The sequence below is a fragment of the Ctenopharyngodon idella genome, chromosome 17 (assembly GCF_019924925.1).
Source record: "Ctenopharyngodon idella isolate HZGC_01 chromosome 17, HZGC01, whole genome shotgun sequence".
NCBI lineage: Eukaryota > Metazoa > Chordata > Actinopteri > Cypriniformes > Xenocyprididae > Ctenopharyngodon > Ctenopharyngodon idella.
This window is the reverse complement of record NC_067236.1, coordinates 27,116,648-27,365,848: the sequence shown is the minus strand read 5'-3', so window position 1 is coordinate 27,365,848 and position 249,201 is coordinate 27,116,648. Positions and strand designations below refer to the sequence as shown.

Below are 249,201 nucleotides of genomic sequence, written 5' to 3'. Positions count from 1 at the left end.
TTCAACTTGCGCAATTAGCGCGAATCATGCATTATGTGCGTCAAATGCCTGAAATGCCCAATTCGCGCCGCAGGATGTCTACCGCGTCTTTGCATTGACTTAACATGTAAATCACTCACGCTTAACGCTTAACGTGAGTCTTTTGTAGAGTGGTTAACACAAAAACAGACAATAGCAGGAATATTAGGCTGCTGTCACTTTAAGATATAATGCACGGAACCAATACACTGATACTGTTACACGTGTTGTCTTTCTCGACTGTTTACGATCACTTAAGACAACCGAATGTTAACTAGGGGCCAGATTTACTAAACAGGGCAAATTAGCAATTCCAAAAAAGCGCCGATGGGAGTGGAAAGCTCTGCGCACGATCTACTGACGACGCGCACATTAAAGTCCCCCTGAAATCAAAATGTAAGTTTTTTTAGCTTTTAGTATGAATATGTTAGCCTTAATGTTATGAATAAGCTGGTGTGTTCCAAAACAATGACAAAATTCACATTTAGGAAATATTAGCATTCAAAACTTACAGTCTCTCACTTCAGCTAAAATGGATCATGGATTTTCATGACATCACATCGCACTTCAGCTTCTCATCAAATGTTCTGTCCAATCAAATGCTCTCTACAATCTGAAGTCCCGCCCCCTCCTACACTATCAACAGACACTGAAGCTGCAGCTGAAATCGGACATTTGTTCACACATTTACTAGTTTCTACATGGTAAATGGCACATAGTGCACTATATACAGAATAGGGAACGATTCAGACAGTGTAAATATGCTTTCCATAAACAGTATATAGATATTAAATAGATATTAAAAGGAAACAGAGGTTTTACTGAGTTTAACGGTTCTGGCCGAGCTGTGATATAAATTAAACGCTATTGGCTATTTTAAAAAAGGGGCGGGGCTGTTCAATATATCGCCCTGTCTTCCTGTTTCAGTTGAAATTACGTCAACACATTGAATAATGCTGCGCGTTCCAAAACACTTCAGCTGGCCTTTAAAGAACACAGACTCAGACTCAGCCGGATCACTTCCATAATGATCAATGCAATCTGGTGTAAGACGTAAATCTGGCCTTTGGGCATTTTGACATAATTTTGTGTGAAATTGTCCATTCAAGCACAAGAAAACTTGAAAGAGAACTCAATTCAGTATTTGAATGCTGTCAGACGTGGCTTTCTTTTTTCTTTTTCGTGAGTACTGAATTGAGTTGTCTTTTTGCGCTTGAATGTTTAAACTGGCAAGGCTTAAAAACACGTGGAAATGATAAACTTTTATGACGATGCAGCACTGGCCTGATCGGGACAGTGACAGTTCTGTCAACTCTTGGCCATCGGACAGTATTGTTGAGCCCTACATTTATATTTCTAGTACGTCAATTCTCTTTGTGTGGCATGTGTAAGCCTCTTTCTTTCTCTCACGTTGAGTGTGCATGTGTAGAAGAAAGCGACAGAAGCACTCTCAGCTAGAGTTGTCAAAAGTACCGACTTCGGTACCATGTCGGTACTGAAATTAAAAAAATGTGACACTTTAAACGCTGTTGAGTGGATTCGTAAAGACCTCTGATTGGCCATTGTGTTGATGCACAATCTGTGATTGGCTTCAATGAACAATGCTTAAAAAACGTTGTAAATAGTCATCACTGACGCTCTTCACTGAGTGCTTACACAGATACACAATTCAAACACTTCTGTGTGCTTTCAATCGCTGGCATGCATTGATCATTGTAGCCAATCACAGACATATCCGATGAGCTGTGAACACAATGGCCAATCAGAGGTGTTTACGAATCTGCTCAACAGAGCTCACATTTTTAAAATTTCGGTACCGATTGGTACCCAAGTTAGTACTTTGACAATTCTACCATCAGCCATGTGACGGTGCGTAAAGCTCAGCAGGCAGTGAAATTACATCTGCGCTAAACGTATTTTTTGCCTCTAACCAGAGATTGTCTTATTATTTGGGAGATAGGAGGGTCCATGGCTCTACCATTGAAGAAGGCATAATGGCTAACTTGGATCACGTGTGCCTTGATAACGTTTGTTATGAAACCAAAATGAACTGTATTTATTTAATCGTGAATGCATAATTGTAAATTGACCCAATATGGTGTTTTTTTCCCCTAGTAATATTTTTTTTTTCAGTTAAATAATATCACTATTCATGCATACCTCATAAATCTTGTGATCCTCAACAATGTCATTTACATATTTGTTGGTCAAAGGTTCAGAAAAAATATGTTTGTATCACTACCCCAAGTCTTTGTAAAATATGCATTTTGTATGAAATTTTCTCAAAAGTTTTGTTAAAAATATTACAGTATATAATTCCTGTAACTAAATTTCTTTTTTATCTTTTCACAGTCAATTTATTAAGTCAATTATTTTACAGTTTCTTTTTTATGTATGTATTTATTTATTTTACAAATATTTTAAATTTCTATTTGTAAAAGGGTAATTGAGTTTACTTCTAATTTTATCCTAAATTGTTTCTCTTTTTTAATCATAATTATCAGAATTTCTGTCTTCTGTTGAAGTTGAACACAAATAAGAGTGTTTGGACCCCAGTGTTCTTCATAGTATTTTTTTGTGTTCCACTGAAGAAACATGAGGGTAAGTAAATGATTTCAGAATTTTCATCTTTGGGTGAACTATCCCTTTAAGACATTCCATTTTAGAATGGCTCTGAACACCATTGGCTTGAGAATTTGTATTACCAATAACCTCTGTGACCCAGAGAGATGAATTTGAACATGCATTGATCCTTCATCACCATTATTTTCTCAATGACTGCTGCAGACATATTGAATAGATATTGAAGACTATCTTGGTTTTTATTGCAAATCATATTTCAGGTGGTTAATCGTTTATGGCTTTTATCTTCAAGAGCTGCATGTCATATTGTTTGCGACATGTGGTGCCACAAAAGCAGTAATGGAAGCATAATTGGCTATTGAAAACAAAGAAAATATGAGATGAGAAATAACAATGGGAAATGAATCACTGCATGTCTCCTGCCTATAAACAGCTCGAGAGAAATGGCCTTTGGATACTGGAAGGATTTGGGTATTGTTTGAAATGATTACATATAGAATAAAAAGGCGAGCGTTTCTGTGACTTTACAGTTCAAACAACTGGGTATGTGTAACTACACTGATCAGATGATATCCGTGTTGTGATGAAACTGAACAAAAAGCTTTGTTTTAACTTGTTCCCATTGACTGAATTTTCCATTTGAAATGTAACATGGGCCTTTCTCTCACTGAGGCAATCATCAGCTCACTGAACCGAGTGGACTCACCAGTTCTCTTTCCGTCCTGGCCGGGAGACACGGACGTCTTCCGATGACAGAGCTCTGTGGACGCTTGTCCTGAACACTCTGACGTGTTGATAGGCTTTCTAAAGATAGAAAGCACCCCCATGATAAATACTCCCAATCGACTAAACTCACCAGCTGATGGACCTGAAAGCACTTTTATGCATTTTACTGTTATATTACTGCACTGCAGAGGCTAAAAGACGAAGGCTGTGAGTTGAATAAGCCCAAAGAGGAAATAAATGCTCTGTGATGTGTGAGAGAGCGAATGGATTTAAGATAATCAGCAGAAGCTGAAATCAACATCAATTTCTAAAAGAAACCAGCAGATTGACTAAAGGAGTGGTGATGATGACTATTGATTAATTAAGCAACAATGTGCATTAATGAACTTTTTTTCTTTTTTTTTAGATATTCCACATATCAGAAAATACCTGAATAGTTCAATCATGACAACTCTCAAAATAGTTTTATTTAATGTTATTGAATATGGCAATGTTAATATACACAAACACGCTGCTCTGAGCTTGTAAAGATGCCTTTACACAGCCGATTTAAGGCTGCTCTGAAGCGGGTCTGTGTCTGCTCAGAATTCAGTGTAAAGACGCAATGCCGCATAAAAGCAGACTTAAAATACACCGGGTCTGACCCACCTCAGCCCCTAGGCGACTCTGATACTGTTCTGGTTCAGTGTAAATGAACGCGAACTATAGCCGCCCTAAACTACGTCATTGTCATGACAACCAAAAGCATTCCAGTCAGCTCAGGCGGCGCGAGATTCAAAGGAGCAGGAGACGAAACATATAGGCCAAATAAAAAAAAAAAAATGTCTACCAACAAGGGGCAGTGAAGTAAAAGAGTCCTGTACTCGCATCGTGAAGCAAACCACCAAAATAACAGCAGAGAATCGTTGTGTGTCATCAATTTGTGAAGATACTGTCAGATCAACGCGCTGCTACATTTCTCTCAGATACGGTAAATGCAAACACAGTCGGCGTCACTGTGATTGTGCATTGTTATATTATATTCCAAAAATCATCTCGAGGACGATATTTCACCCACACACGACGGTCTGGTGACATCTGCTGTCCTGCCTGACACACGCAAACGCTAGCATTATTTGTTGTTTCTGGCTCTTTGGGGGGAAAAAAAATGTTCGACCTCTTTTAATCCTGTGGTGATCTACCCGGTGTAATAATGAATAATTTCTTTGTAGCATTTGTTTCAACTGTAACAATTTTTATTAAGAAATAAAAAATAACTATCAGTACCACAGAATTATGACAAACATAAAAGCGTGTGATAGCTATAGTAGGCCTACGCAGAGGAAATTAATTTAAAATTTCGAATTTTTTTATTTCGAGTTTTATTTCATTCTTTATTATTTCACTATTTTTAAATTCATTTTGTTAAAACTGTAGTTTTAAAATAGTTATGTTCAAAGCATTGTTTCCCGCGATTTTAATTCCTGTGTAAATGCATTTATGCCGCTTCAGAGAAGCGTTAAACAGTCTGCGTAAATGCACATTTTTGTGATTTTATGCCGCTTCAGAGTTGGTTTCTGTGCCGCTTTTTCTGTGTAAAGATGCCTTAAGATATGCTGCTGCTGCATCAATAGACATATATGGATCTCATAGCAGATCTAGGCAGGTGGAGGGTTTTAGAGAAACTCTGATATTTTGCTGCAGGACTACCCTACAGTAAACAATGAACCAAACTACTTAAATGTTAAAGACCCCCTGTGGTGAAAATCTGAAGTTTTTAATGTTGTTTATATGTCTATGTGGTGTTTTTAATATGCTTTAATAAGTCAAACCATGTGCAAATTCATAAGTCAACACCATTGCTGAGTATTTTCTCCTTAAAACTGCAGTGAAAAAAAAGGTTATTAGCATGGTTTGAAATCACTGGTGTCTGTGACATCACAAACTACCTTGTAACCAATAACGTCAATGTGCCGGCGGGGTTTAGCATTTCATTAACAGCGAACTAGCAGGGGAGTCTCCAGAGAAGCCAGGTTATCCCGGTATATTTTTCTGTTGTGAAAGTTTTCTGTAGATTTAGCAATATGGCGGGTGTATGATGTATATTACGATGTTATGATGAACTATCAGTGAGTTGTTCAAAGCATTTGTAAGGATACTGATTGTTAGAAGGCAGCTGTCTGACTCTGACATGGCAAACGGGAACATGGTTTGCGTAACATTAGCAACACATTATTAGCTGTTTGATAACTTAGTCAAGCAGAAGGCTAATCAAATGAATTACCGTTATGTGTCCGATGTTGTAAAGAGTGATACCATTGTGCAGCGTTTACTACAGTAAGTTGAGTGAGTTTATCTCTGAGCTGGCGCGAGTGAGTGGAGGCGGGGCTATTTTGCATATTTATTGAGCTGCGTATATTAAATGAGGCAAGGGTGTAGAGTTACATTGAAGCTATTTTAAGGCATGAAGAATTTTTTTCACAGAAAAAAAAAAGTTTAAATATGTCATTTTGGTGAATAAAGATGAGTTTTAATGGATAAAATTATTGACTACAGGGGGACTTTAAGGAAACAATCTTATTGGCTGCGGGAACAGCAGAGGCCAATCAGCTTGCGGTAATGATGTCATTGCTTTCAGATTGCATGTAAAGGACCTTTCAGCCTGCGCCCTCTAGAGTTTCATGACTAAACTAGATATTTCACCTAAAAATGAAAAATATTGACTCTCATGTTGTTTAACTTCATTTCTTTCAGAGAAACAGAAATGCATAAAAAAGAAAATGTTTTAGGCCCAAGTTGGGTACATTGCTGTCAAGCTCCAAAAAAGGAAAACATACATACTAAATAAATAAACACCATAAAAGCAGTCCATGTGCCAAAAAAAGGTTAACTTCAAGGGAAGTTTACATATATTTCAACTGGGTTTAACAAGTGAATAAGTCATGCATTTCTGTTTCTGCTTACTATGTCTGCGTAAGAAATTCCTCTCAGAAACTTGCAAAAAGCGTAATGAGACTGTTCAGATAAAATTCATGCGAGTGGCTGACCTGTGATCCGACAGGCAGTCTATTAACTGGCTTACTAAACACAGTAATGATGGACAGCTGGCGAGGGTCAGGGTGCTGCCTTCAAATTTAAAGAGAGCAAGATAGAAAGCAATACAAAAATAACATGCTTATCAGTGAAAAAATAAGTGAAAAGTGTAGTTACTGCATTTTTATCATAATTGAACAGATGTCACTATAAGCAGCATATGGATTTGTGAATGGTTGGCAAGGAGAGTAGGCTAAAATGGACTTTTTTCTGGTCATAAAATTGGACAATTGAAAAATATAAAAAAATTATAAATTTTAAATTATAAAAAAAAGCTTGTTCTGATCAAAAGTCATGTAAATATAAAGGCAGCAATAAGGGGCAAAAGGCCCCCTGGTGGATCATAGTGATGGGAAATTGGCATTATACTTACATTTATGAAAATACTTTTTATACAGTATATGTAATAATCTGTCTTCAGCAGGTCTTAAAGGATTAGTTCATGCAAAAATGAAATTTCTGTCATTAATTATGTCGCTCCAAACCCGTAAGACCTTCGTTCATCTTCGGAACACAAATTAAGATATTTTTGATGAAATCCCAGAGTTTTTTTTTCTCCCATAGTTTCATATATGGGAAATATATGTTATAGTAGTTTAACCAACGAAATGACCACATTCAAGGTCCAGAGAAGTAGTAAAGACATGGTTAAAATAGTCAATGTGACTACAGTGGTTCATCCTTAAAGGGATAGTTCACCCAAAAATGAAAATTATCCCATGATTTACTCCCCCACAAGCCATCCTAGGTGTATATGACTTTGTAAGAAAAATATCCATATTTAAAACTTTATAAATTCAAATAACTAGCTTCCGGCGGATGACCGTACGCAGAATGCGCAAGATTAAGAGTAAGAGATCATTTGAAACCATAAAGGGTCTCTTTTTATTTGTATACACTCACAATAAAAACATTGTGCTTTTGTAAAATAAAGAAAATAAACAGGATACTGCTTTCTGCCATCCCGGTTTCGTTTCCATGAAGTTTGCGCTTCACAAAAAATAATCGAAACTCAGCGTATAGGCTAGCTCTTGCGTGCCATCTGAACTCTTATTTTGGGTTGGTGCATGGATCGTATGTTGTTCTTTTTTTGCTGTTTTTCCTGTTGTGCCAGTCAGAAAACAGCATTGCATTACTGCACACGCCCCCTTCTGGATTGGAGTGAGGATCGCCTGTGACTGTGTATTCGTCATCTGACTGTATGCACCGTCCATACCGTGACGGTTTGGGACGAATACATGTACCGTTACACCCCTAATATAGATATTAAAAGCTCAGCTGATGACCTCAAACAGTGTTTAACAACTGCTGTGATAATGTTAATTGCTATTTAGTGTTTTGGTAAAAAAATAAAATCAAAGGGCATATTTAACCTCGGGTTTGTTGTACCTACTAACTAGGAAGTAAAGATTTGATCAGACAGTTCAGTGTTCAAAGCTATCTGGCTACTCACCTTCAACGCCTCAGATGTCAGACTTTCTTTTTTGGTAAGAGGAGAGTAATATATTTACCTGTTTGTTAACCATAGCGACTTCACAGGAGTTGTAAAAGCAAGGACCTGTCTGTGTGCGGTGGAGGAGACTATCATTGAGGTGCTAGGGAGAGACAGGGGAGCTAATTGGGGTCAAAAACATTTCTGCTGGCGACACAGATGGCAGCCGTCTGGGGCCTGCGAGACTCAAACATCATAGTGATTGTGGCCTTGAATTATACTTCTCTAAATGGATTCTACCTCAAGGACTAGCAAATAATAGCGTTTCGTGAATGTTTTTTAAATTTATTTATTTTTAAATACTTTATTGAGTAGTTTTCCCAACAAAACAGAAGGCCCATCAGATTGTTCTATATGCAAAATATATGCAATATTATATTTTCTAATTTTTCTATTCCTTAACCTTTAACCTAACACACAAACATTTCCGAATTTTTATCAAGACTTTATTTAGCATGTTTATTAAGCTGTTTCCACAGTGTAGGTGACTTCAAATTTAACTGTCTTTCTGGGGAGATTAGGTCTCAACAATGCAGAGAAATTATAATAATTAAGTTCTGGGGACTGTTTTGTCCCCAAACTATAGCTAAGTAAACACACACAGGAACACATCTCTCTTTTTGGAAAAGAAATAACTTGATACGCACTAATAATGTGACTTTTAGAGCTATGCTAATGTGCCTTTGTAGTTTAACCTTCAGATGTGCATACATTGTAATCCCAAAATAAATGTATGACTTTTTCAAGTGGTCTCTGCGTGACAGTGAAAGCGCAGTCACATGCTCATAGACGTCACTGAACAGATCAGATCACAGCGTTTTCTCTCCTGTTGTGCTGCTCTGACTGTGTATGACTGCCAAGCGCAGTGCAGTCTGAACTCTCAGTGCGAGTTTCCTTTATTCCATTTATTTACTTAATTTTTTCATTTTTCAGCACTCACATAAACTTGTGCAATTGATGTAGAGCAAAGTTCTTGTTATTTATAGATAATGCACAAACCTCCCCAAAACGGCCCACAAAAATAATCAAGTAAGATTTATTTGCATGGTAAACGTCTCTACAACGATATTTGGAAATTGTGTTATTTATTAATTATTTTGTTACTCTCATTGCTCTCCGGTGGGCCAGCAGGAGCAGAAAGAAGCAGACAGATCCAAAGGTTTCTGTCCCTCTGTGACGCACATGGCAGGAGTCAAATCAATGAGATGAGGCTGAATCAATGAGATGTCAATGGCGTCTTATCATTGCCTGTTGCAGCTTGACAATGATCTCACACGCTGCAGGCAAAGGACGTCCTGGGTGTCTGGCTATTTTCTATCACTCTTCACTCTGATATTTGAAAGAATATTTAAATATGTTTTAGTTTGTTTAGAAAGAAACTAATTCAAGGCAAGGAGTGTCTGGTGTTCCTTTCAGACTTTTTAAGGGCTTTAAACAATTCCCTGCATGTGTCCAACTATCATTCACTTGCCTCTCACACACTTTGGCTTCCTCATTGCTACGAGTGAGATTGATGGGGTGTGCAAACTGGCCAACGCTTAATGGGATTTCTTTATCACTGCGGTGATTCACAAGAAAGGCAGTTTGAGGTTTGAACTCGGCTGATGGAGAGAGCTGCCCTATTGCTCTGTGCACCTGGTTAAGGGGAGATACTCTAGATAAACTGCTGAAGGAAAGGTGGAGCATTTGTTCCATGTCCAGGAGGAAAGTGAATTTCCAGAGCTACTCTCGACAGACATGAGGCTCTTATGGAGTTCACAGGAAACGGTGGTTTGTGCTCGATGGTCCCTTATACTTATATATATATAAGAGGACACTGAACTTAGTGATGTTATTCAATAAATGTAGAACTATTTAGTTTGTAATACACTGTAATACATACACACACATATATACACTGATCAGGCATAACATTATGGCCACCTTCCTAATATTGTGTTGGTCCCCTTTTTGCTGCCAAAACAGCCCTGACCCATCGAGGCATGGACTCCACTAGACCCCTGAAGGTGTGCTGTGGTATCTGGCACCAAGATGTTTGCAGCAGATCCTTTAAGTCCTGTAAGTTGCGAGGTGGGGCCTCCATGGATCAGACTTGTTTGCTGAGCACATCCCACAGATGCTCGATTGGATTGAGACCTGGGGAATTTGGAGGCCAAGTCAACACCTCAACTTGTTGTTGTGCTCCTCAAACCATTCCTGAACCATTTTTGCTTTGTGGCAGGGTGCATTATCCTGCTGAAAGAGACCACAGTCACCAGGTAATACCGTTTCCATGAAAGGATGTACATGGTCTGCAGCAATGCTTAGGTAGGTGGTACGTGTCAAAGTAACATCCACATGGATGGCAGGACCCAAGGTTTCCCAGAAGAACATTGCCCAAAGCATCACACTGCCTCCCCCGGCTTGCCTTCTTCCCATAGTGCATCCTGGTGTCATGTGTTCCTCAGGTAATTGACGCACACGCACCCGGCCATCCATGTGATGTAAAAGAAAACATGATTCATCAGACCAGGCCACCTTCCTCCATTGCTCCATGGTCCGGAGTTCTGATGCTCACGTGCCCACCGTGCCCAGCCTTCGCTCCCCACGTGCATCAATGAGCCTTGGCTGCCCATGAACCTGTCATCGGTTCACCACTGTGCCTTTCTTGGACCACTTTTGATAGATACTGACCACTGCAGACCAGGAAAACCCCACAAGATCTGCAGTTTTGGAGATGCTCTGGCCCAGTCATCTAGCCATCACAATTTGGCCCTTGTCAAACTCGCTCAAATCCTTACGCTTGCTAATTTTTCCTGCTTCTAACACATAAACTTTGAGGACAAAATGTTCACTTGCTGCCTAATATATCCCACCCACTAACAGGTGCCGTGATGAAGAGATAATCAGTGTTATTCACTTTACCTGTCAGTGGTCATAATGTTATGCTAATGTTATGGTCATATAAATTATGTTAATTAAACATTCTATGCATTTTGTGACATTTCCCCCTTTAAAATTAATATAGACTGATATTTCTAAAATCATATTTTTGACTACATGGCTGAAACGGAAGTCAATTGTAAGCCATTTTGCACTAACCTTCAAGCATAAAAATGTTTGGTAAAAACTTGTTTCTTGTTTGAAAAAGAAATGTCAAACGGAAAAGTACTACAATTCACTCATTTATTATTATTATTTTTATTTATTTTTTTCAAATTGTGTGAATTCCATACTTACTGTAGCAGGGTTTAAATATTTATGGGAATGCCACACATATTTAAAAAATCTGGTAAATGTGGTAAATCTGGTAAATTAAGTGTATTTGGCATTGGAATGACAAAACTTGCCGTTGACTGTACATTTGGTAGCCCAACTCTTATAAGCCAAATATCATTCAAATCACACCGTAACCTCTCAATCACCTCATTCAATATCACCAGAATAAGAAAAGTACCCAGAGGGCTACTCACTGATTTTAGTAGAGCTTACATCACCCACAATCTAATTTGAGTAATTTTGCGTATGGTAAAGGCCCAGATGAGGTTCTTTGTCATAGGCAATGACTCCTCCCCATAAACATGCTCAATTCATTTGACTCATGCGTAATGTGAAACAATATTCTGCCACAGGACTCATTAGAAAGGCCTATAAAAACACAGCGATACACCTGCACCACTGAGAGCTCCAAATGTACGGCATCTCTTTCGAAATTCACCAAAAACAAACTTCAGAATTTAATCACTATTCAATAATGGAAAACTGAAAGATGATGTAATCACACTAAAGTAAATGTATAGAACTGAAACTGTAAAATTTCAAATCCATAAAAGATAAATGGGTCAACCATAGAAATGTATGGGCCATATTGCACCACAAAATAAAATAAAATAATAATAATAATAATAATATATTTTTGCAGTGACAATAATGTTTTAATTATTTTTATAAAACGGTTAGTTCCTGTCCTTGATTCTGATTGGTCAATAGCTGTGTTTTATTCACGATAAAACATGGCTATGAACGCTTCACCCATCAGTTCTGTGTATCACTACACAACACCCTTAGCAACCACTCGTAGCAACTTAAACTGTTTGTTCTCAATTGATATTGTTCATTGAAGCTTACTGTATTATGAGAAAGAGATCGAGTGAGCGAGTTTATTACCTGCATTCAGATTTAGCATTTTCCTTCAGGTCAGTCCTATGTTCATAATAAAAAAATCTGTTTAAATGTCCGATGTATTATCCTGTCCTTTTAACAGTTAAGGGGTTTTCCCGTGACTGACAGGGCTAGTCAAAGCATTTGTCAGTTGCGTCTTGTTCCGTGTTCACAATAATTCAGTCTTTTCAATGTAAAAGCCTTCGCTACTGACTGACACACTCATAAAGACAGTCTTTGCCACCATCTAATGGCGTAATAATGTAACTTCTGTTGCTGTTCATGGTCAGGGACTGTTTTTTCCGGCGGAAGGAAGGCTTTTAGTGAAAGTTTACTTCATGAAAGTTGCACTGATACATACATATTTTGGCTTTAGTATTGTATTGTGCGATAACTGTTTTATAAAAGCAATAAGGCACTCGAGGCTAGTGCTGTATCATGAACCGCTTTGCGTCGTGCCTAACAATGCCCTTCAGCCGTGACTTATTCATGAGACAGCACAGCCTCGTACCTTATTGCTTACTTAATTATTTTCAACATTATGCAATATCATAAATTGGATTAAAACAAAATATGAACTGAATTGAGCTGAAAATGACACTATTGCTCTTAGAGCTGCTTATAGCTGAATTGAACTTGTTTCATAATTAATGAACTTCGAAACAGTTTTTGAACTGTAACTGAATTTAAACAACACTGAACTAAATCTATCTATCTATCTATCGCCTCTTTTGTTTTTAGGCTTTGACCACGCAAAATGAAGCGGGAAAAAAACTTTAGAGAAGACAAAGCTGAGAAATGAAACCTAACGTCGTGCTGAGTGAGAGAAGATGGTTGCTCACCTCCGATTTTCCGGAAACACATTTCCAATCTACTAATCCTGTTCTCGCACAGTATGAGTCATCTAACACACGAAGCAGCGCAGCTCTGTCTGCATTCTCTACGGGGCAAGAAGGGCAGGAGACCACATTTAATTTGGAGTTTCCTCTTGAAAAACTGCTGATGTACATTTCCAACTTTTTTTACTGCTGGTTTAACCTTCTCAGTTTTATGATTCATACTTACTTATTTCAGGTCTGTTTTGTCCACGCCATTGTGTTACATTCTATGTCGACAGTGCAAACAATCACATAAACAAATCGTCCGATGTTCTGCGTTAGATCTTGTCCTCTCTGTAATGTTGTCGACAGGACCATTCATAAGACTGCACTTCTCTAAGCCTGGGGAACAGTTAATTGATTACCCATGCCACCTACCCCCTTTGAACCCTCTCTGTAAAGATAAGTGTCGTCCCTGAAATCGAACCCTCTGCCTGCCACGCTTCCGTCTGATTAGCTGCCGGAACAATTATCTTAATCGTGTCATCTTAACGAACCCCACGATAAGCCGCCTTGGGGCCAGTAATCCAGAAGACCTTCGCCTACACGGAATATTGTCCCTTATCGCCCTTCATAATAAAGATGAATTAAGTCGAGGAAAAGACAACATAAAGTTCCCATTGCGGGTGTTTACACTTGTTTGTTATTGACAGTTGATGGTATAATTCATAATCAAGCTATTAAGTTAAATCATCATCATGACTGAGCAACATTTAATGTGTGGAAAAACAATGTTAGGAAAAAACAAGTTGAGTGAGAATAGCTAGCTTGCAGTATGCAGAAACAAACTAATATAGCCTATATATATATGATTGGTTGCCATGCTGTTGCTACTGTGTGTGGTTTTGTTAAGCTGTTCTGAATGGTTGTTAGAACATTGCTATATGGTTACTTGAGTGTTGTAGTTGCTAGGTGGCCCAAGTCAAAATAGCCAACCCTCATTTCTCTCTATTCTATAGTTTGGATCTTTTGTAGGCTATTTAAAAGTTTGGGGTTGATAAGATTTTTAAATGCTTTTATAGACTAAAACTGAATAAAATATTCGATTTAAACTGATTTGTATACAGTATTTAAAAATGCAATTTATTCCTGTGATGGTAAAGCTGAATTTTCAGCATCATTTCTCCAGTCTTCAGTGTCACATGATCCTTCAGTAATCATTTTAAAAATGTTGATTTGGTGCTCAAGAAGCATTTCTTTTTTATCATCAATGTTGAAAACCATGAAACTTTTTTTTTCAGGATTCTTTGATGAATCAAAAGGACAGCATTTATTTGAAATACAAAATTTTTCTAACATTATAAATTTCTTTAGTGTCATTTTTGATCAATTTAATGTGTCATTCCTGAATAAAAATAAATTTCTTTCAAAAAAGTTTTAAAAAGAATTAATTCACTTCAGAATTAAAATTTTCTGATAATTTACTCACCCCCATGTTATCCAAGATGTTTATGTCTTTCTTTCTTCGGTCGAAAAGAAATTAAGATTTTTGAGGAAAACATTCCAGGATTTTTCTCCACATAGTGGACTTCAACAGGGTTGAACGGGTTGAAGGTCCAAACTGCAGTTTAAATGCAGCTTCAAAGGGCTCTACAGGATCCCAGATGAGGAATAAGGGTCTTATCTAGCAAAACAATTTGTCATTTTCTAAAAAAAATAAAAATTTATATACTTTTTAACCACAAATGCTCATCTTGCACTAGCTCTGCGATAAGCCACCCATTACGTAATCACGTTGGAAAGGTCACACGTGATGTAGGGTGAAAAACTCCATCTCATTTTCTCCTCCAACTTCAAAATTGTCCGATATCGTTGTTTTAACTTTTTTTTTTTTTTGTAAAGACCGTTTGACTTAGTCTTTACACGTTTTCTTTGTAAACACTTGCTCAGTACTTCCACCCACGTCACGCATGACCTTTCCAACATGATTACGTAATGCATTAAAAAGTATATACTTTAAAAAATTTTTTAGAAAATGACAAATGGTTTTGCTAGATAAGACCTTTATTCATCAGCTAGTGTAGATCGTGTAGAGCCCTCTGAAGCTGCATTTAAACTGCGATTTGGACCTTCAACCCGTTGTACCCCAGTGAAGTCCACTATATATATTTCTTTTCGACTGAAGAAAGAAAGACATAAACATCTTGGATGACATGGGGGTGAGTAAATTATTAGGAAATTTTAATTCTGAAGTAAACTAATCTTTTAATAGTGTGTAGATTTTTTCAAGCATTTGTACAATAAACAAATATTTATCCATAATAATGCAATAGAAATGAGCTCATTAATATTGTTGTGAAGTGAATGTGGTTTACTGATCTTATCTAATAGTATCTTCAGGTCTGATAGGAGGCGAAAGCATAACAGTGGGGTGTAGGCTGCCCGCGTAGTGGGATTCAAAGCAGATGCCCTTTCCCCTGGAAGGCCCCTCCTCTTGTAGCCACACAGATCACAGGAGTTCCCTCTCAGGCCCCGTCAGACCCCTCACGCTCTAACATTTACTCTAAATTACCAAGCTTCAAAGTGCACTGTATGTACCCAGACTGCAATGATTTAGTCATAGATCCTGAAAAAAACCACAAGGATTCAATTTCGCTGTGGAATTTTGCTTACATTGTGATTAATGTTTGTGATTTGTTCAGTAAGCTGATCTAAATCTAATTTAGACTTTAATAGGGTCTTTGCCAATAATTGCACTTTTGCAGCAACTCTAAATAAATGATACAATCAGCAATTGTCAAACTGTATTTGCATTTCAGCTGTATTAATTGTCTTGAGTTTTCTCCATATTGTGACTCTTTGTTCTTGAGCAGACATGTTTTCAGTGCAACACTGATAAATTAACATGTACGAACAACTTTTTACTTAACTTTTTTTTACTTAAAGGACATTCAAATTAAACTTTTTCAACCTTTATGTATAGGGTGGACCATGACATTTCAGTTACAGACAACATACTCATGTAAGTGCAGTGGGTGTGATTGTACAAGAACAGTGACTCAGCTTCAAGCTGAGCTTCAGCTATCTTTTTTTTTTTTTTTTTTTTTGCCACTTTTTGACAATATAATAATTCTGCTCACTTTTCAAAATGTATTCAAAAATACTATTAATATAGGTGAATAGTAGCCTAATTTAATAATAATAATAATAACAATAATTTAAAACTTGTGGCAAAATTACTACATTAATATCGTTTGGTCTCACGAAAGTGAATTTGGGTGGTTTTATTTGAGAATTTAGCATCCTCTAGTGAGTTATAACAGTATTACATAACCAATAAACTGTGGGACAACAAATCATCTCTAATAAATATAACTTTAAATCTACATTATAGAAAAACCTTCTTCTGACATACAAATTCACTCTTAGTAATCTTTAAAAAAATATATTGTAATAATAGTAATTACAAACGAATGTGATTGGTCAATCTCAACAGCGCTGTGAAAAATAACGCACCACGTGACAACACCGCCCTCGTGATGTCAGCAGCGGCTCTAAACAGCAATTTACAACTGAACAATGGCGCTATATATATATATATATATATATATATATATATATATATATATATATATATATTTATATATATATATATTTATAAAGATATATAAATATTTAAAATATTCTATATGCTCTTTCTATTTGTATGGGATGTGTTGTTCAATGTGCTTAATATGACCAGCAGGTGTCGCACAACATGAACAAATAAGGAATAATAGTAGGAACAGTTGCAGTTATTTGTGCTACCAGACCAGTATTATAAGTACAACATATGTTGGCAGCGTTTAACCCTCCTCATAATGACTAATATTGAAGAACCCTTTCTATTTGCAAAGCTATTTTCTACTGAGTTTATGTGAGTATTCGGAATATCCAACTTTATATGGATAGGAATATTAAAAAAATGTCTGTAAATGACGTAGAAGATGGACTTAAATGGGAAAACTACCGAAATATATCTGACCTCATCACAATGGCATGGACTTCCAAACATAATCAGCTCTTCCTCAACTGAGGTTGAAAGTCTGTTCCAGGAGATCAGCTGATCGCAAATGATGTAATGGCAGAGATGGTCTTATTATTATGGTAATGATTTCAGTTCTCACTGAAACTGAATGGCAGAATTTTTAGGTGCCTCAAAAGATCTAGATGTAAGCTTATAGTACGAGTAGCCTACTACTTCTAATGGTAATATTAATTATGATAATAATAATAATCACAATATAATAATAATAATTATTATTATTATAGGACTGTTGATTTGTTGATTAATTTTATAATAATTATTATAATTATTGGTAGATGTATGAATTTACTTTATTAATATTTTTAATTTTGTCGTTATTTTAGGGACTTTTACTTTGAAAGACGAACTTCCGCTGGGCGTCATATAGATCACCGTTAACAGCACTGGCTTCACGCTGCTCAGTCATGAAATAAAGCGGCTCCTTATTGCGGCCATAACATCCACGCTGGAGTCCTTAAATCAGTTCAGCCTTCATTTTCTTGGCTTCGCTAATTCTATAAAATACGCGTGTCTTGTCTCCGTGATTTTGGATATTAACCCTGAAGATTTGCCGAGCTGGATGGGAATGTAGAGCAGCACCATTGTTTTAATCAGCTCGTGAAGTTGGATCCAGCCTGAAAAGAAACCAAAATTCAACAAATCCGCATCAGATACTTTGGGATCTCCTACCATTTAATCAACAATTTGCGATCATATTTCGGAAATAACTGCCAGATTAGGATTTTTACGTTTTTCTCAGTCATTGACATTTACATTCATGGTATTTTTCTGCCTTAAAACTGATTTGTTTGCCATTTTGTAAAAGTGCTGCATTGACAAATCAGCATTTGACAGCCTAACATTAGTATAATAGTCCTGTGTATTTCAAACATTATCTTATTTAATATTTTTTGGATAAACACTATACAGATCTGCCTGTAGTGCAGTTTACCCAGTTGAGTACGATTTTAAACTACCATTTAAATAGTTCAGGTATACATTATTTATTTGTTTTTTATTTAAAAAAATGCAAAACCTCCATATTCAAGCAAAATGTGGTAGTTAGACTGTTACCGCCAGGCATGAATTATTTAAACCCTGCTTACTTATTAGTTGCTTGGTTTCCTGCTGGACAAAAGTCTTGACATTTGCAGTTTGACCCAGTGTGAGTGTGACAGGAATCCAGGAGGGAGTTGGCTTTGCTCTCGACTCTGTTTTTGATCCAACTAAAGCTCCAGCTGTCAAGACATTCCATTAAACTTTTCTTTTACATTATTAAAACGACAATGTTTTTACTGTGCCGTTCAAAACGCCGAAAAACAACCCATTAAGGACGATGCTGACCATTTTTGGACACGACAAGCTTCAGATATCAAGAATTATCCTGTACTCCGGTGACCGGCATATCTAGATGAGTTTTATTTTATGAACTCGAGGCTGTCAGGAAGCTTTTCGGTCGTTTTATAACACGTCTTCTCGTGGATATATCGACATACAACATGGGTGACTCTAATTTGAACGACTCCAATGTGAAGGTGGCGGTTCGGGTCCGGCCCATGAACCGGAGAGGTGAGTTGAGTTTCAGTTCTGTCTCTTGATATCACATTACACACATACAAGCTGTCTTTCAAAACCTGGTTTAGCGGTTTCCTAGACGTTCGAATCTTTTCTGTGGTGCCTTCAAAATGCTGTCTAGTTAGTCAGGTCACTAGGTTTTGTGACACGGCCTTTTAATCTTGTGGTCAGTAATGGGTTTTGACAAAGTTCTAAGAAAGTCCATCAGATAAGGCAATCCCAGCTGTATTCTCTATATACTGTATGGCTCAGTACTGATGGTTTTGTGTTGGGTCACATGACCATATTGAGTTCATTGGGTATCTATCTATCTATCTATCTATCTATCTTTGGGTCAGATACCATGTAATGTACATTAAATTTTTTATTCAACATTAGTATAGTAGACTGTTTTTTGCCATTTTAATTAAATTCTTCCCTTACTAGTTCATGTTAAATGTGCTACAATGTGACATGTATTTTTAAATATGTATACATATATGTATACTCAAAATATGTAATTATATATTAGATAAGATGTTTGAGGTGAATTATAACATTCCACACTGCTTAAAGTTTAATGTCGACTACCTGTTTCCAGGTCTATCTGAGGACATTTAATTAATGTCATACATGCTGTACTGTTTTATTTATTTATTTATTTTCACTTTTTCTTCTTCAAGATTATTTGCATGACTTCTTGCATGCATGTCTCTCACATGAACGGCTGACATTAAAGCAGGTCTTGCCGTGGGAGAACATGTGTCTTGGTAAATCCACCGAAGCGTGAAATATTTGCTACATTGTAGTGACGTGGTCACGTGTCTCGCTGAAGCGTAACATTCAGTCACAAGACTCAAGCACTGATCGTGCGCTGACAGCCAGTGTGAGCTTTCCGACTCACAAATATCCTTTTGAACAATTCCCAGTCTTCAGTTTGTAATGTTGGAATTGTAATATGACCTTCATTACTGTATTATTCCAAATCCAAAGATTTTTCTGACCTTATTTTTGTCCTGTGTCATATGACATGGAGAACTTGTATTTGAAAGACTAAATGACACTTAACTTTCTGTTTTACTTGCACTCTCTCTGTCTCTGTCTCTCTCTCTCTTGCTCTATTTTGGACAAAGGCAGGAAGGGAGTCTGAATGGACTATTTGCCAACGTTGCATAACTGAGCAGGTTCCCATGGCCAAATGAGTTTTTGGGTCCTTCTACGAAAATGTTCATATTCAGTCCTCAGACTATGTAAAGAGACGTCACAAAAACCTTTTAGGTGGATAAAGGGACCTGGAGGTTTTAAGGGTTAGTTCACCCAAAAATGAAAATGCTGTCATTAATTACTCACCCTCATGTCGTTCCACACCCATAAGACCTTCGTTCATCTTCGGAACACAAATTAAGATATTTTTGATAAATTCTGATGGCTCAGTGAGGCCTTCATTGTCAGCAAGATAATTAACACATTCAGATACCCAGAAAGGTACTAAAGTTATATTTAAAACGGGTTGAAACAGTGGTTCAACCTTAATGTTGTAAAGCGACGAGAATACTTTTTGTGTACCAAAAAAAACAAAACAAAATAATGACTTTTCAACAATATCTAGTGATGGCCGATTTCAAAACACTGCTTCATGAAGCTTCGAAGCTTTATGAATCTTTTGTTTTGAGTCAGTGGTTCGGATCATGTATCAAACTGCCAAAGTCATGTGAACTATTGAGATTTCGAAACGCTTATGATGAAGCCTCGTTTACTGAAATCACTTGACTTTGGTACTCTGAACCACTGATTTGAAACAAAAGATTCGTTAAGCTGTTTTAAATATAACTTTAGTACCTTTCTGGGCATCTGAAAGTGTTAATTATCTTGCTGTCAATGCAGGCCTCACTGAGCCATCAGATTTGATAAAAAATATCTTAATTTGTGTTCTGAAGATGAACGAAGGTCTTACGGGTGTGGAACGACATGAGAGAGAGTAATTAATGACAGAATTTTCATTTTTGGGTGAACTAACCCTTTAACTGGTTAATGTTTTACCAGTTCCCCACATTAGTTGAGGACACCAGTTACCTCATTCCCTTCTCACATGGCATGAAGAATGCAGTTACAGTTTCACGTAACTAACTCAACCATGCATTGATAGTTTTACTTCCATAAACTGAGGCAAATAATTATAGAAATGTGCTTCGGGGCATTGTCGCTACCTTTTGTTCACTTACTTTGTGTCATTGTGTTCAATTATTCTGTCAGTCTTTCCAGTTCATCACTGTTGCCAACATTACATGTGCTTATCTCTGACACTCATAGTGACATAATGCAGGAAATTCTGATTTTTGGAATGGCTGGATGTGGTAAATCCAGATGGGTCTCCTTATTGGACATTGGCCACCAATGCTGGGAGGAAACCAGTTGTTTCCTGCTCCAACAGGAAGTTGTTACAGCTAGTGTGGCTTCAGAGTGCATCCTTTCCAAGGATTTCTGAGTCAGCTGCAGATGCTTTCCACTTCCCTGTTGTTGTCAGCAGGAGATATTTGGTGCTTTCAGACATGCTTTGGCCTGCTGTCGTATTGGGTGTGTTACTATTAGACCATGACTTGTGTTTGTCATTAGTCAGTGCATCATAAACTTTAAGCTGACTGAACTACAGAACTTTATTTGGTATCCATTTATTGGACAGGAAGCCGCTTTAGCAACTGTCTGCTGCTGACATAGTGTTTGAGGGAATGCTGTTGCAGGTTTTTCCCGCTGTTGCCGTCAGAGGTATGACTCTGGCCAAGCTGAGAGTGAGACATGAGCCAATTCCAAGACTCAACATTAAGGATGACCCGATGGCACATGGCCAGTGTGAAAGAGTTTCTTGCCAGTTCATGGATGTCATTTGAACTGTGTTGTCACTACATCTTACGTTTAGTGTTACAAAATAAACATGATGGTCATACATTATCCCACTTAATACATGGCTACTTTCTAAATAAACAAATCATTTGACATGGAATAATATTAAAGGGTTAGTTCACCCAAAAATGAAAATTAACCCATGATTTACTCACCCTCAAGCCATCCTAGGTGTACAGTATGACTTTCTTCTTTCAGACGAATACAGTCGGAGTTATATTAAATAATGTCCTGGCTCTTCCAAGCTTTATAATGGCAGAGAATAGAGGATTAGATTTTGAAGCCCAAAAAGTGCATCCATCCATCATAAAAGATAAAAATATCCAGATTTAAAACTTTTAAAAACTTAAATAACTGGATTCTGGCAGATGGCCATACACACATCGATTTACTTCAAAAAAGTAACCCTGACGCGATGTAGGAGTATCGTAAGCTTAGACGCCTCTCGCTGTTCAAACATAGGGCTGGGCAACAAACTCAAGCTCCTTTTCTCTTATATTGAAATCTTCCGACATTTCTCTTTAAAAATTCTCATTTTATACTTTTAATTCGTGACTAGTGTTTTGTTCTGCGCTGCGTCAATATGTCGTGCGTCAGGTCAGAGTTCACTCTTTCGCTGTAAATCGATGTGTACAGCCATCTGTTGGACGCTAGTTATTTTAGTTTTTTTTTTTTTTTTTTTTACACAAACGCATCGCTTCACTTCAGAAGGCTTTTATTATCCCCCTGGAGCTGTGTGGATATCTTTTATTATGGATGGATGCACTTTTTTGGGCTTCAAAATCTCATCCTCTATTTACTGCTATATTTAATATAACTCTGATTGTGTTCATCAGAAAGAAGAAAGTCATGTACACCAAGGATGGCTTGAGGGTGAGTAAATCATGGGGTAATTTTCATTTTTGGGTGAACTAACCCTTTAATTTTATTTTAAATTATTTTAGTATGTGAGAACTTTGGAGTCAGAGATATGAAACTAGAGTGGGGAAGTATGAAATCACTTATACTGTTTAGTGGTTATTTATACACTAATAATTTACTGCAGATTGAAAATCAGAATCAGTAGTTAAATGAGTTGTAATAGTTTTTTTTTTTTTTTTTTTGGCTATAATCATTTTTTTGGGTCTGTTGTACCTGCCATCAGGCAGTAGTATTATTGTGTGTGTGTGTGTGTATGTATGTATGTGTGTGTGTGTGTATATATATATATATATATATATATATATATATATATATATATATATATATATATAGCTGATGAAAATGAGTTATTGGGAATGAGTTTATTGCACTTTCACACTGAAGTCATTTCAGTTTTAGATAAATCCAGATTTTGAACTTTTTGGTAAGCTGGCAAAATAATTGATAAAATGCTATTAATAAGATTCCCATATGGCATCTAGCATGTGTAGAATCATAGCTTCAGTTTCACAGAGTGTCTCCCCTGTTAAGGGAGATATAATTTGATTGTCCTGAAATGGCCTTTAATATCTGAAGGCGTGTGTCTGTAAAACTGCTATGCCCTGAACACTTTACATAGCTGTGAGAATAGTGATGATTAATATCAAGAAAACTCTCTGTGTCAGAATGCTGGTCTGAATTCAGTCCTCAGGCATCTTCTCCTGCTGTGAACCCCCTGCTATTGATTTCAGCCATTTGTTCTGCATAATCAGGATAGCTGGGAATCCAATAGGTCATAAGATTGTCTTATTAGAGTCATCTAAGGGCAGAGATGGGACAAACATATTTTGAGCAACAGTTACATAAGATCAGTTTAGTGGCTTTGGATCCTTTTTAATTTTCCAACGACTTGTTTATTTTGAGACGATAAAGCACGAAATACAATTAAATGTTTGTTTGTTTCATATTTGTGGCCTTTAAACTGTCTCAAAGTGTTTTTTTTTTTTTTTTTTCCCAACAGAAAAGGATCTGAACACAAAATGTGTTGTGGAAATGGAGGGAAATCAAACACATCTGTACCCGGCAAACCTGGGAAAAGATTCCAGGTAAGTTGAATTTGAAAGTCATGACTTTGTGTTCATCAAAGAATCCTGAAAAATGTATTACGGTTAACATAGCACAACTGTTTTCAACATTGATGATGATGATGATTATAATAATCTTGAGCACCACATTAGCATATTAGAATGATTTCTGAAGGATCATGTGACACTAAAGACTGGACTGATCACTGACTGATCACGGTTGTAGAATTCGTTTGTCATTCCCGTATTTTACTGAATTTAGCTGCCGTGTGTACGTGGCCAAAGAGTCTGAAAAAGGTTCAAGTTCAGTCTCTCTAAACCCCTCCTTTATGTGAGCTTTCTTTGCTCTGATTGGTCCAGTGGCCAAATCTGTTGTGATTGGTCTACCACTTACAGTGCGTGTCAGAAATGAAACGCCTATTACCATATATGAATTTCAGCTCCAGAGGCTTCCTCAGCTCTTGATACATGGTAATACGAACAGATGAAAAGTGGATTTGCATAAAAGGGGCACTTTAAATTGTAATATTACTGTAATACATTATTGCTGTTTTTACTGTATTTTTGATTAAAGAAACAGCCTTGGTGAGCATAAGAGACTTCTGTCAAACACATTTAGAAATGTTTCTGACTGCAAACTAGAAGATTTGCTGACATTGTGACTTTGTTCGGAATAGCATACTAACATACTACTTACTATTTATGGAGTATATAGTATGCAAATTTTCTGTATGGAAACAATACCCAATGACCTGCTATATTTGCATATGGCTATGGTAACTGTATCCCACAATGTTTTTCGCTTGACTTGGCTATTTCCAGAGTAATGAGTGAACCAGAAGTAATATCTGCCAGCTGTTTATAACCTCTTTTTCTTGACTCATTTGATTGAATTGAGTGTAACACATTAAACTGAATTGGGATACTCGTTTTTTTATTAAAAATGCAAAATAACCATTTTTAGTCTTCAAGATTATGAAGAATTGAAGCATTCGTGGAATTAAACATCCATGTTTTATTTCTCGTATGATAAAAATATAGCATATAAAAGGTTAAGACTGTATAATGACTGTTGCTTCACATACTGTTTTTTTTTTTTTTTTTGTTTAACAGTATTATTCAGTATTCATTGAGCAGTATAGAGTATGCTGTACACTACTATTGCATTTCAAACCAGGGCAGCATTTCATTTTCTTGTTTTTCATTCGTTTTGCTTCTTGTTTCATTCAGATATTACATATTTTGGACCCTTCATAAGATAGCTGAGAGCAGGGTCTTTGAGAACGGATGTATTCTTGTTGGTTTCGGTCGGCCGGCTCGTACGATGGGGGCTGAGGGAGAACAGGAATGTGGACGTGCGGTTCTCTTTAACGCAGCCTGCTGTTCGCTCCGTCCTGCCGTGTGTCGGGGCATAACTCTCCTCCGTCTGACTTCCTCTCTTTTTCTCTGCCCTCCGTTGTCACGGAAACGCAGAAGGAGGGTTAACCCTAGGTCATCCATAGCTGAGGAGCTCTTGTGTCTGGAAAAAGGGGAAAATACAAGCTAGCTTTAGCATCTGTCAGCCATAAACATTTCCTCTGACTTTTATGGCGGGTAGACAAGAGAGCACAATTATTTTTTTTGTTGCTGCTTTTCTCTTGTCGTGGAGTGCAAACAAAGACAGAGGTTGAACAGGTTTTAAACTTGGAAGTGAATGGACGAGCCGCCTGCTGCCTTCGAACAACAGACAGTTTAATTGCAGCGCTGAGTTCATGTGTCATGCCGTGCTGAATCGACGGCCCTGTTAATGGCCCCTGCAACGCAGATGCCTCAAATGGCAAGGTTCACATGACCAAAATAGCTTTACTTATGCAGATTATTGCTGGCATCTCATATTAATTATGATCTGTCAGGCGCTACAACACATTCCAGACAATCATTTTTTGATGGCTACACATGGCGTGTTTATATGTCAGTGTATACTCGTCTTTCAATCCTTTGTGTGGTCGTACCGCTCTCAGCATGTCCGATGGCATCACGTATTCAGGCTGAATGAATCTTAGTGCCTGTCCATTTGCTTTAATGTAATGACATTTGAAAGGTTTTATGTTTGCAAGCAGCTCCTTGGGGTGTTTTGGATGGAATGAACATGAGCAAATAAGCTTAAGAACAGCATCTTTTCCAGAGGCTTGTATGTGCCTGACAAATCAATGTATTTGTGACTATCTTTATGAATTGTGAAAAAAAAAAAAAAAAAAAAAAAAATCCCTTTCAGGTACTGTAATAGTTATAAAGAGTCGAGACCAATAATTGCTTGTCACTTCCTACTATTTTAGTATTATTAAGAGTATTTTACAGCTGTGCCCTTTTATCTCTACCACAGATTATGTTCTTTTGTTAGTTAAGGAGCTGCTGGCACATCAAGACTATGACCATCCCACCTGAACTGGAGACAGGGCGTGTTTTGGGCTTGCAGGAAGGCAGTGAGACATACACTAGTCAGAATGAGTTCAGGTGTGTTGAGGATAGGGATGGGCTGTATGGCAAGAAATATAATCACAATGTTTGATTGAAATCTATATTTATCATGATAGATAATTTGATGGTGCTGCCAGTTTGAGTATCCCAAAAATGACTGAAGCCTGGAGAAACCAGAGGGTTCTTTAGTTAAATATTAGAATCTAAACAATTATAAAATGGTTAGTTCCTCTCCTTGATACTGATTGGTCAATAGCTGTGTTTTGATAAAACACGGCTATGACCGCTTCACCCAACGGTTCTGTGTATCACTACACAACACTCTTAGCAACCACTCTTAGCAATGTAAACTGTATGTTCTCAATTGATATTGTTCATTGAAGCTTACTGTATTATGTAGAAGAGTATTGTGAGAAAGAGATTGAGTGAGCGAGTTTATTACCTGCATTCAGATTTAGCATTTTCCTTCAGGTTTCATATATTTATAATTAAAAATCTGTTTAAATGTCCGATGTATTATCTTGTCCTTTTAACAGTTAAGGGGTTTTCCCGTGACTGACAGCGCTAGTCAAAGCATTTGTCAGTTGCGTTTTGTTCCGTGTTCACAACAATTCAGTCTTTTCAATGTAAAAGTCTTTGCTACTGACTGACACACTCATGAAGACAGTCTTTTTCCGCCATCTAATGGCGTAATAATGTAACTTCTGTTGGTGTTCACGGTCAGGGACTATTTTTTTTCCGGCGGAAGGAAGGCTTTTAGTAAGAGGTTACTTCATGAAAGTTGCGTTGTTACATATTTTTAGCTTTAATATTTGTATTGTGTGGTAACCGTTTTATAAAAGCAATAAGGTACTCGAAGCTAGTGCTGTATCGTGAGTAAATCGTGGCTGAAGGGGTTGCAGGCACTCCGCTTCACGTCGTGCCTAACAACGCTCTTCAGCCACGACTGATTCATGATACAGCACTAGCTTCGAGTACCTTATTGCTTACAAATAGAATAAAATAATGTAAACTTTTAACTGTACAAACATGCTTTTTCTGCTTTAAAACAGTAGAAGTTGGGTTAAATAGTGCTAGCAAACATCTTAAATATTTAGAGGTACAACCTATACAAAAAAGTTCACTATTAGATAAAGTTCAAAAATATTAACTATACACTGGTTTTACATCTATTAAATGATTTTGAGGTAGAAATTTGTGTAAAAAGTGCAAAATGTAAACAGTCATTATGCTACACAGATTGAGACTGCATTTTCGTACTCGCAGTGTTGTCGCTGGGATGGTACCTTTTCAGGTGATGGAAAAGGTTTGTTGTGTTTCGCGTCTTTGTTGGAACTGACCGTTTACATATTTTGCATATTGGGCCGGTTCACACAGAATGCGTTTTTGCATTCCACTGCATTCGTTTTCCATTGTTTCCACTAGAAGGACACACTGTTTGACTGTGCTCGCATCTTTTGTAGCATCTAAAAACGTGGTGAAGAGCTTGGCTTTTTTTTTTTGTTCCACTGACCTTCATCTTGTGTTTTAAACCACAAAAACATGTTCTGTGTGAACTTTAAGCAACCCAAACCACTTCCATATAATTTGTTGTTACCTTTTTTTTTCCCAACAATTTTCTCAGCTTTGGAGGATAATGCAAGTTTGGTTTTGCTTTTGTTCTGGCTGTGTGTTGCGTGTCTCATCGCTTCATAACATTAAGGTTTAACCACTGTAGTCACATGGACTATTTTAACAATATCTACCTTTCTGGACCTTGAAATTGGTTATGACATTGCTATCTATAGGGAGGTCAGAAAGCTCTCAAAAAGATCTTAATTTGTGTTCTGAAGATGAACGAAGGTCTAATGGGTTTGGAACGACAAGAGGGTGAGTAATTAATGACAGAAATGTAATTTTTGCATGAACTAACCCTTCAATTGTGCACTTTTTGTGTATTCTTTATTACACTTTTCTTGTTTTGCATGGTGTTTGGACATAAATGTGTGTTGGCAGTGTGTGTACACAACCACCCTATAATGGTAAAAATCCAACCACTCCTTTTTTTTAATCCCCATAAATCATAAGCAGTGTCTCAGTACAAGCAGTTTACAGGTTCCTGGCAATGTGACGTCACATTAGCCACAGGCCCCGCCCACGAATGTCGACAGACAGTGCTGTTTTAACATAGAACGAGCTCACAGCGAGTTGTATACAGTCCGCCATTGCTGCGCTGACGAGAATGTCTCCCAAGCGTTTTAGGTGTTCTGTAGCTGGATGGATTAATCCACATAGCTCTCTCCATTTACTCCCTAAATCTGAGCTGCTGAAGACGAGGTGGATTAATTTTGTTTTCGAAGAAAATGCTCCCTCAACTCTACCGAAATTCGTTTGTCTGCACGACTCATTTCACACCGGACTGCTTTGTGAATGAATGTCAATACAAAGGGACAATACAAAACAAAGGTTGTGCTAAAAATGTGTTACTCAAGGATAGATCGGTACAAACTGTTCGTGATCCAGCTTACAGTCTCCAGAGTGATACTGGATACAGCAGTAATGAAGGTGAGAGCACTTTATTACAGTTCATCGGACATTTACGGATATAAAGTGTACCAGTTTATTAAGCACCACCCGAAAAGACATAAGGTCTATATATTTGTTTACTGTTAGTTGTAACGAGTGTTTCTGTGTACTTCGCTATGAATGTTGATGATAATGCAAGGGAGAGAGAGAGAGATTATGGATAATATTTTAATGCACACTTGCACTGTGTTTTATTAAGCTCTTACAGTGATTTTCTAGAGTGAAAAACAGACGCTTCATATTTTGTGTGAAGTACAATAAATGTTATAAAACTCATCGGTAAACAGGCTTGTACTAATATAGAGGATAAAAACAAGAAGACAACATAAGTTATAACCATAATTAAACTAAACTATACCTGTTCTATTTCCATACAGCATATATTCAGTTTCTGAAATTATATTGCGTCCTGACTGACTCCTGACACCTGAGAATCAGCACTTGAAGCTCCGCCCTCTTAGGCCGAGCACAGCAGCTCATTTGCATTCAAAGGGCACACACTGAAATGGCGCGTTTTTGCTCACCCCCAAAAAGTGGCAATTTTAACATGCTGTAAAAAATTATCTGTGGGGTATTTTGAGCTAAAACTTCACATACACTCTCTGGGGACATCAGAGACTTATTTTACATCTTGTAAAAGGGGGCATAATATGTCCCCTTTAATTACCAGAACATTCATTCACAGTTGTGCAGCTTCAGCTGAGGAAAATCATCTGTGTCATGTGTAAAACATGGCCTAGAGTGCATTGTGTTGCCCTCGGCCTGCTCGAGTGCATTAAGTTCATCCATGAGGCCACGTCTTTTGGTGCGCATACATTTATTAAGAAAAAACTAGTGGATCATAATTTAGGTCAAAAGCACAGAACGTCATCTATCCCGGTCACGGGCTACGCATTTGCAAGCAACCGAAGCGGAATCACATTTTTTAAATGACTCTACCTCAGACCTCAAGAGCTGAAGGGTAGTTCATGTGGGTCTGGGTGCACATTCAGGTTGTCTTTCTGACTAGCCTGTCATGCCAACGCTGACCACGAGGTGTTAGACTGTATTGGGCACAACCCTCGATCTCTGGCATACTCGCACTGACAGCTGTCAACGTAGCGTACGTCACTAACCCATGAAAGTGGACCATAATCAAGACTCATTCCTTCCTCCCCCTTGTTCTCAGACTTGAGCCCCTGTAAGAATGCAGACAAAGACATAGGGATTTACAGTCCTGGCCTTGCGTCGACACTTTACTTCGGAGGGGTCGATACACTCTCGAAGGAGAGATTTAAACTGTTCTCCGTAGAAAATGCTTTCCTGAAGCATTCGGGCCTATTAGGAATATTAAGATAGTCTGGTAAGGCAATGAGTGAATCCATTATCTAGCACGAAATGGAATCGCAAGCATGTTTCTGGAATGCTCCCTGAGTTTGCATGAAAGCCTGATTGAATGCGGCAGAGTTAAATGTGTGTTTGATGCCATTCAAAGACAGATCGAGGCCAGTGGCTTGTTTGTTAGTCTGCAGACTCAAATCAACCACCACTTCTTAGCTTATATGTGAAGGGTTTTCCCTCCAGTGGTTTCAATGTGGTTTTTATATTCTGCCTGTGGTGCTTTGGTCTCGGTTTCATTTGTATACTATTATAGCACCAAGGCAGAGTGGTGATTTCCTCATTGTTTCCAGCGCCAATGGAGTGATACAGAAAGTGGGGGAAGGGACGACACTGTTGACACAGTCTTTCATAGCAGCCTCCTCCCCTATAGACTGTTCCTTGGATAATAAAAGTGCATCTATTAAAAGTAGTAACCATTTGTGGTGAATTTCCTGTTATTATGTGGTAAATGTGTTGCAAATAAAGTCTTTATTTTTTAGCCACTGTATATTTTTGTATGGGTGGTAAACATTTGATTATTCATTTTGTCATTTGACATATCATCACTTCATGCTTTCATGGAGAAAAGATTTACTAAACTGGTATGCAGTATTGTTTATAGATTTACAGAGTTAACCAAGATTATGATTATTGCATTGTTTTGTTTTTTAAGTGCTTTTTATTTGGCAATTATATTCCCAGAAGACCACACCACTAGTTTAGTTCCTACCTATATCACAGCGCGTGAACACTGCGGTATAAGGTATTTTATGAAAGTATTAGTTCACTTTAAAATGAAAATTACCCAATGCTTTACTCATTTTCAAGCCATCCTAGGTGTGTATGACTTTCTTCTTTCTGATGAACACAATCAGAGTTATATTAATAAATATCCTGACGCGTCCAAGCTTTATAATGGCAGTGAACGGGAAACAACGAGTATGAAGCTCAAAAAAAAGCATCCATCCATCATAAATGTCCTCCACACGGCTCCGGGGGGTTAATAAAGGCCTTCTGAAGTGAAACAATGTGAACTTTGTGTAGGAAAAATAGCCATATTTAACAAGTTATAAGTTGAATACAGAAGGATATATAGATGTATACTAGATATTTTACTATATATTTTACTTTTACTTGGACGCGTCAGGATATTTATTAATATAACTCCGATTGTGTTCATCAGAAAGAAGAAAGTCATATACACCGAGGATGGCCTGAGGTGAGGGTAAGTAAAGCTTGGGGTAATTTTCATTTTAAAGTGAACAAATCCTTTAATGTTAGTAGCAAGGTTGCTGATAAAATTCAGTTCTGTAAATCATTTCTTTGCACAGTCAGTTTCAGTGATTTGGTTTGAAAGTGATTCAATAATTCATTCACTTAATGTTCATGTGAAATCTGTGTGTGGCATTTTATATGCTTTAAAATGTCTGTAATTACTTCAGTGTCACATGATCCTTTAAAAATCATTCTAATATGCTAATTTGCTGCTCAAGTAACATTTCTTATTATTATCAGTGTTAAAAACCAATGTGCCACTTAATATTTTTGTGTAAACATTGTAATAATGTGAAAGTTTTAAACTTTTATTTTTTATTTTTTTATAAATGTATCCTTGCTAAAGAAAAAAAAAAAACTTACTGACTTTGAATGGTAGTGTATTAAAATATTAGTTTAGTTTTGTTAATGCTCGTCCAGCCCTAACTGCAAGACTTGTCGTGGTTTGGGGGAAGGGTCTCATACGAGCTCAGAGTCTGTGCTGCATGCTGTCAAACCGTCACTTTCTAAATGAATGTTTTTGTGTGTGCGATTTGCTAAAAAATAAAAAGTGAGAGTTTGTGTCTTCCCCAGCAGCTGTGGACTCTGCTCAGTCAGTGCTACCTCATATCAGGAAGCTTCTGACTCACTCCGACAAAAACAATGTCATAAAGCGACGTACAGGATTACTTGCGAGGCTACTCGATGACATCATGAGAGAACTCGTGTGATTAACCGCACCACAGCGCTGATCCCAGTTTTAGCTTGGGTATCTCTCAGCGATTGGTCTCACCTGTCACTAAAGCATTTTTGTGTAATAACAACCACATGCCTCTGTCTCCTGTAGGGAAAGCAGGCACAGGAGTAGAGACAGCATTCGCATTTTTCATATGTACAGTTGGCTCAGGGACGATTCCAATCGGTGCAGATGTACAGGACAGCCGTGTTAGGAAAACACAGAGTGATACATTGTGGGTTTATTCAAGCACTGTTTGGAAACCAGACTAGGAACTTGGGAGCAGCTGCCAGCTTTCCTGAGGTCGTCATTGGGTTGTCATGGCCGCCGTCATTGGACAATCAAAATAATGAATCTAACTTTGCTCCTTTAACAAAGCACCCATTTTATTTTCTCCAGCCTAAACACATAAACTGTTTTGGTTTTGGTTTTTATTTTATTTATTTTGTTTTATTTTATTTGGGGGGTTTTTTTATGTTGTTTTTATTTAATTTATTTTTGTAAATTTTATTTTAGTTGATTTCTTTTTTTATTTGCTTCATTTGGTTTTATATTTATTAGTGCTGTGAAACACTTAATCACGATTAATCGCATCTAAAATAAGTGTGTTTACATAATGTGTGTATTGTGTATATTATGTATATATAAATACACACATGCATGGATATATTTAACAAAATATATTTATATATAAAATATTCATATTTATATATAATATAAATTCTATACAGATATAAAGTAAGTAAAAAATATATGCATGTGTGTGTATTTATATATAGATAATAAATAAACAGCAAACACGTTATGTATAAACAAACTTTTATTTTGGATGCGCATAAAATTGAACACATACATTTACACTAAATTAAAGTAGGAAACACCCTAATTTACATAAATTAGTGATGAACAGCAGCTTTTAACTAAATATTTTGCTCCAAATAAGACAGTGCAGGTACTCATTTATTCGAACTTATTCATTCATTCAAACAAACCAACCAAACAAACAATTCACTAAAATGATTTTGACTTCTCAATCCTACATTAACAAGAGTAGACTGTTTAGCAGAGCGCATTTAACATTGCATGTGCAAAACTATACAACTGTGTTCAGAATGATGAAGATGGATGGTATCATTTAATATGATTAATTTCAGTACTTTGTCCATTCCGTCAGAGCCTGTATGTCATTGTATTTGTCATGTTGGCGAATCAGATACGATAAGATGTGACCAGAGGTATGGTTAGTATAGACTATGCCAGATAGTACAAGGTCAAAGTCACTAGGGCTTGTAATGGCTGTTTGGAAAAGGAGGTGCCACCGGCGGGAGCTGCGAGCATGAGCAGTCTGGGTGTAGCACACAACCCAGTGAACTCATTCACGATTACACACATACCTACTACAAGCTGCACCCTTGGCTGGAGACGTTTGGTGGAGACCTCCTTCTTTAGAATTAGTAATCTGTCCTTTAGGTGTCTTGGAAAACATGCATTATTTCCCTGCGATGCTTGAAATTTGATTTGCTATACCCTGAAAGTCATCACATACAGTTTATGCCCTGCAGTGATAGATGAAAGGATAGGGAGAGAAGATTTTGGGAAACGGATAGCATGGAGAGACAGGATAATTTTCTAAGAATATCCACATCTTTATTTCGAGGTCAGAATTGAGGAACTGTCACTCAGAAACATTATTTTTAGTGTTACAGATGTACAGCTGCTGTGTGTTTGTCCACCCTGTTTGTTCAAACCTCCTCCGGGAGCTCAAGATGAAGCTCATCATCCTGACACATCCTTCAAGGGCCAACATCTCCCCCAGTTCTCAGCATGGTGTGACGGGGGGACGTCATCGTGCAACTTATTATACCACAAGTGTGGCATGGCCTGATTTTAAACGACAAGCTGAGCCTGGGGTCGTTGGAACTGAATCTAGGCATATTTTGCCCCAGCTTTCCATCCCTCGCTTTTTCGTTTGCTCACTGTGTACTGCATGGCTGTACACGCTTCTGTGATTTCCATATGCTGTCATGGATGTAGATTTTCTAGATTGGGATTATAAAAAGGGTCACCTTTTTATAATCTCAATCTAGAACAACATCAGAATTGAATTAATTGGCCTAGGAAAGGCACAGTCCTCTGTGAGTGATTAGGATCATTCAATATGCTCCCATAGTCTGTCAATAATCCTTATATAGGTCATTGTGTTCACAGAGTGCTGTGCAAAGCCATTGAGGTGCCCTCTACAGATAACACAACATTTGAGTCAGGGCTCCAAATGTGTATTTACCCTGTAAACGGCAGGGCTTTCTCAGTGAGAGACGGTCTGTTTGTGTTCAGGTCCACTGAGCAAAGTACAACTGATGACATGGATTCGCTCAGGATGTGTGATTGTGTGCAGAGCTGGCAGTTCCTAGTTCCCGTTTGAGTGCACTCAGGGTGATGACATGTTATTTTGGTCAGCTGTGAGTCAGTTGGTGCACTGAATTTGGACAATTAGGAACGTTCTGGTATAATTGAAGTTTGTTTTTTTGTGTGTGTGTGTGTGTAAAATATATATATATATATATATATATATATATATATATATATATATATAGTACTCCAGTGTACTATAAGAATACCATGGTACTGAATCCTGGTATATGTACAACATGGTGTTAATTGTATTATAATTTCACCACATTAAAAGGGTGGATGATTATGATTTCACTTTTTTTTAACTTTAGTTTGTGTTATGTTGCTATTAGAGCATAAACAACATCTGCAAAGTTATGATGCTTAAAGTTCAATGCAAAAGGAGAGATTTATTTTAAAGAATTTTCAAAGGATTACAACAAATGGCTGGTAGGAACTACAATGAGCTTCTTCCCGAGTTAGTGACATCACTAACCCTAAAATTCACATAAACCCTGCCCCCGAGAACACACAACAAAGGGGCGAGGCCATGTTGGGCTGCTTTAGAGAAGAGTTGTTGTAGTAGAGTGTTGTTACCATGCCATCATTTTACGCCAGACTGCTTCACAAACAAACGCTGGATTTGCACAAAAGATTAACATGACGGCACATGCTAGTCGATGAGTTGAATCAACTCCACAGCAACTACATAAATTTATCCACTAACCATTCAGAAACATCCAGATGCATTCTAAAAGTTGTAACTTCTTCCTGAGTCTCTCCATCAGTGTCCCGACGGTTTGAACAATGTAAGGCTGAACACCGCGACTGACAATTGTCATTTTGGCTGCGTGAGATTCTCCAGCTTTGTTGTTGTTCAGCAACTTAAGTGCGAGCTGTTAAAGCTCCGCCCTTTTCTGCAAAGCGAGCCTGAGCAGCAACTCGGTTGCATTTAAAGGGACACACAAAAATGACGTGTTTTTGCTCACGCCCAAATAGAGGCAAATTTGACAAGCTATGATAAATGATCTGTGGGGTATTTTAAACTGAAACTTCAGACGCATTCTGGGGACACCAGAGACTTATATTACATCTTGTGAAAGGGGCATTATAGGTCCCCTTTAAAAAAAAAACATTTTATTTTATTCTGTATTTATTTTTATATAGTTATTATTATATATTTATTTTATATTTTACATATTTCTTCTGAAATGATGATTTGTTTTTTAACAAGCTCTATTTTTTCATCTTTTTCCCCATATGTGCCCTCTCCTTGGATCATCTTGCAGCAGGGGTCTGCCAAAGGTACAGCACTCGTTTCTCTTTGAAACGAACAGTCCATCATAAAAATATGAGTTTGATATGAACATAACAAATGGAAGCTCAAAGTAACCATATTTCTTTCTTTTGTTAAGACCTTCGCCTATGACTACTGTTTTTGGTCGATGGATGAGTCGGAGACAGAGAAGTTTGCTGGTCAGTTTCTGAATACATTTCTTGAAGAAGCCACTTTGTTTATTTCTTGGTTCAGTACCAAGTATCTCATCTGTATCATCTTGTTATGATGGTTCTTGTGCTGCTGGTGCTAGTGAAGATAAGGTTTTGTTTACACATCAAGATCATCTGTACAAACAAGGTTTTTCCAGAAAATCTGTGTCACCTTGAAGTATACAATACAATTACAGTCAAAGTTTTGGCACTTTTTTTTGGGGGGGGGACAAAGTGATTCCAAAAATTATTTCTTAAAATGATTTGGCTTTAAGACAAAGACCAGGCCCATTTTTTTTTTTTTTTTTTTTTTTATTAAATGCATCTATAAATGCAAATATAAGCAAAGTTTTGTTTACAGTCTGCTGTATTTTGTTGCTATATGGTCTTTTAGCAAAATGATATTGAACCATGGAACCAAATACAATGAATACTATTGGTTAGTGACATTATTTTATGACAAGCACTTTTTACCTCAATTCTCATCAAATGCATCTATAGGTTTTACATTTGAGGAATTTTTGTCACATCTCTAATACATTCTTTCTTTTTTTTATATATATATATATATATATATATATATATATATATATATATATATAGTATATAGTATATAGTATCTGTTGATGCATTATGTTGTCCTGTTTTTCCCTTTTTTCCACATATGCATCCTCTCCTTCACATAATGAATCATCTCGAAGCCTGTTTTAGGACCATGACCTTAATTTAGCTTAATTGTCATTTTAGCGTGAAATATCACTTTGATATGTTCTTGCCAGGTTTTGTGAGATTCACCCCTAAAGACTTCATATTAATTGTCATTCAATCATATTTTTACAGGTCAAGATGTAGTGTTTCAGTGCCTTGGGGAGAGTCTTTTGCACAATGCTTTTCAGGGTTACAACGCCTGTATTTTTGCTTATGGGCAGACTGGTGAGTAATATTTTGTACACAGTGACCTTTGCTCATGTTTTAAAAACACTCTGAACATAACCCTTCTTTTTTGTAATCTGTTTATGTAAAGTAATTATTATTTATATTAAGTAGCATGAGATAATTTCTTGTCTGCTGTGATGTAATTTCCCTCAGGCTCGGGAAAGTCATACACCATGATGGGTTCGGTGGACCAGCCCGGTTTGATCCCCAGACTCTGCAGTTCTCTGTTTGAGCGGACCATACAACACCAGCGAGAGGAAGAGAGCTTCACCGTGGAAGTCTCTTATATGGAAATCTATAACGAGAAAGTCCGGGACCTGTTGGACCCCAAAGGGTGAAGCCTGTTGTGTGTTATGTTCTCTGAGCTGTACTCTGATGTAGATGTCGATCTTACACAATATCTGTTTGCTTTGTTCCTACAGGAGTCGACAGGCCTTGAGAGTGAGAGAACATAAAGTTTTGGGGCCTTATGTCGATGGTCTGTCCAGGCTTGCGGTTGAAAGTTACAAGGTAACAAAATCTTTAATGGGAGAATGACATGCCCTTCACACAATCAATGACCTTTCACCTCTTTTTTTAAAATTATACAATAGATTGTCGTTCGTTTGGTCATGTGGTTCATTTATCCCCTCTTTGGGTCTGTAGTTGATGCTGAGCAAATCCTGCTTTAGGAATGTTTGTATTCAGCTCACGAGATGGCATGTGTCACTGCTAAAGTTTTTGCTATTATGGAACTCTTAGTCATTCAAAAGCCTGCACAGAATTTCCTGAAAGCAGATTTCCACAGGTTTTTGCAGAATTTGATAAATGGAATATTTTTGTTTAAAGTATTTTTTTTTTTTTTTTTTTTTTTTTTTTGCATATTCCTCGCCTGTATGTTTAATTATACTGAAGTATACTGAATTTAATTGGATTTGATGTTGAATATGTTGGATTAACATATTTTTCCAAATCTAAATCCATTCTGTAGAATTCCACAGATTCCAGTGTAGAAGTCAGTTCAAAACCTAAAAACCCTTTCAAAAAGTCCCTTTCAAGGAAAGTCTGTTCACTCGGCGACCATATTTACAACGCCCCCGGGCAGCTATTTCAGACATCCAAGACCAAGTCCTATCTATTTGAATGGGGAAATCCTGAAATCTCAAAAACTGCTTGGTGAACTCACAATTAAATAACATATTTCAAATCAACAACAAAATCTGACATGAACTGTCCCATAAATGTTGTTTCTTATGCTCAAGTAGCATTAAAAAAAAGCTTATTTTTCATGCTAGACGAGCCAGTGCGCATGTGCAGTCCTAAGCACGAGTCTCAGGTTTCTATGGGAACCGGAGCTTCTAACGTCAGCTGCAGTGACTCAATGACTTTATCAGTCAGTGATTGGCTCTTTTACTTAGAAGGCGGGACGTATTCCACCATATTGCGTTGCAGTTTCTCCCATTCATAACTAATTGGAGTGAACCGTCTTTCTAAATCTATAGTCTCTGGCAGTAACCACATTTTGATTAGCAATTGTGCCTGCCTTATTTTTAGAGGCCATAGTCAGGACATCTTACTGCTTTTCTTTTTTCTTTTCTTTTAACAAAAATAATTGTGTACATAAGTGCGCAGTTGTTCTGACCTTTAAAATACGTCTGAAATTCTAATCATGTCCCTTTTCCTACCCAAAGGACATAGAGTCCTTGATGTCTGAGGGGAATAAATCCCGCACTGTGGCGGCCACCAATATGAATGAGGAGAGCAGTCGCTCCCATGCGGTTTTCAATATCATCCTCACGCACACGCTGAAGGACCTGCAGTCAGGGGTAAGAACGCACTTAAACACACTGTTCTGAAGCTCAGAACTGATTTACATAGATTAAGATTTAGATACAAGATAAGACAAGACTAGTGGAAAATCACTTAAATGGGTCAAACTCTACACGTTTCAAGCAGTTTCTTTAGTCTACTTACATTAGTCTAACTTTCTTGCACCATAAAACTCATAATCATGATAATTTTCCACACTCAGTTTTTGGTACGGTTCCTTTTCAGGCTTCTGTATGTAAATTACATCTTTTCCAAATCCATGATTGGCTTTGCTTACCAGCATAGTTGGGTCAAGTTTCTGAATACTGAATGAAACATTGATATGCAAATGTGGGTGGTCATATGTTAATTCTTAACTTTACAATCATAATCTCTGATTTACTTGTTTTTGCAGCTCCTTATTGTAAAAAGTCTGGGTGGCCTGCCTTGGGAGCATTGTGTTGTTAGCATCAGAGTCTGTCCTCAAACAAAAAAGAGCAATGAAACCGTTTTCCCTGATGTCTTAGTTAATTTATGAACATTCCTGCTTCTGCTGTTTGCTGATAAAACTCAGATCTTGAATGTTCTTGCAAAGTCCTCGTGAAATAAAGCCAAGTACTGCAGGAAGGGGAAGGTTGAGAGATGAGTCATCATGTCCAACCCTGATGATGTCATTGATGGATGTATTTGATTACCTTTTGTCCGCTGATGTGGACCTGTGCTGGCACAGTCCAGTGTTAAGTCTAAAATGTTCCTCTTAGATTTATATGACACAGCCCTTGCTTTTGTTTCATTCACTTTATATCATTACAGGTTGTTTCCTATTTATAATATTGCACAAGTTGTTTCATTCATTCAGCTCCAAAGATCTTAGCGACTGTAGCTGTCAATCAAAGCATACAGCTTTGAAACGAGTAAATAAGAAGTAAATAAGAAGTAAATTATGTGAACTTTACCATTTAAGTGCACTCTCAGCCCAGGGTAAGCTTCTCTTATCGGCTTGATCGTGAGCATGGGAGAACTCATGCAAATGGCAGGAAAATTGATGAATAAATTATAGAGCGTCCGAGCTTAGATGTCAACTGATCTCCTCTGGCGCTGTCCTGGTGTCACTGCGCTTTTCTTTTGTGGCGTATGTCACGATCACCTGACTCGACTCGTGTCCAGTCCCTATTCTATAATTCATCAGAGCCTGGATTGCACTGGTCACTTAACAGGTGCAAGACTACAGCAGAGATCTAAACTTAGCATGTTGTCACTAAAACAGAGCCATGATAAAGTTTTAGCCTGCATGTACACACACACCGGGCCCAGCCCTTATGTATGTGATGTTTGTCAGCTCAGCCATCGATAAGTAATGATGTGTGTATTTTTCCAGCGCAGTCATCAGTGCTTACTTTTGCATGCTGTGGCTTCCCATGCAAACAGCTCTATGGGGAAGAAAGAAGGGCAATTGATTTCCATATTCTTTTGTTTTAAATATATTTTTAACATATCATGGAAAACGGCTCTAAAAAAAAAAAAAAAAGATTTTTACATTGTCTTTGCTTGGCCATGCAAACTTGCCACTATTCAGTGCTAGCAGTTCTGCCAGGGTGTTGCTATGCAGTTTCTAAGGTGTTCTGAGGGGTTCATTCATAGCTACACAGTTGCTAAGGTATTTTGGGTGGTTGTCAGGGTGTTGCTATGCAGTTTCTAAGTTGTTCTGAGGTGTAAACACATAGATGTATGGTTGCTAGGGTGTTCTGGGTGGTTGTCAGGGCATTGTTATGCAAGTGCTAAGGTGTTATGAGGAGTTAATTCATAGCTACACAGTTGCTAAGGTGTTTTGGGTGGTTGTCAGGGTGTTGCTATGCAGTTTCTAAGTTGTTCTGAGGTGTAAACGCATAGCTGTATGGTTGCTAGGGTGTTCTGGGTGGTTGTCAGGGTATTGCTATGCAAGTGCTATGGTGTTCTGAGGAGTTAACTTGCAGAAGTCATTCAAATATATAGAAATCTTAAAGTTACAGTAGCAAGAAGAGCCTGTTAATTCTAAAGGTCAGCAAAAAGGTGGAAATGGGTCATTAAAAAGTAACTTGAGGCAATGTAAGTGGACTCAAGGGGTAATAAAATGATAAAATGCTACAAAAGTACAGACTATGCCTGCTTTAAATAGTTGATTACAGATTAACGAATGAACTCCGGCTATTTATGATTCTGTGTTCTCAGCCAATGTGCATGTGGAGCCTGGAGCTTTTGCAGCAAGGTGTTTTGGGTGGTTGTCAGGGTGTTGCTATGCAGTTTCTAAGTTGTTCTGAGGTGTAAACACATAGATGTATGGTTGCTAGGGTGTTCTGGGTGGTTGTCAGGGCATTGTTTTGCAAGTGTTAAGGTGTTCTGAGGAGCTAATTCATAGCTACATAGTTGCTAAGGTGTTTTGGGTGGTTGTCAGGGTGTTGCTATGCAGTTTCTAAAATGTTCTAAGGGGTAAACACATGTATGTTTGCTAGGATGTTCTGAGTGGTTGTTAGGGCATTGCTATGCAAGTGCTAAGTTGTTCTGAGGAGTTCATTCATAGCTACACCGTTGCTAAGGTGTTTTGGGTGGTTGTCAGGGCATTGTTATGCAAGTGCTAAGGTGTTCTGAGGAGTTAACTTGCAGAGGTCATTCAAATATATAGAAATCTTAAAGTTACAGACTAGCAAGAGGAGCCTGTTAATTCTAAAGGTCAGCAAGAAGGTGGAAATAGGTCATTAAAAAGTAACTTGAGGCAATGAAAGTGGACTCAAGGGGTAATAAAATAATAAAATTCTAGAAAAGTACAGAATATGCCTGCTTTAAATAGTTGATTACAGATTAACGAAATGAACTCCGGCTCTATATGATTCTGTATTCTCAGCCAATGTGCATGTGGAGCCTGGAGCTTTTGCAGCACAAGGGCTCTCTTTGTTGTTGTAATGCACTGTAATCTCGGTCCAGCTCCCAGCCCCCCTCACGACTTCCCATATCCTCATGTCTCCCGCTCGCATCTCTCTGCCTCTCCTCTCAATTAAACCTCATCTCTGATGCTCAAACAGGGGGATTGTGTACAGTAAGGTCTGATGCTGGGGTATATAAAGAAACTCCACCCCACATACTGGTCCAATGCTGTGCAATAGAGAGGAGAACAATGGATGCTTGTCCATGGCCCGCCATAGCCTCCCTTGCTATTGTTCCTGCGTAATATAGGACAGCTCACCAGAATTTGTCCAGCATGGTCATTCATACACAAATTTAACGTTTGAAGCTGTTTCCCTGGATTTCTAGGGAGGACAAGCACAGACAGGCTTGACAGCCATGGAAATGTTCAGTAGTGAGGGATTGTTATGTTGCTTTTTCCTTTAATTATTAGTTCCCGCCACTGTTAGTTTGCTATTTATTTCCAGTGTAACTAGGTGGCATTCATGGAAAGATACACATAATAAGGTCATGTGACATACTATTAAAAAAAAATAGTAGGCGGTGTATACTGTGCAGTATGCTAGTATTACAGTGTGCTAGTATTACATTTTGAACATACTGTTTCTCATTTCTTTTTTTGAACTCTCTGTCTTTCTACAGACAAGTGGGGAAAAGGTGAGTAAGCTGAGTTTGGTGGACCTGGCAGGAAGTGAGAGAGCTGCAAAGACAGGCGCTGCAGGCGAGCGGCTTAAGGAAGGCAGCAACATCAACAAGTGTGTGCACTCTTGTCTCATTCTGCATCATTACTTTCTTTGTCCTTTTTCGTTTAGTCTGTTTTGTCTAGGTACTTTTTTTTACTTAATGCACAAACCTACAGAAGGTTTGCATGAATCTTACAGAACCTGTCAAAAACAATCCTAGGTCATATTGCATCCTAAAAAAATAACTTTTATTTAACTTGAAGAAATTAAAACCTAAAGAGGTAGCCTAAAAAAAGACATTAGGTTTTTTTTGCATTAGGAAATAATTTTAGGACATAATATTTTTATTTTATTTTATTTTATTTGTACAGTAATTAATAATAATTAATTAAAATGTAATCAATTTAAATTCAGTATAATATATTTAGTAGATTTAAAAATAATGAAATTATATAATTCAATAATTCAGTTAATAATTAGATTATATTGTTTTGTATATTATATTATATTATATTACATTAATTGTACAATAACTATTATTATTTAATATTAATAATTGGTAATATTTTATTACTTAAGTAATATATTAAAGTAATATATTTAATTAGGAATATAATAATTAGAAGGTCCAAAAATCATCTTCATTTTCTTTATGCATAATTTTTGGGGTAAAATGTGACCCAGATATGTTTTTGTGAGATTCTTTTGCTTAAGTCTCTGAATGTCTGAGTCACCTCTGAATATTTTCCTATGGCACTGAGTTGAAGCGTTTCCTTTTCTGTTGGACGGGTGCTTTGCTTTTTAAAGGGCACATACAGTATCATGGAAAATAACTGTTTTGATATGTCTGATCTTTTATGTAGACATACTCTTCATTTACAGTGTGACGCTCCTCTCTAATACGGTGTCTGGACATTTTAGTCACCTAAGAATGTATTTTGTAACATTGATTTGTGGTGTTCTTTTTTTTTCTGTGGCTGAGAGAGGACTTTTCTAATGTGGAGAATCAGTCTTGTTAAAATGGCTACATCGAAGGGCACCGTTTGTTCTGAGGAAGGTTTATAAATCTGGTGAAGGATTTTTGGCCTGCCGGTGCATATTTCTGTGTGTCTCGGTCTGTTTCTCTCTCACTTATTTATTTTTTTTTTTTTCCATTTCTATCTTCCCTCTCCACACTGGACAGGTCTTTAACCACTCTGGGTTTGGTGATCTCAGCCTTGGCAGACCAGGGGGCTGGAAAGAACAAAAACAAGTTTGTGCCCTACAGAGATTCAGTGCTGACATGGCTGCTCAAGGTACGAACACTCATTCTGTCCAGTAAACACTGGGAGGGGGAATTTCCACAGTATTTTTTACTTTTTCCAGTCCACTGTCACACACACACACACACACCTCTTTAAATGTGTAATGTCCGTCCTTCTGGTGTAACCGCAGGACAGTCTGGGTGGAAACAGTCGGACTGCCATGGTTGCCACCGTGAGCCCTGCGGCAGATAATTACGATGAGACGCTGTCAACGTTACGCTATGCAGACCGCGCAAAGAGCATCGTCAACCACGCCGTGGTCAACGAAGACCCCAACGCCAGGATCATCCGGGAACTGCGAGAGGAAGTGGAGAAACTGCGAGATCAGCTGACGCAGGCTGAAGTAGACACTTTTTATCGTTTTTTTTTTTTTATTTTTTTTTTAGTGTTGTTGCAAAAGGTCAAAAACAATGTGTTAACCTGTCATGTTCCTCCTCAGTCTATGAAGGCACCAGAGCTTAAGGAGAGACTGGAGGAATCTGAAAAATTGATACAGGAGATGACGGTCACCTGGGAAGAGAAGCTGAGGAAGACTGAGGAAATTGCACAAGTAACGGCCACAACATTTTGCACTGTTTTGTCTGGATAGTAATTTTGTTTATGCTGGTTACTCTGTTATTCATGTGCCATAACACCAACAGAAGTGGACACTCATGTTCTTCTTGCATTGGGTTTTGTTCTGCATAGGAGAGACAAAAACAGCTGGAGAGCCTTGGCATCTCTCTGCAGTCTTCTGGTATCAAGGTTGGAGAAGATAAGTGCTTCCTGGTCAATCTCAACGCTGACCCTGCCCTTAATGAACTACTGGTTTATTATCTAAAGGTGATGCACAAGCAGGACTTTTTTGTGTAAGGTACTCATGGTAGTTTTGTATATTGCTGGACAAGATTAAAGGGTTAGTTCACTCAAAAATGAAATTTCTGTCATTAATTACTCACCCTCATGTTGTTCCACACCCATAAGACTTTTGTTCATCTTCGGAAGACAAATGAAGATATTTTTGATGAAATCTGAGAGCTTTCTGGCCTCCCTATATACAGCAAAGTCATAACCAATTTCAAGGCCCAGAAAGATAGTAAAGACATAGTTAAAATGGCACCAAATCAGCCTACTAGAAGAATAGTTCAGTCAATCACTTTTTTTTTTGCTGCCTAATGTCATGAACATCATGGTATAATAATGTAATGTACCTGGAGCCTGTCTTGGTACATTTGGTGCTTGAAATATGGCATCCGTTAAGTTTTTGTAATTGTGCTTTTATGGATGTGGTCTGTGTGGTAGTAACAGTGGTTAATGCTGGGATGTTTTGCAGGAACACACTAAGGTTGGATCAGCAGATTCCCAGGACATCCAGCTGTGTGGAATGGGGATCCAAGCAGAGCATTGTGTCATTAACATAACACCTGAGGGAGCTGTCTTTATCAACCCTTACAGAAACTCAAGGTAATGCATTGAGTGTTATAATTATTTGAGATGGGTAAACCAAAAGTAGGGATGCACCGATACCACTTTTTCCAGAATGAGTCAGATACCGATACTTTCATTTTTGGTACTTGCTGATACAGAGTACCGATACCTGTGTATATCCATTACATTTGTAATTTTTTAAAAATATTGGGTGGAGAAACCAAAAGAAAATGAATCAAATTAGTTGCCTTGTTTCATTTAGCAAATAAATATTTTCTTTAGTTATTTTCATGGCTAATTATGCCTGTTAAAATGTATTGTAGGAGCTTCTGTTACTTTCACTTCTGATTCTATTCTATTTCCATATCTTATTTTATCTTTCATTTAATAGCACAGTGAATATTTAGAGCTCCAGCAGGGCTCAATACTTAGGATTTTCTTTGCTGCTGGCCCAGTTGGGCCAGTGGTTCAAATTTTTAGATACCAGTGAAACGTCACAATTTTCAGGTACAGAAATTGAATAAAGTAATCAAATGTAAAATAGCACTGCATAGTCTTCACTGTATAAATTAAATATAGATTAATCCTTACCAAAGTTATTCAATCAAAGAAATACAAGCAAATCTTCGTCTCTGTTTAGGTAAATGTTAGATATTAAGTTATATAAAATAACCTGATGTTTCCTCTGTTGCAGAACATGTGTGAACGGATCTCCAGTCACCAGCCGGCAGCAGCTTCACCATGGTGACCGTATTCTTTGGGGAAACAATCACTTTTTCAGGTCAGTTAGGGTTGTTACTACCCCTGACTGAAGAATGTCACACTGCGGCTTCACTGTATTTGTAAATGAAAGTGCATTAAGGTTATTTTCTTTAATGAAGACTCTTTATATTTGTGTCTTGTTCAGAATAAACCTACCGAAGCGGCGCTTACGGGGTGAGGAAGAGGAGGGTGAGGGAGGGAACATGAAGAACAGTAACAGCAGTGAGCAGCTGGACGGAGAGGGAGACACCGCCAGCGAGGTGTCCAGTGAGGTCAGCTTCAGCTACGAGTTTGCTCAGACTGAAGTCATGATGAAGGCTTTGGGCAGCAACGGTGAGTTTTAGCCTTTAAGCTGTTTTATAAACAAAATGTGTATGAAATATGACTTCACGTTAAATCTTTTATCTGCACAACCATTCAAAAGTTTAAAGTCGGTAAGATTTGTTAATGATTTTGAAAGAAGTCTGTTCTGCTCACCAAGGCTGATCAAAAATACAGTAAAAGCAGTAATATTGTGAAATTATTACAATTTAAACAAACTGTTTTTCTCTTTTAATATATTTTAAAGTTTTTTTTTTTTTGGTTTTCCTCTTGACTGCAAAGCTGAATTTTCAGCTTCATTACTCCAGTCTTCAGTGTCACATGATCCTTCAGAAATCATTCTAATATGCTGATTTGGTGATGAAACATTTATTATTATTATTATTATTATCAATGTTGAAAACATTGTTTGCTACTTAATGTTTTTGTGGAAACTGTGATACATGAAAGTTAAAAGAATAGCATTTATTTGAAATGGTAAATATATTTGTAATATTACTAAATATTTCTGTCAGTTTTTATTTAATGCATGCTTGCTGAATAAAAATATAAATTTCTTTAAAAAAATATTACTGACTCCAAACTTTTGAAAAGTAGTGTAGCTCTAATAAATAAAAACATGATGAAAATATGGACACTTGTTTTGCATTTAAGGGAGGCATGTTTCTCATTTTACATGTGAAAAGGTTAGCCAATCAAAACCGAAGTAATTTACATAAAGTCTTAAAGCACAGTAGCAAAAACAAAATGGTTTAAAACATTACTGTTTTTGAACAGACCCCATGCAGGCTGTTTTACAGTCTCTGGAGCGCCAACATGAGGAGGAGAAGCGGACTGCTCTGGAGCGTCAGCGGCAGATGTATGAGCAGGAGCTGCAGCAGCTGCGCAGACAGCTGACTCCAGACAGGCAGAGTATGCAGATACCACAGTCGCAGCCCTTGCAGCCGCACTACCGCAGCTTGGAGAGACTGAGCCAGGGAGGAATGTCATCATCACCCAACGCCCAGAACCGCCTGCGCCAGTGGGGTGAGGAAAGGTGAGCTTTACCTTTTCGGTGGAAACAAATGTGTTTTGCCCTCGCAAGGAGAAATTTGGTACATGGTGGGTTTGTTGTAATGCTCTTATTGTGATGATGCTAGGGAGGTGGTGCTGACCCGGAGCTTCCGGAAACTTAGGGAGCAGATTGTACGGGCTAATCTGTTAGTGCAGGAGGCGAGCTTCATCGCTGAGGAGCTGGACAAAAGAACCGAGTACAGAGTTACTCTACAGATCCCTGCTGCAAACCTCAATGCCAACAGGAAGGTCAGGCACCTTTTAAAGCAGCACACAGGAGAAACACAGCATGGAGGGTGCAGTCTGTTTAATTCTTTTGTTTGTGTATGCAGCGAGATGCTGTCCTGAGTGAACCCGCCATTCAAGTGAGGAGGAAAGGCAAAGGGAAGCAAATCTGGGCCCTTGAGAAGATGGAAAACCGGCTGGTGGACATGAGAGAGCTTTACCAGGAGTGGAAAGACTTTGACGAGGACAACCCCGTAAGCTCTTTTTCGTCACAGAAGTTTTACTGTCCCATAAAAATGAAAAGGTGACACTATAGATGTGGTCTTACTCTCCATCTCATAGGTGATGCGCTCATACTTCAAGAGAGCCGACCCTTTCTTCGATGAGCAGGTGAACCACAGTTTAATCGGGGTGGCCAACGTTTTCCTCTCCTGCCTGTTCTATGACGTAAAGCTACAATATGCAGTTCCCATCATCAATCAGAAAGGGGAGGTGAGGATGATGCATTCAGATCTGCCAGCAAATATGATCAGTGGCTTGACTCGCTATGGATAATTCATGATAACCGACTCGTTTCATTTCTCAAGGAAATTTCTTCTGGAATATGAAGTGGGATGTAAATTAAATCAAGTGCGAATTGATCTGTGAAATTGAATCTAATCGAGTCATCATATCAAGCATGAGACGCACAGTTTATCTCCAGCGGACCACTGATGTGTTGTGTTCACTTGTTGCTGGTGTTAGGTTGCTGGGCGACTGCATGTGGAGGTGATGAGAATGGGTGGAGGTTTTGATGACAGCGTAGCTGGAGGAGATGACAGTGACGGAAGCCCGGATGGAGATGTACAGGAACGCAAGCTGGTCTGTATGGTGAGTACTCAAGTTCACAAAACAGTGCAGTTAAGGTTTGAGAAATTTAAGTCACTGAAGATTTTGGTTTATATTATATTATATTATATTATAATCAGGGCTCTGAACCGGTTCAAGGAACGAAAACGAAAACCGGAAACGAACGAAATTTTGACCGGAACATAACCAGAAACGGAAACGAAATCAAATTTAATCGTTCTGAACAGAAACGCTAATTTGAAATGGCCATTAACCGGTTAATAACGTTTTTTATCGTTCTTTAATATTTTGATTTGTGAGTGAAATGCCCGCGCTCAGGCTCTACAGTGAGTGAAATGCCTGCGCAGTCGCGCTCAGGCTCAGCTGTCAAGTCATCATAGGTTAGGTAAGTCACAATGGCAATGCCCTGGCGTTAGTTTTTCCGATGATATAGGTCACCAACCGTCAAACCTACATTTAAGTGAAAATGAATGTCAAGTAATATGCAGCTTGTTGTGTGTTTTGAAACCAGCGAAAATTGCAGGGTAGAACATGAGTTCACACAACGCCACATCACGCACCTTCAGTGCTTCTGTGAACGGAGAAAACAGAATAAAACTAGGCCTACATAACACATATAAAATAAAAGGGATTATTTAGGCCTATAGGCTACGCGAAATATTTCACTTAAATAATTAGGTCTACAGATTAACAAAACGAAAGTGGTTCATTGTGACGCACTCCAAAGATCTAGGAAAGAAAACAGACATTCTGCTTGTTTTTGTTAAGTGTCTTTTGTAAATGTATGAATTATGTCTTGCTTTTACCTGTATGACCATAAATTACGCAGTACAGTTTACTGTCTTAGAAGGGGGAAAAAATTCCAGTGGTCGCGCCGGCGCCTCACGCGCATGCGCACAAATTCTTGCATTGCTTACTTGATATTGCAGCCTGTTAAATAATTAAAATAAAATACAATCAACCAAACATATAGAACATTACACTGCTCCATTCAGTTCTGTAATACAATCTGCCGCCTGACTGTGCTGTTATGTGAAGGATGAAGTCGATAATGCACAAAGCTTACATAATAAATAATAGTTTAGCATTCGTCTCGAAAATGGAAACAGTGCCGAATGAGAAAGGTAGGCTTCAGATTCACTTTAAATTAATTCGTTTAGCATCTTATTTAGTTTTATTTCTAATAAATAAACCTGTTTCTCGCCTTGAATATAGCAATAGAAGCTGGAATGGCGTTAAAAAGGAAGAGAATTTTTTTTCTTTTAAATTCGTTTTGGCTTGACATAGCCTGAATAGGCTGTTAACTTTAGAGATTTTGTGGTACAATAAAATAGGGCAGTTTTGTTCATAATGGATGTTTACAAACATAAACAAAGCTATATAGGTTAGGCTATTTGTAAACATTTTATTTTATTTACCGATAAATTACATTATTTCTGAATAATAAAATGCAACGTAGCCTATAGGCGACGTATCTTTTTTCCTCTCAGGAATAGTGTCGGTATTTTTAACCATGTAGCAAACATTTTAAAATATCTTGAAAAAATACTTTAATTTATAAATCGTTGTTTTTCCTTTTGTTTAGGTTTACATTTGGACAGAATCTAGTTATACAGATAATTGTAGGCCTATTGGCTAAGACGGCAAATACTCTTTGTTTTTTAATAAATAAAATGCTGTACGTATTATTATTATTATTATTATTATTATTATTATTATTAATAATAAGTAGGCTACATGCAAACAAACACACAAAAAAAAGTTTAAAAATAACGTTATTAACCGTTATTTTTTCTAAACAAACCGGTTTCGGAACGTTAATAATACAGAAGGAACGCTGGAACAGAAACGTTAAAATACCGATTCTGCTCGGAGTAAAACGATTGAATTTTTTTTCCCCGTTTTTAAGCCCTGATTATAATAAATATGTACACTACCATGCAAAAGTTTAGGGTTTTTCTTTTTTTAAAAGAAGTCTCTTATGCTTACCAAGTCTGTATTATTTTGACATTAGTGTTGTGAAATAATATTACAATTTAAAATAACTGTTATTTTATTTGAATATATTTTAAAATGTAATGTAAATGTAATTTATTCCTGTTATGGCAATGCTGAATTTTCAGCATTATTACTCCAGTCTTCAGTGTCACATGATTCTTCAGAAATCATTCTAATATGCTAAATTGGTGCTCAAGATACATTTCTTATTATTATCAATAATGAAAACAGTTGTGTTGCTTAATATTTTTGTGTACATTATTACTTTTTAGGATTCTTTGATGAATTGAAAGAATGGAAATGGAAATCTTTTATAACATTATAAATGTTTACTGTCACCTTTGATCACTTTGTGTCCTTGCTGAATAAATGTATTAATTTCTTAAAAAAAGAAAGAAAAGAAAACATACTGACCCCGTACTTATTTTACTCCTGTCTCTCAAACAGATTAAGATCCTGCAGGCTACAGGTCTCCCACAGTACCTGTCCAATTTTGTCTTCTGTCAGTACTCTTTCTGGGACCAAGCAGAGCCTGTTATTGTTGCCCCAGAAGTAGATCCATCTGCCTCCTTCTCCAGCAGCAAAGACCCCCACTGCATGGTGGTGTTTGACAGCTGTAAGGTACGATGTGTCAAGACGTGTCCTTTTACAAAGCAGATAGTAAATTAGGCACAATGTGTTTTAATCCAAGATATCCTATCAACAAATCATATCTCTAATCAGGGCCAGCCCAAGCCTTTATGGGGCCCTAAGCAGAATTTTATTTGGGGGCAATTCAATTGGTATGTCAGTGCTTTACACCCATTATCAGTTTTATTAGAAACAACATGAGAGTGAGTAAATAATGACAGAATTTACATTTTTAGGTGAACTATCCCTTTAAGGACAAGGGCAGCATGTTTATTATTAGGCTGCTGTCACTTTAAGACCTGCACGCATCTAATATACAGACATGCATTCGATTTTCTCTCAACTGATTACTTTCACTTTAGACGTAAACCTTGTGTGTATTTGACAGTATTAGCACAATCAGACGTGAAAGATAAAGCTAATCGGGCGCTGTTGGACAGGCTTTTAGAATGAAATGTTTAACCGGCAAGACTTTAAAGCACATGCAAATAATGAACTTTTGTGATTGCAAATAAGTGCAGTGTCCGCTGCATTAACACGTGATGCGAATGTATGTCGAGTTATACAGTATTGGGACGGAGGTGCCAGAACTGCAACTGATAGAATGTGCGCTGTAAAAATCAAGCTGTCATTTTTATGTGCTCTTGGGGGCCCCCTGGTGCTGCTTAGTTCGCTTATGCCTTGGGCCGGCTCTGTCTCTAATGGTGATCCTGGAACATGCTGCTTGAATGAATCTTGTAAATTTTTTGAACTATTATTACCTTCAGCTTTTAAAACTGTGGTTAATTGTGCATCTCTTTCTTAGTTCATTAACAAAGAAGTTATCAAGAAACTATTAACATGCATTTACTTTTGTTATACTCTATGTACTGTAGGAGCATGCTGTGACTGTGTCAGAGGAATTTATAGAGTATCTAACAGAGGGTGCTGTAGCCATCGAGGTATTCGGACACAGACAGGCTGATCCAGGCAGGAACCCTGCGCTGTGGGACCTTAGCATAATCCAGGCCAAAACACGCACATTACGTGACAGGTGAGCACAAAATTGAGCTTCAGCCCTCTGTAATTATCCAATTATGCTAATACAAACTTCAGAAATGTAGAGAACATTGTGTGCATTAGGCGTCTAGCATCTGACGATCTGCCTCCTGCTTTTTGGACTGGTTTGACTATTATGTGTCCTCAGGTGGAGTGAGGTAACGCGCAAGTTGGAGATGTGGGTGCAGATTCTGGAGCTGAATGAGAACGGAGAGTACATGCCTGTGGAGGTGGTGCCAGCAAGAGATGTTCGCACGGGTGGCATCTTCCAGCTCAAACAGGTCAGACACCTCATGTTCCTGCAGGGTTGTAATATGTTATGATCAGAATAAAGCATAGCATTATTTATATTTATTTATTTATTTATGACTCAGTTTTGGGGCTTTTTTTAGTCACATGCTCGATACAGATGGTAACAAGGTGTTTTTGAATGCTTGCCTTGAGCAAACTCTGTATTGCTTTTTTATTTTTGTTGATTTATTTATGATTCCTAGGCATGGGTACTCTGTATTTTGCTTGTGCTCTGTTATTCTATCAACACTGTGTTTAACATTTCACTTTAGGGTTTTTGTCATGGGGTAGTAACAGTTTTTATGTGTCTTTCTCAGGGCCAGTCTCGGCGGATTCAGGTGGAGGTACGTTCAGTGCAGGACTCTGGCACAATGCCTTTGATATCAGAGATCATTCTGGGAGTGTCTGTCGGCTGTGTGGAGATCAGGCAGGTGCGGATGACCAAAAACAATGAGCCACAAGAGGTAAATGTGCTTTTTTTTTCACTTGAGCTTTTAGCATTTACAGATTCTCGGACATCTCTGACATATTCAGACATGATCTTGCTAATGTTTATATTGTTTTTCTTTGTAGCCTGAGGGTGATGAAATGGACAGTTATCAGGTATGTTTAGTTGTGATGCAGTACAACTATGACATTGATTTTCAGCTGCTAATAAATATCAGAAATAAATGACTATATTATATTATATTATATTATAATATTAAGCAGCACAACTGTTTTCAACATTGATAATTAGAAATATGTTTACTAAATCAGCATATTAAAATGATTTCTAAAGGAACATGTGATACTGGAGCAATGCTGCTGAAAATCAGCTTTACCATCACAAAAAATAAATTGAATTTTAACATATATTCCAATAGAAAATGAGTTTTCGTGGTGTTGTGGTGCTCTCGCTGAGGTGCAGTTTTGAATCTGGTGTGCGTCATTTCCTGATCCCGTTCCTGTCTCTCCCTCCCACTTGTTTCCTGTCTTTCTCCACTGTCCTGCCCATTAAAGGCATGAAAGGTTTATTAATTAGCAAAAAAAGATGTCAAGCAAAAGCAACTTTTGTAATTATGCATTTGTCCATCATCCTGTAGGAGCGTGATTTAGAGCGTCTGCGACGTCAGTGGCTCACCGCCCTCACTAAGAGACAAGAATATCTGGACCAACATCTTCAGACTTTGGTCAGCAAAACAGGTAAAAACCAGACAGACACATTTACTGTTTTGTAGTCTCAGCTCAGTAATGGACTACAAAAGAGTGCTTTCCTCTCTTTAAAGGCACATTATGTAAGATTTTTGGATCCAAAAACCCACTAACCAAAAACCATTAAATCAGTGTTATATATTTTGTTGACTTGTGTACTTACATTATCCTAATTGTTTCCAACAATGTTTAAATCCAGAGAAATTTTAATTAGCAGTTTTAACCAGTGTAACGGCCTGTGTCACCTGTCAGTGACGTCATATCGGTGCTAACTTGATTTTCGGTTTTACCTCCGTAGAAACCATAGATACTCCAAAGACGCTTTAATATATTATGTATTTTATTAGACAGTTGAGCAACTGTTTGGATACTTTCATTGACAGAAAACTAATCAATGTTATATAGTTCAACAGGTTTAGTCTTATTGTCTGAATCTCTTGTTTTCTTGATTTACCATGAATAACATGTTTGTACCATGCTTCAGAGACAATGCTATTTTGTCAATTATCTAACATAGCAAAATCAGAAAGAACTTTATTTGTAGTAACAGTAATACAGTATTTTCTCTGCCATACAATTTATTTTCAAATGAATTTCATGCAATTTAATAACACAATCCAGCTTTTATTAATATATTCTAATATCAATCTAATATCTTACTTCACTGTGCAACAAGTGTCTCATACCAGCGACCTAGCGAACACACAGAGTAACATTATAACATAACTTTCAACACACTCAAATGTATTTTAGTATGATTGTTTTGTCAAACAGCTCTGCGTTTCCCCACAATTTTAATTTGTCGACCTGTATGAGTAGTAATTCAGCACTTGCAGCTGTTTTATTAGAATTAAATAAAACAATGTGAATTTAAGTGATCAAACGTAACTCTAACAATGTTCAAGTTCAGGGACAAAAAAGGCCAATGTTAAACGTCACTTTAATCGCAAAATGAACAATCAAAAGAAATCAGCGACCAGCTGCGGCATACAAGCATAATAAAAACAGCAACGTAAAATGTCTCAGGCTTTCAGCCCCACCCTGCTTCATACCACAATAAAGTTAATAAAACTTTAATACATTAGCTCATCCATGAACACGATTTCTGCCTAAGTCCCGTCGGATTGCGTTCCATCGACTGTGGATGTGAAGACGACAACTCCCATGATTCCACACTTATTCACAGGGTCATATTTTATTATTTATTTATTTATTCACGCCATGTCAGCAACAAGGCTATTTTCATGGCGAAAACAGAACAAACAACGAAGTTCACACAATTAACAAAAAACTATATAAGACATTTCATATTAATACAAGATAGAAATTCTAAAATACATTCAGGTGGTACTTTCTTAAATACATCAGTTAAACATCTCATAATAAAACCGTTGTCTATTTACATTAAAAACATTGCAGTCCAGTAAAATATGTTTAATAGTCATTGTAGTTTGGCATGGAAGGCATGATGGTGGTTCTTCACCTTTTAATAAATCTAGTAAAAACATCTAGTAAAAACAACTTGATCAAATCTAGATTTGAAATTAGTAAAAAACATTCTTTTTATGCTAAGACTTACATTCATATGGTCAGCAAGCTACGCCTTTGTTATTGTTTTGAAAAAGCGACCTCTAGAGGCGAAACTTGCATGCTGTGCCTTTAATTTGCTGCTAATTAGCTTTGTTCTGTTCTTCTTTTGGGAGCTTTCGTGTTTGTTGTTTGTATCACATCTTCATTTGTCCATAATCCCACTTCACATAGTTCCTTATTGTTGTTCCTTTGCCGGTCAAAATGTTGCATAATGCAGACTCAAAAGCGAGTGGGAAAATTTTGACATTTGCCTCAATCAGAGCTACATTGGGCAGCATTGTGTCTCTTTTTTTTTTTTTTTTGCATAAAACTATAGCTGTGAAAAATCTTGTGAGCAGAATCTTGTGAGCTCTTGGCTTCTTGACAGCTCTGCTTTATAGTGTATTTATCATGATCTAACAAATGTTACTCAACAAAACAAGTCATCTTCAATTTATCTAAACTTAAAGTTTTCTAAAATAAATTATAGTGTACAATGTTATTATAATATTAAATAATTCTTTTATAGAGAGATGGATGGAATAGAGATGGATATAAATATTTAATAGGGGTGGGCACTGACACATTTTACGATTCAATTGGATTTCGATTCACGAGCTTGTGAATCAGTTCAATTTTATTCAGTATCGATTAAACTATACAGGGAACCCCAGTTGGTACGTAATTATAATATTAAAGGTTAAAATGATCTGATTTGTAGGCTACTTACATTTAAATGACACATAAGGAAGTTTTTGTAATAACGTTATAATACATTTTGAATGGCATTTGTTTCTACTTTTTTTTTTTTTTTTTTTTATATAAACAATTATATTTGGTGGCTGTCATAAAAACATGACAGACTTATTCAAGCATTGAATATTGAAGAATATTATGTTTAAAATATAAAGTAAATATACAATGAATATGCAGTATACTGCTTATATTTAGCAAAATGCTCCTCTCCTTCATTTTTATTCATTTTTCAAGTTAGGTGAAAAGTAATCAAAAAGTAGTCAGATTATATTGCGTTTAATGTGTAAAGTAATGGATTACGTTACTAACTACAATTTTTGTCATGTAATTTAGAATCAGTAACCGACTACAATTTGTAAGTAATCTACCCAGCACTGTATATACATATATACATACACACAAATATATTTATTTTATAAATTTATGTATATACATTGAAGGGACTTCTGTGCAGGAATGACTTAAGTATGAAATAGAAATTAGCGGAAACATTGTTGACTCTCTCTTTGACCAGATAAGTCCGAGGATGATGTGGAAAGGGAGGCCCAGCTGCTTGAGTGGCGTCTGACGCTCACAGAGGAGAGAAATGCAGTGTTGGTGCCCTCTGCTGGCAGTGGAATACCAGGAGCTCCTGCTGAGTGGTACGACACTGCTACAACCATACTGAACAATTTGCATTTAAACTGAAGAGTTAAATTAAGTGTCATAGATAGCTGGTACACATGTTGTCTGTCAGAGAAGGTTCGAATGAAATTTAATGTAAAATCAGCTTAGTTTTTTGCAGCTTGCTTTTTAGGGAGGTTGTTATAATCCTTAAACAATGTGTTTTTGACAGATTGATATTTGGATTTGAGGCTTTGTTTGCTAAATGAATGTCAGTATCAGTTAAACAGTTTTAACAAATGTGTAGTCATGAGTATTTGGGCCATGTGTTGGATTTTGTGTCTGTCTTGGCAGGGTACCAGTACCTGGGATGGAAACTCACATTCCAGTGCTCTTCCTCGACTTGAGCGGTATGTTTTCTCTGCCTGCTGAAGAACAGCAATGTTCATCTTAATACCCATTTTCACACTTGTCCCTCCTGTTTCTGTTCTTCCTCCCTCCAGCTGATGACTTCAGCTCTCAGGAGAACCTAGACGTTCCTGAGGCGGGCGGCTGGGATGCTATGCTCAGCTCAGAAGATGAAGATGAATTTTTTGACCTTCAGATTGTCAAACACTATGATGGAGAGGTGAAAATGTGACCCACGCACCCTCGGTGCTCTCGCAGGCTTCCTAGTTGTTTTTGAAGGAACATATTAATACCTGTTTTACTTCCAGGTGAAAGCCGAAGCCACTTGGGACTCCACGGTTCATGAATGTCCGCAGCTGAGTCGAGGGGCCGCTCCAGATCAGAGAGTATACTTAATCGTCCGCACCGTGGTACAGCTCAGCCACCCTGCAGAGATGCAGCTAGTCCTGCGCAAACGCATCTGTGTGAACCTCACTGGACGACCGGTGCGGCACAGTCCACTTTATATGACCTACAACATTATCAGAACTCCAGAAAAGTCCTCTCACACTTTTTTGCCATTAATTAAGCTTAACATACAACTGTGCCACATGTTTTCGGTGCTCAGAAACCCTATACTGTACATTTAAATAAACTGATAGTTTTTCATATCTATCTCTGCATATTTGTTTTTGTTAAAACAGGGTTTTGCCCAAAATTTCTTGAGAAGAATGTCCACCAGGAGCACTATTCCCGGCTGTGGTGTGACCTTTGAGGTTGTCTCCAACATCCCAGGGGTAGGCATAAAAAATCTCCTGTTTTTTTTTTTTTTTTTTGTGTGCATAATGCATTAGTAGCTTAATTATATGGGTTTTTCAGTGACCAATGACAATATACATTCTCTTCAAATTCAGAACGGTGTTGTTATTGCTAACTGAAACTAAAACTATTAATCAGTTTTCGTTACCTAAAATAAATCTGAATTCAAATAAAATATAAATGATGCCTTGGCAAATAACTGAAATAACATGTTAAATATAAATTATAAATTAAAGCTAAATACAAATATTACAAAAAAAACTAATAAAAATGACAAAAGCACATAACAAAATTACCAAAACTTCAAATGAAAATATAAAAATTAAAGCTAATTCAAATTAAAGTCCGCCTGTAGTCAATAATTCTATCCTTTAAAATTCATCTTTGATCAAAAAAATGATCTATGAATATGCTAATTAGCTCCGCCTACACTCACTCGCTCAAGCTCAGAGATCCACTCGGTCAACTTACTGAGGTAAAGTTGCACAATGGTATCGCTTTTTACAACATCGGACACTTAACTGTAATTAATACGATTTGCCTTTTGCTTGACTACGTTATCAAACAGCTGCTAATAATGTGCTAATGTTACACAAACCATGTTCCCGTTCACCATTTTAGAGTCAGACAGATGCCTTCTAATAATCAGCATCCTTACAAACGCTTTGAACAACTCAGAACGTTGGTAGAGAAAGGCATACAGTTCATCATAACATCGTAATGTACATCATAACATTGCTAAATCTACCCGATTTTTCATATACAACAACAGAAAAATAACCTGGCTTCTCAAGACTCCCCTTTTCAGAGCGGTCATAGTTAATGATATGCTAAATCCCGCCGGCACGTTGACATGATTGGTTACAAGGTAGTTTGTGACGTCAGAAATACCAGCGATTTCAAACCGTTTTTGAACTGTCTTTAGGTCTCTGCAGTTTTAAAGAGAAAATACTCGGCAATGGTGTTGACTTATGAATTTGCACATGGTTTGTCTTAAAGCATATTAAAATAACATTAAAAACTTGATTTTTACCACAGGGGGACTTTAAGTACTATAATAGTATATGAATATTACTAAAATTCTAAAACACTGATTCAGAAAAAAAAATGTAGATTTCAGAATTGAAGCAAGGAGAAACTTCAGTGTTCTTAATTTATCAATAATCTTAAAACAGTCAGTTTATAAGCTCATATGTATCACTTCCTAACTACAACTTAAGGCCATGTTAGTTGGCTATTACCCACAAGAAATATACTTGTATCAGCTAAAGATAGACACCTGATTTCTTGAGCCGGTTTATTTACGAGCTCCTGTCTTTTCTTGGCTGTGTACGTCAGCAGGACAGTCAGAGCTCAGAGGACAGGGAGATGCTGGCCCGTGTGGCCGCCAGCGCTGAGAACCCCAAATCCTCAGACAATGAAGCTGCCATAGAGAAGTACCTGCGGAGCGTCCTGGCTGTGGAGAACATCCTCACACTGGACCGTCTGAGACAGGTCACCCAGCTACCTCCACTAATATTTTTTTAACTGACAAGTCTGCATTTTATCTTCTCTTTCTAATGTTATAATCATTTGACCACTTTTGTTCTTTTTAAATCTAAATTTAAAAGGAATACTTGGTTCAGTAAACACAGAAAACCACCCTTAATAATAATTTTTAGATCTAATTAGTATTTTGGCTTTTATGATTTAGTCAAACTGATTTGCGAAGTGTTTGTAAATCTCTGTACTTTGGGAGTAAAACAGAGGTGAGTAATGTTAAAAGCATTTAAATCATTCTATATAACATTTATCATAGTGATAAATAGCAGTATTTTAATTAAAATATATTTATTAGGGGTGTAACGGTACACCAACGCGGCGGTTTGGTACGTGCCTCGGTATTAAAGTCGCGGTTCAGTACGGGTTCGGTACAGCAGATGGGAGAAACATAAAACTAAACAAAATTGCTTCTTTTTTCTTATTTTTTATTAAACTGTGGTTTATTGAACAAATTGTGTCTTTCTCTTTAAATACATTCAATTATAATGAACATTTTCTTAAGGATAAAAAAATTATATCTCCGCTAATGCTGTATACTATACAGGGAGCTCTTTCTCGTACATTACTATAATATTAAATGTTATACTTAACGACAGAGCCGAAACTATTAAATTCAGTTGCTCCCCTATGGAGTTAATTTCTCTAGTGAACTAACATGCTGTGGACACTAAATGACTTGCCTGAGGTAAATGTAATGGCACACAAGATATTATTCTCAGGCTGTTTTATTGATGTCTTTCCGCGGTCGAAATGCTGGAGAGATTACACACGTAAACGTATCTATGCATAGATTGTCTGTTCTTCTTCTGCGCTTTTTCCTGTTGTGGCGGTTACCAAACAGCATTGCATTACCGCCTGCGCCCCCTTCTGATTTGGAGTGTGGATAGCCTGTGATTGACTGTATTCATCATCTGACTGTATGCACTAAACCGGGACGTCTGTACTGTGACGGTTCAGGATGAATACATGTACTGTTACAGCTCTAATATTTATACATGAATGCTAATAGTTGAATGCAAATAGTTGAACCATTTAAAAAAAAAAAAAAACCAACAAAAAAAACGAACAGGCCTATGAATCGGTGCACTAAAATGAATGGCGACTTCCCAGTGCTGTCCAGTACTCTCTAGTTCAGGTCATCATATTGTTTTCATCATGTAAATCAGATTTTCTATCGTGTGCTACAGGAGGTGGCAGTGAAGGAGCATTTGGCAGGTAAAGGCAAGGGCAGCAGACGCAGTCTCAGCTCTCCTAGTGTGCACCGGGTAAGCGCATCTGCCGCCTTAAATTAATCTTAACAGAGAGAAATGTTAAGGACACTCAGCATCATCAGAGTCTGGCACATTGTGTCATTCACACATCATCTCTTTTTCCTCTAGTTATCTGGAAGCAGACAGGATCTGTCACTAAATTCAGTGCTGGATGACAACAAGGTAAGATTCTAGGGTGAAAAAGGACATACGGTCCACCACAGGAAACCGGTTGTTTTATGTAACCTCTGATATCCAATTTGCTTATGTAAGAATCGATGGGAGAGTCAGCAGGATATCTTCGGTACATCCTCCCAGTTTAGCAAAACACTGCCACGACCATCCAGACCTCCGACACCTCCTACACAGAATCAGGACCCTGAGCAAGGTACGACATGGAGATCACTCTTGAAGTGAGCAGTTCAGAATGTGACTTTTTTTCCTGCAATAAAATAATCGCCCTTGTTCCGTTTCCAGCATGACCCACTCTTTATTTGTCTTTCCTTTCACTTTCAACTCTGTTTTCTACTGCAAGTGTTTCAGACTCATTTCTGCCTGAACTTGTGCTGTCATTTCTAACCTGGTTCATGAACTAGTAATTTAACTTTTATCAAGTATGCTTATTAGAGGGAAAATATCAAGGGCACAATAGTGGCAGTTCGAGGTTTGAACCTTTTGGTTACCACAGAATCTCTGTCTTGTCCAACTATAGCTTCTTCTCACTTGTCTTTGTGATCTGTCACAAAATGTCAATGTGACATTTTTGTATCAGTGTGACATTATTTTCCAGCTTCATGCACTCCTTTTATATATTTTCTACATCTGTCTTTGTTTCACCATCGTTGTTGTCTCTCTCCACACCTCTACCTTGCTGTTTGCCTCCTTCCCAACCTGCCCACAGGTTTTTCAGGGCTTGCTGCTTCTTATATCTCCCCAGTCAAGGCCCTTGTCCCTCAGATGCCCAAGCTGCTCAAGTCCCTGTTCCCTGTGCGTGACGAAAAGAAAGATTTGAGACCCTCTCCACAGTCACAACAGGTCTGGACTAAATTTTTACTTTTTAGCCATCTTTTTTTTTTTTTTTTGGCATTTCAAAGTGAAGTTAGTGACGTGACGTATAGCCAAGTATGGTAGTGAGTATTTGAACACAGACTCTGTGAGCACACACCCGGAGCAGTAGGTGGCCATTTTTGCTGCGGCACCCAGGGAGTGATTGGGGGATAGGTGCCTCGCTCAAGGGCACCTCAGTTGTGGGTAATGAGAGTGGAAGAGAGTGCTGTTACTTCATTCCCCCCACCTACATTTCCTGCTGATACTGAGACTTAAACCCACGACCTTTGGGTTAAAAGTCCAACTCTATAACCATTAGGCCACAACTGCCCCATTTCAGCCATTTTAATGAGTAAACCGTGCCCAAACCTTGCTTTGTCTGCCTGGGTGAGTCTCATGTTACCTGTCAAGAAATTTCCAGGTCATATTTCACCCTAAACCAAAAGAAAAAAAATACTTAAAAAAATTATAATAAATAAATATGCAGAAATATTTATGCATAAATAAAATCTTGTAAATACAAAGATAAAGTGATATATTACATTTTGAAATCAAATTATGCATAGATCATGTGGTATTTGTTGTAGTGCATTTCATTTATGCTGATATTACAGTATAGTTCTACAAAAATGAGAATTTGGCGGTAAAATGTGCTTAATTGGCATAAATGTGAAAATACAAAAAAATGTAATGGTCCTAAAACTAGGCTGTTTCCTCAAGCATGTTCCCTTTACAAAGCTCTCAAATTATTGAATTTATTCAAAAGACGAGCAATATCTATGCTTATAAACATTTCTGCATGCAAATTCCAGTCAACAGTACCTCCATTGGAAGGTTCATGCATAAATGTAAAAAAAACTGATGTGAAGCATGCGTCATAAAAATAGCCAAATTAGCGCTTGCAAAGCCTTTCAGAAATATGCTGCATTTAGATGAGTAAATCATATGTGGTAATCAAAAAGGGATGCGAATGCTCTTGCCGAATTTAATTTGAGTCAATTTTAGATTCTAGTATAATGTCGTTCTGTCTTCATGCCGCCTCATTTCCATATAGACAGAAATTCCATACGCTACTACATTGCCAATATATCTGTGATATATTATCCATCTTGTGTGAGGCAAATTAAGTCTTTAACTTAAGCCTTATTGCTTGGTGTTGGATTTTTTGTGAGAAAAACAGGCTTTTTTGGTTTTCCTTGATTAAAACTGTGTCCTCATTTTGTCAAAGTAAATCATGTCAGAGAAACCTGATTATATGTTAGGCAGACGTCCATAGATAAACTCCAGTGTTTAATTTCCCCAAGATTAATTGTCAAGCCATACCCTTTCATCATATCTCCTAGCATGCTTTCAACGGAGGCGTAGAGGGAAAAAAAAATATGACAGTAATATTTCATCATGTACACCACTCCTCCCTGGCACGCAGACTTTTGATCTGTCAGTACTTTAGATCAAACGTTATCCAAAGGCTCCCAACATAAAAAATGAACACGTGACACTTAAATCAAGCTTTGTGCCGCCTCTTTGAAAACCATTACTGAAATCATAAAAACAAATTTAATACGTTCCATTCATCTCTCCAGCATATGCCACGAATAATGATGCAAACGGCCAACAGCCCTGATGAAGGAAGAGTAAGAATAGAACCAGTAAGTATATCTCCACTGTGATCTCATGCTCTGTCTTTGGCAAAATTAAATAAATATGAATGATGAATTGGGTTACAGACTTGTATTTTGCGAAAATATAGCCTAGGAAGATATTTTAAGACCCCAATCTTTCTCTCCTGCATGTGATGTAAATTGCATGCTATTAAGTCTGTGGTTTTCCTAGCATGTGCTCTCTGTGTGAGAGTCAGATGATAGGTTGAGGTGTAGTTAAATATTCCTTGTGGTTTTGGACATGCTTCCCAATAGGTCGCAGTAATGGGGAAGAGTCCTGCTTCAGACAGACACTCAGATGCTCCTGATGCCCCATCCTCTATGCATGATCCGCATGACCTGCTCCTGAGCCCCATCAGCGAGGCCTCCAGTGGTTATTTCTCTACTAGCGTCTCCACTGCCACCCTTTCCGATGTCTCCATAGCTTGCGGGGACCTTACCCCTACTCCCAATACCCAAGCTGGTCCCGTAGCATCCAGGCAAAGAGGAGACGACATTGAAGACTGTCTACCCACCCCTGTTAATGCCTCTGCTCCTATAGAAGCTGGGCTAAGATCTGACAGGTATAGAAAAGAAGATGATACCCAGGCGGCCCACAGGAATGGAGTCACCACCTCTCAGCAGGAAGTACAGCTAAATGCAAACCCTCCCCTGGTGTTGAGTACCTCCACGGACAACCCTTTCTCCCTCCAGAAGGTCAAAGCCAATGAACTCAGGTCTTTCAGTAACATTCTTGGAGAAGGTGGCGGAAAAGCAACCACAATGCAAACACAGCAAATTAACAGCCTGGAGAAGCTGGAGATAACCTTTGAGGATGTAGAACCCAAGGAACTTGCTTGGCTCAAGGTGGGAGGGAGAGTGACTGTCGGAACCAGCAAGTCCGGCACGGTCCGCTACATCGGCCCAACGCACTTCTCTGAGGGCGTCTGGGTCGGCGTTGAGCTGGACACTCCCTCAGGTTTGTCAAGTTTACATTATCTGACAAGTTTTCTGAGATGAAAAGATTAGTTTCTCCAGTTTCAAGTGACCTTGCTACAACTAGTCATTCGTTAAGTAGTAAGTAAAAGGGAATAAAAGAACAAAATGGCTGCCTTTGGAATGACAAGTCTTAACTAAGTTTAGAATACAATTTTAACAGTAACACTCAAAATGCTTGTAGGAATTTGATGTTTTTTTTGGTTTGAATCTAATATGTGTTACTTGTCACTAAGAAAGGAGAAGTCAAGTCTTCTGTTAGTCTTCTAAGTTTTCTGAGATGCTGACACCTTCTTGGTGAAGCCCATTCACAGACCTTGTTCCTCTTGTATCCTTTGTCCACCAGGTAAGAATGATGGTTCCATTGAGGGCCACCAGTACTTCCAATGCAACCCTGGTTACGGGGTGCTAGTCCGTCCAGATCGGCTGACTCAAAGGGAAACTTCCAAAAGGCACACCGAAAATCGTCGCAGCGGGGAGTTCAGTCAGCAACTGAGGGGAGGAGCTGGCACTGCCATTCAGAAAAGAGAGAATCGCAAATCCTGGACCAGCTAATTGACATTGAGCTGAGCAGGACCGAACCTCCACAGCTGAGCTTCACCTCCAACATCAGAATCTTAACGGAAGAGGTCACCTCCATCCATCACTGTTCTTGGGCTTTCCATGGAGGTGGTACAACATTCCCTTACAATCCCCTCTATCAGTTTCGGTGCTATGCTAATGTGTAGCATGTGGGAGTGCTGTGAATTTTAACATGCTGCTTCAGCTATGTTCCTTGAGATTTGTTGGATTGGTAACTCAAGCAAGCCTCCATGAGTTGACTGTAAATGAATCTTCCGGGTTTTTGGGATCAACCCATCATTCTTGTTTGTGCCCTAGTTTTATCAATTTTTAGTCCATTTTTGGACTTGATACAACAAATTATGCTTGATTTATCTTCTCTGTGCAGTCAGTAATCAATTCTGAATGTGCCTTTTAAGTCAACCCATTTCTTGTTTGTCATCCCTCATTGCACCTTTGTAACACTAGTATAAATGTGGTAAATGGTAGACAAGTAAGAGATTATCTCAGGGATTCGATCAGAGTTATTGGATATGTGTTCATCTCTAAGCCACTTTCAAGGGGGGTTGCATGTATTTCAAGATAGGTGTTGCCCTGAGCAGGTCAGTGCAGGTAATTGATGTCAGTTTTGTCATTTCGTGAAGTACTGCTATTACTTGGCCAGTGATTGGATGACTAAATCCATAAGATTGAATATTTTATTTGGTTTGGTGCCATTTGAAGGCTTGCCTATCAGTATTTAAGAAGGAAACTGCCCGCTTGGTGTGTATCCTTGATTGCACATGGAGAATTTTTAGACTTGACTGAATTGGCACATTCAGGCTTAATTGACTGGCTTAATTAGTCTCTCTCTTAATGGTTTTGATGATTGGACTGAAAAAAAAAAAGAAGTATTTTAGAGGGCTAATTTACAATCTGATGGGTTGGGGAGCATTTTAGTAAGCAGCCTTTTAATTGGAACTGGGTTATTGAAACTACTTCAACATAAAATTACTTTGTGCTGCAATTTAGTGACAATTTAACATATCTCAGTTTGATTGGATTCTAAAGGATTGTCTTCCACAAGAAGGTCATGGTAAAAGCACATTCCAGTTTTGTGTATTGGACCAACTACTGGCAATACCTACATATTTATTCAAATTAAAAGATCTAAAAGTGATTTCATTAAATATTTTTAGCATACTGTATAAGCAAAGTGGGCACATTTATATAGTTTTTAATAAGGAGCATTATACCATACAGATATAATGCTCATTCACATCATGATGGAGAGAAAAGACGTGTTATTTCGTTCCTTTTATACTCTATTTTCATGGAAATCCTCGTGATTTCTGAAGTCTAATGCAATATCAAATTATTAAAATATATTTTAATGGTTGTAGGTATGTATATTGAATTTATAAAGTGTAAAAATCCCATGAATGGAAAATTAATTTGCACATTTGATTTATAATAGATAGCTTATGTGCCCAAAGGGTACTTAGTTTTGTTGTAAATTAACTTAAACTAACCAATGATCCACTGTAAATCTGCTTTTCACTGGATTTGGTGCTCAAGTCAAAAGCATTTCAAAATTTTGATCTGAGAAAAGATGATTTCTTCACAGTTTCAAGTTGCCTTTAAATTTGTTTTCTTGTAGAGTGATGTCTTGATGTTTGTGTTCAGTCATAAAAAATTGGGTTGAGATCTTCCCCTTTTTTTTTTTTTTTCATTAATGTATATATGTGCCTCATTCATTATGAGAAAAAACAAACGCACACATGGAGCATGACTTTGTTGCTGTGATTATCAACCCAGTGATTTTAAGGTCTGTTGGGTCACATTAGCAACTAGTCATTCTTGAGTATTAATTTAAAGGTAATACAAGAACAGATTGATTGCCTTTGGAATGACAAGTCTCAACTAAGTTTATTTTAATACATTTTCTATTTTAGCAATAACACTCGCTTGTAGGAATTTGGTGGTTCATTGGTTTGAACCTAATGTGTTACTGCTCACTAGAAAGGGGAAATGAACTTATTGAAGAAATTTCAATGAGCTGATCCCCTTCCATGACCCCACATTTCAATCATAGAAACTTTAAACATGGTGTATACTGGTGTACTAGTTGTTTGTTTCATTTTCAAGTGCAATTTACCATTTTTAATTTTTATCATTAAAAAGGTTGAATGCATTCTGCATCCATTCTGGTCAAAGTCAGCAAGTCTTCAGTAGCAATGACACCTTGATCTGTAATAAAGTGGCGTAGATCCAGAGCCATATCTGAACAACCACACAGTGGCCTTTTGAAGACAAATACTAAATACAGGTGTGGATACTCATGCTCTCCTGCTGTTTAAAATCCTTCCCATTAAGGGCACCAGGAGAAAAAGGTTTTGAAGGAAGCTTTGGGCCGTGCTGTTTACACAGATGTCAGATGAAGCTCTTGGCAGGAAGTTGCTGCTCTACTTTTGTAGTTTTTTTTTTTTTTTTTTTTTTTTTTCTCCCTCCCTCTTTCTGAGCAGTAAGTGTACGGCTCCATCTTTCACCACTAGTCTGTGCCTCGTCCTGAGGGTTGATGATTTTATGTCATGAAAGTTGTCCTGCACATGGAGTGTTTGTCCCTGAGTATACCCGAGTGTATGTGTGTTTTGTATATAGTTGCATCTTGAGAGTTCAATCTGAGCACAAGGCTGGGTTTGATTAATTTAATTATCTGCAATTCTATGCTGATATCCAAAGAATAATCATGTATAATAATTCATTTATAATTTCTTTTATATTGACTGTACAATAATCTGGCTGTAAAGGTAAAAATAAAAAGTGAATTGATTTACACATTTGTCTTATCATTATAGTTATTGTTATCATTATGTCTTATCGTCATAGTTAATACTTATTTAAATAGGTGGCCCCAGTTGCAGTCTTAGCTAACTTGGCCTTGACATGGATAAAAATAAAACGGTTCTTTATTACATGCCTGCAAATCAGGGGCGGAGCCAGATATTGTAAACATTCAGGGCTTAGGCCATATCTAGTTGGTCCGAGGACATTTTTTCCCACATTTATGGCAGCTATATAAAATTCTTTTTTTTTTTTTTTTTTTAATCTAAATGTTCTCTGCCTTCATCATTTTGAAACCATAACACAGCACTTTTTGAGGATGTCAAATTTTCACTCCTGCCAACTAAGAGGCAAAAATTGTCTGATGTAACAATTTTAAAGTTACGTAAGATATGTAGGGAAGGAATTTGGCATTAACAGCTTTACTAACTTAAAACTAATTTTTTTTTTATACTATGCTGAAATAAAGTTCATAAAATGAACAGTGTTTCCCACATGTTTTTGTGAGACTTGGGTCTGGACTTTAGGGGTGTCTGGGGGTATAGGTCCCCTGCAAAGAAAATTTTGCTCATTTTAAAGTTAAATTCATCAATCTGGTGCACTTTGGAAGCCATGTTCAATGTGCAAATTGAACAAAGAAAAAAGTCTAAGCATTGACTTGTACCTGAACTTTAAGGTGGGCTCAAACCTCTTTTTAGGGTCTACATTACATTCACACTGATGTTTTAGGAAGCCAAACAATTAGGACAAAATGTATTATTATTATTATTATATTCTAATTTCTTCACTTCCAAGAGATGAACCTATAGCTTTTATATTTATATTGATTTATGGACAGAAAAAATGACACTTATTTTGATATTCTGGCTCGGGAGTCGCGAACGGACTGGTGAACTGCGCATGCTCCCTCGTATCAACAGAGGAGCTGTGGAAGAGCAGACGCGACTCTCCTGTTCTTTATTTTATCCTGTTTTACAGGTAAACAGTAATCTGTCTGATGGGTCTCCGGAGGCGGGGCCTGCAACACAAGCACAATAAACCTCTCAATAATAATCGGAAATGGGCTAATTTCCCATAGACTGGAATGAGACCAAAGACGTGTCGAGATCTTGTTTTTGGCGCTTGTTTTTGTGGCGTGACAGGTCGCTGTAGCGGCTATCATCTCTTCCGATTTAGAGCACGAAATAAACATGAATGAACATCAGAAGGTATGTTGAAAGACACAGAACTTACCAAAATCCGTATAATGTCACATGTAATCGCTTAATCAGTTCTTCAACCGAGGAAAGACGTCAGTAAAACCGCTTGTAAACATACGTCACAAACGTTACATTTACCTCAGAAAAGCATCAATGTCCAAAAACTCTTTAGCTTGAAAAATGAACTTTAGAAAGGAGAATTTTGTTACAATGAATATGCAACAGAGCATATATTTATTTGTAACCTGTTCTTCAATATTTAATGTTTGATTAAATCCATTTCAGCCAACATTTAAATATTAACATTAAAAAACGTAGAAACATAATTGTATCATTGAAAATGTATTATAACATTATTATAAAAACTTCATTGTGTGTAATTGAAATATAAGTAGCCTACAAATCAATAGACCCTTTTCATGGACTTTGATGAGGCGTTTTAACGGTCATCAATATCGTAAATCCTGCAAAGTTTTTTTTATATTTTCACTTTTTAAAAAAAAAAATAAACGTATGTACATTTATAACACTATACTTAGTATTATATTACCTTTGCATCAAATTACAAAAAACTAGTTAACGCTGCTGTGAGGGTATTTCTAATACAGCAGCTATGGGAGTAACAGTAAAAATGATATATTTCTCTTTTTTGACTACCGTTATCAATCGCTCTCTATTTTTTCCTATTTTTGAAAGTTGTGAAAACACTATTGTGGAGTTTTTCTTTTGCTATTTGAACAAATGGAAACACAAAAAATATATTTAATGTGTTCTCTCATTCACCTATAGAATTTTACCCAACTATGACGACTTCCGCTTCTGAGAAACCCGGAAATGTGAAAAGGGTCTATTAATTTTAACCTTTTATATTATAATTATGTACCATCTGGGGTTCTCTGTATAGTTTACAGCATTAGCTGATATTTTTTCTTTGACGAAATTTGCTATGTAGGCTACTATACCTGATAGGTCCCAAATTAATCGATATCAAATCAAATTGAAGCGAATCGAAATGCAAGCTTGTGAATCGAAATCGAATCAAATTGTGCAATTTGTGTCAATGCCCATTTATAGTGTCAATAAGTGTTTTATTTTTTACTTTTAAAAAAATATGTGTTTTTCCCAAAGTGCACCACAATGCTTTGTTTACATGTTAAAATCACAAAAAGCTTCTTCAGGGGGAGGATGTCCTCAGAACCCCTTCATGGATTTATTTTGTAAACATGTTACTTAAGGGCTCAATGCTAATATATTTTTTTTAATAAATAAAACAGGCCTAGTTATTGTTTTAGTTGTTTTTGATCCATGTAACCTTAATAAATAAGGTTATAACAACAAAAACTACTAGCCTAACTCATACATTTTTCATATTGTTAAAGACAGTCAGTAATAAAATAAACAATCAATAAACAAGCAATAGCACACATAAATACAACAGAGCAAACAGGTACAGAAATAGTATGTAAAATAGTGTCAAATGTAAAATACCACTGCATAGTCTTCACTGTATAAATATAGATTAACCTTTATTAAAGTTATTCAGTCAAGAGCAGTGAGCAATTTTTTTTTTTTTTTCTCTCTCTCTCTTTTGTTTGATTAACATAAAAACACACGCAGCAGGAATATTAGGCTGCTGTCACTTCCAATAATCTTATACACATGCATCTCACGTTTACGTTCACTTAAGAGATGCGGTAAGTGCGCTTGAATTTTTAAGTTGGTAAGGCTTAAAAACACTCAGATGATCAACTTCCATGAAGATGCAGCACTGGCCCAATCGGGCAAGTGACAGTTTCGTTAGCTGGCCCGTGTCTTTCACGCTGGCATTCCTTATGAGTCCTTGTTGAGCCCTGCACTTTTTCACCACTTGTGAGTTTGCAGGTCTTTTATTAAGGACCTGTGTTCAAATTCTGACTTTGTGTCGGACTTTTTTGGCAAACAACATTGCAATTGAACTTGACAGCCAGTGATGATGTTATTCAACTGCACACACTGTGATATATAAACGCCTCACATTACTTTATTGTCTACAAATAACAAGTCACAACTTCAGACTTTTTAATATAACTGATATTTTGCATATAAATATATAAAATAATATAAAAAGTACAATAAGCCAGTGTCTTTCAGCTCATTAAGTCTTTATTCTCTAGAAGGTACAGTTCTAAATAAAAACAACTTAAAAACAAAGTTTGAAAACGAACCAAAAAAGTGTCAAAACAAAACTTAAAAAAGTAACAAAGCATATGCGTTTTATACTACATATTAATTACAGAACAGTCTACTGTCCAAAAAAGGCACTAAATTCTGTAATAAGAGATACATGATTAGACTATTTCAAGTTAATACAACAGTGATATATTTTTAATTTTTTATACTCATAGAATATATTTATACATTTTTAATATATTCACATATTGAACATGGACAGATTAAAAACACAGTCAAAGTGTTCCCTCATTCTTTCACGACAGACTTCTGTTCCAAACACATTCCAACACTAGCTTAATAAAGACTTCTGGGTAACTCACTGGGCACAAGTCCATCACACTGTGCCTCAGTACTGTTTCTAAGAAAGTGTTTAATGAGGGACTCTGTCTGTGTCCTATAATAAAATATACAAGACTACATGATTGCTGTGTAAGCTCGATACATCACGCTCAAATTTGGGTTGGCAATGACTTAAAAGCACATTTCAGGGACAATTCTAACTTTTTCTTTGCTGAATGTATGATTGGCAGTTTGCAATACTGTTCATTGTCTGGCTATAATAGCATCTAATATTTTAATGGACGTTCAGTGAACTAAAGAAAATAAAAGATCTTTGAAATGGCCGAGACCAGGGCTAGTTGTCACATTGGGAAGTTATCACAACTACTGCATTTCAGAAAATATAACATTTTGAGTCAAAATTGCATAATTGCTACAGTGATGCTCCATGCTGGATTCAAACCATCCAACCATTCCATCACATTTGTCTTTAACAGCCACTTAACAATAAAACCACATTTGCATACATTCAGACTACAGTCAGTTATATAATGACAGTCAATTTAAAGGTACAGTATGTAACTTTTTTTTTTCTTCAAAATTAACAAAATTTAAATCAATACATCATTAATCCTTCTTCCAAAATGTGTTTTTGGCTTACCATGATTCACTATGGTAAGCCTATTATGTATTTTTCTTTTTTACTCAACAGGTGTGTAAGGTATTTTATTAAACTGTTAGAGAGCTACATAAGTTGCCATATCTGAGTTCACTGTAAAGCATTATCTACTGTGAAGGGTCGTTTCATTATGGTTGTTGTCTATTAATGGGTATAGCTACAGTAATGTCTTTAGGTAGTTAGCTTGAGATCCTTTCCATCTAAACTGGTTATATCTCTTAAAGGATTAATTCACTTTAAAATGAAAATTACCCCATGATTTACTCACCCTCAAGACATCCTAGGTGTATATGACTTTCTTCTTTCTGATGAACACAATCGAAGTTATATTAATAAATATCCTGACGCATCCAAGCTTTATAATGGCAGTGAACGGGGGCAACAAGTTTGAAGCTCAAGAAAGCGCATCCATCTATCATAAACGTACTCCACGCGGCTCCGAGGGGTTAATAAAGGCCTTCTGAAGTGAAGCGATGCATTTGTGTAAGAAAAATATCCATATTTAACAAGTTATAAAGTAAAATATCTAGCTTCCGCCAGACCGCCTTACATATTCAACTTAAAGTGTAACGCCTCTCGCAGTTCAAAGTGCTTATGCTTACGAAAAACATAACTGACATCGCAGAATACAGAAGCTAGATATTTTACTAACTTAATTTTTTTGTGGAGTATGTTTATAATGGATGGATGTACTTTCTTGAGCTTCATACTTGTTGGTCCCGTTCACTGCCATTATAAAGCTTGGACGCATCAGAATATTTATTAATTTAACTCCGATTGTGTTCATCAGAAAGAAGAAAGTCATATACACCTAGGATGGCTTGAGGGTGAATAAAGCTTGGGGTCATTTTCATTTTAAAGTAAACGAATACTTTAAGCCTAGAATGTTTTGTTAGCAGTAGGATAACGTATTCATCCGCACAGTCATGCAGAGCCAAAGCACAACTAAAACAATGTTCTTCCGCAAAATATATGCAGGATTGTTTTTAACCACTAAAAGGCCAAAACTTACATAGTGTACCTTTAATTTTTTAACTTTTTCAGGTTCAAAATTCTGGTTGGGGCAAGTTGTCAAGTTTTTTAGCTTGTAATTTTATTACAATTTCTGTTAGCTAAAACATTAACATTAATTTAAAAATTTTGCTTGATATTATACTTTTTTCTGAAAAGCCATTAAGCGGTTTATAATAATATAATTCATATAATATAAACACAAATATGCTGTGTTAATACACAGCAGGTTGTCATTGTGACAACTTACCCCACATAGCGTCACAATAAGCACTAGTAAGGTTTGCGTCTACGCAGAAATTAACTTTCAACAATAATCTCACGCTAACAAATAGTCATGGAGTAAAAAGTGTCAACTAGCCCAGGTCACCCCTATAAAGGAAAACATATTTTAACCTTTCAACCAAATTACAAGGCATAACTAGAAAAAGAAAGTCTCATTTGAAGATTTTTTTTTTCTGCTTGGCAGAATTTAAAATGAGAAATTAAATTTTCAATGAATATTCTCTCTGAACATACAATATTCCTTTGATACACATTTTACTCTTGGTACATTTATGTTAAACTTATGTAGATTTATGGAATAAATGTATCTAGGAACATTAGCGTTAAATTAAACAGCGTCACCTCATTTTCACAGAAATTATGTGTTGACAGATTTTACATATTCTGTCATTTAAGTGCTTAGAAATACTTGCATTAAGGCTGAAGCCCAATATCAATTTTCAAAATTCACGTTCATCTGCAACTGGCGTTTTAATTACGAGCTTATTTGTTAGCTAGTGGAGATCTCATCGATATGAATCTGTAGTCCTTACGCTCAATAGAAATAAATGCATGTTTATGAGTTGAAATGGTATTTCAGACATTCTGAGAGAACTTTTGAAGCAGCTGATTCTTTTCACAGGTTTGTCATCTGATAGCTATTTTGATAAGTCTAAAAAAAGCTTATTTGTGACTGCAATGGTGTGCATTACACACAGAAAGCAGCTTCCTAAAAGGCAGAGAAAAGACAGTAAAAGGTGGGAGAGGGCCTGTGGTTAGTATCTCCTTTCCTTTTTTAAAACAAGCACCATAATTCTGAAGCACAAATGAAAATAACCTGAATTAGTCCATCCCTCTTTCCTTTCTTTGAAACAGTACCAGATAAAATAAAAAAAAAAATAAAAAAAAGTATGTTGGGGTAAAGAACCCAAAGCACCATAACCCTCCCCCTTAAAGTGACATTTTATGATTATTAAAACAAAAAAAACAAATAAGCAATTACATGGGATATTTATTAGAGTGGTTAAATCCACTTTAATTTCGGAAATAAGGGTTATTAATCCCCATGGAGGGGAGTTATCATCACTTTCCAGAGAAACCCCATATTTGGACACGAGGGCAAACACCAACAGGTTTTTGTATTGGAACGTCGTCATCCTGATTGTCAAGTGTTTTCCCGTTCGCTGAGACAAAGAAATTCCCAATGCTACAACATTTTCCAGCCGTGTGCTGCTGAAACGTTTGCACAGTTATTGGCTGAGTAGAACACTTTGAGGTTATATACGTTCAAATAAACGGCTGTTGTCTGATTGCTTTTAGAGAGGCCTGCAGAAGAGCCCAACCGATTTTCTAGTCTGCTAATGCTGAAATATAATGGCACAATCTTCACGAGTAGGCTTCAGTTTCCAGGCGGCCCTCGATGCCTCCCTGCAGAGATGCACAGTTGTGTAGCGGCAGGAACATAAATAAGCTGCCGCCAGTAATTAAAAGTGCAATACGTAATTGCTGAAGCCAGCAGGCCGGTTATGGTATGCAACTATACAGTCCTGTGTAACTTCTACGCTGACAACCAGGGTCCAGAATTAACATTTTGGCCAATTTCATGGAAACAAATATTTAATTCTGGTCATAAAACGGTATTTTGTTTTACTTAAAACATTCTTACCTCTATTATAATTAAATTATTTAGCAGTTTTCCCCCATATTAGTGACAAACAGCGCCATCATCCCAGATAAACTTTAGAATTTTTTTTTTTACTGAGAAAGACGCACAAGTCGCAACAGATACCATTGACTGAAATCGCTTACATATGTTCAGTTATGAGTTACAACTAGGCCTGCACGATTTATCGCACGACACAAAAAATAACACTGAACTTGAACGCGATTATCGCTTAAACGCGATTCTTAGTGCGATTATGAAATCACAAAGGCTGCGATTATTTTTTTTATGCGCAGCTTGTCAATGAAGTATGGCTCCAAATGCTAATCCATCTGAAAGCACTGCGAGTTTGAATCGCTTATAATGTACATTTGAAAAAGCAACACGCGTCAAACACCTTTTCAGGCATGAGAAGCATTTATTAACGTCTTTTTTACTCCAAACTCACTTCATAACAACAGTTGAGCGTCCTTCCGTGAGATGGTGTGGCTTCTCACACGGAATAAGGCAGTCGTGTGTTTATTAGTCATGTTTAATTAATCAAAGCGTTTCAGTCTTCTGTTTATTCAGCTACAGCGATGACGTGTGTTATCTTCTTCTGCAGCAAGACATATTTAGTTTCCGCGCAAGAGCGCCCTCTGGCTTTCAGATGGAGAAGCATTTACTACTGATCACAGAGCCGTACAGCTCTGACAAGCTGTGCATTAAATAATCGCAGCCTTTGCTAAATCGTGTGCAATTTTATCGCGATAAATCGTGCAGCCCTAGTTACGACTCATCATCCAACAACTGATTTTTTACTTTTTAAATTATTTTTTGCTTTTAGTTGAGATATTTTAGCAGTGATGCTTCAATTAGCATGCTACACTTGGCTCGTAAGACATTTTGCATGATAAAACCTTTTCCAGAAAAGTTGCGTCTTTAAATTGTTTAAACACCATCACTACAGCAATATACATATTCAGAAAAATGTCTTTGGCTGTTGCACTGTGTATCGCACTTAGTTTTTTAAGCATTTTAGCCATTTTTAAGATGACGTGTGAAGGTAAAATAACTTTTTAAAAGTTATTTAAATGAAAAAACTTTTAAAACATTTTTAAAACCATGTTTTAAGACCCCTTGTGTTCTATACAATTCCATTGCGCTTCATCTAGAGCTCTATTTGAATTTCTCATTTTATGTAAACGGCCAAAACGACGTGTTCAAACATGTTCAACCTAATTATACAGGACTGGTTAATAAACTAGTCAATTTTGGAAATATGTGGTTTTACACATAACTAAACTATGTTGCATTTCTTAACAACTACCCAGTAACTTTGTTTTATTTACTTGGAAAAGCCGCTGGTATGCATTTGGTGGTAGGCGAGTGTTAATTTTGGACCCTGGTGACGAGCGTACAAGTTCAAACACAACTTCAGCAATGCTGGACTGCACATACATAAAGAAATAAGTTAAGAAGTGAGAGAGAATATGCTTCCCAACACACTTTCCCTGGAGAGGCTGAGGCAGTCAACATTTAGTATGATACTGACCTCTTAAATCCTGCAAAGAAGACTTCCTGAAAGAAGGAAAAACTGAGAGACGAAATTCACTATCCAAGTGTGATATGGCAGGGTGATATGTCGCATGAAGTTTTTAGTGAACGTGTTTCATCAACAGTTTAAGCGCAGCGACTCCCCGACCTGCTGCGTGTATGAGAACGATATTAATGAAAAGACTACTGAGGCGTCACATGTAGAAGGGAGGTGGAAGGAGGGAATGTTGGGTTAACAGTCTTTATAACCTCCGCACATCACTTTGGTCATCCACGACCTGGCCATATTCCTCAATCACAGTTCACGCACAACTGTTTGGCTTTAATTTCATAACCCCACATTTCTCCTTCAGCTTCCCTCCGTGCTCCATGTCGAAGGGAAGATTCTCACTCGTCATCCAGCACCTCTGTCTTGATGTCACTGGTGGCTCCGCCCTGCCTCGCTAGTGCCAGGATGCTGTGATTGACAGCGGCCATCTCCACTGCCAAAGCTATGGGGTCCTGGTGTTCGTTTGGGCCGGCGTTGTCATCCTATAAGGGAGTAGAGAACCAGAGATTGGTCTGAAGCCCTCTGCTTTTGCCCCGCAAACCTGTTTGAATGACTTTGTGTCATTAAAAGAAAAAGGAGCATAAAATTGTTCATACAAACCACATTATATCGGTTACTGGCCAATATTGTAGATTAAACACTAATAATTTAATAACACTGTTAAAGGGATCATGAACTGCATTGTTTTATTGTTTTACAATGTTTCCTGTGGTGTACTTATACTCTTAGTATAAAAATTTTCATAATTTAGAAATAAAAGGAAATTTTCCTATCCTGATATTAGCCCTCTGATCTGAATGCTCTGTTTTAAGGGGTGTGTCTGCTGTGAGACTTCAGTGTAAACTGTTTTGTACTATTACAGCTCTTAAGGTTAACTAATCGTGTATAGTGTTGATTATATTTAGATTTATGGCATTATATTTAGATTGTGGCTTGAAAGGTTGCAGTTATGAGCATGTAGCTGATCACCGACATGTTGTTGAGCACATGAATGCGGCGATTGCAACTCAATCATTGCAACTCAACTTCTGCACACTAATGAATTCACCATAACTAACAGTGCAACCACACCATAATTACGAGATTGGTTGATTATTACGGGAGTTTAGCACGAGTCCAGAACTCAGTCACTGATAAACTTGATTGACAGCGCCAGCGATTGCAAAGGAAGCGTTCTTTGTTTGATTTCTATTTATAATTTAATCACTGTTTAAATAACAGATTGTTTTCATCCTACTAAGAGAAACAATGTGAAGTTGACTTAAGTCATCACTGGTTTGATTTACTGGCACATAGACAAAGAACATCTGACTGTACATGAATCATTACAAATCAGAAATCACTGGTCACAGATCAGGCATTAGAATTAACACGATTACTTACATATCGCATTACTGTCGAGTCCATATCGTAAACATATTTTTGCAAAGCCTGCACCAAAATTGTGACTAATTTACCAAAGAATCCACAGTGAAATGTACAGCATAAAAAAATAAATAATACTCAATTGAGACATTCACATTGCTGAAAATAAATAAAATAACCACATTCCTAGCATTAGGATCCTTTGTTATTTTTAGTCCAGTGAGTGATCCTGTGCTCTTCTCTCTTCCTCATCTCACTAACACCAGTGGGCGGGGCCAAAGTTGCAATGGTGAAATAGGTGTTGATTTCCTCCTGCAGAGGCGGTCTTTCACCTATCTGTTACGTCATAAGTAGGCACATTCCAGGACGAGTCGTTCGCTGGGCTTGGTAACATTAAAAGCTGTTTTTGGACTAACAAGGAAGTTTTCCAGTTCTGAAACTTACAGGATATTCTTATAGTATAATGACTTCTTATTAGTGCTGTCAATTGATTAAAAAAATTAACTCGATTAATCACAATTAAAAACACATACGGTTTTAATATATTTTATAATGTAATAATTTCACAGTTAATATCCATAAAACAACATAAAGAAACAACATAACGACAGTATCTTTTAAATACTTGTTTAATGGCATCTTTTTATGAATGAAGGCCAGTATCACTGATACTAAGAGCCTACAGCTACTGATGTCTCGATGAAATAGATTTTTTCCCCAATTTTAAACATGAATTATAGCCATTCAACATTACAGTGTAATTGAAAGCTATATCATTTTTTACATTTATTAGGCTTCAAAAATATAACAACTTTTAATTTAAGTGAACTTAGAACAATCCTCACATAAACCCATAATAAATGTCATATTTACCTGTGCCCTTACCTAACAGATAGGAAAAATACAGAAATTGAATAAAGTTACCAAACAGTCTGCACTGCAAAATTTATAGCCTAAATTAAATATAGATAATCATTATTAAAGCTACAAAAGTTCTTTAGTTAACAGCAGTGATTCATTTTCTCTGTTACCTTTGTTCTTTCATTATCTTCAATGACAGATGGCATTAGTGGTTGCTGTCACTTTAAGAGCTGCCACTGCTGCACATGACGTGGATCTCACACGCGTCCCACTTTCTCACAGCTCTTTACTTTCATTTTAAGACTTTATTTAACTCATTCAAGGCTGTTCTTATGAGGATACTCGACAAAACGGGTATTTTTGGCATTATTGTGCATTTTATTGTTTAAGCGTGACAGAGAACTCGATTCTGGCGCGCTGTGTGACAGGACATTCACAGACATTGCGTTCTTTTTTTCTCTTTTGGCATGTTTAAAATGTTTAAAAGCATTTGCATGAATAAGAGCGTGATCATATATTGTAATGCTAGCCAAAGGATGACAGAAAAAAAATGGATGCTGCGTTAATATTTTTAATGCATTAGACTGGAAAAAAAATTAATCGCATGCGTTAACGTTGACAGCACTACTTCTTATATATCAAAAGCTCGAGGAAAATTAGTTTTCTCAGTTCATGACCCCTTTAAATGTAATGTTTTAGCAAATCTTAAAATGATTATGCATTTTTTATACTATACATTATAAAGCTGTGATTCCGTAATTCCTTTGAAGCTTTTAAAATGATTGGTTTTAGTTTTTAGCGATTTTTAGCATTACATGACAATAGTTTTTAGCTAGTATTGGCCATTTTAATTAAATTTAAAAAACAATTATTTTTTAACCTTTTTTTTTTAATATAGGCAGTCCAAGCAAAATCATGATTTATAAAAAAAAAAAAAAAAAAAATCACTTGATTTAAAAAAAAAAAAAAATCCCTTACCATTCCCAAAACTTGGTCAGCAGCTACTGGCTCACCGTAGTCATTTCCATCAATCTCATCGCTGTTGGAATGACCTCCCGGGCTTTGGACATCAATTCCATGACTCTCCAGGATTGCTGCTTCTTAGAAAAAAACAGACCTTGCCATAACATATCTGAGCCCATTAGGATGTACCTAACATGATGGAAGTTTTCTGAAAGGCATTTTTCTGTAAATTCAATATTTCTGATGAATGCACATTTTGAATGAGACAGCTGCAGCACAGTGATAACAATGCAATGGAAATAATTACATTGTCCATATTCAAAATGCATTGTTGCGTGTAATTCGAGCTTGGTCTGTCCCCAGAGGGCTTCAACATTACCTATGTTGGCTCTTCTCTTAATTTCCTTCCGTCTGTTGGCAAACCAGTTGTAAACTTTCAGAGACGTGACCCTCTCAAGATCTGAAAGCTTCTTCCCTTAATCAAATCACAGCAGAGCTCATCAATAATGTCTGGGGCCACGATAACAGGCATTTACACATGCATTCATCTTCTTTATGGGGGCTGTGTTTATCCTACCTGGTTTTTGAATAACTGCATTGCAGGCGTTGGCAATTTCCTCTCGTTTGGCTTCATCGGGGTACTGGTTGTCATTGAAATAACTTGAGCAAAAATATAAGACAGCAAAGGCAGATAACATGAAATTATCATGCAATTCACACATTTTATAGCTTTAAGTATAAGCTTGCATTATCTTTATTTAACCTAGATTAGATAACCTACTTTTAGATTTAGGCTGACTATTCTTTTTCGGTTGTCACAATACCAAGATTTCAGTAGTCAATACCAACACCAGTGAAATTTCACAATTCTTGATACTAGTAATGATATCGCAGCAAAAAACATATACTATACAAACAGTAAACTATGCTTTATTTAAAGTATTATATATAAAATATTAACTAATTGAAATAAAACAACGGCATGTAGCCTTAGAGTATCTGTCAACTGAGAAAACTTTTCTTCAAGCAACTATTGAAATAAACAGTCAATAACAAAAAATGAATTAAAAGATAAATTAACACTAAATAATGATAATGAATAGAACTTTTCATTTGTTAATGTGTTAGTAAATATCAAAATTAACATTAACAAAGAGTGCTTTATAATTACTTTTCATTTTTAGTTCATGTTAACTCGTGTAGTTAACTAATGTTAACCAATGGAACCTTATTGTAAAGTGACACTAAAATAAAATCTACAAAAATGTACTTTCATTGGATGACCCACAGTAACCTGTCCTGACCATTCACACAATTTACCACATCCTCTCACCTCTCCATCACCGCCAGACACTCTTTCCTCCAGGTGAAGCGGCTTCCACGCCGCAGACGGAAGCTGCCCTGGGTGCTGCTAATGGGAGGGGGTGTTTGACGCCACTCCACAATGTCCTCCAGGGCCATCGGGGTGGGCCGCATCGCTAGTGTTGCACCTGGGACACAAACATGACATGTCATCTCAGATGAAGTGTCGTAAGGGAGACAGTCTGTGTGCTTCTGAGGACAGACTTTCTGGTAGCCTGTTCACTGTGTCCAGAAGCAAATGATAATGAGAAACTGGTGTTCTGGGGTTTGGGTCATGATCTTCTAATCTATTCACTGAAAGTCTGAAATCTTCCCTCAGATCTGCCTGGATGAATCTGACAGAGCACAAGATCACAATAATTATTCATGTTATGGCTGTTAAACAATACATTTAGATATTACATATCTTGTGTAAATAAATTAAAAATAAAACTAAATATATAATACTATTTAATAATTCTAAAAACAATAAAATAAATAATTTTGAATGCTTTAAGTGAATTTAGGCATTACATTATAACGAACAGTATGGAAAATGGATATTCATTTTGATTGCAAAAGATTAAATTTAACAGCGTTAATTAAATTATTAGAGTTTTTAATGATTATTTTTTGGTGGCTGTTAGATGATGGCTGTGGAAGCTTGTTTTTGCGACGGAAATTTTTCACAATTGTGAATTTACATGTCGCAATTCTAGGGCTGGTCCGAATACCATTTTTTGAGCTTCAAAGCTTCGGTAGTAATCAACACCGAATATTCGACGCTTCGGAGGGAGGGGGCTGAACATATTCTTCTCTCTAATAAAGGCAGTGTAATGAGTAGAAATATGGTGTGGCCTCTTTAAGAGCTGCGTGCTCCCGGTTGAACTGTCTGCATTGTACGTGTGCCTCGAGCACTGCATGTATGTGGGTTATTTCTGTTTTTCTGTTGCTCATTTAAAGTTATTTTCTTTATTAAGTAACACTGTGGATGGCATAACATTTGCGACGGACAGTACACGAGTTTCATGTGGAATAAAGCGGAGTGCCTCACGCGGGCAGGGCATATGCTCCGAGAACGGACACTGCACTAGTGATATAAAACTCAGGTCTGTTAAGAGCAATACTTTTAATAAGGTAGCCTAACATTTTTCTAAAAAACAAAGTTGGGTTCCTTTAACTGTCCATCCTATTAAAAACGGCTAGGCCATATAAGATAACTGTAAAAAAGAGTATTGTATTTCGCCAGATTTTATAGTGTAAACATTCAAACACAAATGAGAACCTTTGCGAGGGGGATGCCAGGTATGCAAAAAAACGAATATTTGAATCCCAAAATTGAAAATCGAATACCAACCCACTGAATGAATATTCGAATAATCGAATATTCGGGTCCAGCCCTACACAATTCTGACTTTTTTTCTCAGAACTGCGTGAAATAAACTCAGAATTCGGACTTTTCTTTTTTGCGAGTCAGAACTGTGAGATATACATTCACGAGATATAATTGTGAGATATATATTCTTTATATCATGTAATTCTGACTTTACAACTTGCAATTGTGACTTTTTATCACAAGTCAGTCTTTTTTTATTCAGAATTGGACTTTATAACTTGCAATTGCAAAATGTATCTCTTACAAGTCCGAATTGCGAGGAAAAAAGTCAGAATTGTGAGATTTGTCGCAATTGCAAGAAGAAAATGGTCTGAATTGCGAGATAAAGTTGCAATTATCTTTTTTTTTTTTTTGTGGCAAAAACAAGCTTCCATATGACAGAGGTAATGTAAATAGGGGAAATTAACATGCACACAATTAATAAATTAAATTAAACATATCCCAGATAGATTCATTGTTATCAACCAATAATATCTTTTGATTTTAGGGGTATGTGTAGAGTTAAAGTTAAAATGAATGATAGAAATGTTAGAACGATATTGTACATCCTACAAGAATAAATGACATTGGTGTTGGGTATTACCAGGTGTAGTTTTCTCTAGTTGGTACCAGCGGTAGAAGGCTCTTTTCTTCTGCTCACTGAGGTCTGAGCCCTGCTGGAGCAGCCAATGAGAGATCCGGCTCTGACTGATACCTGCAGAGAAAGACACACAGCATATAAGGGCAAAATCTGACTTGCATATGTCTCTCTAAGGCCAGGCCTTGACAAATCCCTCAACTTTAATAAAAGGCAGCCATACAGCTGACATTTCTTTCAGAACAAAATATCATGGTGTGCTTTAACTGCTCTCTTTTTTATTATACAAAATAAAAAGGAAAAGTCACTGTACAAATCACAATATATTTGTTTTTCAATTTGGAAAACAAAAAGCCAAAGCACACTAACCTGTAACTTGGGCAACTACTGCCTGTGATATTCGCCGATTCCCCAAGAATGCTTTAATCTCTTCTTTAATTATAGCACTGTCCATTCTACAACAACAGAGAGAGAGAAAGAGAGAGAGAGAGAGACTGAGACTAAAAATGACATCAAATGAAAAACAGCAATACTATTTTTGGTAACATTTTTTAAATAAGCATTTATTTCAACAAAAATGTCCCTAATGCATATCTTTAAAGTCACCATGAACTTCAAATAGAAAATACCTTATTTATATGGAATATTTTAGTATTTATTATAGTAATCTTTATTCATAATAACTTCTACCACCTGCAGAGACATCTATTCTCTGATGATGCGTTTACTGGCATGAGGAGTCATGCAGGGACAACCTGTCACTCACATGACATCACAGCAATAGCAAACCACAATGATCTAACAATCCAATCAATTCCTGATAGACATAATTAAAGGGTTAGTTCACCCAAAAATGTCGTTCTACACCTGTAAGACCTTCATTCATCTTCGGAACACAAATTAAGATATTTTTGATAAAATCCGATGGCTCAGTGAGGCCTGCATCGCCAGCAATAACATTCCCCTTTTCAATGCCCAGAAAGGTACTAAAAACATATTTAAAACAGTTCATGTGACTACAGTGATTCAACCTTAATATTATAAAGTGACGAGAATACTTTGTGTGTGCCAAAATAACAACATAGCGACTTTATTCCACAATATCTAGTGATGGGCGATTTCAAAACACTGCTTCATGAAGCTTCAAAGCTTTACGAATCGTTTGTTTCGAATCAGTGGTTCAGAGCGCCAAAATCACATGATTTCAGTAAACGAGGCTTCGTTACGTCATAAGTGTTATGAAATTTCAATAGTTCACGTGACTTTGGCAGTTTGATTCACGCCTCGAACCACTGATTCGAAACAAAAGATTCGTAAAGCTTCATGAAGCAGTGTTTTGAAATCGCCCATGACTAGAAATTGTGGAATAAAGTCGTTATTTTATTTTTGGCGCACAAAAAGTATCCTCGTCAGTTTATAATATTAAGGTTGAACCACTGTAGTCACATGAACTGTTTTAAACATGTCTTTAGTACCTTTCTGGGCATTGAAAAAGGGAGTGTTATTGCTGGCTATGCAGGCCTCACTAAGCCATAGGATTTTATCAAAAAGATCTTAATTTGTGTTCTGAAGATGAACGAAGGTCTTACAGGTGTGGAACGACATGAGGATGAGTAATAAATGACAGAATTTTTATTTTTGGGTGAACTAACCCTTTAAGTCCCACCCTACATTTTTTCTTGTTCGAGAAGCTGTTTTACTCATATATACACAATATAGAAGAAAAGACTATTGTAACTTCTGTTTCATGCTGACTTTAACTATATGTTGTCATATGAACAACGAGTCAGTACTAATAAAACTAATCTAAGTCTCACGAACCACAAATATACAGTTTATTTCAGTTCAGATACAACTGAAGTTAATGAGTGAATCAGATTCACTATTAATGACCGAGTCATTTTAGCATGAGTTAATTTGTGATTCATGTACCAGAACTGCTCATAAGAGTCAATTGTTGAAACATTCAGTTTCAACATTCAGTTTCTTTTTCAAGTTCAACACATTCACGTGAGAATACTAAGAGTGTTTTTTGTAAACAAAACTGGTTCTGAATAAGAACCAGCACTCGATTCCCTACCATGATTTCACTTTCCCCCTCATGAGTTTATCACCCATCCGAAGAGTTTTCACTGACCTCATGAGCTCCTCAACTTTGTCATCGATGTCCACTTCCTCATCGGGGTTCTCGATCGCAAAGGCCCTCGAGGAGGCGTTGCTAACAGCGAAGCGGGGCGGGGAGAGCTTCCCGTTGGGCATAGAGGCGAGGCCTTCCCGTCCGTTTTGGACCATAGGTGCTACTACCGGCATGGGTGTGGGGACCATTGGGGGCGGGGAGGTGTCATAGCTGTTGCTAGGAGATGGTGAGAGGCCGTTGCCACGGTAACCGGTCTGCGTGGCCGTAGAGGTCGTTGAAGAAGAGGCTGCGAGGTTGTTAGTGGAGGTAGTGCAGGAGTTGGAAGAGGTGGTGGCGTTGCTGCCGTTGCCGTGGTTGACGCCGGCCGCCCCGCTTCCACCATGGGCGTGCCGGTGGCCGAACTTCTCCACGTGCTCGCGGTCCAGCCGGTCGAGGGTGTCCAGGGCGTGCAAGATCTCTTGCTTTGTCATGCCGCTTCGACGTAGTCGCTGCAGCAAGTCGATCTGCTCAATGGTAAAACGAGGCTCATCTGTATAATGGGACATTCTGCCAAGAAAAAGAGAGCTGCTGTATTAGAGAATTGATGTTAGAGAAAATCCTTAAACCCATTCTGATAAAACACGAAACATGGCTGCATAATGTATAAAAGTAATAATAACATAGCCTAGACTAAAAAAAACTGCTTTAGTTTAAGAAATGCAGCGGAGGAGGTGTAGCAGGGGCCGCATGTGCTTGAGCTCTAACTAAAGTGTTATTTATCCAAGAAAATGTCAAAGTCACCACACCTTTATCGACCAATCATTGCAACAGAAGTGCGGAGCCTGTCTGAGGTCAAGGCAAAGACACTGCATGCATTACCACAGAATTTTTAATAGACTTTAAACAGCAGAAAGCTGGGACACGTGAGGAGGGGGAAGGAGGTTAACTTTAGGGAAAACTGCCAAGAAAAATTCCATCTGAGGCGGCCAACCTACTTTCAGTCAAGAAGCTGAGAATGAATCTCCGTACAGGCATTTGTCTGAGAATAGTCCTCCCAATGCCAGGCATTTGACTGTTGCCCACACACACATGCTTTGCTCAATTGTTATCCTGTAACACATTGTATTTCAATTCATTTGCTCAATGCCTGAGTTTTGAAAGGAAGCTACAACTTATGACGCAGCAAATGCAAAACTCGTGCCAATGCAATATGCATTCCATATGGCACAGCGTAATGCAATCAAGTAAACGAGAAAATGGTAGGCTCCTTTTAACAAAATGAAGATTTCAACTTCCCTGCGACATGCTCTTCAAGAATAAATTCTGCTGATGAGCGAGTACGACTGTCTCCTGGTGTCTGCGCTGCATAAAATGAATAAAAAAAGATTTCTGCTCACCCAAGCACCCTTAAAAAGCTTCAAAAGGTTTAATTATCCAGAGGCATCAGATATAGCAAATCAGCAAAAACAACAATAAACCCAACCAGGAGTTGTTGAGGATTCATTCGGTATCAGATCAGTCTGTAATTTTTATGTATCTCCTAAAGAACAATACATTAACCCTGTAACAAACAAGCCTTTAGTGGTAGAAGCCGAACAATGTCAAACAAAGTCATAAAACAACTTATTGTCTCACCAATGTGTGCACCACAGGCTGACACACATATGGGAATAAAAAAAAACATCCCAAATGTAAAAATGTCACTTTAGACATCAAATCTGGTTTTGAATAATCACCACCAAGCTAGCCGATAAACCACAGTGACACAAGAATTCAGAAAAGCCCATATGGAGACGAGTTCAACCACAGGCACGCACAACCACTTCTACTTCTGAGATTAAACTGTCACTTGATGATAAACCAACTCAGTTAACTGACCTGCCCACATGCAGTTGTGTAGGACTAGTAAGGCAAATAAATGTTAAATAAATGCGGCACTACTTACAACAATAACATTCATTAAGAAGGATGCAATCTTGCTATATCAAGCATTAAACGCAAGGCTACTGGTGTGCATGCAATTTTAATAACGTTTTAGAGTTTAGGTTGATCATTGTTCTTTTTTATTTGCATATTCATGGTCTTATCGGACATATGCATGGAAGCATAAAAGCATCTATAGATTGTACTTATGAAACTATAGTACGGAGGCAGAAGTTTTCGGAAACTCATCTGTTTTGCAGCAGCTCAAGATCAAAGTTGATTTTGTCCATATGCCCTGGTTCTCTTCATCAGCACGGCATCCAAAATAGCCCAAATCTCACTTTACTTCTATTCTCCACAATTTAAAACACTTTTTACAGCCCATTTGTTTCTTATGTAACTTGCAGTGATCTTTAAAATATCAGTTTACCTCTATAGACAGCTGGTAATTATTAGATGTTCATGCCCACTGATCAATGAAAATACAGCCCTTCCAGACACCTATCGTCTGTAGTACCTGATGCCCACTGTGGTTATAAAATTAAAATTATATTTATAAAAACACTGAATATGATAAGCATTTACAGAAACACTGGACTTAAAGGGTTAGTTCACCCAAAAATTTAATTTCTGTTATTAATTACTCACCCTCATGTCATTCCAAACCCGTTCATTTTCGGAACACAAATTAAGATATTTTTGATGAAATCCGCGAGGTTTTTTATCTCCCATAGAAAGCAATGAAACTAGTAAAGACATTGTTGAAAGTAGTAAAGACATTGTGACTAGTATAGTGGTTTAACCTTAATGTTATGAAGCGATGAGAATACTTTTTGTGCACAAAAACAAAACAAAAATAATGACTTTATTCAAAAATTTCCTCTCTACCCTGTCAGTCTCCTACGCAGTTGACGCAGTGCAGCGCTTTCGTGTTTTTTTCAATGTAAGAACGCCGGCTCCTGCGTCATCATCACACGCATGCGTCGTGGTGCGCACGTGAACAGCGTCAGCTAATACTGAGCCGGCGTTCGGATGTAAACACGGAAGCGCTGCACTGCGTCAACTGCGTAGGAGACTGACAGGAAAGAGAAGAAATTGTTGAATAAAGTCGTTATTTTTGTTTTGTTTTTGTGCACAGAAAGTATTCTCGTCGCTTCCTAACATTAAGGGTAAACCACTGTAGTCACATTGACTATTTTAATGATGTCTTTACTACTTCTCTGGACCTTGAATGTGGTAATTTCGTTGCTTTCAATGGGAGATAAAAAAAATTCTAAGATTTCATCAAGAATATCTTAATTTGTGTTCTAAAGATGAACAAAGGTCTTACGAGTGTGGAATGGCATGAGGGCGAGTAATTAATGACAGAAATTTCATTTTTGCGTGAACTAACCCTTTAACGGTACACAAACAAGATGAATATTCAAGTCACACAAAACTTCTGTTTGAAAAAAAAAAGCTGTTTGAGATGCCATTCAAGTTTTTAATTTCCAGTTTCAGCTGCATATTTGATAACATTTTTTTAAATTAAGATATTAATAAATCAAACAAAACAAAAAGGTCCCACTTTATATTAGGTGGCCTTTACTATGTACTTGCATTTAAATTTAAATCATTTGATACAATGCACTTATTGTGGCCATACATGTTTTTACATTGTACTTATATTTTAAAAAATACCTGCATGTAATTACATCTGTAATCAATTTCTGTAATTACATTTATAATTACACTGATGATGTTGACCCATCCCTTACACCTTAACCCTCCCTTAAACCTACCCATACCACCAAACCTGGACCTAGCCTTACCCGTATCCCACCTCAATAGCAGCAAAAGGGTTTTGCAATACCATATGAACACAATAAGTACACTGTACTTATTTTTTGATATAAGCACATAGTAGTTAAGGCCACCTAATATAAAGTGGGACCAAAAGATTTAAAGCTCTGCCTGTAAATATAATCCATAAACATGTTTTTGTCAAGTGGGCTTATGAAGGATTCTTATAATGTAACCCCTATTCCCTGCTAAGCAAATTAAACCTCATATAAACCCTTATATAAAAGCAATAACTGCTCAAACACTTTCTCTTATTTTATATTATATTTTTTTTATTATATTATTTTACTTTACCCCACATTATTTTTTATTGTGGGGACAAACTTGGTGCTGAGAAAATGAATTGATACGGCATAAAAAAAGGGAAGTCTCACAAGCTTGCTGCACTGGAAAAAAATATGGAGTTGATGGAAAGAAACTGAAACACAAATTAAAAGACAGAGTCCAGAAAGACGCTCAGCCAGAGAAAATGCAAGATGTCCAAAGGTAAGATATAAGAACAGGTTGGACAGACCACGGTAAGACTAGAGGAGACTTCGATCCAGACTGACTTTGATTATTGTTAGATGGATGATGAAAAGTGTCAAATACTAAAACCGTAATCCATATTTTAGTTTGATCAGCAGTTATTGCAGTTTGTTAGGTTGGTAAATCAAAAATTATTCTAAATTGATGTAATGTATTTAATGATTTTAATGTAATGTGAAGACTTTACAATAATAATAATAAAAAATAAAAAAAAAATGGTGGGATACACATGTACTTTAAAAATCCACTCTGGATTAACAGTGTTTGCAAGTAAATTAAGCTATTTAATTTTGAGACAAAAATTGTGTTTTACTATAGATTAATTGTACTTAGCAAACACTATAAGACTATTAAACTACTTGCATGCAGTAACTATAAGAAAACATGGACAACTTTGAATTTGTGTGTTAGGAGTGACACTTTCCTTAATTAAAAATCATTGCAATTAAAAATAAATAAATAAAAAATCACTGCATGAACTATCGAATACAAATTTACTATACGTCACCTTAACTCAATATATATACACCACATACCAAAATGATATAGGACGCTGATAGCACCTTATTAAAACACAAAACATAATAATAATATAGAAATACACAATACATAAATAATAATAGTCTTAATAATATATTAAATGAGGTGAGCATCAACACAACACACCAATGTCAACACAGTGTCAGTTGTTGCACAGTTGCAAGGATTTCTTTTCTAAACCCCTATCCCACCACAGAATGAGAGCAGATGTGACTTCGCATGCGATGCGAACCAGCAGTCGAACCGCGCTCGTTTACACCCCGGGTGTCATTTGCACGTCAATGCATGTTTCATGTCTCCAGACAGATTTAACAAATGACGCCTTTCTTGTAATTTGGCATCTCAGACTTACCTGATTCTTATTGTGCGCGTGCGGGGCCTCCGTGCACCACAGCATTTATTCAACTCAACTGACAGTGTTTCCGTCCCTTTTAATCCCCGTCGCCAGACATGTACCAGCAAAATAGGACGATGTCCGACTCTCCCGCTACCTTTCCCTAATTTGATTTCATTTCAAGGCAAAAACTGATTCGCCTTTGTCTGACTGACAGAAGCCATATTGATATTAACAGAAGCGCTGCGGTGGTTTCATGGGAGTTGTAGTTCATCTCGGCGGGCGGGAAAGTGACACTCAATGGGAGTTCGCCGAGCGCCGGACTACAAATCCAGTGGAATATGGTACAGTTTCATCCTCGCTCATTTTTCACCAACTGCTGCAGGAACAAAAATGTTATTTCTGACTTTTTATTCGCTGAAGACATGACGACAGAATGTGGGATTTTCTGCTTATATTTTTCAAATTTATTTTCTGAAATATGATTTTTTAAAAAGCTATTCATGCTGGTCTATGCATATTTTTTCCAAAAATATGCATAATCTGGAGTCTATATATTTATTATTTGTTCCACGTAGTAATTTTTTTTTTTTTTTTTAGAAAGACTCACTTTAATTCCATCAGCTATTTAATAATTTTGAGGAAAAACTGTCGAAAAACAAACAAAAAAAAAAACCTCAAAGATAAAAATGTATGTTTAATTGTACTTGATAAAATCTAATTTCTGTTAACACCTGCAAAAGGGATCTTCAGGGTTTTTTTTAACACTCTGGCGCCTCCTAGTGGACATTTATCGCAATCGCCATGAGTTGACCTAACACAGAAACACCTCTTACAACAGTATCCACCAAAATACCAATAGTAATTATAATTATTAATTATTGGTAATAATAAAAATAACAACTGTAGTTATATGGTGATATGGTTGAAACTATAAGCTATGGTAACCTTCTGTAAGGAATACACACCAAAGGGTTTTGTCCATATATATATATAGGGGGGGATGCTGGGGCTAGTTGTCACAAGAAATATCCCAGTATAAAATACAGTTACACAAATGAGTGTTTTTATATATTGGTTTCAAATACTGAGTTCAGTAAATTTTGTGAATTCTGTTTGTCTAATGCAAACTAAATGTACAATATCATCATATTTTTGTACTGTTAAACACGTTACAATAAATACATTCAGCCAAAAGTCATTTGTATAATGAAGGTAGATTTTAAAAGTTAAACAAGGGGTTTTATATATATATATATATATATAAATCAGTCAGGACAGATTTTTGTTGGAGCAAGTTGTCACATTGTTTTTAATACTATTTAATTTTATTTTTTTAAGAAGAGAAAAAAATGTATGGTCACGGTCAGTGAGTTTGTGTTCAATGAACAGTAGGCCTATTCATTGAATAAAGCTTATTTGGAGCTTTATGTAGCCTATGTCATGACACACATACACAGACATAACAGGCCTGTGTTTTAAAATCAAATCACAGACAAATAACTCAGGTGTTCTGGAGTCGAATATACTATGTGCATCAATATGACTGTTTTGGATCATTGACTTTGCATTGATCCACTCACTAATTTTGACAGCACAGAATGCTCAAATGAACAAATACGAGATTATGCTAGAAAACATCTATTTTTTTTTATTTTTTTTTACTGTTTGGAAATCCTTTAAATTACTTGCTGGGTTTCACATCACCTCTGATATTCCCTGATGTGAGCGCAGGATCTGACTCTATCGACACTAGTGGGTGTGAAAGCTGGCGAGGCCTACAGGTCTGCTGGTGACAGATAGAGGGAATGTCATGACACACATACTCAGACATGACAGGCCTCTGTAAGAAAAGCAGATCAGTTTAGCTCAAAGGTAATTAATAATTGTATATTTATAGCAAATTTTGACAGAATTGAGTCAGTTTTATGGTTGATCAAATGAATTGTCCAGCAATCAATTGCAGAGTAATATAGTCATGATTTCTATAAAGGGAATATGATAGCCTACATTTTATTCAGACTTCATTAATATCAACATTTGGGAAATTAATTATCGTTCACACACAATACCAAACATCACTTCCTATAAATATTCAATAGTTACAAAATGGCATAATAAGGGAAGTGCAGTGATGCCAAGTCCGCCGTTTTCCCGCGGCAGTGGGCTACTTTACACTGTCGCTGCAGGTTGTTTTCTTTTAATCCAGGGGTTGAAGCGACACCCCCCTCCCATGGAACTCCATTTTTACCGTCTGAAACTCGTTATTTACGGTATTTATTGTTTAAATTTCTTTAAAAATGACAACATTTGAGACTTTGTTTCATATCAAAAGTAACCTGCTCTGTCTTGTCTGTCGACGCGTTGTCAGTGTCCTCTTTGCTCCGCGATGCATTTTTCATGATGTGTGGCTTGTCGGACATAGCAACAGTAACTAAATGGGACTGGTCTTTACGAATGGTCAATTCTGGTTCTTGCTCAGTTCCGATCATGTCATCACTGCCTGATTTGATGTAAGCTCCTACACCTCACCAACCTAAAGAAAAGGGTGTTCACTAGGCATACCTGCTGCTCAGTTAGACAGTGGGCAAAAGAAACTCCAATCTTCATTATGACTTATTGATTTGCCAAATAGTAGGCCTAATCATCTCACTTTTTATGCTCATACATCCAACAGAGTCAGCATTGTCAATCACCAAATAAATAAATATGTAGACATGAAAAATCAGTTTGAGATGAAAATATTTGTCTTAAACCTTCCGCTAAGTAAAAATAGTCCCCAGCAATGTACAAAACAATCGGTCTACAAGATAAACGCCACAACAATATTTCAGTAATATTAATATTGAAGTCCTCTGAGGTACAATAAATAACTGAGATGGGATTAGTAAGAGAGAGAGAGAGAGAGAGAGAGAGAGAGAGAGAGAGAGAGAGAGAATCCGTGAAGTGGCGGTGAGACACCGGTGAAAGTAGCGCCAGTTTCAGTTATGCGATGAGGAACCGTTGGCTGAACGTCTGAAGCCCCGTTCACACCGCCAGCGACACCAAAGAGTATAGAACCCAAGATGCGAAACTGCTTTTTGGGTAACAGCCACGAGGAGGCGCTTCGGTAGCGCGGCAGCCATTTTGGGGTGAAAATGCCAACTGGACAATAGAATCCATCACATCTTACGCACCCAGAATCTCACAGCCAAATCAGAAACACAATAGAAAATTTCTCAAATTCAGTAAATTTTATGACACCTACAGTAAATGTATTGTCTTAGCCTATATATACAGGTGCATCTCAATAAATTAGAATGCTGTGGGAAAGTTCATTTATTTCAGTAATTCAACTCAAATTGTGGAACTCGTGTATTAAATAAATTCAATGCACACAGACTGAAGTACTGTAAGTCTTTGGTTCTTTTAATTGTGATGATTTTGGCTCACATTTAACAAAAACCCACCAATTCACTATCTCAATAAATTAGAATACTTCATAAGATCAATAATAAAAAAAAAAGGATATTTTAAACAGAAATGTCAGGCTTCTGAAAATGTTCATTTCTATGCACTCAATACTTGGTTGGGCTTCCTTTTGCATGAATTACTGCATCAATGCGGCGTGGCATGGAGGCAATCAGTCTGTGGCACTGCTCAGGTGTAATGGAAGCCCAGGTTGCTTTGATAGCGGCCTTCAGGTCATCTGCATTGCTGGGTCTGGTGTCTCTCATCTTCCTCTTGACAATACCACCATAGATTCTCTATGGGGTTCATCAAGCACAGTAACACCATGGTCATTGAACCAGCTTTTGGTACCTTTGGCAGTGTGGGCAGGTGCCAAATCCTGCTGGAAAATGAAATCAGCATCTCCATAAAGCTTGTCAGCAGAAGGAAGCATGAAGTGCTCTAAAATTTCCTGGTAGATGGCTGCGTTGACTGTGGACTTCAGAAAACACAGTGGACCAACACCAGCAGATGACATGGCAGCCCAAATCATCACTGACTGTGGAAACTTCACACTGGACTTCAAGCAACATGGTTTCTGTGCCTCTCCTCTCTTCCTCCAGACTCTGAGACCTTGATTTCCAAATGAAATGCAAAATTTACTTTCATCTGAAAAGAGGACTTTGGACCACTGAGCAACAGTCCAGTTCTTTTTCTCCTTAGCCCAGGTAAGACGCTTCTGACGTTGTCTTTGGTTCAGAAGTGGCTTGGTACATGGAATGTGACAGTTGTAGCCCATTTCCTGAAGACATCTGTGTGCGGTGGCTTTTGAAGCTCTCCTAAGTTCTTAAATCGGCTTCGCCTGACAATCTTCTCAAGCCTGCGGTCATTCCTTTCACTTGTACACCTTTTCCTACCGCACTTTTTCCTTCCAGTCAACTTTCCATGAATATGCTTTGGCACAGCACTCTGCGAACAGCCAGCTCTTTCAGCAGTGACCCTCTGTGGCTTACCCTCATTGTAGAGGATCTTGATGATTGTCTTCTGGACAACTGTCATGTCAGCAGACTTCCCCATGACTGCTGTTGGGATTACTGACCTAAACCCAGTATTTATACCCTGAGAATGGTAATTTAATAGAACTTGAAATTAAATATTCTAATAATTTGAGATACTGATTTTTTTATTTTGATGAGCAGCAATCTGTAATCATCAAAATGAAAACAAAAAAGTCTGGAAATATTTTACTTTATGTCTAATAAATCTAGAATATATTTAAGTTTTACTTTTTGAATTAAATTACAGAAAAAAAAAAAAAAACGTTTTCATGATATTCTAATTTATTGAGATGCACCTGTACTTGCGTGTCTCCCGTCGCTTGACACGCCTACTTTCTGTTGCCAACGGTCACTGTCGCTCGTCTCGCCGGAAGTCGCCGGCGCTCCTTTGAAATGAATGGGATCATGGGACCTCATACTCGAGATGTGACAAAAGTTCAGAAATTTCAACTTCCCTAGTTGATACAATCATCCATGGAGGGGTAACTAGTGAGCTCAGATTTGCTGGTGCCACAGTGACAATTCTTAGTCAAATTAGAATGATTTATTAGTTTTATATATCATTTGTGATTGCATTTTCGATAGATATGGTCAGATGTGCAGTCTAGAGCGACAGCACTAGGAACAGCCACAAGCGACTTCACAGTACAGACACTAGCGACATGCACCGTGTGAACGGGGCTTGATGCATATGGCACACTTAACTGGAAACACTTCAGGATTTTCGAAGTCGTCATCTGGTTGGTTGAATTCTACAGGATGTCCAGGAGACGTGTGTGTCGCGTTCTTTAATGGTCCGCCTGCTGTGATGCCAAACCCCCTTGTGGAAGAAGAACGCCATTGTGTTTACAATTGTGACAATGAGCGCTTATCAGGATCAACTAAACACTAGTTTTTCAAAAGTATGTGAAGTTCACGGCTCCACTGTTGCAGTAAAGTTGCACAACATTCTTGAATGAATAATTTATTAGACAAAACAAACTGTGATTGGTTGCATTACATGTCAGTCAAACGTCCTCTTGGGCGGTCTTTGGCCAATGAAAGCTGCGATATAGTCCTGGGGCCTCATTTATAAAGCGATTTGATCTTAGAGTGTGCGTACGCTTAAATCCACGCCAACGCTCATATTTATAAAAACGGTCTTTGATGTGGAAAAGTGCTTAGATCTACGTCAGGGTCTGAGCAGACGTACACACTTTTCCTGGTCAGATTACTGTAGGTTTTTGGAAATCTAAGCTATTCTTGCAGCTTGCCAAGGATTTGGACACAAAAGATACATCTTTTATATGTAAATGACATTAGGTGTCATTTAAAACGCGGAGAACTGAAACCATTCAGCTGCGCGCAAGTTCAAGATCATTTGCAATTTATAGATTTCACATCTGAAAGAGAGACGTACACTCGTTTTCTGTGTGTATGTTCATTCTATGAATCACACGTACGCACATCGGAGAAATTATCATAAGATCAAATTTAGAACGGTTTCTGCGCAACATTTTATAAATGAGGCCCTGGACCTTCTGCCGTCAGTCTGAAGGTTTGGCTACGCGAGACTAGTGACTGATATACAGTATTGCCACGGACAAAATATTAGGTAATGTGACCACTGAATGTTACGATAGAACACAAAGAATTACAAAGAGTAAATAAAATTTTCACATCACACACATTTACAAGATTTCCCAGCAAAACTGGCAAAGCATATTTTATTATAATTGCTCATGCATTACACCTATACACAGTCATTCATTTCAAAATAAACAAAGCAGGTTTCAAAGTTCAAGATACAAAGTGCTGGAGAAAATGATCTGATGTCCTGCATCATACCCATTTTGGCATTGCACATATTTCATGAACAGTTCAAAACGATATTGTTCGTTTTGTTCTGTGCACTTCTGATACATTTCAGTTCATCTGAAATACCTGATAAGCAATTCAAGCAATCAATAGGCTGTTGAGTCATGAATTTTATACAGCTGTTAGACAGTCTGAAGTGTCTGCAGTACAACATCAGGAAGCAGATGGCATGCGAGCTGTCTGGCTCTCATAACTGTCTCACCTTATTCCTCTTGCCCATATCTACATACCTGCACAGGGAAGAGGATAGTAAGCTACTGGTGGAGGAATGTAATTTGCATCACCTTATCACTTGGTTCAGCAGACCTTAAAAAGAAATGCTCCATTTAGAAGCTATCAAAGACAGAAAGAGAGGTTCAAATGTCTGAGACCACACTGAAAATATATACCATAGGGTCAGTAAGATTTTCACTTATGCTTACCAAGGCTGCGTTTATATGATTAAAATACAGTAAAAACAGTTATATTCTGAAAGAATTTTCAGCATCATCACTCTAGTCTTCAGTGTCACATGACCCTTCAGAAATCATTCTAACATGCTGATTTGGTGCTCAGGAAACATTTCTTCTTATTATTAATGATGAAAACATTTGTTTAATATTTTTTGTGGAAACCGTGATACATTTTTCAGGATTCTCTGATGAAATAGAAAGTTCAAAAGAACAGCATTTATTTGAAATAAAAACATTTTGTAACATAAATGTCTTTACAGTTGTGATCAATTTAATGCATCCTTGCTGAATAAAGCATTCATTTCTTTACATAATAATAATTATAATAATAATAAAATACTGACCCTAAACTTTTAAATGGTATACATAATAATTAATACTTAAGATTCACTAATCAAATTAGTAAAATTGTGACTGATCATGTGACTCTTTGTACAGTTCAGATGGTCAGATGTTAACAAAATGCTCTTACGCTCATAATTTAACGTGACCCTGGACCACAAAACCAGTCGTAAGTCGCACAGGTATGTTTGTAGCAATAGCCAACAATACATTGTATGGGTCAAAATTATCGATTTTTCTTTTATTTCAAAAATCACTAGAATATTATGTAAAGATCATGTTCCATGAAGATATTTTGTAAATTTCCTACTGTAAAAATATCAAAAATGTATTTTTGTGAGTGGATATGCATTTCTAAGGACTTCATTTGGACAAATTTAAAGGTGATTTTCTCAATATTTTGATTTTTTTGCACCCTCAGATTCCAGATTTTCAAATAATTGTATCTCGGCCAAATATTGTCCTATCCTAACAAACCATACATCAATGGAAAGCTTATTTATTCAACTTTCAGATGATATATACATCTCAATTTCAAAACTGGTTTTGTGGTCAAAGGTCACATATATTTATTTATGAAAAAGAATGCTAATTATATATTCACACTAGTGGTCTCAGACTTTGTAGACCCAACTGTAGATCTACGAATATGGCATCTGTGCATTTTTATTTTGGCATATAAAGTGCTAGTTTGGCCAAAAAAAAAAAAAAAGTTTGAGTCAAAAGATGGTGCAGCAAAGCCTTTCTCAGCACCTCAATCTTAGAAACAGACCTGAGCTTCAGTTCTCCATTTTCATTACCTTTAGAGCAGCAATGGATATTTCAACTAGCATTCAACACCGTAGAGACTATGTACAAGCCTCCATCTGTGTTATAAAAGTAACAGTAGCTAAACTATAGGCAGTGCAAATCTGGCTTTTTCGTAAAGTCATTGTGATAGTTTGTTTGTACAAGTGATATTTATCTGTCCGCACTGGTTTCTGCAAGCCTATTATTCATTATGCCCAGGGCTCCGACCCCACCAGAGAATCCATTGTGCCTGTTTGTTGATCCGCCTGGCCGGGGATGGCCGTTGGCAGTCTCAGACAGTTGCTTCTGCATGATCGCCAAGTTGACCTTATTAGCCGCCAGGAAGTCTCTCATGGAGATCATCTCTCCAGACATCCTGCGTCCATCCGTCTCGCTATCATTCACTGCATCCGTGTCTATGGATATGTTGCGAACACGTGTTCGGAGATGGCCCGGCATGACTGCATTCCTACGGGGCCGGAGAGGCCTCCCGGGACAGTGACGACATGGTATCTTAAGCTTTTTCAGGAGCCAGTTGAGCACCTGTTTGATAACAATGGAAATGACATTGAATAGCGAGTAAATGCAGCAAACGCCCATTAAAATGAAGAAAAAATTGACGATTCGGTAGATGGTCTGGTTCTCGTAACTGGCCCGCTGGCTGCTGACCATATCCCCGAAACCAATAGTGCTGAATGCTACAAAGCAGAAGTACAGTGAATCCAAGTATCCCCATCCCTCGATCGAGGAGTACATGGCCGAAGCACAACAAGAAATGATTATTGCTGCCAAGCAAAGAATTAGCATCACACAATACACAGAGGGCTTCCATCCTGAAAGACTGTCTTCACGATTTAGCCTCGCATTGCTCAAGTTTTGTCTGCTGTCGTGAGGTAAAACTCCTTTGCGTCGCCGTTGAACTTCATGGCAGGACTTGAGCACAAAAGCCAACACGGTTATTATTCTTTCCAAGAACAGATTGAAAAATAAAATTGTGGCTGCACAGCCAATGAGGCCATAAAAGATCAGGAAGATTTTGCCACCGACTGTGGCAGGTGTGGTCATTCCAAACCCTGTAGGAAATATGAGAGGAGAAATATGAGAATTTATACCCATACATAACAGAATAAACAATATTTGCCACAGGCTGTTTATTGAGTTGAATCGCCATAAACCGTTTTCTTCTTCCTCAAAGCCAGAGAAGAAAGTGTTGCTATTGGTGACAGATCCTGAAACATCTCCCACCTTTCGCTTGTCACGCTGATTGAAATGCTAATAACAAGTGGATTGCATTATTATTCTCATAGATGTTTTCCCCCTGCACATAAAAGCCACCATTGAGAAGGACATTGTGAAGATGAGCACATCCTCAGCTCAGGTCTGAAGACTTTGTTATCACATGAATTTCATAAGGTGCTTCATGGTGTAATTTGATCACTAAGAAATGAAACGAAACCAAACTAAACAGCAACAGTTAGATGAACTCCATTTGACAAATGGCAATACAATAAGCTACGAAGGTCTTTATGGTTTGGACAATGTTTGGCAATATAATGGCTTATAATCTACAATAAAACAAGGTATCATCAAATACATGGTCTCATTTGATAGAAAACCTAGAAAAAAATAATCATGTTTGGAGGTTCTTATGTAAAAACATTTGTTTACAATCATGTCAAGTGCATCTGGGCCAAATTTTGTGTTGATATCTCAAAGCAATCAAAAGTTATAGCACCATGGTAGACTTTTTATCAAAAGTCCAAAAACCTCTCCATACAAGTGTTTTACTGAACATAAAACTACTTACATGTGTAAATGCCACAAAGCATAAAAATACTATAATTACATAGAATATGAGTGATGATCTGTTTCAGCTGTGTGCTCCTATTCTACGGCAAGACCTGTCAATCTGAACGATAAATCGAGCACGCTACAGCTGTAAAACAGTGTCTGATTGGACATCGCCCATACCCACCATGTAGGCGCAGCCATTAAGGGCTCCAGACTGTGCCTAAAACGGTTGCATTTGCGACTAAAAATATTAATTTGCGAGTGATATTTTTGCTTGTTCCGTGACCAGTAGCCTATCACATCATTTGCTGTGTTGACATAATTAAATGAGATGCTGCGTGTGAATGTTTCACTGAGTTAGAGCGCCGAAATATGAACAGGTAGGGAAAAATTTCACACACCAGACGCCAAAGAACTAGAGCTGATAAAAGCCGACTGTGTTGTTGCCTCGCGTCGGTGCAAAACAGCTGCATTTGAACCAAAGACTATAGAATAACACAAGACGCGTCACTCGTATTGCTTTGAATGGGAGAAAGTGCAACGCGCAATATGGCGGAAATACAGGTGCTGGTCATATAATTAGAATATCGTAAAAAAGTTCATTTTTTTATTGTAAATTATTTTAAAAAATGAAACTTTCATATATTCTAGATTCCCTACATGTAAAGTAAAACATTTCAAAAGGTTTTTTTTTTTAATTTGTTGATTAGAACGTACAGCTAATGAAAGTCCAAAATCCAGTATCTCAAAATATTAGAATATTTACATTTGAGTTTCATTAAATGACCATCCCTACAGTATAAATTCCGGGTATCTTTTGTTCTTTGAAACCACACTAATGGGGAAGACTGCTGACTTGGCAATGGTCCAGGAGACAATCATTGACACCCTCCACAAAGAGAGTAAGTCACAGAAGGTCATTACTGAATGGGGTGGCTGTTTACAGAGTGATGTATCAAAGCATATTAAATGCAAAGTTGACTGGAAGGAAGAAATTGGGTAGGCAAAGGTGCACAAGCAACAGGGATGACCGCAAGCTTGAGAATACTGTCAAGTAAAGCTGATTCAAACACTTGGGAGAGCTTCACAATGAGTAGAATGAAGCCGGAGTCAGCGCATCAAGAGTCACCACACTCAGACATCTTCAGGAAAAGGACTACCAAGCCACTTCTGAAACAGAAACAATGTCAGAAGCATCTTACCTGGGCTAAGGAGAAAAAGAACTGGACAGTGAACAGTGGTCGAAAGTCCTCTTTTCAGATAAAAGAAAATTTTGCATTTCATGTTGAAATCATGGTCCCAGAGTCTGAAGGAAGACTGGAGAGGCACAGAATCCAAGCTGCTTGAAGTCTAGTGTGAAGTTTCTGAAGTCAATAATGATTTGGGGGGGCCGTGACGTCTGCTGGTGTTGGTCCATTGTGTTTTATCAAGTGCAAAGTCAATGCAGCCATCTTCCAGGAGATTTTGGAGCACTTTATGCTTCCATCTGCTGACAAGCTTTATGGAGATGCTGATTTCCTTTTCCAGCAGGACTTTAGCACCTGCCCACAGTGCAAAAACCACTTCCAAGTGGTTTGCTGACCATGATATTACTGTGCTTTATTGGCCAGCCAATATGCCTGACCTGAATCTATGGGATATTTTCAAGAGAAAGATGAGAAACAGTCGATCCAACAATATACAGATGATCTGAAGGCTCAATAGTGCCTCAGCAGTGCCACAGGCTGATCACTTCCATGCCACACATCACTGATGCAGTAATTTGTGCTAGGAGCAAGTCATTTGCTGTAATATGTCCTGCCGATCAAGTATTGAGTGCACAAAAGAACATACTTTAAAGAACTTGAACTTTTCTGTTTTGCAAATCCATTTTTTGATTGATCTTAGGAAATATTCTAATATTTTGAAATACTGGATTTTGGACTTTCATGAGCTGTACGCTCTAATCATCAAAATTAAAAAAAAAAACTTTTGAAATGTTTTACTTTACATGTAGGGAATCTAGAATATATGAAAGTTTCATTTTTAAAAATAATTTATAATAAAAAAATGAACTTTTTGATGATATTCTAATTATATGACCAGCACCTGTAAGTCCCGCCTTCTAAATAAGAGCCAATCACCGATTGGTAAAGTCATCGCGTCACTGCAGCGGCCGTTAGAAGCTCCGGTTCCTATCCACAAGTTTCCTACGCCCCATGAGACCTTGCGTCAAAAGTGGGAGCGTCTTCCGGTTCAAAGTAAACAAGCTGGACGTGACAGTCATTCAAGATTTAGCGATCCAAACTTGCGAACGTTTTGCTTTTACTTAAAGATTTAAGATTCCAGCATCAATATTTGAACAATGTTTTACAATTAAAAATGTTACAGTAACAGTAATGTATTAATTTATGTCAGGAGTGCACATCAATCATGCTAAATCTAACTGATATTTATATTGACATAAAAAGAAAACACATACCTATTCAGTTGCACCTGCTTCCATTCATTTACGATCACAAGAGTGCACAAAACAACTCCATTACGGTTAAGTCCAAAGGCTTACACAATTAAGAAATATGTTGATAACATACCCTATGTTTACGTCACTTTTCTGAGCATTTCTATTAATTTTCCTCTAAATTATGTGATGATTGCAATCCGAGGACGTTTGAGCGATCTCTCCTGTCTATCTATCCTGATCCTTTCAGCCAGAGCAACAGAGGGAGCTCATGAGAAGAAAACAAGAGTTATGAGTTATACGAGTTAACCGGAGTGTATGAATCTGTGAAAGATATGCGTATGCATCCGGTATCAACAAAGGCACAGGGAAGAGATAGATAAAACATTAAACCAAATAAATACACGATTATAATCATATAAGAATTGTCTACGTTCCTCAAGCAGTCTCTGGTATTTTCCATAAACGTGTGTATTTATTATCGCAATGGTTAACATAAATAGCCTTTAGCATCGCATATATGACAGTGGAAACGCGACTGGCTCTGGCACGCCCGACACCAGTAGGAGTGAAATATCACATCATAAGGCTTTGGTGCTAGCATCATTGACAGGTGAAGAACAGACAGCGGGTTGTTCATTTGTTGCAAGAATGCTCTTGTAGTCATGCAGCAGCACTTTTGTGGAAGGTCAGTAAAGTAAAGGACAATTAAGGGCGCAAAAACTGTCTATTGTATTGTGATATTATTAACTAATAAATGTACTAAACTGAAATGTTGTCACTGAGTGCCGTAACGACATCTCTCATTAAGGTTTGCAACTTTACAAAGTAAACAATGATCCGAAAAACACTTAGCCTCTTCGCTAATTAGCACACAAAATACCATTGGTATGCTACTTCCGCCGCCTCACCGGAAGTTGTACCCACGTTCTTTTTTACAGTAGGGCCCCGCGGAAACAGGTGGATAGAGTCAGACGCGCCTCCGAAATGATACATAAAAGATGCATTTTTTGTCATGATTCGAGCGTTTAGAAACAAAATTTATGAGACAGTTGTTGTCAGATTTCATTGGTGATTTCAAATATGAAATTTAATCGAAAGCTTGGTGAACAGCTTTGGAGAATTTGATGTTTACCCATTCAAAGAGATAGAACTGCACTTGAATGCCCGAGAGGTGTTTCAAAGATGGCCGCCGAGTGAAATGACTTGTCTTAAAGGGACTTTGATTTGAACACACCGTTCTGCTCCCGTGTAAAGGAGACAACTGCCTATTTCTTCACATAAATTCGTCTATATTCGTCATTCAAAAGGGAAAACCGGCTCTACAGACTGCATGCAGATACACATACTATGCAGCGCGTGCTTGCCGTTTTGAATATCAATCATGCTGATCACTTTCATTATTCCACTCCGCTCATGCTCATCAGATAAATTTAAGGTCATTAAAAGTCTTTAGTACCTTAAACAGTATAACAAGAATATAAACGATCATTTTAAGGCGTCTTATATTTTGTGGATGGAAAAACAAATCGCGATACTCCCTAATTTGATTATTATTAATTTCATTAAATAAACGTGAGCGCTGCATGTTTTAAAGTCAAAAGATGGCGCTGTTGCGCGTTCTTCAGAGCAGCTGGCATTCAATTAGCGCACATTTGTCAACCGATTGCTTATGAACTAATGCTGATCAATTATCACAAAGTTCACTTTATATTATTTATATTATATTGTGTTGTAAACGGTTGTAGCAACGTAATTTTTTAATCCTCATCTGAACTTGAATGAGCAGCAAAAGTAAAGCACAAACATTTCAAAATAAGAGTCCCGCTGTATTTCAAAGTAAACAAAGTCAAGCAGTATGTATATCAATTGCCCTGTTTGTTATTTGGTTACACAATCCAAATTTAATATATTTATATATTTATTTCCATATATTTATATTTATTTTCATTTGATTCAAAGTAAACTGTTGTAGCTTCAGGAAGGAAGGACTAAGAACATTATTTGACACATATTATTCAATATAAAGATTTTACTAGCATCAGGGTTATTATAGTTAACTAAAACCATTAAACACATTTTTTATTGCTTGAAATAAACGTTAATAAAAATCTATACAAACTAAATAGACATGTTTAAAAAAAAAAAAATTCGGATCTCGGAAAAATCGGATTCAAAATATTAACAAAAACTATAATAGTATTAAGTGAAAATAGTGACATTAATTTCCTAGAAAAGTCTCAAGATGAAAAAGCTGAAACTGTAAAAGGGACATAAACACAAGGATGACTAAAAGTAAGTGATTTAAAATTTTAAGTTCATTGTTGTGTGGCTCTTAAAAAAATTATTTGGTGCCTGTTTTTTCCCCCTATAGGAGTCAATGGCTCCTTAATGAATTTTTTTGCATGATAGATAACTGGTGTGGTAAGAAATCAAGCTTCAACCCATGTACAGTGTGCAAATTGATCAAAGAAACAGCATTGTACCTGGACATGAAAGAGGGTTCAAACATCTTTTTAGTTGTGATATAGAGTCTCAGTCTACATTGTGTTTTAGCATGCCAAACAATTATTACAATAAAAAAATAATATAATAATGTTTTAGGCCTATATAATTATTCATATTACAGTAATATCCATATATTGTAACAAATGCACTCTAAAATAAATGACAATTTTTATTAGTTACTTTACACAACAGTATAGGGAAATTACAATACTTTTGTACTAATTTCTAAGATAAATCCTTGAGCTTTTATTTTGAACACCAGATCACCAGCTGATCGCGTGAGCAAAGTGCACACTTATATTTAAAACACGCAGCACAGACAGACTGTATTAATCACTGTATTTTGCTGTTTTATAAAGGCACAAAGCCATATCACGGTTTCGATTTTAGTTCGTTGGCAAGATACAACGTAGAGACCATTTAGGCTATGTATGTTTTAAATTTTCAGTTCATTATGAAACGGTGGCGGCGGCGGCACAGGGTCATTGATGGGAAACACTGAATGAATGTTTAGCTGACAAATGTGCTAAAGTTGTCACATCAGCTGTTATATCATAACAAAAATCCTTCAACCGTAACGAAAGAGAGTCTCGAGGCCTGCCGCTGCTCTGAGTGAGTGACAGGGGGCGTGTCTGTGTACAACTACGGTGTGCGCGAACTCGCTGTCGGAGAGAAGAAAGAGAAATCGCTGCCGTGTATGGATACTGTAGAAAAGCGGTATTGAACTGTTTAACATATTTTAATAGAGAGATATGTTTAGAAAAAATATATTTTGACAGCACTGTTAAGAAACCTCAAACCTGAAAGATTCGGGGCTTTTGGAAAAACATTAGGGGCTCCAGCCCCCTTAGCCCACCCCTAGCGCCACCCTAATGACCATTAATATCTTTTAAATTACATGGTTCATATACTAGTATATAGCCTAACTGAAGCTATAGGTTGTGAAATCAAGCATTTCTCGTTCGTGTTTTTTAGTTAGCTTATGTACAAGCATTGCGTACATCTACCCAATTAGCCTCCTAGCTTAACTTATATTAGGTATGTTTTTTTGCTTCCAATATCTGTTTCCAGTTTGTTTTATTATGCAATACATAAGCATTCATTTTATAATTTAAGCATGTTGTTTGTGCACTTAATGTAATAAACACCATACAATAGTGAAATAACAGTTATAATTGACATCAAGATAACTTTTGATCAGGCATTACTGCCTGGGTCCTAAAGGAGACCCGATTCCTGAGGGCGACTGGATTTCTCATGACACCGGTATATTAAAATTTGCGGAGGAAAGTACGCACAAATCACTCGGTTTCCCTGTCGAACCGGAACCTCTTTATTTTATTTCATATTCATTTATGGATAAACCGGTATATACGTACGTGACGTGATAGTATGAGGGCACACGTTTAGTATTTGGTTGCGTTGTGAGTATTTAAAGCACGTGTTGTCAAACTGAAGATGTTTTCTTAAATTGCTAGTGTAGTGCTTACATGTGCTTTCTTCAGTCGCGTTGAGCTTTCTCGGCCACTGTACAATACCCATCTGTGGCCGATCGATCGGAGCATCCCTAACACCTGTGTGTTTGGAAATTTTCCAGTAATTAATGAGGAATCCAGGCAAGGGGAACTGGGAAATTGTGTAAACACATCTTTCATTGCATTACTGTAGCGTTCAATGCAGATAAACAGCGTTTTATTAAGTTTGAATAGTAAGAAAAGAGAATAAAATATATAGAAATGTATAAAAAAACTGAGGGGAAAATGTTTTCAACTGACTTCATATAAAATCCTTTGTAAATCTCAGTTCTTGTGGTGTTAGGTCTAAAATTGTACCAGAAGCAAAGTTTTCAAAAGCTGCAAAGTTTCAGGTTAAGCCCAATATATTCACTTCAAAATCCTTTATAATAAATATAAAGCTTATATATACACAATAACTTTACACTTATAGCCACACGCAGACAAAGTGACCTGCATCAAGTCTAATATCTCTCCTGCTGCTCGAGGTAACAATTTGCAACACTTTACATTAGTGTTAGTGCATGTTTCATAAGCCTATATAAACTAAATTCAATGATTTCATTCATTTTTAATAAAAAAACATAATACAAATAAAAACCAAATACAAATTGTATTTCCAAGTATCTCCACAAATAGATAAACAAATACACAACAACATGAACACTAATGTAAAATGTGACCACAATTCCTGTGGTTGACTTGCATTAGTCAATAATGAATGATGCTTTATTATTTTTTGTTGTTGTTTGTGGATTCACTGACATACATTAATTCAGAGACAACTACTAGATTTTTTTTCTTTTTTTTTTTCTGGCAAGACTTTAGACTATAAGAAATAGCCTATTCCCTGGATTAAAAAGTGTGACAACTCACAATATTGTTCAATATTATATAAATTATTATATTAGATAAATATATGTTCAATATTATATAAATTATTATTTGATAGTTATTGGCTTTAAATTAGCCTATAAACACAATCATACTGCTTATAAATGTAACTAAATTGTAAACATTATATTGTGAATGTAGGTATATTAATACATCTAAAACAACATATATTTTAGAATATTTCCTTAGTCAAGATATATTTAATGTTTTTATCATTCTTACCGATGGTGGAAACGACAGTACCGACAAAATAAAAGGCTCCAGTAAAATCCCAGCGTGGTCTGAGCGTGTCCACCCGTATTCCTGCCATGTTCGCCTCTTCATAATGTCTCAAGAACTTCTCCAGATCACTTTTGTTGAGATTGTACTTTTGGCTGAAAAGCTCAAACCTCTGTGCCCACCTTTCCTTCGCCTGTTTCTCCTTGGGATGCTCCAGGGCTGAAAACACCGCGGCTCCGCACAAGAGATATAGGATGATGAGGAGCAGTAACATTATGAACCTGGCATTATCTTCATTAACAGGACCACAACAGCACGCGCCTCTACATGCCATTATGTGACTACTGCTGGACAGGACTGGTAATAAAGTCTCCACATTTTACATTTAACGGTGGTGGGCATGCAACTGTAAGAAACTTCTTCGTCTTCCATTATTCTTGGGCTGCATGTACACCAAATGTACTGCATAAGAGCAATGATGATGAGAGACGCTCATACCATCCTCTGAGAATGGATTTAGTGCCGGCTGAAATCCTGATAGATGAGATTGTGGGTGGATCTGGTAGTTCAGCTCTTCTCATGTGATGCATCTCACTGGGTCTCATCACAAAGCATGTTTCGTATGCCTTGTTTCAATGCACTTCTATCGCTGGTACGTCCATCAGGTGGCTGCTTGCGTGAGTTATGGAAAATATCTCAATATGCTACTGGATTAAAATACATGCGTTTTTGCATGAGCTAGACCTGCTTACACATAAGCTAAACTCGGAAGAATTCTGGATGGAGACATTCACGATGTGCCTCAAGTTCAGTATAGACAAACCTCACAAGAAGTGCATGTTCCGTACGATTGCAAGAAACTCTCGGAGCCTCGATGCATATGGCAAGCTATTTTATCAATTACACTTTAAAACAACTTTTTTTTTTTTTGCTTATTTTACTAGTATTTTTATTAAGAACTCCAATAGTTACTAGTAGGCCTTTTTTAAATTTACAACTACTACTTCAATTAGTCTAATACATTATTTGCTACTAGTCACGATTTATTCTATTACTGGTAACAAATTGAATATATAAGATATCAACTGTGTGTATTCCAGTTTTACTACCAAATACTTGTTAGGTATTCACATTTATACTTTTTCAAAAAGTTAAAAATATTGTTTTAAATAGCACTAAACGGACACTAAAGAACACTAAAGTACAATACCGCAGCTAGGTTGCCATCCACTTACTGTATTTTTACAGGACTACTACTGTAGACAACATTTGCCATATATACTGTTATTACCAAATACAGTATCCTGCTTAAATATTATGTATATTACAGTATCAGCAATTCATTGCATTAATACAGGGGTATACTGTAATGTAATGTAGCCTACTGAATTTGTAATAAAATAATAAAAACATATAATTTTGTTAATCACTTTTGTTATTAAATTATTTGTTATGGCAAAAGAAATGGAAAACAACACTAAGTTTTAAAACATTTAAGGGAAAAAAAGAATAAAATGGCCTTTTATGAACACAATCTGAAATGTCAACATTTAAAAACAATTAAAGTGCAGTTAACCGTTATCAATGAACAATACAGCAATCTTATTTACTTTTAATGTTCTTCCAAACAAATTTTACAGTACTGCTCTTTTTCGCACAACATTGCCAGTCTTGTAAGTTGCTTTCCTTTTCTTGGTTCTTTAGTCATGTTTCAGGGTGCCTAAAAAGCAGAAAAGCAAAGAAAGAAAGAAAGAAAGAAAGAAGAGAGAGAGAGAGAGAGAGAGAGAGAGAGAACAGTAGTGAATATATATATGCATTTTCTAGCATTTTTGTGAACACAAGGACTATAACAGCTAAGCATGTATTTGTAGTTAGGTTATGTGTACTGTTATTCTTCAAAAAAAGATAGAAATAATGCTTAAAAATAATGTTTATAAATTTTATTTATTTTATTTATTTGTTCAAATACAAAATAAAAGTTCAGTCATTGAATTCTTTGCCATAAACCTGATTACGTTACTTGTGAAATTAGGCACATTACTTACATTAACACTGGATCTACTTCAGATGATTCAGCCTGAAACAAACAAACAAACAAACAACAACAACAAAAAACAATTACCAAAACTTTTTCCAAAGCAGGTTGTAAGAATAATGGTATGTAACACTTGGTATATGGTAACTTTTGCTAATGTGAAACTTTGTGTTACTGCGTTTGCTCAGGACTACACAAAAGTGCGAAAATTTGTGAAAAAGTAGAAATGTGAACAAATAGCTCCAGAAAAGATGGACTTACAGTATACTCAGACGAACAATCGTTTAACCATCTTCTAACACTCCAATTTCCACTTATCTTCGTCACAGGCAGAAATGTTTTGATTACTCCGGAGAAAAAGTGACTTCTTCGTCTTCTCAAGTGTTCAAGTGTTTGAATAGCGGTTGGTGCTAGCTGCCTTTATAAAGCAGCACCAAACGCCAGTTCCACTGAATCGTCCTTCTTCAGACCGTTGACTTGTCACCGTCTGAACAAACCCGAAATAGAAGTTCTTCGCCACAGAACAGCACCTCTACAGCGGACGGCATCATAAGCTGCTGTTGTCACTTGTTGCTCCGCTGCCGTGTTCCGGCGAGAAGACGTACAAGAAGCTGATCTCATGACCCGCTGCAGAGCTCACTGCAGCCACTGATTATATATTGTTCATCCAAAGCATCACTGAAATATTTTAATTTTTTGTTTATTTAAATGTTTATATTATTTAAATTATTCTCTAAATATTTAAATTATTCTCCCTTACTGTTATACTTTTCAATGATTCAACGGAATTACAGAGTGAAACTATCGCAGGTGTTTTTCATTGCACAATTTTCAATAATAAAAAAATCTTCCCATTTTTATAATATTTAGTAAAATGATTTGGTAGTCAGAGGTGGGGAGGGTGGCTTGACCTAAAAAACTTGAAATGAGTGAATCAATCTTCAACACCTCTACAGTATGATATTGTATTGCGAATGAAACGGGCTGAAAACAGAAAACTGCTGTATATTTACAGACATTCTACGGTTAGAAATTACCTGTAAATTTACAGTAAAGTTTTACAGTAGCAAATCTGGACTAATAAATATGTATTTGAACCATGAATATCACAAGTAAAAATGGAATAGGTGCAAGTGACAACTGTAATACACACTAGTCGGAGCGCTACATAAATCTAGATACTAGTTAGTTTCGAGGAATAAATGTAAAAACAGCTTGCCACATGATGCCTTCATGTCTATTCAATCCTCACATACAAGTATCACAAAACACATGACATCTGTAGCCTGATTGTGCATGCAACTTGACCAGTGATCAGACACAATAAATGCTAATGAACAGGCTACACGAAAATGTAAAATGCTCCTGTGAAGTGTAGAATGTGTTGTAAAATGTTGTAGCGTGTCCATTGTAATGAACTACATCTATGGTTAACTCTAGGACAAATGTGTGAACTTGAAGAGAACTGTATTCATATATACACTAAATTCACTGTTATATCAGTTAGTGAAACAACTGGGGAAAAAGAAGAAGCTAGAAAATCTAAACTATGCATTTAGCAACATGGGGACAATTATTAGTAATAGCAGGGATGTAATTGGAATAATTAACACAGCAGTCACTCATTCGAATGGTAAACATATAATGATCCTCATTGTTTCATCCAGATTGCTATGTTAGGTATTACTCTAATGATCTGGGATCAATACTATAAGACCTTTTTAGAATGGAGGAGAGCTCTCTGATATTTATCTGATCAAAGTCTAAAACGGTTTCGACAAATGTCACAGATGGCTGTGCAAGAGATATACATAATTCAGTTCCCCCAAAATTGATTATTTCATTGTCATTACAATGTACAATAGAAACTCTACAAGCGATATACTAGCTGCAACTTTTCTGTACAGACATGCTGGAGCAAAGGTGTAAGCTAACCTTAAAATAATGCAGAATCACAATATTTGTTAATTATAGAGCGAAAAAAATGATGGGGGGCCACAGGGAATTCCTGTATCAATATAGAGCTGACTTCCAATGTTGCTAGGCAACATGACAATTTCAGGATAAATAACGAACAGCACCAATTGTCCTATATTTTGAACACATTCAATTTACCATTGATGCCGGGGGAGCACAGTCCTCCTAAACGTATTACTGCTTCACTGTAGCCGGGAATGAAAAAATCAATCCTCCCTTGGCGCTCGCCCAGAATTCATTTTAGAGGACATGTCCATAATCAAACTTCTAAAAAAGCCCAATATGAGATGTTTTCACCATTTCACTTAGTTCTCTTTTTATCTGAACTCTATTTGTTATACAACAAATCTGGCTGAAAATGGATTTGGAAATTTGCTTTTTTATTTTTATAAATGGTACATGTTACCTGCTTGTGATGTTCCTGAATTGAGGTGTAAAGATGACTAAGTCAAAGCCACTGATGATGGTTGTTTCACTGAATAAAAACATTATTCGATTGCTATTTTTTTCAACATACATTAGCTTTTAAGATAAGCATAAGTTCTTTCTGACACTGCTACTGAAAAATGTGAAAAAAGGATGTTTTTAGGATATTTATTTGGCCTTTTTACAAAATGTTTATGATAAAGACATAGCTAAACATCTCTACGGTGTCTATAACAACAAAAGATTAAAATACAGCATTAAGGGTGCACACTATTATGGTATATATATCTACCTTTGCTGTCAAAGGTTAAAGGGTGTCATTAAGGTTGCTAAATCCTCATAAGGGCGAACTGAACAGATACGGAGCAGAGCGAGACACTGATGGTCTGATTTCCATATTAATTCCGTCTTTTGCAGATGATCCGAGCGGCTTGAACTGCTCAAGAAGGTACCCATACATTTCCATGAGTGTCTGGGGCTTGAGTGTATGGAATATTCCAGATCCAAGGCTGATCTGCAAGGAGAAGAAAACACAATTGAAATGCAACAGCATACATTATTGGTCTGACCTGCTCCATACAGAGTTCATGATACTTTGAGTCAGCCGATGCAGAATAACGTATTTGCTCTGGGCCAACAAAGATTCCCAGCATGGAAGAGAGGGTTCTGACCTCTCCCTCAAAGGTGATCTCCCTTGACACATACTTACCTGTGGCATAACCACTCTAGTGTGTGGACTGTATCGATATGAAGGATCATGCACACACTGTGTGGTTTACTTAATAATGAATTATAGGATATAGACTTCTAGAAAAGACGGTAGAACAGCAGTATCCATGGTAACCAGCTGACACAACTGGATTCAATCACAAAAACAACCCGCAGTTAAAATACCTCTAAAAAGCTCATGAAACAAAATGATGTGGCAAATGAGTCAAAAGCATTCATTGTTAAACAGCTTAGATAAAATACCTATGATATGAGAACATTAGATGTCTATAACTTACAAAAAAATGTAACTGAGTCACTTATCTCTAAGGAGTTTTCATAGATAATTGGGTGAAATGCAGGGGTATAAAATAGTCAATCTTCAAAAAGCTTCTATATTATATATGTAATGTTGTAATGTATATGTAATGTATATATGAAATGTTGGTTGCTACGTTACACATTTATTATCTCTCTCACACACTCATATATATTAGGGGTGGGAATCTTTTGGTACCTCATGATTCGATTCAAAACGATTCTTGAGGTCACGATTCGATCAATTTTTGATTCGATATATATGCATAGATTTGATTCTAGTTTACTGTTTTGTGTTACTTTTCCTGTTTTACTGCGGTAAACAGTTTAATAGGTCTTGAAGAAAAAAAAACGACTGAATTAAACGTGAACTCATTTTAGTCAACTCAGTATTATAAAACAAATGCCATTTAAGCTGACTGCAATCGTTACACACATGACTGGCAGTCTTCTGTAATAAAACAAGGCATGCCATTTTATTTTGTTTTTGATATTAAAAATAGGAACAAAGAAGCAAATAACCAACAATGGGACAAATACAATAGAAAAAAAAATATACAAATTAGATTAACTTTTTCTAAATTCTAAAAGTTTTTCAGGTACAATAGCCTAGGTATATTTAACGTAGTAAGAAATACTACAGAAATTGAATAATCAAATGTAAAATAAAATACTGTATAGTCTTCATGGTATTAATTAAATATAAAATGATTCATATTAAAGATGAAGTGAATCAGTCAAAAGCAGTGAGTGATTTTTTTTATTAACATTAATGAAACAGACGACAACAGTTTATGAGGCTGCTGTCTCTTTAAGAATGAATGCACGGATCTAATACACTGTTACACATCTGATTTTCTCTTAACTCTTTATGTTCGCGTAGAACATAACAGACTGTGTTTACATGAATACTCCACACGATGTGCATTTTGACATAATTGTGTGTGTATTTGACCATGCAATAAGCTGTGAAAGAGAACTGAATTCAGAATTGCATGCATCTGGGAAGCGGCATCTGTGCTTGCTCTTCGGCTGTGTGTCCGTCAGCCTGAGCACCGCATTGTGTCTTTTTTCATGGCTTATTCTGATTAATAACACTAATGTGCCAATAACTTTAAGTAGTACTGCAAAGTAAAAAAAATAAATAAATAAAAAATAAATACTTGAAATTTGGGAATCGATGCGAATCGGTAAAAGATGCGGAATCACAATGCATATGTGAATAGATTTTTCCTCCTCCCCAAATAAATAAATAAATAAATAAATAAATAAATATGTGTGTGTGTGTGTGTGTGTATATATATATATATATATATATATTAGGCCTGTGAATAGATTAAAATTTTTAAGCGTGATTAATCGCGCACTTATCGTGAAATTAAGCATACACCATTTATCTTGTTTAACACGTCCATTTTGCCATCATTGCCTATATCCAGCAAAGTAAACCATCAAATTGAAGTGTGATTTTCACAAAACTGTATTTTTAAGCTTTTTTTCAAGGTAAATTTAGGTGTCTTTCCAAAAAAGGACACTTGCAGACTCCAAATAACCAAATTATATGATTCCATATAATTCATACATTTATGTACACCAAAGCACCCATTTAAAAAAACAGCAAAAACATTTCAGAATTCACAGTGTATATAGTATGTGCAACAGCAAAGAGCTTGTTTACATTTTAGACAAGTCAAGTTGCGATACTGAACAGTAGGAATGTAACAATTCACTCAACTCATGATTCGATACGATTCACGATACTGGTTTCACGATTCAATTTTCTCACTATTTTTTTTTTTAACAAAATGAGATTTAAATGAGAAAGTGTCTTTTTATTATTTCTCAGACAAAATGCTGCATATTTCTTTGTGAAATTGAAATATCTTCATAACAAAACTAAATTGAAATTTTAAAACAGATCCTAAATCAAATAAATAAATGAATAAATAATACAAATAAAAGAAACATGAACAAGATGTTTATTTGCTCTATTACAGGCTGAACTATCTGTAGCCATTTAAAATTAGAGGCAACCACTGCATTTTAATCACAATCCCAACAAAGATGCTGCATATATGCAGCATGAGCAGTTTTTAATTTAAATTAGATTGTATACTTTTTAACATTTGAAGCAAAAACAGAATGTTCAGACTTTAGCTTTGTGAAAACAACGTGAATGTACTGAAACGTGTCTGTGCATAAATACATCAGTGCGTCAAAAGCGCTCATATGATTTGTTTGCGCATTAATATAATGGACTCACGAGTGCTTCTGTACGTCACTGCAATCGTCTTTACTTTGATTGCAATCCTCATCCATAAAAACTTTCATAGCGAGACGCTGGTTTGCTTTATCCAGCCAAGAAACATAGTTTTTATATCATCTGGCCATTGATGCGGGAGGGCTCGCGCTCTTCAGAATGACAGAATATGACACAGAGTTCGTGTTTTAAAGCGAAACAGACACTGGAATGAATAAGTCTCTCTGCCATCTCTGATATAATCAGCATGGACTTTTAAGATCATATAACTGCGTGACATAAATTACGTTAATGATGCAATTTCACATGCTTCAGTAATTTTTTTTTGCGTTAAATGCGTTCAATTATTTTAATTATTTTAATTTAATTTTAATTAATCGCATGCGTTAACGCGTTAACGTTGACAGCCCTAATATACATATACATATACATATATATATATATATATATATATATATATATAATTTTTATGTCGTATGGCCTCCTTTGGCCATGATAACAGCTTGCATTCTTGCTGGCATTGTTTTTATGTACTTTTTACAGTCTCTTTTGTTATTGACTTCCAAATAGTTTCTAGTTATTCCCAAAGACTTGCTTTTGATGAAACTTTTGTGCGATCTATCTTTGAATCCATTAAATCCCAATCACAATTATATTTTAGCATTAGAAACACTACTGTGACTAAAGAGCTTACACATACTGGTGTGGATTAACCATAACAGAAACATAAAAAATGATTTTGGTAATCACCAATTCTGTTAGTTTAGGGCAGATGTGACACAAACCTTACATTAACTGGTGGTCTAATAAATTTGTTAAGCACTGTAATATATATATATATATATATATATATATATTAGTTATAAATATGGATATTTTCTCACAAAATTGCATCGCTTCGCTTCAGAAGGCCTTTATTAACCCCCCTGGAGCCATATGGATTACTTTTATGATGGATGAATGCGCTTTCAAAATCTCGGTTACTATTCACTCCCATTATAAAGCTTGAAAGAGCCAGAATATATATATTAAAAAACAACTCCAACTGTGTTTGGCTGAAAGAAGAAAGTCCTCTATACCTAGAATGGCTTGAGGGTGAGTAAATTGTGGGAAAATTTTCATTTTTGGGTAACACTTTAACACTTGGGGTTGGGGATTTGAACAAACCCATAACTTCAAGTATGAGCAATAGCAATAGAGAGGATTGCCTTAGCAACAACCACTAAATTATTTAATTACAATAATTTTTAGGACTTTCAATGATGACAGTTTTTGCTTCTAACAGCAGGAACAAACAGCAGTAGGGCTACACAAACATTCACATCCAGGCTTAATTGTTGCCTGGAACGGCACCAATATATGTGAAGAGGAAGTGAAGCAAAACTAATCATAACCATCTACGGTCTTTTTCAGCAGAATGGGTGCATAAAAATGGCACGCAATTTACCGAAATGATCATCAGTGAAAATAAACAAGGACGACAAGCTTCTGAACTGATCTGACCTTATATAGACTTAACATTAAAAAAGTGTTTATAAAGAACAACCTCATATGTTTGGAAGGAATAGTTATTAAAATAAAGGAATAAAAATGAAAATTACCCAGTATAAAACTTACTTTACAGTTACCATTTATGATATGGAAACTTGCTGCTTCTGCTATAAATTTCTCCCAAAAAACATGAGGATAAGTGGATAACAGATTTTCATTTTTTTGAGTGAACTTTTGGTATAAATGCACAAGAGAGGATCTGAAGCAGCAATAGTCTCCTCACTGAATAGTACACAAAAAGTAGACACAAAAAGTGCTCACAATACAAGTCTTAGGTAATGCTCAGAGTATCATAAGATACAATAGAGAGGGATTAGAGGGAGTGAAAGGATAGGTAAAATTTTTTTTTTTTTTTAATTAAGATGAGGTTAAGTGCTCACGAAAGAGATGAGTTTTCAGCTGTCTTTTGAATATTGCCAGGGATTCTGCATTCCGGATAAAGTCAGGAAGATCGTTCCACCAGCAAGGAACAGTGAATGAGAATGTCCTGGAGAGAAAATGAAACCAATCTTTTCTCATCACTGAGCAGAAGCAGCAGCAGCCGGGTCAAAAACAGAAATGTATCAAGTTTGTCTTAATATAGAGTTGCAGGTATTCTTAGAGTTATAAGTTTAAGACTGTCTCGAGGTTCAGTCTGTATTAATATCACAGGTGTTGACAGCAGGGGCTGAGATGAAATGAACTGTGAGAGTGAGCATGACGGATGTTCTTATTAAAGAAACTATAAATCACTAACATACCCCTGCAGCCTAGAAGAGAATTTAAAAACTTCTTTTAGACAGAAACTAACAATAAAAATTAAGTGAGCACTTTATAATTAAGAAATTCACTCATTTAAAATGACACATTCCACAAAAAAAAAAAAACCCAACCCCAAAACAAATAGAAATACTTTCATGACAATTAAGCATGTTTCCCTCCCAAATCCTCAATACTGCAATGTATAAGAATATAAATATCAATGTAATACAAAGATTTTTCTTATTAAAATCAGCAGGAATTAGACAATGAAACTATACTTTGATAATGTACAATTTAAATAATATATATTTTGAATTGCGAATGAGAATGAGATTTTTTTTTCTTTACAATGATGACAATACAATACTGAGGTGGAAATGTACTCAATTGTTATAAAATAATGTCACAATGCAAAAAAACCTTAAACGGTCCTAAAATAGGCCTAATTTTCTTTAAGCAAAATATATATTCTCTCATTTATTTCCATTGAGTTTTGAGTGAATTATGACCTGAACATCACATTAACAGGTCCTCAAAAGTTTTTTTTTTCCTTATATGAGAAATAGCTTTTTTTGAATGTTCAAATTAAACTTTTAAAATGGATTAGCTTGGATCTTACATTCAAAACGATTACTTCAACCCCATGCTGGTGACCTGGCAAGTGCAGCATCTAATAGAAATAACACTCAAGACAAGATCATTTCCCAGTGAATGGCTACGCAAAATCGGAATCAAGTGCAAAAGAAAATCTCTTTACCTCGGTTAAATATTTTCATGTATTTCCTTTTGTCTGAAGAACGTCAGGTATGGAAGAGCTGTTGCCATGGTGCATGCAGGGAAGTTTGCAATTGTGCATTTGCTTTGTAAAGCCCAGGGTTATCTGTCTGTTTCCTAAAAGCTTTAATTATAGGTCTTAAATGGCCTTCTGGGTATTATGTAGTCTGCTGTACAGTGGGGGGGGGGGGGGGGGTGCACAATCGTAACGCTTTGGGAGACACGAAGAGGCAGAAACACTTGTGTGACTCCATTGCAGTTAACTGTTACAGGCATAGTTATGTAAACCAATGACATTGGAACAGATCCAGTGAGAAACTGGATATTACACCAATGAGTGTCAACAAGGGTAAAAAAAATTTTAATCCCTCCCTATTCTAGCTTATGCTACTCTAAGCAATGTCTGAAACTTTTATTATGAGATTTATTTTGTGTCTATTTGCCTCTTCACGATGAATCACTTGTTGTGTCTGCAAGTGTCTGCAAAATGAATAAATGTAAACAACACGACACATTTGATTTGATTGGATAAGCAATCATTAGTAGGAAATTAAGTGCCTCTATTAGGAGTAGAGACGAGACTCTGCGAAAGGCCTTGGTGGAAATAACTTATCTGAGCTTTCAATGAGCGCTGTTTGTCCTGGCTGTGACCCTTCAAAAGGGAGACTGGAGATACATGGGTACAGTTTTATCCTCCACCTGCGGCCATTTCCATTGCTTAATTTTTCTTCCTATTACAGGGGTTTTCAAACTGTGGGTCGCAACCCATTTGTCCGTCGCAGAGTGGGAAAAGGTGGGTCGCGCAAAGTCATTTGGCTGCAGCTAAATTTACGTTTCAGTGAATGACACACACAAACAGTTTGGTCTAGGGCTGCACCAACGTTAAATAGAAATCTTGATATTGCTTAGTGCAATTTTTGAATAGTAAAGGCTGTGATTTAATTATATAAATATATGAATAATGTGTTTCAGCACTTTTCAGCGTCTCAGGCAGGTTGGTTCATTAAGTGTACGCATTAATAACAGAGAAGAAACTCGTTCATTCCAATCACTGCACTGTATTCTGCATGAGATCACATTACACAGGAGAATTCAAATGTCACAAAAGTCTGATTCAGGTCTGGGCTGCGTTTCTCAAAAGCGGTAAAAGAGGATTACCAAATCATTGTTTTAAGTGTGAAAATATAGCAAAAGTAACACAGAAATTCAAAAACAATGGACTTGTGACAAGGCCCGTGAAATAATCGGGCCTTCATTTTAAGCTTTCATTTAGTGATGAGGGATTTTTTTGCTAGACAAAGAGCAGGAGAAATACCAAGCGAGTGTCTCAGAGCCAGCAAAAGCTATGAAAAGAGTGACTATTTATCTCACAGAGTAAGATGCAGCCTGCAGAAATGACATGCATGGTTGTTGTTCTCACTGGAACTACCTACTGTAGCCAAAGCACAATAAAGTCAGTTAGCCGTTTCCAAAGCCCATATTTACAAAATATAGATTCTGGGAATCAATACTCTGGTCTCATGAGACCAAATTAATCATTTTGGATCTAACAGCATCCAAAATGTTATGGTGTTGCTAGAGGAGGAGTACAGCGAGAAGTGCCTGATTCCTACAGTGAAGTTCAGTGGTAGTAAAGCTCTTATATAGGGATGTATGAGTGCTGAAGGTGTGAGGGAGTTGTGCTTTATCAATGCTGTCATGAATTCACACATCACTGTGTAATTTAATACACAAACTTCAAACCGAAGTTGTTACCCTTTCCTCATTCCCTGCATTGTTGGGCATTTTTTCAACATGACAATGAGGATATGTATTCTCCCAAGGTGAAAAACCTTCTTTGGAAATGTATTGCACTCGATCTTGAGCACCTGTGGGGGATTCTGTAGAGATGAGTTGAGCAACACTCCCCCCATTAAAGATCAGGGCATTTAAGGAGCTCATCATCCAGGAGTTAAACAGGACAGATGTGACAATTTGTCATGAACTTGTACACTCCGTGCCAAGAAGGGTCAGAGCAGTATATTCAAAATTATGGAAGGCATACTAAGCACTAGAATATTATACATTTGTTGAATTAAATCTAGGGTGTACTAATTTCTGCAATACTTAATTTAAACAAAATTGGATAATTTACTTATTTTATGGCTATTAATGACACATATTTCTCAGTTTTTATTATGTATATGTTTAATACATTTTAGTTTTGCCATCTTTCCATGAATTGTATTAGTGATCATAAAGAAAATACATCAGAGGGGGTGTACTCATTTATGCTGTGCACTGTATGTAAAGCATTTCACATATGCACAGACAAGCATGAGAGCGTTTTCTGCTCTGAACACCACGATGAGTTTAACAACACTTGTAGCGCGGATCGCAGTTCATATCCGGACAAGCGTGATTAATAAATGAAAGCTTGATAGTTTAACGTCTGTAAATGAAGAAATTAAAATGTAAATATTAGTATTGAAATGTTACAGTTGTAGGCCTACTATAAAATAAAATTATTAGTTTATTTATACTCTGATTTCTGTCATATCAAACTTTTGATTAAGATTAAGCTTGCAGTAGGCTACTTTTTTCATTTCTTTAAATTTATTCTGCCATGTCTGTGTAAATCAGTTGAGGCAGCAGACTGAAACTACTCAGTTATTCTTCACATTATTTCAACATAGCCATTAGGCTGCTATTTTAATGGTTATCAAAATTTGATAATGTACTATACGTTTGTATTGCAATTAAACATACTGTATATTCATACTATAAGGAAAATAAAAACTGATCTAAAGAGAAATAAGACCTCCCATCCCACATATATGCTTTAAAGGATTAGTTCACTTTCAAATGAAAATTAGCCCAAGCTTTACTCACCCTCAAGCCATCCTAGGTGTATATGACTTTCTTCTTTCTGATGAACACAATTGCAGATATTTTAATAAATATCCTGATGCATCCGAGCTTTATAATGGCAGTGAACTGGGGTCACGAGTATGAGCTGAAGAAAGTGCTTCCATCCACATCCATCCATCATAAATGTGTACTCCACACGGCTCTGGGGGGTTAATAAAGGCCTTCTGAAGCTATGCGTTTGTGTAAAAAAAAAAAAATCCATATTTAACAAGTTATCAAGTAAAATATCTAGCTTCCACCAGACCGCCTTCCGTATTCAACGTATGAAGAAAGTGTAAAACTCTTGCAGTTCACAAAGCTTACGCTACGTCCTACGCCTTCCCTATTCAAAAAACTGTAACTTTACACTTTCTTCGTAACTTCAATACAGAAGGCGGTCTGGTGGAAGCTAGATCTTTTACTTCATATCTTGTTTTGGATATTTTTTTTTACACAAACGAATAACTTTGCTTCAGAAGGCCTTTATTAACCCCCGGAGCCATGTGGAGTACACGTTTATGATGGATGGATGTGGATGGAAGCAATTTCTTCATACTTGTGACCCCTGTTCACTGCCATTATAAAGCTCGGATGCGTCAGAATATTTATTAAAATATGCGATTGTGTTCATCAGAAAGAAGAAAGTCATATACACCTAGGATGGCTTGAGTGTGAGTAAATCATGGGGTAATTTTCATTTGAAAGTGAACTAATCCTTTAAAATTATTTTGGTGGGTTTTGAGATACAGTAGATTATAGTACAGTAGATTTGACAGATTGCCTGCTGAAGAAACACGCTTAAACCAGTGGTTTGCTGCATTTAGCTGGTCTCCCAGCCTGATTAGGCTGGTCTGTTATTTGGTTTCAAAGGGGTCCTGTGCAGATTTCAGTTGGTTAAGCTGGGAAGACCAGCTGCCTGCCAAGCCAAACCAGCAAAACACCTGCTTGGCCAGACTGGGAGACAAACACAAACATTTACTGCTAATAAAAACCATCACAACCACACTGACACATAATCAGTGCAGAAACCCCAGCTCACTCAACATACTGAGAAGACCGCCCATTTTTCCTCTTGATCTGCAGGCCACGCCCACTCATTCCACTTTATGGCTGAAGCCTCTGTTATCAAAAGACCTACGCTGCCATGGAAACCGCAGAGAGCTTCTGCCTCAGTTCATAAACTGATGACACCCATGGTTTCAATAGTACCATCGATTGCTGCCTCCATTTTCTCACCATGATTAAAGGTCATCAAACTGACGTGTCAGGGGCAGGGCCCATAGAACTGTTATTTTCATTTACAAAAGAATGTGGCACTGATGATTGGTGGATTTTCTCTGCAATTATAGGGTCGAACAATCAAACGGTCTTTGACAGAGACTGACATAAGTACTAGCGATTCCTGACGTAATCAGTGGTGTGTCAGATAGCTGAGACACAGAAACAAAATAAAATAATAATGTAAGCAATCTCAAAACAGAGAGAGAAAATGAAAATAGAAAAAAATAAAATGACAGAGAATCACATGTTTGGTCTGTCCAGTATGCTCTACTTACAACATCAGGTGCCATGACAACATCAGGTGGTTTATTTTTCGCTGAAATTTTAAGTTTGCCCCGCAAGTCATGGTTAAATATCATGACACTTCAAACAAAGGAATGGCATTTCTTGCACCTTTTCATAAGAGCTTGGGTATAAAAAAAAAAAAATGGAGATAAGTATGAAAGGACATACTGTGCTTTCCCCAGAACTGGATTTGGGACTGAAATATATTTTCCATTACACAATAATTGCAAAAATATAAGTCCTGATAAATAATTATGCTGAAAATAAAATGATCCTAATAATTTTAACATTATGTAACATAATTTTACATTTTTGTAACACCAGATTCACTGTTTTCACACCAATATTAATGTTAAATCTTTTTCTTTTTTACAGCAGCACAAAGCTGCATGCGTTAAATGCAAAAATAGTGAAATTTCCCTGTAAGTTTCCTGCCTCTGAATCAGTGTTCCACAGTAGTCTCAGCCACAAAACACTATTAATTAGAGAGCAGATGATAATGAGTTCATTTAGTGTCATCAGCATGTCCTGCAGGCTATAGTTTGGGTTCGTCTGCAATTATGCTGTCATTCAAAACAATGCACAATTTTACTAAAGTTGCTGACAATTAACATATGGGTAGGTGACAACCTTTTTTTCTTCAAAATCAAGATGTTGAAATTTCATATATACATTACTGTTCAAAACTTCAGGGTTTTTTAATGTTTTTGGAGTGAAGTCAGAGCTAATTTGCATATTCATAGGTCTGCGTATAATAAATGAGGCAAGGGTGTAGAGTTACATTTAAGCTATCTTAAAGCATGAAGAAATTATAAATAAAATAAAATAAATAAAACGTATAAATATGTAATTTTGGCAATTAAATATTAGTTTTAAGGGATAAAATTATTGACTACAGGGGGACTTTAAAGGTCTTTGCACACTGAGTCCAAAATTCGAGTTCGAAATTTTCGCACGTTAAAAAATAAATACGACCTCACGTTGTGTCAATCACGTTTACACACTGCCTCCGAAACTTTCGGAGGCAGTGTGTAAAAAATTTGGATCGGGTTCAATTTTCTGCATTTTTCGCATCTGTAGCAAGCATTTTGAGAGGTGTTTTGACAATTCAGAGTCACCGTACAAGCGAACGCCAAAATCCAGAATGGCATCTGACAAGCACAAACAAAGTCCAGAATACAAAGAGACAGACTGTGCCAGTATCGCTAGCAAAGCATCAGATCAAACTGAGCCACTGACATCTTGAAGTAAACTTTGAAGCGCTCTGGATAATCCCACAGCTCCTTGATAAGGAGGTGGAACTCTCCTTCCTCTCTTCGCAATCTCAGAATTGAAAGGACCCAATATATATTTCTTCTTTCTTTTTCATCCTGACTGCTTGAAGACTCCATTTTGTATTGTTTTGTGATTTTTTTCGCAACGGATTAATTAATACGCATCAGACTCAGTGTGCAAGGTTTCTGTTCGTGACTAATTTTTAGGATAACGAATACGAGAAAACACATACGAAAAGTTCAGACTCAGTGTGCAAAGACCTTTAGAAACATTTCTTATTACTGTCAATGTTGAAAACAGTGCAGCTTGATATTTTAGAGGAAACTGTACTACATTTTTAGGTTTCTTTTTATGAACAGAAAGTTCAAAAGAAAAATATTTATTCAAAATATAAATCTTTATAAATTATAATTATTAATGTCTTTACTGTCCCTTTTGATCTATTTAATGCATCTTTGAATAAAACAAAAAGTTTATAAAAATATACAAACTAAACAACCTCATTAATCTACTAGTGGGTAGCACCACTGGACACTGCTGAAATGTCATGAAACTTTATTGAAGTCAGCTATCCATGTTTATATCCAAATTTGTAGTTGGACAATCAATCAATTAATCATTTATTTTTTAAAACAAAAATGCTTTCGTAAATGAGAACATGAGAGAACTTGGAGGCCAGCAAATGACATGTTTCCTCATTATCAATCCTATTTGATGGCTCAGAGGACAGCACTGTGCAGCAAATGAAATGGCTATTAATTGAGCCATGCACACCTCTTGTGCTTCACTGCTGTCAGCAATTAAAATAAGCACTTCACTATTGTGCGTAGCTGTCTTTAAACACCTCGCTCATCACATACTGTGATGTGCACTCGAGATACACACTTATTCATTATGCGAAGGGCTGCCATAATTAAGCAGAATGTAAGCGAGCTTGCGTTTGAGTGAAAGGGCAAACTAAGACACTTGCATCAAAATAATTTATTTATTTAGCTTGGATCCTGGCCTGTCCAGACAGCAACCTTTCATTTGCTGTTTTGCGTTGTGCAATTAATATCTACAAAGTGTTTCCTGAGCAATCATTTGAACTCTGAATTTCAAAGTAAAGGTTAACCTTTCGTCAAGCGAGGATTCAGTGTACTTCGCATTAGGCAAACCTTTAAACTTTGATGCAAATGCCTCAGTGAAGTGTAAAGGCGTCATTTTAAGTATGTGTGGTTTCTTTTTAGGGTTCAGAAGGGTTCATCTCTGACATTTTAATGAAGTTTGAAACTATGATGAATCTTATTTGAGTTACTTTTGGGAAATTACACAACATTCAGTCTCACCTTTGCTTGAGTAACGCTGAGGTGGGAGGTCAAAGGGCACAGGGAAGCCCTTCGAGGAGCTGGAGCCCGGAAACACATTCTTCTCCACAGGAAATGAGCTCATGTTCTACAGACAAAGAAAAAGCATATAAAATGTATTAATGCCCAATAGGAATGTGCAAATCTATGTATGTTTGAAATCAATCAGTCTGTGTCTGATATTCAACATATAAATGGAAATTATCAACAGATTTATAACAGAAAAATGGCAAGAGATGCTGCATCTCATAATTCATAATTTTTAAAGCACTGCTGAAAAACAGCATTACACCGTGTCCTAACCAGACGCGATGCGATAAGATTCCAGTGAGGAGCAATTTGACTGTACACACTAGATGCGATGGGACAATGAGAAGTGATAAAATCAATCAAAGACAGCAAAGCACAGCAGACGCAATGAAATGGGCAAGTACATAGTAAAATGTATAAATATTACACCATTTAAACATTATTTTAACATTGTTTTTTTGCATTGAGTTGACAGTTTGAACATTCTTGTAGCCATTTATTTATTTTCAAGATCTGAGGTGAATTGGCCAGTGTTGTTTTCATTACAGCTAAAAAGCTGGGAACACAGAATGATATTCAAACTCAGATTAGATGATTTTAACATTAAATAAAGCAGATAAACGGTACCTGATATTACAATTCCCATACTTTGTGTTGCTGTTCCAGCCATGACGTCGCGGAGAAATAGAGACCGTTTCTAAAATCAAAATTTTGCGTGTCGCTGTCGTGGCTGGTTAGGACAAAAACTCAGATTAAAGGGTTAGTTCACCCAAAAATGAAAATTCTGTCATTTAATACTCACGCTCATGCCGTTCCAGACCCGTAAGTCCTTTGTTAATCTTCGGAACACAAATTGAGATATTTTTGTTTAAATCCGATGGCTCCGTGAGGCCTACATAGGGAGCAATGACATTTCCTCTCTCAAGATCCATAAAGGTACTAAAAACATATTTAAATCAGTTCATGTGAGTACAGTGGCTCAATATTAATATTATAAAGCGACGAGAATATTTTTGGTGCACCAAAAACAACAAAATAACAAATTATTTAGTGATGGCTGATTTCAAAACACTGCTTCAGGAAGCTTCGGAGCATAAATGAATCATTGTGTCGCATCCGCAGTTTGGAGCGCCAAAGTCACGTGATTTCAGCAGTTTGGCGGTTTGACACGCGATCCGAATCATGATTCGACACGCTGATTCATTACGCTCCGAGAGAGGAAATGTCATTGCTCCCTATGTAGGCCTCACGGAGCCATCGGATTTAAACAAAAATATCTTAATTTGTGTTCTGAAGATCAACGAAGGTCATGCCGTCTTACGGGTGTAAAACGGCACGAGGGTAAGTAATTAATGACAGAATTTTTGGTGAAACTAACCCTTTAACATGGAAAAGATAACTTTTATCACGGTGTCACGTCGCATCTGGTTAGGACACAGAGTTAGAATTATTATTAATTAAGTATTGTTTTAATAAAAATAAATTCATAATAAACATTAAATATAAAAAGTATTATTTATTATAATTACTAATTCCTACATATTTAGTTAAGAATAATCTAGCATGCTACAAATAAATAAATAATAATAATAAAAAAATAATGATAATTCTGAGGTAATATGGCAACATTTTCAGAAAATGTTGTATAAAAATGAAAGAACCAGTGCATTATTCCATTGTCCTAAAAAAAAAAAAAAAAAAAAAGGCTGGGAAAGAAAGAAAGAAAAAATGCCCAATCCCATTGAAAGTCCCATTTATTTTAACCCCATCTGAATAGACCTAAAGATATGCCATGACTCCCATAAACTCAAATGATGGAGATAACAAATCACAAAAGTGAGAATGAGAATGTGTGCATTTGCTCATTCTGTTTTCTGTAGAAAAAGTCAGAGGGGAGCAGGGCTGTTCTGAGGGAAGCTTAACTCTCATTTGTGTGGTGGGCATAAAGATGGAGGGGGCTAGATAGATTTAAAGGGCAGTGGGGAATATATCACCCAGACTCAGACAGCGGAAGCTTTCACAAAGCCCAGAGAGATGCAGCAGGCGCAGACAGCACTGTCCTGCTATTTGTGAACAAAAACAGGAAGCAACCGAGAACCTCATTGTAAAAAGTGGGACACAGGTAATTCTAAATATGAAAGGCATCTGGAGAAGGTTAGCAAGGTTTTTACAACATTAAGGACTGTTAACCATTGAGATGAATTGGTGTTGGGCGATACTCTGCATAACACGATATTATCGTGGGGATTCTTTTTTCATTTATTTGATTATTAATTTACTACTTTATTTAGTCATTCATTTAATTATTTACTTGCTTTTATTATCGTGGCAAATGACATGCACAAAATGTGAATCGTTGTCCATCATTTTGCAAGCAATGATGAAGTTGATGATAAAGAAAAATATCACGTTGAAATATTTGGAAATATTTAAAATTTTAAACCATTAAGGTGAGCCATTGGACAACACACAAGCAATGTACAAACTTTAAGTTATGCCGGTGAAGAAGTCTCAAACACTCGCTGTGTCTAAAATCGAATACTTCCCCACTATATAGTATATGAAAAACAGTACGCCTATAGAGTAGTATGTCTGAATACAAAGTATTCGAAAAACAGTATAGGTGAAAAGTCCCCAGATGACCTACTACTTCTGTTGACATTCTAAGGTGCACATTCGATGGACACTTTACTATCCCATGAGGCCGCAGGAAAGGATTAATGAATGGCAGTGAAGCGACGCAACTGATGCTGGTAGGTCACATGACAGTAACAACATGGCAGATGTAGTACGTCCGAATTTCATTCATACTACCCATATTCACACTATATAGAGCATACTTTTTAAAAGTCGTGAAAAAAAAAAAAAAAAGTTACATATTTTTCTAAACTGAATGCATTAAAATCGACTGCACTAGACTTCATGAAGCAAATTTTATTTAGAAGCAAAATAGTAGACCGTCAAAACTGAAAAAAGCACCCCGCCCCCCAATTATTTAATCAATGACAGTCCTTATAGATATGTAGGCTTCTGAGTCCTTCATAACCTTCAAACTTATAGTTAATCTCAGCTGTCACAAATAACACTGATAAACTGTGCTTCTTGTGTAACTGATAAATGTGTCTTGAGTAGAGACATTGAGGTTAATGTGGTCTGGAGTAACATGTGGGTGTTAATAATTGAGTGATTTATCTGCATTTCTGCTCAATCAGCAGGAGGCAGACGTATTGACAGAGTCTAAGTGTACTTAATTGTTGTAGCACTAACAAAAACATCACATTTCTCACTACTTGCTTTCTTCTTATGTTTTTCACTACTATCTTCACTAGAATGTCTGCAGAATCCAGCTGTTCAGTTTAGCCTTAGCTGCACTTATAAACAATTACTAATTGTGGTTCAAGAGGATGACACATTTCAAGAGTACATTTCCAATTGGATCAGTGCTTAAGTGGTTAACCATGATTATTAGGGGTTATTTTTTAACCATAGAATATACATTTAACTCATCCAACAGTTTGTAAAAGCAAACAAAACAAAAATTAATCGAAACAACACTAAACAGAACATAGCATCTCTTGGAGATACATACATATGGGTTAGGGTCCCTTACACACACACACACACACACACACACACACACACACACACACACACACACACACACACACACACACACAGAGAGATACAGGTACAAATGTAATATAACAATTTCTGCACTTTGAAGCCAACTCGAAGCTTTATAAAGTTATTTCAATTCTTAGTGCATGTAAGTACATCTCAATCTTAGTTCATGTTACACTGAAAATTCATTTCCTTCTAAATTTCTGTAATGGCCTTGACTGCTTGGAGGAACTAGTAATGCAGCAATATACATGAATACTAAATCAGAAAAATTGACAAAATGATGAAATCCTGTATTTAGGACAGCATGACTCATCAACCGCGTCCTCACTTCAGGATCATACTTTGTTATCTCTACTAGCTTGATTGATGCTAGACAAGGACAAGGGCAAGTTTGGCTCACTAACAATCCCTGGTTCTTATAGGTGTATGTCAACACAGCATGACTAATTCTAAAACATCATGGTGTCCCAAGAATATTGATGTCAAAGGTGTTTCGTCAAGACAAAAAAAACAAAACAAAATGCAATTTGTACTTTCATGATCTTGAACAGTCTGATCTCAGATGTTCTTAAACAAGAGAACTTTAATTAAAGCACCACACTGTGGCAAACAAAAAATGTGACTCATTATGAAAATTATGGAGCATGACCTCTACAGTTGTAAAAATAACTTCAATAGTCAACATGCAGCCTAATTTGTGACTTAAGCCAGAAACCAAGTAAGATCATGTGTATTAAATGCAAATATAATGCCCTAAAGGCATGCTAAGAAAAAAATATTGGACAACCTAAAAAATAGCTAATTATGGGTCCATTATAATGTAACAAACCTTGCTTAATGTCTGTGAGTTACTCAAAAAAGACCTCTAGCAAGAACTAACCATGACAAAAAACAGTTCAACTAAAACAAAGAGGCTTCAGGCCACATAAAAAAGACACAACACATCCCTTTTGAATAAGAGAGCACAACCTTTCGCTATCCTCTTTCAAACTCGTGTTTTCCCCCCCTCTTTTTTCCACAGCAAGAGAACTGAACCATACTGTTGCTAAGCAACTTTTGAAGTAATTCTAAGACCTACCCTGACAACAAGGACAAATTACCCTGCGAGTATGTGAGCGCTACACAAAAGCTCTCTCTCTACATATGGAGAAATGAGAGATGTACTCCAAGATATTATTTACAGTAAAACTGAGCGTAATTTAGAAGTATGTTCAGAGACTGTACGGATGTCTTTTTGAGCATTAATGGAGTTCATTCTCTTGTCCCTGGTTTCACAGACAAGGCTTAAGCTAGTCCTAGATTAAAATGCATGTTTGAGCTGTTCTAACTGAAAGTAACTTGTACTGACATACCTTAAAATATGTCAGTGGCATTGTTTTGTCTCAAGATGCACACCAGCAATGTTGTTTTCCAGTGTAAGTTTATAAAAGCTACTTAAATGCCCTAATTGAACTAAGGCCTAATCCTGTCTTAGGCTAAGCCCTGTCTGTGAAACCGGGCCTTGGGGTTTTTACTGAGGATCACAATTTCTCCATTAAACAAACACCCTGCTCAAAGAAAAAGAAAAAGAAAAGAAGTTCAAAGTGGTCAACTCGTCCACCAGTGGTTAATATTTTGCAACATCACTAGAAGGTAACACTCATTCTGGTTAGAGTTAACATGGCCACAAAGTGAATTCCATGATTTTTGAATCACACTTTTGAAATTCCCTTCCGTATTTCCAGGTTTCCAGGACTGTGGGAATCCTGAGTTAAGAATTGAATGTCAATGAGGTTACCACCTTGTCATGTGCGGCTTAAGCAGGTGGTTTACCAGTCTTAAGCTTTTTTCGAGCAGCACTTAATATTCAACAATATTATTGATCTGCCTGCATTGACACCATTGTATGGGAACTGAACTGAGCTGGACAATGACATCACTGTTTTATCCAGAGCTGCTGTATAGATAAATTAACTAATTAATAACTAATGATTTTTACAATGGAAATGAATCAACACTGAACTTAAGCTGGACAATGAAACTATTTTCTTCTAGAGCTGCTGTACAGCCTAAACAAACTTTGTTGCATAATTTTCCTGTTATTACCATAGAGCTGCTTTTGAAACAATCTGTATTGTAAAAAGAGCTATATAAATAAAGTTGACATGACTTAACAAGGCTGATCAAAATGCTCTGATGGGCCAACTTTGGCCCCACCAGCTGATATTCCAACTGATAAATCACCTAAACTAACTTGTACCAGGCTAATGACCATCTTCAACCAACTACAGAAAATTCAGCCACAATCAGAAGCTGGTTTTAAATTAATTTATCATCAGGTCAGAAATGTACAGGTTTTTGAACAGGCTTTGATCAGGTTTGAAACAGAAACATGAAACAGTATGAAGATCTCAGTTTCACAATACTCACAAAGGCTGAAGGTAGGTAGAGGACTCCTAGTTCATAGGAGCGAACCATCATTTGAGTGTTGTTCTTCTCTAGGGCGCCCCAGGCAGCTTTTGATAAATTGGCACTGTGGAGGGTACCAGCAGACAAAGTTATTCACCTATGTTTCAAAGACAAGCATATCATGTAAATGTCACCTAAACTAGAAGTGTTAGCATTAAACATGTCAAAGCTAAAGGATATTGTTGAGCACCTCTTTTCAGACTGCAGTTACTGAATAATTAATGAATTTTGGACTTCAATATTGACAGGCTATGCCTGAAGGTTTCACATCCACTGCAGGCATGTATCGTCATATAAAAAGAACTATGAATAACTGTTCACAATCCCCCCCTCAGTCTCCCTGTGCATTTGAACCACGATTAAAGCCAGTGCTTTGAGAAATGCTGCAGGAACAGTGGCCATTCACGCTGGCTTGAGATGTAAATCGTGGGCTTTAATGCAACCGCCACAGGAACATCATGTTAACAGAGTTGAATAAAGAACATTTGTCTGCTGGTTTAACAGAAAAGTATCTTCAAATTTATGGCTTTAAAAAACAGAATCTCTTTTCAATTGTCTTCTAGGGCAAAATGGCCAAAATACAAGCTTTCAAAGGCTGAACTTCACATGCTATTCCTGGATCTAATTTGAAAGATAATCAAAGAGAAGAGTGTTCTTTTGCCACGCCACTGCGTTTTATAACCCACCTGGTGCTCGTCCACTCCAATTCACCACCAAGACAAGTCTTTAGCACTTCAACGGACCGATTGCACTAAAGGGCTTTGATTATCTGTAAAAGCACTGTCGCGTGAGTGGTTCAGGGAAACTTGTTAATGGTTCAGAGTCCATGGCGCTAACTAATGAACATACAGCCTCCCAGACTGAAGAAACAGGAAAGCGGTTATGATTTTGCAGCTAAGAAACGGCCAATCAAACAGGATGGCATAATCTTAAATAAACAAACATATCAGGCTTATGTTGAGTAAATATACATTTACAGGGCCTAAGGACTTCTTTGAGTGGAACACTATCAATGCAGCACAGAAGACACAAATCTGCCAGGGATCAGAGAAAAACAAACCTCCTTATGCCAAGAGCATTATTTTGGCAGCTATGAGCATCTCTCTGAAGAACAAAGGAGCAGAAATAGTACTTATCTCATCCAGATCAGCATTAACATTACATATTCAAGACAATAAAGACATGTTTTGGTGTGTGTTTTAAAGACTAACACAATCACATATACTGTATCCAGCCTCAACAAAACCTACAGTATGGGTACCCACATAAACTGATTTCAATGTTGATGCAATTATGTTTAAAACTGTGTATTTCATTTTCCTTCTAGACTGCTCTCTAATTTAGTGTGTGCAATTTGGTGATGACTGACAAAATTGTGATTTGAACTGATATATGATAAACATTTTACATCTCATATTGCTAAAGCTGCTTGAAATAACAAAAAGGTGAAACAAGTGTTCAACATGATGTGATTTAGATTATACCACCTATTTATTTAAAAGTGCATAGTGTAATTTCAAATTGCAATCTTTATTATGGCATAACAAATGCAACATACTGTTATTGTACAAACTGTTTTTTTCCTCCAAAATCTAGAGCTTTTAAGTTGCATCCAACAAAGGCACAGTATGTCAGCCTGTTGTGACTCGGGGGTAGATATATAATTTCTAACTGATCAGATGAGGCCTGTCAAACAGGCAAAAGTTCATTTGATTTACCACGCAAGATGCTTGATAATTCTAACCTTGTGACAAGGAACCAGGCCAGCTGTGTGAAGTCCGGTGAAACCCTCATGTAAGTCTTAATGTGGGGCATCGCATTGCTCCTACCAGTAACATCAGCATGCCAGCCACTATTTAGGGGAGAGAGATGGAGAAAGGAGGGAAGAAAGAGAAAGAAAATGGTGAAACACCTGCTGAAATACCTTTTCTAAGAGCAAGAACACCAAATGAAGCATTTCACGCCATTTGCAGGTGCAGAGAGATGATGTTTTAGGGTGTACTGTGCAGACAGAGAGGAGAGCTTTCTGTCTGATTGCTGTCAGCATTCAGGCATGAATACAGAAGTCTACATGGACTCATTTAAATACACTGAGTAAAAGTGTAAAGTGTGCACTCCAGAGGGGGACTGAGATTGAATCTAAATCGCAATAGGCCTATCTCTGATCACTTAGCAAAATTGAGGCCACCAGTAAAATAGCTTATTTATGGTGATAATGTGTTAAAATGGTGGGAGAGATGGGATAAGAACCCAATTGAAATTTTCTAAGGAGCAATTTAAGGGTCGGACAACTCTTGGAAAAGGCAGCTGTTTAGATCACGAGGTCTAGAGCGTTGCTGAGGAGACTTTTCAGGAGAATATTTATGGTAACATTTAAAAAGGGTCATTTTAGGCTGAATATTGATGAGTATATTGTCAAAATGGGTTTTTCTCCACAGAGGAAAGAGAACTTACTGGAAGTACGAGTGAAGCCAGATCTGTTTTTGTGCTGTCTGTATGCTGTAGGGTAAAGATCCCCCAGCTGCAGGGATGAGAACAAGAAAACACGTCATAATGACTGTGGAGGCGTGAGGAAAACATTTTTTTCTTGATTTCAGAATAAAAGAACAAATGATACCTGGAAACCCCTCCAAACTGGTTCTCACATTTTCCACAGATGGGTAAACCTAGAAATGACACTGTTTTAAAGACTTTTTAAATTAATTAAATTTGACTAAATGTTTATTCCACTTAAATTATTGATCGATCAATCAATTTATCTAAACTACCATTCAAAAGTTTGGGTTCAGTAAGTTGTTTTTCTTAAAAGAAATTAATACTTTTATACACTGTTAAAAAAATTATATTTCAAGTAATTGCTGTTCTTTTGATCTTTTTATTCATCAAAAAAAAATACTGTAAAACATTATCATAGTTTCACAAAAATAATAAGCAGCACAACTGTTTTCAATATTACTAATAACAATGAGATAAGTTTCATGAGCACCAAATCAGCATATTAGAATGATTTCTGAAGGATCATGTGACACTGAAGACTAGAGTAATGATGCTGAAAATTCAGCTTTGCCATTACAGGAATAAGTTACATTTTAAAACATTATAAAACGGTTAGTTCCTAACCTTGATTCTGATTGGTCAATAACTGTGTTTTATTTACGATAAAACACGGCTATGACCGCTTCACCCAACGGATCTACACGTGTATCACTACACAACACCCTTAGCAACCACTCTTAGCAACGTAAACTGTATGTTCTCAATTGATATTGTTCATTGAAGTTTACTGTATTATGTAGAAGAGTGTTGTGAGAAAGAGATCGAGTGAGCGAGTTTATTACCTGCATTCAGATTAAGCATTTTCCTTCAGGTCAGTCCTATGTTCATAATAAAAAATCTGTTTAAATGTCCGATGTATTATCTTGTCCTTTTAACAGTTAAAGGGTTTTCCGTGACTGATAGCGCTAGTCAAAGCATTTATCAGTTGCCTCTTGTTCCATGTTCACAACAATTTAGGCTTTTAGTAAAAGTTTACTTCAAGAAAGTTGCATTGATGCATATTTTTGGCTTTAATATTTGTATTGTGTGGTCACCGTTTTATATAAGCTTTGCGTCGTGCCTAACAACGCCCTTCAGCCATGACTTATTCACGATACAGCACAGCCTCTCGTACCTTATTGCTTACTTAAATTAGAAAACAGTTATTATAAATTGTAATAATATTTCACAATATTTCTATATTTACTGTATTTTTGATCAAATAAATGCAGCTTGGTTAGCATAAGACTTTTTTCAAAAACATATTTAAAAAATATTATGGTCCCCTAACTTTTGAACTACCTATCCATCTATCCTACTATTAACCCATCCATCCATCAATACCTCTTGACCTATAAAACACTAAAGAACTGGTCTGTATAGTCATACAATACAGATGTGATCTCAATAGAAGAGTAGCTTTGTGCGTATGTGTCCTTTATATGTCTACATTTAGTATTTCTGAATAATTTCACGCCTCCTTAACAGTAACGGAACTGAATCACCCCAGTCGTCCCACAGAGTGTCTGAAGCCAATAATTATAAGAGTCTTAGGTCTTTAGAGATGACACAGTGCCATTTAAGGCCTAATGGTACTATCTGCCGTCTTTCTCTGTGCTCTAGACTATTCGTGTGGTGCCTTGACTTTTCAACTGACATTTAACAATAGATAAAGAAACAGAAGATTGATTTCTGTCTGATGCATGTGAGCAGATATTGTTATGAAAATAAAAGGATGGATGAGAAATCTTCTCATAACCATTGTCTCTAACAGCTCGTGCCAAGAGAGACATGAAAATGCTTCCCTTTTTGTAAAATTGGAATTCAAGTGTAGCAAATGAGAACACGCCATGAATACTAATTGCTAATTAAACACGCGGGATGTCAACAAATTTCATAGCTCAGAAGAATTATACACTGAAGGCAGTTGTCTGTCTGTTCAGGAACATGCAGAAAAAGGCAGAAGCACATGTGCGCTCCGGAGTCCCTCCTTGATTCTAACCTAATTAAAATGGAAACACAATTGAGGGCTCATTTATCCTGATAGATAAGCAAGCTGGCAGGAGAATATGCAACTGTGTTTATTATAATATCCATCTGGCCACATTGTTCACAATTCTGAGAGGGTAATATGAGCAATATGAGCAGATCCTCTCACTGTTTCGGCACGCTCTGTGGAGGCTGTTCGAAACACTCACCAGGAGCATCTGTGTTTCTGGACTGGCTAATGATTTTCCTGCCTTCCCCAGTGTGGTCAGAGTGCGCTGGAACTCAGCTGCCAACCATTTAGTCTTATCAAGACCCATGGAGCCGATACTGGAGAACTGGCCAAGCACGTGCCATTGCTTTTCGTTCTGCACAGGCTGCGTGTGCTCGCTCAGCAACTGAGAGAAACAAAAACAATAAGTGCATGTCAAACTACGTCAATATTTGCATCTGTCTAATATGGCTAGCTTTTATCAAGTGACAGATGAATTAGCACCAAAACTGGACACATGGCAACGTCAACAACAGAAGATATTGGGAAGCATTTTCACCTCCCTGTTAAAAGCTGATAAGACTGTTTATTTGAACTATCATTAAAGTCCCCCTGTGGTGAAAATCAAGTTTTTAAATGTTGTTTATATGTCTATGTGGTGTTTTTAATATGCTTTTAGACAAACCATGTGCAAACCATGTCCTTAAAACTGCAGTGAACAAAAGACAATTTTAAAAACGTGGTTTGAAATCGCTGGTGTTTCTGACGTCACAAACTACCTTGTTGTAACCAATCACGTCAACGTGTTATCGTCAACGAGTGGATCTCTGAACTGGTGTGAGTGAGTGGAGGCGGGGCTAATTTGCATATTCATAGAACCGCGTATACTTAATGAGGCAAGGGTGTGGAGTTACATTCAAGCTATTTTAAGGCATGAAGAAATTTTGGTCATTTTGGTGATCAAAAATAAATTTTAAGGGACAAAATTATTGACTACAGGAGGACTTTAATATGCATGGTTATATGGTCAGTTGCATGTTATTACATGTATTAGCTCTGTTAGCAATCTTTTCAAAACAGCCATGTAACCTATTTTTGGTTCTCGACCCCCTATTTGACATCCATTGATGTAGCATGAGTCTTATGAAGGTGTTAAGAGTCTGCCCTGTATGAGTCAGTCATTCATATCAAAACACCATTTACAAAATGAATGAGTTCAGTGACTATTTCAGATGAAATACGGCTCAGTTTCTGAATCTTGCCAAGACCAATCTAACACCTTGCTCTGCCTGGTATCTGAATTCCCTCAACAAAGGAATTGAGAGATCATCTCAAAGGCATCCTGTAGGCGTACAATGCTTTTTCATGAACATCAATCATTCTTATGTTTAGGGCAGAGAGGAACTATTGCCATTGAGGAAAAAAAAATGTGTAATCACACAAAAAACATTACTTTTCGCAATCGTAGATGGCCCCATTTCTCCATTGCAGGTCCTTGATATCTTCCTGGAGTTGAACCAATGAGATATACTCTATACAAGACAACATAAATGAGATGTTATGGGTATTAAAACTAATATATTTGTTTTTAATTCATATTAATTCAGATACTATTTTATCACCATTTAAATGATGTAGCAAGTGGAATTTGTTTCTGCAATTTTCACACAATCAATCAAAATATTAACCATGCCAAATTAGGGGAAACAAACTTTGACAGATATACTGAGTTTTTTTAGACATTAAACGGCAAAAAAATAGATAATCATGAGCAGAACTGTATAGTCAGATTTGTTTTCTTGGTCATGTCTGTGAAAAATCAATTACATTTGGATGGACAGATATTCTGATAAAGTCTAAACACGTTACTCTATTTTTCTGTGTTTTAATTTTTACACTACCATTCAAAGGTTTGGGGTCAGTAGATTTTTTTTACTTTTTTTTTTTTTTTTTTTAAAGAAATGAATACTTTTATTCAGGAGTTATATTGTCATGGTTTTCCATATCAGGACATTATAAAAAAATCATCTAGTGCTTGGCAGGTCTTAAAATTTGGAAAATAAAACCTCAGATGAACAACAACACATTACATATCACTCCATGTCATTATTTATTTAGCAAAAATAAAGCCAAGATGGAAAAACCATGGGTGAGAACACCCCATGATTCAATTGCCTGTAGATCCACTTTCAACAGCAATAACTTGAAGTAATCATTTTCTGTATGACTCAGTCTCTCACATCATTCTGGAGGAATTTTGGCCCATTCTTCCTTGCAATGTTGCTCCAGTTTATTGAGGTTTGTAGGTATTTGTCTACGCACAGCTCTCGCCACAGCTTTTCAGTTGGGTTGAGGTCTGGACTTCACTGGGCCATTGCAACACCTTGATTCTTTTCTTTTTCAGCCATTCTGGTGTAGATTTGCTGGTAATCTTCAGATCATTGTCCAGTTGCATGACACAGTTTTGGCCAAGCTTTAGCTGTAGGACGGATGGCCTCACATTTGACTCTAGAATACTTTGGTATTCATGGTCGACACAATGACTGTGAGATGCCCAGGTCTTGTGGCTACAAAACAAGCCTAAAATCATCAGCACTCCAGCAGCATGCTTGACTTTTGGTACGAGGTGTTTGTTCTGATATGCTGTGTTTGGTTTTCACTAAACTTGCCACTGTGCATTATGGCCAAACATCTCTAGTTTGGTCTTGTCTGTCCAAAGGACTTTGTTCCAGAAGTCTTGTGATTTGTTCAGAAGCAACTTTGCAAACCTAAACTGTGCTGCCATGTTTTTTTTAGAGAGAAGATGCTTTCTCCTGTAAACCCTTCCAAACATGCCATACTTGACCCGTCTTTTTCTAACTGTACTGTCTTGAACTTTATCATTGAACATGTTAACTGAGGCCTGTAGAGTCTGAGGTGTCGCTCTTGGGCTGTCTGCAATTTCTCTGAACATCACATGGTCTGATCTTGGGGTGAATTTCCCGCGACATCAACTCATGGGAAGATTGTTTAGAATGTTTTCCACTTGTGAATAATCTTCCTCACTGTAAATGATGGACTTCAAATTGTTTTAAAATGGCCTTGTAACTACAATTGCTTCTCTAAGATCATTGCTGATGTCTTTCCTCCTTTGCGTTGTGTTAACACGCATCTGAAGTCTCCAGACACTCAAACTGCCAGAACTTCAGATTTTATAGAGGTGATCACACTTGCTGGTAATCAGTTAATCAAAGACATATGATTAGCAGTGCCTGACTGTTACTTACCCTCTTAATTCCAATGTTAACAGTAAGGGTGTCCTAACTTTGTCACCCATGGCTTTTCAATTTTGGCTTTATTTTTGCTAAACAAATAATGACACGGTGTGATATGTCATGTGTTGTTGTTCATCTGTGGTTTTATTTTACACATTTTAAGACCTGCCAAGGATAAGCTGATTTTTTATTATGCCCTGATACAGAAAACCATGGAATTCAATAGGGTGTCCTAACTTTTTCACATGACTGTAGATGCATTAAACTGATCAAAACTGACAGTAAAGATGTTTAAATAGTGGCAAAAGATTTCCATTTTAAATAAATGCTGTTCTTTTGAAATTTCTATTTATGAAAGAATCCTGAAAAAATGTATCATGATTCCCACAAAAATATTAAGCAGCACAACTGTTTTCAACATTGATAATGATAGGAAATCAGCATATTAGAATGATTTTTGAAGGATAACTACATTTCAAAATTTATAAAAACAGAAAACACATTTAACATTTTAAAAATATATCACAATATTACCATTTTTACTATACTCTTGATTAAATAAATGCAGCTTTGGGGAGCATAAGAATCTATTTCAGATGGACTACATGGAATGTAAAAACAAAACAAAACTTGGCTGGCTGACATGTCAACCAGACTCTAAATGAATGGTGGCTGCCTGAATAAGCAGCATTGTGGATGCTTTTTGCAAGTCTGATATCACGCCATCTTGCTAATTAAAATATGGCTCTTTTATTTGTAAAAATTCTCACCTTGTTTCTGACAGATCATGCTGTTTGATGCGCTCAATCCACTCGGCAAGCTCTGGTGCCCGGTATGCTTCCAGGTATTCCAGCAGGTCTCTTTTGAAGTTGGTGGGAGACTCCCCTGCTGTTCCCAGACTTCCCTCCGGTAACCTGGGGTACAGAGGACTCATCCACATCCTGTCACAGAGATACACGCAACATATTTACTAATGAAAAGCCAATTGAAAGGGCGTGAATCATTAAAATGTTAAAAAGTTTGTCAGATCCTGTGGTGGTGACTAAAGTACATCATTAATTGGTTTGCTTATGTTAAATGTTAGACAAAACTGGCATGCTTAAAGTAAAAAATGGCTCTGAAAATCAATTGCAAGGGGGAATTATTACAATTATACATTATTACAAGTTTTTTGTAGTAAATTGCCTCATGTTGATACAGATATCACTGATAACTTGCATTTCAGTAAGGGAGTCTGACAAATTATGTTCAGTAGGATTTGTCAGACTGATTCAATCTGAAAACATATTTTTGAACCATTTATTAAAAGATTTAGCTCACAAGAGTCATTTGTTTTGGAATCAGACTACACTGGTTTGTTTTTGCACAAATCCTGCAAGGTCAACTCAATAACAAGATAGTATCTGATATTATTTTGCATCTTTTAATTACATCACATTCAATACAGACTGGAAACTAACATTTAAAACGGTTAAAATATGATTTCTTCACAATGAAGATTCAGTAGCAAAGCAGCATCGAAGCTAAAAAAAAACCAAAGCTGATTCTCTAGTTTAGTTTCTAAATAAGGTACTGCATTTTTGTACTAAAGTTTGATAGAGACTCTTTTGTAGAATTAAGGCTTTTGCATTCTAAACATACATGCAGAAAAAGACCTAAACGTTCCAGACTTTTCTTAGAGAAGTCCAATATCTCATGATTGGAGGAGTGTGGGGACTTGTCTTGACAGACTGGTTATAGCATATTCCCCTCAGGCACTAGGAGAACAAATCAATAAGGATTCAAATTGGAGCCATTACATAAAACTTCAGAAGAGACTTGAGAGGAAGAGACCTTCGTCTGTGTGAATAATAATCAGAATATGGATTGGGCTGCAATATCTAAGGAATACCTGGGATCAGACAGATAGGGAGACACGTCAGACCTGTAATGATATTCATTGTGCTTTGCTGCAGTCTAAAGCTGATGGAGACAGGTCGGTAAAGTGAATATGCACAAGGAACATAGAGTGCATTCTGCATAACTTTGAAGAAACACTCTGGCCTTCACATAACTGAATCTAGCCATGTACCCAGCCAATTCAAACAGCTGAGCTATGAAAAGGATTGTTGCTGTTTAGAAGCTTTGCAATTTTCATGAGAAAATCAGATCTCTCAACCATAATCCCAACTAGATTCCATGTTGTGCGGGATTTTCTAAATCCCGCTCCTGCCAAATTTCTGACCATCACCGCCCCGCAACATGTGTGTTCCATTCCCAACTGGACCCGCAATGTTTTTATCCACTCCCACCCGCACCCGCAAACATTCTGTCACATCTTGTAGAGACTGTGATAAATTTACACAAATGTTAGGGCTGACTCCATTCTTGTAATGAGCCAAATCCCAGGACCCATGCTATATTTTTTGACTGTCCACTCCCACCCGCAGCAAAGGTAAAACCGCCCGCTCCCACAAGATTTGCAGTCCCAATCCCAATGCAGCCCTCTAATCCCAACCTCATTAGTCAGACACACACACAAACTAGGTGGCGCTATCAGCAGCAAATTTACGCTTTCTTTAATAGTACCATAATAACATCATGGACTAGAATAAAAACTCATTTTTTTTAATCCTCAGTGCCAATGCATACAACTGTGGCCTATAATGTCTAATTGACCTGATATTTCTAGCACAATATCCAGACTTAGGCACACATGGACTTTGAGGACATACGCCCAATTACTTGATACGGAGTCATTATGAATATTAGTTATTTGTCTCACCTTTTTTTTAAAATGTCAGTATTTTTTGTTGGAAGTGGAACTGACAAATTGTTCACAACACGTATTAAGAAAGTCAATAGTGTCAGTTTTGATTTAATGTTAATTGTGCAATCAAATTTATAACAACAGAACTGATTCTTTTTTAAATTTAGCAACTGTGGCCATTTTCTCCACTTTTCTAATCTGCCAATCATTTCCACTTGTGGCTACACTTTATTTTTCCCACTTTTATTTTTAGGGACATCGAGGACAAGAAACGATGAATAGAATAGATAGAAGCGATATGGACCTTTTTCACATGTCCAGAAGCTGTCATAGTTGGGTAAACTTTTGTAGTGGTGAATGGAAAATGACAGCAAATACAATTTTGGTATTTCCATTTAGCAAAAGAAAAAAATACATGAGAGTTTCCAAAAAAAAGAGGGAAAAAATATTGAGAGATTCACAGCAGCCAGAAGAGCGAATGATGTGAAATTTGCCATCACTCCCTCAGCCGTTGTATTAGAAACACTCTTGCAGCAGCGGTTTTTTTTTTTTTTTGTAATTCACCGCCAAGGTAATATAACACGAAGTATAGCATTATAAAACTTAACTAGATTTGAGATGCTGATAACCGTGAAAATGCGTCATCAGTCTGTAAAAAGGGTCCACTGGGAAACGTAAAGCCGGATTCACATCGTCTGTATAAACACCACAGTCCAATGTGGCACAGCATGTGCACTATCCGCTAAGCCATGGATGCAACTTAATGTCCTCTGTGTGAACTGACACTGATCTTGCAGTACAGGTTGAGGAAATGTGCTAATATACTATGCCAGATTGTCTGAATATATGTATGCCAGAGGGTTTAAATATTAATTGCTCAATTTATAGATTTAATTTCCTTCTCACTAATCCACAGCTTAGAGTGGGTGATAACCTAACTGCCAGCCTAACCCTATGACTCTTGAGCTTTTGTCTACTTAATGGTTTTCAGTCCCTGATACACCGCTAATAAAATCGAGCCTAATAACCGAAAGCAATTGCTAATTCATTGAGCATCGCTCTGACCTGCCTGTTACCTTCTGCTGGTATGAATATGACACCATGGAGAATATATTTATTAATGGACAGCTTTCATAAAACGCTGCTTCATTTAAGCAAATATTCCATGTAGCTAATTTAAACAGACCATTTCAGGTCAGAGAGGAGTCTATAACTACATGATTGGTTTATATTCAGATTTGCAGAGCTCAACGCTCCAATTTAGGCTACATCAGCTTAATTTCAATTTACTCTAAGTGTCTGCTCAGTGTGTTGTCATAGCAACAGAAAAATGTGTCATTAGGACTAGCAAATGCACAACTTCCATTTTAGGAATGAGACAAATGTTGTCGCACTCTGAAAAATAGGCAACTTCAATTGTGAGCACAACATAAACTGATCGTTTCTAAAATCGACCGCACCATCAGCAATAACATTTTCATGCTGAACAGAATGTGAACGCTCTGTGTGTGAGCGTGTATTTAGCTCATCTTACCCCTGTGTCTTCTGGTACCAATCGGCTCGGATGAGGTTTGAGGTAAGAATGATGACTCTGAATCCCTCCTCGTACCAAAGCAGCATCATTTTCCTGCAAAAAGCAAGTAAACACAACTGATTTTAAATAATTACTCTCATTTTATCTCATCTCTTTCTTTCATTTGTGTCCTTCAAACAGTATAAAACACTGCCATTAAACCATATGGCACATTTACCAAAGACTCAATATTACTTCACTCCATAATACCACTGATTTTTATCTAAAATACATGCCTTTTTGTGTCAAGCAGTATAAAAGTGTACCTTTCAGAACAGGGGCACATTTATTAAACCTTCAGCTTTTGTATTACATTAATTATAAGAACACCACCACATTTTGGAATATAAATTAATTTCTGTGCTGTTCTTTGTGTGGAAAATGTATTATTTTATTTAATTAATTAAGAAAAAGCTCTCTATGTTCTTCAGAGAGGGATGTTTAGAACTCATTTGAAGGCAAATTAGCACATGAAGACCTGACAAAGATGTTTGAGAAGGATTATACTGCCAATGTTTTTGTTCTTTTACTTCCCTTTTTTTGTTCAATTTATATCATTTAAGACACTCCTTTTAATTTGTCAAAAATGCTCAATCCTGTCATGTCTGGCTCTGTTGAATAAAACATGAAAGATTCTTTGGAGAGAAAACAGTACTCTAGGAATACATCACATTAAAATTCAATACTGCGCCTGTTTAACATCTAATTTCAACTCATCACAGCAGATGCTCATCTGATAATCTGCACATCGGCATGGATTGCGAAGAATTTAATACTCTCGAGTCGCTCGAGGAGTGCTTCGTTCCATATGCAGTACTGACTGCTCATAAAACCTACACCTGATCAACATACTTTAATGAAATTATATAAGCTACAACACTACCTCTGTTGACTTGTCACTCAAAAACACTGCTTTATGTTGAACGGTCGTATAATGTACAATGCATGGTCAAAACTATGTTGATTCTCAAACACCACACCAATATATGCTTTTAGAGTGTTTAATTTCATAACCATGAGCATTAATATGTTGGTAAGTTCTCACTCCTCTGGGAAGGTTTTCTTGCAGATGTTAGAAAGTAAATACAATACAAATTTTATTTCTATAGCACATTTAAAACAACCAAAACAACAAATAAAGGAATTTGCTCAGAGAGGAAAGGAGGAGAGTGAGAAGAGCTAATGTTAGTTACACAGTCTGGCACATAGTCTGCATTTCATTTCATCCCACAGGAGTTTAGTGGGATTCGGGTCTGGACTTTGTGCAGGCCAGTAAAGTTCTTACGCATCGGACTCAGTAAAGCATTTAACTGGTGGCATTGTATGACAGTGAGCTTCTTGATACGACCCATTCTACTGAAAAAGATTATCATATGGCTATATGCTTGGTTTTATAAAGTAATAAGCCCAGTGAAGCCGTGGTTTACAGTGAATTTATAACAGCTAAGGGGCGCTGTTAGGCACGACATGGAGCTGTTATAAATTCACTGTAAACCACGGCTTAATGGGGCTTATTGCTTTTATAAAACGGTTACCACACAATACAAAAATTAAAGCAAAAAAATATGTATCAATGCAACTTTCATGAAGTAAAATCATTAAAAGACTTCCTTCCGCTGGAAAAAAATAGTCTCTGACCATGAACAGCAACAGAAGTTACATTATTATGCTATTAGATGGAGGCATGGAGTCACTCATTAGCAAAGACTTTTATATTGAAACTTGTTGTGAACACGGAACAAGACGCAAATGACAAATGCTTTGACTAGCTGTCAGCGTTAGCAGGGCACAGGAAAACCCATTAAATGTTAAAGGGACAAGATCGCAGCGGACATTCAAACGGATTTTTTTTTTTTTATGAACATAGGACTGACCTGAAGGAAAATGCTAAATCTGAATGCAGGTAATAAACTCTGTCACTCGATATCTCTCTCACAATACTCTTCTACATAATGCAGTAAGCTTCAATGAACAAAATCAATTGGGAACAAACATGTTTACGCTGCTAAGAGCGGTTGCTAAGACACTCAGTGGCCAGGATACTTATGTAATGTGGTCAGCTGTATGTTTTCGGGAATTTTACAACGACTTTGAACGCGGCTCATCCAATCAGAATGCACGTTTTATGTGTGTACAAGTGTAGTGTACTTTACAGGATTTTTACTAGAAACTTCAAGCTTAAAGGAATAGTTCACCCAAAAATGAAACTTCTGTCATCATTTACTCACTCTCAAGTTGATCAAGACCTGTATGAATTTCTTTCTTCTGCTGAACACAAAAGAAGATATTTTGAAGCATGTCGGTAACCAAACAGTTAATGAACCCTAATGACTTCCATAGTAATTTTTTTTCCTCCATTTTATTATTGAAGTCAATGGGGCCCGTCAACTCTTTGGTTACCCATATTCTTCAAAATGTCTTCTTTTGTGCTCAGCAGAAGAAAGAAATTCATGCAGGTTTGGATCAACTTGAGGGGTGAGGGGTAAAATTTTTGGGTGAACTATCCCTTTAATTCTAAGTTCTTCTTCGCTCGCAGTCTCACTAAAATTATCCAGATAAATAAAAGGTCCAACACTCACGTATGATGTGTGCCAAATGCAATGTCCAGTTTGGCCTGTCAAAAACAACAGAGAGTTCAATTCAACAATAAGCATTTAGTATTTTTTTTCAAACTGAATTGAATAAACAACAAATGGCATTTTTATTCAATTTTCCCACTATAGATATTGAGAAACAAAATATTTAGACTGTAGAGAATCTCAGACTACCATGAAGTTTAATGCTTCCCTCTAGTGGAATATGTAGCTTATTGCAAGAGAACCATAAAAATCACAGACCTGGCAGAAACGAATATTTGGATATGGTTTGGCTTGCTCAATTAACCGAGCCTTGGACTCTCTCTTTTCTCCGTGAACAAGTATGACTGGTTTGTCCCTAAAAAACAAAAACAAACAGTACTGTTAATTACTCATTGGCATGTAGTGCCACTTCATTCGATGTAGTGAAATGTTTTCAATTTCAGCTGCAATTACAGATCAAATATTACCTAAATTCTGGCGGATACTGCTCCACCATCCATGGAATGTCAAAACAGTAATTAAACTACAAAAGAAGAAAGATGTGAATCAGGGCAAAAGCATTACAAACTTTTGTTTGTGGTTTGTAGTAAACACCTTAGCTGCAACTTCATCCATTAACACAATATTTACCTGTACAGACTCTTTTAGCGTTCCAAACATCGGAGAAAGTATCTCTGATTATTGGAGAGGAAAAGAAAACAGGAAGATTATTAGAAATATACAACATCACTTCATAACTTTATTTTATATATAAGTTCGCACTCTTTAAATACCTTTGATATGCAGCGCTCCAGTGTTGTACTTTTTTGGTATCCCAGTGACTTTGTTTAAATAAAAACGATACATGCCATTCACAGACAATAAGTTGGTCTCAAAGAAATCAGCTGGCTCTTCTTTATAATAACTAGTGCCGTGAGGGCTCGGAGGACGCTTGTCTTCGGTCTTCTTCCTTTTAGGACTTCGATTTGGCTTTTTGGGCTCATTTTTCAGGGCAGGTGGTGGAGCTTCATCATCACTGCTAGAGAGGTTCCAGCCCCCTTCCTCTGTTTCTCTCTTTCTCTTTACAGCAGGCGAGTTTCTTTCATACTTTACAGGGTCAGTTTGATTCACATGTGCAGCTTTTCTGGCTTCAGATCCCATGGAAGGAGCAGACGGTGCTTTCACAGTATGGGAATTTTCAGCTTTCTCATTGCGTTTTGGACTCAGTTTGGGCTCTTGCTTGAATAAGGTGGTGATCTTATCTGGTTTTCTTTCTAAATCAGGTTTAACGCTTGGTTTGTTTAAATCCTTCTGAGGTGTTGGAGGGATAATGTTGTCCTCGTCTTCACTATCTGATATGGTCCACTTGCCATGCTGACTGTCCTGGGACATTTTTTGTGCAGCTGTGGATCACAAACAGCATTATCTTTTTCTTTTTTCAAGATGCATACTGTAAACTATCTACTGAAAACAAGCATAGTATGTAAACAACAGTGCTTTTTGTATTATTTTGTCTAAATGTTTTACTTTATTTTGTGTAATTGTACAAACAGATGTAGCCTTGTACAAGAGAAAAATGCTTGCATTGCATCTTATGAACAAGTTATGAATTGAAGAGCTTAACCACACTGTATACATAAGCATAGCAATTTAGTTCAAAGTAAACGAACGTAAACTTACAAAGAGGCGGGAAGATTAAATGTACAGACTACAGGTAAATAATTCAAACGTTACGGTTATAAAGAAAGCTAAGTGCTGCATATATACTTCTAGACCATTGTTCATTTGAAACTCATATCATTAACAGCACCACAACAGTTTGCTTTGTTTTGATTCGGCTGCATGCACCGTCTTACTCTCGCTCTAGTCTGTACATTCCACATGCAGTAACAGCAGGGAAAACGGCACAATGTTCTTCAAAATAAAAGTCTGTGATACTCGACATTGAACAATTTGAATGTGGAATATTAGTTTGGAAGACCATTTCCGCCACATTAGAAGAAAAAAACATATGACATAAAAAGTAATAATTATGACATAAAAAACATATTTATTTTACATAAAAGGTCGACATTTTTATGTAATAATTATCACTTTTTATGTCATAATTTCGACGTATGTCATAACTATGACTTTTTATTTCATAATTTCGACTTTTTATGTCATAACCATGACGTAGTAGCTCATAATTTCATAATTATGATTTACCAAAGCACGTTTTTTTTTTCTTAGGTATTATTGTGAATGTCACTGCCACTTTCATGTCAATTAAGTATACTGTGAGCACACTATTACTATATATTTTTTTGCATTACAATAATGAGAAAGGATCATAAAAATACTGTCAAAATGCAAGAAGTGTTAATATTAATATTTTATTATATGACCCACAAATAGGCTTTTTCTTTTCTTTTTTTTTTTTTTTTTTCTTTTTTGTGGGTTGACTTTTAGTTTGAAAATAACGGACTATTCATCATAGATCATTCGCACTTTACTAAGTATCCAATCAGCATCTCTGATACTGCGTTCTTCAACTCAACAACTTTGCCTAGAAAACCAATCCCTCACATCCATACGGTTTCTATGCAAACATCTACAACTTTCCAGAAGCCTTCAGATATGTATATCTAGGTTGTCCCAATGCAAACATTCACCGCTGGAAGAAGCTTTAGGAACGAGAGACAAATAAACGATGCCGAAAGGAAAAAAATCGAGTTGGTAAGATTTGAGTCTGGTTGATATTGAACGATGATGTATCATTCATGACGCTTGTGAAACAGCTTTGCTTGAAACAGATGCTGGTGCGGATGCTGAGATTACATATATTTAATTACAATGTGATAATTTGTGGACAATGTAGAAGTAAACAATCTGCATTATTTAAAAAAAAAAAAACCTTGATGTTGTGACATTTAAATAACATGTTAGATGTGAATAGAAAAGTAACTCTGAGGTTACTCGACATTATAGATGCAAATCGTTGAGACATTTTTCTACCCACAGTGGGAAAAAGTGATCCGCCCGAACAGGGACTTGAACCCTGGACCCTCAGATTAAAAGTCTGATGCTCTACCGACTGAGCTATCCGGGCTCTGAATGTAACTGTCAGGAGGGGCGACTAAATCACTTACTAATTTCCTAAGTCGTTAATTTCTGAACGGCAACCTGGTAAATCATTACGATAATTACAAAGACGTAGCCTACATAATTTTGTGTGGACATAACACAATTTGTGGGAAGGTGACTTACTATTGCGGAAATCCGTGACTAGAGGTCGCTGTTTATTGTATGATGTCTGGCGCTCGTGCACATTATCGTGACGCGTGCACTGCGGGGAGTCTGTTGAAGTTCTTCAGTTCAGAGAAACAGCAGTGCTGTAAAACATGATAATTTATTTCAACAATTGATTGTTAATTTACATGATTATTTATGTGTGTTTTGGTTTTCTGCTTTGGAATAATATGCTTTTTGCACTGTACAAATAAAAACGTCTGTAATGTTCACCAAATTCCCCTTTATTTCTAACACTTTTATCTACCCGCCTTCATTTAAAATGTATTTAAACGCAAAACAACAATCGTTTGGAAACTGGTTTAATTTCAGTGTTGTACTTAATAAAAAATGAGCATTTAGTATGTTAAATATTAAAATATAACTGCATTTGTCTTTTGTTTACAGCTTCGAAGTGAGAAATACAGCAGATAGTTTCATCATGTTTGTGTTGGGAATGACAATAATTTATGCATTAAATGCCCAGTATACATTTAATCTATACGTGTACAGTACTGTGAATTCCATTAGTGTATTTATTCTGTAAAGGCTTGCATTATATTAAGTATATGTTGTATTATTGCAGTGTACTTGTATCTTACACTTTTTACGATATTCTGTGATGGAAAGATAGTTGAATAATACAACTTATCAACACTCCTCTGCTCTTGCTTAAAGACTCAAAGTCAGCAAATGAAGCCTACCTAGGGAATTTCCGCAATAAAAGCTAACTTTATTGGTTACAATTTCTTAGGAGGAATATGTAAAGGTACCATAAAGATGAGTGCCCCCAAGTTCCAGGATCTTAAAGGGTTAGTTCACCCAAAAATGAAAATAATGTCATTTATTACTCACCCTCATGCCGTTCCACACCCATAAGACCTTCGTTCATCTTCGGAACGCAAATTGGGACGCACCTGCAGTGTTTTGAAATCAGCCATCACTATATAAGTCGTTATTTTGTTTTTTTGGTGCACAAAAAATATTCTCGTCGCTTTATAATATTAATATTGAACCCATGAACTGATTAAAATATGTTTTAGTACATTTATGGATCTTGAGAGATGAAGTGTCATTGCTGGCTATGCAGGCCTCACCGAGCCATCAGATTTCAACAAAAATATCTTAATTTGCATTCCGAAGATTAACGAAGGTCTTACGGGTGTGGAACGGCATGAGGGTGAGTAATAAATGACATCATTTTCATTTTTGGGTGAACTAACCCTTTAAGAGTTGTGCACATTTCTCGCACAAACATTTACTGAACAGCGACCTCTAGTCAGATTTATTTCTTCTGCATTTAGTGTTAAACATAGATTCCTTTCTTACAAATCCCATGAATATTCAAGGTGGTAGCTCTCTACAGTCCACTGCCAAAACAAACTCAACAAACTTGAAACTTATACTGCCACTATTGGGGTTATTATACGTACATACTTATACGTAGTCTACTTAATAAAGATTGCAGATCAACTCTGACTGTCCATGTTTATGTACTTTAGGTTTTCCATCAGTGTGATGTGGGTAAGAAAAGTTATTTGTCCAGAGAAGATCTTAAGATAGCAGTTGTCATGCTTTTTGGATACAAGCCATCAAAGGTAGGTCTACAGAAAATTAGAATCACTTATTCTCTATACATTTACTGTCATATTAACAGAAAATAAAACTTTTGACAACTGTATCTTTTTTGTGGCGTTTAATGCAAAGAACAGGAAAATATAAAAGGGATATTTCCCATTTAATTCAAACTTAATTATGTCCCAGTAACATCTTAAATAAATTACCTCACTTTTCAAAATGAATCGTGATTCTGAGGACGCCACACCCAGGATCACATGATCAAAAACTGTACTAATGCTGCCCTCGGAGGACGCACTCCAAGGTAAGGAAGGCATCAAGGTATGTCCAAATCCAATGTTGGCTTCACTTCCTACCTCCATATGATTGATTTTTGAAGGCAGCATAGATATATCCTTGGCTGACTTTGATATCCCACAATTATGTGCTTTCCATTTTGTGACAGCTGAGCTAGAAAAAGAAAGATGGCGTTTGAAATTTGCGGTTGCTGGTCAGTTTGTGTAAATTGACGTTTTTGACCAACGTTTTCCACTTCTTTCTAGAGAGACAGTAATTAAATATTTGTTTAATTCTCACCAAAGCTCACTCTATTTTGCTGTACATCATTAAAACGTAGGTAAAAAATTCACAGGATTGCCCTCCATTTTGAAACTTGAACAGCTCGTAATCATACGGAGCCCATTCCCTTGATGTACTATTTCGTTCCCTCGATTTATAAATCATTCCATCTATTTCTAAATCGTGCGCACAATTTAGTAAATCGAGGGAACGAATTAGTAAATCGTGTGCATGATTTAGTCTACTATTTTTTACTGCATGTCATGTCAGGGGCTCCATATAATCACGACTTTAGAAGTGGGAATTATCAAGTTTACGATAGCACGTGAAGGCAGCATTAGTTTTCAGATGCAGCTCATTGTTTGAGAGCTCCTACTAGTTCCACGTGACTGCTGTGCCACCTGACCGCTGCAGATTCATATTCTGCGTTCACATACCACAGCGTAATTACCATAATCTTGAGATGAGAACATGTGACATTATATTCTGAGCTGTTCACGTCCTCGGACTGGGAATCATGCGTTTCTATGGCACCCATAGGATGGCACCACTATGAACGGGGACGGGGACTAAAAGGGACGGGTCTTTGCGAACGGTCAATTAAGAGCCCTACGAGGATGTGTACATGTACGTTTTTGACCAACGTTTTCCACTTCTGGTGTCATTTCTAGAGAGAAATTACTATTGTAGTAATTAAAAATTGTTTATTTATCACTTATCACCAAAGCTCGCTCTATTTTGGTGTAGATCAATAAAGGGGACATAACACACACAGTTTCACACAAGATTATCTCATGTTAATCTTGAGTACCTATAGAGTTAGTATTGCATCCTTCATATCTCTGATGAGTATTTATCAAGATTATCAAGATTTAAATCAGATTTATAAAAGACAGATACAGCTGTGCTGCTTCTTTTCGAAAACATTCGAGCTCATGGAGGCATGCTGTGGGCGGAGCTAAAGAGTCACAAGCAATACATAATCCCTGGATAACTTTTGATTCACTATACGCTCGTGTTGTTTACATTATATGCACTTTCATGCCGACTGCCAACAAAACAGACCTTTGATGGAGTTTTATTTACCGCCTGCAGTTCTGACTCATAACAGGGATCTTTTATTGCTGGGACCGCTCCCTCTTTCATTTTCAAACAATCTGCAAATACAGCGTCGAACTAGGCCTTGTTTATAAAACATTAATTACCGAAATGCCGGGAACAAACAAACATACTTGCACAACTCTGTTGCTGCCCCGGAAAAACAAACTGCATCCACTGTTTGTTACATGTATGGTCTGTCTCTTATGTTTCATTGTGTTTTTGGTTCAGTCCTGTAACCTAGTTTTTCCTGATTTGTTATAATTAGTCATTTCATTCCCCTGTCGTCCTTTAATTATCTCATTAGCTCCCTTTGTTTGATCTGTCTATTTAAGTTCTGAGTTTTCTGTCATTTGTTGTCCGTCTTTGTCAATGTGATAGCGTGTGTTAAGTATATTCCGTGAGATATTTCTGAGTTTTGGTTATTAAAGATCCTGTTTCCTGTTCATCCTCGTCTTCGTGAACTTCATTCAGCACTTTACTTGACACTGTTCTGCATTCATGCTAATGCACAGATCTCTTTTGAAATATAAATTGTGGTTTGTCCTATCTGTTAATTCCCTTATGACATAACTGACTGTGCTTACATTAATTTCATGCCATGAAAGCATTTTGAGATGCAAGTACATTTAACCGCTTACACTGAGTTGCAGCCGCATGCGCAAGCACTCTTCACAAAGTGCACTTGAGGATTTGAAACTGAAAGCCCACTGCATTCCAAACGACATAGATTATGCCTTCGAAGAGCATTTGTAAGGAAAATACCGGAGGGCGAGACCACTCACTGCAAGCGTAACATCAAGCAAAGCGTGCATTTCTCACAGCACATATCTTGTGCAATGAAGCCTGTGAATGTCCTTGTAATTCACTTCAACCTTTCTGAACTTTATGGAAGATTATGTTATGGAAGGTTCGAGTGATGTTTGTGTGTGAGGAATCAGAATATGGGAGTTTCAAAGCACACGAAGTGTTATCGCGGATCTGTGGTTAAAAACTAAGCTCAAATCTAGAATTGTTTGAGAGAGAATCGCAATGCATCGTTTTTTTTTTTTTTTTCCCACCCCTAGCGTTTGCGCATAAAGGCACCTCATGAAAGTGATTTCAGACAGACTTCTGATGGAGCGTTCACACCAGACGCGACTTGCGCGAATAAATCGCACTATTCGCGCATAGTTGGACGCTTGAACATTTTGAGTTTACTTGCTTCATTCGAGCGTGAAATTCGCTTCATTTGTGCGTGAAATTCACTTCACAACATATGCGAGTTCACGTCACGGGAGTGGAAAGTTGTAAAATACGGCGAATAAGCTCAATTTGCCGGCTTTAGCTAGATTGTAGTCTCAATATGAATATATATAGCTCAAATTGAGTAAAGAGCGTTTTTTACAACTTACCAGATTGTCCGACCTCCTCACTCACTTTCTTCCAAGCAAGATCCTTTTTATTCCTGTTTCTATACGAAGATGTATCGTACAGCTCAGGGTATCCACATACAGCGACAATGATTTTGTCCTCCATTGTTGTTTTGGATTTCTGCCTCTGCTCGCTACGTCACGTCACTACTAGAGCAAGCTCCTGATCGGTTAACGCGGCGCGAATATTCGCCAAAGTTCAGATTTTTCAAACGGCCGAAACGCCCAAAAAATCACGTCATTCGCGACGCAGGATGTCTGTCGCGTCTTTGCATTGACTTAACATGTAAATTACTCGCGCTTAACACTTCATTCGTGTCTGGTGTGAACGCACAGCAAAATAGCGTGAGGTTTGGTGATAACTAAGCAAATATTTAATTAATACAATAGTAATTTCTCACTAGAAATTACATTAAAAGTGGAAAACAATGGTCAAAAACATACATTTTCACACAAACTGAACACCAACCGCAACTTTCAGATGCCATCTTTATTTTTTAGCTCAACTGTCAGAGAATGGAAAGCACAGGATTGTGGGATCTTAAAGGCAGCGAAGGATACATCTACACTGCCTTCAAAAATTGATCAGATGAAGGCATCCCATGCGACAAGAAGTGATGCTAACTTTGGATTCGGACATGCCTTGATGCCTTCCTACCTTGGAATGCGTCCTCCAAAGGCAGCATTTTTCAGTTTTCGGATGCAGCCATTGCCTATAGACCTTGTGTTGCCCCGCCCCTTTTCAGCACTGCGCTCGTTGTCTTTTGTCTTCCGGTTTGTATTTCCACAGCAATCTTAAGTTTTTTGAACTGCTCATTTTTAAATCTTCCCGGTCTACTGACATTTGTTAAGACATCTGCTTTATACATAACAATGCTCATGATAACTTTACAATAAGTAAATCCACTTCACCAGCGATGCCATAGAAATATAAAGAACTACTGCAAAAATGGAAGTTTAAAGACAAAATTCTAAAGACTACTGCGTGCATGTTTCACTGGAGAATAACGTCTATAAGGCAGTGAGACAACAAGTCACTGCCTAAGAAGCAGCCTCAGACACATTTGTCACCGGCATGCATTTCGCGGTGATCAGCAGTGATCGGTTCGGTGCAGATTTTGCTCATCTCAAACGAGCCTAATCTCATTTTACTCAATGACATCATGGTTTTTTACAATTTTACTGAGTGAAAACATGATTACAATGCTTAAATAGAGGCAAATTGGTGTCAAGTATGTAGATTTATTTCATTAACGTTACAATTTTTGTAACGTTCATGGAGTACAAATTTTAATCTGAGAGCTTGGAGATTTTTTTTTTTTTTTTGAAAAACATTGAGTTTTGCTTAATGTTTTTGTATTGTGTATTTTTTATTTGTTTGTATATTTCTAATCATGATTTAGCAGTCATTTTGTATTTTCACTTGCAGTCAGAGACAAATATCTTGATGGGGAATGGCACTATTAAGGACTGTCCAGGTAAGGCAAAATAAAGTACCTGTCATATTGAATTAATGCATCACAGTTTGCTGTACAGTTGTAGACGTGCCAGCGCTGTGTATTTTAGTCTTTTGCAATTCACCTTCAGCAGACGCTCAACCCACACTGATGTGCACTCCAAAATTATATGCACAATTTCTGTCCTGATTTATTTTTCTATGTGGAAAACGAAATTTTATACCACTCAGGGAAAGTGAAAGGAAAAGGAGCTTGATGTAGATACTGTGTAATCTTTTTACACATTGCCAGTAATGAAATCCTGACAAACAGCGGTAAATAATGTTGCCGTGAAATGCATACAGGATTTCTACGGGCCCTTTTGACAGACAGAAACACTGAGGAAAATGGGGGTTTGGCAGGACAGCATTTTGAGGAAGACATTAAATGGTTGAAGACCTAGATTAGTAAGTAATTTGTTTCTTGTTTTATCCCACAAGCAAATTGCTTTTGTATGCTGCCCTGTGGGAAAGCATAAGATAATCTAGTTAAAGTGGCATGCTTTGTGTGATGAAATATTCCACCATTAAATCTTGCTCAGAGCAAATGGTGAATTAAATTGCCCCTCTTTTGAATTTCATGTGATTACTAAATTAGTGATGGTCGGGAGGAGAGGGTTGCTGGTGGTGAAGTGGGAGGTTTGACTAGACTCAGTAGTGAAATGCTTTGGCAGGCTCATCGCATGGAAAAGAGGCCACTTAAGGCTTCGATGCTACTGTACACGGCGTTCACAATACTACTGCCACTTGTTTAGCCTACTCACCCCCTTTCTCTGTCCTATCTCCTACCTTTTCTGTGCCTCTGTTTTTATCACAGAGGCTTGAAAGCTTCAGAATGAAGATTTTGTTGATTCAGAAATCCATCCACAATGGTTAATTGAAAGATAATTAATAACAGATGTTTATTTTATGGCCTGTTTGTTAGAGATATGATGCGAGATAGATTCAAACTTGCATTGCTCCCATGAACGCCACAGCTTAATGTGCCAGAGCACATGTGGTAACCACTATAGGCCATAGACCTTTGTCAGGGTAGACGCCATATTAAATTTGACATGAAAACAAGGCAGTTATGCTGCCTTCACGTGCTATGGGAAATTTCATAATTCCCACTTCAGAAGTTGTGATTATGAGCTTGTTGCATTCAAGTGCTTTGTTGTCAGAATGAACAGGAATCATGGAGGACACCTGAGTTATTCTTGCCTGTTTATTGGGAAAATCGTAATAAAGCCAAAATTATATTTAGCGTCCCATGCAATGGCAACCATAAAAACATTAATGACCCTATCTAGATTGTACGATTGCTGACGATTCTGTAATTCCAGTCAAATGCAGTCTATTTTCGCTGTGTATAAAACATATAATATGCTTCAAATGATTAATCATATATGTAATATGCACTAGATTAATGACAAGACAAGACGATCTAGCTGTTATGGGAAAAAAAAAACACTAAAATCATACCTGCTACAGCAGTATTTCTCCCTTCATCTAAGTGTAAAGTTTATGGCCCGCCCATCTCGGGAATTTGGGTATCAAAACTATCTCTGAACTTCCCAGTGGTAAACTGCCATGTGCAACTTTTACCTAGAAATTATTTATGATAATTCTGATAGCACGTGAAGGCAGCATTAGGGATAGCCTTACAGTCTTTACAATATGGCATTGGGGTTTGGGTCCTAGATGATATGCAATTTTCAAAACTCATATGGAGGTTTTGTCTTAAAGTCTTTTATAAAGATGTCAGCTGAACAGTTGGTATATTAAACAATGCAGTCTAATTAAACACACTGGACTTATATCCCTCACAGCCTTGTTTTTATTTCTGTCCAAAATTAAATATGGCACTGCTAGTCTATGGCTTTAAATAATAGTTTGTTGATTAATAAGTTGTTGGCATTTGTAGGGTTGCCACCTTCAGTGGGGGACACTCATGTCAACGGCCACATGCTGCTTTAAGTCAAACAGTTCACCGTGAGCAACTGAACATGCTTTTTGTCAAACTGTGCTGTTCGCCTTATGTTTATCATTAGTTACTGGACAGACCCATTGATAACTTTTTTCCATTCAGCCCTATATTTGAAAAGCTTCTTGCGTTTAACGGGCGGACTTGAGCTCGACGTGCTTATAAAAAAGGCAAAAGGTTTGAGGCACATGATCTCGAGACTCCTTTGCTATGGATATATATATATATATACTCTACTAATCATATGCAAATGCTTCTCTACTAATTGTAAAATTGTTTATATATATATATATATATATATATATATATATATATATGTATACTTGTTATTAATATCCTTTTCACTGCAAATTAATGCTGCTGTCCGTAGCTTTTTTTGGTTAAAAATGATCCAAAATCAATTTTTGAGCAAGTACATTACCAGCCAGTGTTCAAAACTATCTCCTTACCGATTCACAACGGTAAGCTTGTAATAATGTTTTCTAATTCAGGTGGTACTGGTAGGTTTCTGCTGGAAATTCAAGCATGCCGCCGTTCATCTTTGCGTCATTACGTCACATCTGTTTACATAAAGAACGAGTCCCAGCTAGTAGGCTATATCACGTGAGGATGCTGCAGGTGGCGGATCATTTATAGCCTTTTTCTCACAGCAGCTGGGATAATTAAACTTATTATTTTGATGGCGGATTGTATGGTATGACAAATGGACAATTAGAGATTAGACTGTACAGAAATTGAAATCTACAGATAACGCTAATACACACTAAATACACATAGTCACGCAATGCTGATGTTGTTAACATTAACAATTTGAGAACAAAGTATAAAAATAATAATAATTTGCACGGTTTGATGTGATATGAGCTAAGCGAACGTTAGGTTTAATCACCATTGGTAGCGCAATTTATTGTAATGCTTTTTTTTCTCAGTTGGTCAGAACAAAAGTGGCAGATTTGTCACTTACTTCTTCATATGACATTTTCTGGTGAAAATTCTTATTGTGGTCATACTTCCATGATTACAATCTGTGATTCCAAAGTACAGTATCCACTGGTGCGGTGACTGACAGCCACACATTCTCCTCGAAGCATTAGATTCATCCGCGCTGAGGAGCCGAGCCGATGCACAACCCACACAAAAATGATAATTCCTCAAATAACTGCAATTGCAGGTTTTGAACAGAGATGGTGACAAAGAGGCAAAACTTACGGACTGCAGCTTTAAATACTGGACAATCCTGTATTTTATGGGAAGGCTGGCAACTAGGGTGGGCGATATAATATCAATATATATCATGATATAGTTTTTTTGTTATTAAAAAAAAGAACAAAGAAGCAAATTACAAACAATAGCACAAATACATTATAACAAAAATATGCATTAAAAATATATCTTTCAGGTACAATAGGTTTATTTAATATGTAGTTAGAAATAGTACAAAAACTCTTTGACCAACTTGGTAATATATAGTCTTTTCAACCTGAAAATGTAACATCAAGAACATTCAGGTAAACAAAAACACCTGAAACTGAGGTGGAAATTACAAACAATAGGACAAATACAATAAAACAAAGATACAAATGAAATAAACAGTGCTTTAAGTTTTTCAGGTAGGCCTACATTATATCTATTTAACAATAGAGAAACTGAATAATCAAATGTAAAAATAAATTAAAGCTGCAAGCAGCATTTACCAGGGTTCAAGCCTTTAAGGCCTTTAATAAACACATATGCGTAAAAAGATATTAAGCTTTATTTAGCAAGCATGTCACCACTTAAATCACAGATGAACAGCTATGATATATGCTAAACCAAACACAGAGAAAGAGAAAGAAAAGGCTTAAACAATAATACGCATGCTTACACATACACAAACACACACCACTTATTGGCTCACTTTCATTCTGTGTCAAAACAGTATCTGTTTTGTGTTTCAAGTACATTTTCCATGTTCACTACATTAATTAAACGTGCTTACACACACACACACATTTTGTTGCAGATATAGATATTTGAAATCAATAATGAGGTAAGAAAATGCTTATTCCAGGTTTCCCCTTTAAAAATCATTTTCAAGTCTCAATGTAATTGTAATGTTATATTATTGCAAAAACATATGTCAAATGAACAAATGAAGTGGTAAACCTTGACAAAATGTGATCTGTAATGATATTATAAGGATTTATATAGTTTTAAAGGGATATTAAATGACAAAACCTTAAAATCTTGAAATCTTGATATATATTAGTGGCCTTCTACTGCCATCTGATGGCAAATGACAATTTCAGGAAATTGCCATTACAAACATAAGAACATTGTCATTCAAAACCTTTTTAACTGTTAGAGGTAGCTATTGTCCCGATCTCCATGAAATTGCTTGTTTAGAGTCATGTCACACATGCTCGCTTATTTTCAGAAAGATCTGAGCATTCCTCGAAGAGATATCTGGCTTTAGGTGACACTTGGTCAAGGCCACATTTTGAAATGACCCTTTTATATCCGCTAATGCAAAAGTTAAACTTTTTTTGATCATTATTAAACAACAGAGTCCAGATAATTCTACTGCATTGATTTTATTCAGATTGAGGGAAAAAAAAAAAAAAAAAAAAAAAAACCTAGGACTAGTATGCAAAAGCAGGTTTTTAAAATATTCTTGAATGAAAGATTTGATTTACAAAATAAATAATGGGTAACAAAATGTTTACTGCAAGTCTCCTTAAAGTTTCACATAATGTGGCACAATTGTCATTAATACTTCAACAGAAATTAAGTGACGAATTTTGACAAAATGTGATTGTAAACATTATAATAGTGATTTTATCAAGTCTAAATATACATTAGCCTATAGAACAATAATAGTATGACAAAATGACTACTTTACCCAGCAGGTGGCAGCAAAGGACCAGTCATTGGCTCACTTTCATTTTAAAAATGGCTTGTGTTTAAAGTACATTTTCCATGTTAAGTCCATTAAACATGATTACACACACACACATTTTGTTGTATATTTTTATAATGCATGATAGGTAAGAAAATGCTTAGTGCAAGTCTCGTCTTTCTAACCAAATCTGTTTTATTGAATGAATGAATAAATGGGAATTTGGTTTTTCGCTTATATCTCGGGAACAGGACGTCGAAAATTCTGAAACTCAGAGGGTAGATAGAGCTCAACAGGCCCTGTGGAACGAGACCATCGCGGGGGTAGTGAGTGTTGGGGGTTGGGAGTTACGCCTGGTCAAATGTGTATATTTTTGTGCTTCTGTCTCGAGAACACCCTGTCCAAATCGCACTAAACTTGAATTGAATGTAGTCGGGGAAAAGGCCTTTCCAACGAGCCCTTCCCCAAGGTCCTCGGAGGTAGGGCTTGGGAGTTACGGCCGTTTAAATTCGGGGGTCCCGCGAACTAGCGATCCGCGGGGGGGCGTCCCCGAGGCCCGCGACTGATGTGGCCGCTCAAGGGCCCGGAAGGGACCTTGTCATCCGAGTTTGAGCTTGCGGGGATTTTTGGTTCCTGAGTTATATGCAAAAATGTACCGGGATTGTGACGTCATTGGCGGCCGCCATTTTAAATCGCGCCCGGTGGTTTTTGGTAATATCTCGGCGAAAATTCAACGAAAATGCCTGAAATTCATATTGTGGACAGAGTTCATCTAGACGGTTCGAATGAGCCCGGTGAGATTTCATTCACATTGTCATTTTTCATCATTCTAAATGTTATAACTTCTATAACTGTTGCCCAATCTCTACGAAATTTTTCATGCTTATTTAGAATCGTGTGGCATATGCTCACCTATTTTCGTGAAGTTCCGAGTTTTCGTTTCGGATTTATAGGCTTTTGAGTATATTTTGCCACACCCATTTTCTAAATGACCCTGTTATAGCGACCCAAATGATAAAATTCAACTTTTTTTGATAATTATTGATCTAGAGAGTCCAGAGAATTGTCCTGCACTGGTTTTGTTCCGATCGGGACAACCTAGGACTAGTTTGCAAAAGTAGGTTTTTCACATAATCATGAATATTTAATGAACGATTTGATTGACAGCATTGGTTCTTGAGGCAAAGTTGTTCAGAATGAGGAGATCTATCAAATGATATGCATATTGTGTGGATTTGTGAAACACCACGTGATTACAGAGGCGTAAAACTCGTTAGTGCCAACTTGTGGCCGATTTCTTTCAAAATTTCTTTCAACTTCTAGGACCATGAGTCGAACATGCCCACCGAGTTTCGTTCCGATCGGCCTCCATTAACCTTGTCTAATAGGTGCTCAAACTTCATTGGCCGATGGCAGCCATGTTTTTTGAGATACGCCATTGTCCTCATAGACTATCATGCCCCCTTGGACCAAGACACTGCATGCCAAATTTCAACTCAATCGGATTAACGGTCAGATGGTTATAGCTCTTTTCAAGTTTCTTTCATGTTATAGCGCCACCTAGTGTACAATCGATGTTTTTTTTTTTTTTATCGTGACCAAAGATTGTGCCCCTACACGTGTGTACCGAGTTTGGTGCAAATATCTCATTTTGTTCTTGAGTTATAGCCATTTTAGTAAAAGTGGCTCCTCCCATTACAGAGATTTTTACACCTCTTAGCGACTGTAAATTAAAATTTCAACTTTTTTTTGATAATTATTGATATTCAGACTCCAGAGAACATTTCTGCACTGGTTTGGTTCCGATCGGGCAAAAAACCTATGACTAGTTCGCAAAAGTAGGTTTTGGACAAAATTCAAAATGGCGGAAATTTTTTCTAGGCGGAAATGAAATCGGAGATATACATTTTCTTAATCATGGACTCAGCTTTCCAATGATATAAGACACTTGAGTCTGGGACAAAAAGTCTAGGAGTTATGAACCATTTCACACATTTGATTGCTGTAGCGCCACCTATTGACTGATTTTGACGAGTCCAGGTATCTGAGTAGCGAGCAAGACTACTGCCATTTGACAAAGTTTCAAGTCTCTAGGCCTTACGGTTTGGGCTGCCCGATCAGTTTTAGGGAAGAAGAAAAAGAATAATAAAAATCTGAGCAATTACAATAGGTTTTCAGCACTTCGTGCTTGAACCCCTATATACTGCATAGTCTTCGCAATTAAATATACATTGATTCATATTAAAGCTACAAAAGTTATTCAGTCGAGCAGTGACTGATTTTTTCTTTTTCTTTTGTTGTTTGACAGTCAAATGGAAGTCAATGGAATGAAAAGTGTATTGTGACTGTCCTTTTAGGCTGCTGTCACTTTAAGGCCGTGTGTCCACCAAAGCATTTTTCTCTAGCGGCTAGCATACTTTTTAAATTGTTTTCAATGGGAGTGTCGTTGAGTCGTTTTACTTGCTGTCCCTGACTTGCAAAAGTGACATGACGTGTAGCCAAGTATGGTGTCCCGTACTTGAAATTTGTGCTCTGCATTTTACCCATTGAAGTTCACACACACAGCAGTGAGTATTAAACACACACACAGACACACACCGTGAACACGCACCTGGAGCAGTGGGCAGCCATTTTTTTGCTTGCTGCGGTGCCTGAGTAGCGATTAGGGGTTAGGTGCCTTGCTGGCGTAAGCTCAACCTCTTGGCTAAACAGATATACTCTTATGATCCTTCCAGACCAAGAAGGTCTGAATCGACCCCTCCAACCAGTGACGCCACTCACCCAGAGTCAGCCTGACCACCAACAGCTCCTGATTCCCTATGTCATAATTCCATTCTGCTGGGCTCAGTCGATGAGAGAAGTAGGCACAGGGGTTTACCTTCCCACCTCTAGGGAACCGCTGAGAAAGGATCGTACCTACTCCAACCTCAGAGGCATCCACCTCCACAATAAACTGCTATTTAGGGTCTGAAAAAGAAAGAACACCAGCTGAGATGAACCGGGACTTGAGAACTTCAAAGGCCCCCTGGGCTTTCGAATTCCATCTAAACAGTACCTTGGTAGAGGTGAGTTGAGGTGGGGGGTTGGCACGCGAAGCAGGGCAGAGACAAAGGCGATCCGCAATTGGAGATAAAATGTAAAATATTTATAAATAAAAATACAATAAGTGTGTTGCAACATAACAAAGGAAAAACAATATCTATAAAGTGTTATAAACAACAATTACGAAACGTCCGAAAAGGAGCGGGATGAAGCAGAAGCGTGTTATTTTTTCCCATTCCTTAAGCCCGGGATACACTGCATGATTTTAGCAATCCTATAAGATCATTACAAATCACACTGTGCGACATGGATCTATTAAACTTGGGTATGACATGCATGTAGACTGTACGATGATGACACCTATTGACTCGTAGGCTACGATGCAAGTTTCTATAGAAAAATAAAACGTCATCAGCATGCGCTAGTGGTATAAACAAAAAAAACATTTTGAATCACACTTTGGCAGTTGTAGTTTTTATGTGAAGGAAGCGGCGAGAGAGGAAGAAGAAGGGAAAAGAGCTTGAGGTAAGCAGTTTTAAGTTTTAGCACCAGTTTTAGCGCCATGTCGCGTTGATTTCATATTGCATTTTTATTGGCTGGTCAGTAGACGTAGGTCGTAGCAGCAAACACACTGTGCGTTGATCATGCTGAATTTCTGACACTGTCAGAAAATGGTCGTAGGCTATCTTTGGTTGCAAGACCGGGAAAACGGCCGTCTTTGAACCTCTCTCACTGTACGACATAGGACCACCAATTAAGAGCCACGATCACAGAAATCGGCACAATTGTTTCACAATGGCAATCTTTCATCTGGGACGAAAGCTTCAAATAGACCCCGTGGGGTTATTTCCCAACTCTTTATATCCATTTAAGACATAACCGACTGTGTTTAAGTGAATTCTCACCAAGCCAGGATTTTCTCTGTGCATTTGACCATTTAAGGACGAACCCGAAGCCCAAAGTTTACTTTGCTTGTCCGTGTTCCACTCCATTTCAGTGCGTGCGAACAGAAAGCCACTTGGGGAACACATCCTGCAGTTTAGCAACAGGTGACTGCATTTCATGACAATCACTCATTTACCTGATTTACCTGATATTAAGTTTGGGTTTTTAGAAAGAAACGAAAGTGCACCACTATAAAGGAAAGAAATGCACTGACATCGTACAGCCCTAGTTTCTTGCTTTTCATTGCTTTAGGGTTGCTGTTGTTGCAATGTCACGCACGGGACAGCACGGTGACTCAGTGGTCTGTGTTGTCGCCTCACAGCAAGAAGGTCCCCAGTTCAAGCCCCGGCTATGTCAGGAGTTCTTTCTGTGTGGAGTTTGCATGTTCTTCCCATGTCAGCGTGGGTTTCCTCTGGGTACTCCGGTTTCTACCACAGTCCTGTGAGAGCCCTATGATGGCCATCTTCCCATGGTGCTTTTCCCTGCCTATGGCCTAAGAAACTGAAATAGGCTCCATCCCTGTGACCCTAGAAGGTCATACAAGAATAAATGAATGATAGGCTCTTCTGATCTGCCTTTATAGAGACCACCAATCTAACAATATAAAGCAATTATCGGCTGATCAATCGTAACACCCTTATTTATTCCTTTACTTATTTTCCTATTATTGCATTTATTTATGCAGGTGTGGTTCTCAACTCAAACATGCTGTCTGGCATACATGTAAACATTTTCTTTTTTTAGAGCGTGAGTGTTAGAATAATGCAATTGGAGGACAAAATGGCTGGTTAAATGTACTTGTGTGTCAATAAAAATACTTTATAATTTAATTAAAATATGTATTTTCATGGGTACATGATGATAATAGAAGCAAATGTCTCTTATGTGTTGTTTAAAATCTCTGTAGCCCAAAGTTGTCCTAATTCTATCAAAATTTGGCAGCACACATTAAAGTAGTCTGTTTTCTGCATGATATTGATCTTATTGTGAATGATTCATCCATTTTGCCCTGCATTTTTTTTCCCCAATAATCCATTTTATTTGGGTGTACGTCACAATACAGAAGAAAAGGACTGTTGCTACTTCTGTTACATCGCCACTTAATAAAATATGATTTTCTTAATGAATTGTGACTTAAATGCATTTATTTAGTAATTTTATGAAACATTGGTCCTTCACCATTTATGCTACAGATGTATGTCATACCTCAATCCACGCAGCTTGATGAGAGGTGTGCTATTACTTTTCTAAGCAATCAGACATATTATTTGCTGACAAAAATGAGGGAGGAAGGCCCTATGTAGGGACCAGGATATTATAGAAACTTGATGGTGAGATTTTTTTTTTTTTGACATGGACTAGTTTTCAGCCAACTAACAACTTTCTAATGCCCACTTAGAACACCTTAGCAATCAAGCACCACGATCATTTTCTTCAGGAAAAAGTACACATCACATAGTGCTCTTTTATCGCTTGTCCGTTAGGTGTGAGATTCTCAAAGGACGTATTACAGCATATGTTTTGGCATGACTCGAAGTGCAGTGGAGCCGTCACATCTGTCCTTGGATCTCTTAATTAATTTATGCTTTTCCCAATAGAGCTTTATCCCCCAGTTTCTCAGCCATCACTGTCAGTGTAGCCCACCCAGATCCCCACGCCAAACTCCCTCTGTATATTTGTGTTTCTTGAGGATGCTATCTAGAACTCCCCAGCCTACCTTTTTCATCTCAATAACAGCACTCTGAGAAAAAATGACTACCCTGCAGGCAAGAGAGAAAGATATTACTTCTTTAAACACAGTGCTTTCAGATGACTGCCATGTAAAGGAAGAGCATGCACTTCAGACAAGAGCCTTGTAATAAACCCAGCATTCTTTCTCCTCTCTTTCTGTTTCTCTGAAAGGGGTCCCACTGGAGCAGTTTGTGCCTCTCATGGGGAGGAAGATGTCAGCAGAAGACCCATATGAGAAGACGAGGCAGATCTTCACTGCATTTGATGTACACTGTATGTTCCTTCACTCTTTACATTCTGCATGTTCAAATGGGTTATGACTCATGACACTGATTTTTTTTATTTTTATTATTATTTTAATATATTCCATGAGGTTCACTTATAATGTTATTAAAGTTTTGTTTTGCACAAACAAATATATATGAGGAAAAACGATTACTTTCAAACTTTATTCTGACCCTATATCTGAAGTTTGAAGAGGCAGCTCCTTTAAGGCTTGTCAGTAAATGGCCACTTATGATTATAGCTAATGTCATTTCATAGGAAACATAACAACACCCACTAGCTATTGCATGCAAGTTAGTGTTTTGAAAACATTAATTTGCAGACAAACCATTATGAAATCATTTACTTATGATTTGTGATGCAGCTGCTGTCAGATCCAATAGAGTTGGCTGCTGCGTCTTTCCACAAAAGTTTTTTTGCGAACTCTCCATTACGGTGTGCCGCGTTTACAAAACAAAATGCTCAGAACAAACATATAGTCCTCTGACGTGATCCGGGACACCATTAAAATAAACAATCCCTTTGTTTCCAGTGCTGGAATTCTGCAGAAGTCTGTACAGAGACACAAATGAGCAGTTTAATCTGGATGCCTCAAAGCAAACATTCTTTCCCTTTTTCATTTGTCCTGTTGTCGACAGACTCAAATACATGGAGTATGTCAGAAACTTAATGCACATCTGCATGCTATATGATGTTTTATTAACAAAATTTTGGAGGAGCAGGTGCAGATAATTAGACTAATTAGCACAAGTGGAAAGCATTCAGCTAATCAACCAACAACAAGAGGTATATATACTGCAGACTTACCTCTGTTCGTTGATAGTTTATCAGCATCCCTCCACCACCCCATCTCCTCACTTCTAGTTCTATCTCTCATTACCACATCCGGGAGAGTACTCTGGATTCGGGCCAAAATTCCGAGCTTGGAGCCCTCCCCCCAGACAGCACGCCAAATACGCATTACTTTACTCTATCTAATTATATGTATATGTGAACTCGTGAAATCCAGTGTAGACAGCGTCAGTGATCATAATGGGTTTTATTTTCTTTTGATGCTCACATCCAGTGTAGGCGAATGTAAAAACTTTCAACATATAAAAATTTACAGTTTACATGATAAATTGACACAAAATTAGACTGGTGATATACCTGCCTGCAGACCTTATGACCTTTATTTTGTGGAGATTTAAAAAAAAAAAAGCTCAACCGTTAGAGCATCTTTCGATTCCCTGAAAACATACATATATATTGGTGAGAAGTGTACATTAAGTTGCTATGCATAAGTGTTTGCTAAATGCTTAACTGTAATGGTGTATATAGTGCAACTGTTGTAAGCAGAATACATTTCAAAGGAGCTGCAATGAATGCAGTGCGAGGTACATTTGGTGTAGGGCAGAAACAATTACAATATTTAAATTTGCTCCTAAATATCTAATGCATAGTTTACACATAATGATGGTGGTAGTACTCCTAATAACTGTGCTTATGATAGCATTTTTAACACACCCCTTGTAGTTGGCAATTGATTTCATATTATAGCAGTAGAGGGCGCCATGGGTCCTTTTTTTTGGTCTGCTGTATCATGCAATGGACATCCTGGTAGTTCCCCCCCCCCAGGAAAAATTTTTTTAGGAAAAAGAAACAAAACTTTTTGTGATTGAGTATACACTTTTTTCCCTAGCAATGCACAAGTTTATGTGCATATACTTAACTGAGAGCTGATTCTTAAACAGTTAATGCTTGACAAACTAAAAAAGCCAAATACAAAGCTAAAGCTCCCACCATCGTTAGCTGCTGTCTCTGAAGTACTTTTCTGCCCTAAATTAAGTCATTCTGTGAAATTAAGGCTTCAAGGTTGGGTAGAAAACACAGTAAAATGGGCCTTGCGGTCTCCGTGGACTGTTTCGCCCTCCCTAGAACTGTTTGTAGGATATTCCAAAGAGAGGTAAATGTATAATTAACTAATTAATTTTGTAACAGAAATAATTTCACTAAGTCAGGAGTGACCACAGGAAGAGGATATCAGCTGACCTTGATTGAATCTGCTCAGAATGGCTGAGGGATCTTATTTCATTAACCTTGCTGACCCGCCATTAAAGAGGAAAACTGGTTTGTTTGAGCAGAATATTTATTCATGTGAAAGCCGCCTCTTCAGCAGACATTCGATGGACCTATTTTTGCCTGAAGCTCTCTCGTTCACTTTCTGTTTATCTCTCTTGTATCTCATTTGATTTCTCAGTCGTCTTTGAAATATCTCTGGCTTCCCGTGAGCCACCCGATCAGGCTTTAGAGCATTTTTACATCCTCCCAGGACCTAAAATAGTCTCCAGCAATAAGCACTAGGCATTTTAAAAAAAAATACAGTTGGCTTTTAATTAGAATTGTGAATGTTAATGAACCATCAAATTCATCTTGAGGACCAAATTGCTGTGAGCGAGTTCACTCAACCCTTGTACGAATTCAGAGCAACCTGAAAATTGGCTAATTTTAGAACCAAGATTGGAATTATGATTCTGACTTATTCTTAACTAACCCAACTTATTGTGATTCTGCTCTTAACTGTATGTATCAGCACTGACAAATGATAGTGCTATGCACTTTATATCAAATTTGGATCTTTTAAAAAATTAAATTGGCTTCCCTTTAAACAGTTGTGAATGAACATGTGCAGCTGGAAACCTGAAGGACAACTGTCAGGCAGGTGTTCTCCGGCAAAGCTTACATGCTAGCAAAGTGTCTTAATAATTTCAGCAGTTCCCAGATTGATTGCCTTTGTTCCTCTGCCAGCTAAGCTTAAACCCTCTGTCCTGGCTTTCTTTGCCTGATGTTCCTGTCAGCCTGCCAACAGAGGCAAGTCCTCTCCTATCTGCGGCTGAACAGTTTGCGCTGGATGAGATGTTTGACTGTTTCATCTGCGCCGTCACCCCCATCCTCATCTTCAATGGGGATGCGTTGGAAGCTAAAGCGCGCTGAAGTGCGTCGCTCCCATTCAGAGCTGAAGTGGCAGCCTGCCCGGTGATAGAGCATGGTTGGTGCAATTGGAAACTCTCCCATTCTCACCCGGTGTGAAAGTGAGCCATGCTCCCTGCCGATTGATGCTCATGCTTTGTCGTCAAAACATTTGATTTCTTCTGCGTTCAGCAAATAAATCATGGCATTATACACCTTTTTAACACTTCAAGTCTTTTTACAGATGAGATGTGTAATTTTCTGGTTTTGCACAGGTCCTGTGGTTTCCGCAGGTGTGTGACTCTCATTCCTATCATCATGGCTGTGGAGGGCAGTGTTTGGTTACGGTTGGTGAGCTGGTGTTGTCGGGTCTGGTGTGTTGACATGCATGTCACAGTGCTGCCCAAGACTCCCCCCCCCTCCTCGTAATCCCCCCCGCTCAGTGCGCCGCTGTGCCTCTCATCAATTCAGCAGACACGCTAAACAGAATCCACTCTCAGCTCTGACTTTGGATGCGAACGCTCTAAACTTCCTCAGGGGAGCCATTTCCTGCAAATCAAAGTCCTGCGTGCCAGCCGCTGAGAAGAAGGCACAACAAGCTGTTCCTCTGAGCTCTCAGGAAGAGGCTCCTGTAGACACTCTGAGATCCCAGCTGGTCTTACTCCTTGCTTTCACAGTCTCAGTCAAAATGCTGTAAGTGGACTTAAGGCTCAGGTATACTTTTTTTCACGTTCTGATCCATCTTGCACATCTTGTGCAAGCCTTTCAAAGTATACTTTGATTGTGAGTGTGGATGGACGTTTTCTAGTAAACTGTTCTTTTAATCACACAAATCACTCGCATATGTGCTGTTGTCCGCGCACAAGCCCACACGGACACAAAAACTACATGTGGACGGTGTGCGCAAACATCAGCGTATTGTACTGATCATAAAAATTTCATCAGGCAGACAGTCTGTGAGCCAGAGCAGAATGCGGACAAGGGAAGTATACTTTAAGCTTTAGCCGGCAACATTTTATGGGGTGGAATGAACAGAGAAAGCTGATTTTATTCCTTAAGATAAGAGAAAATAATGAGAGCGTGCTCTCAGGTGTGCTTATCTCGTTTTCTTTGCCTGATCTCATGTGAGTGTGGCGTTCTAATAACACACCCGGCCCCGCAGTGAAAGACTTTTTGATGTTTTAAAGTATTAGTCTTGTTAACTCTTGCTCTGGGTTTGTACTGTCTCCAGGTCGTGGCTTCTTAAAGCTGGATGACTTCAAAAGTGCCTTCAAGCGAGTTGCCCCTCGTCTGCCGGAGAGAACTGTGCTGGAGGCTTTCCGGTAAGAGTTTGGGCCCACGGCCTCTCTAGATGCATCATTCAGTGGGTTCTCTGATCTTCCTCTCAATCTCTCATCTTTCCATCATCCTTCTCCTTGATTTCCCTTTCCAAAGTAGATTACAAAGGCAGCTGGATGTAATTATGCTGTGAATGTGTTGAGTCAGAAAGTGATTTTTGTGCCTATCGCTCAGAGCAGGCCTCCCACCTCAACCACAGCAACAAGCTCTGCGTTTGGCCAGCACTTTGTTACTCAAACCCCTCCAGTGTGAGTGAAAGTGTTTGATACAGTCCCATGTGAGAGTAGAACAGGTCTGGAGATTTTGGAGGCTTGCGGTGTTGAGATCTGGCTGCTCATTAGGGTGAGAACAGTTCCTTTGTGCCATGCTCCCTGTGGAGTTTCTCAGCCCCTTTCCACTTCCATTCAGGCCCCATGGCAGCTCCACGTGTCTATATACATCTCATCCTCTCCGTCTCGCTCAAAAACTCTCTGAACAGGTGGGATCCCGAGCTTTCGTGTGCTGTGCGTTCACACCCATTTCAAACAGTTATCACTAGACCCAGAGCTATCGCCAGATCCCAAAGCCAATATGACATTCGACAATCTCCCACTAAGATCTCCGCATTACTTTCGTACTATGATGTATCTAGAGGTTTCAGCTTGTCCCCGCGTTTGCAGTTATAGTGACACATTATTATCAGCCCTCAGCTGAGTCTCTCTTCTCGGTTTCTTATCCTTTTGAAGAGGTGATGTGGATACTTTATGCAGTTCCGAGACAGGGGGCAATTAATCTTTTCATCCTGTGTTTGAGGGCTCAAAAAGAGATGAGAGACATGTCTACTTGTGCGCATACGTGTGCATTTGTTTTGTTTGCTTTTTTGGACAGATTTAGTTCTTTGTTTGATGTGACTCATCCTCTGCAGTTGGCCACTTCTGCAAGTTTCAGCTACTGTTCAGAGCAGCACGGTTGTCCTGCAAGGCCAGTTAATATACGAACACCCTCTCACACTGCAGAAACCATGATCATTGACAGTGTAGAAACTGTGTCTTTCTGACCTTAAGCTCAGCTGACGCACTAGGAGTTGATAACCTCAGAACCTCAGTGAGTCACTGTGTTGCTATGATTGCAATGACATGCCAACACTGCATTGACAGAGTAACTTATGAGTTCTGGAGGCGCTGTGGTATTTGTTTTTTAATTAAATGTTGCAGTCATGTCAGAACCAAAGTGCTAAGGGCTTGTGCAACAAGAAATCATGGAGCGTGACTTTAGACAGTCGATTTGTATCCAGTGACTTCTCATTTGGCATTGGGGCTGTAGCTAATGATTAGTTTTATAATCAACTACTATAATGAATAATAAAATCTGATGTTAATCAGCTATTTGATTAATCACTTCTTCATTTGAACAATCTCAATATTCTTAAAATCCAATAGTCCATCCATTACTCTATGCCATGTTATAGCATGTTATGTTTCTTGCACCACTTTTTATGAACCAATTAATGAATGATTCAAAATGACTCATAAGTTACAGTTTGAATAAGTCTGATGTAGGGTTATCACGGTACCAGAAATTCCAGTAGTACAGTTTCACGGTTCTTTGTGCCAAATAGCAAAAACTGTTGCAACTATTTTACTATTTTATTTAACCATTAATTAAATTAAATGAGTTTATTTATGATGCCTTCAAATGTTTATAAGTAAACACTGTTTATAAAAAGATCAAGTGAAATTAAAGCTGCAAGCAGTGATGAAAGGGCCCTTGCGCCTGGGCTCACCGCCACCCGTTGGCCTTAGGAAAACAATGAACAGTGGGTGACATGCATTTAAGCGAGTAAATACAGGAGAATTATGGCAAAGTCATTTCAAAGTGCCACACTTCCTTCTGCCAACAGGTGGCACTTTGACCGTAACTGAATATTACCATGTAGATATCTTCAGGGCAGGACTATTATCAAATGTGAAGTTTGGAACAGATCGGACATCGTATGCCTGAGTATGCCTACTTTAGCAATTAGCCAAGTGTTGCATGATTTAACGTGTTTCTAGCATGTTTGGTACTTCGTGGCATATACAAATGTGTTTCTGAGAGTGAATTACAGTGCACACGGACACGCCCTTCAACGAAAACTCAAGATCTTCGCAATTTAACATCGCTATGGCTTTTACATTAGATTGACCAAATATGATGTTGATCTGGTTAAATCTCTACGAGGAGTTAATCACAGTGTAAAACATGACATTTCCTGTTGCCCGCAGGTGGTGCTATGACTGTAACTGAATATTGGCATGTAGATGTCTTCAGGCCAGGACTCTAATAAAATATGTGAAGTTTGGGGCAGATCGGACACTGCACGCCTGAGTTACAACAACTTCCTGTTTCATGGCGAAACATCGAACTTTGTCAGGCCACCACGGACACACCCTTCAACTAAAACTCAAGATCTTCGCAATTTAATGTCACAAAGGCCTTTAGATTAGACTGACCAAATATGATGTTGATCTGATTAAAGCTCTAGGAGGAGTTCGTTAAAGTACAACGTCTGGAAGTGGCAAAAACTGCATACATTTTGCAGAGAAAATTCAAAATATCTCACTTCCTGTTGGGTTTACAGATTTTGCACCCTAGGACTTTTTTGTAGGTATTGGGCTGTTACATGTTTCTACCGAATTTCATACCTGAACGTGAAACGTAGCGCGAAGGGCGCTTAATTGAAAATTTGTAGGTGGCTCTATCGAGCCATTTTGCCACACCTAATTCTGAAACTCGTATCAGACGTAAATTTTCACCACTTCTGATGCGTGTGCAAAGTTTCATGAGTTTTCGAGCATGTTTAGGCCCTCAAAAATGCGATTCATTTCAGAGAAGAAGAAAAATTGACAGAACAATTACAATAGGGTCCTCACACCATCGGTGCTCGGGCCCTAAAAATAGAAATAAAATGAAGGACAAAGGAACACATATACATTACATAGAACAAGTGGCAGGTCTATTAGTTTGCATTTACACTCTAAAACTTAATACACATCTATTTTGAGATACAGTATCCCATTGTCTTGTCCCAACTGTTGCTATGGTTATGTCACTGTCAATCATTGCAATTTTGGATTCAATCAGGCATTTAAATACAGTTGTAAATCCAGAAACTTTGCAGTGTACTCAGCAGCATAAACAATACAAAACTTTTATTCAAATTGTATATGGATTATAAACACAAAGCGAGCAAAGAGCGCTCCCTTTATAATCACTAAAACTGTCAATCACTTGGGCTACATTCAGCGCCTGTTCACTGAGATCTACACTCCTGCTATAATCAAAAAAAGCTGTCTACACTGCACAATGAATCTCGTTTACATTGTGTTTACACTTTGTTGGTAATAATGAAAGGATTTGCGAGTGTGCAGAACTCTGGGAATGAAAACTCCTGTGTTTTGAGGGGTGTTGAGCGGATTCTAACTTAAACACCTCTGACTGGCCGTTGCATTCACACGCTCAACATTGGCTACAATGACCAACGCTTCAAAAACACATTGTAAATAGAAAACTTTGACGCTGTTCACAGAGTGCTTACACAAAGAAGCGTTTGGTTGTGTTGATTACTATATCTGTTAGCCATTGGACTGCATAGTTGTTGTTAATTTTTGTCAAATGAATATTTTTTACATTGTACCAAGTTAGAAAATTCCTTGTAAAAGACAATAGCTGAGAGAGATTTTCTTTCATGTGCAGGTAAAATGGACATTTGTAACGATTTTGTATCAGTTATTTTAGCATTATTTATTCACTTTTAATTACTTTAGTATTATTTATTCATAGTATTTATTAATATTTTGAATTCTTTTTAGTTTTCATTTTGATCTTTTTTTTATTTATGTAGATTTTAGTCATTTTGTTACGTGCTTTTGTAATTTTTATTGGTATCAATAATAAAATATTTATATTTTTTTAATTAATGAAAATTAATTATTATAAATGGTTTATAACAATAGTTAGCAATAACAAGGCCGATCAACTGTTTGAAAAAACAGGAATTAACAAATTTTAAAGTCAGTTAATGCACACTACTCATTTTAGCTCTGTTTGGCTAAGCCAACTGCTGGTGATTCCCTTCCACCCTCTCAGGTGTTGACCTTCACCAGTTGATCCGTATCTCCCGCTATGTAAAGCCATGTAGATGTTTGACTTAGCAAAAGCAGAGAAGTACCTGGAACAAACAGAAACACTCGGAGCACTCCATGTGTGTATTTGTGTCTTTGCGTGCCGGTGTGTGTGCGCTCCGGTCCCCAGCTAGCGCACGTTCAAAGTCATAACCTTCACGCCGCTGTGCCATCTTGTTTTCCTCTCTCCACCTCCTCCGGTTCTCCTCCGCCCCGTCATCCTGCCACTGCTGACAGAGTGTGGCAGCAAACGGACCGAATGGAAAAAATGGAATTCCAAAAGAAGAAGTGAAGGAAGAGAGAGAGAGAGAGCTCACCTTGAATGTTGTGATTGGAGTTTATCTGCAGACCCTGGGCTGTGTTTAGAAAAGATTATCACAACAAAGTGATAAGCGGGATTGTCTGCCTTTGGTGTCTCTTTCAAAAGGGTGCACGGGGTGCCCCGTGTGCCTGCATGTATGTGTGTGCGTGTTGTCAGGTTTGCTCTTCTTTTATACCTTGAGATGAACTGAAGCCTCTCTTTTGAATCTGTGTTTGTGTTGCGCCCCCTTTGTAAAGAAAAGAGCAACACCCTTTTCCTGTCCTTTTTGGCATAATTATAGCAGAACAATGGAGCGCCCTGCAGGCTTCACACCATTAGCAGACGTGCTGTTGCCTCTTTATGTGCTAGAGATTGATGGACATGTGCTGCCTCTCTGAATGAATGTTAACACCGCCATTTCTCCCCGCTGCTTGTTGCCATGGTGACGTGGTACGCAGAGCTGGTGCCATCACACCTTGAGCGCTGCCTGCAGTTGTTTTTCTTTTTTTTTCCCCTTCCTTATTCTGCTACTCTCTGCTTTTCTCTTTTGTTGTCGCCGTTTCCAGAGCAACTATCTGCCATCACCTTTCCATAAATACCTGCTGCACACACATTCTTACAGTTCTTGAGTTACAAGAATGCAACGTTTTTTCCCTCTTATTCACTTTATCCTCCTCCCCCTCCACATCGCTCTCATCCTCTCACTCGCTGAGGAATCTCAGGTTTCTTATTGTTCTCCTCTCTGACATCCCAGCTTTATCCTGGTTGTGCTGACAGAATTGTCCTTACTAATAAGTCCAAAGTAAAAGCTCAATACTTTCATTCTCTTTTAGTGGAACTTTAATGCGCATTTGTTGACTGAATTATACTGTACATCCATTAAACCTGATCACTTTGCATGTATCTTCCACTTTTTTGTGACTATACAGGACAAACTGAAGTCAGAGAGTTTGATTAACAGGTGATCATAACGCCGAATCTGCCATTTTGTCCGACAAAGCAGTCAGGGGAGTTAGCAGATTAACGTAGGTGGACTTGAACTTAAAAAAAAATGTGGTGTGACGTCTTTCCGCGATTTAAAACAACATTCCTTATGATGTTCATTCACGTTTATTTGATGCTATAAATGAACTAGTAGGAAGAGATGATCACTGCGGAGAACATGATGTGTGGCGGGAGATCGGCTTGTCAGACATCGCAACAGTAACTAAAATGGGCGGGTCTTTGCGAACGGTCAATTGAGCTAAATGGTGTTATGTTGGTTGCTAAAACAGAAATCTTTTGGTTTATTGGCCTCCAGTCAAAAAAGACTAAAAAAAAAACATCTTGTCATTTGTTAGTTAATCAGACTACATTGGTCACATTGTTGAAAATCAAACTTTTTAACTAGCCCTAGTATATACTGTACTGTATCAAAACAATAATGTAGACATTTTATTACAAATTTGTAATAAATGTTTTCCTTTGAAATTGAGTATAACAAAGAGAAAAGCCTGTAGAATAATGAAACCACTTGCCCTTATCAATGAAAAATGTAATTGCATCTCTCTCTCTCAATTGCAGAGATGAGTGGCGGTTTACTCATACTCTCCAAAAACCTTGTGTTCTCTGCTTCTGTCTTCAGAGCCTCCCTAATCTGAAATGGAAGCTAATGAAAAAGTGAATTAATTAGCATTCTTAAATTAAACTTCTCTAGGAGTTTTGTCTTATTAACCAGTGAGTGCTTTTTATGTGCCTTTAAAAAAATATTCATGCAAATTACCCCACAATGTGAATGCCTAAGGCCAAGCAAGAGGTTATGGTGAGTATCTCTCTCTTGAAAAAGAAAGAAAAAAACAATTTTACCTCTGTTTTTAAATATGCATGTTGCATGCTAATACTGTCCTGTTTAGGTATTTTCAGAGATGAGGAGATCAGCCACATGTAGCCTGGTGTAGGGTCACGGCTTCTTCATGCTATTTTTTCCCCCCAGAGAGCGGCGAAGAGAGAGAAAAATGGGTGGTGGGGGTAGAAATGAGGAAAAACTCCTACAGATCAGTAGCAAATTAGCCCTGCCTGGTCTCAGCGTGAGTGCATTTACTGCATATTGAGAGTTTGCCCTTTCCCTTTGCCACCATATCAAGGTAATTACATTTCCTTTGTAGCGCTCTGAAAGGAGGTATTGCTGGCCTGGAGTTTCACTGCCCGCCCATGGAAGCACAGAGTGCATAAATCCCTTAAAATAGCCCCTTTTTTCCACTCTTCCTGCTGACACAATAAGCCTAATGAAGGCACAATAACAGTCGATTCAGCTCTGTGCTGGACACTCAGAAAGCCGCTAATGTTGAGCTGAAGAGTGGCTTTTGGGGGGAAAAAAGCATAACATTATTCCTTCACAGAGAGAGTTTGTTTCCTTCAAACTCTCTCTCACGACTCTTTGACAGTGCAATGGACCTGATTTTGTGGGTGGAATTGATTAATCTAATTTCAGCTAATTTCCACAGTCTCTTGTTTTTTTCCCTTCTTTTTTTTGTCATCTCATAGAAATAATAAATTGTTAAAAAAGGGCAAAGCCTGCATCACCAGAGAACTTTATCACCCATGCACAGATGCATAATTTGTAAGACAAAAAAATGCTTTTCATTTTAGATTTTGCTTTGTTGACCCTTTATCCGCTCTGTCTTGTTCTCTTTCTGTCTGTTTCTCAGTCTTTAAACGAGCGAGCTGGTTAAAGGCAGACTCAGAATTCAAGCAGGGTTGCCAGAGGGTAATGCAGTAATCACATTGGTTCCCCTTAGAGTGGGCGAATGGGTGAAGAGAGCGGTGCCCTCTGCTTGTGGCTGTTCCTCCAGCCTCTGCATCCGTCTGGCTGGCTTCACTTGCAGAGGGAGGCTAAATATACACCCTGTGTAAATGCAGAAAATCCATTTTTTTTTATATTGTTCCATGTCTGCCTTAAAGACGTGCTCTTTTAGCCCATTTAATTTTTGTATACATACTGTTTCTCTATATATTTTGACAGCCATATATAATTGATTTTTGTCTGTAACCTGATGGTTTTGTTTTTTCGCCCAGTTGTGCCATCTGTTGTGAAATTATTTAGAGCTTGTCAGTTCATCTGAGATTTCCAAACCAGAAATGTCTTCGACTTCTTTTTAAACCAATGGCTTTTAGGGAAAGGGGGAAGGGGAAAATCAGAGTAATTCCTTTGGGATCTTTGTACATTTTGTAGTTGCCATGACAATTACATTAGTCTCCACTGGCAATCATCCACCTTGTTGGAATTCTAATGAGGAAGTTTTTTTCCCCCTTCTTTTTTTCCCCTCCTACTTTTTTCTGTTTGGGCGTGTGTGCGGCTATCAAGGATCTCCTGCCATAGTGGAAAACTGCGTTCCTTGAAGCGAAAATATAAGTGCCTTTTAAATAGGGCCACGGAGGGGGCCACGGTCTGCTGTCTGAGAGAGATAGCAGCACGCTGCTGGGCTGTGCCCATTACTCTCTCTCCCGGGGTCTAGGCTAATAAAGATGGCTTGATACATCAGTCAGAACCCACCTCAGAAAGTCTGAGAGAGCGAGAAGCGTTGTTTCAGGAGTGAGGTAACATTGGTGGCGCTCCCTGAAGATGAACGATAAGCATGTGTGGCGAAAATCGCTTTAAAAACGTAACTTTAGTCAGAAGCATTGTTACAAACAAGCGTGACTTTTTTTCTCTCTCTTTTTAATGGCACCTTTCTGTGTTTAATTTGCTTTTGAATGTTATTCATTTAATTTCTACCTGCAGGCATATCTGTTACTGCACATAAGACGCCAAATTTCATGCGTTTGATGTGTACCGGTGAGATCATAATCTACGTAGTGATTTAAGGAGCTTCTGGAGCGCTGAATAAATCAATGAATTAATTAAGCCTATCAAAGAAAATGATCTCTCTTCTATCGAGGGTACGTTCCAACCAAGCTCAAATCACACAATCTATCGAGGTTTATTTCCTGATACAAATGCAAGGTCACTGCAGCCCAGGACTGATGTTGTCTCTGCTCTTTTTTTACTAGTGACACTTTATCACATTTTTTTACTTTTGTATGCTGTGATTTTTGCTAGAGAAGGCGATTTTGCTTGTCAATATTCGTATTCCCAATGTAGAAGAGGAAGGAGCAGGAGCCCATTCGGTCTTAACACTATAAGCTGCTCTTTATCGATGCTTATGCTTCTCTTGGTACTAAATCAAGATGTTGAATTGGGTTGAAGCCACAGGACAAGCATCTAGGATGAGCGGATACAGGAAGTGTCCAAGCTCAGAGCCATTCTGAGCCAGGGGCATTAAAGAAAAATCCTGGCCGTTTACTGTGTGTTGGCTGTGTTTGATGCTGATGGAATGGGATTGCAGGGATGGATGGAAGCTCACTGCAGCACTTGTGTTGGTCCCGCATTCTCCTCCCATAAGGACCTTATATAACCCCTGTTCATGTTCCTGTTATGTTGTGCTCTGCTCATGTTATGTTCTTTTTGTCTTATCAGACAAAATCTTTTCTCTTTTTCACAGACAGCAATTTCAGAACTGCTTTCAGAAGGGGATTGGTCAGCTAAAATGATATTTGAATTGTGTAAAGATTTCAGGCCAATAGAAAGATGGGGCGGGGACCGCTTTATATGTGGTATAATTTTTTGCATTTAAAGGGTTAGTTCACCCAAAAATGAAAATTATCCTATAATTTACTCACCCTCTAGCCATCAAGCCATCCATATGACTTTTCTTCTTTCAGCCAAACACAATCCGAGTTATGTTAAAAATATCCTTCCAAGCTTTATAATGGGAGTGAATTATACCCTAGATTTTTAAGCCCAAAAAAGCGCATCCATCTATCATAAAAGTAATCCATACGGCTCCAGGGGCTTAATAAAGGCCTTCTGAAGCAAACTGATGCATTTTTGAAAGAAAAATATCCATATTTATAACCTTATAAACTATAATCATTGGCTTCCGGTAAGGGCCGTTCACAAGTCGAGTTCCGGCGGAAGAGTGGAAAACCTCTGACTCGACATTTGATGTAGGATGTAGGAGTAGCGTAAGCTTAGGTGAGAGTAGACGCCAAACAAATAGGGCTGGGCAACAAACTCAAGCTCCTCTTCTCTTGTATCGAAATCCTCCAACATTTCTCTTTAAAAATTCTCGTTTTAGACTTCTAATTTGTGACCAGTGTTTTGGTTAGCTCTATCCTCTGTGCTTTCGCGTTCGTCAATACGTCATGCGTCAGGTCAGAGGTCACAGAGGATGGATGCGCTTTTTTGGGCTTCAAAATCTAGGGTACAATTCACTCCCATTATAAAGCTTGGAAGAGCCAATTTTTCCAATTGTGTTTGGCTGAAAGAAGAAAGTAATATACACCTAGGATTGCTTGAGGGTGAGTACATTATGGGATAATTTTCATTTTTGGGTGAACTGACCCTTTAAGGGTGATCTACAATAACATGCATAGAGTATCATCTTAATGGACTTACTTTATGCTTGCATCATATTATACATTATACCTTTTAAATACTTTAATGTGTTTTACACACGTACATAAATATTTATACAAATATGTATAAATGTGTGTATTTATTTTATTTATATATGCATTAAACTTTAATTTTACTGAATATATTTTAATGTGAGAGAAAAACTTTTAGCTGAACTCTTGCTTCTTTAGCTTTGGTTGGAGTTATATTACGTATTTTCCCCCCCCCCTTTTTTTTCACAAAAAACTTACATCAAGCAACAATTGGGCTGCAGTACTACCATGGACCCCCTTGTTGAAGACCCCTGCTCTGTTATAACGAATAGCTTACTCTGAAACAACGTGGGTAGAGGCAACAGAACAGTTCTCTAGAAAATATCAGGGAAAGCAACAGCCAATTATGTTGGCAATTATATTATTGCATTGGACAACATTTCTCTTTATAGACATCATTTACGAAGTTCACTGCAGGCTTAAAACTGTTGGTTCTCCAATATGTTGTACGTCGAAGACAACAGGGCACTTTTAGCACAGTGCAATAGAATTGACCCTTCGCAAAGACCCACCCCCCTTAGTTACTGTTGCTTTGTCCGACAAGCCATGGCGCTGTCACGCCACTCAGAGTGAAAAATACATTGCGGAGCAAAGAGGACACTGACAACACGTCGACAGACAAGACAGAGCAGGTTACTTATGATATTAAACAAAGTCCCAGCTTTCAAATTGTGTAATTTTTTAAGAAATTCGAACAATAAAACCGTTTTGTGGCTCTTTAATGTGTCGTGACAGATTGCTATAGCGTCTCAGCTCAAGCGGCTCGTGAACCGATCATCTCTTCCTACTAGTTAATTTATAGCATCAAATAAACATGAATGAACATAAGAAGGAATGTTGTTTCAAACGTGGAAAGACGTCAGTACACACCATTTTTCAAGTTCAAGTCCACCGAGGTTAATCTTCTAACTCCTGACTGCTTTGTCGGACAAAATGGCGGATTCGGTGTTATGATTGGTTAGATTGCTTGTCAATCAAACTCCCGGCGAAGGGTCAGTTATGCTGCCATGATGCATTCATGTATTGTCAGAGTGATAAAACATTGCTGCATCGGATTCTGCTTAATTGTAGTGATTTGCAAGTGGACTTAAAAATATAATGAAGATAAACATCTTCAAAAAACAAACAAACAAAAAAAAAACACTCTATAAATCCTCCACTACATTATGAAAGCATTCCCACGTTAGACTTGGCTGGTTTCAGAGTGATCTTGGAAAGAGCTTCCACTTGTATAAATTACTTTTACCATGTTGTTTTTCAGAGGAGCTATTATTGTAAAAGTTAATGCTCTGTTGGAATAATTTTAAAGAACTGCATTTGTGTCGGCACTTAGAGTGAATGGCTGCCTCTAAAGCTCTTACAGTGAATGCCAAGTATAGGTCTTATGTTTTTATGTTTAACCTCAGTCAGAGAAAACAGGCACATTTCTATAATATAAGAACTTGTTTGTTTAGGGCTTATTATGTCCTGCATGTCCTTTCCTCCTTCTGTGTGTAGTTCTGTCATTATCGAGTGGAGGAGTTTCCTCGAACTTCTCTCAGATATCTTGGATCTCATTAAGTTTAATAGAGGCATGAGTATAGGCTTCAGTTGACATGGTCCATTATTCTTATTTGAATTAATCATTTCTTTGAACTATTGGGAGTGTAGAGGCAATAAGCATATAAGAACTGTCTCTCAAAATCGAGCAGCCTTCTAAAAGAAGAACCTACATTAAGTTCTGGTATAAATAAAAAAAGAAGCTGTTTTTACTTTTTTCAAGATTAAATGGATAGTTCACCCAAAAATGAAAATTTTGTCATCGTTTACTCACCGTCATGTCCTTTTAAACCCGCATGACTATCTTTATTCTGTGTAATGCAAAAGTAGAAAATAAAAAATAAATAAATTTGTTCATACTCTACAATAAAAGTAATTGGGGTCCAGTGTAGTTTGGACCCCAGTGTTCTTCAAAATATCTTCATTTGTTTTCCACAGAATAAAGTCAGTCATATAGGTTTGAAATAATAGGAGGGTGAGTAAGGGTGCGTTCACACTTGTAGTTCGGTTGGTTTGGTCTGGACCAAAAAAAAAAAACCATTTAGTCCTGGTCCGATTAGCGTTCAGATTGGCAATTTTATCAATGAACCAAAAGATACCGAACCTAAAGGCATAGGAATATGTTTACAACCTGATTGGTCGGACTTTATGACGTATTGCCTATTTTGAGACGGAACTTACCGAACATCCAAAACAATGCTGTGTGCTGCGATAAATGTGCTTGTTGTGTGTGCGTAGCCTGCATATGATGGTATTTTAGCCAGCTGGAAACTCGTGAAGAGTTTATAAAATGTGTAAAGGAGTCAAAACAGCGGCACACAAACGATCTGCTGTATGGCGACGCACGTCTGATGCCTGTGATGGGCAAACTCGCGACTATGACGAGAAAAACCGATATGCGTGAGGATTCTGTCCTTTTTAAGGTCTCATCTTCCTGTTTTTGGTTTGTTTACGTATTTGGTCCGTGTTGTGTTCATATATCATTCAAACCGCACCAGAGTTGTTTGGTGCGCACCAGGGTTCGGATGGCAGCGTTCACACATGTTCAAGTGAACCGCACTAACAGAACAATCGCACCAGGGTTAATTTTAATCGAATTTTAATTTTAAACATGACAAGTGTGAACGCACCCTAAATGATGACAGAATTTTCTTTTTAGCCTGAATTATCCCTTTAAAGTAATGGTGGTATGTCTTCTTTGGTCGAACACTTGCAACAGTTTTTACAATTACAAGTCAATCAAGATGACAGTCTATACATTTTTCACCAATATTATATATTTTTGACGGTCATAAAACTTACTAAAAAACAATGAGCTGCAATATTCAATATTTTAATGCCCAACTAATTTAGTTAGCTTAACCCCGCCTCTTTCTTACCGTCAACTGCATGCTCACATTCAGATCTGCTTCCATCTAATCAGTGCGAAAAATAGAACCCACACTACAATTTGTTTTTCTTTTCGATAATCCATTTCACTCGGGTGCATGTCACAATATAGAAGAAAAGATCTGTGCTATTTCTTTTACATCACAACTTACATCATAATATTTATTTCAGTACTATTGCGATCCTCAACACCTCATTTCTTGTCACCCCAGTATCCTGTAAAAACTTACTTGTACTTGTCCAACAGAAAGTCCTTCAAAATCGATCTTCATAGCAAAAGAGTACCTTTGATCTCCACAGGAGGTTTGCAGATTGTCTTCTTCTGACTGGTCAGTGCAGAGATAGTTGCCCATGATGCCCTGAGGGGTCACCGTGAACTGCTGATCAGAGGACACGGATCAACTTATGATTGGTTTGGGAATTTTTTCTTTTTATACATTTCTGAGAGATGAATTCACTGTCCTGTAGAATGTAGTTGTAGCCTGTTCACTCAAACAGCCTGCTAATTTAGAGAACTAGAAGCATGTCTGTGCCCTAAGCTGTGAGTCTTGTGATTGGCTGTCAGAGATTCTAAACTGAGGCTCATGGGAATAGGGGGATCGTCTCTTGCTCTCTTTCTCCACAGCCTTTCCGCTGTCACATTTTTATTATTAAACAACCACTGCATGGAAGGTCTGTCTTCAAAGGCGCAGGCCATTAAAGTTTTTGCAGCCGGGATTTGAGGCAGCATGTTTGTGTGACACACATTACGTAAGTCTTGTTTGACTTACCGTAGAGATTGAAAAGCAAAGCTGCGGATTCTGTTTGTGTCTGTCAGTAAAGTCGTTGAAGACTTACTCCAGATAATGCTTGTTTGTTGTTTTGGCAGTGACATCCCGGTCAAGGACAGCTGCACTGCAATATAGATACATGACAATGTCGAATGGGTATTTTGAGTCCAGAATTGCATCACTTCCTGTTTTGGCTGTGGTGTCTGTTGCAAAAAAAAAAAGGATGATTGACTCTCTACCTCATTTCTACAGGTTTCATTTTCTTGACAAGCAACATTTTGCAACCGGAATGGGAATTAGTCTGTCTGCCAAGTCTGACTAGCCAAAACATTCTGAATGTGAATAATTGAGTGGGTCTTTCCTACATTACATGAGTAAAAGATGGTTTCAACTCATGTTACACTCAGCCCACAGACTGATTAAGAAAATATTTGGATTGATAAATGACTTTGATCATATTTCTGTTCTCTGGGTCAACATGACTCAACTCAAGAAACAGAGGGATGCCAGTACATTAAAGATAGGATTTTTTGCTTCTCCATGCCACCCAAGTTTTCTACCAGGGAGAGATTGTTTGGTGACATCTGAGTTTAGGCACTTCCTGTGTCTCTCTAAAAGCTTCCAGTCAGATTCAGATTATACTCACCCCCCCTGAGCTGCCATACTGATGTCTCTCTCCTCCTCGGCAAGCTAGCATGAGAGAGCGTATGCTTTGGAGATGAAGATGACAGCCCAAAAGTGCTTTTTCTCCCACTGATCAAAGAGGATAACTGGAAGGATTGTCCCATGAATAAAGCTATCAGACACCTGCAGGTATAATTACCTTGTTCAGACGTGAGCAGAAGGAGAGAGCAGGGTTGTTCAGACCTAAGAGCACAGAGCACATTAGAGACTCAAAAACAGGGCTCCTATTGGAGACGGTGCTGTTTACTGTCACACAAAAGATTTTTATATTTGTTCAGTGAACTAGCTGCAAACAAAAATGAGAGCCATCCAATTATTTGTATCAATGTATGTGAATAATTCACAAAAAATAGATAAAAGAAATGAAATAAACACTTATTTTGTGATTGCTCAGAGGTTTTCAAAATGAGATAAAAAGAATTTACCAAATGTTCTTTTAGCTACAAAATATTATAGAAAAATAAAATGAATAAAAACAAAATAGTACATATAGTTTTACAGAAAAATATCTTATTTATTCCTAAATGTTTTTCTTTGTCCTTGCATTGCAGAAACTTTCAGGAATAGTTTGTGCTATTTTTTTTTTTTTTTTACTAGGGTGATTTTCCTCTTCACTATCGCCTTTATCTTGCTTACTGGGATTTGTAAGGGGTAAAGGTCTGGTCACACAAAATTTTGGCTACATTTTTGCTGAAAAAAAGAGCCCTGTTTATTGTCACTAGTGTAGTATGTATGAAGCACAGCTCACACAAAAGTCAATTTCAAACCAGGTAGCTTTCTGTTGGTTAACCAGTGAATCGGTGTGATACCAGCTTGATCCCATTGCGAAATCTGAGTTTAAACAATTTTTACCCTCATGAAAATTTCTTGATTGCGTGGATTCCTGTTGAAGTTAATAGATTTTGCTGCACAAAAATTCAGAGATCAACAAGTCAGAATTGTGAGATAAAAAGTTGCAATTATGTTTTAAATTCTTTTATTCCATGGTGGAAATGAGCTTCCATAATGGACACACATATGTTTGATAACTCAAATTGTGTGGTTTGTTTAGGAGAGATATGCTAGAACTTTTAATCAGCCTTCACATAACATCATGTTTTGAGGTGGAGGTGGACTCATTTGACACCACCTAGAACACCCTAGCAATGTGATGGAGATTTTTGTTATATATATAATGTGATTTTTTTTTTTTTTTTTTTCAGCATATGCTTTTTATGTTCTTCTTTTGTGTATTTTTAATGTATTATATATCCATACTTGTTTAAGTGTTTCTGAAGGGTACTTCAGCTCATATAAAGGTGTAGCCCTTACTGTAATGCCTTCAAAGGAAGTCAAAGTAGAAATTATTCATAGTGAGCTCTCTTGCATGTGCTCTGTGGGCATTCTTAGCTGTTGTCTTGGAAACAGACCTCCAGCCATTTATTGGTATGACATTCCACTGCTGTGCTTATTTTGGGGGGATTTTTATTTAGCACATCAATGGATGAGATTTAGGAGTAGAAGAGGAGGTGTGTGAGAGAGTGTACCTTGGGGCCCAGGTGCCCTTATGCAGTTCACCTTTTATAGGTGCGTCCCACTCGGGGCAACGGCGCAGCATGTCCCCTCTCACGCCAATTAAAGACGGCACATAGCTGGTTATAACAGGCCCACCTCCTCCACACAAGTCCTGTGCCTCCTGGACAGGGGGAAATAAACACATTAAATGGTGTGATTAATCCATCTTGCAGAGCCATGGAAACAGTAAGCTGCCGGGCTGTGATAATAAAGACAGGGGTCCCAGTGGAAATGGTGTGTATGTGTGTGTGTGTGTGAACAGGAGGGGTAGGCAAGTGAGTTGTAGAAGGTTCAGTGAGAGGACTGGTTTACAAGACACACACCAGGAACTGTGCGCCTCCAGCACCACAACTTCAATGTGAGTCCTCAGCTGTAATGGGTTTACTGCTCTCCTGGCACACACGGCTCACTCGCTACCTTCACCAGAGAGGTTGCACGGAACCGAAGTTTGTTTTCTCGCTTGAGGAAGAAAGGAAGAGAGGAAATAGAACAAGTTCATCAGTTCAAAAACAGTAGCTTGTATGTGTAGTCATTTGGCCTTCATATATAAATAGCCCTTCATAGCACAGCAAAATGTATTTTTATCCAAGAGAAAGAAGTACACCTTCAGCGGTGAGAGCACTCAGTATTCACAGCATTCACATGCTCATTTTATATTAGAGCTTGAAATGAACTTGTTTATATATATATATATATATATATATATATATATATACACAGTATCTCACAGAGGTGAGTACACCTCTCACATTTTTGCAAATATTTTATTATATCTTTTCATGTGACAACACTGAAGAAATGACACTTTGCTACAATGTAAAGTAGTGAGTGTACAGCTTGTATAACAGTGTAAATTTGCTGTCCCCTCAAAATAACTCAACACACAGCCATTAATGTCTAAACCACTGGCCACAAAAGTGAGTACAACCCTAAGTGAATATGTCCAAATTGGGCCCAATTAGACATTTTCTCTCCCCGGTGTCATGTGACTTGTTAGTGTTACAAGGTGAGAATGGGAAGCAGGTGTGTTAAATTTGGTGTTATCGCTCTCACTAGGGCTGGGCGATATGACCAAAATCTTATATCACAATATGAGTAATTATATATCATGATAACGATATATATCACAATATAGTTATTTTTGCTTTAAATAAGGTTATGATATCAAATTTCTTTTCACAATTTTCATAATTTCATTAGTCTTATCACCATTTTTAATATCATTTAAAAAAAAAATAATAATACTAGCCAATTGAACAAAGACACAAATGAAATAGACCTACCTGAAAAACTTCAAGCACTAGAAATACTACATAAAATGTAAAAAGTAATCAAATGTATAAAAAAACAATGCATAGTCTTTACTGTGTAAATTAAATGTACATTTATTTAAAGTTACAAAAGTGAGCAGGGAGAGATTTTCTCTCTTTTTTGTTGTTTGATTAGCATTAATAATGACAGCAGGTAAATGTGGATGCTGTCCCTTTAAAACTGACTGCATCGATCCATTATACTCAAGCCTTGTCTTTCTCAACTGTACCTTCACTTAAGACATAAATGGCTCTGTTTACTTGGAAATACAAAAAAGAACTCAGTTCTGTCCTCACGCGCTCTGTGAGCAGCGGCTTCATGTCGCGCTTCTCTCAGACAGTGCTGAGAAAGTGTCTCTCAGAGAGCGCGCATATGCTGAAATGTGTTGTCTTTCGCTGCTAATTGCACTTCAACAGTTTAAAACCACTTGTTTTTAAACCGCAATGCTTAAAAACTGACTGCGCAGCATAGCAACCTCACGTGAGCGTAACCGCGACAGAGACGATAGCCCAAAATCTCTACCGGTTGACAAATTTCTACCGGCTAATCGTGTCTACCAGTTTATCCCCCACCCCTACTTATTGGGCTTAATAACACTTTAACATCGAGCACGTACCTAATTCGCGATCGCCTTCTGACTGAGAGAGGCAGGTTTCTGTGTGTGCACTTTGGCAGTGTGCCAGTCAGCACGAGTGCTGCACCACCGAGTTCCTTTTCAGGATATATTGCGCTTATAACTCTCTTTAACATCAAGCACGTCCCGCTCTTTATATTCTCATTCATGCATTTCATCATTCTGAAGTGTCAATAATGCAATATATTTACATACTGCGATATATACGATATAGCAAAGTCTTTAACGATAGACATTTTATTTCGTGGTAACGATATATATCGTCATATCGCACAGCCCTTGCTCTCACTCTATCATACTGGTCACTGGAAGTTCAACATGGCACCTCATGGCAAAGAACTCTCTGAGAATCTGAAAAAAAAAAATTGTTGCTCTACATAAAGATGGCGTAGGCTATAAGAAGATTGCCAAGACCCTGAAACTGAGCTGCAGTACGGTGGCCAAGACCATACAGTGGTTTAACAGGACAGGTTCCACTCAGAACAGGACTCGCCATGGTCGACCAAAGAAGTTGAGTGCACGTGCTCAGCGTCATGTCCAGAGGTTGTGTTTGGGAAATAGACGTATGAGTGCTGCCAGCATTGCTGCAGAGGTTGAAGGGGTGGGGGGGTCAGCCTGTCAGTCAGCCCATACGCCGCACACTGCATCAAACTGGTCTGCATGGCTGTCGACAGCAAATTTACACTGTTATACAAGCTGTACACTCACTACTTTACATTGTAGCAAAGTGTCATTTCTTCAGTGTTGTCACATGAAGAGATATAATAAAATATTTTCAAAAATGTGAGGGGTGCACTCACTTCTGTGAGATACTGTGTGTGAGTGTATATATATATATATATAGTCAGTGTTGTTCCACTCAATGTTAATGGCTTCAAACCATTCATGAGCATCTGAAAAATGTCTCCCAGTTCGTTTGAGTTTAATGTGAGACCATATATTCACTAAAGGGTTCAAATCTGGACTCTGACCAGGCCAAAACATGAGCCTGATGGGCTTGTTCTCAAGGCACTTCTTGGTTGTCTCTGCAGTTTTGGTAGGAGCATTGTCTTGTTGAAAAATAACATCTGATCATTCCTCTTTAGATAACAACTTTTCATTTATGGGAAGCAAGCCATTCTGCAATATTCTCCTGTATTCCAAAGCATTAAATGACTTTTCACCGTGAAGTAGCTCACCAATACCAGCAGCTAAAAAGGCTCCCCACACAAGGACACCACTTCCTCCATGCTTCACTGTGGTAGAGATGCATTTATTATTATATTTCTCGCCAGATTTTTGAAGACACAGCTCTGGAGCATCACCATGCTACTTTTCATTGTGATTCATCACTCCACACAACTTCAAGCTCTCAAGTAAACAGTCAGTGATAAAACAAGAACAAAGAAACTAATTACAAGCAATAGGACATCAAATTACAATAGAACAAAGGCACAATGAAATAGACCAGACCTGAAAAAACTATAAGCACTAGAAATAATAAATACTACATAAATTGTAAAAAGTAATCAAATGTATAAAAAACACTGCATAGTCTTGAATGTGAAAATTAAATATACATTTAATCTTTTTAATACTACAAAAGTGATTTACAAAAGTGATTTATCTCTTTTGTTGTTTGATTAACATTAATGACACAGCAGACAGCTGGTTTATTAGGCTTCCGTCACTTTAAGACCAAATGCACTGATCTAATATACTGTTACACATTCTTTCTCAACTGTTTAGACATAAATGACTGTATTTACAAGGATACTTGCAAAGACGTGCATTTTGACAGTCTCTCAGGTAGCACACGCATGTAGTGAAAATCTTTCGCTGCTTATTGCGCTTCAACGGTCTGGGAAGTTTAGTGGAAACTCACTTGCATAAGGCTCATCCACTCCTGACAGCAAAATGGATATATTTGCATGACTTTGTAACATTTACAGATGGAGAATTTACATGTGAAATGTAAGTTATGCACTGAGGAAAACACCATATCTCAAATGCATTAAACAGCACAAGTATCTGTCAGAGCACCTGATGGTGTAAGCCATGTTAAAATATACACATTAACTATATCTTACAAGTTATTTTGAGGCCTTTAATATAAAGCATGTCTCATTTTTAAGATAATTTGGGTTATGCACTTTCCCCGCAGCAGCTCAATATCAAACTACTGCATACCGATATGAACAGTATTGCCTCATCCTATAGCTGTTGTTTATAAAAATGATATAAAGATATCGTAAAAACTCAATATACCGCACAGTCCTACTTCATAGTTTCATTCTTTTTCATAAAACTGGTATTCATTTACACTTGAAATTATTTTAGTTTTTGCATGTAGTATTATACATGAAGTAGTATAGATATTCTGATCTGTTTTCTTTTAAATGTTGTGACATGCTGTAAATGTTATGCATATAAGGTGATACAGGTTACAGGTTGTTTTGGAGCATGAGTGCCTAAAACCTCCTTAATTGTAGTAAAAATCACTGGCCTATTGCCAGTGGCTTATTGCTTTTGTGAAATGGTGGCAACAGTAATATGATAACAGATAAATACTAATGTTTATTCATGATTATTTAAAAATACATTAAACAATTTTTCCACTGAATAATGTTTAGATAGAATTCAACTGATGTGCTGTCACAGGTAACAAAATCGGCTTTATATGTAGCTCAACAATCCCAAATTTAGATTTAGGATAATTTAATTTAGGATGAGACTAGGGGTGAGCGATATACCGGTAGACATGATAAACCAGTAGAAATTTGTCAACTGGTAGAGATCTCTATTGTCTCTATCGTGGTTATGTTTATGTGATGCTGTGCTGCACCATCATGAAATCTTGTGTTTTTAAGCCTTGCAGATTAAAAAAAGTGATGCACAATAAACAGCGAAAGAAAACTCATTTATATGTGCGTGCTGTCTAAGAGATGGTTTCTGAGCGCACACATCTGAAAAGCACACATAAAGCTGCTCATGCAGTGCGTGTGTACTGAACTGAGTTCCCTTTCTGTCAGTCACGTTCGATGTTGTTGAGTGACAACATTAGGGGTCATACTTGGGAGCCCCAATCACCTCTGAGTAGTAGAAAAATGGCCAATGGAAATTGCACATGAGATTTGCATGCAGAGCCACTCCTACCTGGATACACAGGTATATAAGCCGGCTGGCAACTCACTCCTTCAGATTTTTGCTTCGTAGCCAAATGACTGGGCACAGCAATCGCTCTTTCCAATCAGAAAAGAGCTAAACAAGGGATCTCTCTGCACTGGATAGATCTATGGTGCATTCAGCGGTGTTTCGCCATGAAGACCGCTTCTCCCCACCCCGGTGCCTATCTTCCTGGAAGTGCATGATGAGCTTAGGCAGTATGGATGGCGGACAGTGACAGAATCTGCTTTAAAAGTTATTTCTCTCTCACTACCCTCTACGGTGAGGTGATCAGGGGGTTTGTGGGGATTCCCCAGGTGGAGTGTGCAATTGCGGTGCATTTATGCCCACAAAAGTGCCACCACAAGGAGGAATTATCCATGGCTCCTGTCCAGCGCCCGTGAGATGACGGCAGCTTTAGCTGCTAAGCCTTACAGTGCCGCTGGACAGTCCACCTCCGCCTTGTAAGTGATGGCTATCCTGCAAGTCCACCAGTCCACAAGCACTCATAATGCACAAGGATACTTCTGTGACTGACCTCGAAAGTCACAGTGCGAGCCCCCGGTCAGACAATGTCCACCTTGGTGGCCTAGGAGTGCCATCTCTGGTTTAACCTTGCAGAGATGCGAGATGTTGAAAGAATGTGCTTTCTCGACACTCCCATCTCACAAGGTCGTCTCTTCTGCGACATTTGAGGATTTTGCCCGCAGTTCTCGGCAGTCCAGAAGCTGAGGCAATCACGCAAACATCCTGCCCCGGCGTTACACCTCTGCCACCACTAAAGGCGCTTATAAACTCACAGCGAAGTTATTTTTCATTTTTTGTTTAGCATTTTTTATAGAGAGCAAGCATAAGAAAAGCATCTGATCATAACAACATGGTTATGTTAGCACAAGCTCTGCAAATTAGCACTCCAGTAAAGTCACGTCACATTTATTTATATGGCATTTTATTCAATAGATTGCTTAAAAGCAAGCAGCTTTACAGTATTAAACATGAAAAACAGTGTCAGTGTCTCATTTCATCAGAAGCACAACTTCATTTTCTACTATAAAGCTTCTATCCAGTGTGTTCATGTTTTCACCCCTGGACTCAACAGACAAAATGAGTTACCACCACTTTGGCAATCCGTTTCGAACTCCCAAAACAAGCACAAAACAAACTTCATTTTGGCTTGATTTTGTTTGAAATTACATCACATCACATCAGTTCGATCTTTGATTTTGTTTGAAGTATATCAGGGCCTTTAGGGCTCATTCTTGCTCACTCTTGAGATTTGTTGTGTGAACACTCTGACCTGGTGCTCAGACACCTCAGCCATCTGGGGTTTCAGGTCAACTAGGGGAAGAGCAAACTTTCCCCTGTGCAGAGAATCTTCTTTCTCTGTATGGAGTTGGACATGGTCAATATGATAGCACATGTCATGAACAAGCATGCACAGGTGCTGAACTGCCTGAATTCATTCAGGGGGCAAACAGCGTTTCCACTGAAACTATTTCAGAGGCTCCTGGGGCATATGGCATCCACAGCCATGGTCACGACATTTGGATTGTTGCATACAATATCGCTTCAGCTCTGGCTGTACAGCTGAATCCCAAGATGGGCATGGCGCCGCGGCACACTCCATTTGAACATCACACAGATTTGTTGCCGAACTTTCAGCCCTTGGTCAGACCTTGCCTTTCTATGGGCTGGAGTGCCCTTAGAAAAAGCGTCCAGGCACATTGTTGTTACAACAGATGCCTTCAGAAAGGGCTGGGGGTGCTATATGCAATGGGCTAACATGCTGCCTCTGGCTCCTTGATAGTACCTTGACTGGTGTGGCATGTCAGTTGCCTGGAGTTGCTGGCCGTGCTTCTCACCCTGTGCCAGTTTCTAATGTTGCTTCAGGGCAATTACGTGTTGGTCTGGACAGACAACACAGCGACGATTGCGTGTTGCAACCGCCAAAGCAGTGTATGCTTACGTCTCATGTCACAACTCGACTGCCATCTGCATGCATTTTCAGTCAGCAAAACGTGCCTAGAATTTGGGCCGGCTTATTCCCACATAGTCCTGAGACCACGGCCTGGATATGTGCCCAAAGATCCCAGCACTCCTTTTCGGGCACTTGCAAGTTCTGCCCCTGGAGGCAGACCCAGCCCTTGTATTGCTGTGTCCCGTTTGTGTTTTGCATATCTACTTGAACTGCATGCAGACCTTCCAAAACTCTGAACAGCTCTTTTCTGCTTCAGAGGTCAGCAGAAGGGAAAGACTCTTCAAGCAGAGGTTGGCCCACTGGTTAGTGGATGCCATCGCTTTGGCGTTCCAATCCCAAGTCGCTCACTCCAGTGATGCCTCTTCCTGAATGTTGGCGCACAGCGCTTCTCTAGCAGACATCTGCAGACCTGCGGGCTGGGCATCACCTATACCTTCGTGAGATTTTACAATTTCTGGGTTGATCCTGGCTCTTCCCGTGTGTTGGGTACAAAAGGCGGGAAGGCTGGCTACGGCCGTCTCTATGGAAAGCTATGTCCTTTCCACCCGAAAACAGGCTTGGAGGACTAAAATATTTTGCTTATGTGGGGTGCTGAGTAGGTTACAACATAACAAGAGCAGTTGCCAAAAGGCACACTATAGCTTACCAGCATCTGCTTCTCCATCACTCGTAACTCAGTTCATTGGTTGTTCCGCTTTCCATAGGGACCCCTAATGTCGTCACTCGATATAACGTCGAACGTGACTGACAGAAAGGGAATGTCTCGGTTACTAATGTATCCCTCGTTTTCTAAAGGAGGGAACAGAGACGTTATGTCCTCCTGCCACAACCTTGAACCACCCTGAATGGCTGGGACCGCTTCTCGGCTCCTCAGCATAAACCTGAATGAGTGACTTGCCGGCCGTCCATATGTCCTGGTAGGAGTGGCTCGGCATGCAAATCTCACTCACTAGTTTCTCCATTCATTAGTTTTTCTACTACTCAGAGGTGTCATCACTCGACATAACATCTCCGCTCCCTCCATCAGGGAATGACTGAAGTGAAAGTGACGTGAACGCCAAGTATAGTAACCCATACTAGGAATTTGTCCTCTGCATTTAACGCTTCCAAGTTAGTGCACACACATTAGGAGTAGTGAGTAGTGAACACACACACCCACAGCCATTTTTGCGATTGGGGGTTAGGTGCCTTGCTCAAGGGCACCTCAGTCATTTCCTGCTGGTATTGAGAATCAAACCCGCAACCTTTGGTTTACCAGTCTGACTCCCTAACCTTTAGGCCATGAATGCCCTTGGCCAAAGGTTATGTCAGTAAGACAGGAAGCCTTATTGGGCTTGAATGGTCAAATACACACACTTGTTTGTCAAAATGTCTGTCTTTGCGAGTAACTCGTAAACAGTCATTCGTTTATGTTTTAATTGAACACTTTATGAAGAATTAATGTATATTTAATTTAAGTGAGGAATATGCAGTGGGTTTTTCGTACATTTTATGACAATTTATGTACAGTTTTAGGCCCTATTTCTTATTTCTAGTGCTTGAAGTTCAGGTAGGTGTATTTCATTTGTCTTTGTTCTATTGTAGTTTTTTGTCCTATTGTTTGTAAGTAGTTTCATTGTTCTTTTATTACTGTTTACTTGTCTTGATGAAGCATGAGGTTTTTTTTTTTTTTTTTTTTTTACTTAGGCATGTATTCGTTTTTTTTTTGTGATATTGAAATTGGTGACAAATTATGAAATTATATAACTATAACTAATTATATAACTTCTATATATAGGTGATATGACTGCCAGATGTTTGATACATTGCCTACAACTATGACTAGTTTTACCTTCAAGGAACGAAAAGGGTGAATCGTTTATTCCTGTCAAGTTTTTTGCTGTGGATTTCATCCACCTAAGCACAGTACTATTTACAGTGGCCTTTAAGATAAGGAATCCTTTGACTGTCTGAGGTAAACATCTCTGTCACTTAGAGGCTGTGAAAGAGACAAGTGTAACCTTCAGAATGTGAGACACTCTTAAGAGCAAACTGTTCCCCCTCAGACAGCCACAGAGCGTGTCGGATGTCTGTGGAAAGCCCTGAGAAACCCGGAGCGAAACCCCTTGGATCTTTTCCTCATCCATATTGGACTTTTATGTCATAACACTCTTCAACTAATCCATTTTTCATCATATAGGCTGTTGAGATCAAAATTGAAGCAGGCGCCATCAAGGAATGCTGAGGTATGCCGGTTGTTATTTTTTCCTCCTAGGCCCTCCACAGGTTCCTCACATGTTGAGATGGAGTGGTCACGCAGGCCCTCCTATCAAACAGGCAGACTTCAGTCAGGAGATCAGAGACAGATTATACAGCGAGGGAGCCTTGAACAGGGCCACTGGTTATCACAGAGGAGGGATGAGCTCGTTTTCCATTTTCGTGGTGTCTGCCTGACTGGCATATTTTGTGGATTGCCAGCGACACAGAAGAAGAGCATCATCATGTGCTACATGGTTAAAGCCAGCAGGATATAACCTAAACAATAGCAGGAGTTTCTTTCCATTAAATTATCTCCATTCCACCTCAGGTAAACCAGTAACAAATGCTCCGTGTTGGTGCTGACATTTGATTTAGCTTCCTCCCCTGTATTGTGCGGTGGGGAGAGGGATGGAAAGACCTGGTGTGCTCTGTCTCTCTCTTACTGTCTTTCGTCTTTGAGCGGAAACAGAGCCTGCTTCTCTTAAGACATCTCTTTGAACATGAGGGTGGAGACAGGATTCCTTTCGTGCTGTGCTGTGTGGGCTGACTGCCACAGCGGTGTTGGTGTAAGCTGATGTGTGGTGGTAGGAGCATTAAGGAGAGTGACATAATGATGGGCCTGTCTAAAAACATCAGTACCCTTTGAGCCCAGCATATCTCCTCTGGATCGTTCTCCTGTAGTGGCATGTGGCCAGTGGGGGCTCAATTGGCTCCTGCCCCCAGACATGAGGCCCTGCAATCACTTTTCAACGTTTTGCCTGGATGCTGAGGGCAACTAGGCTCCAATTTCTGGGTGGTCAAAGCCACAGTGAGCTTATGAAGCGCTGCTTTCTAGGGTAGGGTTGCACCGGCCATTTGTATGGTCTTAAATTTGGACGTAGAGTTGACGCTAAGAGCCTTAACTTATAGTTAGTTTGTAACTTCATTTAAAAATTTAGTTTCACCTTTTATCCAAGACTTGGATAGTAGATTTGTAACCTGTACATGAATCAGTGCATAGTCACAAAATATGATGTTTTCCATTTGATTCAATAAGCAGCCTTAAAATTTGTAGTTTCAAATAGTGTTGAAAAGCTGTGAATTTTACTTGTTAACTTAACTTAAGTTAAATTTAATTTAATTTAAAAGCTTTACAGGAATGATATCTGAGTGTATGAAAATGAAATACCGGATAGCCGATAATACCTTTATTCACAACACTGTAAAAAAAATTCCTGTAAAATTTACGGTAAAAAAACGGCAGCTGTGGTTGCCAGAACTTTACCGTAAAAAAATACGGTAGCAACATAAAAAAATTCTGTTAAATTTACAGTAAAAAAACAAATCTCATTAACTGATATAATGTTAATTTACCAACCTAATGAAGTACTAATATCTGTTTTGTACCTTTGTAATACACTGACAACCACCAAACACAATGGTGATGAGAGTCACATGATGAATCAGAGTTCATCACAAGCAGCTTTTTCACCAGTTGAGAAGGACAATAGTAATAGAAAGAAGGTGCACACAGTGTCATTCACACAAACACTAAACACCATCATGGTAACACACATGACATTAAAAAATGCAATAAACATTAATTTAACAACATTAGATGTAACATAAAACACTAATGTACATAACTGATTAGAAAAAACTAAGAAGAACTAAGAGAGTTATTTAAACGAAAATAGATCAAATGTGAAGTGTCATGCAGGGAATTGTGGGAATGTCAATTTACGGTTTTTCACTGTAAATTATACAATGACTTGTTATTTTTCACTTCCAAAAACTGTAAATTTAATGGTATTTTACCATAAAATTACATGAAATGTACTGTTAGATTTATTACAGTTATTCACCATATATAGTATGTAAACTTTCTGTAAACCAATTATTTTTACAGTCTTTTACCGTTAAAATCATGGTCATTTTTTACAGTGAATGTTCTCTTAAAATATAAGTCAATGATTGTAAATGTCTGTAACATCACTTGTGTCTAAAAGATTAAAGTTTGTCAGGTAAAACATAAGCTCACTAATATAATCCAATTTGCATTAGGGCTATGCGATTTAATATGTATTTGGTTTCGATTTCTGTTTTGGCTTAATCAATCAAATAAAGCGATTATTGTGCTACATTCTGTTTCTTACCTTTACAGCGGTGTGCTTTCGTCCCCCTCTTTAAAAGCCCAAACTTAATGTCCAAATCATTTAATCACGTAACATGATTGTCATAGATTGTCGTCCACTGCAGGACATGCTAGATAAAAGCACATTAAGCTGCAAAAGAAAAGGCGACTTTCTGTCTGCACGCTCCAAGATGGATCAGAACACGGACAACACAAGTATACTTTGGGCTTCGACTGTGCACTTAAGCAGTCAAATAGACACAAAAATGTGTCAAAATGGCGGGCTTGCCGAGTATTCATATAAACACAGTTGTTGTGAACGTAAACTGTTGGTAAAGAAATCTGATGTATGTAAGTATTTTAGTATTTTCTTGCATTTGGCCTTAAAAGATTAGTCCACTTTCAAATAAAAATTTCCTGATAATTTACTCACCCCCATGTCATCCAAGATGTCCATGTCCTTCTTTCTTCAGTTGAAAAGAAATTAAGGTTTTTGATGAAAACATTCCAGGGTTATTCTCCTTATAGTGGACTTCAATTGGCCCCAAACGGTTGAAGGTCAAAAGTTTCAGTGCAGCTTCAAAGGGCTTTAAACGATACCAGACAAGGAATAAGGGTCTTATCTAGCGAAACGATCGGTCATTTTCTAAAAAAAATAAAAAATTATAACCAGTTTTAACCATAGACGCTCATCTTGAACTAGCTCTCTTCTTCTTCTTCTCTATTAGAATTCCGGCAGTGTAGACGCTGCTAAGTGTATTACCGCCCTCCACAGGTCAAAGTTTGAAAGAAAATGAAAAAGACCCTTATTCCTCGTCTGGGATCGTGTAGAGCCCTTTGAAGCTACACTGAAACTGAAATTTTGACCTTCAACCGTTTGGGGTCAATTGAAGTCCTCTATAAGGAGAATAATCCTGGAATGTTTTCATCAAAAACCTTAATTTATTTTCGAATGAAGAAAGAAGGACATAGAGGTGAGTAAATTATCAGGAAATTTTTATTTGAAAGTGGACTAATCCTTTAAAGTGCCTAGTATTAGTTTTTACTGTAGTATCAAAATTGGAAATGTCGCTGGTAATTTTGGTATTATAGCAATTTTATTTCCAGCAAAATATATTTGACCTTTAAAATTGAGTCATAAAGATTTTGTTTATATCACCCAGTCATAATTGTGATTATATAATAATTGATCAAAATAACCAGGCTTATGATTTTTTTTGCCGTAATTGAGCAGGCCAAATTTGCATGCCATTTTATTCCTTGATGGAGATTTCTACAAATGTTTAGTTTATAAAAGTTTAATAGTGCAATGCTTACAATTTTTTAAGAAGCTTAAAAATTTAGTAGCAAGTAATGTAAGTAACAGTACACATTTACTGGGTTGAAAGTTGTAAGTTGAGAAAATGCCAGTTTCAACTACATCCCTGGCACCAGGACCTGACTCCTTCTGTTTACTACTTTTCTGACTCTAAAAGAGATGGGGAGTGTTTGTGTGTTTTTCACAGATCTCTGCTCCCCCATTGTGTCATTGTACACAAGGGCAGATGGCTCTCAGTGCAAAGGGCTTCGTTTCCACCCTGTCATTGGGAGTTGATGGCACAGTGAGTCATAGAGAGATACAATGCTCTAGCTTCCACTAGAAGTTCGCAATCTGTTTTGACTTGATGACAGGATCCTCCTTTATGCCAAATCAGAATCAAACCAATAAGAATTTTTTTTGCTTTGTCACATATGTTTTAGAAGCAGATATGATGAAGAAGACTTCTTGTTTTTTGTGGTTTTTCAGGTCTAAATTGTTTTCCCCCTCCTGGTAATGAATTCTATAATAGGAAACACTGGAGAGCTGTAGAAATCAGGCAGCTCTGTGTTCTGAGAGGATTAAATGATTACGATCTCTCAGTGCTCCTGATCTTATAATCATGTCCAGGATGCCACTAGATACCTCTACTGAAGTGATTAGAGCTTTGTTACAGATGTGGTGGCTTAATGGAGCCGGTAGACCCCTTGGGCAGAGTACAGGGGAAATTGTCATCTGCTGCTGGAAGCTGGCTGTTCAGCAGGGTCAAGGTCAGTGATGCTCAAGGGCTCTCAAGCCTAGCCGAATTGTGCGTTAGCAATATTAACAATGTTAGTGATGCCACTGATGTCAGCTCGATCAGATTTCAGGACACTTCACAGCACACACGCTTTCTTCGGCTCCTAGCTACGAGATATTACTCATTCCAGTGTCTATGCTAAAGCATTGTCAGTAAGCCAAGGATAGACCTAAAGCATAATTTTCCCTTAATTTGTTTTCCAGTAACACTCTGGACAGTAAGATGAAGCAGAGAGAAAGTTGGAAAAGATATTTTCTCTGACATTGCAGTCTGTTTTGTGATTGATTTACAGTGATATGATCTAAAAATTTAGTAATTTATTTTTGAATTTCGTGCTATTAAGTACAAAAATTTGTTAATTTTGGTAATTTGGTAATTGTTCAGATTAGTCACAATAAGGCATTGTGTTTTAAGCAGATAATTGATTATTTAGGTCTTAAAGGGTTAGTTCACCCAAAAATGAAAATTATGTCGTTTATGACGAAGCCTCGTTTACTGAAATCACATGACTTTGGTGCTCTGAACCACTGATTTGAAAAAAAAGATTCGTAAAGCTTCGAAGCTTCATGAAGCAGAGTTTTGAAATCGGCCATCATTAGATATTGTTGAAAAGTCGTTATTTTGTTGTTGTTTTTTTTGCGCACAAAAAGTATTCTCATTGCTTTATAATATTAAGGTTGAACCACTGTAGTCACATGAATTGTTTTAAATATGTTTTTAGTACCTTTCAAAGTGTTAATTACCTTGCTGGCAATAGAGGCCTCACTGAGCCATCAGATTTCATCAAAAATATCTTAATTTGTGTTCCGAAGATGAACAAAGGTCTTACGGGTGAGAAACGACATGAGGGTGAGTAATAAATGACAGAATTTTCATTTTTTGGGTGAACTAATCCTTTAATATCTAGACTTTCTCTTTAGTTCAAAATGCTTTTCTTTCATCTTTCCTTTCCATTACAGCAGAATCGTTTCTACGGTTAGAGAGAAGTGATCTCATCAGTTACCTGCTAATCAAAGCCTTTGAAAACTGCATTTGCCTGAGGGCAGTATGTTTTACAACTTGAATGCATTACGCATTTCGCCTGAGGACTGCATTGTCTGTGTCACAAGCAATTAGAAGTAAACACCTGGACCAGTTTTGGGACTCTCTGTATATTGTACAAGTGATCTGAGAGTATGGCAGAGGTCAGAGGACCCAGCACACTGGTATTTTGCACTCACTGTGGAGTTATTTATCTGTTAGCTATTACTCAGATGCTTTTAAGAGCACAACGGTGAGGATAATTGTAACCTATACTTATACTTACAATGTACGCAGGTTCCAAGTAGAACCAAAAAAGGGATTCACTGTCTGATAACCCTTTTGAGGTTCATAATGATGTTTTCTTTCTTTAGTAGAAGTTTGTAAAACCTTCTACTGTATGTTCTAGGGCTTCACTTTTATTCTGTCAACCAATGATGTCCAGACAGAGACATTTAACTTCCATGGAACCTTTCAATTACACAAAAGGTTCTTTATAGTGTATAAAGGTTCTTTAAATTATTAAAATGTTCTTCACCCTAAGAAAAAAAATCTTCACTGAAAGGATCTTTTTGTTTTTTTTTCTATGGCATCGCTGCAAACGCCTTTTTAGGAACCTTTATTTTTAAGAATGAAGGGTAACCCAGGTTAGATTCTGGCTCTCCTATCTTCTTTCTATTATTCGGTTTGCTATCTCGTTCACCAAAATGGCGAAAAAGCTAAATTACATAAGCAGACGATACCTAGAATAGCCAATATGATTTGAAGCACATTTAATGAAATATTAGGAACACTCAAAAAATTGACACGTTGGATTTACTTAATTTTTTTATGTCAGCAGGTTCCACGTAATTTGGTTATGTTGCATTTAATTAACATTATTTATTTCAGTTAACTTAAATTTATTACATAAGGTTAACTCAATGCCATTTAGTTGAATCAGGTTAACATTCTTAATTTTGTCCAAAACGATTGAGTTTAATTATCCTAAAATTAAAACAAATAATCCAGTTTAATTAAATAGTTTATTTAGTGGATGCATTCAAGAACAATTTTCACAACTTTTACAAAATCTTTACTCTGTAAAGACTCTTGTTAGGTGTTAGCCAGAAGATGGTTTTATTCCATCTATGGCATGCCCAAAATAGTTGTTTTTATTATTAAAACAACTTTAATTGTTGTTAGCAGGTCCTCAACCCAAGCACATGTTCTACACTCCACCACAATGGTAACCCCAAAACTATTAACATAACAGAAACTTTTAAATACCAACATAATAGAACAGTAAACATTAAAAAGTCCCTCCATTTTCTCATGTTGCTAAAAACTGCTTAAAATAACATTTTATTTCAACATTTACTCTCCCAGATCAGCCCCTTTGCAAAGCATGATGGGAAGTGAAAGTCCTGTTTGATTGAGTCCTGGTTGAGTTTACTTGATTGAAACATGTTATTTTAATATGAAAACATCAAGTTAAGTCAAAAAGTAATCGTTTCAAGTGAATTTAACATGAAGCAATTAAATTTGAACCAGAAACCTAATACAATGGTGTTGAATCAAAATAAGTTGTTTAAATAAAGTGAACAGCATCAAAGAATCATTTTTTTGAGTGAACCTCTAAATTTAATCCCATTTCTACCCCTTCCCCTTTCCCCTACCCCTTCGTTTTGCACGTTCACGTGAAGGGGTAGGGGTGTCTCGATTCTCTTTTGGCTGGAGTGGTAGGGGTAAGGGGAAGGGCCAGATAGCCTTTCAAATGAAGATTTTTCAGGACCACACTTTGAACGAAGGGGTATGAGAAATTTCCCTGCATACACCGACTACCGTGCTGCTAGATTGCGTGTAGTGATCATGGTAGTGATATTTCCACTCAGGATCGGTCATTTATGTGTTACCTGGCTGCCAGTTTCTCCGTAGCTTGCTAAACGCGCTATTTGAATGATGTGAACACAAATGAGTAATACAGTTAAAAGAAATATCTGGTCATCCTTTGGTCCTCTGGTCATCCCACTCTTGCGTTACAACTGACTCGTTTGTATTACTTTGCAAAGAGGTCCATTATCGCAGCACCACAGTAGAAAAAGAAACCATATCTGTACCGGCCGCCTCGGCACGAAATGGAACAGTTAAACAAACAGCTTGGCCCGATGGAAAAGTGGCTTCACCACTCTTGGGAAACTTGAAGGCTCATACGTTTTTGAACTGAAACCGAGCACCGTCCAAAATACAGCGCAAAACAACGTTGGGAGTGAGTAATCTGTTAAACGTGCTTGCGTCTGATTTCTGTTGATATGCGCACTTCATTGCTGTTCATACTGGTTAAATGTTACAGGACACTAATAAAAGAAACTAGGTATGATGACTTGTGTAATGGTGTAGTAGTGGTATCCCATTTCTTAGGGGAATATTTTTACCCCTACACCTTGCCACTCTGTTTTAAGGGGCAAGGGGAAGGGCGAAGGGGTATAAAATAGAATTGGGATTCGGCCTTAATCTAAAGATTCTGTCATTTATTAATGTTAGTCAGAATGTGTAGGCTGTATGCTTTTCCATGCAATGAAATTCAGTGGTAATGGGTGTGAAGGCCTCCAAAAATGACAAAAAAGCATCTTAAACGTACTATAAAAATAGTTCATAGGAAGCTATGTGGTTTTGTATAAGGAAATGGCTGAAATTTGAAGGCTGAAAAACCAGCTATTTTGAAGCTTGACACCAACATAATCACTTTCATTGTATAGAAAATTGCAATGTGAATGCATTTTTCTAAACCTAAAGTGCTGAAATAAAATAAAGTTAATTTATATTACGGTCACATAGAAAACAGTTGAGAGTAATAACAAAGAATAAAGCTCTAAAATTAAAGTAGCATTTAAATGCTTTCATAATCTTAGCTTGTCAGCAGAAATTTGATGGTGTTCAGCGAAGCACCAGCCACACTCACACTGTGTGCTAATCATATTCTGTCAAGTTTTCAGAGCCAATTTGTTAGCAAATATTACCACATCATACCGCAATAAACTCAGTGTGGATGGGAGTGGTAGTGTAGCAGATCACGTAAGAGATATGTAGGAGGCAGTGCGTCACCAAATGCTGCAGTTAATGGATTTGTGCGTTCTGTCTCTGACAAGGCAGTGGGAATTTGTGGGTATTTTCATTTGTGAATGGATGTAATTAGCATGCTAATGAATGAATCGCAGCGCAGGATCCCTCAGCTTTTGCTCTGTGAAGCGACAGACTTGTGAGCACTCTGTACCTACCGACTGGTCTTCCCGTTGTAGTTGATGTATAAAACCTGTAATCAAATCAGACAAGAGCTCAATCACCCGTGTTTTTCTCTAGCAGGGGCTGTTTACCCCTCAGCGCAATATCTGGATTTCCATTTGTGCACAAAATGTAAATACTTCTGAGAAAAAGGCTGTGGTTGAGTAAACACGGGGTGAGCGGCTCACTTGGCATGTTCGACAGATCTATGATCAGCCCGAGCATCTGTTAGTCTAATCCCTGTCTGTGAAATAAGAAGTCAAAGTTTTCATCTCTGTCTTTGAATGTTTATTGGTTTTGAAATGAGGTTTGATGTGACACAATTTATTGATGGTAAAACATCTACTGTCTACAGCAGTGGTTTTCAATCCCTGGGGACCCACTACTTTATGTGTGCCTCCTTTATTTAACACACCTGATTCAGATCATCAGCTCGTTAAGAGAGAGAATGGTCTGAAATTAGTATGTCAGATAAGGGAGACATATGCAAAATGTAACAAGCGGTTGAAAACCAGTATGTGTGTGTGTAATTAAGGTAAATTGGGACATGTCTTACCATTGAGATTACTGCAGTACCTATTGGAAGTTGACATTGCTGACTGTCACCATCTCTGTGGACTCGCTTAGAGAGAAAATGCACATTTCATTTGGATTACATAATCAGAGAGTAACCTATTTCTTTTTGCTTTGAATTATTTTGTTTAAAAGTAGACATTTCAAGCTTTCTATAGACATATTTCTCATGTCTGTGAGGCAAGCAGCCGCTGAGTTTCGGTTCATTTAGCCTATAAGACGCGCTCCAGTTCACGTGCAAGTGATCGCGCCGGCGCCATGATTATATTGTCATGATTATATTTTCTGCTATATTTGCTTCTTATTTATTAAATCCAGGCAATTGGTTGATGAAACATTGATTAAAATTAAGATACAATTTTTACAAAACGAAATTCACTTTAAAGAAAGGCTTTCTACAAAACAAAACTTAATGAAGTGGTCAAAATCATGTCTGAGCCACTCCATGTCTCCCGATATATTGCGCATCTTATGATGTATCCTAACTTACTCATGTTGTTCACTTTTCATAATCAAAAAGATGAATTTAAAACATAACATTAAACAAATAATAATTTATTTTTAGACATATTTAATATTGGGGGCATCCAAGTTAATTGACATATTTGATTTTTTTTTTTAAGTAACGCAATAGTTACTTTCCCTGGTAATTAGTTACTTTTATAATGATGTAACTCAGTTACTAACTCAGTTACTATTCGTGAGAAGTAACTAGTAACTATAACTAATTACTTTTTTAAAGTAATGTGCCAAACACTGGTCACGTCAGTGCTGTACGATACTGGCTTTGCCCAAAAACTGTTGCTCAAAGATGAGGCTGTACCAACTGTTCTGGAACCAGCAAGGACCCCGCAAACTGTAAGTAACGTGACAGTTAAATTCATAATGAAAAATCCTAGTATTTTTACGTTAAAGAACGCACTCTTTATAATGGCTGAAGCTGTTGATCACGCAGCGCGAGTTTTTCCGGACACTTGCCAAAACTCCCGTTATAGTGAAGGTCTTTTACTGTATTTACATTGTGTTTGTATTGTTAGTTATTGTAAAAGCATTTCGTGAGAGTGCGAAATTGCGTTGCGATGATGAGATCACTGTATTCACGTGATCAACAGACTGTCTGTTATCTGCTCCATGTAGTCCTGCGTTGCCAGGCCTTCAAACTGACGGCAGAAGGTCTGAACTCTATCTTTGACCAAGAAGGAAATGTCCAAAAGGACATTTGACTGACATGTAATGCAACCAATCACAGTTCGTTTTGTTCCGCATAATGTTTAGGGGCGTGAAATGTAAAGTCGGTGTCCCTACAATAACAGACCGGCATCTAATAAATTATTCATTCAAGAACGTTGTGCAAGTTTACTGCAATAGTAGTATACTGGTAAGCGCTCATTGTCACATTTGTAAACACAACAGCGTTCCTCTTTCACGAGGGGGTTTGGCATCATGGCATTTGTTTCCAGGCGGACCGTTAAAGAGCACAACTCCCGGACATCCTGTAGTATTCAACCAATCAGATGACGACTTTGAGAGTCCTGAAGTGTTTCCAGTTAAGTGTGCCATATGCATCAGTTGTTCAGCCAACAGTCCATGCGTGTGACATCTGAGACTACCATGAGAATACCTTCCATGTGATGGAATCTAAATATAATGCAATAATCAACACTTTTTCTTTTCTTTTTTTTTTTTTTTTTTTTACAATTTCGACAGCTGTAATAGTAAAAATGTAATTTAATCTAATACTTATTTCAACTGCAAAGATGTTAGCCAATCACAGCAGTGGGTGTTTACACTGAAGTGTCACAGCAGACATGTCCCTTCAAACAGAGCGTTCAAATCAGAGGGCTAAAATCAGGGTAGAAAATAACCATTTATTTCTAAATTATGACAGGTTTTTTATGTAAAAATCATATTAACATTATAAATGCACCTCAGGAAACATTATTAAATAATAAAAAAAAAATAGTTCATGATCCCTTTATGTCCAATTAGTTGACTTGTTCAGACGACCCACTGAATGTGTAGTTGTGCACATCCCTGAATGATTCACAGATGCATTTTGAGGACTTCATTTGATGTCACATTCTGACATCTGTTTGTCACAGCGTAGCGTAGCTATCTTTGCTTTGCATCTCAATGTTCCTGCAATCAGACGAAATGTGGAATCTATCCTATCATTCAATGCCAATGCACAAACTCCCAGTCTTCTATCTCTAACATGCCACTGTCAGGACCAACTGAATGTTCCTCTTGACAGAAAAACACCTCTTTTTTTTTTTCTTTTTTTCCCCACAAGTATGCAGTTGATTTTATATCCTGTACGTCTCACAGTGAAGCTGGCTGCTGGGAAGTCAGCATAAAATGGTAGATACCTCTAAAAGCCTCTCACTCTAGTCGTCCATCATAGTCAGTCAGTTCCCCGAGTCATAGCGTTTTTGAGAGCTCATTCATTAGAAATGCTTGTCATTGCTCTTATCTGTGTTTGATGTATGATAAGGCAACCTCAGGTAGAAGTGATTACATTGTCCCTCAGAAAAATTCAATCTAGCGGGATGCAACAGGCCAGCTGTGAACAGGTAACATTCAGATAGAGATCATGTGAATGAATGAAGTGTTAACCTCTGAGGCACTAATGCATAGACATACCATTTTTTTCCTCAGTCTCTTTCCATCATTGTCTTACTCAGTTGAACTAGTGAAACTTAACTTTACCTTCTTAAAGTGTACATAACACACACAGTTTCTGCTAATCACATGTTAATCTTTAGTACCTATAGAGTAGTATTGCGTCCTCCATATCCCTGAAAAGTCTTTAGTTTTATCATATTTATAAAAGATAGATACGCTGTACCGACTCTTTCCGAAAAAAGCCGAACTCCTGGAGGTGTGCCTGCCATGGGCAGAGCTAAAGAGTCACGAGCACGCGCAGCTTTTGCATAGAGATCATCTGCAAGCTGCAAGCATAAAAAGGGAACAAAAACATTTGTGTTGTTTACATTATATGCACTTGCGCTCCGATTGCCAACAAAACACAGACATTTGATGCAGTTTTACTCACCACCCGCAATCTGCAAATCCAGCGCCGAACTGGGACTTGTTTACAAAGCATTCATCACCGAAATTCCAAGAACAAACAAACATACGTGTGCAACTCCATTGCTGCCCTGGGAAAACAAACTTCATCCACTGATCCCTTGATGCTGGGTTCTTTGGGAAGCTGAAAGAGGTTATCTTTCCCTCACAACCAAAAACACACTTCTTTAGTGACATTGTTGAAAAATCTCTCTGCTTCTGTAACCCGAACGAAGAGCGTTGATGGGCGTGCTCTTGCTCGTGCTCTTGCTTCGCCCAGCTAAGCAGTGTTGTTTCCTTCTGGAGAGTCATTTGAATACGTTTTAAAGGGGGGGTGTAATGCTATTTCATGCATTCCGACTTATTTACACTGTTAAAGAGTTGCATTCTCATGCTAAACATGGCCCAAGGTTTCAAAACACAAGTTGGACGTATGACGGAGTATTTCTGTGCCAAATACACTACTTCCGGTTTCGGAAAGTCTTTTCGAGTATGGCCCGTATGACATCAAAAGAGAGCGGAATTCCTTGTATGGGCACTTCTCCCTGATAAGTGTGCACACACACACATTGCCCAGAGCAAGAGCAAGAGCACGCCCATCAACGCGTTTTGTTCGGGATACGGAAGCCGAGAGATTTTTCAACAGTGGCCGTGTCCCAATTCAGGTGCAGCACCCTTAGAAGGCTGCATACATCATCGAGGCAGTCTCATTTAAGAAAAATAACCGTTAGATTGCAAAGTAAGAAAGAAATTACAGTATTTTACACCTCACAATGAATATTAGTCAGTTTTATTACGGTTACTTTTCTTAAATATGACATCCTTGATGGCGTATGCAGCCTTCAAATGTGACCTCCGGAGGACGCAGCCTCCGAAATGAGACGCCGCTCCTGTCACCAAAGGAGTGTGTTTTTGGTTGTGAGGAAAAGATTACCTTTTTCAGCTTCCCAAAGAACCCAGTGTTAAGGAAACAGTGGATGAAGTTTGTTTTTCCGGGGCAGCAACGGAGTTGTGCATGTATGTTTGTTTGTTCCCGGGATTTCGGTGACGAATACTTTGTAAACAAGTCCCAGTTTGGCGCTGGATTTGCAGATTGCGGGTGGTGAGTAAAACTGCATCAGATGTCTGTGTTTTGTTGGCAATCGGCGCGCAAGTGCATATAATGTAAACAACACAACTGTTCCCTTTGTTCCCTTTGTATTTATAATGATGTCGCAGCTAACAGACGATCTCTACACAAAAGCTGCGCGCGCTCGTGACTCTTTAGCTCCGCCCACGGTACTGACGGCAGGCATGCCTCCAGGAGCTCGGCTTTTTTCGGAAAGACTCAGTTTAGCGGACCTATCTTTTAGAAATATGATAAAACTAAAGACTTTTCGGAGGTATGAAGGATGCATTGTTACTCTAGATGTACTCAAGATTTACATGAGATTGGCAGAAACTGTGTGTGATGTCTTGTTTATTATTATATAGTTTATACATTGGTTATTTAAACTGTTCATCTAAAGTTTATTATTATATGTTCAACCATATTTGCATACAATGTGTTGTATATATTATATAGTCTTCAGTTTGCAGATTGCTTGAAAAACAACACTGAACAAGATTTAAATAATCCACAAAAAAATCGGCAGAATTATCAATTGTCAAAATAATTTTGTTGCTGCCCTTTATGTTTATTTTTTTAGTTCCAGCATTTTTTCTTTATATCAAAAGCCTCCAGAGCTCACTCAAGAGGCTTAAAGACTGTAAACAAATTAGAGGTAGAGAAAAAAAGAACAGCATTGCTCTGATATACTGTGGCCCTGCTTGCAACCTAATTTCAACTAATTACCATCAGTCACCCGGCACAATGAGTTCTCAAAGCTGAGGATTTGCACAAAAAAAATATGCGGTTTTCTTTAAGTTTTTCATTTTGAAGCAGCAAGTGTTTTTTTTTTTTTTAAGTTTTATCTCTCTGATATGTCTTTTTTTTTTACTTCACTCTTGGTTGCCATAAGCTTTTTTCTTTTCTTTTTTTGTCTGTGGCCTCATTTAAAATACATAGAAATGGCTCGTTTGATTAAAGATGTATTCTTCAGTAGGATAAGTCAATAATGCTTTGATATTATTGCTTGGTTTATCATATTTTGATCTAATTTTTGTATCCTCTTACAGTGGCTTTACAGCTGTCTGTGCTTTACAGTACACCCGTCAAGTCCATGTCGAGAAGCCCTAGGGTCTTTCAGCGTCTATATCTGAGCCACTGATCACTGGTTTTCCTCCCTGACAAACCCCCACTCGCATTGCTGATCTCAAAGGCATACATTGTTCCTGACATTTGCTGCAGTGCTTCACATTTGAATTTCCTCCTAAGCATGTCTTGACTTTTTGAGAGGGGGTGAGTAAGAGATATCGGAGAAACATCAAACAAATGAGTGTGTACGGACAATAGCATGAATTATGAGTGCAGTCGTCCTGAGGGGCAAAACATCCAACAAACAATCATTTTACATCCCACAGGGGGATTCTTATGGCTACGACGCCGCTGTCTGTGGCCTCCATGGGTTGTCCATAACAAGAGTTGCAGAGGACCTTCCGCAACTTTTCTTGGACTTAATTTTTGTTGTTCAGACCGTGCTTACCTAAAACACAAGTTTTAATGTTTTTCATTTTTAATCAGTTTGATTTATTAAAAACTCTTTACTGTGATTCTGCTATTTACTTCTGTGCCGTGCATGTATGTGTCAACCCTGGCATGATAAAGCGTGGCATATATCTCTGTAGAGGGTGAAGAAATGCTACGACTGTGCCGTCTTTGCAGCCGCATCTAGACAGCAAAGAGAAATTGAATTAAAAACACAAATTCCCAACAGCATGCAGCATTTCCACTGATTTTGACAAAGTCGCATGTGACGTGTCTCGGTGGGCCCCCCCACCTCTCCCAAAAAGATGAAGGTCTTTTATTCAGTTGCATCTGACAAAAGAAATCGCGACTTGGTACAGAAGCAGCAGAGGCATATTTTAAGACACAAAGAAAGCGCTCTCTTTTTCGGTCACAAAGCACAGAGGAACATCCAACAAGAACACAAGAGCACTAGAAGATTGGAGGATCAGCGCACTTTCTTCAGCTGGAGAGTACTGTGAAGCGTTTGATCTGAATATGTAACCGGAGCACTGTTGGAGAGTGTGTATCTGGAGTTCCAACCACAGAATGTGTGTGTAGGGGATAAACTGTACATGGGCGAGTGGAGGAGTTTGACTGTGCATGTTTTGTCTGCTCAGAGATTCTTTCTCGTCTCTGCTCTTTATATTTTGATTTCATATTTCAGCTCCCCTCAGGTGAGCGAGATGAAGTGTTAATGGAGAAGATGTAGTACCCTGGTGATGTCCCATCAGTCCGCAGGCCCGGCTCAGGCAGGAGAGCATCAGTCCTACTAATCAGCAGAGAGAGCAATGCGCATGGAAAGCTGCCATCCTTACCTCCTCAATACTAGGGTCATTTCATCCCCAGCAGGGTTTCCTCATATGGAACCTCATTTCTCCTCTGGATTTCTCATCTGTGCCAGACTGGGCCCAGATACTCCACGCCCACTCTCTCCACTGAGCTTTAAAGTCCTGCTGTATAACCCAAAAATTTTACACTTGATTTGTAACCGTGTCTCCTTCTGTAGACATGAGCAAAAATTGACTTTTGATATTATGGTAATTCAGTAGCAGGAGTTCTGCTTTTTGTCTTGAAGAGTGCTCTCTCACTGCTTTTCCACTGTAAGGCCGTGTGTCCACTAAAGTGTTTTTCTGAGGCTAGAGTATTTTTCCAATTGTTTTACAATGGGGGCGCCATGTTTTTAAAATGCCAGGAGCGTAACGAGGTTTCACGCTGAGCGCTTGGCGTTTTTTTGCCAGTCGCAGAGAGTTGAAGAATGTTCAACTTTGGGTAAAACACAGTGCTCGTCACTGTCACTTTTTACTCAGCCGTCCAATCACAGTGGAGGAGGGGCGGAACATATACCACACCGACCAACCACCACATTCTGCTTGTAAATAGTCAACAGATGACAACAAGATGAATAATAACTGAACAAAATAATTTAAAACAAGAGCCAGAGCAAATACTTTACATTGTATCAACATTTTTATATATAAACAATACAGAGTGAATACATTTGAAATGAGATACTAGTAACACTTCCGCGGATATTCCGTATCATAGCAAGCAAAGCGTCTCAATTGAAAAATTGCGCTGGTATTGATGAGCCAGTGCATTGATCTGGAACCTTCTACGTGTATTCAGTTTGGCAAAATGGTTACAAAACTAGATCGCGCCCAAAATAATCAACAGTCATAGTCTCCTTTTTCTATTAATGAATTTGAATTGAATTAGCCACACCCCACAGGAAGCTGAACTTGAATAATAGGAATATGAATTTGCTGAACTGGATTTAAAAGAAATTAAATGCAGTTAATGAATTGAAATATTTATAAACAAATTTCTATAGGTGACATTTCAAACATGTGCCTGAATGTCTATCACTATGTTTGTCTATCTATATCTGTTTAATTATCTCTTTCTGTCCCTCTGTCTGGCCTATCTATTTGCCGGTCTCTCTCTCCTGTCTGTCTTTCTATAAGGCCTTTAAACTAAATGTTTGTCTTTTCTACTTAAAAATTAGTTCTTTTAAATCTTCATTTATTGGATTTTAGATTTAAAATTAATTTTAATTCTTACATTTGAATTTCAATTCTGCATCCTTTTTTTGCTACCTCAGTTAAAATTCAGGAATTGAAGTGTAATTTAATCAATTCTCAATTTAATTCTGAATGGCGCAAAGCTACTGTATTTAGACTGCAAACACTTAATGCGACATACCATATGTGTTAAACTGACCAACATTCTGATTTTATGTGCAGAATGTAAGTGTTACACAGTGTCCCTATCCACTTTGTTTTTCCCCTTATTCACATAAAGGCACTGAATTACTTTGGATATTAATATATGCTTTCAAGCACATTTGTGTGCAGGTTTTGAAGTAACAAGCTGCTTTTCCACTGTCAGGGCAAACAATTCTAAGAACAGTAATGCTGGGTACACACTAAAAGATTTTTGAAAACTTTAAAATGTGAGAGACCACAAACATGAGGACAAAAAATCCTAAATTTAACCATTTTGCTCCTATAGTGTGTGGAGTGCTGTGATGTGACAAAGACAGCACACCACACACAAAAAGATTTTCAACCAGAGTCCCGAATGTGAACACAGGAAATTTCACAAAATCTCTCAAAACATGATGGACAACAGGCAGGAAGAAATTGCGATGATAGTGTTTGGAATGATTTTGGTATTTTTTACAGGACACGTTGTATAAACACTTTGCCACAAATCGACAAGCTGATCCTCCATCTCTGCTGTCCAAGTCCATTTAACTTTGTGCTGCACCATGACTGCGTTTGTCAGCTCGCTTTCTGATTGGATATTGTTTCGTTTCACGTGATAATCTCCAAAACGTGCACGCGTTTGTCCTCGGGGTTCCCCCCACACATCAGGATTTCTGATCGTAAATATTCAATATTCAGGGCGCCTCTGACGTTCTTCCAAGCAGATTCAGTCACTCTTAACACACCTCACATCACAGGAAAATCTGAAAAGATAATCTGTAGAACCATCAAGATAATCGGGACATTACCTATGATCATCGGTAGGGGAGAAATCAGCCCAAAATCAGCCCGATTATCTTGTGGTGGGTTTTAGTTATTTTCCACTTAAACCTGGTTCAGGACGGCACGATTACAAACCGTTCTCGGCCCAGAATTCTCAGCACAGTTGGATAACCATGCTGAAGAGTGCTGGTAGAATGCGTTTAGTGATGTCGCAACTCAGGATTGGTCACTTGTCTGTTGCCTGGCTGCCAGTTTCTCTGTAGCTGGCCATGTGCGATATTTGAGCCAAGTTAACTCAAGTCAGTAATAAAATTAAAAGAAATATCTGATCATCCTCCATAACGCGGTTGCTATTTACATCTTATATCATCTGTAAACTCTTGCGTTACAAAGGAAACGACTGACGCGTTTGTATTACATTCCAAAGAGCTCTGTTATCAGTCCCACAGTGGAAAAAGAAACCACATGGGCTGGACTGGCATGTTAAGCAATGAGAATAGCTTGGCCCGATGGTGGAAAAGCGGCTATAGTCAGTTATGTCATTATTCAGCCTTTCAGGGCAGTGGAAACTCAGGCTAGTTCTGAGAGACCTGCTCTGGAACAAGAACCAGCACCATGTCTGAGCCTGAAACCCTGGTTGGCCTAAACAGGTGAGGTGGTGCAGGGGATGTCTGCGTCTCTCCAGGGACACAGAAACGGATTGATTACTGCGTTTTGCCTGCTTTCTGTCCTATATAGTTTGTGCTCCAAGCTTGACAATACGAGCAATACTGGCAGCGATTCAATGGATTTATTTGTAGCAGAGCAGGTTGCACATTCGGCAGCCTTGTTCATTTTGTTTTCCTGAATGTGTCTTCACTTGTCTGAAAACACTGGTCTCTCTGACTCACATTCCATTAAGAGGCTTTTCTGGAAAAGCTTATGAAGTGTAGAGAGAACTAAAGCAGCAAAAGTGTTTGAATAGAGCAGAAGAGTCAATAGATGTCTGAATAGACTGAGACTCTCTCTCATTACACTGCCTGATTGAACAACGAGAACATATTCACGATGAATCAGGCTTATGGTAAAGAGCCTCCAGTGCCTTCTCTCTTTTTCTTTCTCACTCTCTGAGCAGTCTTTTAAAGTGGGATAAATTGTGGAGTAATATAAACAGAGGATTGGTCTCTCCTGGAGCAGACGATGATTGAATATGAGGGCCCCTGCGTTGGGAAGTGGGTTAAGTCAAGGAGTTATTAAGAAGACGGCTGGAAATGACAGCGATGCCAAATGGAGCCAGTGGCTTGGGACGGGTTTGAAGCCAGGATGAGTTTTCAGGATAAGAGCTGGATTTAAATAAATTGACTTTCCCTTCCCGTGACTAAAACGGATTGTTGTCAAGAGTGTTGGGGCCAAAGCGAGCGGTAAACATTTATAAGAAATCCATAGCCTTGGAACAAACAACACGGCTCCTCTCGTTTTCCTCGGCATGCTCCACAAAGCCCCGTCGTCGTGACTTTCAATCCCAGTTACGTAATCCATTTACCACCTGTAAAGCTAGCCCAGGAAATTGCCTCCTCAACCAATTGGTCAACAAGCTTTTTAAGGATGTCACATGGACATCTCTTTTAATTCTGTTTAAGAAGCCGCTGCGCCCAGGATGAGTACAGATGTGGAAAGTCACAGCGATGCCCTATTAACTAAGTGAGCGAGTCACAAGATGCACACTACGTAGTCATCAATCTCTCCTCCCGGTAAGCACATTCTAATTTACAGCCTCAAGCTGTGGCTTTACAGCCTAGTTTCGCCTTCATGGCTTTGTGCTGAAAACGTGTCAGGATTCTAAGCATGGCATGAATCAAACTGTGGCATTCTCCTTTAGATATTTTAGTGTTTTATATCCTAATGTCGGGTGCACAGAGAGGTGATTGGTTTTGGGTGTGTGTGTGTGTGTGCGCAATTGGGTTATGTTGTGTCCATTAAATGTGTGTTTGTTGCATGCACGGTCGTGTGTGTATGTGTGTGTGTGTGAGTAAAAGAGAAAGAAACTGCTCATTTGACAAGCCGTAAGTGTTGTTTGGCGTGCACTCTTTGTGGGTGTGTGGGACTGCTGGAACAACAGCTTCGTTTTCAGTACACTCTTGTCGGATGGTTAAGAATAGACTGTCCCTGCTAGCACTGCTCTCTTTCTTTCCTGGTGTCTGGTGTTTGCAGACCACCTGTGCTGTAGAGGGGAGGGACACACAGAGAAATTCAGATGGAAATATAGCTGTTACATGCTGTGTATTGAGTGTATTCTGTGCAACCATTCTCAACAGAAAGAATTTTGTCCGCTTCTCCGGTCAACTTAAACCAATTGTTTATGTTTGCAAGGCTTTAAAATACATGTACGTAATATTAATAAAAAAGTAGAGTTGACCTATTAGAGCAAGTCACACTTCCGTCAGCTGGCCCGAAACATATTCATACTGGTCAGCAGGCCATCCTTTAGTTGAGTCCTGGTATGTATACAGATAAAATAGGTTTTCATCCGCCATTCTTTACAGGTCGTGGCTTGTAATATTACACACTCAATAACTCAAGCACCTCACTAGAGATGCACCGGTCGACCAGTAAATCATAAATCAGAATGAGATTGTTTTAGCCGATCTCTATCCAGACTTGCACACAACTGCATTGCAATAATTTCCCAAAATGTCATTTGTGTGGAAATATTACGAAGTCTGTGAACAGGACGTTAACGAAGGCCAGAGATGGGACACATCAGAGACGGATGCAAAGAAGATAACACAGAAGCGTCAGCAGAGCAAATACACCAGGCACTCACTGTTCGCAATACTCAAAATATGAAGAAAAGTATAAATATTGAATTGGGGGTGGGGGTTACATGAATGTATCTTTGAAGAGAACTGACTGTCTTCAGAAAAGTTTCAATGGCATTTTCTTTTCCTCTTACCTCTGTATAAAGTAGTATTTATAAGGTGCTTTGTGTACAGCGGTAACTAAAGAAACCGCTGCTGTTCCATAAGTGCCACCTACTGTCAGAGAGTGAATTTGCATTTTCATTCAGTCTGCTTGCTGTTTTTGTTTTGTGCAGGTGTGTCTTATCTAGCATAATTTTACAAATCTAAAGTCAGACCATTCCGGTTTTGCTTGAAATGATACAATCTAATTTAAGGCCCTGTCCACACAAACACAGGTATTTTCAAAACCGCAGCTTTTTCTATACGGTTTGGCCGTTCGTCCAAACACAAACGCAGTATCAGGTCACTGCAACCAAACCTTTTTTAAAACTCCATCCTACTCCGGTTGCAGTGTTGTCGTGTAGCTGATGAAAACTGAGATTTTGGCTTGTAACATTGGAATGCGCGCTATCATCTAATTTGTTTGACGGCAGATTGTGCGTCGCTATCTCCTTTGTTGACATGAGGCGAGTCTGTGCAATGGCGGACGTAGCCAAAATATTGCTGCTAATAATAAGTACCTTATAAGTAATAATAAGTAATAAGAACCTCAGAGATTACACGTTTTTGTATGCAAAACCCGGAAGCGAGTTAGCATTTTAGGACTTCCTGTTCCATCGCCCTAAAGTCTATGGGTTTTTTTGAATGGGTTTTTGCTAAATCGCCTGAAATGAGGTCTGTGGTTAACAAAGCCTCTAAATATTTTCACATTTTGATCTATGACATAAAACACACCAGTTATAACCCGCTTGTGATTTTTTTTATACCTTTATTGTGTCTTAAAAATGGCGGTCGCTAACAAATTGCTAAAAGGGACTACTTCCTTTGGCGGGGACTTTAGACGTCATCATGACAAGCAGGACATTTGGACAGCATTTCTCATGAAAAAGTGGATAAGTATTCATACACCGCGCAGATCATAATCAGCGAGCATGTTTTTAAATAAAGTTGTTTTTTAAATAAAGTTTGAGGAAGCTTGGTGGTGGTGAAGTTGATCCGCGACCATGGTGTGCTGTTGTCCGTTTATAGCCTACTGTTAGCTTTTTATATCTGACGACTTTATTTAGGCTTCAAAATGTATAAATGTTGTTAACTTGTAAAGATTATCTTGATAGACAAAACGTATCATAACCCTTTGTTAAACACCAAGCTTATTTTTTGCAATTTTCCAAAAGTCTATGGGAAAAATGCATAGGCTTTCGATCGAGGGAACCCGTGCGCCGCTAACTTCCGGGTTGGACTACAAAAACATGTCATCTCTGAGGTACTCTATAACCATTTTTTAGGCTTCTGATTGGCCAACATGGCTTTACGGTTAGGGTTATATCGCCACCTGTTGGTTTGGCATGCTCTTGACAGTGCTTCATAGCATGTTTTTGTGTTTTCATGTGGACTATTTTTTGTGTGGATGCGATTTTTTTTTTAAACAAAGGTGGAAAAACTGTTTATAAAAATACATGTGTATTTGTGGAGTAGGCCTAAATCAAAAATAACTGTTCATGCTACATGTGTGTAGCATCTTTGTTTGGACTGTGATTAAAATGCAGTGGTTGCCTCTAATTTCAAATGGCTACAGATATTTTTTTGTTTAAGGCCAGTTTGCCTGTTATAGAACACATACATTTGCTTAAAGAAAATAATCAGCAACCGGTGTTGGAATCGGACAATTTAGCTATGAAAAATTATTCAGAATCAGCTATGAAAAATTATGATCGGTGCATCACTACACCTCACCTTTGCTAATCATATGTATTGTCTGAAAAAACATTGCTTAGGTACATCCATCAGCTTTCCTCATGCTTAAGCAGCTTGAGGGATTATGTGTGTATGCATGGGGACGAGATGTGTAGATTCTTGTCGTACGCTGGCAGAATTAACCCGCATCTTGTTTGTAGGCTCGACAGGTAGCTGTGGAGCTGGAAGCCAGCCGCCCCTGACAGCGGCATCAATATCACGTCTGGGGGCCACAGGCGGGGAAGAAATTTCTGCTGCACATTTCACAACTCCCATTGATACTTTCAGCGGTTGCCATGACAGCAAGGTGCTGGTTTTAATGGAAGTGGTTTTGTTAATATAAAATTGAGCCGTGGCCATAACATCTCTCCCACAGTGCAGCAGGACTCCATCGATCAGAGGTGAAAATGCAGCGCTCCACCCCTTTTTTGTGCACTCTTATTAGGACAAAAGAAGAGCAAATGAAATGAAGCAGTCATAAGATTCATGATGTGTCTCAATTAAGACACAATCAGAGCACATCTCAGTGGTGCAGTGGCTCTTTCCCTACCCACCAGCATGAAAGAGCAGAAGGTTTTCTGTATTACGATGACATGCATCTTTGATTGCTTGTTAGGTTCCTGTGCCATATGCATATCCAGAGATCTGTCACTTTGTTTATTTGAAGTAGAACCTGATTATGTCTAAGTTTTCTTCTTTTTGGATGTTGAAACAATGTGGTGGAGAAGATGACAGTTTATCTACAGATACATGAACTCTCTCATAGTGCAGGGGTTTTCAAACTAAGGGGCCGTAAGCCAAAAATTTGACAAAAAAATGTACAAATGGTACACAAAACTCAGGGTTCAGTACGTACCTCGGTATTGAAGTCACGGTTCGGTACAGATTCGGTACAGATCCGGTACAGCAGGTGGGGAGAAAACTAAACATAAAATTGCTTTTTTTAAATTAAACAGTGGTTTACTGGACAAATTGTGTCTCTGTCTTTAAATATATTAAATTAAATTATAACTAAAAGTTTTTTAAGGATAAAAAATTATCTCTGCTAATGCTATAAACTATGTAGGGAGCCCTTACTTGAACATTATGCTACTATAATATTAAAGGTTAACAATTGAGCCCAAACTTTTAGCCAAAAATCAATTGCTATTTATTTTTAGATATAATAATCAACACTCAAATAACAAATTGTATGCAAACATGTAAGCTGAACATAAGGCAGTTTTTGCATTAACTTCTAAATCTAATTATAAAATTATGTTTTACTCCAATTCGTTGTTGAAATATAATTATTTATACATAGTGGCTGTCATTTTCACGACAGATTTATTTAAACATACATTAAATAATCAAGACATCACTAACAGATTAAGTAAAATATAATAAATATATAGGCTAATACACAGCATATATTAAGCGAAAGAGTTTCTCTGGCGAACTAACAAGCTGTGGACACTGAATATTTTTCTGAGGTAAATGCTTAGTGACATATTGTTTACAAGCTGTTTTATTGACGTCTTTCCGCCTGTTGAAACACAGATCGAGCGATTACGAGATATGACCGTTTCGGTAAGTTGTACTGTATCTTTCAGCATACCTTCAGATGTTTATTCATGTTTATTCTGTAACTAGCAAGAAGAAGAGATGATCGCGTTCACTCGCGCTTCGCGCTGCCGGTTGAACTGAGGTGCCTATTCATAGTTTTCAGTCATGTGACTGCCGCGGAGCACTGGCAAAACAGCCATGTAACTGCATCACAAGCCTGTCAATTTTCCATCTTAAAAACAAAAATATGTGAACAAGATGCAAGTTTTGGGCACTTGTGATCCATATACAGAACCTGCAGTGATTTCAATCACTAAAAACAGCGGGATTTTTTAAAAAGCGAACGTGAAAAACACCAAGTGGGTTGTACCAATAAGGATTAAATTAAGCAAAGTTTAACACTAATCAAGGATTTGTTGAGCTGGGTTTTATTTTAAATTGAGTTGTGTTGCACCACGTAATTTTAAACGCAGAAAGACCGTTAGAATTAAAGGGCTGATCAAGCAGCATAGGCGGAGGGTGAACCGACACCTAAAGAATCCTTAGTGCAACCCACCCTTAAAGTGCCTTAAACAGTGATATTAAAAGATCAAATTCAGTTTAACACTTTTTGATGATGCATACTATATACAGGTGAGCAGATGAGCCCAGAATATGAACACAACGCATTTTTTTTATAATGGTTTTCGATGGAAAAAACGCTTAACGAGAAACCTTGTGTTACATTAATATTCTGTGTCCAATTGTTTGCCTGTACAAAGTATGCATAATCAATAAGGTGTATATTGAATTTGGTCTTTTAATATCACTTACTACATTAGATCTTACGACAAACCTGGTAAAAACAACTGGCAGGCAATGGAGGAAAGCATTGTTTTTCCTGCCAGGGGGGCGTTCCCCTCAGGGCGTGACGTCACTTGAAAACTATCAATACAGAGATCTGTCACGCCACATCAAAGCGCGTCAAAACGGCTGTTCTGCCGTTTCTGTTTAAATTTCGTGGACAGAATTTGAAGGATGACACTTTGTTTCTTACCGAAACGCAGAGCTTATTGCAATTATTGGTGGTGAATGGTGGTTAGGCTACAATGCTGTATTCGTCATGTACTTCTTTCGTCTTATCCACCTGTCTTTGTCCGTTGTGGTAATTCACCGGGAAACCGAAGTGTTCCCAAACAGGATACCTTAATGTTGCAATGTAGTGCATTCGGTACACACATGCACCATACTGAATGCCCTGTACCGAAATGGCCCTATTTACCCCTATAAAATAGGGCTGTCAAATTCATGTTAACATGAACTTAACATATTCATTGAACATATGTAACAATATTTACCATTTAACCAAATTTTGTAATTTTGAATTTTACGGTTTCATCAATTGCGACTAATTGTGATTATTGCATTTTGTTTATTGACCTTTTTTAAACCATAAGAAATAAAAACCAAATCTACACTAAAAGCTGCATACAAATGCTATACAAATGAACTTGAATTGAATTAATCATAGAAATGACTTTGCATGCTTTTCATGCGGGAAGCTGATATTGGGGTCCTTGGCATCTAAGTTTGAAAACCCCTTTCATAGCACTTTTGAAGATATGTTGTTCTGTGCCTTAGAATGAAAACTGTGCTGGTGTAGAGAAAAGTTAGCCAATAGAGCATCTTTTCCTTCAGGTTTATGCAGCGTCAGTACAGGAGCAAAGTGTGCATTTTCTTGACAGTGACAGAGTAGCGCTTGCAGTCTGCCATGCTTCTCCTCCCCATCTCCCCTCGTTCCAAAATTTAATAAATAAAGAGAGGGGAAAAAAAAGAACATCTGAACACCAATCAGAAGAATACACCTGTTCCTGTGGGCCACGCTGATGATGTCATCACCCGCCTCTTTCCATCTCCCGGGAAGGCTGCAGTATCCTCCACAGGGAATCCTGGCATGGAGGTGTGAGACAAACGAATCGTCCAGGCAATATTTATCTCACTTATGGCCGTCCAACACATTGCTGCCGAGTAAATCTTGCCCACTCTCTCACAATTCCATGCTGATTTCTGTCCCAACACAAATCCTGTGTGACTAAGACTGGCTCGTCTCGCTCACTGCGGTCAGGTTCCATCTCGCCCCTCTGTGGTACGTTATCAGAAGCTGCACAGATCACACACAGCGAGTGTTTCGTAGGAGTCGTGGCCTGGGCGGATGACTTGGCAGATTCTCAGCTGAGTTGATTAGTTGAGTGTTCACAGATACAGCTGCCACACTGCGTGGTAATAAGAACAACATCCCCGAGCCATGCGGCATTATTCTGATTACGACGGTATTCTAGCTATGACAATGTGGTAATTAGAGAATCTGCATGCTTCGATGAGTCTTCATCGCCACTCAGCCCCCAAGATATTCCTCATCTCTGGCTGAAGGCTAATAAGCACCCAAGCAGTTAAGAGCCTGAGGAGGAAGACACCTGTGCACATGGAACGGCAGGCCCGTTTAGGGACCAACAACTCAGCCGTTCTTTAGGGTAGTTGGTTATCTTCTGGCAAAAAAACCCAAAAAACTGAAATGATCAGCTTTGGAATCTTAAAAGGATATTTCGCCAAAAAAATAAAAGCCACCCTTTTGTAACCTTTTGTAACTGTTCCTTGAATTATTAGTTCAAAAAGACAAGTTACCACTTTAATCTCTCTGAAACACTGTCTTGTATAAGTTACTACATTAGTAATAAAATATATCCACCTTATTCTGAATCAAATTGAAATGAGAATTGAGTCAAAAGCTTGTGAATCAGAATTAGAAATTGTATCAGAAAATTTGTATCGATATTCAGCCCTAGAACTGTACCTTCATTAAAACGAGCCTGGTCTCATTAGAAAAACGTACCTGTGGGAACGTTTTCGTGAGTCGCAAAATACGTACATCTCACTGCAGTTTCAATGTGAAATGTCCACTGAGTGGCGCTAAAAGCGTGTTCTTTTTTTTTTTTTTGCCGGAATAGATAAACGTGAATATGGTACGTTTTTATGACGTTGGTTTTTATACAAATCACCGCAGTTCTGATTTGAAATTTTGTCTGGTGAGTGACCTCAGGGATGACGTGTTTTTGTAGGCCAACCCAGAAGTTAGCGGCGCACGGGTTCCCTCGATCCAAAGCCTATGCATTTTTCCCATAGACTTATAGAAAATCGCAAAAAATAAGCTCTGTGTTTAACAAAGGGTTATGACACTTACACGTTTTGTCTATCAAGATAATCTTTACAAGTTAACAACATTTATACATTTTGAAGCCTAAATGAAGTCGTCAGATATAAAAAGCTAACAGTAGGCTATAAACAGACTACAGCACACCATGGTCGCGGATCAACTTCACCACCACCAAGCTTACTCAAACTTTATTTAAAAAACAACTTTATTTAAAAACATGCTCGCTGATTATGATCTGCGCTGTGTATGAATACTTATCCACTTTTTCATGAGAAATGCTGTCCAAATGTCCTGTTTGTCATGATGACTTCTAAAGTCCCCACCAAAGGAAGTAGTCCCTTTTAGCAATTTGTTAGTGACTGCTGTTTTTAAGACACAATAAAGGTTTAAAAAATCACAAGCGGGTTATAACTGGTGTGTTTTATGTCATAGATCAAAACGTGAAAATATTTAGAGGCTTTGTTAACCACAGACCTTATTTCAGGCGATTTAGCAAAAACCCATTCAAAAAACCCATTGACTTCGGGGCGATGGAACCGGAAGTCCTAAAATGCTAACTCGCTTCCGTCATCCCTGAGGTACTCTATTACGTTTTAAAATAACGTACCACCAACACTACACCTAAACGTACCCAGTAGTGTTAACAAAAGCAAATGTAACAAAAATCATCCGTAATCGTGCTGTTTTAGTTTGTTTGGATCTCTCATCTTTGAGCTCTTTTACCGTGACTCGTTTTTCCCCGGATTTGTACCCAAGGCTTCCTCGTCCTAAGTCCATCTCCGGATCAGCTGAGCTACCGAGCACGCTTATGTTAGAAAAGCGAAACATATGGAGCTGGTTAACAGATGCAAAGTCCAAAATATATTCGTTTACAAATCGTGCGCTTTGGTAAAAAGCGTTTTGAAGTCATAACATAATATTGTGCAAGGAGACATGAAAACAAGTCTTTATTAATCCATAATCTGACCCTGTAATCGTAACTGTGTATGAAAACGATTAAAAGTGCTTGCTGTTTTACTGCCTCTAGTGTTCATTTCTGTTGGAAACTGCAGTGATATGTACGTATTTGTATGTATTTTTTGCGACTCGCGAAAATATTCCTACAGGTACGTCTTTCCTATGAGACCAGGCTGATTAAAACAATGGACTGTTTATGGTGACTGCACTGACAGGGCTTTGCAACACAGATCTGCTTTGACTGACAGTGCTACGTTAACTAAAACTAGCAGAGTATGAAAGAAGGGACAGCTAAAATATCACTCAAGTGTCTCTTCTCTCTGAGATAAAGACCATGAAGACTGTACAGTCCCTCCATGTCCACCACTGTGCTCTCATATGACAACCTGTCAGTCTTTTTGATACAAAGCCTTAGTTCTAATATCACATCACTCAATCAAACATGGCAATGCAGGAATCGGTCTGCTTTGCTGCGTAAATTAGATTGTCAGTCCACGCAATCCTCTTCACACATGATTATGCTCAACCTCGTCAGACTTTAATTGCAACCTCTTGATTGCAGGCTAGTAAGAGAGATGTGTTACCTTATTCGTTTAATCAGTGGAAGTAGCACAGGTGTTCAAAAGCTGTCCGTGAAGTTTCAGGCAGTCATCCTCGCTCTTTGCCATCTTTCTTTCTGTTGAAAGCTTTAGAGAGGTGCAGAGGCTCAGGAGAGGGGCATGCTTGATGTCTCAACGGTCCTCCTCCATGGGGAGGACTTCATTAGAATCTAATTAGATGTGTGCTACACTTCCATTTGAATGGGAGTCACCGGCATGGAAAAGGGAAGTGTGATTTTCCAGTTGCTGGATGCTTAATGTTGTTTTAATTCTCCTCCCTGTTGCTACCAAATTTCCCTCACATCTGCTGTGTTTGCACTCGATCAGTCTGCCATTGAGAGTAATAGAGAAATCACCCCATTGAGAGAGAGAGGCAGGAAAATTCCAGCTCTCCCTCTGCATCTCTTCCTTTATGTTTTCTCTTACTCATCTGCAATTGGAGGAGCAGTTTTCCTGTGGCAGTTTTTATCCGCATTAATCTCGGTCTTGGTAAAAACATCCGCTTAATGAGTTTTACGTGATGGCAATCTGATTCTCTGCTTGCAGACTTGCGTGATACACTGTAGACAATAAACAGCTGGACCAGGGATGGCCAAAAAGCAAGAAAATAAAGATCTCTCTCCAGCAGAATGGCTATTTTAATTTCATCTCTGAAACAGGAAGTGAGCACTGAGAGGAAGACATGGTTTGGCCATTGCTCTGTAATGTCCTCCTCTGCTCCTCAGACACGATTCAATTTGCTCACACCGTCTTTATCTGCTCGTTATGTCAGGAATGACTCATTCGCCAATGTGAAATGTGCTTGCTTTGAGAGAACAGAGAAAAGCTTTGCTCTCAGCAGCTAGAAGTGTGTGAAAGGTCTGGACATGTCACTTGGTTGCAGCATCAAACCAAGACAGACTGATGACACAGTCAGTGGACATTGACACTTAAAGGGTTAGTTCACCCAAAAATGAAAATTCTGTCATTTATTACTCACCCTCATGTCGTTCTACACCCGTAAGACCTTCATTCATCTTCGGAACACAAATTAAGATATTTTTCATAAAATCCAGTGAAGCCTCCATTGCCAGCAAGATAATTAACACTTTCAGATGCCCAGAAAGCTACTAAAGTCATATTTAAAACAGTTCATGTGACTACAGTGGTTCAACCTTAATGTTATGAAGTGACGAGTATACTTTTTGTGCGCCAAAAACCCCCAAAATAATGACTTTATTCAACAATATCTAGTGATGGGCGATTTCAAAACACTGCTTCATGAAACTTCGAAGCTTTACGAATCTTTTGTTTCGAATCAGTGGTTTGGAGTGTGTATCAAACTGTAGAAGACATGCCTCCCAGTGGAGAACCATTGAAATTTCAAAACACTTAAGATGTAACAAAGCCTCGTTTACTGAAATCACGTGACTCTGGCAGTTTGATACACACTCCGAACCACTGATTCAAAACAAAAGATTCGTAAAGCTTCAAAGCTTCACGAAGCAGTGTTTTGAAATTGCCCATCACTAGATATTGTTGAATAAAGTCGTTATTTTGTTTTTTTGGCACGCAAAAAGTATTCTCGTTGCTTCATAACATTAAATTTGAACCACTGAACTCACATGAACTGTTTTAATTATGTCTTTAGTAACACTGGGCATCTAAAAGTGTTAATTATCTTGCTGGCAATGGAGGGCTCACTGAGTCATCAGATTTTATCAAAAATATCTTAATTTGTGTTCCGAAGATGAACAAAGGTCTTACGGGTGTAGAACTATATGAGGGGGAGTAATTAATGACAGTTTTTGTTTTTTTTTTTGGATGAACTAACCCTTTAAATGGTCAATGTCTGTGAACCTCTAACCATGGTGACTGATAAGATGGTGTATATTTTTTGTTCTGCTTCATTGTCTTTGCTTTTACTTTTAGTATCAAGATATTTTTGGTAACCTTTCCAGTTGCAAAAGCTCATTTCACTTCCTGAAAATGAAATTTGGCTTTGGCATAAGAACTTTAGTTCTAGTCAAGGCTTTTCTTCCTGCCGCATGACTTTCCCCTCAGGGCCGATAAAAGACTCAGTCAGTTAAAAATGAGCTGCTCTCCACACATCCACCACCTGTCCAGGGAACGAACACCACCAGGAAGTACAATAAGTCAGCCGCTTGACTCGCTCAAGTCAATCAGACAGCACTTACTTCCAAGGTTAGAGTGAACATCAGCCACTTTCACATCTGAGAGCAGAGATATATCTACCATTTCTACAGGTATTCAACTGTATCGGCCCACAAAGCAAGAAGGTGCTTGACTACACCTTCTAAACCAGAAAATGTCCATGCAACTCATTGTCATCACATTTATGGATTATCAGATTGCACCAACAGCATCAGTGCATTTCAAAAGGAATGTTATTGCAGGCCATGTTAGTGATGAAGTGCCTAGGATATAGATCAGAGAAAGGATGTCATGTCGAATTTGAGTGAGAGAGCTGAAGCATTGCATATTACTTGCTCTCCTGCTATTCAGTTTAAGTTTATATCAGATACTGACAGATACTCAATAGTGTTTTCTGAGTTCTGGCTTAATATTACAGAGCACTTTGCCCTCGCATCTTTTCTTTTTTTTTTTTTTTTTGACAAAGTCTGAATGTTAAACTGATTTTAAATGTACAAACTAATCATGTTTTCTGTATTTACAGGATGTCATTGAATGTCTTGCAATGATTGGACTGAAAAACAAGTTGTAGGGTAAGATAGGGTAAGATGCCCTCCGGAGTAAGATGGCCCCACCACCTTTCATTTACCACTTGACCATAGATGTCACTAAATACATTGAGTTGTTCCAAAGCTTTATACATTTCTTTGTTCTGCTGTATACAACGGAAGATATTTGGAAGAATGTTAGTCGCCCCCATTGACTACCATAGTAGGAAAAAATAAATACTTTGGTAGTCAATGGGGGATGAGATCTACTTGGTTACAAACGTTCTTCCAAATATTTTCCTTTGTGTTCAGCAGAACAAAGAAATGTATACACATTTGGAACAACTTGAGGGGGAGTAAATGATGACAGAATTTTCATTTTTGGTTGAACTATCCCTTTAACAAATATTTCCATTTATTTACATGCTAATTGCATCTCTACATATGTTAGTTAGCAGTAAATGCACATTATTCTTAAAGAGGGCATCTTCCTCCATCTTACCCCACTTATTATATTAGATTTTATTTGTTTATACATGAACATTAACACATTTATTTGTTAATTTATTCAATTTTACAGGCATGCAGATCAGGATTCTGATGGTCATATCAGCTTCAAGGACTTTGAAAATGTCATCAGCTATGGTTTGGTGAACATCTGCAGCTCTACAGGAGCCACAAAATAATACTTTCAGAATTGTTTCTGTAGAGAATACATAAAACTAGATCTCCCCTAAACATGTAACATGTGTTCTCAACCCAGTGAGTTTCCCTCCCTACTTTTTGTTTTTAATTTAAATCTTTGACAGTCAAGTGTTCACACTGACTCTCCAATAGATAACTGTTAGCAATTTAGTGAACATCGTTTGGCCTTGCTTGTTGAAAGGAATAGTAACTTAAGATGCTTGACACTTGGGTTTGATGATGAGTTTTGATGTTGTATCGATCCAGTTGGACTGAAGCTGCACCGTGTAATAGAGAAGCACACATTTCTATTGTGCAGTTGCCTTACAAACCATATTAAATTTAACCCAACCTCTCAGGGTCTACTTCACTAGGTGCGGGAACAATATTCCCTTTCCAGGCTTCTGATATTCTCCACTCTGTTCCTCGTAAAATCACTCCTGTGAGTTCTGTAAACCCATTTTATGGCACGTGGAGGGACAGATCTTTAAAATTCTCCTCCACTGTTCAATTTTCATCTGCGAAATAGACAGGTTGCCTTAAAATTGAATATTAACTATCACATTCTGATTCTGTTTTTGCAAAACTCACTGCTAGCGACATGTATTAAAAAGCCCAGGCGCACTAGTTCAGGGAGGATTTTATGTGACTCGTCTTGTTACATGCGATTATGGAACTGTAAATACTTGTTTGTGTTTCGAGAGATTTGCTGCATTCCCATCTGAATAAAGATTAATTTGTTTTTGTAATCAGTCCTGAGTCTTCGTCTGTATGACATGACGCTTACTCTATCCACAATCCATCAGGGGGCTCAGGAGGCATCAAGTAAGGAAATGGCCTTGGAGAAAAATAATCAAATACAGTTTTAATCAAATACGTGCTTAATCCACTCATAGGTTCATTTTCGGGAATGGCCCGCTGTTCAAATATAAACAGAGAGGCGCTAGTTTAATCTTCACCTTCCTATTTGAAACTCGATTAAACCAATCCCCCAGTTTAGTTGTCATATTGTGCTGTGGGAGAGATGGGTTTGACACGAGTCAAACCCGTGCGTGGAAAGGTAGCGCTGTTTTGCGACGTGTCTTCAATCTAAGCCTTGCCAACAATGCAAAGAGCCATAGATTAACACATTGTGTGCCTGTTGTTCATGCCAGCCATTTGAGGGAATAGACCATGTTCCTTTGTGTTTTCAGTAGCTTTTTTTTATGCAGATGAGGACAGCTTTCCCTTTTTCTCATTCGTTTTCATGGCATGGAGCTGCTATGAGCTGATAGTGAGACAAGAATTCAACAATTGACAGTTGTGGACAAGACCAAACATATTGAAAATGCACAATCCCACTCAGCCAGGGAGGAAATGCATGATAAAATGATTTAACAGGGTCAGACTGAAATCAAACTGTGTGAAACAAATGCAAAAGGAACTGAAAGAGGTGTGTTTGTTGGAATGCAGTGCTGTTTAAGTTTAGATATGCTGCAATAATCAATCATTCATTTGATCAAAGTGGAGATGTACCGATATAACAGCCAATAATTGGTATCGGCCGAATAAAAACAAATGTTCACACTATCTGCTATCGTGCGATAGTTAAAAAACAGCGGATAGTCAAGGCTGATATATCCTGTCAATCAAAAGAAGGCAGGAAAATGCACAGAATTTGTGCTTTGTGTAAAGAAAATGCTTAGAAACCCGTTTGATGTTCAATATTAATACAACCCGAATTCCGGAAATGTTAAATTTGAATAAAATGAAAACTAAAAGACTTTCAAATCACATGAGTCAATATTTTATTCACAATAGAACATAGATAACATAACGAATGTTTAAACTGAGAAATTTTACAATTTTATGCACAAAATGAGCTCATTTCAAATTTGATGCCTGCTACAGGTCTCAAAATAGTTGGGACGGGGGCATGTTTACCATGGTGTAGCATTTCCTCTTCTTATCAAAACAGTTTGAAGACATCTGGGCATCGAGGTTCCAGCAGCTGAAGAGTTTGTGGTCGTCTTTGGCGTATTTTTCATTTAATAATGTGCCAAATGTTCTCTATAGGTGAAAGATCTGGTCTGCAGGCAGGCCAGTTTAGCACCCGGACTCTTCATCAGAAAGCTGATAACACGCTAGAAGGTCTTCCTCCTTTTTAGCCCAGAGGACATGGTGTCCGTGATTTCCAACAAGAATGTCAAATTTGGACTCATCTGATCATAGAACACTTTTCCACTTTGAAACAGTCCATTTTAAATGAGCCTTGGCCCACAGGACATGACGGCGCTTCTGGACCATGTTCACATATGGCTTCCTTTTTGCATGATAGAGCTTTAGTTGGCATCTGCAGATGGCACGGTGGATTGTGTTTACCAACAGTGGTTTCTGGAAGTATTCCTGGGCCCATTTAGTATTGTCATTGACACAATCATGCTGATGAGTGATGCAGTGTCGTCTGAGGGCCCGAAGACTACGAGCATCCAATAAAGGTCTTCGGCCTTGTCCCTTACGCACAGAGATTTCTCCAGTTTCTCTGAGTCTTTTGATGATGTTATGCACTGTAGATGATGAGATTTGCAAAGCCTTTGCAATTTTACGTTGAGGAACATTGTTTTCCACAATCTTTTTATGCACTCTTTCACAGATTGGAGAGTCTCTGCCCATCTTGATTATATAAATTATATATCAGTTAATACAGATTAAATAAAATCTCTAATATTGGCCAATAACTACTATACAGCTTCAAAATGCACTACACAATTATTGTCCAAAATAATTCACTAATGATTATCTTGATATCTATAGAAATTTAAAAAACAAAACAATAATAATAATGCTATAAGTGAAAATCATATTTGAATTTATTTTCTGTTTTCTGTTTTTTAGCCAGTAAATCAATTATCGTAAAGGTGCAGTATCGCCACCTATTATGTCAAGTCAAGTCACCTTTATTTATATAGCGCTTTTTACAATGCAGACTGTGTCAAAGCAGCTTTACAGTGATAACTGGTATATAATTTTGGCTGCACAGCAGCTCTTAAAGAAAATGGTGTCAATGCAGGCAGATGCAAAGCACTGTTGAATATCAAATGTCAAGTGTCCCCAACTAAGCAAGCCAAAGGCAACAGCGGCAAGGAACCCAAACTCCAACAGGTGACATCAGGTGGCAAATAGGTGTTAAAAAGGAGAAAAAAAACCTTGGGAGAAACCAGGCTCAGTCGGGGGGCCAGTTCTCCTCTGGCGAACAGTGCTTTGTTACGATTCAGGTAGCTATCATAAGTCCAATGGGATCGCAACATTCAAAGTATTTATTCCAGTTCCATCCAATTGAGGATCATACTCATCACGCCGGTATGGACGGTTTGTTGAGGAACTATGCCACTGGCTGTCGTGTCGATGAGGCCTTCACAATGGATGATCTAGTTGACTCAATCTCTGCTGACACTTCAGGGCTGTGTTGTGGTAGTGTCAAGTCGCAGGTCCTCGATCTCACCTGGATATGGCCCGGATCCGGTTGACTACGGTAAACCTCGGGATAAACAGAAAGACTAATATTAGCGTAGATGCCATTCTTCTTCTGATGTAACGAGTACATCTGGTGTTATAGGAAGTGTTCCCGGTTCCGGCTGACCTAATTTATGCAGCCTAACAATCCTTTAACAGATTTGAAAATATAAATTGATAATGTGTTATGTGTATGCCAGGTTAAAGAGATGCGTTTTTAGTCTAGATTTAAACTGACAGAGTGTGTCTGCTTCCTGAACAATGCTAGGAAGATTGTTCCAGAGTTTAGGTGCCAAATAGGAGAAGGATCTACCGCCTGCGGTTGATTTTGATATTCTAGGTATTATCAGCTGGCCTGAATTCTGAGATCTTGTTACCTCGAGATGGGCGTCCCGAGATGCAAATGGAGAATAATTAGCATAGCTGTTGATCATAATATTTCAAGCAAAAGATAATCATGCATTTTATCTGATATAACTGGAGTATAAGGTTATGAGGTGCAGTATATGAATGCCTGGCTAAAGAGATGTGTCTTTAATCTAGATTTAAACTAGGAAAGTATGTCTGGAACACGATCAGGAAGGCTATTCCAGAGTTAAGGAGCCAAATGCGAAAACGCTCTCCCTCCTTTAGTGGACTTAGTTATCCATACTACCAAAAGTCCAGAGTTTTGAGACCTTAAAGAGCATGATGGATTGTAGGGCGATAGAAGAATGGTCATTTAGGGCCTTATAGGTCAGTAGCAATACTTTGTAATCGATACGGAACTTAATATGTAACCAGTTTTTTTGTTTTTTGTTTTTTTTTAAATATCACGGTTATCATCAATACCAGTATATTGCTATACCCTAGTCACTGCACTGACTTTTAATGTCATCATGTTTTCCTAATAGGAGCATGACTGAGATGTGCAATCACTTTAGTTCTCTTAGCCTTGTCCAATCTGATGTGCACATGTGAGTGAGTCTGTTTCCACCATGTGTAAAGGTCTGCATATATCTTGGCTGTTTTGAAGCACCCTATGTATGTCTTGGTATGTCTCAATAAGGCCTGCTTGTTCCAGCATGGTGTGTCTGTATTGAAATGAGCCTGAGAGAGAAACAAGGAGAGTAAGTTGGGAGGAGGAAAAAAAAAACCAAAAAAAAAAAAAAAGCGAACATGGTAAGGATGAAATATCATTAATCAGGACTGGCAGATACAAATGAGGGACCTTGCTCCCTGCTCAGCCTGCTAGCAGAAAGAGAGTGTTGCCACAGAGCATTCTATCTCTGGAAGACGAGAACCTCTGTTTCAGTCCATCAGTGCCATCTTTGTGGGGTTCTTGTGTAGTTCGGTCTGAGCAGACCTGTCACAGCAGCTTGTTCATGCTGTTGTCACCGTTGTTACCGAAAGTCAAGTCACTGTTAACATGATGCTCTCTAAAACAAAGTCTGGAGAGAAAATGAATAGGCACCGTGTTTGAATGAAAGACTGCACAGATGGTCTTAAAATTCAATGTAACTGGTATTTTTCCACTTCAGCGCACATATATTTACATTATAATGAAAACATTGGAGCCGTGGCCTAACAGTTGACCTAGCAGGTGCTTTGAACCGAGGTGTTCATAGCAACAACGCAAGTTGGTATCCATCTTGTCACTTTTCCTCAGCCTATTTCCCACCTTCTTCAGTGGGGTTTATTTTTCTCTACAATTTTGTAACAATACAAAACAACAAAAAACACCAAATCTGTTCCTTAAGGAAGTCTAGGTAACCATGCAAGAGGAAAGGACACCAAGTATACCTTGCTTTCTAATCTGAGATGATGTACTTTATTATGCAATACTTTTATGTAATCTGAATGATTAAGATTTAAAGAGAAAGCAGCCTAATTATAAATTCTCAATTTTCCCTTTGGTTGGTTACCATTTGTAGTGAGGTTAAATGTACAAAAATATCTGCTCTGAGCTAGTTTTTGTAAAGACTGACGAATGCCGATGGTAAAGGCACATTCCAAGGCACTATGAGCATATTGATTTCCTTATGGGGGGCCTATTAAACATGATTTATTGATACTTTCCTCCTTTTCTTTCCCTTAAGCTGTGTTTAGCCACACAAGACCCCAAATGTAATGGAGAAAATGGATGAAAAATGACGAGTGATTTTCTCAAAACTTGAAACAGACGCTATGTCTCTTCACGGTACCCCTGAACACTCATCAAGTTCAAAAATTAAATACGTGTCCTTCGTTTATTTGTGTATTAGCTTAATGAGGTATGAAACTGCTATGTGGATGGAATGAGACCAATTTACATCTTTGGTTTGAAGGGTTGTTTCAATTGATTTTTCCCCTTATTTTATCCCACTTCAAGAGACTTCTTATAGGTTCAAGGAATCCAACATTTTCAAAAACTTTTACTTGCTTTGCCACTGGTGTTACCAAATGGAATTGCAACAAAATTACATGTTTTCAAACACTGATTATTACCATTGGACAGACAGACAGATAGTCCCACCCTAAATTCAAACCATTGGTTAAGCTGATGGTGCTGATGTTTATGTTACAGTAGTGCAGCATCAGGATGCCCTTTAAAAAAATAAGTTTATTTCAAGTTCATTTGAAGTATTCTTAAGTAAAGTTCAAGTATATTTTTTTAAGTATAATTTATGTAGTAAGTATACTAATATCAATGTACTAGAAGTATACTTGTAAGTGTACTGTTTCAGTGCTACTTGGGACTAAATTGGCCCATTTTTTAGTGTATAAAAGTATACTTTCAAGTATAATTTAAGTGTAACAGTAGTAAACTTTGAGTACACAGCTAGTTTACAACTACGTTTTTTGATTGTACTGCAACTATACTACAAGAGAGCTTATAGGTATACTGATAGTTTACTAGTCAAATACTTCTTAGCACATTTTTTAGTTTATGCAAGTACACTTTGAAATATGCCCTCAGTAAAATACTAGTTTAGTAATTTTATTCTTGTAAGTTTTCTTTAAGTGAACATAACTTCAAACTTATAGTTTACTATTCATACATTATATTATTTTTGCACTTTAAGTTTACTATGTTCCTAATTAGGTATTCATTTTTTTTAATACTTTAAATATACCTTTAACTGTACTTTAACTCTTTCCATTTTAAAAACATTTTTTTTCTAGCTTCATGCATCTTGTGGACAAGTTTCATTAAAAAAAAATACTATTTCATGTATTCTGACTTTTTTACACTGTTAAAGAGTTGGATTCTCATGTTAACATGGCCAAAGTTTCAAAACATGAGTTGGACCAATGACGGAGTATTTCTGTTCCAAAAATTCTCTTCCAAATCCTCACAGGATTCGGACTTTTTTTTTCTGAGTATAGGCCTGAGTGACGTAAACGGGGGCGGAATTCCTTGTACGGGCACTTCTCCCGGAAGGGCGCGTGCGCACACGTGGACCTGAGCGACAGCGCAAGAGCACGCCTATTAACGCGCGTTCGGGTTTACGGAAGTCATCAGCAGCGCTGCACATGTCGCAGGACTGCACGAAATCAACGATGTCACCAAAGAAGTGTGTTTTTGGTTGTGAGGGAAAGATAACCTTGCTTCCCAAAGAACCCGCTTTAAGTGGAGCTGAGAGATTTGTTCTCACGCATTACATTGATGCGCTCTCCATATTTGTTATTAAAATAACCATAGAAACTGATAGTTTCAATCACTTTTTTTATTGGTTAAAATTAATGGAGAATAGCTCGTGTTTTTCCGTGGCTGCTCGAGCCCTCAGGATCGGAGCTTATGGTTTCATAAACAAGGCCCAGTTCTACGCTGGATTTACAGATCATTTGAAACTGAAAGATGGAGCGGTCACAGCGGTAATGATCCTGGTCATGAGTCGGAACCGCAGGTGGTGAGTAAAACTGCTTCAAATGTCTGTTTTGTTGACAATAGGCGCCTAAGTGCATATAATGTAAACAACACGAACATAGTGAATTCATAAATTCATTATTCATAAGCTATATTCATTATAGTGATTCAAAAGTTATCCATGGATAATGCGATGGTGTATTGTGTGTTTAAATACAAGCTGCGCGTACTTGTGACTCTAGCTCCGCTCACAGGACACGCCTCCAGGCGCTCGGCTGTTTTTGGAAATACTCGGTACAGCGTATGTATCTTTTATAATATGATAAAACATATACTTTTTGGAGATATGAAGGATGCACTACTACTCTAAGATTAACATGAGATTGTCAGAAACTGTGTGTGATACCCCCCTCTAAAGAATACATCCGGATCGGATTCAGAACGATGAACAAAACATAGATGGTGTAGAATAGATCAAGTCCATCAACACCCCCAAAGCTTCACAGTCGTTAACCCTTCCTGGGTCGAGATTTCATTCGGTAACGTTAGGTGGTTTTGAACTTATATGCAGTTTAATCTTCTATCGCTTGTTTCTGCTTCTTCCTCACCTGATCCGGAGATTCTGTATTCTTTCAGAAGATGCGTAATAGCGCCCCCTACCATATAAAAGTGAAAACATGGATAGACATAAAATTCAGTCAATGGCAGGGAAAGAGTAAAGTAGATTTAAAGTAAATTCCTATTGTACACTACAAGTGGACTAGCCTACACAAAAATTCAGACACTTTCTTTATGAATCAATATTTTCAAACAATGCAATTTTATAAGACAGTGTGAAAAACTTTGTGAATAGGCTACTCAATCAAAAGAGTAAACACATCTACAAGCCAGGTATACTTAGAATACTTAATTATATTTTTAAGTATATCTCGATCAAAATATTGAGTACATGTTTCTGTCAATATATAAGGCAAGTATACTTAAGTGCAATTTTAAGTATATTTCTGAGAAGTACATAAAGTATATTTCTGAGAAGTACATAGACTGAAAGTATACTTCCTTATTTTTAGTTTAAAAGAAGTATACTAATTTGAATAAACTTCTTTTTCATATGGGTGGTGAGGTTTCCAAGATCAAATACAAAATCCATCAGATATATGGTGTAGAAATGAATGAATCTGCCTTATGTACGTAGAGAAATGGCACATGCATCATCAGTAAATTAGAAATTTACCGCTGATTACTCTTTGAAGTGACATTAATGATGCAATTACTCTCTGAAGTCATTTTAATGAAGGCACTTAATGTATAATATTGTAATATATTTATTGAGAATGTTGTCTTTTTATGCCGTATAAGACCTTGATCTCACGATAAGTGCTCTGATTTTTTAACATTCAAGATTTTCTTGTGAACCTGTCTTGATAGCGTAAAGACTGCATATGACATTGAGTGCAACAGATGTTGCCTTTATGCACACAATTCATTTTACTTTATTCCTTGGTGGCTGGGTGCAGTCTCTGAACTCTAATTATATGTGCAAACAGAGCTGAAGCCCATATTACTGTATCACAGAGGGTTTGGCTCAATTAGCTTGTGTAAATATCACACTGGCAGCCACTGAAGAGCCTCTTATCACCGTATTATGTTTAAAGGTGCTGTTCTGTTTCACTGGCTTTAATTCATTATTGCACAAACATTAAATAATTATGTTTCAACAAGCCTTTTCTGTTTCTACGCTAATTAATTAAACCTCATCAGTAAATTTAATATCTGAATATGATGCATTCACGTTGCTCGTTTATTGATTTATCCATGAATTTTCTCAGCATCACGGACAAATGGCTCACACAAGAGAAGATTTTAAAACAGAAGTGTGTGATAATATTGTGTGGACTTTTTTGGTAAGTTCACTGAAAGATTCTTAGATTCATACAGAATTGCAACCCATGGATCCTATATGCTGGATGTTAACTTTATGGTGGCTGACAATCAATTTAGTGGCTAATAAAATTAACATTTTGTTTGTGTCCAAAAAAAAAAAAAAAAAAAAAACAACATGCTCATCCACATGCTTCTTTTAGTTCTCTATTTGTGTAATTACAGCAAAAGAAACCTGCTTTCTTTGGCCAAATGAATCATTATAAGACAACACTGATATGTTCCAATAATAAGCCTCACTGCATGTTAGTCTTTCAACATATTGTCCTGTTTCCTTCAACAGGTCGCATATGTGTATGCCACAACAGGCCACTGCGAATTGAACAAACAGACCAGATGCATCTCATCAATTCTCTCTGCTTGTCCCTGTGCGGTCTGTCCACTAGTTTGTGATTCATGGCACATGGTCCTACTAATGACCAACATCAGCGTTCAAGCCAAGCTGGAAGATTAACCAGCTCACGACTTATTATTGACATTGATAAAATGGGGACACAGACAAATACACAGACTATTTAGGAAGAGTAGACAGTCAGTCTGTTGCAAGAAGGTCATGTTTATTTATGGCACAGCTACATAGAGTGACAATAACAACCAAGTCAACATGTATTTTTTATTGTTGAAATGAAGATTGGAGTTTGTGGCTTTTTGTCTGTTATCCATCTACCATGTCCTGCCCCTACCCTTGCCCCCACCTGCTTCAATACAGAAAAATGTGTTAAACGGCTAGTTCACCCAAATATGAAAGTTCTGTCATTAAGTACTCACCCTCATGTCGTTCCACACCCGTAAGACCTTCATTCATCTTTGGAACACAAATTAAGATATTTTTGATGAAATACGAGGGTATCCGAGCCACACATAGGCAGCAATGTCACTGCACCTTTTGAGGTCCAGAAAGGTAGTAAAGACATCATTAAAATAGTCCATGTGACAACAATGGTTCAACATTAATGTTATGAAGCGACAAGAATACTTTTTTTTTTGCGCAAAAACAAAACAAAAATAACGACTTTATCCAACAATTTCTTCTCTTCCCTGTCAGCCTCCTACGCAGTTGACGTAGTAAATTTAGTTCAGCGCTTCCGTTTTCTACCTCAGAATGCCGACTCATTATTGGCCTATTTTAAGTGGTGGATAAAGTACTTGAAAGCCATACTTGAGTAAAAGTATTGAAAATGGCTTTGGTAGAAGTTAAAGTCACTGTTTAGAATATTACTTGAGTAAAAGTTTTAAAGTATGTGATATTTTTTGTACTTAAGTATGAAAAGTATTATTTTGATATTAAACATACTTAAGTATTGAAAGTAAAAGTACATGTAAATTCAAAATACAAATGGAGCAAAAAAAAATATTATTAAATGTTCTTTGCAGTTTGAGCAGCAAGATTGTGTTAAGTTTTAACTCTCTTACGTTTTGTTTTCTTTGAATTAAAAAAATATCAAAATGTTTATTGTAAGTTTCTGCGAAACGCAACCTCAAATATGTGTGTGTATATATATATATATATATATATATATATATATATATATATATATATATATATTCATATATAAAAATATATCAGTGGTGTGCGGTGGTGTTTCAAAATGAGGAGGCAAAGTCCAAATTTATGTCCCTGTTACAAAATTTTAAGTTAACATAACATAAAAAGAGAGACCAAATACAATTCTATTTTGTTATTATTACACTATGTAATGTTCTGTTTATTAAAACCAAGTATAAATTTCATCAAGTTAGTGTTTTTACACATTTTTACATTTATTCCAAAATAATAACTAAAGGCCGTAACAATTTAAACTGGGTGCTCACCTGTGTGTAGCCTATCATTTTCATTTTATTCTGGAGACTGAACTCGCGCTCTGCTGCCACACTGGAGCGCACTCACCACCAACTGGACAGGGGTGGGAATTACAGTTACAAGCAACATCAGCCTCAGTAATCTGTCAAAATGACGGACGGGCTGCAGATTTTTTCCGTCACTGCTAAAAATCTGCTAAAAAAATTCCGTCAATGACGGAAAATTTTCGTTTAACGTGACCTTTGAGATTATATATATATATATATATATATATATATATATATATACACACGTCACACTACCGCCGGTGACACTCCACGACCGCGGTGGCAGTTGTCATGCCTACCGTCACAGCCCTAGTTTCTGTCACTGCATGATGAGGATACAGTTTAAATATGTAACTTTGCTGGATAACGAATGCATAAAAGCGAACAAATGGATATAAACTAATGCAAATGGATGGTAACAATTAAACAGTTAGTGTTTTTGTTACTTTTTTAACCGCTTGAGGTACTACTAATGTTAGCATCCTCTCAGCCTTGACGGCAAGCATACTGCTGTTGTCCACTAATGCAGCATCTAGTCAACAAACTAATTACTTTATAATGATATGAAAACATGCTGTAGTGCACACTGCATAACATACCGTTTTGTTGTCTGTTTTGAATCCGTTTTTGAAGTGTCTCGCTCTGTGCAGTGGGCAACCTCACGACACGTGTCAAAACAAACTCTACGAGGCGTCAGTGATTTTATTTCGCCTCTAGAGGCCGCTCTCATACTGTACAATGACAGCACACTCCGCTCCAGCAACGGACACAACCCGGAAAATGAAATCAACCGCGGTTGTGGTTGTGCGACATTTTTGCACATGTTTGCTTGCAGTCTGTGTTCTTCCGACTTCATTTCGCAGTAAGTAATGAAAATGCTTTGGGGAAACGTATCGGAGTAAAAGTATACATGTTATTTAGAAAAATGTAGAGGAGTAAAAGTTGACAAATATAAAAACTCAAGTAAAGAACAGATTCTCCCAAAAAATACTCAAGTAGCCTACTGTAACGAAGTATTATTACTTCATTACAATACACCACTGACTATTTTAACGATGTCTTTACTTGCTTTCTGGGCCTTGAAAGGTGCAATGACGTTGCTGTCTATGTGGTTCAGATACCCTCGGATTTCATAATATCTTAATTTGTTTCGAAGATGAACGAAGGTACTTATGGGTTGCAATTTGCATCTTTTGACCCGTGCTGGCAAAATGAGTCACAATAAGCACATTTTCAAAAATAAGTTATTATTTTCAAATTCTCTATTTTAAAAAAAATCTTCAAAACGTTCACTTAAGATATAACCGATAATGTTTGTGTGAATACTCGCCAAGACAAATATGAAATACTGTAATTCTGTGTTTATGTGTAGCACGTGCTGAGAGGCATCTTGTGCGCGCTCTTCTTATGTGTCAGCGCGAGTACGATCATTTTGTTTACATCAGCCAGAGTTTGAAAATTACATTTCATTGGTTCAGTTCAGACTTATAGGCATTAGAGAATATTTACAAAGTTGGAATGCTGCGCCTTAAACGATTCCAAACTTGTGCTGAGGAAGCGCCAGTTGTAAGCGAGCAGAGAAAAACTGAATTTTTCATGGACTAAGGAAAGGCGCTCCTCTCAGAAAGCGTACAAATAAAGATAATTTTAAAGAGAAGTTTAAGTGAAAACCTAAAATTCGACCAAAATTGTTCACTTGTTGTGCCTGTAACTTGTAATTAGCCCGTGCGCATTTCGACATATATGTTTATATTTTATTAATTTTGTGTATTAATAAAAGATATAAATTTTATATTATCATTATTAGGTAATATGTAATATTATAGACCTCCTTGGTTAACTTATTATAAAATTAATGCATTGGTTATGTTATGAATAAAGTAGTTCAGTAATGGAAATCACATATTCAAGATCTAAACACTAAAGAAACTCTCAAAAGAATGAAGTAGCAGAGTTCATTCGAGAGGAGTAATTAACCATATGCATCAGAAAGAAAACTCCTGTAATAAATGACCATGAAGGTTCATAGAGGGCAATCAGACTGTCACCACATTGATCCTACACATTCTGATAGTAGCCTACTCTTGCCGTCAGTTCACAGTTAGTGAGTACCTTTATGCGTTTAAGCTGCACATCGCAATGTTTCATTCATCTCATCAACCAGCAATCAAATTAGCCACTCAATATTTCAAACCTGAGGAATAAGCACTCGTGTTCACTGATCTAAGAGGCAATTACCTGGAGCGGAGTTCTTACCTCAAAGGGTTTCACAGATGAGAAGGAAATGAACGGCACTCCAAGGCCTTTTCAAACAGATCTGGAGTTCTTACTTGGCAAGGTGAGCAAACAGGGTGACACTGAGAAAACAAAAAGATGGAGGGGAGCAGGAGGAGGAAAAGTGGTACATAAAGTCGATCAATAAAGAGAGATCAATGCTTTTGTGAGGACTCAAGCAGACCCTTGGGAGTTCTGGGTACGAAGAACATGGTGGAGTATTGTGCCTGTAATCTCCTTCTCTCTTTCTATGTTTTCAGAAAGGGCTCCATTTGGAGAGCGGCATCACACTGGCCCCACGCTTCTGGCCCACTTTTAAAGAAACTAGTTCTTTTGCCTTTGCCTCAGGCATGAATGAATCATAAATTTGAGGGTGCTGGAGACTAGTGAAGGTAGAGTCCTGGTAATGCCGTGCTGACTAATATAATGTGACAGGATACAGAAAATATATATCTTACAGCAAATCTGATGAGAAATCCTCAGAGGAAGAAAAGAAAATATACATGTTTTCCAATATACTGGGGTAACTTAAGCTGCAAATTATTTGTATTGCTTGTTTATTGATCACCCTGATTAATTTGAACCTACAAACTTTAGTTTCCTAGGTCTTCTATCTATCTGTCCATGTTTGTCTTTATATATATTTTATATATATCTCCAGTGTTGGGGGCAATGTATTACAAGTAACGCAAGTTACGTAATCAGATTACATTTTAACTAGTAAAATAATGCATTACTTTTGAATTTACAACAAAATATCGGATTTACTTTTTTCAATTAAGTAACGCAAGTTATTTTGTTTTCCAGTTTATTGACTCATAGCTCTCCTGTCCCCATGTTGAGAGAAATCAGTGCGGTCACACCGCACTTTTCGTACCATTGACTTCCATTCATACGCATGCGAATGCGTTAGACCGGAAACGCAAGTTAGTGCGAAAAGTTTCGCATTTCGCTGCGTTCCAAAGTTCAAGTTTGGTGAACTCTGACCTGCGAATTCGCATCACGTGAAGACATCAACCAGTAGAAGATCGATTCGTCACGACATGACCTCTTGGCTGAACTAAAAGAATGATATTTTTTTGCAGCTAAGTCAGGTAGGTTGTATATTTTTTACATTTTGAATATATTACTATATGTTATATGTTGAATTCACGTTTATAAAAAAAAAAAAGACCTTGTGTACCGTGACGTCATATCACGACCGTTGCAGCATCCGATGAAATTTCGCACGTTCAAACTCTAGTGTGATTGTGGCGTAAATGCGGAGGCATTGTGTGCGCTGTGTAAACATGGTGATTCTAGACTAGTTCTAGACTAAATGTGAGCGTACATTGCTTCTTCTCCTGCATCCAATTCTTCTGTATTTCAGAATGGCAGCACAGCTGAAAGGTTTGTTTGTTTTAACTGCGTTCTCTACTGTACAAGCATGAATGCATTTCCTTCAGCCTGAGGCTTATTCATTTCACTTTTAGTGTGAAAGGGCCTTTACATTTGCCAAAAATATAACTTTTTTTGTTGTTATAAAAAAAAAAAACAGGCCAGCCATGATGATAAAAAGTAATGTAACGCAAAAAGTAATGTAAAGCATTACTTTCTATAAAACGTAACTAACACAATTAATTACTTTTTTAGGGAGTAACGCAATATTGTAATGCATTACTTTTAAAAGTAACTTTTCTCAACACTGTCTGTCTATACTATAGCTATATCCCAATATCTATCTATCTATCTATCCCTATGCTATCTACTGTATCTTTCCCTCTGTTTACACATATTTCTCTGTATATATCTGCCTCTCTCTCTCTGCCTACTTTATACTGTATATTTATAAACTGTATATACTGTCTGTCTGTAAATTTATTTATACAGTAGATGAAAACAAGTAGGCCTATTGATTTTGGCAACATGAATTAAAAATCACTGTGCTGCTCATAGTACCCACCAAAATAAGTTTTTATTAACAGTGTAAAGTCATAATAAATAAAGTACCGGATCACCTTCTAGCAGTGTTGTTAACATAATTTTTCTGTCATTTTAATTCATTACTTCCACTTTTAACGCAGTAGCAATAACAGCAGTAACTGTAATTTTGGGGGAAACTATGATTACCATGGTAATCCAAGGTTGGATTTCCACAGTGCTTTTAGACATATTGTCTGCTGCACGTCTCCACAGGCTTGAGCTCAACTTTTCCAGAATGTTTCAGTAATAATATCAAATTATGTCTTGGTAATATTATGATCAGGGTGAGAGGCAAACATTATAAATGTTGTGCGTTCCTCTCATTAATGTTTTATCGGGGAACACGCGGCGAAGTGTGTCAAAGCGAATCCCACATGACATACGCGCACACAGATTCAATTAGATTTTCAATTTCGTGCAGATATGTATTAAATGACTCTGATTTTTCATCGCATTTTATTTTCCACCTGTGGCTAATGTATAATGTATGTGCTGTCAACCTTTGACGTTTAAATTCTGGTACTCTCACGAGGTTTAAATACATGCAAACACCTGTTAATTATTTTTCATCCATTGAATTTAAATGACTCCTAAAGGTTTGATTACTGCCATTTGAAGTCATGCAGATCTGATGAAGAAAAGCAGATGCTCTCTCTCGGTGATATATGATGGGCCTTCAGTATATGGTAAGTTCAACTTTTTCTAGTCTCAATTTCATTTAATGTTTGTGAAATTTTAAAATAGTTTAACAGTGCTATTTTTATTATCTGCAACACCATAGTAGTCACTGTTAAAGGTTTAGTTCACCCAAAAAATGAAAATTCAGAAAAAGTATTCTCATCGTTTTATAATATTACGGTTGAACCACTGTAGTCACATGAATTGTTTTAAATATGTCTTTAGTAGCTTTCTGGGCATTGAAAAAGGAAATGATCTTGTTGTCGATGCAGGCCTCACTGAGCCATCGGATTTCTTCAAAAATATCTTAATTTGTGTTCTGAAGATGAATGAAGGTCTCACGGGTGTGGAACGACATGAGGGTGAGTAATTAATGACGTCATTTTAATTTTTGTGTGAACTAACCCTTTAAATCCATGGGTAGTTCTTCAACATTATGGCCAATCTAACTAGTTTTTATAAATCAAACATTTGTGTTGATGTTGAAAAATAGTAGCCTAAATAGATTTAGAATGAATCAATATCACACCAATAACATAATTTCCAAAGTGTTACTAAAGTAAAACCATGGTAAAAAGTTGTATGGGAAATTTTGTAGGCATATTTGTAATCATTTTGTTTTGTTTCAAATGTGTGGCTCGTACATAAATGCCGATAGCCACACTGTCAATAAAACAAATGAATAGTCTAGATTCCACTCAGTTGTTACCAGCTATAAAATCTCAGCTATGCTTCACAAATTTTAATGTACTGCATTAATTCAAACCCACCATGTCCTTGATCCAAATGCCTGTGGCAGGCTGTTGGTGCTGTAGTACAATAGGTGAGTGTAGGTTGTGTGTGAGGATTGAGTGGACAAAAGGCCCAATATTTCTCTGCGCAAATGACCCACTTGGGCTTTAGGCCATTAGCCGGGTGAGGATCTCAACAAATTATGCCATCTGCACTGTGTGTGTCCGCTGGATGAGGAATGAAAAAAAACCAAAAACAATAGATGGATTACTTTGGCTCACATGGTCGCTTCACAGTGTGCCTGGTGGTGAAAGTCCCTGGACGCTTAGAGAGCCATCGTGTGTCATATACAAAGGTTTGGACTGGTTTTATGTCCTAAGCGTAGCAGTTGTAACAAGGCAAGGCCGCACTATTGAGGGATAATTCAGTCCTGACAGCAGTTAACATGACCTGTTCTGCCTTCCAGCAGTATGTTCGTCAGAGATGGTTCCATCCACAAGTGCTTTTCCCGGAGAATGAGCGAGACAGACGGATGGAGGGATGGCGACATTAGTTTCCTGTTCATGCTGCGTTTGTTGTGTGAAAAGTGCTTTCTTTTATTGAAAAAGAATTGCACTCCGTTTTTATTGTTTGCATATCACATTAAAGCTGCGTTTCATTCTGCGGGAGAATCGTTGCGGAAGCGCCAGCCATTACTGTGATTGATTTTTCGGTCGGCAGGCGCGTGGCTGTGCTAGATCCATCACGCGTTCTCCCTGCTCTTTGCTCACACTCTCGCAGAGAGTGAAAAACAATCACCCTCGTTTCTCCCCAGCAGCGAGGCAGCGCCGCCTCTTTCTGTTTTGGGTGTCTATTAGCTTCCCAGACTTCAATAGATTATAATAATGGTTATTGTCCCTTGTGTCACATTATAGATATGAGTTGATGCTGCATCCCTGTGAAAGAACATTTCAGCTCATAGTGTGAGACTAGTAACCCATCCTTGAATCGTACTGGGAGGATTCCAGGCTAACGGATTTCACCACTTATTTCAATTATGGGGGGCCAACTCTTATACGTGTTCTCTTGAGTTATTTTCTGCCACTGAGTGCAGAGAAAACAGCACAGTTGTTGAAGATGTGCGCAGATCCACCTCTGCTGTGTAAACAATGTTTATTGAGTATTGTTGATGGGAATCGGTTGAGTGGTTTAAGTAGTATGGTTCGCATTATATCCTATTACGCCGCTGGATCATATTCATGCTTATAGTGTGTTCAAGAGCACTGTTCCATTTCTTGGCATCCCTCGTGTACAGGTCATTTGCACTCAGGTAGGTTCGACTCAGATAATGCAGCATAAATAATGCAGGATGAATGCAGCATTTAAGAATTGTTAGATATAAACTCGTAATTGCGAGACTGAGGGATAAAAAGACTGGCTTTTTTCTTAGAATTGTGAGTTTATATCTCCCAATTCTGACTTTATAGCTCGCAATTGCAAGTTTATATCTAACAATTCTGAGAAAAAAGTTTTAGAATTTATATCTCGCAATTCTGACTTTATATCACGCAATTCTGACTTTATAAAACGCAATTCTGACATTATATCATGCAATTCTGACTTTATAAAACACAATTCTGACATTATATCACGCAATTCTGACTTTATAAAACGCAATTCTGACATTATATCATGCAATTCTGACTTATTAACGCAATTCTGACTTTATAACACGCAATTCTTACTTTATAAAACACAATTCTGACATTATATCACGCAATTCTGACTTTATAAAACGCAATTCTGACATTATATCATGCAATTCTGACTTATTAACGCAATTCTGACTTTATAACACGCAATTCTGACTTTATAAAACGCAATTCTGACATTATATCATGCAATTCTGACTTATTAACGCAATTCTGACTTTATAACACGCAATTCTTACTTTATAAAACGCAATTCTGACATTATATCATGCAATTCTGACTCATTAACGCAATTTTGACTTTATATCACGCAATTCTGACTTTATATCACGCAATTCTGACTTTATAAAACGCAATTCTGACATTATATCATGCAATTCTGACTTTATAAAACGCAATTCTGACTTTATATCATGCAATTCTGACTTTATAAAACGCAATTCTGACATTATATCATGCAATTCTGACTTTATAAAACACAATTCTGACATTATATCACGCAATTCTGACTTTATAAAACGCAATTCTGACATTATATCATGCAATTCTGACTTATTAACGCAATTCTGACTTTATAACACGCAATTCTTACTTTATAAAACGCAATTCTGACATTATATCATGCAATTCTGACTTATTAACGCAATTCTGACTTTATAACACGCAATTCTTACTTTATAAAACGCAATTCTGACATTATATCATGCAATTCTGACTCATTAACGCAATTTTGACTTTATATCACGCAATTCTTACTTTATAACACACAATTCTAACTTTATAACTCACAATTGCGACTTCATATCACGCAATTCTGAGATAAAAAGTCAGAATTGTGAGATAAAAAGTCGCAATTACCTTATTTATTTTTTATTCTGTGGTGGAAACGAGTTTCCATAGTATGTTTAAAGAGTTAGTTCATCCCAAAAATGAAAATTCTGTCATTATTTATTCACCCTCATGTCGTTTCAAATCCATAAGACTTTCGTTCATCTTCGGAACACAAATTAAGATAACTTTTGCAACTTGATCTTTGACACTTCAAAAAGTTCATAAAGAGATCGGAAAACTAATCTATATGAATCAAGCGGTTTAGTCCAAATTTTCTAAAGAGACTCGATCGCTTTTTATGATGAACAGATTTAATTTAGGCTTTTTACTCACATATAAATATTGATCAGTGAACATAAACAGAAGCCCAGCCGAACATGAGAACAAACCTCTTCGGAAGCGTAAACGTGCTGTGTAACACACGAGAATGAACCTCATTGGTTACTCAGCAGGTTTCAGCTTCCGGAAGAGGTTTGCTCTCATGCATCATTCAGGTTCGGTTGAGCTTGATCGATTGATTAAGTTTTAAGACTTCTTAAAACTCAGTAGGAGGTATTACTGTGTGAATCTCATGAAAATTTGTCCAGAATAAATTTCACCCCAAAATCAATAAATTAGTTTTTGTCTTGTTGTTTAGTTATTTATTCGTTGTCAAAAGTTGCACATTATACCCCAAATCCTCATCCCCATTATGCATCATTAGATTGTCATTATTATAATACAGTATTTTATAATACCATTAATGCTAAATGATAAATGTTGAAAAAAATCATTGTATTAAAGGCAGCACAACAAAAACGGCCTTGATTTATTATACAATTTAATACATTCTCACATTACACTAATGTGAATGAGATTATTTATTTATTTAATTGTGTTTAAGTAATGAGAATAATTTTTTTAGTGTTATTTATTTTTGCATGGAAATGAGAATGGTGGAATATATGCAAAATTGTCATTAAAATAATTTTACAATGTAAAATTATTCTAAAATATGCTTCATTTTCTTATAAAAGAAAGATATACTTTTTTCTTTCTTTCTTTTCATATAAGGGAAAGATTCACCATAAAGTGAAATATTAAAAGTAAATCAAATGAAGCTTTTTGCCTGTAATCATATGTGAATGTTTTTTTTCAGCCTGATCTGTTGAATAAGTTTAGCATTAGAATGTGAACCCACAGAAATCACTTCTTCTAGGCAATAACATGACTATTTACCAATGTTCTGCTTAGTGCAGAAACATATTCATATTTTATTTTCTGTAAGTGTTGCCTGAAATATCATTTGAAAAATGCGTATTTCTAATCCTTTGATTGCACTAAGCAAGCACTTCGCACAGAAATTATGCTACATTAATTCACTTAAGTGCCTCGGGCAAAATATTATATGATGAAGACATTCATCTGGGCTTTGTATTTTTTTTTTTTTCTTTTTTTTTTTCAAATGCGTTCGAAGATGTTATAGAGGAAGGTTGAGTAATTAACTGAGAGGAACATTAATTGTCTTATTCTTGTGACTGCTGTAGGTAAATCATTTTAATGTGTACAGAGATTATGATATAGGAAAGGGATGGACACACATAGTTCATTTCATCAATAGCGTCATTGACATATATTTTTTTTAAGAATGTTGAAAATTGTATATATATATATATATATATACCAACAAAACAAAGAATACCCCATGTTGTTTTGCTCCCCCTCTCGGTTTACTACAGAACTTCCGGTGCACTTGCTGCCTGTACATTTTACATTTAAACAAGCCACTTGAGGACATTTTACAGTGATTTTACCATAATGAAAGGGTCATGTGAAGTGTGATATGGAAAAATCATTGTAACATCCTCAAGTGGCTTATTGTTTTCCTAAAACAGCAACATCAATATGATGACAGACACTTATGTTCAATAAATAATTGCATTAGTTCATGAAAATAAACAATTCTCCTGCTAAGTAATATAGTTCATTAGCTCAACTGCTGGCTGTTTATGGTTGCCAAGCAACGTAATGAACAAAGATGAGTGTGAGTGCACATTAATATAGAATTCAATTGATGTGCAATCACAGGTGTGATATTTTGGTGTTCATCCAATCATACTGTACTATTTGTTTGTTTATTAAAGAAAAATCATGAACATTTGCTCTCATTATAGGTTTTTATTGTGGCATCATGAGAGTAATTTTTGCAACCATAATTATATATTAATGCATTTATATATTTAATTTATGTAAATCACTGTTTGCTACATTTCATTTTTGTAACATACTCATAAAGATCTTGCTTTATACTGAGATGTGCTGCTATTTTCATATGTTTAGTCGCACTTGAACATTAGTCCTGGGGAACACAAACAGAATTCCATCCTACAGCTGCTGCAAAGGCTGGATCTTTTTGCCAGACGTTCAGAGGCCAGAGCATTTGGCAGCTCAGTCGGTTTCTATTACTGAAACGTTATTGAACATGATTAACT

The 249,201-nt window shown here is 37.6% G+C and overlaps 5 protein-coding genes and 1 non-coding gene across 17 annotated transcripts; 2 read left to right on the top strand and 4 right to left on the bottom strand.

The window, feature by feature from the left end:
* Positions 1–17,290: 17,290 nt before the first annotated feature.
* kif13ba (kinesin family member 13Ba) lies at positions 17,291–67,005 on the top strand. Of its 3 annotated transcripts, none has more exons than XM_051867479.1 (40): positions 17,291–18,484; positions 23,289–23,373; positions 35,404–35,419; positions 35,530–35,590; positions 36,443–36,535; positions 36,692–36,872; positions 36,961–37,048; positions 38,209–38,343; positions 41,906–42,018; positions 43,130–43,241; positions 43,381–43,593; positions 43,690–43,800; positions 43,938–44,072; positions 44,563–44,693; positions 45,352–45,438; positions 45,565–45,752; positions 46,518–46,776; positions 46,880–47,042; positions 47,126–47,272; positions 47,361–47,510; positions 47,763–47,888; positions 50,313–50,486; positions 51,371–51,528; positions 51,682–51,814; positions 52,142–52,288; positions 52,398–52,427; positions 52,910–53,009; positions 55,858–55,984; positions 56,301–56,356; positions 56,450–56,574; positions 56,663–56,839; positions 57,038–57,130; positions 58,491–58,646; positions 59,882–59,959; positions 60,074–60,127; positions 60,218–60,332; positions 60,846–60,979; positions 62,575–62,640; positions 62,908–63,610; positions 63,974–67,005. In XM_051867479.1, exons 1-40 carry the CDS (start codon positions 18,415–18,417, stop codon positions 64,180–64,182), a joined length of 5,499 nt encoding a protein of 1,832 aa, XP_051723439.1. In that variant the 5' UTR covers positions 17,291–18,414; the 3' UTR covers positions 64,183–67,005. The 3 variants fall into 3 exon arrangements, with proteins under 3 accessions (XP_051723439.1, XP_051723440.1, XP_051723441.1); XM_051867480.1 differs by having other exon boundaries at positions 17,292–18,484; positions 58,494–58,646; XM_051867481.1 differs by having other exon boundaries at positions 17,292–18,484; positions 60,882–60,979.
* A 5,168-nt stretch (positions 67,006–72,173) lies between these two features.
* On the bottom strand, positions 72,174–90,149 carry hmbox1a (homeobox containing 1a). 7 transcript variants are annotated; one of them, XM_051868876.1, is made up of 9 exons: positions 89,707–90,149; positions 84,543–85,088; positions 82,775–82,860; positions 82,412–82,522; positions 80,425–80,581; positions 79,669–79,751; positions 79,471–79,566; positions 79,107–79,228; positions 72,174–76,455 (listed from the first exon to the last, which is right to left on the bottom strand). In XM_051868876.1, exons 2-9 carry the CDS (start codon positions 85,085–85,087, stop codon positions 76,345–76,347), a joined length of 1,311 nt encoding a protein of 436 aa, XP_051724836.1. In that variant the 5' UTR covers position 85,088; positions 89,707–90,149; the 3' UTR covers positions 72,174–76,344. The 7 variants fall into 7 exon arrangements, with proteins under 7 accessions (XP_051724836.1, XP_051724838.1, XP_051724837.1 ...); XM_051868878.1 differs by having other exon boundaries at positions 72,174–76,443; XM_051868877.1 differs by having other exon boundaries at positions 79,107–79,222; positions 89,707–90,148.
* Positions 90,150–95,719: 5,570 nt separating this feature from the next.
* kcnk13a (potassium channel, subfamily K, member 13a) lies at positions 95,720–111,433 on the bottom strand. The gene is made up of 4 exons (XM_051869255.1): positions 109,278–111,433; positions 109,027–109,058; positions 106,985–108,701; positions 95,720–98,688 (listed from the first exon to the last, which is right to left on the bottom strand). Exons 3-4 carry the CDS (start codon positions 107,313–107,315, stop codon positions 97,787–97,789), a joined length of 1,233 nt encoding a protein of 410 aa, XP_051725215.1. The 5' UTR covers positions 107,316–108,701; positions 109,027–109,058; positions 109,278–111,433; the 3' UTR covers positions 95,720–97,786.
* A 140-nt stretch (positions 111,434–111,573) lies between these two features.
* tdp1 (tyrosyl-DNA phosphodiesterase 1) lies at positions 111,574–147,545 on the bottom strand. Of its 2 annotated transcripts, none has more exons than XM_051869247.1 (16): positions 147,453–147,545; positions 146,391–146,999; positions 146,248–146,291; positions 146,085–146,140; positions 145,876–145,972; positions 145,618–145,652; positions 143,000–143,092; positions 139,487–139,657; positions 136,916–136,994; positions 135,683–135,868; positions 133,567–133,615; positions 133,404–133,470; positions 132,694–132,801; positions 130,911–131,013; positions 124,830–124,935; positions 111,574–111,933 (listed from the first exon to the last, which is right to left on the bottom strand). In XM_051869247.1, exons 2-16 carry the CDS (start codon positions 146,986–146,988, stop codon positions 111,860–111,862), a joined length of 1,866 nt encoding a protein of 621 aa, XP_051725207.1. In that variant the 5' UTR covers positions 146,989–146,999; positions 147,453–147,545; the 3' UTR covers positions 111,574–111,859. The 2 variants fall into 2 exon arrangements, with proteins under 2 accessions (XP_051725207.1, XP_051725206.1); XM_051869246.1 differs by having other exon boundaries at positions 147,277–147,500.
* Positions 147,546–148,081: 536 nt separating this feature from the next.
* Positions 148,082–228,204, top strand: efcab11 (EF-hand calcium binding domain 11). Of its 3 annotated transcripts, none has more exons than XM_051869257.1 (6): positions 148,082–148,314; positions 150,369–150,464; positions 154,942–154,990; positions 165,741–165,842; positions 170,035–170,125; positions 209,644–210,094. In XM_051869257.1, the coding sequence occupies exons 1-6, from the start codon at positions 148,237–148,239 to the stop codon at positions 209,702–209,704; spliced, it is 477 nt and encodes a 158-aa protein (XP_051725217.1). In that variant the 5' UTR covers positions 148,082–148,236; the 3' UTR covers positions 209,705–210,094. The 3 variants fall into 3 exon arrangements, with proteins under 3 accessions (XP_051725217.1, XP_051725218.1, XP_051725216.1); XM_051869258.1 differs by lacking the exon at positions 209,644–210,094 and adding an exon at positions 226,765–226,804 and having other exon boundaries at positions 148,084–148,314; XM_051869256.1 differs by lacking the exon at positions 209,644–210,094 and adding an exon at positions 227,349–228,204 and having other exon boundaries at positions 148,091–148,314.
* trnak-uuu (transfer RNA lysine (anticodon UUU)) lies at positions 148,615–148,687 on the bottom strand. Its single transcript has one exon. It is a non-coding gene; the product is annotated as a tRNA-Lys (tRNA).
* Positions 228,205–249,201: the final 20,997 nt, after the last annotated feature.

What these genes read in the sequence shown, in the direction of transcription:
- hmbox1a (XM_051868873.1), bottom strand. Translation starts at nt 85,087, where the DNA reads ATGTCCCATTATACAGATGAGCCTCGTTTTACCATTGAGCAGATCGAC. An exon ending in AGTAGTTGCCCAAGTTACAG is followed by an intron (nt 82,523 to 82,774) that starts GTTAGTGTGCTT and finishes CTTTCTCTGCAG; the next exon opens with GTATCAGTCAGAGCCGGATC. An exon ending in CTGACCAAGTTTTGGGAATG is followed by an intron (nt 76,385 to 79,106) that starts GTAAGGGATTTT and finishes ACTCCCTTATAG; the next exon opens with GATGACAACGCCGGCCCAAA.
- tdp1 (XM_051869247.1), bottom strand. Translation starts at nt 146,988, where the DNA reads ATGTCCCAGGACAGTCAGCATGGCAAGTGGACCATATCAGATAGTGAA. An exon ending in CGCTAAAAGAGTCTGTACAG is followed by an intron (nt 146,141 to 146,247) that starts GTAAATATTGTG and finishes CTTCTTTTGTAG; the next exon opens with TTTAATTACTGTTTTGACAT. An exon ending in CATGATCTGTCAGAAACAAG is followed by an intron (nt 136,995 to 139,486) that starts GTGAGAATTTTT and finishes TGTCTTGTATAG; the next exon opens with AGTATATCTCATTGGTTCAA.
- kcnk13a (XM_051869255.1), bottom strand. Translation starts at nt 107,315, where the DNA reads ATGGCATGTAGAGGCGCGTGCTGTTGTGGTCCTGTTAATGAAGATAAT. An exon ending in TACTGTCGTTTCCACCATCG is followed by an intron (nt 98,689 to 106,984) that starts GTAAGAATGATA and finishes TATTTCCTACAG; the next exon opens with GGTTTGGAATGACCACACCT.
- efcab11 (XM_051869256.1), top strand. Translation starts at nt 148,237, where the DNA reads ATGCAAACATTCACCGCTGGAAGAAGCTTTAGGAACGAGAGACAAATA. An exon ending in AAAGGAAAAAAATCGAGTTG is followed by an intron (nt 148,315 to 150,368) that starts GTAAGATTTGAG and finishes TATGTACTTTAG; the next exon opens with GTTTTCCATCAGTGTGATGT. An exon ending in CACTGCATTTGATGTACACT is followed by an intron (nt 165,843 to 170,034) that starts GTATGTTCCTTC and finishes TACTGTCTCCAG; the next exon opens with GTCGTGGCTTCTTAAAGCTG.
- kif13ba (XM_051867479.1), top strand. Translation starts at nt 18,415, where the DNA reads ATGGGTGACTCTAATTTGAACGACTCCAATGTGAAGGTGGCGGTTCGG. An exon ending in AAAACAATGAGCCACAAGAG is followed by an intron (nt 52,289 to 52,397) that starts GTAAATGTGCTT and finishes TTTTCTTTGTAG; the next exon opens with CCTGAGGGTGATGAAATGGA. An exon ending in TGAGCTGGACACTCCCTCAG is followed by an intron (nt 63,611 to 63,973) that starts GTTTGTCAAGTT and finishes TTTGTCCACCAG; the next exon opens with GTAAGAATGATGGTTCCATT.